General features: G+C 35.2%; 22 protein-coding genes, 2 long non-coding RNA genes and 1 other non-coding gene across 54 annotated transcripts; 12 read left to right on the forward strand and 13 right to left on the reverse strand.

Annotated features, from left to right (window-relative positions):
• The first annotated feature begins 2,592 nt into the window (after positions 1-2,592).
• On the forward strand, positions 2,593-3,061 carry LOC105232738 (larval cuticle protein 65Ab1-like). The gene has a single exon (XM_011214553.4). The coding sequence runs from the start codon at positions 2,599-2,601 to the stop codon at positions 2,974-2,976; it is 378 nt and encodes a 125-aa protein (XP_011212855.2). The 5' UTR covers positions 2,593-2,598; the 3' UTR covers positions 2,977-3,061.
• A 1,220-nt stretch (positions 3,062-4,281) lies between these two features.
• LOC105232737 (larval cuticle protein 65Ag1) lies at positions 4,282-4,899 on the forward strand. The gene is made up of 2 exons (XM_011214552.4): positions 4,282-4,481; positions 4,607-4,899. Exons 1-2 carry the CDS (start codon positions 4,363-4,365, stop codon positions 4,803-4,805), a joined length of 318 nt encoding a protein of 105 aa, XP_011212854.1. The 5' UTR covers positions 4,282-4,362; the 3' UTR covers positions 4,806-4,899.
• Positions 4,900-7,672: 2,773 nt separating this feature from the next.
• Positions 7,673-8,193, forward strand: LOC105232736 (larval cuticle protein 65Ag1-like). The gene has a single exon (XM_011214551.2). It carries the CDS (start codon positions 7,762-7,764, stop codon positions 8,068-8,070), a length of 309 nt encoding a protein of 102 aa, XP_011212853.1. The 5' UTR covers positions 7,673-7,761; the 3' UTR covers positions 8,071-8,193.
• Positions 8,194-9,689: 1,496 nt separating this feature from the next.
• LOC125779020 (larval cuticle protein 65Ag1-like) lies at positions 9,690-10,270 on the reverse strand. Its single transcript, XM_049459345.1, has 2 exons — positions 10,078-10,270; positions 9,690-9,967 (listed from the first exon to the last, which is right to left on the reverse strand). The coding sequence occupies exons 1-2, from the start codon at positions 10,194-10,196 to the stop codon at positions 9,769-9,771; spliced, it is 318 nt and encodes a 105-aa protein (XP_049315302.1). The 5' UTR covers positions 10,197-10,270; the 3' UTR covers positions 9,690-9,768.
• Positions 9,699-16,716, forward strand: LOC125779021 (uncharacterized). Its single transcript, XR_007423080.1, has 3 exons — positions 9,699-9,806; positions 13,382-13,565; positions 16,702-16,716. It is a non-coding gene; the product is annotated as an uncharacterized LOC125779021 (long non-coding RNA).
• Positions 13,247-13,852, reverse strand: LOC125779019 (larval cuticle protein 65Ag1-like). Its single transcript, XM_049459343.1, has 2 exons — positions 13,669-13,852; positions 13,247-13,542 (listed from the first exon to the last, which is right to left on the reverse strand). The coding sequence occupies exons 1-2, from the start codon at positions 13,785-13,787 to the stop codon at positions 13,344-13,346; spliced, it is 318 nt and encodes a 105-aa protein (XP_049315300.1). The 5' UTR covers positions 13,788-13,852; the 3' UTR covers positions 13,247-13,343.
• LOC105232735 (larval cuticle protein 65Ag1) lies at positions 16,389-16,992 on the reverse strand. The gene is made up of 2 exons (XM_011214550.3): positions 16,810-16,992; positions 16,389-16,678 (listed from the first exon to the last, which is right to left on the reverse strand). The coding sequence occupies exons 1-2, from the start codon at positions 16,926-16,928 to the stop codon at positions 16,480-16,482; spliced, it is 318 nt and encodes a 105-aa protein (XP_011212852.1). The 5' UTR covers positions 16,929-16,992; the 3' UTR covers positions 16,389-16,479.
• Positions 16,993-19,003: 2,011 nt separating this feature from the next.
• Positions 19,004-19,555, forward strand: LOC105232733 (larval cuticle protein 65Ag1). The gene has a single exon (XM_011214548.4). It carries the CDS (start codon positions 19,120-19,122, stop codon positions 19,438-19,440), a length of 321 nt encoding a protein of 106 aa, XP_011212850.2. The 5' UTR covers positions 19,004-19,119; the 3' UTR covers positions 19,441-19,555.
• A 68-nt stretch (positions 19,556-19,623) lies between these two features.
• On the reverse strand, positions 19,624-21,517 carry LOC105232734 (endocuticle structural protein SgAbd-6). The gene is made up of 3 exons (XM_011214549.3): positions 21,343-21,517; positions 21,115-21,230; positions 19,624-20,045 (listed from the first exon to the last, which is right to left on the reverse strand). Exons 1-3 carry the CDS (start codon positions 21,349-21,351, stop codon positions 19,859-19,861), a joined length of 312 nt encoding a protein of 103 aa, XP_011212851.1. The 5' UTR covers positions 21,352-21,517; the 3' UTR covers positions 19,624-19,858.
• An 18,845-nt stretch (positions 21,518-40,362) lies between these two features.
• LOC105232732 (GATA zinc finger domain-containing protein 15) lies at positions 40,363-42,601 on the reverse strand. The gene is made up of 3 exons (XM_011214547.3): positions 42,351-42,601; positions 41,821-42,239; positions 40,363-41,659 (listed from the first exon to the last, which is right to left on the reverse strand). Exons 1-3 carry the CDS (start codon positions 42,366-42,368, stop codon positions 41,473-41,475), a joined length of 624 nt encoding a protein of 207 aa, XP_011212849.2. The 5' UTR covers positions 42,369-42,601; the 3' UTR covers positions 40,363-41,472.
• A 4,148-nt stretch (positions 42,602-46,749) lies between these two features.
• LOC105232731 (endocuticle structural glycoprotein SgAbd-5) lies at positions 46,750-49,884 on the reverse strand. The gene is made up of 3 exons (XM_011214545.4): positions 49,666-49,884; positions 47,639-47,730; positions 46,750-47,286 (listed from the first exon to the last, which is right to left on the reverse strand). Exons 1-3 carry the CDS (start codon positions 49,678-49,680, stop codon positions 47,040-47,042), a joined length of 354 nt encoding a protein of 117 aa, XP_011212847.1. The 5' UTR covers positions 49,681-49,884; the 3' UTR covers positions 46,750-47,039.
• Positions 49,885-52,620: 2,736 nt separating this feature from the next.
• LOC105232819 (endocuticle structural glycoprotein SgAbd-8) lies at positions 52,621-53,631 on the reverse strand. The gene is made up of 3 exons (XM_011214686.3): positions 53,519-53,631; positions 53,199-53,444; positions 52,621-53,136 (listed from the first exon to the last, which is right to left on the reverse strand). Exons 1-3 carry the CDS (start codon positions 53,531-53,533, stop codon positions 52,765-52,767), a joined length of 633 nt encoding a protein of 210 aa, XP_011212988.2. The 5' UTR covers positions 53,534-53,631; the 3' UTR covers positions 52,621-52,764.
• A 9,805-nt stretch (positions 53,632-63,436) lies between these two features.
• LOC105232818 (PR domain zinc finger protein 13) lies at positions 63,437-65,517 on the forward strand. The gene is made up of 3 exons (XM_049457675.1): positions 63,437-64,112; positions 64,204-64,359; positions 64,417-65,517. Exons 1-3 carry the CDS (start codon positions 63,437-63,439, stop codon positions 65,100-65,102), a joined length of 1,518 nt encoding a protein of 505 aa, XP_049313632.1. The 3' UTR covers positions 65,103-65,517.
• Positions 65,518-78,528: 13,011 nt separating this feature from the next.
• On the reverse strand, positions 78,529-89,611 carry LOC105232729 (serine/threonine-protein phosphatase 6 regulatory subunit 3-A). 7 transcript variants are annotated; one of them, XM_019992577.3, is made up of 15 exons: positions 89,446-89,611; positions 88,994-89,079; positions 88,330-88,537; positions 88,025-88,104; positions 87,845-87,964; positions 87,449-87,770; positions 87,069-87,382; positions 86,864-87,002; positions 86,675-86,793; positions 86,041-86,611; positions 85,892-85,956; positions 85,512-85,820; positions 85,408-85,441; positions 83,815-84,713; positions 78,529-82,161 (listed from the first exon to the last, which is right to left on the reverse strand). In XM_019992577.3, exons 3-15 carry the CDS (start codon positions 88,387-88,389, stop codon positions 81,939-81,941), a joined length of 3,255 nt encoding a protein of 1,084 aa, XP_019848136.2. In that variant the 5' UTR covers positions 88,390-88,537; positions 88,994-89,079; positions 89,446-89,611; the 3' UTR covers positions 78,529-81,938. The 7 variants fall into 7 exon arrangements, with proteins under 7 accessions (XP_019848136.2, XP_029408772.2, XP_029408770.2 ...); XM_029552912.2 differs by lacking the exon at positions 88,994-89,079 and having other exon boundaries at positions 83,815-84,623; positions 85,408-85,438; XM_029552910.2 differs by lacking the exon at positions 88,994-89,079 and having other exon boundaries at positions 85,408-85,438.
• Positions 89,612-89,908: 297 nt separating this feature from the next.
• Positions 89,909-90,972, forward strand: LOC105232727 (methyltransferase-like protein 22). The gene has a single exon (XM_011214536.4). The coding sequence runs from the start codon at positions 90,093-90,095 to the stop codon at positions 90,951-90,953; it is 861 nt and encodes a 286-aa protein (XP_011212838.1). The 5' UTR covers positions 89,909-90,092; the 3' UTR covers positions 90,954-90,972.
• Positions 90,956-92,874, reverse strand: LOC105232728 (all trans-polyprenyl-diphosphate synthase PDSS2). Of its 2 annotated transcripts, none has more exons than XM_011214538.4 (5): positions 92,856-92,874; positions 92,305-92,633; positions 92,054-92,243; positions 91,448-91,994; positions 90,956-91,386 (listed from the first exon to the last, which is right to left on the reverse strand). In XM_011214538.4, exons 2-5 carry the CDS (start codon positions 92,625-92,627, stop codon positions 91,115-91,117), a joined length of 1,332 nt encoding a protein of 443 aa, XP_011212840.1. In that variant the 5' UTR covers positions 92,628-92,633; positions 92,856-92,874; the 3' UTR covers positions 90,956-91,114. The 2 variants fall into 2 exon arrangements, with proteins under 2 accessions (XP_011212840.1, XP_011212839.1); XM_011214537.4 differs by lacking the exon at positions 92,856-92,874 and adding an exon at positions 92,716-92,855.
• A 2,516-nt stretch (positions 92,875-95,390) lies between these two features.
• LOC105232726 (uncharacterized) lies at positions 95,391-97,432 on the forward strand. Its single transcript, XM_011214535.4, has one exon. It carries the CDS (start codon positions 95,502-95,504, stop codon positions 97,173-97,175), a length of 1,674 nt encoding a protein of 557 aa, XP_011212837.1. The 5' UTR covers positions 95,391-95,501; the 3' UTR covers positions 97,176-97,432.
• A 2,883-nt stretch (positions 97,433-100,315) lies between these two features.
• On the forward strand, positions 100,316-109,834 carry LOC105232723 (CLIP-associating protein). Of its 5 annotated transcripts, XM_011214528.3 has the most exons (3): positions 100,316-100,646; positions 100,748-100,867; positions 103,139-109,834. In XM_011214528.3, the coding sequence occupies exon 3, from the start codon at positions 103,228-103,230 to the stop codon at positions 107,707-107,709; it is 4,482 nt and encodes a 1,493-aa protein (XP_011212830.1). In that variant the 5' UTR covers positions 100,316-100,646; positions 100,748-100,867; positions 103,139-103,227; the 3' UTR covers positions 107,710-109,834. The 5 variants fall into 5 exon arrangements, with proteins under 5 accessions (XP_011212830.1, XP_011212831.1, XP_011212832.1 ...); XM_011214529.3 differs by lacking the exon at positions 100,748-100,867; XM_011214530.4 differs by lacking the exons at positions 100,316-100,646; positions 100,748-100,867 and adding an exon at positions 100,881-101,333.
• Positions 109,835-110,289: 455 nt separating this feature from the next.
• LOC105232724 (hsp90 co-chaperone Cdc37) lies at positions 110,290-112,391 on the reverse strand. The gene is made up of 4 exons (XM_011214533.4): positions 112,226-112,391; positions 111,945-112,148; positions 111,220-111,879; positions 110,290-111,160 (listed from the first exon to the last, which is right to left on the reverse strand). Exons 1-4 carry the CDS (start codon positions 112,256-112,258, stop codon positions 110,873-110,875), a joined length of 1,185 nt encoding a protein of 394 aa, XP_011212835.1. The 5' UTR covers positions 112,259-112,391; the 3' UTR covers positions 110,290-110,872.
• A 1,366-nt stretch (positions 112,392-113,757) lies between these two features.
• Positions 113,758-116,442, forward strand: LOC105232725 (gustatory and odorant receptor 63a). The gene is made up of 7 exons (XM_011214534.4): positions 113,758-114,076; positions 114,231-114,380; positions 114,444-114,626; positions 114,703-114,846; positions 115,378-115,491; positions 115,586-116,026; positions 116,086-116,442. The coding sequence occupies exons 1-7, from the start codon at positions 113,870-113,872 to the stop codon at positions 116,302-116,304; spliced, it is 1,458 nt and encodes a 485-aa protein (XP_011212836.2). The 5' UTR covers positions 113,758-113,869; the 3' UTR covers positions 116,305-116,442.
• A 69-nt stretch (positions 116,443-116,511) lies between these two features.
• Positions 116,512-116,583, reverse strand: Trnaq-cug (transfer RNA glutamine (anticodon CUG)). The gene has a single exon. It is a non-coding gene; the product is annotated as a tRNA-Gln (tRNA).
• A 1,057-nt stretch (positions 116,584-117,640) lies between these two features.
• LOC125778624 (tigger transposable element-derived protein 4-like) lies at positions 117,641-119,812 on the forward strand. Its single transcript, XM_049457220.1, has 2 exons — positions 117,641-119,349; positions 119,413-119,812. The coding sequence occupies exons 1-2, from the start codon at positions 118,578-118,580 to the stop codon at positions 119,415-119,417; spliced, it is 777 nt and encodes a 258-aa protein (XP_049313177.1). The 5' UTR covers positions 117,641-118,577; the 3' UTR covers positions 119,418-119,812.
• Positions 119,813-120,220: 408 nt separating this feature from the next.
• LOC105232722 (uncharacterized) lies at positions 120,221-125,020 on the reverse strand. The gene is made up of 4 exons (XM_011214526.4): positions 124,152-125,020; positions 122,337-122,718; positions 122,132-122,268; positions 120,221-121,291 (listed from the first exon to the last, which is right to left on the reverse strand). Exons 1-4 carry the CDS (start codon positions 124,269-124,271, stop codon positions 121,202-121,204), a joined length of 729 nt encoding a protein of 242 aa, XP_011212828.2. The 5' UTR covers positions 124,272-125,020; the 3' UTR covers positions 120,221-121,201.
• A 27,206-nt stretch (positions 125,021-152,226) lies between these two features.
• LOC125778780 (uncharacterized) lies at positions 152,227-155,935 on the forward strand. Of its 18 annotated transcripts, none has more exons than XR_007422919.1 (6): positions 152,227-152,449; positions 152,651-153,118; positions 153,254-153,321; positions 153,995-154,127; positions 154,396-154,797; positions 154,933-155,935. It is a non-coding gene; the product is annotated as an uncharacterized LOC125778780 (long non-coding RNA). The 18 variants fall into 18 exon arrangements; XR_007422921.1 differs by having other exon boundaries at positions 152,651-153,050; XR_007422929.1 differs by lacking the exon at positions 153,995-154,127 and having other exon boundaries at positions 152,651-152,917; positions 152,986-153,118; positions 154,129-154,797.
• A 58,851-nt stretch (positions 155,936-214,786) lies between these two features.
• LOC105232721 (LIM/homeobox protein Awh) lies at positions 214,787-260,902 on the reverse strand. Of its 2 annotated transcripts, none has more exons than XM_029553028.2 (6): positions 259,874-260,902; positions 226,885-227,066; positions 223,034-223,251; positions 218,303-218,524; positions 216,666-216,791; positions 214,787-215,982 (listed from the first exon to the last, which is right to left on the reverse strand). In XM_029553028.2, exons 1-6 carry the CDS (start codon positions 259,877-259,879, stop codon positions 215,921-215,923), a joined length of 816 nt encoding a protein of 271 aa, XP_029408888.1. In that variant the 5' UTR covers positions 259,880-260,902; the 3' UTR covers positions 214,787-215,920. The 2 variants fall into 2 exon arrangements, with proteins under 2 accessions (XP_029408888.1, XP_011212827.1); XM_011214525.4 differs by having other exon boundaries at positions 218,291-218,524.
• Between the last annotated feature and the right edge of the window lie 8,931 nt (positions 260,903-269,833).

The raw sequence follows: 269,833 nt of genomic DNA on the forward strand, positions 1-269,833 counted from the left end.
TGCACCTGGCAACACTTAGTGTTGCCTAGTCCAGAAATATATATAGCAACCTACGTAACTGCGATTGCTTGAGTGCACGGATTGCGATTTTAGCTGCTAAAAATACCGATGTTAATGACTTAAACTGGAAGATTCAAAGTCAAATTCCGGGAGGTTTGCGCTCATATAATTGATCGATAGTCTAGACAATGAAAACGAAGCCGTGAATTATCCAGTGGAATTTCTAAATTCTTTGGAGATTCTTATGCCGCAGCGTCATTTGCGTCTCAAACTACAAGGGGACAGCCATTACAGTTCAAATCTATTCAGTTTCTATTGAAAATTGCTTTTGAAATGACAATCTACAGGACACTAGGGTAGTCGCTAGAAGTGTGTGGCATAAATCTGGAAATGCTATGTTTTTCGCACTGCCTGCTATAAGTGGCGTGTTCATAAGTTCGTAACCCATCTTCTATTTACATTTATGCACCGGAACAGAATCCAAAAAATGTTGTTTATCAAGCTGGGCTACATTGAAAAAAATCTAAAAAAAAAAACATATAATTTCACGCAAGACAACGCCTGCGGGATAAGCTAGTTTTTAATAAAACATAAACGTAATTTGGCTCTTTTTAGTTCTATTTATATTTATGAAGTTGCTGATAATTATAGTGTTTCAGTTAGTAATATGTAATTCTTTCATTTTTTATGCAATACTGTTCCAGCTTTTAATTTCAAAATATTTTTTTTTTATTTGTTTGTTTAATCCATAGTGATTGGAATTAATTATTAAGATTCTATTTTTAATCCCAAAATAGGAACTAAAAATTGGAATCGTATATGGAATCCAAATATTTTTAATAAGAAAATTTCCAACTCCGAGCAACCTATGTACATGCATACATATATTCACCCAACAAAAAAAAAAATATAATTTCAGTCTATACGAAACCGTTGATTTTCGGTTTATTCCAGTTCTTATTGCACAATATTGAAGTATATTTCATCATTCAAGACTTTTGTTACTAAAGGACATAAGCAGAACCTGGGCCTAAGGCTGTCAACGTATAACGGTGACATTTTTATAACTGTTTCTACACCTTTAAAATTTACATAACATACCTATTAGACAGTTTAATTAATTAACACAGATTTTAATGACGTAAAGAAGAAATTATAAATGCAAAGTAAATTTCAGTTAAAACACAATTTGATATTTGCATGTGCATACATGAATATACATACATACATATGTGCATATGTATGTGAAATGTATAAGCATGCATAAAGCTTAACATATTGAGCAGCTATTAAGCCAGAAAAGGTGACAGTACTTTTTTGACAAAATTTTTTCTCAAGAAAGCCATGAGTTTGTAGTTTTCGGACCGCGAATTAGCAGTTAACCTTTCTGAATGTTATATATAATTTTGGTAAATATGAATATGTATATAGGCACTGCAGTATATAGGTAAGACTCGTTTATCACTTTGCCATCTTAGCAACTAAAGTTTGCAAAATATTACGAAAGTGAATTTGCTGAGCCATTGTTTCGGATTTGCTTGTTTAGCCGGCTAAAAAATAATGTCATGGAGGAATATTTCTAGCTAATATAAGTTTATAGTATATGTTTGCATGCACAAAAGAATCAAACCGGTCATTATAAAATAAGGCTTGAGAATTTTAAACTGAATCGAGAGATGTATATCTATGTATAAATATATAATATACATAGTACATAGTATATTTCAAAAATAAATTAAAATAGCAGCAACCGAAGAGCTCTGTACACATACACATGTAGATACATACAACACATATGTGCGAGTGTGTGCCTTCTGCATTGCTGTCAAACAGGTCAATGAAAGTGTTTCTATTTCTATAACTCATGAATTATGCAAAAGAACCGGCGAAAATTATTATAGAAGAATTCGTATATTAGCTAATCCAATGTCAAAAACTTGATAGCAATTAAGTTTGTAAAAAAAAATTTGAAATATACACATCTACGAAACACACTTAACAATATACATATGGGCGTTTATTTGATGAGCCAAAGTGGCTGTCTGGAACTTGTCTTCTAATTAGCAACATGCTCGCACAACTTTGAACAAGAAGCAGCCACCAAAAATAAAAATATTAAAAATTTACTGGATTTTTGTCAGATCTGTATGTCTGTTGCAATGCGTAGAGTTAAGCAAAATTTAATTACCTAACATAAATATGCATTAGCAAAACACTCCAGCAGGTTTGAAACTAGCTGCTAGAGTACATTAAAGAAATTAAATTCTAGCGCTAGAGCGAAATATTATCTAACACCAACCAGAATTGTTATAGCACTGTATGCATTTAGCTGAAAGTCAGATGCTAAAAACAACAAATTATACTTCAAATGTACTTTGTTTATTTTAATTTTGGCAATAAAATGCATGTATGTATGTATGCATTTCAATTTTTGTCAATTCCGTTTTATTAAACTTAGAATATTCACAAATTTTAGTTAAACAGGAAACTAATCACCCATACAAGTGCTTACTTCCACAAATATGGAGTGAAAATAGTACACCACATTGCTGAAAATTGCTCGCGGGCGTGCATATAAAATGGCATGGAAGACTTGCAATGACATCCACTAAGTTTTCTAACCACAACGGAAGAACAACTCACAAAATCAAAACAAACATGAAAGCCGTATTCATCTTCGCCTGTCTGTTGGCTGTTGCCTTCGCTCGCCCCAACCCTGAAGCCGAGATTGTGCGTCTAGACTCCGACGTTGGTCCTGAGTCCTACAAATTCAACCTTGAGACCAGCGATGGTACAAAGAAGGAAGAATCTGGAGTAGTGAAGAACGTTGGCAGTGAAAACGAGGCTATCGCCGTTAGCGGCAGCTTCTCGTGGGTGGATGAGAAGACTGGTGAGAAATTCACCGTCACCTATGTTGCTGATGAGAACGGTTTCCAACCACAAGGTGCTCATTTGCCAGTTGCCCCAGAAGCTTAAGTTAATCGATTTACTTAAATTCAATATCGAATTGTGTAATGAATAAATAAATGGTTGGCTACCGTTAACAAAAAGCTAAAAGAAAGTGTTGTTTGAATTATTATTAGGTTATGTTAGGAAAGTTTTTCCAGTATCAGTACAATTGTAAAAAGCAAATCCCAAGAAAAGTTTAAGAAGCTCATCTTATTCGGCACGTAAAAATTAATGTCAACTATAGCAATAAATAATAATAATAAATAGTTTAAATATTATTGTGAAGATTGAACTAGTATCATATATTAATGAATTAAACCAAGAAAATATGAAACAATGTTATAAGGAAAATTCCACAGAAGATGGCAGCAGACTCATCTGAGTAAATTGTATAATTAACTCTTTTCGAGGATGTAGAGGAAGGTGGATGTCTGACGACGTGCATAAGCCTTCAGTGGATATAGAGATAAATGTGAATAATATAGCATACTTTAGGTTATAAAAAGCATTAAATTTAAGAGATTTAAGCACAAAAATATAAGGTTAATGATAAAAGAAATGCTATTATAATGAACATATTATTTTTAACTACTTCGTCGTAAAAATATTAGTTTAGAATTTTTGTAATAAATTATAGAGAAGTAGTCGAATTTTATTTTCAACAAATTTAACTTTCATAAAAAAAGAATAAGAGAAATGTTAACTTGCAACCACCATATAACGATATCGAAAAATGTACTTTTTCTTGTTATTTTTATATTGAAGTACTGAAAACTAAAGTCAATGACAGTAAAACAAGCAAATATTAAACTGATACACATATACATACCTATACAATTAATGGCGCATTCGCATATGGTATTTGTAGCAAACATACAACATACACAATAGAACGAGTTGAAAATAATATGATTTTTAAGCAAAATTTTTACTAAATATGTATGTACTCATGTATATTTTAGCAGATGTACTACATTCCTTTGGTTTATGGCGCATGATCATAAGCAAATATAGCCGACTGAAAAGAGCATCACCAAAATTTATATCGTATTAAAGTATCAATGATCCCTACGCACTATATAGTATACCATAAACATGTATCTACTCATATGTTTAAGCCTATGCTACTAGCACATGCATACACACGTACAAGTATATACACATAATGATACACAATTTAGTTACGCCGGTTCGTCTAGTTAATTAGCATATAAACAACAAAAATATATAGCGACCAATCAAGTTTAAGAATTAATAAAATTCATTTCATAGTTATATTTTATGAATTCGGCAAACATAATATGTCGCCGCAATGCGTATAAAAGCAAAGAATCAGCCTACAGATTACAACACTCAGTAGTCTGATTCCGGCATTTGCACAACCAGCAATACCCAAAACAAACAAATATCAACATGAAATTCGTTATTGTTTTCGTCGCCCTCTTCGCTTTGGCTTACGCTGCCCCAGCTGCTCCTGAAGCCGAAATCGTTGAATTGAGATCCGATGTTGAGCCTGAGAAATACAGCTACGCGTAAGTTAATAATTAATACTGCGACAAAGTCCTTATCTGCGAGGCATCGCATAGAGAATCAAATGAATTGAACTAGTTCCTTGGAAGGATTAAGAAAATAACCTATTTTCGTTTGTGTTTTATAGCTTGAAGACCAGCGATGGTACATCAAAGGACGAAGAAGGTCACTTGGTCAATGTTGGTGCTGAAGATGAACACATTGTTGCCCGTGGCTCATACTCCTTCGTCGCTGATGATGGTCAAACCTACACCGTCACCTATGTTGCTGATGAGAACGGTTTCCAACCTTCAGGTGCTCATTTGCCCGTTGCCCCTGAGGCTTAAGTTTCATTCTCATTAGTTGAGTTTGATTGGTGAAAGTGTTATTAGATTATAAGTAAAATGATGTTGAATAAATGATTAACGAAAAAAAAAAATATTTTTTTTATTAGTGATTAGAAGGTCACTATATTTAATACCTTGGATAACTACTTGTATTTTTCCCAATACCACTTACTATTAAATTACCACATACTAAAAAATCCAATTATATAAATTGTCAATTGGTTGTACGAAAATCTTGATATTGGTTATATGGGGGTTAGGTCAAATTTTTGTTCAAATTTCTCTATTTTGGGTAGGAATGTAGACTGTTATGAAAAAACTTTTGCCTAATTCACACATTGCCCTTAAACTATAAAGTGCTAGAAAAATTGAATTCGAGGCAGAATCTGTCCGTTGTTCGAAGATTTGTGAAAAAATGGAGTGGTCACGAAATTCCGATAGATTTAATACCTTCCAAAGTACGACATTTCTATGTACGAACTTTTTTCTTGTTGTTTCTTGGTGTGACCAAGAATTTAGCTTCATTGTAGAAATAAGTTTTAAAACTGACTTCGAGCAAGTAACCGCTGCGGCACGTCGTAATCAATTCTATCCAAGAAGCCCAATTTTGGACCACTTTTTGCAGCAATTCGGCCGTATATCAGTAATAACGCGCCGGATATTCTCGTCCAAGGCACACAAAATAGTTCAGGGTTGTTTAATCCTACGATCTTGGCGGCCACGCCAATGGCCTACGACGTGAAATAATGTGCTCACAAAACTTGTCTTCAATAAACTGACCTTTTGGCTGGATCTGTGGCATGTAGCGCCGTCTTGTTGGATTCAAATGTCGTTCACATCAAGATCCTACAATTATGGCACGAAGAAGTCCCATAGAGCACAGCAAACTGTGACTTTCTATTAACGAACCAAATTCTCTTGTGTAAATTGAAATGGTCGCCGATCTCGGTTTGGTCCGATTCATCGACGTGCGACGCTCTCAATGATCGTTCGGCTTCAATTCTTTTATTACTTAGATTTTGTGAGCCCACAAACTACGTTTCCTCCGCAAAATCTTCCATAAAGTGCATGACAACAGCTCCAATTATTGGGCGCGATTGTGAACGGACTTATTACAGTCTCTTCGATACTCTGCTCCAGAGCAGCAATAGTGTCTTCGGTGCGCATTCTATGAGGTCTCTGAAAATACGCATTATCACAGGAGTAAATCGATCCGTAGCTACTCGAATAACCGACTCTGCTGGGTGTTTATGTCATCCGGATATTTGAAGCATTGCGCAATGCGTTGCGCGAATCGAACTATTACTTTTGTAATAACTTTTTATGTTTTAGTCCGAAGTAAGTCTGTTCAAATGACGACCAAAGTGAGTATAAATCAAATAACAGTAATCAAAAGGACAGCGTTTTTGTTCAAAACTATTAAAAGTGTGAAAGGTCTTAAACGAAAAACACAGAAGGAGTAAATCAAAATTCCTACCGATTCTTTTCCTACACTCTCTCCAAAAGTCTTCTAAATCATTTCAAAGTCCCCATTTATCGCATATGAATGATTTATTACCTATGGTTTATTTAAAATAATTAATATCTGTCAATTTACGAGATATTTTAATGAATTGAAAACAAACCCGATTCGGTACTTCCCATAGCCTAATAAAACATACACGTAACGGAACGGAACGGAACTTGAATCATCTTTACTTGTTTATTACTGATTAAAATGTGAAATTATCTTACCCAAAGCTGATCGGTGTTACTACCGTGCTTAAAGTAGATTAGACTTAGAAACAATATTATTTCTGTGAAACTTCTTCTAATATCTTAGAAATATAAAACATGAATAATGGTCATAATATGAAACCAGAAATTTTTAGGTATTTTTTGACAAAAATAATAAAATGCTTTAGCATTCTCACATGTTAAAAAAAATTATCTCCAACGATATAATTAATTATATTCATATTCAGAACTTCAGTTAAACCAAAATCAACGTCGGAGACCCTTCAGTGCATATACAAAGTACAGTCGCAAATATTTTGGGATATCGACTTTAAAGTTTGCACACATCCTGCTCATACAAACTTACAGTTCGAACCCCAGTTCTTATGTATGTGGAAAACTATTTTATATGAAAAGGTAATTTATCAAAGATTATGATTCAAGCCATAACTCTAATCTCCCAGAAAACTATGCAGATCAAAAGCTATAACGTTGTAAATACAAATCTTTTTATACTCTTTTATACTATATAAATTGCCCTTGTAAAGGGTATTATAGCTGTACAATGTTAAACTATGAACATGTTTCTTAACAAACCATTACCGGCATACGCCTCGTCGTTCAACGCCTTCAAAACACTACAAATTGCATAGCCTTGCAGAGCCATGAAGGCGTGAATTAAGATTTCGTAAAGTAAATAGTATTTAGCACTGCAACCTGCACATAGTAACACGAATTCCGATTTGGAAGAGTTTTTAATTATTACTATTTTTTTTCGTTATTGGATATTGTTATAAAAGAAAAGATGAAAAATAGACTTCGTTCAAAACTCAAATCAAAAAGAACAACAAATAAAGCGTTATCTGTAAAGAGTAAAAACTGCGCGCACTGAAGAAGATCTAACTAACTTAAACTTGTTTACAATACAAAAGCTGCAACGCTGGGGCAACCAATCCAACAGACCATAAAGCGTCAATAGTAAACATGCCAAGAGTCAATGAAAACCTGCGTAAGCATAGAAGAGATATGGTAAGAAAAAAATTAAATACGCTATTAATTTAAACTCAACAAAACCTAGGAAATAGATGCGTTAAAGCCGATTGAGAAGATAAACTTCAAATTATTATTTAGTAATTGTATAAATAGCATGCCAGCGAAAATGAATATGTCATTCAATCATCATCAGTTGATAAAGCACAGCATAGCTGCCAAAAAACCGCACCATACAACATAAATCAAAATGAAATTCGTCATTGTGTTCGTTGCCCTCTTCGCCGTGGCTTTGGCTGCTCCTCCCGCACAGCAAGTTGAGATTGTGCGTCAGGACTCCGATGTCCAACCTGACGGTTACCGCTTCGGTTACGAGACCAGTGATGGTTCCAAGCACGAAGAACAAGGACAGCTGAACAACATCGGCACAGAGCAGGAATCGATTTCCGTACGCGGTTCATACAGTTTTGTTGCCGACGATGGCCAAGTCTACACTGTCAACTACATTGCCGATGAAAATGGTTTCCAACCACAAGGAGCTCATTTGCCTGTTGCTTAAATAGTCAACTAGGAGTCAACGCGTCGAAAGAGTTTTCGTTTTTATATTATTTGTGAGAGTATTATTGAAAGATAAAATTAAATAAAATACGCTTTATTATATTTTTTATACAAGAAACAAAAATGTATTTTAAATATTCTGGAGATAATTTTTTAACATATCTAAGATTCGAAAACATTTGAAACAGAACTATTGGAATACTGAGTTATCTCATGGTATAGAGATTAGTATCTGTATTAACGCGCTGTCTTCATTATATAAGGTATCAGGTGGTAAACGATGGCATGATTAAATATCAATTTAAAATCAGTATATTTATTGCAGCTTCCACGCCACCAATAATACTTATTCTTCTCCTTCTTTACTGGCGCAGAAACCGTTTACGCGGTTATAGCCGATTTAACAACAGCGCGTCAGTCGATTCTTCTTTTCGCAACCAATTGGAAATTCCAAGCGAAGCCAGGTCTTTCTCCACCTTGTCCTTCCAACGGAGTACAGGTCATCCTCTTCCTCTGTTTTTCCCGGCGGGTACTGCGTCGAATACTTTCAGAGCTGGAGTGTTTTCGCCAATTCGGACGACATGACCTAGCCAGCGCAGCCGCTATCTTTTAATTCGCTGAACTATGTCAATGACGTCGTATATCTCATTCAGCTCATCGGTCCATTGAGAGCGATATTCGCCCAACGTGCAAAGGACCATAAATCTTTCGCAGAACTTTTCACCCGAAAACTCGTAACGTCGACACATTAAATGTTGTCATTGGCCATGCACCATGTAGCAGGAGGGAAATAATGAGTGACATAGAGTTTTGTTTTTGTTGGAAAAGAGAGAGGACTTTACTTTTCAATTTCCGTATGTAGTCCGAAGTATAATAGCACCTCTTGGCAAGAGATATCCTTTGTTGGATTTCTAGGCTGACGTTGTTGTTGGTGTTGATGCTGTATCCAAGATAGACTAAATTGTCTACAGCTTCGAAGTTATGACTGTCAACAGTGACGTACGTGCCTAGTCGCTAGTGCAACGACTGTTTATTTGATGACAGGAGATATTTCGTCTTGCCCTCTTTTACCACCACACTTCATAAATGTTTCAATCATCATATTATAAAATAAAAAAAGACACTAGCCAAAACAGTACCTGATCAGAAGCTGGTACACACTTGCCGCAAATGTTAACAAGCTATAACTTTGCACCAACGTCGACTTTTCCTATCAGGAACTAATGACAAACCAAAATGCGATGAGTTCTACCTGTGAATATGTGTCTAATAAATTCACCCCCACTGCTTATTGTTTGTTGTTAGTAGTAAATGAAAGTCACAGTAAGTGACTATATTTAATGTCAGCCCCTATAATATTTTTAAACAACTTTTCTCCAGTTTTTGACATTTTTCCGCTAATATTACCTTGATCATTCATCAAGCCTTTTCATCACAGTCATACACTAACATCGCAAAATGTTGCAAAAACAATTCTGCTATGAAATTCGCATGTTTAAAATTCACAAGTATAGAATTAAAAATATTTCGGGTTTTTCTGACCTTTGGCTACATCAAGCTATTATTAAATAATGTTTGTATCAAGTTAGTTAAAAATAAAAACAGAAAAAGACAAATATGTTCAATTGTTCAACAATCAAAACGTTTTTTATTTATATCAAAACAAACAACAGATCACATCCAATTAAGATGTAATAGTTTATGCCTCAGGGGCAACGGGCAAATGAGCACCTTGTGGTTGGAAACCGTTTTCATCAGCAACGTAGGTGACGGTGTAGGTTTGACCATCATCAGCGACGAAAGAGTAAGAACCACGGGCAACAATGTGTTCATCTTCAGCACCAACATTGACCAAGTGACCTTCTTCGTCCTTTGATGTACCATCGCTGGTCTTCAAGCTATAAAACACAAACGAAAATAGGTTATTTTCTTAATCCTTCCAAGTAACTAGTTCAGTTCATTTTATTCTCTATGCGATATTTTGCTGATGAGGACTTTTGCCACTTACGCGAAACTGTATTTCTCGGGCTCAACATCGGATCTCAATTCAACGATTTCGGCTTCAGGCGCAGCTGGGGCAGCATAGGCGAGAGCGAAGAGGGCAACGAAAACAATAACGAATTTCATGGTGATTTTGTATTTTTGAATTTTGTGCTGGTTGTGCAGATTGCGAGATCAGACGACTAACTGTTGATCTTCAAAATGTCCAAGATGTTTTTATACAAAAGTTTTATCAAAGCAAATTAATAACCACAAAGGGCATACGCGCATATATTTATTTAGTAATTCTTTAACACGCGTGTAATCACTTTGATGGTCTGGTGGGACACAAAAAAATAGTGTGAAACAAGTTTAGCTGGAATTAAAGAAAAATTTGCATCAGCAACTTTATGCAAATATGTTTTGTCTAAAATTAGCAAAAGCCTACCAACGTTAATGAATGACGTTTAGTATGCAAATGGGAAGGTAAAAGGTGAAAAAGCAATATGAAACGAAGAGTAAGAGAATCTAATAGTAGAATGAAATATCGCCAATAAATTATAAATTTGAAAAATGACATAAAATTGAAAATGATTTGACGTCATTTTTGGTGCGTGTGTTTGGCAAACCCACGAATGGATACAGCTGATAGCTCGGGCGCCCCTGACTAAATTTACCAGCATTTCAAGAGAATATTAAGCCACTTGAGAAAAATATTAGGTTAAAGGATTGAAGTTATATAAAAATAATCAGGATGACGAGATGAGTGGTAGTCTTGGTGACAGTCTGTCTGTCCGTACGTCCGCCCATGCAAACAGGAGCTTGAGTATAAGTTGAGATATCTTGATGAAAGTTGGTATGCGGGTTTCTTGGAGCAAAAAATTACGTTTAGAGGGGCGTAATCGGACCACTGCCACGCCCACAAATCGCCGTAAACCAAAAACATATAAAGTGTCAAAACTAAGCACTAAATTAAGATATAAAACTGTAATTTGGCATAGGGGACTGCAGCAGCAAGGGTCACCTGTGAGCAAAAAATTTTGAAAAAGTGGAGGTGGCCCCGCCCTCTAATAAGCCCAATGCCAATATCTCCTAAACTACTTAATCTACAACAACCAAATTTGCTGAGTGCAAACATTATAAGCAATCTTACCCAGTGTGAAAAAGAATGAAATCGGATGGTAATCCCGCTTAATGTCTATATAGCGGTACTGTTAAAATCTGCTAAAATCGCAATAAATTACTAACTAATTCGCCAGAGATATTAAATTTTACCTTTACGAGATAGTTTTAGACGATAAGCGTGACACCGCCCACTTTTTGATGAAATCACATATCTCGGGTCCCGACTGAACCGATTTCGACTAAATTCAGCACATAGCATTCTTCTCATATTCCTATGTCACAGTGTGAAAATGGGAGAAATCGGACTACAACCACGCATACTTCCCATATAACAAAATTTTAAATACCACTTGATTCGTTCACTTTCCAGTGCATAAATCGAAAAGTAATAATGTAACGAGATAAAATTTTACACTAATAATTCCTTTAAGATGTGCCACGTTATGAATAAAAATTGTTAAAATCCAACAAAAACTGATCATGTCCCTAGGTATCGAATATGTTTACCCTAGAATCTATAGTTGACTGCTGACAGAAAATGTCATTCAATGTGTGAGATATACAATTGAAATTCAAACAGAAGCCTTTCCTGACAATAGCAATTCTGTGTATCAAAATCGGGTCAATAATTCCCCTACCCCATATAAAGATTTTTGAACTTGAAGGTGTAATGGAAATTATGTTTTAATCATAACAGTGTATCTTTGTGTTTAAAATTAATAAAATCTGGCTATAACTTGACCTAGCCAACATTTAACTTACATGAGGATTTTTGAATAAGCGACTGAAAATTCTTTCACATTTCTAACAAATCTAAGGTCGAATTTGTTGGTTAATTTATGAGTTATATATATGTAGTATATGTATTAGGGTGATTCAAAAATAAATTTTTTTTTTTTCGTTTGGTACTCGGAGAAAGCCTCTCCAAGCATGAGTTCTTAATTGTAACGGGAAGGTCCTCCTACATACATTTTTCTATTTTTTCTTATTATCAGATGGAAAAATTTAAAATTCCAACTACTTGAAAAAATATCTTGTTCCTTAGATTTTGTAGGAAATTGAATGCTCTATAAAAAAAGGTCTCCACGATTTTTTCGTAAACCCAACCGTTTAAAAGATATTAACGGTTGAAGTTTGATTATTTTTGGGAACATTTTTTATTTCTTATGAATTTTATAACTCAATGAAAAAAATCATTGTTCATCATCATCGTTTTACATCTTAAGTTATTTCTGTGGCTTCGATTTTTTCTTGCAATTTCCAAGAATATAAAATTTTCTGTTGCACTCGAACTTAGCTCTACCCCTCTCACCTTCGGAACATGGCCTGAGGATTATGTGACGCTGATACCCAATATTCAATCCTCAGCCGAAGAATTCGGAATAGAGTCCAAGGCCCTCAATATTCGAGTTCAATAGAAATTGGCAGCTTTGGTTGAAAGAGACTTAGACAATTTATTGGGTCTCATAGCACGTTGGATGCTATTTTATGTATACCAGTATTATTTATACTATATTCTCTGTATATGGCATCGCGATGAGTTTGCATTTCATCGGCATTAAAAATGGTCTATACACGCGATCATTGATTTCGAAAGTGAAAAAGAAAATTAGAAGCCAAATATTAGCATTTTTTAAAGCCGATCATTAAATTACAATCGATTAGGTGTTTACTAAGAGTACACTATACTTTTCAATGGAATCTAAATCAAACTAACCGCTATGAAACTAAAATGGCGTTCGATTGGTAAAACAGATCTTACGACAGCGTTTTTAAAAGGACCAGTTTTGAATATTAAATTTAAAATGATGTTATTCATAAATCGAGCATCCCTTTAGACAAGTATAATCTACTTCGATAACATAACTTAATTGTCATATACAGACAATTCTTAAAATTCTACTCAATATTTGTTACTCTATGGCTATGTTTATCTGACAATAATGAAAACGAAACCATTTTTAAAACAATAGTAATGTGTAACAGGTTGGTTCCAAAAAAACTCTTTAAAAGTTAAGTTTAATCAGAATGATACATAGCAACTGCATTCCAAGAATAACATCTAAGAAAAATTTTAGATTTTTAAGTAATATCTTTTTTTTATTTCAACATCACACTTAAACGCTAACAACAGTCCCACGGAAATACACTCCGCTAAAAGAAGTTGACTTATGCCTCAGGGGCAACGGGCAAATGAGCACCTGAAGGTTGGAAACCGTTCTCATCAGCAACATAGGTGACGGTGTAGGTTTGACCATCATCAGCGACGAAAGAGTAAGAACCACGGGCAACAATGTGTTCATCTTCAGCACCAACATTGACCAAGTGACCTTCTTCGTCCTTTGATGTACCATCGCTGGTCTTCAAGCTATAAAACACAAACGAAAATAGGTTATTTTCTTAATCCTTCCAAGGAACTAGTTCAATCCATTTTATTCTCCATGCAATGTCTCGCAGATAAGGATTTTTGTCACAGTATTAATTAATAACTTACGCGAAGCTGTATTTCTCGGGGTCGACATCGGATCTCAATTCGACGATTTCGGCTTCAGGCGCAGCTGGGGCAGCATAGGCGAGAGCGAAGAGGGCGACGAAAACAATGACGAATTTCATGTTGGTAATTGTTTGTTTGCTGGTTGTGCAGACTACGGAATCAGACTACTAACTGTGTTAGTTGACAAAATCACTGCGTGCTTTTATGCAAAAATTCGGCGATTAGCGGTGTGTATCTGCAATGCCAAAAGAGTATGTAGAGACAAAAAGAAAACAAATATTGATTCTTAAATTTGATTAAGCATTTGTTGAAAGCCGGTAAATGAAGAAAAAACTACTAAAAGAGAATTGTTAAAGACTTTTTATGAATAGATTTTTGCTTAATTTCTTCAGAATGTGTGGTATTTAAATGCATTATAAATGCAAAATAAATGCAATGACGTCTGTGGAGAACTTACAGGTAGTATTCGAAAAAGACGTTTTACTAACGCTATTGACTTGTTTGATTTACTCAAAATTATTGCTATATCTTTTTGTGCCCTGAACAGGGAGATATATTTTTGGGGATTTTTAACACACAGGAGGAAACGTTTGAGACCGTATGAAATGTACATATATAAAAATTCACAGCGTGAAGAGTTGAGTAGACTTAGACATGTCCGTCCATCCGTCTGACTGTCTGTAGTTTACGTATATACTACTCCCTTAGTTTTTCAAATAACGATCTTCAATTTTATAGGTCCTCTTCTCGACACGAAGCTGCTGAACTGTTGGAATCGAAATCGGGCGACTCTAACATATACATAGCTGCGTAAAAACTAAATCAAATCCTCGTACAATTCAATCAAAATCAAGATACAAATATTTGAGCTTAAGAAACCTACATGTAAAGGTATTATAGCTTCGGTGCAACCGATAAAAAATACTTCGGCTCGATACCATATTTCTTCTAAACTAACAGCAATGCAATATTTTCTATCACAAAATGAATGCGAGCCAATTTTCGCCAGCAATAAATGAATGACGACTACTCCGTTAGTTTCGATTGAGCCATCGGGAAGCAGACGGCATCAGCGCAATTAATCTTGCTAGGTGTGTGGTTTTCGATTTCTTCTTATACAGATAATGTAGTTGTAATATATGCATGTCATTGCCTATATCGCGTATTATTCCTTTCCTTTTATGACTATTAAGTATATTTCTACTTTAATAGATTTACGGTGTAAACGCCTATACGGCGAATGTCGAGACGTAACTACAACCAATTGACATTACATTGAACGCTTTAGGAACTTGATGTGAAAACATTCTGATGCAGTCGAATAAAATAGAATAAAAAGGATTTCATCGTGTTTTAAAAAATCCACTTTTTGATTGTCATAAGAAAATTAGGGATCATGCAAGCTCTCATAACACCAAAACCAACAAACAGCAACAAGTTCAATTGAATAATATTTAGAACCATTCAATCGTAGCAAACACGAATGCTTGAGTCAGACTGCGATAACTGATGAGACAAATCTTCGCTCTTACACTCCAATGTTTAAACGACAGCCATTCGGGTAAATCGCAGGCTATGAAAGAAATCTAAAACTAATTTTGAAAAAAAAAAACCTATCAGCAATTACTATATAACCTTATTGATATGCTCGATGAAAAATATCCGTTTCCTCCGTTTTCGCACCTGATCCAATCGCCGTTTTTAATCCTTAGAGAATGTTCGCTGATAAGAAATACTCGAGAGTGAGGCCATTTTGGATCAAAAGACTACAGAAATGGTATAGAAAATTTGAATTATCACTATTAACGGAGTACCCTCCTCGATTGCAACTATGCCAACAAAAATGTATTTCTTCTTAAAGCAGCACCTGGTATTTGGTCCCATGCTTGAATTATTTGCACCAACATTAAACTTAAAAAAACTGAAATCGCGTCGAGAATAGATCTCGTGAAATAAATATGAAACGGTAGACCAAGAACCCCTTGATAATGTTGAAGAGATAACGCATATTTCTTGCTGTCAAACAGGTTTGCTTAACTGCAACTTGCTATCGATTAATCCGATCTGGAAACAATACTTAAAGAACTACTCATCTCTGTATTTAAAACATCGTATAGCTGGTAATAACGTCAAGAGATCCATAAAGCACTACCTGAAGGTTAGCCGAGACATTACTACTACTGTAAAGCTGAAAATACGCTTCAATTTTAATTAATTCCAACTAACGCATAACAAAACTTGTAAACCTAAAATAACAACAAACCCAGTCCATGACTGATCAGAATATTGTCATTATAAACCCTAAAATTAAGAAAGTAAATAAGTGTGTGTGGAATTCTACTTCATAGCCTATATTACTTTTTAAAAAATGTCAAATCGCAAAGCTCTCAGAACTGAATTTAGAATTGCGATCAAAAATATATGGGGATACCAATATTTGAAGCTGAACATCTTTACAGGATAATTATGATATGCTAAATAATTGTATGGTTGGAGTATTTCTGTTGGCCATAAAGAGAGCTTGAAAGATTATTCACGCACCAACTTCCCTTTCCGTTTTCATATAAAAATTATTCTTTCATATGGACAGAAATAGAATAAGTTAATATTCTTAATATATATATTATATAAAATCATTTTTATAAATCTGTTCCTCAAGAGATATGTATGTGTTAAACCCTCTTTGGTACCGGAAAAGTACACAAAATTAATTAAAACAATTATTTTCGACTTATTCACTTTTTTAATTTTATTTAACATTCATTCCTAAAATCTAATAACAGTTCCACACTCAGTTCACGATTATCGCACTTAAGCTTCAGGGGCAACGGGCAAATGAGCACCTTGTGGTTGGAAACCGTTCTCATCAGCAACATAAGTGACGGTGTAGGTTTGACCATCATCAGCGACGAAAGAGTAAGAACCACGGGCAACAATGTGTTCATCTTCAGCACCAACATTGACCAACTGACCTTCTTCGGACTTTGATGTACCATCGCTGGTCTTCAAGCTATAAAACACAAACGAAAATAGGTTATTTTCTTTATTTTCTTAATCCTTCCAAGGAACTAGTACAATTCATTTGATTCTCTATGCGATGTCTCGCAGATAAGGACTTTTGTCACAGTATTAATAACTTACGCGAAGCTGTATTTCTCGGGGTCGACATCGGATCTCAATTCGACGATTTCGGCTTCAGGCGCAGCTGGGGCAGCATAGGCGAGAGCGAAGAGGGCGACGAATACAATAACGAATTTCATGTTGGTAATTGTTTGTTTGCTGGTTGTGCAGACTACTGAATCAGATGACTGTGTGATGATCGTTTTAGATCAGACTGTCGCTTTTATACACGATTCTGCAAATCATTTCACTTTGCCAAGATACAATATAAAAGTTAATATAATTTTAATTTATTCTAAACTAGATTTTGCACTTTTGGGCTAAATATGTTCTGCTCAATCATTGCATAAGCTGTGTATAAATGTATGTGTGTCTTCTTAACTAAAATTAACATAAAATATGCTAGCGTTATTTTTTGCTTATAAAGGCGTTTTGGAACCTGTTTATTTTAATTTACATAAAAAAAGACTTCGTTTCGTGTGACAAAATTATGCACATACACGTGCGCTTTAAAGTTAGCATCTGTAAATTTATTTTATTATGTTTTGCCATCTTAGTCGCTGGTCATCGAACTGTAAAAATTATGCAATTATTGACGTCAGAGCATTTGAAGCAAATTGTAATTAAAAGTTAGAAAAACTAAACTGCTTTTTTGTACGTGTGGAGCTCTCGCTAATATCTTCGTCTCTTCTCACGGCACTACAACTGAAGAAAGTAAAGTTTTCTGAGTATTTTTCTATTAACGGGGAAGTTTAAAGCTCTTGAAAAGCATAAAAAGCTCGATAGAAAGTAAACAACTTAAAAAGCTCTCAGAGATGTTTTGTTTCACTTTTTAGGTGTCATTAACTTTTACTAGCCACTTAGCTTAGCTAAGAAAAACGAAGGTTTTCGTCTACCTTTAAGACCTCGTAAGACCTTTTAATTTAAATTTCGCACAACAACCCATTCATCGAAATATTTTTTTCTAGGTTGGTAGGACTGTCAGTGATATCTGTGACAAATGTCACATCAAAATAATCATTAGTGTTTAGTATAAGCTTGTCTTTCTGAAGTTCATAAAGTGCATTCGACGATGCTTACGGTAAGTGAAATTAGTCAACAAATAAATTTCATAAAACTTTATGTGCTGAATCAAATAACTGGTACCGAAACGTTCGGAATGTTCACCGAAAAGCTGATAATTGTTTGTCGCGAGCAAGTGTTTTTGATTGGTATAAATTTCAAAGAGAGTTAAGAACGCATTGACGACCACGTCCAGGACGTCCAACAACATCTACTGATGATCAACTCGTCAATAAAGTAAAGGAATTGGTGCTTGAGAATAGAATCGACAGCACGATTGGTTCCAAGATAAAACATCTGCGAAACAATGTTTTACAACTATCGGGATGTCAGAAAACGTATAATTACTGGCGAAGAGTTTTCAATCTAATGCTTACGACCTGGAAACAGACGTTCAATCAATGTTTTGTGGAAAGTTTTCATCAATTATCTCCGAATTTCTTCCGACCGACCGACCTGTTAACAAGGAATACTTTTTGAGTGTTATGTGTCGTTTGCGTGAAGCAATTCGTAAAAAGAGGCTAGTGCTTCTGGCCATTCAGAAAACTCAAACGGCCACTACGGACGGGAAAACCCTTTTGAGTCATTTGAAATCATTAAACGTTAATCGCATCACGCATTAACACAACTGTTTCAAGGGTTGGAAAGAATGTTGGCACAAGTGTATTGGGGCTGACTTCGAGAGAGACGACATAGATTTTGAAAAATAAGTTAATAATTTTAACTTTATACAAAGTTTCATGGTTTTTTTTTCACAGCAATACTACAAAAACTGTACTAAAAAGTTAGATAATCACTAAAAATTGGAAGATTGGTATTGATGTCTAGTAATTTTGTAGTGTTCCCAATTTGTTTTCATAGCGGGAGAATTCTTACATTACACCACTTTATGATTACTCCAGAAAACAAAACTTATAAGTATTCCTCTCTCTCCTATTTCTCTTACTCTAAAGTTTTTCACTAGCACTATGAGTCGCACTTTCGTTTTCGCATTAAACCCTCATTAGCTGGTTCAGTTTATTTACGTTGTAATTAGTAAAATTATTTTTTAGAGTTAACATCTCGTATATTTATTTCGTTTATTTATTTTGCTAGTTTTTCAGAAATTAACACCTTTGCCAACATTTTACCGCTTTTTCATATAAAAAGCTGGACTTGGCTTTATTTTAACAGTCACGAAATATCTCAACATTTGACAGTTGGAATTTATTAAAACAACTGCGTTAGAAATATACAATAACAACTTAAATAAAAGAAAAAATCAGAAAGATGAAATTCAGTATCCTTTGCGCGTTCGTTGTACTTTTGGTTGCACTTGCCGCGACAGCCGCTCCAGTCGAGAAACAGGTGGAAATTGTACGCCAGGAGGCCGATGTGGCCCCAGAAAGCTACAAATTCGGCTTCGAGACAAGCGATGGCACACAACACGACGAGGAAGGTCAGCTGAAAAATGTTGGAACCGACGATGAGGCAATCGCCGTGAAGGGTTCCTACAAATATGTGGGCGATGACGGCGTCACCTATCACGTGAGCTACACAGCCGATGAGAATGGCTTCCAGCCGGTGGGCGATCATTTGCCGAAAGCATAAGTGCAAAATATCGATTGAGTGTGCATTTATTCGTATTTAAATGAGCAACATTGCAGAAGCACCGTTGTTAGAATGCAAAATTTATTTGTTTTAAGGATAATAATAATTTGTTACTATTGTTGGCTGAGCATGCAAAAAAATTCAAAAAAAATATTAAATATAAAATGTTTTGAAAGAAAAGTCTTGTTTTTGACACTGACTGAGACCGTTACAATTTTTGTATTTATTTATTTAATAAGATTTTCACACACACATAACATCTTCTACATCTTGTACGTATTTACAACCTCTCCAACCAGCAAGTGTTTCATTCATAAATCACATATGAATGCACAACTTTACCGTATTATTTATTAATGAGTTTTACAATGATTTCGTTCCATGCCGTATACCTTAATGTGGATGCTATGACGTCAGCTTACTTCGGTATGTGTGCACCTTCGGGTTGGAAGCCGTTTTCATCGGCCACAAAGTTAATAGTATAAGTTATTCCATCGGGCGCCACCCAGGAAACGCTGCCGCGCACAGAAAGTGATTCGTTGTCAGTGCCGGCATTGTTGAGAACAGCCTCTTCGGTGCGAGTCGTGCCATCACTCAGTTTGTAGCTAAATTTCAATTTGAGTAAAATAAACATATTTTATATATCCTGGTTATATATATATATATATATATATAGCACTTAGAGTTTTCAATAATAGTGGAGTCAATAAATGAGCAAAATAGTGAATTCATTAGACGGAGTCTCAGATTCAATTAAGCATTTCTTTTCGCAAATGAAGAGTTAAAGCTGTTGGATTACATTGTCGAAATTCCACGAACAACTAAAGAATAGAATGTTTAGTGGGTGGTTTTTGAACCGAAACTAGAGATTTTTCAATATTTTATTAAAAACTCATAAGCAAGAAAATCCGTTAATTTCGCTACATAATATAGTAATTCGATCTGAAGAATTTGTTTGAAGATTGTAACGTTGCCTTGGACAATAATCTGCCGCAAATTTTATGAAAGTGCTGTATTGAGTTAAAGATATCCTGTCAAATAAAACAGTTTTTTATACAAGAACTTAATTTTACTCGATCAGATTGTATGGCAGCTATATCCCGTAGTGGTACGAGATCGGTGGTTTTGACAATTAAGCAAATATGTGCACAAGGGTTTTTGACGGTTCTCGATGGTGTATGTTCCTAAAATGCGAACTTATTTTATTGCTTGGAGTCTTCATAGTTTAACCTTAATCGTTTTCATGAGTGACTTGCAACAAATTTCCCCCAAAATTGCATGGATATTGACGACCACGATTCTAGGACTATTTTTCATTGCTATTGTACTCAATTTTATGTTATATGCTTTTCAAAATTTCAGTGAAAGGAAACGAAAGCGCCAATAGTTCTAGAGCTTATACAAAGTCCTACCTCTTTCCCGATACTTCCGTAAGTACCTAAATTTAATGCTGCTGATTCCCTGTGCTTATGGTATTATGAAACTAGGGTTATGCTAAACTTAGTGAACGATATGGTTATCCTGGCAATTTACAAACCGGTCGTCGTAGAAGAATGAAATATTTTCCTTCCAAAGGATTAAAGCACCTACTCCATTTCTTTTTAAGAACGTTGCAAGGATTCGAATACACCAAACTTGGCCGCAGTTAGAACTCGCAAATCGGATTTTACTCACCTGAACTTATAGCCATTAATGCCGATATTATCCACTTCCTGTTCTAAGATCTCGACAGGAGCTTGTGGGGCAGCCAAACTGCAACCGAGCAGGCACAAAACACTCAAGACTAGCATCTATTTGAAGAGAAGAAAAAAGGCGCACGTTAACAACAACTGTAACCAGTTGCTCAAAGCAACTATTGTCCTTGCAATTGCATTTATGTCCTTCACAAACACTTTCACTTACCAATTTCATATTGGCAAAGAATAAGTTAAACTTATAACACGAAACAAAAATGTCACGGATAATGTTAAGCGATTGCGTGCGAATTTTTATATTCGAAACTTTTTAGCGCTACCGATTGAATGCGGTAATTGCACGTCTTGCTCGCTCGAAGGTAGACAAGAATAATTTTTGCAGTGCACTGCAAATGCATTTTATAGTCTTGACTGATCAATGCACGCCATGGCACGCGTCAACGCATCCGCCACAGCCACCATTTAGAATCAGCAAATATCATATGAGCTTGCCAATAAGGCAGTGCCAGAGAGAAGAAGCGCCAACATTTTCATTTACATTTACATTAGCTAGCTTGGCAACAACAAATGCAGAAGGCGCTAAATGCATAAAAAATGCAACGACCAAAACTGACTTGACGTACCATTGCAAATTGGCAATCGCAAATAGTGTAGCCAGCATGCTCATTGTGGTCCATAGCGGCGTCATGCCTTAATGCTGAATGCACACGCGCACACTCATACGCCGTGGTGTCCACTTTGCGCACGTAGCAACTGCTGCAACGTCTAATTTGCAAAACAGCAGCAGCAGCCGCAGCAACTGCCGCAGCGACGGTGACTGTGGCAGTCTAACTTGTTTGCACGCTTTATTTTATTTATTGCCAATCCAAGCAGGCTCGCGGGTGGGGCGCTCTTGCACAAGAACACTCATACCTCCAGCTCATATGTAAATGCCTGTACTTAGTTCGTTATTAATAACTAATCGTTGGCTTGCGCTGATTTACGCAAATAATGTAGAAATTTTTACTATCGCCGCATTGTCATAATTTTGCGGACTGACCGGCGATGCCAAACATGTGGCAGCGTGAAGACATGCGCCTGCGCAATACTAGTCACACTACAGTTTTCTGCAATTCTAATATATCTTAGTAGCAACAACAAGTAGCTAGCAAAGCTGCATTGGTAATCGCTTACGATAAAACTTATTTTATTTGTATGGCAAAAGACGCACTAACGCAATGTTGAACGCTCGCCAGTGGCCTTCGCCAATTTATTATTGAATTGGTTTTCATTTAAAGAAGTTTGCAGTTTAAATAAATGAATCATTTGAAAAAAAAATAAGCAAAATGATGTGCATGTGTGAACTGAATTCTTTATTTTATATTTATACCCCGGTTGATGGTTAGCAATGTAAAAAATGCGAAAAAAATTCAAGTGAGGTAGAAAAGGTTAAGTTCAGGTTCAACCGAGTATTAGGTATTCTTACAAATACTTACCGTATCAAGGTACTGAACGCCGACAATGTACAAGTACGAGTATATGTATTTAATTTCTTTATGAAGAGAGAAGGTTATAAAATTTCCTGTATTTGAATTCAGACCGGGTTCTCGAGATAAATTGTTTTAACCAATGTGTTCGGATATTGTGGCATTATCTTCAAAAGTGTCCCAAACCAAATCTTGTCATATTAAAAGGTTTCTGAACAAGGACATGCTCAATGAGTTTTTGCGAAAGCTATATGTAGTAATGCTCCGTTCTGAATACTTTTTTGGGAGATTGTGGCGTTGTTTTAGAAAATAATTATTGCCGTATTGAAGACATCTAGTCAAATGAAAAAATTTTCCATGCAAAGACTTGAGCTATATCTTTAGGGATCCGATATCGGTGGTTCTAACAAATAAGCAGCTTCTTGGGGAGAAATGCACGTTTTCAAAAATTCAGACCGATATCTTGAGAACAAAGACCGACAGATCGACTCAGTTGGCCACGAAAAAATTTTGCCTAATTTGGTTAAAATCAAGTGTTTGTATGGAAATTGTTCTTTTGTGTACATACATATATACATAAATTCTAGGAACTACATAGATTTCTGTCTCTAATTTCGGTTTGGTTTTCTACTTTTAGCTAAAAAAATTTCGCTAAAAGTTGGCTGTGTACGCCCGTACTTCGATTTTGAACTGAGGTAGGTTTCATTACCATAATTGGAATTAAGTTTTTAAAAAATGTTTAACAAAATTTCTATAAAACAAAAAAAACTATGTAGTAAATAGAAATAATAGTAAGAATAATTTTATGGATAAACGAAAGAAAATCAGGGTCTGAACCTAAATTCAAAAAGTGAATTTTCCTTGAAAAAATGTGAGAGTATGCGGAATACGAAAGTTGTACAGATAAAAGATTTTGATATTATCCTGGACGTTTCTTTTACTAACACAATGTAATGAAATATCCATGAAGGATATACAGAAAACACCAAAATTACCTCACAACTCATCGAGTACAAAATTTAACAAATTTTAATTTCAGTTTTAAATATCAAACACACCTTTTTAGCCTGCGTTCGACTAGCAGTGCGGACTCGACTAAACTGCCAGCATAATTGCCAAAGGTAAAGTTATTAAATATTTACAATACGCACTCATTGTCTTAGAGCCGTGTGGGCAATTACAAATAGCTGCTGCGAGGCACTTATGTTTGGGGTATAAAAGTCCAAAAATTCTCATAAAATTTGCATTCTTCACCAAATTAAATTTAAGCATCTGCAATTGATTTTTGCGCAGTTTTCGCTATGCGAGTTAACGACCGGCTCTCGGCAAGCGAATGCGAAGAATGCAAAAATCGTTATTGCCGAAATTAAAATAATGCAATTTAAGTATCGGTAATTATTAGTTAGCGCTATTCGGGTGAGTTTTTAACTACAATGTTGAACTTCAGTTAAAGTTGTTTACTTTGTATTTGTTGTTCTAAATGGTTGTATGTTATAGGAATATGAAAACGGCTCACAAATTATTCGAAAATAAAAGTTTCTGTTTCAGAAATCCATTAAAAATATGATAATTTTCGAAAACATGATTTCCGCAGGTTAACTTGAAGTGGTTTTCGTATTTATGATTGAAATTATGACCTTCGAAATCCTTATAAGACTCTTTTTTTAATATATACTTTCATTTTCTTTACTTTAATTCAGGATAGTATCCTTTCAGCTTCAGTTATGCCCTGGATTAATACTATCATTTTTATTATTATTTTTTTTTTTTGCTTTGAGGTTTTCCCATGTTTCTTGCGTTCCTACCATACGCATTCGACCTTTTGTAATGAAATCTTAAATTTATATTTTTATTATTACAGAAGTACAGGTGAAGAGGAGATCCTTGTAATACCTAGAGGAGAGAAATTAGTCTCATCTTATTCTTAGTTCGAGCCAAATTGAGACGTCAATGTTATTTTATGTTTTCCCATATCTCAATGTTAACTGCATTTTCTGCTGACAGTGGCCAGCAAAACTTATATTTGAAGGATGCAAACTTCATAAAGCTTCCGCTAAGAGTTTTCCGAGCTGCTTAAGTGGCGTTCAAGCTTATATCCCACACCTGCAGACAAGTGGCAGTATTCGAGCCGACTTATTGATATAAGTAGGTCCGAGATCCTGCATTAACTGCTCGTCTTCATCAATAAAAGCTATTAAAAATCTTCAAGTGAAAATACTTAAGAAAAGCTCCAAGAGAATTGCTGTTTTAAGAACATATGTATAGTAACTAAAAAGGATAATATTTATAGTTAGATGAAGACAACACCGGCGGTTAACAATATTTTATGTAAATAACTCGTTATACCATAAATGCAACTGTGAAACAAAAACTGGTTAATTTATGCACTTACCTTAAGACCCAAAGTTAATCCAACTTAACCGGAATCACAGATTGATGTACGTTGATTTCTCCGATACCAGCAAGTACCAACTAATAATGAGATGCAAAGAATTTTCGATGGCACTTAAGAAGTTTCATGCTGGAAAAGCGTGTATATGCATTTATTTTAAAGCAAAGCTATATTTAACTTTTAACGATGAGAAGACTGCTGATGTATGCTCAAATCTTAAATTTGCTTGCACTTCATGACATTACATTTTCTAACGGTTAATAAACATATGTACATCGTTTTGTGGTATCGGAATCATGAATCGTATCGTAAGGGTCAGTTGGCGCTCGTTAAAGGTGATGTGCCGAACCTCACATTAAATAATGATTTTTCGAAAATTTAATGTGCCATGAAATAAACATTTAGCTAATTCTTCTTCTTGCCACAGCTAGCACGCAGTCACCGAGTGACGCCGAAGCCACTGTTGCAAGCAACCACGGCACCCGCAACCAACATAGCGGTAACAAAATTTAACGGTCGTACGTTTTTTCTCACCAGCAAGTATGTACAACTAGAATCTCATCACCGACTAGACTTTGGCACACTTACACACACATATACATACGCATATTTTTAGCCGCTCATCAAGTCAATGACCATTTGCGTAATTAGCACAAAAGTAGGAGTCAATCGTCGAGCGGTGATTTTACGATCAAAAAACTGCAAGCTGCATGAATGCCACTCTGAGTGATGGTATCCGCGGCCATGTAGCAAATTTATGCAGAAACATTAAAAAATTGTCAATAAAAAATCGGAGATTTATTAGAGTTGTTGAGAATGTGTTTACAAATGTTTTGTAATGACTTTTATTGTTGTTTCTCGTATTGTTTGATTTTTTTTGTTTTTTGTGGGCTACTGTGCACTTGTGAATACCCCCTTTAAATAACAGCATTCCATGACCAAAATAATAAGTACTTCTGTATTGCAGATATGTTATTAGTTAACGGTTACTTATTCGGCCTTGACGCTTTGCGGCCTTGTATGGCAAAGCGCGGATTCCTCAAATTGTCAGTAATCAAGAGGAACTCATGAACTTTACAAAAAGTTTATGCAAATAGTAAATTTCGCATAAAATTAAAGTTAATAGCATATTTTTGTAAATCATATGTATGCAAAAAATTTAATTTAATTTATTTAAGACACTATAGCGAAGCTGCAAATATAACTGAATAAGTGGTTCTATTTGGTTCGAAGATAACATCGACTTTTATTTATTTTATAACATTTCTTGAAAGAGCTAAAACACTAAAATTAATAAAAATATGGAGATGAAAATTATTTTTTTGACGAAATTCGATTTTATTACTTCGTCCTCAAGGGAGATTCACAATCGATCCTTCAACCTTTCTATACAGTTTTTGTAGTACCATTACTCCTTGGCCTTGGTTTTGATGATTTCTTTTCTTGGAGCATTCCTTTGAGTCCCGAAGAGAAAAAAATTAAATTAAAATCAAGGCTTATACGTTACAGATTCTTCGCATACTAAAATGTGTGTGAATATTTAGTTTGCTACTTTTTTTGTAAGTTATCACATTGAACAATCTCTATTTCTAAGAAAGTCTTCTCCACGATAGGTACTAAACCGGCTTGTAGGAAATCCATGCAACCACTTACGAATGGCTACTTCACCGAGTTAATTGTTTCACAAATGTATTTTGATTTAAACACAAACTATATTGATTCAATTCCCAACGAATTAGAAAAGTTTGTCCAGGAAATGTATGATTTAACAATTTCGTTGTCGTAAGTCTAGCGTCGAAGTCGCATCACTCTTTTTGAAAAAAAAAATCAGCTTTATCTTCATTAAAAAAGAAGACTTTGGACGAGTACCACTCGTACGCTTGTGTTTTTGAACCACCGTAAGACTTTTTCAACATTCGAAACGATACGTATATCTCAATCGAAATTTGGTTAGAAATACAAAATTAAAAACAAATTCTTTGTTCGATATTTTTATACATTGTAATAATCACAACGCACTACTGAGTTGTACCGACTTAAGCAGGTGCTGTAAACAAACTGATTGACATATCGCACTTATATTTGGCATAATACATTTTCTTGAAATATCTTTCACCCGGGAATAATTACAATTTCCGGGTGCTATTGTGTCCCAGTGTATTTACATAAGCATGCCGGGTTGTGTCGATTTAGCCATCCGTTTCGCCGTCCGTCTGTATATACTCGAAAAATTTCTTCTGTTTATAAGATATCGATCTGAAATTTTGTAGATGTTCTTTTCTATCCAAGAAGTTGCTTTCTCGAAACCGCCCATATCGAACCACTATATCTCAACTATTTGATGAAATATCATCACGAAATTTGGCATGAGCAATGTGCGAAAAAACTGTTCAGATCGTATCACTTATTCTTCTTCTTCTTTACTGATCTTCACTACAAGACCCATTTGCTTCCCTTCTTGAGTGTCCATTGATCCATTGTCACATCACTACTTTTCAGCAAGCTGGACAAATTTTCCCTGCATAATTTTAATATCCCCTGGGCATCAGTCACTAGATCACTTGCACCTCTACGTAAGGAGCTTTGAAATGCCGTCCCACGTTTTCCGTATATCGAGTTGTTGATGATCAGATCGGTTCACTATAGCATACAAGCTGACCGATCAAAATCAGGTTCATGTATTTTGTATTATAGCGTCGTTGTAATCGAAGTTAACGTTTTTTCTATTTCTTGTTTCGTTTTGTACCAATATGATGATTTTGGGACATAATCATGACTAGTTTTGTTGTTACATACTTTGAGCTGAGACTGGTATAGTTTTGACTCAAATTTGATAATTTACACTATATGGAAACCCGCATTATTATCTAACAATCCTTATTGTGGATAATCCGAGTTTTAGCCCGACATCTTCCTATTAAAAATAACTAAATAAACAAAACGACTTTAAAAATTATGTGGTCAACTTTATGTAACATGTTCGTTAGAAAGATGCAGAAAAATTAAAGAGAAAAAGTAATACTAAGTCTTAAAACACCCTGACTCGGAATAATAATTCAAATTAAAATATTTAAGAGATATATTTTATCTACTAATTCGCATGATCATTGCAATTTGTATTTATTTTTAATCCAACACAAAAGTAGTTTGTGTTGGCACAGTTTGGCATGGCAGGGAGTACCGAATGACCAGCAAATGTGAATGACGCACGAAAAAGTGCAAAACAGAGGCAAACAAAGTTGAAGATGAAAACGCAGAAATATTTCATATAAAATACTAATTTATGTGTGCAAAGCGCTGCACTGAGCGCGTGCAACGGTCGCAGAAGATTACCATTTTAATATTTCTGTTTTCAGTCTTTTTTCAGATTGACAAGCTTCACTCATGACCAACGCGCGCTAACCAGTCGTTGGCTAAAGCCACGTACCGGCCAATACACCCAACGATTGGTTGGTGCTCGAGAGCAAATGTTGCCGTGTGACATAGAATTGACGAAAGGTCAACTACAATTCATGACGTGTAGTTTTTGTTGTTATTCTGCGGAGTTATGGAAAATTAACATGGTTATGACAAAGTTGCTTACAAGCAAGTGGTTGCTAACTTTGAATGGTAACTTTAAATTTAATATTAGTATTAACTTTATGGCTATTTTAATGATGCTGCTGGCTTCTTTAGCTTAGCAACAAATTGCTTGAAGACACAGCACACAGCGCACAGCAATGTGTTTGTGTGTGGTAAAATATTAAATTAATATTATGTAAAATAGTAATAGTGATCTACGGAATGTTGTAGCGCCTCTTTTGGCTACAAATGGTGCCGACTTGTTGAAATATTAGTTAATGAGAGGGACTAATGGAGGTTCTTAAGGCTATGTAAAGTAAATATGTGAATTATTTTATTACTAACGTTAGTTCCCATATATATCTTCGAGGACGTTTTCACACATAAAATTTAATGCCTTTATATGCATACTATTGTACTCGTAGCAGCGTCGGTAGTCAATGCTCTTCCCAATATTTCGTTTTAAATAAGAATTTAAATTAGGAAAATATTTCAGCATAATAACTTTAATGTATATTTATAATAAAGTTACTTCAATCGTTGTATAAATGGAGTAAGAGAATTTTTGGTTTTCCATTTGACATAAACATGTGTTTTTTTTGTGTAATTAGCTCACAATATTTAAACATAATGTTGGACGGGTCGACTTGAATTTTTTTGCGATCTTCTTTGATATAATTGTTAGTTAATGCTCGAAGAAAAAAATTTAGACCATATTTTAGATTTTAATCCGATTTAATATTTAAGTTATTCTCAGGCTTAACTTTTTCACAAAACCCTCCTTTTTTTGGCAGCCGTCATTTTGTCATAAATAATAGCTGTGATAAGTCCAAGATCATTACCTATGTATATTCAACTAATAATATTGTTTTTCCTTTTCAAATTTGGATAATTTTAAGCAGAAAACTCTTACTCACAGACAGCCAGTATTTTTCAGAGGTCGTTGTTGTTATTGTTGTAGCGGCAAAATTCTGCGGAGTTGACAGTACCTGATAAGATAAAATAATACGGGTCCACTCTGGTTTCGTAAACTCGACTGTTGTGGGAACGACTTGAAACGGTTTCGGAAGTCGTCCTCAAGGTCGGTAACGAAACCAACAAAAACCAAAATTTTCCGAAATGTTGTTAAAAAACTTTAAATTGTATAAATGTACATTTCTTTTATTTATTTATTAAATAAAATGGCTCTTCAAAACTATGTACCAAAATGTTTTTTGACTTGCAAGTGACTTAAAATACATTTGATGATATTCTGTTCATGAGTTCTTATGAAATATTTGCTGTCATCAAACAAACTGTCGTCGCTCCTGCTCTCCGTGGTACCAGAATTAAGTCTCCGGTCAGACCTCATATCCGAACCTACTACCACTTGAGCTTCCATACAGCCCTGGACTGGTGGCTAGAGGTTGGACCCATCACATACACACACCACTCATACAAAATGTAACGCTAATTCCCAGCTAAACGCTTTCGCCGCTTAAACAACTCACCCGCACACCATCCTAACTTTTCGGTATTCCAACTAGTGGTGATCACACCAGTAACACCCAATCGTCTATCAGTCCAGCTAATTCCCATACCACTCAGTTCCCCAATGTCCGAGTACATCAGGCATTCTGCCAATATATGCACCCAATCCTCTGCCCCTGCCCGTCACTGTTGACAGTTATAATTTCGAAGTCGTAGATTATTTCGTTTATCTTGGAGCCGGCTTAGACCACGCAGAATAACCCTTGCCAACTGGTGCCACGGACTGAGTAGACAACTGAGAAGTAAAGTTCTCTCAAGATCAAGAGAGTATTCGACGCAGTACCCGCCGGAACAAGCAGAGGAAAAGGGGCACATCCATTCCGTTGGAGAGCTCAGGTTGAGAAGGATTAAGGATCGACAAACAGTGAAAAGTTAGAACGACTGGCGCACTGTTGTGAACTCGGCTATAACCGCGCAAGCGGGGTCTGCGCTAATAAAGGAGGATATGTGAAGCACTACTCAGCTCATTCAGTTGACACTTTCATGCATTTATGGTGTTTGCTTTTCTCCCTGATGGGCTCCTATAGTGCAGCTTTCTTGCTTTAGTTTTACAGTTTTCCCGTTACTCAAAGTCAAAGCAAATGATTGCAAAAAAATTGCAAGCTTTACACCAAAACCGTTACATTTAATTGGCGCAGTTAGCGTGCAGTCAAGCCAAGTAAATATAAAAAATAAATAAATTGCATAATAAAACCAAACCAACAACAAGGACACTTAGAAAAATCAAATTTCACAAAGTTTTTGTCAGCTATCTAAACAAACGCATTGGCAATTACTCATTCGCGCCACTGAAATAATATCAACCGCCACTCATCAATTCAACTGCTCACTCCACCTTTGGTGCTTCATGCAACCACGCGCTTGCTGAATGCTGCCATTGTGGATGCGCTGCTGCCGCTGGCGCGTCCATAGTCGCTTTTCCAATGCAGTTGTGTGTTGGTACGTGTGAGTGTGTGTTGGCCTTGACATTCACAGTAACACCACGATTTATTGTTTCAGTTTTGATGTCTGTGGCACTTTTTGTGCACCAAAAGCACTTGTAGTTGTTGCTAATTTATATGTATCCAATTTTTTTCTGTGGTTTTCTGCCTCATCATCTAACAAGTTTTTGGATTATCGGCTTTGCATCTAGCATTATCAGCTCTGTGCATCGTTTTTCATCGTTTCGCTGTATGAACTCATCTTCTCACCTGCTAACTCACCAACTCGCTCAAAACACCAATTTGCTGGCACATTGGTGTGCGTAGCCCTTGACTTTTTGCTTTGGTTTTTCTATGGAATTTTGCTTTTGGTTTTGATTTTACTTTTTTCTTAATGCGATTCATTTTTTTCGATGAGCATCTTTATGATGAGATTTGCATTGGCTCGGCTTGCCTAGTTTTGGCTTGACGCGTATTGGCTTGAGTTGACTTGAATTGATCTTGTTTCTTTTTTTGGCTTTGTCTCGTTTGCTGTTGGCTTAGTAATATGTTTCATTGTTTGTCTTGTTATTAGCTTGATTTGTTGTTTTAATTAAATTACCTCGAATACCTTAGCTATAATTAGCTCTTTTCGAGGGCGTCGGCATCAGGTTGCATTCGAAATGGCAGGCAATACAACAACTAGTCCGCCTGAAAATCAAATAAGTGTGCAATGAAATTTTTTAAAATTCATAAATAAAATATTTTACAGATGCGCATATATGTATATAGATGTAGTATAATCACTGAATTTTACTTACTTATACATATGTATAAGTATGAGGTATTTCCGCTGAGCACTGAGTGTTCTTATAGGTTTGGCAACTATATCTTCAGCACAAATAGTGACATAAGCATAAACAGCTTTATAATTCAGTGGCAGGTATGCTGCTTAAGTCTTTTGTTCTAACATAAACACATAAAACACTTTGTATGTACATATGTACATTTGAATATTTGGCGATTGATTTATGAGACAGGCTAGGAAGCTATAAAACTCGTTTAATAAAACCAACACTTATTTTTACCCTATTAAGCAATTTTTATTGACAAATTTGGCAATGATAAATTATTGCTGTTAGTTATGCCAGTGGCTTGCAAAAGAGAATCAAAAATCAAGTTTTTTCTACATTGTTTCATGTTTTATGTTTTATTTGAAATAAAGAATCTCTCAAATTCAGATAAATAACTAAAAAATGGTTGTTGCTAATATGGACATTACTTGAAGCACCGCTAATCAAATGTACCGTAGAACTAAACGAGGTCGTGCAGTAATAAGCATAGGCAAAACGATGAGCACTATAGCACAATGTAGGAGTATGCAAAATATGATGAATATGCTTTGAAGATGAATTTTATTGAATAATCATTAATTGATATTTAAAGTGTATAAGAACGTCTTGTGAAAATTTCAAGTCAATTGATTTAGAAGTTTCGGTGAAACTTTTCTTTTGGTAGCCTCTCACAGCAATTCTTAGAAACCCCAATTTTCTGAGAATATTCTGAAATATGTATATGTACATTATGTCACCCAGCAGCAAGAAAAAATCATTACTATTGAAATTCTTATCTAACCCCTTTTGTTTTTGGACTGGCATTTTATTTCCAAAGTCAGTTATATGTTGGGTACCTTATATTCAAACTGCATATGAATGTCATGACAATAATAATGTAAAAAATTTCGCACAAATTGGTCGCGTAGCGTTTAATGTATAAACTTTTACTTCACATTTAGTCTTCATGGGGAATTCAATAAATATTCGCTTAGGCTATAAATGTTGTTTAGTAGCGTGTAAGTAATATAAAGTAGAATTAGTTCGTAATGATCATCTAGCAACAAGGCAACAAGTATCCATTGATTTCTGATAAATTCGTTAATGTAACAAAGGGCGGCAATGGCTATCCAATTCATCCCGAACAATTTTGTGTTTTGGTTCTTTTTCTGATAATTTACTGTACCCCCTATATACATATAAAATACGTACATACATACTTTTTTATGTATAAATAAAATTTTGAAGTTTTTGGTTTGAAGCAATATAAGCGAAATGCGATAAGACCCGTACAATTAAGAATCTTCTCTAACTTTAATGATTATTTGCCATTTTTTGTGTTTTATCTAAATTTTCATCTGTTTCTTATGGTAGATTGCTATAAAACATTATAAAAACTTCTGCTATAAAAACAAAAAAATTCTGTTGTTGTGCTACTCAACTTGAAGCACGTGTTTATTACCGTGGTTTGGCCCGAGGTGGTTTCAATGATAAATCACCTAAGTTCAGCATCAATATATACTACGATTTGTTTCATATGTTTAGCACTTGGTGTTGTTGCTGTTTGGTACCTAATACTAGCATATGTCGGTTGTTGATAACTATTACTGGTTGGTTGTTGGTCATCACAACAAGTTGCTCACATTTATTGCAGAAAAATAAATTACTTTTTGTCTTGCTAAAAAAGTGGTTAAGTGGCAATTTGAAAATTTAAAAAAATTTTATAACAGTGTCAAACAAATGTGTGAGTAAACTTGAAATTGCAAACACCGCAAAAGCGGTACTAGTAGTGCTTTAGCCAAATATGTAGTTAATCACATATTACAACATGCTCAAATGTGCTATAAAGAAACTAAAAGGAATGAGGCAAACGTGAAGAAGATGCTCAAAATTGAGAAAAAAATCTATATTTAAACAAAAACTTCAGCAACAAAGAAAATATTCATATCGTCAAGCAATTTATGTATAAATGTATATTTGGAGAATCATAAAAAGTTTTGTTCAGCTACCTCTTGGACAATCAACACGTTCGACTGGTTTTACTAGTGTTCTCTTAACACAAAACACTAATCGCTCGCGGCTCTATGCATATGTACACATGTATGTGTGTGTGCTTGTGTCTAATCGCACATATTCTATTAGCAAAGGCAAACATCTTCTTTGTTAGCACCTCGCAAGAATGACATGCAAATAGCCTTTATTTAAGCGCCTTTATGCTAATGCTGCGACAGGCTAATAAAAGAAGTTGTCTGGTATGACGTCCAATTCACTTTCTACACTTCGACACACATAATATATGTGACAGTGCCTTATCTGATTGCCAAGAAATTTTATTACTCTAGATACAAAGGATCCGTACAAAAGACTTAAGCAAAGAACTCGGTGTGGTATAACCATAACTTAATAAAATATTAGATTTACTTTGCAGTCTAGTAATATAAAGTTTTCTGAAATGTTTTTAGTAGTTGTTTATTATTGCTCTGAAATGAGGTAATGAAAATAAAAATTGAGCTTGATGATATAATTCAAATTTTATGAATTTTTAGATATGAACAACAAATACTCGTTCATAAGTATACTGACAAAGTATTTTATTTAAGCTTCAATATTGTTAAAATAAGCTTGACTCTTGCGCATCTAATTTTTGAAGCTGTTAAACTTTATTTAATTCACGCAACAACTTTTTTTAAGGAACACCAAGTGGGAAGTTTAGAAAAACGTTTTTTCTTAATTTCAATAGGTTATACTTTTAAAAGGACAGATTATAATTTTACAATAATATCTCCAATATCAATCCGCTCAGTCCAATCAGTCCAATCAGTCCATTCAGCACCATTAATTTATATTTAGGCGCTTTGCTCACTTGTCTACATTTTCTACATTTGCTTGAGGGCTACTTGGAGGCAAAAGTTCCGATAAACCTCAAACTTTTTCAAACTAAGGAAATTTTGTATTTTTTTTATGTCTCTTATATGGCTGATTCTTAATTTTTTATTCACTGTATGGGCAATATACTATAGTATTCTATGTGTATACATAAATATTACTTTTACAACAATTCATTCAGTACAATCATGTTCCTCAGTTTTAGCCTCGGCTTGTTACTAGGTATGGCGATAAAAAACTAAAGGTATTAATTGTGTCTGCTGGAAAAAAAATTTCATTATTTTTATGCAGAATCTACGTTGAGAAATAGAGTTACAGAGTTTCTAAATTTAATTGCGTATTTTTCTTTAAGATTGTGTCCCTCTTGAAAATAGTCCTAAAAGGAGACCAACGATTTCGATTATTAATTTTACTATATTGTTTAGATAAAAGACCCTTCTATAATAAAAACTGACGGCATATAAAATATTTTGGAAACAAAACCTTAAAATATTATAAAGTAAACACACAATTCCGACAGATATAATTAGCGATTTTGCACAGACAACACTTTCGATTTTGTTCATTAAAATAAATTTCGCAATGTACGTGTGTGTGTGTGAATTTTATTCACATTTCCATCACTCATCTTCAGTTTCGCTCATATTTGTTAATACTTTTATGGCGTTTATTTTAATTTGGTAGAACCAGCTTCGGCTGATGGCATTCAACCAAAAACTTCCTCACTGTAATGACGTAACTATAGACGTACTTGATGCTGCGCACAAACAAAGGCGTAGCCAAATATATATATATGTATATAATAAATTAAAGTATGCAAAGCCGCTACTAATCCGCAGCAGCCATCGATAAAAGCAAGAAAACTATCAATACCAACATCATTGTCTGGCGCGCCAACATTCCCCACAAGATTCGGCCGCCATTGCCGCAACCACTTGTGCTGTAGAGGTTCTTGGCGAATGGAGGACGCTTAAAGGCTGGCATATTTTTTCAGCTTCTGTCATAAATTCGATACTTTACGCCAACTTGCCGACATTTTTATTTTCAGCTCAAAACAACAACAATAAAATGAAACAAAACAAGTAAGGAAGGGCTAAGTTCGGTTACAACCGAACATTTAATACTCTTGAAACTTGCTGGAATCAATCCCAGGAAAATACCTTCACGTGTAAACAGTCAAACAGAGAGTCGGAATCCAAGCCGACAAATTCGGCATAAGATTTGTTAGAAAAATGAAAATCATTATATGTATGTAGTTAATGGAAGTTGGGGTAGTACCCACCCTATTTTATCTACTAACTGTTATCATTCCACATACTAACAAAATGTTCCCAGGGTTTCATTAAGGTACATATATACAACTACCAATCATTTGGAATAAAATCAGCTGGATGTTCGTAAATCCTGATATAAGATAAATGGGGTCTAGATCAAGTTTCCGCCCAATTTGATCCATTTTAGACAACAAGATACAATGTTATAAGTAAAACACACTCTCTAATTTTACGATATATGCAGTATAAAGTCATCTGGAGTTTGAAAAACAAAAGTTTTAGATTCAACCCACTTTTGATACACAGAGTTACTATTGTCAAGAAAAGATTCTCTCTGAATTTCAACTATACGCTCCATACATTGCCTAATATTTTCGGTCAAAAGTTAACTATAGACACTGGGGTCCACATATTCGGTACCTGGGGTCTTGAACAGTTTTGGTTGGATTTGGCAATTTCTGGTCATAAGGTAACATTATTTGTTCTAAGTTTTACTGCTCTTATACCATTTAAAATTTAATGTCTCTGGCGTATTTAGTGATTGATTTATTACGCCCCCGTTACATGAGCAGTGGGCAGGGTTATCTTCTGATTTCGTTCATTTTTACATTGTCGATAGGAGTTCTTATTATATTTGCGCTGGAGAAATTTGGTTATTGTAGCTTAAGTGGCATAGGATATATGTATGTACATTAAACTTATTAAAGGGCGGGGTCATGCCCACTTTTTTGACCACGGATGCCACATGCTTCGGCGATGCCTTGTGCCAAATTAAAGTTTTATATCTTAAATTACTGCTTAGTTATGGCTCTTTATAAATTTTTGATTAATGGCGTTTTGTGGGTACGGCTTTTTTACTAAGGAACTCGCATTTCAAATATCATCGAGATATCTCAATTTTTATTCAAGTTACAGCTTGCACGGACGGACGGTCGGACAGACATACAGTCAACCGGATTTCAACTTTTTTCGTCATCCTGATCATTTATATATACATACATAACCCTATATCTCTCTAGATTATTTTTAGGTGATACAACCGTTGGGTGAACAAAGCTATTATACTCTGTAGCTCCAGGTTGCAAGAGCATAAAAGCCAAAAATCTTGTATGTCATTTTTGTTGTTGTTTGTCGGCCTGTTGCTTTTGTCTGCCTGATCACTTCTGGTTACAGCGATGGGCAATTAATTTTTGGTGTCAACTTCTGGCTGTTTCTCCACCTCCCGCCGCTGCAGTGCGATGGCATTTTCCTCTTCACATACCACAAAATCCAGTTTGCGTTGGCATTGTATTTATTCGCTCTTGCTGAGGCAACTTTTTTAATATGCATAATGTGTTGTTGTTGTTTTTTTCTTGTCTTCCTTTTTTTTTGCTTTAATGTTGCTGTAACATTTACGATTTCAAGGTCGTCAGACTACCATCGCACGTTGGCTATCAAACATTCATCTTCCCCACTGCTGCAACAGCAGTTTCATTCTTCGATTTTTTCCACAAAGCAAATTCACTTTTATCTCTTGCTTTCGCTTTCATCGGCTTCATCTATCGCCAACATCACAACAACCGTGCTGCTGACCGTTTTTCGCATTGTTTGTCGTGCTAGTAATGTTTGCTTTTAATTGTTGTTGCTGTTTTTTGTTTGGTTTTTCTCTTCACAAGTATTGGGGTTTCATGTTCCATGCTGTGTGTTGTTCACATCGGTCTCGCCTTTACAAAATTAACACCCAAATACTAATTGGTGGTTTCATATTTTTTACTGTTATCTTCACACTACCCATAGCGAGTGTTTTATGATTTATGAACATCTACTTACAAACATGTATTAGTTTTCCAATCAATATGGGGAGTGTTGGTGTGCTGAAATTTCGATGATTTTTTCGTCAATTCATTAGGCTATTTACGAATTGTTTGTCCCAGATATTGAAATTTACAGAATATTTCTCAATGTTCACATTTGGGGTTTCAAGTTAAAAGAAGATCAGGGATATGGCTTTGAAAGAAATTTGACTTGGTTTGGTACGGAATGAAATTAATCCTTAAAATCTATAATTTTAACATTTATTTTTCTTCGAAGAGCAGTAAATTTTTTTTTTAATATTCTTTTTTTACAATTTTTGATATAATTTTCAAACTTTGTGCAATTAGGCAAAAATTATTAAAAATTGTGAGAAATGCAATACGAACTAGTTATATTCGAATTTTCTGTCAATAGCTAAAATAAATCACTAGTTTATGCATATTCATAACCATTAATTCCCTCTAATCAAATTTGATCCAGACTGACAAAGAAAATCGCCTTCAAAATAGAAGCCTGCTCGTATTGACTGCCAAAAATTAGTCAAATTTACTATACACTTGGGATGCTCCTTAGTGTCTTCATCGAATGACTTTTAATTACTTTAATAAACTTTCGTTTGAAAATGAAAAGACAAAGGGAACCAAATCTCGTTTGGTCAAAAAGTCAAGAATTGTTTCACATCTGGCACGCTTCATACCTGAAATATTAACCGAAATGATTGAGTCGATCCATCCACATAAGAGATGTTAAGATCCCCATATCTATCTGATACCAACATGACAATTTTCAAGCTCAATTTCTTTAACTTTTTCAATGTTGCCATCATACATTGGATGGACCAGCCACATGAGCTAAGCTTTCGATGAGTTCACGACCTTCACTGAATGCTTTGCGCACTCAAATACGTATGTTCATGATCATCTGGACTAACCAAATCACTTCTGTAACATTTTCAACGATTTCGCAGTTGTGCTTCTATAGGGAACACAAAATTTCAAGCATTGTTAAATTTTTTCCTCCACCGTACCCACCGGAAAAACCTTGGGCTCAAAAATTCGGCATATCAGTAATCATTTCGATCTTCTCCATATGGTCGATATCGATCACATCTTGTGAATCCTAGAACATCATCACTACGGTTCGACTCTCTCTTCGGCTCAGCTGTATACCAATTAATCGAAATTTTGTTGATGGTCCCGAAGCGGCGCAGAAACTGCTTCGATTTGCACTTGAACAGCATCGGACATTGCCGCTACGTTACTCACAGTTTTATTTGAATGTACGTCTACTGTATCGGCGCACAAGCTGAAACTCATTAAAAAGTAATGTATATGCTGTCGAAGCGCTCTACCATATACATAATTTAACTGTACAATTTCTGTTCCAAAATCAAACACATTTCTAGGCGGAAAAAGTTATAAAGCTCAAATTTATAAAACGTACTAAGTTTAATTTCCACATCCGATTACCAATAATTTTAGCTTAAAAGCTCCCAAAGCTCTTTTCTATTTAATGTTAACATTGGTCTCCTTTACTATTTTTTTAGCCCGTTGGCATTAGCTTACTGTTAGAAACACGATTGAAGCTTAAAAGCTTAACCCAAATCGTTTTGCGATAAAATGTATGCTAATCTATGCAAATAATATGCGCCCAGACGACATTAATCAGTGGCAGGTGATTTTGAATTATAAAAATATTCAAATGGATCTACGGTATTTTTATGGAAGCAAAACATAGCAAACAGTTATTTTTGTTTTCTCAGATGTGTCTACACTATTCTACGCCAAATAATTTCGTATATTTGACAAATACTGGTAATCTCAATATTTTTGCTTGAAAAGACTACGAATATTGTATTAAATTTTCAATTTATTATGAGAGCATGTGACTAAAAATCTACATTTTATAAAAATATAAAGTAATTGTATATACATATATATACCTAAAAATATCCTTGGCTATTTTTATTTTTCTACATCTGATTATTCTCTCTGATCTCTACGTAAATACAGATTACGATCCCATCTGAAAGAGCTTGAACTCCTGCATTCCTATTAGAAATTCAAAATTCTATATGTTCCGTTCCTTCTTGCGGCAAACCTGGAAATATCTATTTAACTATAAACCGACTTTAGGCCCATTGGTTAATTGGTTGAGGGTTACATCAAAACGATTTTTGAAATAATAAAGGTAGATTTAAATATTTTCGGAGTTGCACGACCACGTTAAAAATCACTCCTGAAGTAATCTCGACTTTCCCCGTGCATGAAACCCAAAATAAAGTCTACTAGAAGATATTCTCCGATCTCCTGTCGAAAAATAACCAAAAATTAAAAAGCTGGCGACGTTTTTAAAAAACGATGAATTTTGCTAAAAATTTTTACGTTGTGTCAAAGTTCGATTTCTGATTTGATAAAAAAAACTGGTAGGTTATTATACATACAACCAATGTGAAATGAACTTTCTTCATAATTTTCACCCCATGTGCCTCTTATTTGATTCCCTCTCCCTGCAACTAAAGGTCAAAGGTATAAAACGTTTAGAATTCTTATATAAAAATCATCGAATAATATTGAGTGATTGTATTGTAGTAAAATACTTAAATATTACAAAAAGTTAATCAATCGCCAATAATGATTACATTTTGCTAAAAGCCTAATTTTAAAATTTTTAATTACATAAATTTCGAAATATATTACCAATTCATGTCATTAATAACACCAAATTCAAAGCTTATTTATCCGCAGAATTATTAATGATTTTTTAATTAAGTCTAAAACCACATGCATTTTTGCATTATACGATTCCCCTGCATGCAAAGTTAGAGGTCTTTCAAATATTTGACATCACAAGGTTCCAAAATATTGATTTGATTTATCTAACCAAAGTTATGCACAGGTGTTTATTCAAATGTATTTGACTCTAGCTTTTCTTGCTTAAGGCTTTTGGTCTCTTATATTGCTAGAGTAAGTTCCAAATTTTAAATGATTTTTTGCTTGTGTTATTCATTCGAGTTTCTAAACGAAACCAGTATTTGAACAGTCAGTAGAGTATTAGTCGCTCTTTCCACAGAATTGCGGCTTAGAAGAATTTCAAATTATTTAAAAGAGATTGTAGGAAGTAAGCGCTAAATTTAATGAAATTCCAGAAAACAAAAGCACATGCAAAAGTTCCCCGCGGAGTGCAAAGAAATAGAAGCGATATTATGTAAGCATTTCGGTTTTATTGTTTAAATACTTTGAGGAAATAGTGGATTTCCCCCAGGCTTTCTAATCATACCTAATTATAGCACTAAAAATTTAGCAACAACAAAAGCAACAATAATGATTATGGTACTAAAATATCCAAAATACAAACACACACAACAACAAAAATTCTCATACACAAAAAATACTTTCAGGTTCACATGCCAAAGTTAAATGAATATACTTAAATACACTTATTCCAAAAAGTGGATAAAAAAATACTTTAGCATTGTTTTAACACAAATCGCACGAAAGAATGTCAAGAGGTCAACATAACTGACGTGCTGACCATTACTACTGCCAGCAGCAACGCGCTGTCTCGACCGCCTGACATGGTTTGTACGCGCATGCGCACACGCTACATACTACACTTCTGTGAGTGAACGATTCACGCTGGTAAATGTAATAGCTGCCTCTACACTGTACCCCCTGCCCCTGCACCCATGCAGCTCGAGCAATCAGCCCGCCAGCGATTGCAGTGATTTCGGTGATAATTTACGATTCTTCGAATTGGCTCTGGCACGCATGCGTAGGGCAGTACGTTCAGCTGTGGCACGCTCGTCGGTCATGTAGATACCAGAATTGGCGGGGATGTTGGGTATTTGGCCGACCTCAGTGCGGCGTGTACCATCGGCCAGTTGGTAACTGTAAAAGCGCAAATGTGAGTATATTTCACAATATGTGGACATGTAAATGATTGTATGTAAGGGTGTACGTGTATGTGCTTTTTGCGAAAATCCTTTCATTCGCAGAATTTACAGTGCTGATTATGTAATGGAATATCTGCAATGGCAACGATTACTTACGAATAGCGATAACCGTCGGGCGTAGGCATGTACTCGAAATCGCCCAAGTAGATTTTTGGCAAATTTATTGCCAACAACGGATTGTTGTTGTGTGCATTGCGTCTGTTGTTGTTATTGTTCTGATTATTATTGTTGTTGTTTTGAAGGTTATTGGGATTGTAATTGCTGTTTATATTGTTGTTGTTGTTGTTGATGTTGTTATAATTGCTGTTCACGTTGTTATTGTTGTTGATGTTATTGTAATTGCTGTTCACATTGTTATTGTTGTTGTACCCATTATTATTATTGTTGTTGTAATTGTTGAAATTGCCATTTTGATTGTTGTAACCGCCAAGGTGGTTGTTGTAGTATTGGCGACCATAAGGATAATGCGCCTCACTGCCCACCACTATGAATGCGATCAACGCCAAGAACTGCAACTGTAAAAAAATCAGTTAATAACTCATTTCCAATGCGTTATTTAGCGAAACTGTAAAATCAATCGTTTCCATCATGCTCTTTCTTGACTTCACTTCCCTATTGCTACTTACAATTTTTGTATCAATCATATTGCCAACAATTGCAACTGTTCCTCTGCGCTGCCACAAACAAAATGATTACAATTTGCCGCACAAATTTTTATTGTAGCCAAATCGCACAGCCAAATGGCCGAACAATCGTCCGCCTAATACATGTATGAGTAGTCACATTTGTTTGCTTGTCAGCACAAAAGGCAATCAAGCAAAAACAAAAACGACATAACCGAAAAACTATAGATAACAACTCAGCAAATTGGCAGCAGTAGACAACCAAAACAATAACAGCTGCTGCCTGTGCGCTCCTGCATTGCCCTGAGAGGCACTCAACACAGCGTCGAGAAAAACAGAAGTGCTTTTTGGCTTTTTTGTGAATGTTGTCAGTAATTTACCACCAATAACTGGCTATACATTTGATTATGGCTCGCAACTGTTGATTGAGTTGCTGCAAAGTTTTCTTATTACATTTGCTTATTTGCCGTTTAATTGTGCATGCAAGTTCGTTGCTTAAGTCTTTGGTTTTGGCTCAACGCCATTGGTTTGATTTCGTCTCGAATGCCAATCAATCAGAGAGGGCGCGAAATTTGTGCGTGAAACGTGTAAACTAGCAGCACAGCAATTGACTGACGCCACTTGAGCTTATTTTCTGGTCGAAGTGTTTGTTTTTACTGCATATTATATTAAAAGTGTACACATGCTGCATGCAAGGATGTAAATATGTATGTTGCTACTTCATTGCTCGTGTTTGTGGTTAATTTGTAGATATACATATATGTGTATGCATATGCAGACATGTCGTAACTGTACATTTTGTCAAGTAGTTTGTTCCGTGCTCTTGTCGTTGACCATCGCCACAGCTGATCGTCGGTACTTGTAGCGATTTAATTTGAAACCCGCCGAAAATCCATCACATACGCAGACATTTTTAATATGCCGTGCATAAGTCAATGCCGTTCAAGAAAGTTCATCGCGTTCGAGGGAATTTCTTTTTTGCTTTATGCGTAGTACAACCGTTACATACATACAGTACGTGCTTTGAGCGTATTTCAATGTATAATTACAAGACATTTTAATGAAGCTCTTCCTCTTTGCATTATTGGTATTTACTATTGACAACTCAATGTCAAATATTCAGCTTATTGAGATACAAGTTTGACATATTTCATTGTAGCAATTATAAAAATATGCATTAATCTGTTTGACACTGACCAAATTATCTATGTATGCTTGTGGCATCGATTTTTAAATAATTGAAAAATTACTATTTTGCCAATAAAAATATTGATTTCAGAAAATTTATTTCATTAAACATTTGGAACATACCATAACAAATATATATTTTCTTTTCACAAAACAACTGTATGAATATTTTTTCTCGAAAGTTATATTTTTTAGTATAATAATAAACGCAAAACTTCAAAGAAAAGATTTTAATTTTAATATCACTTTTCCATTCTACGGAGTACTAACTGCAATAACATTAAACACTAAACTTTCAACATATTACTGTAATATTCCTTTGAGATGTAAACCTTCTCTCGAAATATATATTCCTCATGCAATTCTATAGTTTATTTATTGTTTTTAATTTATTCTGAAGTGAACATAAATTTAAATAAATTTTAATTAAAATGTTTTATAGTACTAGATGAGCATAATATGATACCGGGACATCAATTTGGATTTTCCGATATCACAGTACGTCTAAACAACGCCACCGTGTGGTTATCAATTTCCTGCTTTTAAAAGACAAATATCGCACAATGAAGAGCAAGTAAATTGCGCCTTCCTTAAGACAGTGATATTCTCCGAAACATTTGTCTATTCACAATCACATACGTTCAAATGTATAAGCAAAAGCACGAACCGCAATTACTGAGCTTATTTAAGCTTTGATCAGTTTCATTCAGCTGGTTCCGGAACCTATTTTAAGCTTTTAGTCACTCTTCAGCAAACTTTGCTAAATCACTTGTTTTAAATACAAAGATAAAAATCACACATTTACTTACTTACATACTACTACATTTATCGTTGGATGCATATGAAAAACGCCGATGTTACCTTTTCTTCTTCAAATTGTTATATTATATTATCCAATACTTTTTTTTAAGACAAGAGCAAGAAAGGCACTCATATTCAAAAAATAGCGAGAAAAATTATCCTAAAATTGCTACTTCTGTATATATAAAAAAAGCATTGGAAACTGTGATAGATAATTTCAGAATATTTCGATCGTTCGTAGCTGCTTGACAGCTAGTGTTTCTGCCTTTGCTGTTAGGAACCAATTGACGGCTTAAACCTGGTGGTTTTGGTTGACTTTCAGTAAATACTATTAATTAACTGTGTGACATGACACGAAGTATCTAGTGAGTCAAAACATTTGGAAGATTTTCGGTCATGAACTTTTCCATTGGGACCATAGCTAATATTCATAATACAAAAGCATTATAAAGTAAGCAACTTCGGACTCGTTTTAGATAGGGAGCTTCCATGGAAACCAATCTTAGACATAAAGAGTAAAGAAAACAGTTTCAGCAATTATCACCTGTAGAAAGATGGTGTGGTCCAAATAGAAACTAACGCTCTACAAAGCAGTTGTAAGTCCTATTTTGTCATACGATATCTTAGATGGTAGCCAATAATGGAAAGGAGATTCGTGATAAGGCATATAAAGTGCTCTTAGAACTCTCAGAAGAACGCCAACGACACTGCCTTTACTGCCCACAGAGTGTTCTGTAAAAGACTAAACGAATATTGCCTATAATAAAGTGGATTCTAAGATCCTTAGTAAGTTTCCGTTTCTACACAATACCACGAATTTTCGAAAACTTATACAATTAAACTTAAATTCGGTCCGCAATATTGTCTTTCCTTCCAGAGCAGAATGGGACGTGAAGTGGACAGAGACACAGGGATCAGATTATATACGGATGGGTCCAAACTAGATAATCGATTGGAAGGTGGTATCTTTTCAGCTAAATTATATTCCACAATCGCGTATCAAACTACTACAGAGGCTTCCAAGCGGAGCTCACAACAATTAAAGAAAGCCTCAGGAAATCTTTGTATATAAAAAAGTACAGACATCTCCATTAATCATGCACATTGTTGTTGTTTATTAATAACAATGTTTATTCAGCGGACAACTCTATTAACTGGACAGAAAGGCTGGTAGCCAGACATTGAGAAAGCAGCCTTAAATTAGTTATTTTTGTCCAATCAAGTTTATTTGTATGAACACATTAAAAATTAAACTTCAAGTACAATCCCTTGGATTCGTATACCGACAAAAACTTTTTCGTCTTTATTCGTAAATAAAATTTTCACAGTATTGAATAGTTTATTATATGAATATTAGTATAAAATATATACCACAGCAACGCGTGGCCGTATTCATTGGCATATTATATATACAGATAGCCAAGCGGGTTCGAAATTACAAAAGTCTCTTTCATCAAAGATAGTGAAATAATACCTTGAACATTCTCTTGTACTATAAACCTGAAATGGGTTCCAGTATATAGTGATACTCCAGGTAATTGTGAAGCAGATGAACTAACTAGAACAGGAACCAGACAACAATTAGACTCCAAAAAATGGGGAATTCATCAGTTATGTTGAGACTATCCCTTACTTGCTGAACAAGCAAACGTGTCATGAATAGAATATGGGCCGCACATTCCGTTGATTAAAATTCAAAAGGAATGACATAAGAGCTTTAGTAGGAGCAGTATCAGGTTACTGCGTAATTGCAGACATACTGACGGCATTGTAGCGTAGCAGCTATCAAGACGTAGAAGAGAAGATACTATGGAGCATTCTCTATTCGAATTCAAAGCAACTATCACCCGTTGCCTCGAAACTGTATGGATAAAACTTTTGTATTGATGAACAGGGAGGTGATAAGAAGTAAGGGGATATCAGTTCCAGTGGCCAGCCCAAAGTCCTGATCTCAATCTGATTGAGAATTTGTGGTCAATCGTCAAATGAAGGTTAGGACAAAACCGATCGACCCCAAAGAATCTGGATAAGTTTTAGCAAGGGGTACAGAGATAATGACATAGCATTCCAAGAATTTCTACTGAATTTGGTCGAAAGAAATGTCAAAAATTTCTGTGATACTTTTATAATTATGCAGATATAAAGACATGAAGCACAAACTTATACTTGTACCCACTGCACATACATCGCAAAAACGTTTGTTAGCACTCATGATAATGAGAACGATACCCCAACATTTTTAACACTAACCGCGATATAGCCGTTATATAGTTTTCTATCTAGATTTTCAATCAACAATACGGGTAGTGGTTTCATTTAGTACTAATTTCACACAAAATTTGAAACACTTTACTTAATCCTTTTCCTTCAGCAGCAAGAAAAATTTAAAAGTAAGCACAAAAAAACATATTAGAAACTTGTTAAAATTTTAATACCAAAATTATTTGAAGAAGAATTAAAGTTAATGGAATATATTTTATCATAAAACATAAATTTATAACTGTAATCTACATACAAGTATTTACATGCGCCATAATTCCGCAAGATTTAATACAACAACCTAAATTTATTTCGTTATCACAACTTAAAATACGGATACATAAGTAATCATTACAATAACACTAAAAAAGAATACGAATACTCGCAAAAGATTTAAATTATATTCATATAGCTTCTTTTATAATATAAGATTTCTTTTTCTGCTCAAACTTTATCATTATGTATCTTACGAGCAGTTACGTAGGGTTGGAAACCGTTCTTGTTCGCTTTGTAGAGCACGGTGTACTCGTAGCCATCGGCAGAGATAAAACTGTAACCACCACGATATTCCACCGGTTTCACGGTCACAACAGCTTTATCGCTCGCCTCCTCACGAGTGTCACTTATCACATTTTGGGTGTTGTTGTATTTAATGTCTTCGGTGCGCGATTGACCATTCTCTGTTTGGAAGCTGTAAAGCAAATTTAAGAGAAAGAGAGAGAGAGGAGATGAAAGTTTCAACCCGTTAGTTTTCTCTATATAAATCATAATTCTACATAATTCTACAAGCGAATTATTTCTAGTGAATTTCCGAAATTAAATTAAGAAATATGTTAATTTGTTGTTGTCGCTATCCAGCGAAATGATATCATAATCCGAATATAAACAAACATTTCATATAGATCGAAAATAATTTGCATAAAAAGAAAGCAAGGCGCACAGCCAATGCTTGATAAGAAAGAAAGCAAGAACTCTTAATGAACTGATTTATTTGCTTTAACAAGTTGTTGTTTTTGCTTGCCTGATTTTTTATGTACACTCACCCGAAATGCAGTAACTGTTCGCCATTTTCTCGACTTTCGATAACCATCGCATGCAGGGTTTGCGCGATCAAAATCAAGGCAATGCTGTAAATCTGCGATAAAAGAAAAAATCTCATTGTCAGTACTGTTTATTCTCATCTAAAATTCGAGTGAGTCATTTAAGCTTTGCTTGTTGTTTAGTTGCGCAACAAAAACTGGGATTGCTAATTTGTTTAGTTTCCTGTGACATCTTAATTACGTTTTATTAATCCGTTTTTAATCTTTAATTAGAATATGCTTTTAAGAACTTGATTACTGGTTATAACACTAATTTTTGAAGATATATTTCGTATGAAAGTTTATTATATAACGGCAATCCTATTGCCCAAATGAACGGGTTATGCAGAAAGTAAAGTGCGTAGTTTTTAACTTAACTAATTATAAACGTCATTATTAAGAAATATTAATTCTTACACACTAAAATGAATCTAGTAAGAAAAAAATATTTTCGCATTAAATTGAAGGCTTCATTTGACAGTCATGAGTTATGCACCGCTTTGTTCAATAGATAGGTAAAGTAGCTGTCTGATGGCACACCTAGGCTCATTCTGAAACCACCGGGACTAAAATATCCTCACTCATGCAATTTTCGATATGTCGTCTAGGAACCCTCGGCCGATATTGGCGATTCTTTCCCTATAGAAAAAACTGAGCATACGCACAGAAAGTGTCTTCTGCTTCTACCTCATAACAGCTTCTATAATATCGCCTTAAATGGTGCTCCTAGCCTACTGGCGTATCTGCCAATAAGACAGTGATCTGTTCGCATTCCTACTAGAATTCTTACATATGTCATTCCTTTTGAACTTTACAAGTCGGCCTATATTCAATTCATGCAACGTTTGCTCCCAATTCAGGAAGATGTCAATCCCTATCCACCGAGGCTCAGCCTTATGTACGAGTATAACATGTTTGCCGATTAAACACATACAAGTAGCTAGAAGCATATACGATCTTCCTTTTCGAAAGTCTAATTGAAGAATGATGCCTGCTTTGGCTAATTCATCTGCTTGACAGTTAACAGGTTTATCATTAAAAAAGATATTAGATTCACTTAGAGCTCAAGGCATTCTTCGATGAAACTCTAAGATAGATTTTCCATACGCCTGGCTATCTTTGTTTATAAATATATCCCTTGTTGTGAGCAAACTCCTTGTCAAGACAAGAAGCCTTTTTTAATTGCTGTAATCTCCGCTTGACAGACACTGTAGTTGTCTGACAGACGAAAAGCGATTTCAGTATATAATTGTACTCAAAAGACACCACCTCACATTTAATCATCTAGTTTGGACCCATTAGTGTATATGCCTATCCCTGCGTCCCTGTCCACGTCATCCCTTTCACACTCTTTTCTGGAAGAGAACGCAATGTTCAGGACCGCATTTATGTTCAATTAGTTTAGTGCCTGACTTGCCGTTATTCTAAGATTGATGCAATTACAGCTATTTGTATGCTTTCCGTACGCCATTTTCGTTTTTCGTTTCGTTAGTAACCCTCTTTAATACCAGTAAACATCTGTTTTAGAAGTGAATCCGTTCCGGTTCAGTACCGATCCGCAAATTCACGGTCCATAATGTTTCTTCGTAAACAGCGTGGTACCCATAATAAGAGATCCTTTAACTTCAAAACTACCGAAATGGAATCCAAACCGTGGTTTGTGGGAGTTCATCTTTGATACGTGCTCAGAGAATACCGATTCAAGAAAACAGGAAACTTTCTGAAAATTTTTTTGGTCTCATACTCCACAACAGATTATTAAAGACGTGTATTGGAAAAATATTAGATTTCTTTTTACAAGACCGACTTAATATTGCCTTTAAAAATTATATCCCAAAAATTTGGCACGGAACTAAGCCCATAAATCTAGTTGTTTACTTAGTTTACCAAATCTTTTATTGATGCCTAAACGGTTGATATACAAATATGTCTTCACTAATTCTCATTGTTAAATTGTACTATTATAAAAAAATTGTGTTTCTTTTACTTACCATTTGGACTTTCATTTTTACGTAAAATTTAATTAAAATTCAAGTTCCTTTTCTTAAAATATTATTAAAGTAAATCACTGAGAACTTCTGATCAATATTCCTTGTTTTTTTCTTTTAGCACTTTTAAGCACTTCACTCTGAAACAATGCGCTTGAATGTTGTGTTCTCCTTAAGTTTTGCAATCAAACTAAACTAGTTCGTTTCATTAAGCGACTCTAAAAAGCATTAGACAGGTAAACTTGCGTTCTCAACTTTTTTATACGCACACACACATAATCATAGAAAATGCCGCTTAAATATTTGCCTTTTCTTAAGAAATGTGTTCATATGATGGTGTTGTGTATGTGTTTCTTTCCTTTTGTTTTGACTTCACTTAGAGCTTATGCTAATGAGCAAGAGCATAAGCCACCAATGGATGGATCATTTAAACCGGCGAAATACAATAATAATAGATTACGTCATTATTTATTGGACAAGTTTCTCCAGACTGGCCACAATACATCTAGAGGTGGAGAGATTCGCAAACAGAGAAAAAGATAATACAAGAAACAACAAATTCAAATGATCATCCACACATTTTTCAAGAGCATAGAAAGAAAACAAAAGATTTGCGAAATGCCAATTGTATTTGAAGTTTCCCGTTTGTAAATACTATTGCTTACAAACAACATAACTACATATGGCCGTTATGTGCTTGAGAACAGAAAACAATACATTTATTGGCCCAAGCATTAGGGTGACGAAATTTCATCCCAAAACAATAAAATGAAATAATATCAAAATGTAATTGAAAATCTGTAGTGTATTTCAAGAGGGTTTAGCGATTGTTATTATTATTTTCCATTAAGTTCTTATGTGTTATATTTATCTTAAGAAAGGTAAGTACGTACACTTTCATTAAAAGGACTTCACTTGTAGAATTTATTGACAAATTATGGCAATTGGATCTTTTATAAATAACTACATAAAACTTATCTCAAATAAGTTATTATTCTAAAATAATCTATAATATAAATTACATGGTTATTTAATATTTTACAAGGTCAATGAACAAAATCTCATCAAACAAAGTCAAAACGGATGTTTCAGATTTGAAAATCTTTTATTAAATACATACGTTTATTGATGCGACTAAATAATTGCCCATTAATTTACGATCTCATCATACTTCCACATCGTAAACTCTTGAAATTGTTGCATTTTTTCAACAGTAAAAAGAACCACCCTGATGTGTTCGCTTATTGATAGACATTTTTTTTACTATTTATTTATATTTGTAAAAGTAAATGTTGGTATTTACTTAAGTTAAAATTTATTGTTTTTATTTGTTTGTTTTCATTACATTTGCTAAGTTATGGCCAAATCGAATATTGAACAAATTTGTACAGAAATTCATTTATCAACGACTGACTTATGGCGTAGTTATTGCGTAAATTGATTGTTGAAACGCAACTACTCTTATTGTGGCAATGTTAGAAAATCAATTAATTATTTTACTTGACCGAGAGTCTATTCACAAACAAATCTATTAACCTTTTGGCGTTGAAAGCGTGTGAAAAGCAAGTGAGAGAGTCTACATATATTGGCTTATGAAAAAAGCCAGTTAACGTTTTTATACCCCGAAGCGATATTTACAATACCAAAAAGAAAACGTCAGAATATATACATATATAAATGTTCAAAGTGAGGTCCTGAGTCGATTTAGCCATGTCCTCCTGACCGCCCGTCTGTGCCATAATACCAACTAGTCCCTCAGTTTTTAAAATATCGTTTTGAAATTTTGCATTCCTCCGTTTCTAACCAAGTTGCTCATTTGTCAGAATGGCTGAACTGCCCAAAAAAGTGAAAGATCGAAATCGAGTGATTGTATGGAAAACTTATTCGTTTGATGAGATATCTTCGAGAAATTTTACATGGGCTATTGCCAACGGTGCAATCTTCAAAAAAATTGATCGAGTCACTATAGCTACCTTACAAACTGTCCGATGAAAGTTCTTGTAAGGAAGAAAGGTATTATAGCTCAATACAACCGAAGTTGTATATCCTGCAAAATATAATCAAATATCTTCAAAATGACAATAGGTCCAAAAATTTCGGAAGCAGAAATTTATGAAATCCTGTTGTGGTGTTGAGTTGATCGTCGTTGGTCGGATAAAAAAAACTAGTCATTTCTGCATACTTAAATCTAAATATCGTTGGAAAACACGAATATACATAATTGCAAGCAGCCTACGTACATACGAGAATGTTGTCTTTTATATTTCGGAATTTGCGACCATAGTGTTACAATCTGGACATTCACAACCGTATCGTAAAGTTCGACATTTTTTATTTTATATGTTTCGATGTTTTGACATACATACGTTCGCTATTTGTGTATTTATAGAAACTTCAAATATTCATTTCGACCAAAAAATGGAAATTAATCCCTAACATTTTCGAACAATTAAAATTTTTGAAGGTTAATCAAAATCTGCTGTTGTTCCAGAAACTATTGATGCAAAGATTGCACGATCTTCGTTTGACCTATCGTGAGATTAAACAGCTACACACATTAATGGCACACAAAAAACAAAAGCTCGTGTCGATTGTTCGGAGATATGTTAAAAGAGTACGGTAACGGTGCTTCGAAACGCTTCTATGACAAGATAACAGGTGATGAATCGTGACTTTATACGTATGAGCCCGAAAGTAAACATTACTGGACTATGTGGATGTTTCATAATGAGCCTAATCCAAAACAAGGTGTTCGCACACGAAGCATTTACAAGCAAACCGTTGCCTGTTTTTTCAGAAAAACTGAATATATCTGAACAATATTAATAATAATAATAACTGAATACATAGCAGTAAACCGAAGACGGATTTCTCTTCTTCGGATCTCCATGAAAACTACGTCTTATAAAGAAAAACTTGTTTTTTTTTAACTCAACATTTAATTTAAAGTTTTTTACTTTTAATTTACATCATTATGTTTTTATTATCGTTACTAAAAAAATTAATCAAACGAAGGAATACTAAAATTTCATGTAATCATCACCTTATGGACGTATAATAACTGTTAACTACTTATTTATTTATATGAATAAAATTGAAATCCTAATAAAGATATCCAGGATTTGGAGCAGGTGGGGCACCACCTCCATTGCAGCTAGAAGGACAGCCACCGCCACCACCGTTAGGACAACCGCTACCGCCATCGCCACCATCACCAGGATGTCCGCCACCAGCAGCAATCTTATCCAATGCATCTTGTATCTCTGGCGGTATCGGTGGTGGTGTGGGCAAATGATCGCCTTGCGGCTGAAACCCATTCTCATCGGCTGTATATGTGACAAGGAATGATTGGCCCTCTGGGCTCGTGTAGGAGAAGGAGCCCTCCGCAGTTAAAACTGCATTACAAGGATCATCGGCGTTTTTCACATAACCGGACTCCTGTGCATTAATGCCGTTACCCGTTTCATATTCGTACTACAATTATAATTTGAAAATGAATTCACAATTCTTTTTGGCTTTCAATTAGCTGCGTTTACTTGATATGAACCATCGATGTTAACTTTGGACTCCAATTTGATGATTGGTATTTCAGAACCTGCACCGGGTGCACCACCACCGCCGCCGCCACCAAAAGAACCACCACCACCGCTCGGCGGCGGATACGAATAGCCTCCACTAGGTGGTGCTGGTGGTCTTGGTGGCGGTGCCGGTGGTCCACCTTTTGGATAACCGCGTGGTACCGCCAAAGCGCTCCCGAAAAAGCAACAAATCACAAGTGTCAACTATAACGCAGATTTAAGAAAATATACTATTACTATAACACCAAAAGTATCACTATTTTTTACAACAAACACACCTGCACGCTTGGCATACTTATTGAAGAGCTCCTCGCTCTGTTTATCTATTTTGCTGAAAAAAGAATTTGAAAAGTCGCACCGCTGCCAACTACCGAAATTGCACTGACTTGAGCAACTACTGAGGATTTGATTTTATAAACTAAGACATCCCAGCCACACTTTTATGCTTTAGATGAATTACACCGATTGATTGATCCTCACGCACCAAAGGTCAGCTGGAGGCTAGTAAAGCAGACGAAGAAGTTCGGAAACTGATAAAGACATTAACACTGAAAAAATTGTGCTTTGATCAAGATTGTCAAAAGACTTCTAAACGGTTCGAAATCAGTGATGTTTTAGCTTTTGGTGGCAAAGCTGCTTTATTGGTCATCTCATGAAGTTAGTTATATTTTGCATAGTCTTCTTTGATGAGTTTGCATAAAGTTAAGTATCCTAAGTCTTTCGGTTATGATTAGGAGCTTGTTCATAGCTTGAAACCCCTCTCAAAGCGCATAACATAAAAAATGAAAGAAATTGACCTCCACAATTCGTCATTATAAGTATAGCCGAGTCTCTAAACATCTTTTATGCTTCAGTTTAGAACGTTATAGTTGATGAAAGCAGGAGCTTTTGTTAGGATATGACAAAACGTCCTTATAAAAACGGATCCATTTGGACAGTTGAGAACACCGTTCCATTGTGAGATCTTTTGGTAACATCCTTTCTCCTCCTTTTTAGTCACTTCGAAATTTTTCTATTTCGGCAAGAAATCGGTGCTCCGATTAATGGTTCGCGAAAAATCTTAATTCTATTTAAAACTTTATGTGAAAACCGAGCAAGCATATTAAATAAATATTTCTCTCAGTGTATTATGGTTGTTTAACAGATTATGATGAAATATATGTATATATAAATGAATCAGAATACAAATACAAGCATACAGATGAAGTAATATAATGATTATCAAAGCATACTCTTCGACACTCTTCTAGCACGCCGCATTTACGATCATCAAAGTGAGCATGCGTGAACGATATGAAACCGACCGATATTACGATGCGCTTCAAATGCATTAAGTGATTACATTAATTTGTCTGCCTTGAAAATAGAGCTTCAAATTCGCACAAAAAATAGATGCACGCGCTTGTGTCTTTGATTGCTGTTTGACTGCGCGTCTACCTTCACTGTGGAAATCTGGAAAATTCATCAAGGATGTCTCTTAAGGTAAAATAAAAACCAAAATCAATTGCTACATTTCTATTTATTTCGATTAAGGTAAAATATAATTATTTAAAATTATTTATTTGAAAGAGATTGAGAGTAAGCCTCAGAAATACTCTTTAACCTTTATAGCACATACCACGTGACAACAAATTGCGCGAATTATGTATTCATTACGATTAAAAATCGACAGTCACTAATTCTAACAAATGATAAAATGCTGATAAATAGCTAGCCATGCAAATGATCCTACCCTTTCAACGGTACATCAACTCACCCCATTTTTTCTAATACTCGTCTCAGTTAATCGCTTAAAGCAACAATACCCACTGCGGCACTAGCAACTCTCAAATTTAATTAAAACCATTTAAAGTAGCGCATTTAGTTGGCTAATTTTTAGTGTTGCCAGATAAAAAAAGTGAACAAACACTGGCTATTGCAAAAATATTTTAAAAATTTATTTCCAAAAATTCATTTAGTTCCGAAATTGAAAATTAAATTATAAAATTAATATTTTTAGCATCTTGTTTTTTTGTTTAAAAATTGGCATTTGAAAGGATGAAATTTTATACTGCAATATTATTTTTCTTTCGCTTATTGAACTAGTCACGAATTTTCTTCAGGTTTGTGAATTGTTGTTTGTATATAACGTAACCTAACAACCTAATTACATATTGAGCCATATATATTAAGTTCAGAAGGAAATTTCGGAGACTCTGGAATGTATAAGTATTCTAAAACTAAATTGAAAGTAAATTTCGAAACTAAAGTCTAAGGTATTTGAATTCGTCTCTAATAACATTTACTTTAATAGACGGATCAAACCAAATTTCCACTTTTTTTTTAAATCTAGAAACTTTAAAAATGATCTCCTTTAGGAAAAAAATCGCTTTTTTCTGTTAGTTAAATACAAATAAAAAGCTGGCAAGTCTTCACTGCACACATGTAGAAGGCAATCAGTCTACATCAGCAGCACCTGCAACCCAGCATGATATACCTTTCTACTGTCAGCAAGCTCAACATAGCACGTACGTGCCCCTCTGGATATGGCGTATTACCGAATAACCACCATACGACCAACAAAACAACAACTCGCTCCCTTCTGCAGCCTACGGTATGCAATGAGTATCGCTAATGCACAATGAGTGTAATTTCTACGCCTGTTCGCCGTCCTGTAGCTTAGACTTGCAAGTCCTTACATGCACGTTTTAAGCCAATGAACATCTATTAACTTTCTGCCAGCATGTCAATGTGTGGCGCCAAGTCCTTTCCCAACTCCATGCTGCGAGTTTTCTTCATGCGTTCCAAAGCGGCAAGTACATATCCAACATTTAGATGGGCAATTTGAAATCGCATTTGTTGGTGTGTTTGCGTAAGTGCGTAGTGCGTAAAACGGCAAAGAAGCTCAGTGAGTCGAAATAATGATGACATGACGAACTTGTCCTACTTACTTGTATCACAAGGAAACAGTTGGCGTTTTCCCAGCTTACCGCAGGGCAGATATTAAGATTAGCTAGTCGATGATGGTGGTAGTTACAAAAAATGTTGATAGCTTAAATGTTTTTTTATTTATTTTTATATACGTAAAATGTAGACTTACCTCTGAAGGTGTGGGTTTATTAAATAGTTATTAAATATTTTCAAACCAAATACAATATTATATTTTTTAAAGACATTGAGAAATACTTATATTTTCATTAGATGTGTATAGTGAATTAAAGAATTGGATTAATATTTAACATAATACAGAATATAAAATGTAAATAATTAGTTCCAGTAGTTTTTTATGAAAATATGTAATTTAAGTTCAATTGTGAACCGTCGTTATTTTGTGATATCTCGAAATTCACAAAAAGATATAATAGCGGTAAGTTTTAGAAGAACAATTTTGTACGAAAAGAATTATCAGTAGTATGATACCGATAAAAAATTAGTTTTGGTGAAGGAAATTTGTATTCATAAATTCATATACCGAATTATTGTCATATCGGCGATAAGTTCACTTTGGCTGTGAACGGACTTAATATTGAACGAATTTTTCACATAACACCTCTCTAGCATCTAGTGATCCAAATTGCTGATCCAACCTGGTCGCTATTGTTCGAAGATGAGGGTAATATTCAGTGAAAACGTTTTGCTATTTTAGATAACTCACATATTAGTCAATATATGCGATATAAAGACACCCGGAAGTTCAAAAACCTTTCTATTCGGTATATGAAGGCTAAAAGAAGAAGTATTGATGCAATATCATCGTGCTGTGACGTACCAAGATGAGGAAATAAGCACGTACGAAATTTAGTCAAAATCGGTCAGTCGAATCCCGAGATATTTGTTTGCATTAATAAGCCACGCAGATCGTTCAATTTTTACTCCGGCTCCCATCTCTGGTGTATTTAGTTACTGATTTATTGCCCCTCTTGTAATTTTTAACAGTACCGTTACAGGTGTCGCTTACTACTGGCATTTCCTATGCCAAATTAGAGTTTCATGTCTTTATTTAGTGCTTAGTTATGTCACTTTATAAGTTTTCGGTTAATGGCGTTTTGCGGACGTGACAGTGATCCAATCCCATACGAACTGGTAATTTTTTTGTATACTAAGAAACCCACATACCAAGTTTTATCAAGATATCTCAATTTTTACTCAAATTACAGCTTGCTGGATGGACGTACGGACAGACAGACAAACAATCACCCGGATTTCAACTCGTCTCGTCATCCTGATCATTTATATATACTACTGTGATTAAAATGAAAGGTGATTTTTTAATTAAATTTTTCATTTATACTTCGCGTGTTTTTTCGGTAAATTTTTAAAGTTTGTAGTGTTAGTGACATTTATGCTAAACTTCACGTCTAAATATTGATTAGTAATTGAGATATGCGTTGTTTTGTGAGGCTCTGTCTGAATTTATTTAACAAAGCAGTGCGAAAATGCACCATCTCATACTGCATTGATTATTCGAGATCATTTCGCCACAACTAATATTGTGCCGCAACCACCGCATTCGCCTGACTTACCTCCGTGTAACTTCTGGCTATTCAGCAAATTCACATGACTACTCCGATGACACCGTTTTGACTCAATTGAGGATATAATAGCTGAATCGAAAAAGGCGCTGATCTGATCACGACGGAGGATTTTTTCAAGTTCTATGATGACTGGACAATTTGTTGGCATAAGTGTATTGCAGGCGAGCAATACATAGCTTAGGTTTAGGTGATACAAACAACCGTTATGTGAACAAAATTATTATACTCTGTAGCAACATGTTGCAAGAGTATAAACATATTTTCCCAGATTTTTTCTTTTGTTTGTTTACGGCGCGTAATGTTAGTCAGGGAATTTTCACCATGGAAAATAGATAGAACCAGCTTAAAATTATGTGTTTCCATTAAAATCACGACTACGGAATTGTTGAAAATGTTACCGAAGGGTTTTGTGAAGTATACTTTATCACGAACACAAGTTAATGGGTAACTTGAATCATTCAGTGAAGGTCATGAAGTCATCGAAAATGTCACCTCTGTTATTTACGATAACATCAAAAGAGTTGAAACAAGCATGCTTGACGTGTATTCAACTTCAATTTTTATTCTTCCCGATTCTTATCTACCTTATACGGCATAAAATAGTTTGCATTCTTTTTACAACAATGAATAACCAATATGGCTGAAGCAAATTATAACTTTTAATACAGCCAAACATTTCTAAGTCAGCACTTTCAAAAAATTACAATTTTTACAAGTTTTTGATTCATCATCAACTTGACTATTTTTTTCTACACCGCTTGAAACAGTGCTAAACGATGTCAACGCTATCTTAAACTGCTAATCGTCACGGGAATTCGTCCAACTGGCGTCCTGCTGCCCTGACATTGCAAAACTTTGTTACGCACTTTACGTGGACGTACATCCAACCCCTTAACTTACCACACTAAGCATCTGACGCACCACCCAGCAAGTACCTTGCAACACCAACACCAACAGCACCATCCGAACAACAACATCAACAGTGTACAAGTCATCCCAAACGAAAGGCAAAAACTAGTAAACACCCTCAACAGGATGATGTAGTCGGTGTTTGTACACTTGCCACGCACCAACATCACCGGCCGAGAAACCAACAATTGTTGGTCCTGAAAATTCATTTCGAAAATTTTGCACGCACTCGTTGCGCCGCCGCACAAGCTGTCATATTTCGCTTGCCACAGCAGAGTTACGCTATAAAGACGAATTGTTTTTGTTGTTCTACATTCGTATAGTTTTTGAATTTTGCTGAAATTTTATGAAAAGGCCATTATGAAGTGTATTTGCACGCATTAAATATGAAAGCAAATTCGATACGTATTAGCTTCGCCGCCCAAAAGCAGCGCTGAGTGGGCTAATGCTCGTTGGCTATAGCGAAGGGTGCATTCTGATGCTTGTCGAGGGTGAACGGCGCACGGGTGTACATTTATGGTTATGATTGTGGTTGCGAATAGATTAAGTTGTCGCTAAATAAACAAAGGCCAGCAAATGCACTTGGCGCGCTCATATCCACACACATATATGCATAAGAACGACCTGTGCATATGTGTTTGTGTGTGTCCGTTTACTAAACTATTAGATGCGAAAAATGATAAATTAGCCCGGTGACACCCTCAAAGCAACCGCTGACAAACACAATATGCGTTAAGCGCAAATGCAGAGGGTTTAGCATGGAGTAGGTGTAGTCCATCCCGCAGCGCCTGCAACAGCTTGTGAAAAGCAACAACTGTGCTGGCCAACATGTTTGTCAAGCAGCAGCTTCTTGATAGCGATCAATTCTACAACGCAACCAAATGCTTTGGATTCGGCAACGAAAAGTGATTAGCATACGAAGTGGATTTTTCGACTTTATTCTGCTGATATCGTTTGCTGATAAATTAATTTAATTATTTTTTGCTCATGTGGCACTTAGTTTCATCAGTTCGCCTGCTTGTTACTGTAGTTTAATAAATGCACATATGTTTATATATTTGAACATTCATCTCATTAGTGTTCAATCAGATAGAGAGTCGTCGAACCAACTAGCTGAATGAACTGATGAGGGCCTCCCATTACGCGTTAATATTTTTATAACTTGCATTACGTATTGATTAATTTCCAACATGTTTTTCCATTCCTCGATTTTTCGCACCCGGTACTCTGAAGGCTGGTGCGTTTGGTTTCACTGATCCAAAAAACTGGAGCCGTTGATTTACATACGATTCTCTTGAGGCAATTTTTTTACCAATAAAATCATGCGCTACGAGTATATACAGGAACAGGTAGTAACTATATGAATCCATGTTCGAACTATAAGACGGATGCATAAGAACCTTCCAATCAATCGCTATCAATGTGTGTTGCCTGGCGTTGTCCTATTAGAACAGACTTCCTTCCCTATTGGCCGAGTCTATGTTATTGCTTCCTTCAGTCGGTCCAATTGTTGACAATACAGGCCCGTAGAAAGAACGAGATGACTTCCAGCTAATCCTACCCAAAATACATCGCAAAACCTTCCCAACCATTTGCGCTGGCTCACTGCGATTCGACAATAACAACGACCATCCACTTCAGAAACGAATCGATTTCTTTCCTGTTGTGCAACGATTCTCAGATGGAAGTTTCTTTGCGTTTACGAGTCCACGACATCAGTAAATACCCGATTTTAAACCTTCTGCGAGTCGCTGTGTTTTCGAAGTCATTCTTGTCAGGAAGCTTCTCAAAATTTTCGCACTCTTCTTTTCATTTTCCGTTAAGTATAGCAAGTGCATTCTTACATAAACAGGTTATAAATTTTAATCGGCAATCTCGACAATTTTTATTGAACACTCGTAGCAGCATCCATATAAAAAGTATTTTTTAAATTATTGTTGTAGTCATTTTAGTAAGTTTTATGTAAAGATGCTATTTTTATGTCTAAAACACCTAAAACCCTGAACTTGAAGATACTCGACTTTATTTTTTGATGGAGTCTCCCAAACCAAGACTTTAACGCTGGTAACGCTGCCGACTTTTCCCTGTAAAACTATGATATCCTCCATAAATATAATAAAAATCATTAGTTTGAATAACTGAGATGAGAAAAAGTAAAACCAGGATTTTGCCAAATAAATATAGATTTTGTCAAATCAAATATCATAGGTTTTTAATGGCTTTCCATGGTACTAAATTGGAAATTAGCACCCTTTCTACTGACCACTTTCTGGTTACCTCAAAACATGCAGCTGCATCATCAGTATTAAGTTTTTCATTGAAAATAGATAAACTGAGTTTAAATGCGTTCACCAGCGCCACCAATGGTGCGCACCACACAATCTTCCACCTGCAAACCATCAAAACCCCTTAAGTACTTAATTAAAAACCTAAATAAACCCAACCAGATGCACTCGTAATGCTAAAACAATTTTTAACCCAACAAAAATATTATAAAACAAGCAAACACCAAAACAATCACAACCAACCCAATCTACAACATACCAACCCTACAAGCATGATTACGAGTACTATATCAGAGCGCGGGCCACACACAGAAGTGATAGGCATTTGTGGAAAGCTAGTGGCGCGTGCGGTGTGACCTGAAACACATGTTTTTCGAGATTTGCAGATTTACGCACAGCAACAACACAACTTGAATGACAACGAAAAGGGCACGAGCCATCGGTGATACAGTGATTTGAATGATTATGATTCTAATGCTTTTGTTGCTGTCTCCCTGCTTGGTTGATGGTCGTTGCGCGGCCTTCAAAACGGTACTGGCAATTATGACTATTGCGGTCGCAGTGGTTGCAAGAGCGCCTGCACGATTGACTTCGGCTGCATGAAAAGTTTTGCGAGACTAGTAGATAGTTCGTGCGTGCAACAACACAATGATAGAGGAGGCGGTGCATTATTAGATGTGTTACGAAAACGTGCTTGCAATAAAGTGAAGTCAAGGCTTGTTTACACTACAGGGGCGGTCGATATCACTGACGGGCATAGGCAGTAGAATATTGCGCCTTACACAACATATCGAACTTTTTTTACATATATATTCCTTCAATCATAATATCCTTCCATCATAATAACTTAATTTTTTTTTAGTACATCACATCCTCTCAAGAAAAGCTAAATTAATACAAAGTCACATAATCAATTTCGATTGGAAGAAATCATCTATTTTAAGACTTCTATTTATCGAAATGTATTTGGTTGTTTTGCGATTTGGGTATTATTCAGACATTTATTTATCGATGTATAATTGTTTCGGTACATAGGCTTTCGGCTATCGTAAAGTGACTGTCGAGTTTTAAAGTAAATCCACAGTTCGGGCATTCTAAGATATTAAGAATTTAGTTTTTACAAAAATCTACGAAATATGAATTTGATCTCAGTTTCTAGTCAAAGTCTCTTGCTCAAAATTCTTCTCCTTGTAAGATATAAGGAAAGTAAAAGGGAACCGAATATAAAATCGAAAATTCTCGTGAACAATTTGAGAGCCAGAGGAATTCTCTTCTATCTAAAAATATGAAACTTTTCAATAGATGCATGTGAAGTGACTTACTCCCGGTACAGGTTATCTTAGCTCCGCTCCTGGAAATCACGACCAACCCTAAACTCAACCGCAAACAAATGCGAAAATTAAGGCATTAGCTCGACTGTGTATGCGGGGAGGGGTTGTATTATAGACTCATGTTTGAAAGTATGTGCAGCGGATGCGATTTGTACAGCATAACTAAACATATTATGAAAACAACAAAACCCATGCATACAAACACACACACACACGTTGAAATGAAAGCAAAACATTGCAATAACATTGACACTCGATCGTTTAATTTCAATTAAAAACCTTTTTACGCTCGAAACAAAGCGCTTCGCAGAGTGATAAGCAGGGGAGGAGCAGGCGGGATAACGCCAATTGCGAAAAGCCAAAAAGGCTCAACCTTCCAAGTATGTGGCGCAAGAACAACAAGAGTGGCAAGCAACAACAACAACAAAGGTACATGCATACATAAGTAGCGACAAATGATTGTGTGTTGCAGATAGTGAACGCGTGAGTAGAGGCGTGCAACACTTGCTCTATGGCTTAGCGCGTGGCACGACATGATGTTGCACTTGCTGCTTGCTGCCAAACAACCACCGCCGGACCGTGTTTCGGTGCGGATGAAACCGTTTGACTGACTGTTGGCAGTCAGTGTTTGGTGTTGTTTGGTTGTGCGAATTTTGTTGTTGTTGTGGGACTTGAATTCGGATGTTGGCTGTTAGGGCATGCCGTAGCAAGCAATCTAATGTTGGGAATTCTTGCACTTGTCACCAACTGCGGAACTAAAGTGATGCGCGCAGAGCGCTAGCCGCGGCAGAACGGAGCGCCGCAGAGCGGACACGAAACATCCTAATACCGTAATTCTAAGCAGAAAACTATGATAGCTATGGCGCATAGGAAAATGGCAATTGCCGAGCATTTAGTGATTCTGCAAGCTGCCAAGGGTCGCGCAAATGTGTTGTCGAACACGTGGTCGGCAGGCGAAATGAACAGCTAGCAGCGCGACGGCAACGCATTGATATAAAAGCCAAGGACATTCCCAATTGGAACGCAGAATCAAATCAGAACGCAAACAGGATGCACGATAGTGCAACTGGGATTTCTTATAAAGTTTAGAAGTTTTTGATTTCATTTATTTTCGCGTTTCGGAAAACATATTCTTAACTAAAATATTCGTGAGAAAAATGTTGCCAGCGTTATCGAGCAATAGTGCACATCAACTACATTTGGATAACAACAACAGCGCAGCACATCAACAGCATCAACAACAAGCATTGGAGCACTCTCAACAGCAGCAGCAACAACAACGCTCCAACAAACGCAGTGCCAGTATGATATTTCGCATCGAACACCTGCTGCCAAGCACCAGCCGCGGACTACCTCCCATTGTACCTATTTCAAGCGAACATCTAATGAATGATCGACAGTCACCGACATACACAATATCCACTGGCGCCACCAGCAGCACCTCCACCACAACTACCGCCAAGCGTACCAAGCAACGCGCCACTTGTAACGGTGTGCTCTTGTCGCAATTCACGCCGAAGGATACTTTATCCGAAACCATACCAACATATGCGCTGATGAGCGCTAGTAGCATGGCGAGCAGTGAACAGCCCGTTACGGCATATTGCACGCTCTCTGAAGGTGTGTTGCGCATGAGTCCGGAACTCTTGCGACGCATAAAACTCTCGGAAGACATCCATAGTTATAATGCGCTCTTCGAATTGCAACCAGGTGGTGCGGTGCATGTGCGTACGGTGCGCGATGTAGCGCGTGATGAGGAACTCGTGGCGTGGTTTGGCGAAGAGATTGCTCTGCTGATGTCCATACCATTTCTGACGCCGCTAAATATTCAAGGTTAGTGTTGCTGCAATATATTCTCTTTAGAAAAACAAAATTTAAAAAATATCAAAAAGACTAACATAAACTTGTTCTTTACCTCTTTAAGGCAATAAACGCTACACTTGTCACCTCTGTCAACTAACTTTCGAAACACCCAATCCGCTGAAGATTCATTTGGCTCTCGGCTGCGGTCGCCACTCCATGGACATACTCTGGATTCGCTTACACTATGCGCTGAAAGCAACTAGCTATACACAACATCATCGGCAGTTATTCGCAACCACGACGACACTAAGTGCAACCCAAAGACCGCTCTTACAGCACTCGCCAAATGCCGCTCTTTCGAGCACTTCGTCCATTTCACCGGCGTCATCGCCACAGCCCGCATCGCTGGCACAGCCAACCACAGCGCAACCCCAGCCACAACATCGACCACAAGTACAACGTTTGTCTGCCTTTAAACCCGTCTCTCCATCCATTGCATTCACCGCCGCCGTATCGACGAGCTCCTTTAGCAACCCACACGCACACACCAGCACTGCTGTGAGCCCCAGCTCAGCACTGTCGTACCTGCCACCGATCGCCTCTGTTGGTGGTACTTTGTCCCATATGCACCTACTACAGCCGAGTAGCAGTGTAAGCATGGGTCCCACAAATTCTCTAAATGCTGCTGCACAAATCGAAGCGATCGTTAGCAATATGGGCGCCTCGAAACAGGGTCATCTCTGCATCTACTGCGGCAAAGTATATTCTCGGAAGTATGGTCTAAAAATTCATATTCGCACACATACGGGCTTCAAGCCACTCAAGTGTAAATTCTGTCTGCGTCCCTTCGGTGATCCAAGTAACTTGAATAAACACGTTCGCTTACATCTGCAATCCAACGTAAGCAATGCGCCAGTTGAGGGGTACAAATGCACGTTGTGCAACAAAACATTGGCAAGAAGACGCGATCTCCAGCGTCATATTGAATCGCGGCACTCCGGCGATGGGGGCAGCTCCTGATATAGCAATTCAATGCACTGCCCTTGGGGTTGGCTTAGAAAGCTTAAAAAATATGTGATAATAGTAATATGTTGTTTAAGAAATATTAAAATACTATACTCTTATAAAGATAAATTATTTCCAAATTTTCACTTATATGTTGTAATGTTTTCTGTTTTGGTAATGGTGTCCCTTGGAATAAGAGCCAGTTTCATTTCTTTCTTCTTCATACCTTCTCTCTGCCAAACCATTCTTCTGTCATTTGAAGCATTGTATTTAGCTGCTTGATTGACTACTACGTATGACGGTGTGAGATCCAGCACCTTCCAGTACTGCTGTCGGGCACGTACGCATTGCATCTGATGCGCAGATGCAGGCAAACCGTTGAAGCTTCGAGTTTAAGTGCTATCAAAGTTTGCAAAGCTTTTGAGGACCAGGCTACTGAATCGTAAGTAATAATGAGGTTGCAGCACTAGGATTTCCCTTCAAGTCGATTGGCTTTGATCAAGTCCACATGCAGCTCCTGCCGGGGAGTTGAATCCAGCGTGAAGTCCAGGTATTTGATCATATTATTCATATCTAACTCTCAGCCTCCAAGGATGATATTTCGGAGGCCTGGCAGAGACCTTCGTCTCGTGAAGGGACGACGGTGGCTTTTGAGGGGTTGATAATCAATTCAACCCCCTTGCACCATCACTTTGCTAGGTCAACCCCCTTTGTACAATGCCACTGAGAGTGTCTACGAATTACGACACAACGAGGCTCTATAGTAGGGGGCTAACACTCTACTCTACTGGCAGCCTCTTTTTATGCCGAGACGTATCCTATTATCTGCTAGTGAGCGTGGGTAGTATTTCCTTCTTCAAGCACTAGGTTATATCTCATCAGCCGAACAAGGAGGGGCTGTGTTGTAAAAGTGCTGGAAAGATGCCATCCCCGCTATGAGATTTAAATTTCGCTAACGAGGCCACAACCGACCTAATCGAGTCCACATTAAAAGTTCTATCGCGGCTCTCCAATCTAAGCGAGATGGCTTACGTTCAATAACCGACTGATTTTTTCCGGGAAATACGTAAGCAGAAGTGTCATAGTTCTTTCTTCTGCACTGGTCGTATATGTCACGTCACATCTTTTAATTGCTAATACTGTGTTAGTCTTGCCTCTGGCCAGGGCCTTGTGCAGCTAAGCTGTTTCCGTATAGAGGTGACGTTTTCACAGCACTTTCTAAAGCTTTTCTGTTTTGCAGACCTAATCTCCTTGTTATGGGAGGTTCGGTTGTATTTGTATTCCTCCCAGTTCCCTTTACGTTTGGTCTTGTTGAAAAACTTTCGTACCTTTTTCCTGAAATCTGAGAGTTTGCTTGACCACTAAAGATAGTTGCACCTGATGGTGATTGAGGGGGCAGCTGTAGTGATACGCCTCTACAATAGACTGGTTCTACGCATAATCTGCTTTCCAGCCCTGAAGATGTAACATTTCTATCTGGCTGATCATTCCATTCATTGGCTCGTTACTCAACTTAATATCCAGCACCTCCTTCTTAATTATTGTATAGAAAGTGAGCTAACTGTGCGCTCAATGTAAGTCAAGTAGTGTCTGTCCTCACTATAAATAGCATCAAGTTAATTCATTATCAAACTTCTTTGCATGACTGATCAAAGCGAAATCACTGGAATCTTAAAAGCCGATGAGCTATCAGCCCGTTCAACGAGTAGGATCTTCGTTGTCATCTTGCGTTCTAACACTGATCCTTAAGATCAGCAGGAGTTGGTCCACGACCAAGTTCTTTGAGACTGTGAGATGTACTTGCATTAGCATAATTCAACTGATCGCAATCAAATCAGTTATTACTGGAGATTGCCGCATTAATACGGTAAGGCTGAAGATCTTGTTGAACACAAATTGTATAGAAGATGATCAAATGGAAAGAGAAAATTTGTATGGGTAAAGAACAAAAACATGATTCACATAATTTGGTGCAATGAAGCTATACTCTTTTGACTTCATTACAATTTTGGTAAGAAATATGTTTGACAACGTACTGCAATGCCAAAAATCCTTCAACAATTAATAAGCGCTCTAAAAGAACTTCAAGTGATTTTTATTAATTGAATTCATTTTTATTAATAGTAATATGTATGAAGGTATGTAATTTACATTAGATAATAATAATTTCTAATACAAATTCCACATTCATTTTATAAGTAATAATATCTCATTGTATATTGTTTTTCCGTTTTTATTTTTTTTGTTTCTTGAACATATGTATCTAAGTAATTACGGGTGTATAATTTTTTTTTTAGTTTAAACCACCATTCGTTTCGAGCATCGCCGCCTTTTCTTGTAACAATGATTTCATGAAAATTAAACACAGACAATAAATTTGTTGAAGAAGAACACTGTAAATAATCACATTTATTATTTTTAATTTTAATTTTTAATATTTATTAGCTTTATGGAATCATGTGTAGGTGTGTCTTTCACTTTTATTACTAGTAGCCACTGCCCGCTACAGAAAAATGGACAACTTGTCTATTTCGTTTTCAATTGCTACAAGTATATATGTACATATATGTATATTATGAATATTATGTGAGTATGTTTGTGTGTATTTAAGACCGTCTTGGCATGTTCATCTGCATATGTCTGGCATTTAGTCATCATTATATAATTATAGTACGTACTCATACCTATCTATTTTGCTGGCTGCAGAATGTGTAATGTCTCAGCAATATATGGCATAACTACATATGTGTAGATGTATAATTATACTTTCATTGATAATTTATTTTGCGTTGTACGGTTTTAACTACTTAGTCAAGTAAGTTTTAGGTAGTTAAGGTGTTCTTTTCACTTATTACTTGCTTATCTAGTTAGTTTGATATATCTTTATGTTTGTATACTATTCTGTTTTTATTAAATAGTAGGAGAGTTTCAATAGAGATTGAGCAAAAATATTTGAAACACTGACATTTAGAAGTAAGTTAAGTATGTACAAATAGTATATGTTGCTTGTAATTGTATTCGCTTGCTGGCTTTAAGTTGTGCCCACAAGCTATTAAAAAGGAAACGTTTCTTAAAATATTAAACTCAATGTAGTCTGTGTATGTATGTAAAATAATCTAGATTGTAAAATTATACATCAGATCAAATTTGACTCGGACTGTCATAAAAACATTTTCATATATTTTATTAAAAATGCCTAAAGTATGACTAGGATTAATCAATTTTTCTATGCACTTGCTATTAGCTTCGGCAGAAATGACCTTGAGTGTTTTCAGGGTTTTTTTGTTTTTTTCCGTTTCGTTTAATTTTTGGAGCGCCACTCGCTAAATTGTTGAACAGTTTCGATGTCATATTCAGATATCTAAGTCTCATCACCTGATTTCTTAAGCATCTGTTTTGCGACCTCTACTCGATGTCGCTTTTTTGCAAAAGTTTCATATCTTCTGGAACAAGTCCAGTTTCACCTCACTTTTACCCCATTAACCAGAATGTGTAAAACAAAAGTTGTAACAATTTGGGAAAAAATGTGTCAGTTTCCGGAGGAAGTTTAGTTGGACCAATCCGGTTCAGATTTGATCAAATGATATAACAAAAACCTCTTGAAAAAACACTCAATAAAATAGTTAATTTTCCTGATTAAATATTATTACTATATAAATACTTTTAAAAATATTCTCAGTACAAAATTCGAAATTTGAGCAGATTAAAACATATTTTAAGCAATGTATATCGGTATGTATGTATTATTATTATATTTATAAAATTGTTAATAAGTGTTTGCAAAATTAATAATAAAATATTTTTGTATTATATTAAATATTATTTTATCTTTTTTAGATATTATAACGCTGTTTTATCATAATTTTATTTTATATTCTTTGTATCTTTGCTCTCATTGTTTTATAAAAATGTACTTCATGTAATTTAATATGTTTTTCATTAAAATGAATTCATCATTTACTTGTGACTTATTCTGAATTTCTGTCCGCTTCACAAAAATGTATATATATGTATGTATGTATGTATATTTAAGCATATAAGACTTTTTTCGATATTACTTCAATTCTTTTGTTGAATTTATTTTTTAACAAAGAACTTTAGTAGACGGTAGTTTAGTTTGTTTCAGCTGCAAGGCTGAGTAACTGTTGTATCAAGTAGCTATGTGTTTGATTTTTTTGAATGAGCATATTGTTTGTGTGTATTTGCATATTTACACATACATGAACATGTGCATGTAGATGTGTCTGTATGTGTAGTAGTATGTATTATTTATAGGAAATTGAAATTTAGATTGCGGTTTTTTGTATTGCAGAATAAGGCACTTCATCCAGAAAATTTGTTTCACATACATCTTAATATGAATTTTATGACTATGCTTATAATTATGTACTTAAATATGTGTGCTTGTACCAAAATAAATATGTAACTGCAGAAAACCAGGTTGCTCAAGTACCAATATGACTTCACCGTGATATCAGGCATTATTTCAATAAGAGATGAAGATTTCATGATAATTTTCAAGACTACCGGAATAAAGTAGTGACAATGAGATATCAACCACAATCAAAGAACTAATATAGAAATCAATTTGTAGTGCCCTCAAGTTCGCCCACAAGCTCGAGTTTTATATTAATTACTACTTAATCACAATCAAACACTGAGTTCGCCATATCAACACAACTTTATAGAGGTATGAAGAAGTAATAATAGTCGATCATAGACTTGAGTTTATTCTTCATTGTCGATCGGATACAAACGAAAAAATTTGAATGATGCAGAAGTTTTTTGGACTACAATACTGTTATAACTTCCAAACATAGAAAAAATATTATTTCAAGGACTTCATTTATATAACGGGTCTAATAAAAATTAAGAATAATTATCTTCACTCGCACACATACATTAGCACATAATTATTTGCAAATTTGCAGAACTCATAGTTATATATTTTACGAAAATATTCCCTAAAAGCTTAACACACACAGTTCTTAATCTTAGTGCTACAGTACGTATATATGTTTGTGTATGAATATGTATGTATGTAGGTAATTGATTTATGCGACTGCGTATGATGATGGTGATGCTCAATATTCTATTTAAAAAAAGGCGGCTAAATATGCATTCGTTTAAAGCTAATTCTCACTTGACACTCCCGATAATGCTAAACAACTTTTATATTCCCATTAAATACTTGTATTAATTGCAGGTAATATTTAGACTTAAGTATATGCTTACACATTTTCAGATCTGTCTATAGTTGCTTGAATTAAAATAATTTTTACAGTTTTATGTTTAACATTACTTATTTTTTTGTTTTATTCGAAGAAAATATGTACTCGTGGATATTAGTGTTTTCTTTGCGAAAGTCTTTCAAATTTGTTACCAAGTTGTCTGCATGTATGTAAGTATTTACTACATTTAGGCGTTTAATCAAGTATACATTTGAGCTGCAACTATGTATGTATGTGTGACCTCTATTACATTTGATCGGGTCTTCAAGTAACACATTGGTTATACATATGTATGAATATGTATGTATGTTTGTACGCAATTATGCTTATATATGTATATTCTGTATGTATGTATATTATCTAAAAATTGGTACACATATAAATTTTTTAAAGGTAGTTATTAGAGAAAAATTTTAGATTTTTTTGTTTCATTCACTTAGATGTTTAAATAGACACCAATAATAAAGTTAACATTGTTGATTGTTGTTCAAATTTTCATTTTAACATTTATACTCATATGTTGATCTATGAAAAGCTTAAATCTAGTTTAGTTCATTTCATAACTTCTGTGACTGCTTAATATTTTCATTTCGATTTTCTTATGTAATATGCACGCACATACGTATCTTATTTTATATTTTATATAACATAAATTCCACTTGAAGCACACTTGGGTTGATTTACTACTACATTTATTTAATAGTTTTCAGGATTTATTAACTTGAATTTTTATGTTTTTCATTTTCGTCTTATATCCTTTGCTTAGAACAAAATATGTATGTATGTTTCTTTTTTTTTTGTTAGCAATGGTTTTTAATTAGGATTTTAAAGTTTTATACTATTTTACGTTTTTACTTTTCAAAAAGTGTACATCTCATATTACAGTTTTAATTATTACAATCGTTGTTTCTCCCAATAAGGTAGTTTTCAGTTTCTTTTCAATGGTTTTTGAAGTACTTTTTTACATTTTAGCACATTGCACAGATATGCGCGGTTTTGAAAAAATAATTTAAAAAAAACACCACTAAGCCATGTTTGAGTTGATTTTTATGAGTAAAGTAAAAGCAATTAACCTTTTATAGACAGTAATAAATGCTTGAAATAATATATTTAACTCACAAAACTCTTGCGATACTTCTCAGGGTATCGAGCTACTGAAATATCTATCAAATATGATTATTTTGGTGGCTAAATTATATAAGTATGACATTGCCTCTGATTATTTGAATTCAGCACTGCCCCGAATAGCAGAATAACTATTAAACTATCGAATCCAAGTGAATAACGTCGCTGTAGTGTAATTGTTCTCCTTAGAATTTTGCCAATGTCAAAATCAATCAATCAAGCAATATTCTAAATTTTCCCTCGAATGAGCCCATGATTGCACATACGAAAAAATTATACTTAAAGCCTAGAAAGCTTGGTGCCACCTAGAGACTAATGGAAAAATTTAAGATTTATGTATATGACTGGAAAAAATGGCGTGGAAGAATTTATAAGCGAAAAATTAGAGATTTGATTTTTGATTAAATTTATAATCATTATTTCTGAAATTAAATAACTTAAGCACAGAAATACCCAAAAAAGAAATTAAATCGTTTTTTTTTTATTTTCCTGATCGATTGGTATGTAAATGCTCTAGGAAAGTCATTGCAAACTCCGATCTTAAAAATTGTGAAAGATATAACACTTGAAAGTTATTGGCGCCAAGTCGGCCGACTTTTAAAATCAATCGAAATTTTGTAAAATGCCAAATTATTTTTGAAAGATCAATTACAATGAAAATGTTTGATTAACCCTGTTAATAATATCTTTAACCACTGGGCTCTTTTTGCCGGACCAACCAGTTTTCGTATGCGAGGGAACGACGAGGAAAGTCGAAGAGACCGTGCCGCTGGTGCTCGGTTGTATTCTTTTCCATAACAACTCACTGCTGCGTGACGCGGCATTCCTTTCTATTTTGAAATTATTTCGTGGTTGCATAGGTAGAATTTAGAAATTGGTCCTTAAGGTCAAAATAAATTATTTGCTTATTTTCCACAATGTGATTTTTTTTATTATTTAACCATTGCCCTAAATATTTGATATTAATCACAATTGTTTACACCTTTTTAATTTTCCCAAAAATAAATCTCAGAAAATATATTAGAAGTTTTCTATTTCTTTACCACGTCGAAGAAAAACGAAATATAGCCAACAACGAACTTTAAATAGAGAATACAACGTCTAGTCCTTATAAGAATAAAAAATTATTGAATAATTGTAGACCCTTGATATTAAAAATATATGTTGAGCAGAGCTTATACTTCATTGGACTTTAACACATCTCTGTTGACATTTGCTACTGTTGTGGCTGCAAGCGCACTAAAGATTTTATTAAATTTTGAAGCGCCTCTACTTGTTGCAATTAAGTATTTTTGACAATTTGAATATTTCCACTTCATTTTAGCGTTTAATATATGTATATATATTTTAAATTTTTGGCTTCATTGGAATACTGTAATTGAACACTGTCTGTTTTGAACTCATGTATAATAATTGTACATACATTGACAAACATTCTAACAAATTGTTTCTAGATGTGTTTGTGTTTATTATTTTTATTGAACTTAATTTATAATTTAAGACTTTTTGTATTTTTCTTTTTTATTTTTGAGAAATTAAACGCGCTTTGAATCTTTTCTGCTCTACATAAGTATTTATGTATACAACCTCCAAGAAAAATTTATTCTTTATTAGCTTACTACATACATAAAGCACTTATGCTAAAATCATTGTTCTTAAAGTTTAATTCAATTTGTACAGCGCGCTTTAAAGCAGAATTTTCTCTCAAATTTTATTATCAGCTCCGAAACAAAGTAAAACAATAACAACAAATACAATATACATTTATATTTGCTCATTTTTATTTTTATTTATATTTTATTTAATTTTTGTAATTACATACAGACGTTCTACTGCTTTAAATTACGATGTAAAAAATATCTTGAATTTATTATACTAAATCTCACTTATGATTTTCAATGTCATGCAAACAAATTGGACGTTTCAGGTTTTACATTATTTCATGCTTATTATAAGTATTATTAATGGTTTTTGTTCTCTTTTTTTCATGGTAGTATTACACTTGTCAATTGAACAATAATTCAATTCAGCTAAACTGTGTTTTACTTTCGCTTAGAAATAAAGTTTAAAGCTTAAGCAATGCTAGTAAACTACGAACAAGGTATTATGCCGAACGTGTTTTCACTGTTTTTGATTAACACATACATACGTTTTTAGTTACACTTTAATACATCCTTTCGTTCAACGTGGCGAAACAGTTCGCCAAACAATATTGCGGCGAATGAATTTTCATTAATGCAAATTTGATTTTAGCTATTCTTTTTCAATTTTTCATTATCAGTTATTTGTTTTTTTATGGAATATGTTTAATTACTCTTATGATTACTACAGCCGAATATACAGGAGCACACATGTGCATTGACTGTGCCAAGGAAGGTTATGTTGTAGGGAGGGAGCACTGTATTCGTGTACTTAGGAGCTTATTAATTACAAGACACACGTGTAATCATACTTATTTAATTACCACTATAATAGTAAGACTCAGATTGTTTATTAATGGGCGCTTAAATTAAAGCTGTATCTTTTCTTAACCTTACATGAGGTTTTTTCTTTTTTCTGATTTTTTTTTCTTAACTTATATAACGTTTTATACTGTAATTATAACTACTTTTCACATATTTTCAATTACTATTCTATATATAATATGTTTGTGTTAAGTGTAGGGTTTCCGCATAATAGTAACTTGGCTAGGAGTTGATGAGCATTATAATTGGAAATCCGCTAAACCGAAACTCAGTAGGGAAGACTTTTTTGGGGGGGTTGGTGTTTGAGGCTTTCATAAGACGCCTATAAATGTGTCCCTATGTAAATTGTGATATGGTGAGCTACTTACATAGTGCGGTGTGTGATTATTGTAAGAAAAAAATTTTTATATGTAAATTGATACAAATTTATATGTAAGAAGCGGAACGGATATATTGTGCGCTTTGATGCCATGTGAATTGCCAATGGTTTTGAAAGCGGATCTGTCTTTCGCTTGTTATGCAGAAACTCAGTTCGAAACATTGCGCATTAAGTTGGTTAAATGCAAGGTTACGAAGTTATTAATTAAACATTCTTTGATTAAAAGGTAATTTTTAATTTTTTAACGCAATTGAGAATTTAATTAAAATTTTTCGGATATAAAATACGAAATACGGAATTGCAAAAATGTAAATTCTAAAACATTATTTTTTTAATTTTTAATTAGAAACAGAAGTAATATCTTTTTAAAATTTGAATACTGCATTTCATGCATGGAATTAAAAATTAATTAATTAATATTTAAATTTTAGATAATTTTTTAAGTTGGTATTCTAGTCCATAAACATATTTTTGCTACCAATTTTATTATTAATTATTTATTAATATTGCAGAAATACGGTAAAAAAATTAAAAAATGTTAAAAATTTCAAAAATTAGCAGCAGATGAAGCATGAAATCCCAAAAAAATTGGCACGTGTCCATATCCACGATTTCGGCCCTTCTTGTAGTCTGAATCCCCAAAACAAAAAAATATTCATCTAGAATAATATCGAAATGTCTGGAACAATTGTAAAATTGAAAAAAATTGTCATGAAATGGCGGCAAGTCTATAAAGAAGACTCACTTAAAATTTCGGCTAAGTCAGTTTAGTTGAATCAGAGAAATCGTAGGTATCATTTTGAAAGAACAGTTTGGAAAAAATCGAAAGAAAAAATTTTAGATTTTTTAAAATTTTCCCACGTGATAGCCTCAAAAAATGTATTTCTTATTTTCATAAATTCCTTTCTTAAGGGGCTTTACCAGTGTGACACTTTCAAAAAAAAAAATTCTAATATATAAGTGAAACTTTAAACGCGTTTTTCTCGAAACGACATTTTTCAAAATTGCTGACATCATAACTCTAAAACTGAGTATTATTAAATACATTTACTATACAATGACCTACGATCTTTTTGATTGGTTGAAAATTGTCAATTTGGCATCAAAAAACTACCATTTTTTACCTAAAAAAAACATTTTTTTTTTTCAAAGTTACGCCATTTTGTTAATTTTTGATATTTTTCAAAGATCGTAGATCATTGTATAGGAAATATCTTTAAGTATAATAAGCTTTTAAAATTTTTTTTATTTCAGCTACTCATTCGGCCGGAATAACGCCAGCAGTTGGGGCACTTTGTTTTTGGCACCTCCGAAAACAGCCCATAACTCCGTTATTTTTCAACATTTTTGTAAAAACAAAACTTGGGTACACTCAGCACATTAAATTTCGATTTTTTATCGCGAAAAAACGCGTAAAACCGCGCTTCTTTTTTTTGGTTTCAGATAACAGCCGGAATCGTGGAGGAAGTGCGTGACCTTTTTTTTAAGTTGTAAAACGTTACAATACAGTAATTACAAAGCATTTCAAAGCTAGGCAAATAAATATTTGAAGGATTCAGAAATTAATTAAATTCTATATTTGAGACCGAAATCATTTGGCTTGAATGTGTGTGATTTGAAGTCTGCTAAAAGTACGCAGGCCATAATTTAGGGAAACCTTTGTTAGAGAACTGTTTGATTTGAAACTGGAGACTTGCTTACATTGTGTTTAATTGAGTTTCGAACTACAAGCTAATTACATACTATTCTTAAATGTGTGGGTACATAATTATTTTGGTTTTTGCGTTGTGAGCGTTTATTTATATTATTTTGATTTTTTTATGAGAAACTTGTGCATGTTTTCCTATTTAGAGCTTATAAGTTGCATATTGTAAAGTTTTAAGACAATTATGTAAGTATGTAAGTGCTTTTTTCGAAAAATCGTGCGGTTTTCAGCTTTCGTTAGTTTCTTCATTGCATTCTTCATTATATTGCTTCCGATTATTATTCATATTACTAATTGCACATATGTATGATCGCTTGGTAAACATATCTACATACATATATGCTCATATACATATGTACGTATGTATGTGTGTGTGAATATTTACAAATGTACTTTGTATGCATAACTGTATTTTAAAATTGTAACCTGTTTTCTATGCGATGTTTGCGTTTATGCGCCATATACATATGTATATACAAATGTACGTAGGTATACTAATTATTTTTAAAATTTTTCTGTTTTTGTTGTATTTAGTTGTCACGTTAGTAACTCGGCGTTGTTTCCCCATTGGAAGTGGCCTCTGCAGTGGTTGCTCGGGTACGTGTCGGTAGATATTTCAAATGCACTTCTGTGCAAATCGGTTTTGCCCATTCTTGTATGTAAGACTGTAGTTTATGCGCTTCATTACAAGCTTCAATTGAAGGCAAAAAGGTAGAATAGCGTGTGACATATACTATACATATGTGTATATGTATGTCTTGCCGCGTAGTTCTTTTTGCTGTTTTGGGTGGGTATCCAGTGAGCTCATGTTTTTCATGGCAAAATTACTTCCCAGTTCAATGCATATAACGGTATGTGTGTTTCATACTTATACAAGTATCTATATGAGATGTAATGTAATTCAAACTTTTGTGTTTTTTGTTGTTGTAATGCACTTGTTTATATTGAAAAAATATTTATCTCGCAATTTCATTAATTTTTTGTTTTTGTTTTCATCACCATATTTTGGTTTATTTTAATTTATTTATGAAATACCCTGCAACTTCAGTTAATATCACAGATTTAATAGATAATTTTTTTTTAATTTAAATGAAGAAAAAATAGAAAATTATTATATTTTTCATATGTACATACATACACACATAGTGAACTAAAATGTTATTGCTAACGTATACTTAGTTGTAAGTAATTGCGTCAGCGTTTTGTTTAATATATATTTAGAAAAAACTTTCTTTTTGTATTTTTAATTAATTTATTTTTAATAAAAAATGCAACTTTGTAATAGCATTTCCATCAGTAGTAAAATGAAATTAAAAAAAGTTTAAATATTAACACAAAATAAAAACAAAAAAATAAGAAAATTAAGCAAAAAATAAAAGATTAAAACAAAAACAAAAAATTAAAAATAAAATAATAAGAAACTTTAAAATCATAAATAAAAAATTCTGGAAACGAAATAAAAGAGATAGAAATAGGCATATAAAACTAAATAAAAATATTTATTGTCGAAAGTATTTATAAAGGAAAGTGCAAATTATTATTATTTTTGTTTTTTTGTTTATTAATTAACTTTAATTTTGATTATTTAAAGTTTTAGTATTTTTGTGCTTAGTAAATATTTAAAAACAAAATATTTGGAATTAAAAGTCAGACTTACATATTTAATTAATTTTTTAAGGAAGAATTTTCAATCGATTTAATTTAATTTAATTTAATTTACAAAAATAATAATTAATAAAAATTTGCAAGACAAAGTTTTGAAACTTCAAGTATAAAATTTAACACCGCTTGTTCTTAAAAAAATCTCCAAGTATTTATAAGAAACCTTTATTTGAGACATTTCGCCATTCATTTAAATTTTGTTCATAAAACTAAATTCATATTCTAGCGTTAATAATACCGGAATACAACAGCAAAATCCTCATTGATCAAAATGTTATTTCAAGAAAATTTGCACATAAAAACTCAGAATAAAGAATTTAATTAATAATCATAACTTCTGCACCTGTAAAGTAAGAGTGGAATGAAAATAAAACAATTTTTTTTATATTTTTTTTTGTTTATGTTTTAAAATTTTTTGATTGAACATCTTTACAAACTCATTAAATTGTGTTTCACAAGTTCATACAATTCTTTCGAGTTGATTTGGAGGCTAAAATTTACAGTTAATTATTTTTTTGCTTTTTTCTTTGTCGCTAATATTAAAGCTAACAATTGAATGAAATTATCGTCATTTAACACGCTTATAAGTAGAAACTATTGCCAAAAACCATTTTTGAGAATCGAAAAACATGTATTCACAAACCATTGAAATTATAATATGACTGTGTTTATAAAGTTTTAGCATTTTTTCATATTATTTATTTATTTATATTTATATTTTCATTTTCTTTTTTTTCTTTTTCTTTTTATATTTACTTGTTATGTGATGTTCTATGCTTCAGTATTACTTGAGGGGAAGAAATTTTCAAACAGTTATACCGTTTTACATTTATTTCAATGCGTACAAGCAATTCTTGAATATTCAACGCATAAATACAATATAAACATAGTTTAATTTATTTTTATTTCTTTTTTTTGTCTAGAGTACAAACAAATAATACATAGTTATATAATGAGTATAAGAGTATAACACATTGCATATAGGGCATCATGGCATTTCATGCATGTATGTATGTATGTATATACATATGTATGTATCTATTTATAATTACGAAAAATACATATGTATTTATTTGGAACACTTTGCGTTTACAGCAGGAATTAGCGAAGAGAATGATGAGTAAGAAGGAAAAAACTACACATATTTTACACGCACCTTCATGAAACACAATTATAAATATATGTATGTATATAAATTTAAATTAAAAAAAGTTAGTTGCCAGTGAAAAATATACGCTAGCGTTAGCACTTAAGGGCAAGTAAATAACGAAAGAAAATGTCTTCTGCGGAAGGTCTTTCAGTGAGCCTTTATGATTATTTTAAATTTAATATTATTAATTTTTGTATTTAATATTACTTTAATCTTTTGTGTTAAATAAATTCTAAAATAGTATTAACTGATTTGTATTATTACTTAAATTGCATTTGAATGTGGTGATTTTGTACTTTTTGACAAACTTTATTACATTTCGTTTCATATAAACATTCTCGTAATTCATAAGCATATACCTAAATGATTACAAATTCGTTTAGAAAAGTCAATGCTTCCATTTGGCGATAGGGAAAATGCACGAAGATTTGGTTTGGCTATCATTAAGGGTAAATATTAAGTAAATATAAAAAAAAAAATTGTGCAAAGAATGCAAGCCATGAAATAAAATTATTTAGACTCGCTTGCAAGCGGTAGCGGCTGTTGGAAACAAAAATCACCGATTAAAAATTTCACATATGTACATATACCATATGTGCACTTGTATGTGCTTGAATATGTTTGGTAAAATATTGTTTTGATAAACTATAAATAATTTTTTAAAGTTATAAATTTTTGATTCACAAAGTTGATATGAAGGCTTACAAATCGACGTATCGCACTTTTTTGTAGTCAGTGTGCGATATGTAAGGTTGCTTTTCTGTCACAGACAGTTGACATTCCCTACACAACACTTAATATATGTATAAATGAATCAGACAATATTAAGTGAATTGCCAAATAAGTTATATGCACACTTTATAGCTGGCTGCTTAGAAGAATTGCGTGAACTCGCCAATTTTAATCTCAATCTGAATTTTACTTTGCGATTTGAGGCAAAAACAGCTTACCGCAAAGACATATGTATGTCATAGTTTTCAAGCAAATTAGAATACATTATTTGGCATTTAAGTATTTTCGTGACGCTTATACTTGTTTTAATGTCTTACTTTCGTTTTCGATTTTTTAAGTTTAGTTTTTATATATGTATGTATATAATTGTTTTTTTTTTTTGTTTTTTTGTTTTTTTTTTTATATTTCAAAATCTAATTTAACATTGTTTTTTGTTCTATAAAATAGTTTTTGTTTTTCTTTACTTAATTTTTGCACTTGGTTCATTTGCTTTAAAGTATAGAAATAGTGAATAGCATGTATGCATGTACTATGATAAAAGCATAAGATATATAAGATTTAGTAAAATAGCACATTTGAAAGAATACAATTCTTGTTAAAATAGTGGTAGTGTAGATAATAAAATGTAAGAAGAACATAACTATATAATTGGCATAACGAGCGAGGGTGTTTGGTCTCAGCATGTGTGTGTGTATGTATGTTTTGTATAAGTGTACTAAGCGTGAGTGGCTCAGCTAATTTTTTTTAATATTTTCTTATATTCAGAGGCTTTTTTAAGCACTTTTCATATGTGTTTCTTTGAAGTTTATTTCATAAATTGTATTATAAATACATATGCATGCATTTATCGTATGGTAGTCTGTACGTTTTGAGCAGTCCGTTCGTTGTTTGTCCTTTATTGTTTTATATTTCTTAAGTAACTAGATTTTGCTGCAGTAATAGTACATACATTGATTTATTTGGGCGGGTAAGTTTTTTTTTTTTTTTCTTTTAATTTGGTGTTAATTCTACTATACTAATAATAGTAACGACACAACAACATTATTCAAGTGCACTGAAGGTGTATGCAGTAGTTATAAAGCGCAATCATACTAAATTCTCTTCTCTTCTAATATATGCGCTAGCTATTAGCTGTGAAGAAAAATTAAAATCAAAATATAAAAAAAAAAAAAATTTGGTGCAATTTTACTCAAGTCAGTTTCCCATTACAATTTGGCTTAAAGCTCTTTGTTTTTTGTTTTTTAAGAAAATACATACCAGTCTATATATTTTTATGGCCAATTTTTTATCATTGTTACTTTTTAATGCTTTTACTATACTTAATTTTGTACGCCTAATCATTATTTATTGCATCATGCAACCAATATTATTTGCACACATAACTGTTAGTGAACATTGTTTGTGTCATTTACCGTATGTGCATTACTAACGTAGCTCGTTTTTTTAGCAACTAGTTTTTAGATTATGTTTTGTGCTATTTTACCAGCACAATGTTTAGACCAATTATTATTGTTTTACAATGCTTATTAATATTTATTACTACTGCACACACAACCTCAACTTTTACTTGAATGTGCATACATACATACTATTGTTAGTCTGATCTTATGCAGAAAAAAATTAAGTAATATTTAGGTAAACAATACCATTACTAACCATAATTGCACTAATGTACATATAATCGTTTATGTTTAGGTAAAAGTTTGTAAGTTCGTTATGATTTTTCGTTTTCATTACTGCTCTTTTTCATAATTCCATTACAATATCTTTTTTTTGTTTTTGTAAATATTATAAAATTTTTAGATCACCACAGTGGATAGTTTCAAACGAACTCGATGCGAAATGTACTGTGTTCCAATTATTTTCTTAGTGAAACTTGCTTCATTTCCGCATAGTCGTTGCACAAGCGCTCTACCATGGACTTTGACAGTGTTGCTGTTTTTCTTCGATTTTACTTTCACTACTACATATTTCAGTTTACAGGTGTTTGGGTTTGTGTTTGTTTTATATTTTTCTTATATGACTATTTGTTTTTATTATTTTAAGAATACCTTTGTGCAGCGTCAATGTAGATATATGCACATTTGGGTGCATGGTTTTTGAGTATGTTTATATGTATGTATGTATGTACGTTGATATAATTAGTTTTAGAAGTTTTAAGTTTATACATGGGCGGTACCTCAACCTTTGGCGTGAAGCGTCATTGGACGCATCAAAAGTTTATCAATTTGCTGCAGTGTATTTGCATGTCTTTGAGCGATTTTTATTATTTTTTATAATATATATAGTATATCTGCATATGTATAAGTTCATATATGTAAGTGGCTGCTTATGCCACACACACATATATACGCATGTACATTTTTCTCTTTATATGTGTTTGTGTGCCAGCACAATTTCATTTATGTTGTTGTTGGCGCAATTTCAACAGCATTACTAGTCGATGATGTCTTAGCCACGGCAGTGGCATTGCAACCCACATCAGCGATGGTGTCTAGAGATATGGAACTGCTTGTGCGTTTCGCATCGCTAATTGTAGCGGCAACTTGAACGTTTTCACTGCCTGCATTCTCATTGATGTGCGCCGCTGCAATTGTGCTGGAGTCATCATCATCAGTTTTGTTTCTGAAAACAGCGAATGCAAATAGTTTATGTTAGACACCTTTGAAAACCAGCCGAGGACAAAGCAGTAGTTCCAATTATCTTTCTCAAATTAATTTTAGTTCTAGCGACAGACAAAAAATACATAGTAAAGTACTAATTATAACCATAGCAATTTTTAAATGCAGCGGTAGGCCACATTTTTTCTTTAGCTTTTTTTGGAATTTCTTCATTTTATATTCAATGGCTGCACGATATCCCTGAGCTCCTAAAGCTTAATTTATGAAGTAATTAAGAGCTTAATATTTGCATTTATGTACATACATACATATGTATGTTATTAAAATCTTAAAATATATAAAACACAATTAGAAACCAAAAATAAAACATAAAAAGAAATTTAAAAAATTAAAGTAAATAATAAAATTTAACAGAAATAGTTATATATAAAAGAAACAATAATAAACAAGAAATAAAAAAAATAAAAAAAAGTTGATATAAAATAATTAAAAAGTTAAAAACAAAAACTGAAAAGTATTAATTTAAATTGAAAGCAAAAAAAATTAATTAAAAAGATATAAAAAAAAATGTTTTAACTAATACTAAACTATAAAAAGAAAAAATCAATAAATAGAATATAAATACATACATATGTATATTAAAAAATTAATTAATGAAAAAAAGTATTAAATATATATAAAAATTAAAAAAAAAATTAAAAAGGAAGACTAAAAAAATCAAAAATTAAATTAAATATAAAAATAATTTCAAAAGTAATAATACTAAAAAAATTACATTAAAAACAAATTTAATAAAAAATTAAAAAAGAAATTAAAAAATTTTGAAAAAACATTAAATATTAATATCCCTAAAATATATTTATACAAAAGCAATTATAACAGAGTAAAAAATAATATAAAAAATGTAAATAAAGTAATAAAAAATTAAGTATGTATGCCACAAATTAAAAAAAAAATTAAAGCAAAAACAAATATTAAACAAAAATAAAATTTAGAGAGAAAACCAAATATTAGCTATTATAAAAAATATTTTTTCAAAGAAAAATAAATATAATAAACTCAAAGTAAAACCACGTAAATGAAATTAAACAAAGAAAAATAATAGAGAATAGCTAGCTTTAACTTTCCAACATATAATCCTAAAAACCAAATGGCATCACTATATATACAACAGCCCAAATTATTAACACAAAAAAAGAAGAATAAAAATTTAAGAAAAAGTTCTTATCTAGCGTTAATTATTTATAATTAAAATTTAATATGAACTTTAGCTTTAAATATTAGAATATACAATTATTTCTTTTTCAGTAACGAGGATTTCCCTTTCCCTCTATGTTGATGTTATTTAAAATTTCAAAAATTGCCGCCAAACAGATTTCTAAAGCGTTTTAAACATAAAAATACACACTTAAAACTTTTTTGAATTCCCATAGCATACAATTTTTGCCATATAGTTAAACTAAAATAGTTATTTGGAACTACGCTTTACCTCTGCGATAGATAAGCGCCTAAATACACTCAATGATCTAATCTTGTAAGGCAACGAGTGCATGTGTTATTGAATATACTTGTATAGTTGGAGTTGGCACAGGCATTGTTGCGTTCAATGATAGAGCATTCGAAGAAAGTGAAATAAGGAGACGAAAGAAGCGCTTACAATTTATGTGTGTTATCATTTGCGTGAACTTCTTGGCTGCTCGGGCCGTTGGTGAAACGGAGCTCATTGGACTTCTGATCGCTGTCATCACTTTCATCATCGTGCGCATCCACTGCACTGCCGCCCAGCGGTTTTGTCCACATACCCTCATCATCCTCATAGTCATCCTCAGAATCCTGCATCACCGACTGTAGTGTACGCACCAACGAAGTGGCCAAAGCCTTCTCATTCGACACATCCAAATCATCTGCGACGTCGGTGCCATCCGCAAATTCACCAATCTCTTGCGTTACCAGCGTTATACTCTTCTCAACATTTGCATTATTATCATAACCAGTTTCGGCCTTGCTACTGGTGACAACTGGCGCGATGGTACGGCTGATGTCACTCAAAATTGCACCGTTATCGGTGGTGTTTCGTTGCGCTTGGTTGCCAACAGTAGCAGCGCTACTGCCATCACCGTTATTGCTGTTCTCTTTACCCGCAGTAGTTTCAGGCGTTGTAGATGCCGCACTCACTAAACTCTCGCCCAAATCGTTGGCGAACGAACTGAAATGCGAATCGAAATCAGCAAAATTATCCGAATTGAAATCAGCTGTCCACGGTGTTGCATTGCTATTCGCAGTTAGATCGCTGAACGGATCCATATCATCCCATGGATTGTTGGTTACGCCGAACGCTTGTAGAGCTGATGTGGAAACAGCATTTTTGCCGAAGAGAGAGGAGCCGGTTCCGCCACCGCCACTGCCAGCACCGCCAGCGTTGTTTTCATCGTCCTCGTCATCGTCGTCGTCAATATTGCGACCGAACTGAAACAAATTAAGGTCGTTTTCGGCGTTATCATCGTTTTCGAGCAGATTATTGCGATAGATGTCATGTTCAAGCGCAAAAACTATGTCCTGTCGATTTGGTGATGGTGGTTGGCATACATTTTCGCATTGCGTTCAGGACACAACAAATAGACAAAGATAGCAGATAGTGAAATGATAGTGAGATGTATACAAAGGACTACATACATACATAAATAGAACTACAGTGATTGCGAATGGTATGAAATACTTTTTCTCCTACTCGTCACCCTTGCGTGCGAGTTTTGAGAATAAGTAGCTTTTTAAATGGTAACAAGCAGACTTTTTCGTAAGTATTTAAATGTGTTTATTATCTATTTGCAAAGCGTGTGGTAAAAAGTGTTTAGGGTGATATTACAAAATGAAATGAAAATGAAACGAAATGTTAATAAGTGTTATCTGTGCCTGTGCATAATTACAAAACTAAATTCATTAAAAATATTACAAATTTACAAAAATTGAATGCATTGCATACATGGCATGTGGCAAATAGTAATACCCACACATGTGATTTGTGTTACGTTACTCTCCAAGATAATTTAAATTTATTTGTGAATTAGGCAGCACTGTTCAGAAATGCATATAAAGCACTAGTTTGCGACATACATAACTATGCAATGCAGTTACAAAATTATTTTTATACAAGTTTAATTACTTATTTTGTTTTTTTTTTTCAGTTACATTAAAAAATTATCTTTTGTGGTGTTTGTCTACATGACATTTGCATCAATTAGATAAAACTTACGTTTGAACCGGAATCATTGAAGCCAAGATTGCTGCTAAAAATTGAATTTTACAAATTATTAAATTGGTAGTGATAATATAGGATATTATTCGCAGCTAACTTACATCATATTCGATGACATAATGTAATCCCAAGTGCTGTTATCAAAATCTTTTGATAAATGTGGACTGTAGTCGCCCGCCTCATGGGCATTACAATTCGCTAACATTTTATTTTGTGTGGCTAAGGCCTTTGTTAGATCACCATCGGTTGGATTTATTATTGATTGCCACAATTTTAACTCAAACTCATCACTTAAATTACTCTCAATTAAGGCACCGATATGTTCAGATTCTGATATACTATTCGTAATATGTTTGAATATTTTTATTAAATGTCCCATATAACCGAGACGACGACCTTTTTCGGCTGACCTATTTAGTAAATAAAGCAAAATTAATACCAACTAGAAGTTTTGCGAAACAAAAGCAAGAAATTTACTTACTCCATCTCTGTGTTGTATTTCCAACAGTCAATTAATTTAGAAATCAGCTTACACTTTTCAATTACCTAAAATGCAAACATATTTTTCATTTAATACTTTTTCCGAAACTTCTTCAAAATGAATCAAAATTAATGAAAATTAATACGTACGTGTATTTGCAATGCGGACGGAACACTGTCGGTTTGCGCTTTGGTTTTGTTCTGCTCGTTAATCTCATCTTCCTTACGTTTCTCATCAACATCTGAAGTAGTTGGCGCTTCTGCGTTTTCTGTCACCTTTTCTACAGTACCTTCATCTGTTTCCATGGCGTTAGCATTTGTAGCGGTTTCATTACTTTCGGATTTTTCTTCCGTTGCTATTTCGCCTTTGCCTTCGCCAATTTGTTCATCCGTTTTCATTTCGACGTCTTCCTTTTCGACGGATGATTTTTCTTCTTTTTCAACATTTTTGTTTGCCTCATTAACTTCGAAATTTTCATCTTTGCTATTATCAGACTTGAAAATGAAATCGAAAAACGATGTATTTTCCACATTGTTTCCCGTTTTATTGAAAGAGCCATCATTCACAATTGTACTGCCTTGCATTGAATTATTGTTATTTGATAGTTTTGTATAAAATACTAATTGAAGACACTTTTCAACTTCGCTATGCAAAAAATTATTCCAACAATATTGCTTGAAGAGGATTAATAAGGTTTCAAAGAAATCCGTTTCACAGACACTATGACAAACAAAATGTGAGTAGTATAAGTATGTCTTTAGTATAATAAGTTATTATGCTTACGCTTTTGAAATTGTTTCGTTTTTAGTCTGCAATAATACTGTAAAAATACGGCAGATTTGCAAACGAGTCATGCCAAACGGCTGTGATAACTTGGCTGCTGTAGTCACTAATTCTGGTTTCTAAAAGAAAAAAATAATAAATAAATTTAATGATATTTATATGTACGTATGTATATATTTATGTACTTACATTAGGCGGGTTTCTAAGTAACTCATTGAAATCTTTAAGACGCGGTGCAATGACACTAATCACAGTAAAGAGTATTTGTTCACGAATCTCTTTTTCACGATTTTGTATAAATTTCATACGATCGGAATTAGGTTCATCACTGTAAAGGCAAAACATCAATAAGAATTCGTTTTTTTATGTTACTTCTACTACTATTAGAACTTACGTAAAAACAACTGGTTTTAAAAGCATAAGTACAACCGATATTCCTGATACGACTGCGCTTTCTTGCGCGTTTGGTTCTAAAATCACATTCAACAAGGCTTCAACATTGCGCTCACTTTCGATACATTTCAAGATTGGATTTGAACCGTCGAATGTGGGCTCAAACGTGTCATTCTCCTGCTCCGTATAACGCATAGAACGACCTTGTTGTATTAAATCACAGAGGAATTCCGCCACATTTGCATGCTTGTCGGTTTCTTGAGGATTGCCAATTAATTCAATCAGTCTCTCTACGAGTTTATCTTCAGTGAGCCACTAAAATATAAATTGTTAGTAAAATTATGTATGTATACAGTTATTACAACTGATTCTACAACTTACTTCATATAAATTCCGTTTCATTTGTCCTTCTACCTCTCGCATCATTTGCATTATCAAATCGGGTATAACAGGTGTGGAAAAATGCTTACAAATTAAATCCAAAAAATTATTTTGCGACTTAATGTATTCCAAGAGTTTTAGGCACATTTGTTGATTCAAAAACCAATCTTGTTCAGCCTTTTTTGTGAAGAGCATACTAAACGTTTTGCTAAAAAATGACGATAGCAAAGGATTTAACGGTGGTTCATTTTCCAGATATGAATATAGGGTTTCTAATATATGTTCATCAGACAAAAGCTTTTCATCTAAGGACGGCAAACCGCTAGAATTTAAAAAATAAACAAAACTCAATATAAGTATAAAAAAAAATTGGCAAAGTTATTTTTTGATACTTACAGTGTTAAAATCTCACAAGCCATATGCGCATGGCGATATCTTTGGGCCAAGGGTAGATCCTCAGAAGGTTCTGTCGTAATGAGTTCAACAAGGCGTCTGATTACATCAGTGCGAGTGAAACTATAATCAATTTATTTGGCTTAATTATAAATGTCCACACAAGAATTAAAATTAACTTACTAAATAACAATAGACTTTTTTTGTGATCGACACTCCAGTAGGATATCATCATCGTCCAGAAATTCCTCAACAGTAGCATTCTGCAAAAGTTATATACGAAAGGTATACAGAATTACATATTTATATTTAAGTAGTTGATGTCGCGAAACTGAAGCATGATTTTAGTACAGGTAATGAAGTTATATTTGTTGCAATGATTATACACTCTTCAGTATGCAACAGCACGGAAACATAATATCTTTAACTCTCTTCTAAGTCCATAAAACCACACATTATACATAGCATATATACGTATATACACTTACCTCTTTCTCCAATAGCGCCTCTATATTCTGTGACGGTGTGTAGCTTTTGTCCCAAAACATTTTTATTCACCTTTATGCACGTACTTTAAATTTTCTACGTCGTTTGTTAAATTGTTGATACTCCAACTCTATTTTTTTGTTTCTTACAAAATGATTCTGTTCTATTCTGTTTTAGTAATTCTTATTGTTTCACACGTCTGGCACAATTCTAAAAGATATTTATACTTCAATTATAAAATATATGTATATAAATATAATAACATATTAAAGGCGTTTTATTTCTAAAATTTGTGCTTCGACTTTTCACCTGCCCTGATCTTCGGTATTTCTTTTACATATGTACATATGATGCATCATCACTCGCGTATTTATTTAAGTTCCCATTATTTTGAAATTCACTCTGCTTAAATTTTTTATCAGTTTCCTAGTAGGTTGTTAAATAAAAATAGAAGTTTTCAATGATTTATATTGCGATTTATTTGTCCGTTCAACCGATGAAAATTTTTCCACTTTTCATTTGACAGCTCAGGTTAAAAGCAAAAAAAAAAAGAAGGAATGACAACAGCGCTATAAATCCCGTTCTCCTTCATACACATTAAAACGCTTTTCTCTATTAGTTCAGCTATAAAATAAGCGAAATTTAGTGACGTATAAATAGGCTTACTTGTTGCTTATATTTATATTGTATGTCAGCCACCGGGTTTCATATTTTCCGCGTTTATTTACTAAATTATACAAAACTGCAAATACCTATGAAAAAAAAAAACACAATATAATAACACAGCTAACCGCACATAACACATTAAATTGATAAACTTGAATTTTTAACCCAAAGTACCAGCAACCACGTATTTATCACTGGCCAAATACACATCTCTAGTTGATTCCATTATGCCAACACAATGTTCGAATATTTTAACTTCAACAAAAATGTCTGCTCTTTTAACTAAACAATTAACAAATATGCATTATTCTTATCCCTGATGATAAGTAATTAATCCAGGTTTTAATTAAGAGCGAAAAACTGCTACACATTTATTTCTGTAAGGTCATGTCCACGCGACATACTATGGAAGTATCCTCACAGATTCGACGATCATTAACTCAGTAACTCACCCAACAGTTTGGTCAACGATGTTAATTATGACTTTCGAGTGTTTGCCTAATGTTCTTTTTAGAGTTTTTAACTATTTTATTTCGGCTTCATTAGGAAATTTGCAACTAAATGTCGCCACGGCGAATATTTCGTTTCTCTGCAAAGTTTTCACGTTTGACAGTTCTCTATTTCATCTCTTCCTACATTCCCATTCGCTATGGCATTTTTGTGTCCTTTCCACACACTTTGAAAAGAACTGTCAATTTCCTATAAAATTGCGATTGCAGTGATTCGATTTTATCTTTTTAATGGTATACAAATTTTACAAATGAATACAACTTAGCTTATTATCATTTATATTATTTTGACAATTTGTGTATATTTTAAAATTTTTTAGTTAATTATACTTTGAGTTTATTCAAAGAGAAATATATAGAAAATATTGAAATTGTGTATCTCGATTATTATCGATATATTTTGAACTTAGCTAATAAACTAGTAGGGTTGTTTGATGGTCAAGTTCAGAGTTTTTCTATTTTTAACGATATCATAATAAATCACTGGGCACTTAAAACTATGTGCATAAACGATGTGCAAAATATAGATGTTGGCTATTTAATAAGGGTTTGCCGTGGGTGAAACAGATTATTATATAAGCAAAGAAAATATGTATAAAGTGACCAGTGAAATCTATGGTGAAACTAACTATAACTCAATCAAAGGTGATAATGGAAGGGTACTGTCCAAGTTCAAATTCAAATATCCACAAGATGAGAATATAGTAGCCCAAAACGGTATGATTGTTGATAAAGACGGTGACCTAATAGTGCAAAGAAAAAGAGGATCGACACTAGATGGTGTGATTGCCATTGAACACTCCGAAGCCACAGAATTACGATTGGTAGGGCTGCAAGTCTGGAGAGGTGCGCTGCTATTAGCTGACTATATCTTTCACAAACGTACCGAATTTTGTGATAAATTTATTTTGGAATTGGGTGCAGGCGTTGGGTTGACAAGTATTGCTGCAGCTCTCTATACGCAACAGGTCGTATGTACGGACGTAAATGTCGGTGGGATATTAGACTTAATACGTGAAAATGTAAAACATAACTCCAAATTGCTTCAAAATCGTAATAAAATTGATGTATTGGAGCTAGATTTTCTAAAGCCTGTTGAAGAGTATGCTCCTGATCTCTTAAAAGCTATTGATAATTGTGATATTGTAGTGGCAGCTGATGTGATCTATGATGATGACTTAACTAATGCATTTATACGTGTTATAGATGTGCTTTTTGAACGTGGAAGATTATCTGGTAAAAATAAAACGGTTTTAATAGCATTAGAGAAACGTTACGTTTTCACACTTTCGGATTTGGATACAACAGCACCAATGTTTGAATATTTTTTAAAACAAACTGTCCATAAACCATGGCTATTTGAGTATATCGACACAAACAGCTTTCCACAATATTTTGAATATGATCGCTCCAGACATTTAGTTTTGTTAAAAGTAACTTATGACAAATAAAGTTTATTTATAAAATTAAGTATTTATTAGATTTACTTAATATAAAAAGTCATTGTGAAACAGCAAACCAGACAATTATAAATATTTATAAAACTGTGCACAAAAGTACTAAAAGAAAATCCTTAATAATTTGATTGTAATTAAAGAAGTATAACCCTTAATTACAAATCCTGCATTGCGAGAATAATATTCTCAAGAGCTGTACGGGCATCAGTAGCAGGAAACTTTTCAAGCACTCCTATTGCTGCGGTAGTATGTTTACGTTGCAATTCTTTGGTCTTTTCCAAGCCGGGTCCACCGAGAATTGCTTTGTGAATTTTCACGTAGTCAATTTTTTCTACAGAGACTTTACCCTTTTCAATTTCATCGTATAATGAAGGATCGTATTCTAGATGATAGAGAACCGGCGCACTTACCAAACTAAACGTGGTATCTGTAAATCAAATGTGTATGTAACATGAAGTGAGCAATATATTGTGAAAATACTTATTTACCTAAAGGGAGTGTAGTGATTTGAAATGGCTCGGCATCCAAGCAAGCTTGCCATGCCAATGACAAATGTTTACCAAAAAGATATGCTTGCCGTTGCATATCCTCATCTTGCCCTGCTAATTTTAACGCGCCTTGACACGCTTTCCCTAGCAGAGATCCTGCATTTAAAATATTGCGACATTCCCATTCCTTTTCAGGATTACCCATGGCTTTCAAAACATTCATAGGTATCATCACGTCGTTGACATCAAAATCGATGCTTTCTGTTGTTGCTGTACCGTTCGTTTCAGGAGGTTCAGATCCAGGTTTTGTAGGTAGTGGATTATTTTGTTCATCACGGTCGCCAATAAATTGCGATTCAGAAAAATCGCGAACAGCTGATGAAATTAATTCGACGACTTCTTGATTACGTAGATTAGCTAATTCAGCGCTGGAGTGACCAAGTAGGTAATCACCAGTTAATAATCCAATTTTGTTTCCAAAAGCCATATCCTCATAAGAAGCTGTATCCTTTCCAGCCTCGGATGTTGGTTGTAGATTCACTATACTCTGCAATTTTAAGGATTCTAGAAGCACAAATTATAACATTACAAAATAAACATACATACATTGTGTACCAAATGAGATATTCTAATCATTTCGGTAACTTCTGCCAATGCACGTTGAGAGTGCAATACACCGGCGCTTTTATCTTGTTCCATATCCGGCACTGAGGATGCATGTCCAGCGGCTTTTGAAATCAGCAATACAATTAGACCCCAGGCTTGCATTGTATTTTTGCCATTATAAAGCAAATGTCTACAAATTAACAGATTAATATTATTTTTTTTAAATCTAGCAATATAAATTATCTTATTACTTTGCCGTTTTGAGTAAAGGATGATTGCTTCCGACTAATTTTCGTAGATGCAAAGCGACATTAGCAATCTCATCACTAAGTAGCCACCGTAGACTGAGGAATGAAGTGGGATAGCCAACAATCCGTTCTGCCTCACTGACAGCGCGATTCCAGTCGTGCTTCGGAGGTGTTGGCTTTGCTGCTGACGTTGACGTCAGCTTGCGAGCAGTTGGTTGTTGTGCAAAAGTGAAAGTTGCTGCAGGTGCAAAAGGCCATAAGCGCGTATGATATTTACCTAATGTAGCCCATTGCCTATTAGTTTCTGTTACTATTTGCTTCCACATTGCGTACTGTATTTATAATTTATGTTATGTTTTCCAAAAAAACGTATTAGATTATAGTAGAATATTGCACTACAAAATACAACACCACCTGTACTGAATGGATCAACGTCTGATCATAAGCTTTACTCGTTGAGAAATGAAACTCAAGTCGTCGTTGTATTTAATTTAGTGGAAAGCTCACGCGCAGGTAAGCTGTAGTATGTTTCTGTTTGTTTACTATTTACTTGCTTCTCTCTTCTCCACTTATTCTCTCTCTAAATGATTACACAAATTCGAGTTACATAGCTTTTGCACATTCTTCAACAGCAAAACCGGTTTGGTGGAATTTATAATACATATATAAAAAAAAACATAACAAACAGATATCAGCTGATCGATGGATTGCCATTAGTCTAAAATTTATTTCAAAGTTTTTGAGGGCTATAATTTTTAAAAATATGTGTAAGTATATGTCACACACAACATTGTTAGATTTGCGTGACAGTTCGCACTGAAACAATAAAGCACAGAAAACAAAGGTGTGGCGGTGTGCCACAATGAACGCTTGACTTGTGTTTCTCTCTAATTAAAGTGGAGAAGTGGGGTTGCTTGGCAAATCGTAAAAAGTTGAGAGTTGCTCAGTTCTGTGAAATTAGTTTTCCAAAAATAAATAAAGCGGGAAAAATGCATATAATTCTTGTTATAAAGAAGCGGCGTTGTATGGGTTAAAAGAGTACAAACTACAAAAGAGACTGAAACCTTGTTCTTAACATTGTCCAATAAGCATTCTGCCAACTGTTAACTGTGTACTGTTATCGAACTTTGCCGTCAAAACAAATGTCTGAGGCAAAGCGAAGCGAAAGTTCTATGTGAATTGGCCATTTTTGCGACATTACATTCATATGTACATACATACATATGTATGTCGTAAAGGAATAATTTATGTTATAGGTATAACCAAGTTTTGTGATGAGAATATAATGTTATGTTAGAGCTCCGTGTGTTTTTATTGAAAATTCAACTTGATATTGACACTACGAAGGACTACATTACAAAATAAATATGTAAAATTTTTACGTTATAATGCATTTGTAAAATTTGAGATAAAAAAAATGTATGTAAATTCATTTCTGACAAATTAATGACGCAATTAGAATTATTGAGTTCTATCCCCATCAAAAAACATACATTTGTACATATTTGAATATATTTTACTGTTATACTAAATATCATACAAAAGTGGTTCTCAGCCAAATTGGGAAAGCATTATGTCATTCCCATCAATTTTAACAATAAATAATTGATAATTATTTAATAAATATCGGGTTTTATATCAGTAAGGTTCTTAAGTTTAGTAAGATTACTTTGGAGAGAGTTCACCGAACTTAATACTGGCATAATATGTACATATGTATGTATGTATGTTCTAGCAAGCAGAAATGCGCCAGACATTTAACCATTTACCTGCAAAATCTGATATTAATGTCTGTAATGTTGTTCGCGTGTAGACTATAATTAAAAACTATAGATTGCAGACGAATTTTAATCACATGTACCTGGTTAATAGCTCCTTATAAATTATTGATGGTCACATTTTGCCTACGGCTAAATTATGATAACAGTTCTTGAAATAACGTAACCTTCAACTCAAATTTTCATCATAAATATAGCAATAGAAATCATATAATCATATAAAAGATTATGTCCTATTAACTACTATCTTAAATAGATAGCTTATTTATAATATGCATTAAAAAGAATAATTTCTGGAATTTTTTTATATTTACTATAGAAATAATACATATGTAGATATGACTGATTTAAGAAAATAATGAGGTATTTTTCAAAGCTATTTTTGAACTTTTTTTAATTTACTAAATAATGTAGCTAGGCCATTACCAATTTTATGTGTTTAAAAGTTCTTAACACGATAATACACACACATGTACATATGTAATTATAACCGTGACCAATAAGTTTTATCTTAACAGAATTCGAATCGCATTGTATGTCAATATATTAAAGTCAAACCACTGCTTTTTTAATGAATATATGTATAACTTACAATAGGTAAAAGAGATCAAAAATTCAGTTCTTTATAGTTATATGTATATACATACATACATACATATGTTCAAAGTATTAGGATTTCACTCTATCAATATACATTCTGCTCAGCAGGCCCTCTTGAAGAGACAGAAACTTGTTACTCGTGAGTACCTGTAGTGATAGCGTTGCCGCCACAACACAATTTTTCCTACCAAATCGATATGTAAATACCTTATCAAACTCCTTTAATTACTACATCAGAACAACTTACTTTAAATTAGTTTTACCTGACCTTAAATTGGTATGAAGAAGCTGTTCCGATCTATTTTTCAGGTACATTTGTGCAAAATAAAATAAGAATATTATAACGTTTTCGAACACAGACACCTATTCCAATTAATGGAAAAAAAATGAACCGAGCTTGTTTCAATAGAATTAAAGTGGCATTACCACTTACTACATGAATGTGCTATTATCACAAATAAATTGTTTGCTCGTAATAAGACGGCGATAATGACGAAAAATCTAAAATCTACCTGATTTCTCTCAGCTTTCAAATGTGCGATTTTGCGAGCTCCCATACAAAAGCGAAATAGCGCTCGATGGTAAAGTGTTAGCAATGTATGATGCAATATGTGAGAATTATCAATCACTAAAGCGTTCACAACCCTCGTATGTGCAATGAAGAGCACTGCGGACATAAGAGCGTCTTTATAAACATTATATAAGGGGCATACAAACATCCAATGTATTTCATTCGTATTTAAAGCTTCGCGCGGCAGACATATGTGGGCATTCAGCAATTTTATATTGAAGAAACCATAACGAAATTAAATTTCTTTGAAAATGTGTGGCATATTTGCAATATTTTCAAAAAATGGCGAGCCCATAGCACCAAGAGTCTTCCATGGTAGTATGCATACTCTGCGGGAAATTGGTTATCGTCAAAGTGGTAAACAACGGCATCGAGGTCCAGATGACACGGGCGTAAAGGTGCTGCCGGATCATGGTGTAGTATTGATACATGAGCGTCTATCGGTTATTTGCGTAAAATCAGGGCATCAGCCTTTGGTTTCGGAAAACGGTGATGTGTTGTTAGTGGCAAACGGTGAAATTTACAACTACCTTGAACAGTCGGCGGAAATCGCAAAGAAGCGTGGACATTACAAACCCAAAAGTGATTGCAATGTCATTGTTGAGCTTTACGAAGAGTATGGCGAGCAACTGTTTGATTATATCACTGGTATGTTTGCCTTTGTGCTCTATGATAAACGCACGAAGAATATTTTGATTGCTCGTGATCCTTTTGGGATAATACCGTTATATATTGGTGAAGATTCAGATGGCAATGTATGGGTTTCTTCAGAAATGAAGTGCCTCGTTGAATTTTGTCCCAATTTGGAGCTTTTTAAGCCCGGCGAGCTACGAGTAGGACCGGCTAATAATTTACAGCGTAAGAAATATTTCAAAGAGGAGTGGATTGAACATATACCCACCCAACAGGTGGATTTGACAATTTTGCGCTCCAAATTAGAAACAGCTGTACGTTCCCATCTGCAGTGTGATGTTCCCTTTGGTGCGCTGCTCTCAGGCGGTGTCGATTCTAGTCTAATAGCTTCAATTGCGACAAAATTGCGCCGTGAAAGTGTTCCTACATTCCGATTAAAAACGTTTTCAGTGGGCCTGCGGAATGCACCTGATTTCAAAGCGGCGAAACTAGTTTCTGACTATATAAACAGTGATCACACCGAAATAGTTTTTGAAATAGACGATGCTTTGGATGGCATACGTGATATTATCTACCACTTGGAAACATACGATGTAACAACGGTACGTTGTAGTCTGCCAATGTTGTTATTGGCTCGTTATATTAAAAGCACTGGTATTAAGATGATTTTGTCTGGCGAAGGTGCAGATGAAATATTTGGTGGTTACTTATACTTTTTCAAAGCGCCAAGTCCAGTAGAGTTTCACAAAGAATTAGTAAAGCGAGTCGAATTAATTAATGTATCAGATTGCCTGCGAGCCAATAAAGTCACAATGGCCAAAGGTCTGGAGTTGCGGGTGCCTTTCCTGGACACAGCCTTTGTTAATTATGTGATGTCAGTCAGACCGGAAGATAAGATACCTGGTAATCTTAACTGCTTAGATAATATGCAAAAATATCGTATTGAAAAGCACATCCTACGCGCTGCATTTGCCAATAATTACCTACCTGACGAAGTACTGTGGCGGCAAAAAGAACAATTTTCTGATGGTGTCGGCTACGACTGGATTGATAGCATACGTCGCGTGGCGACCTCACATATAAGTGATGAACAGTTTGCTACAGCTGCCCTACGTTTCCCTATTAACACACCAACTACTAAGGAAGCCTATTATTATCGCACAATTTTCGAAGAGCTGTTCCCTGGTACAGCAGCAGCACAAACTGTGACACGTTGGGTGCCACGTTTGGATTGGGGATGTCCCGAAGACCCATCTGGCCGTGCTCAAGCTGTTCATCAAGTGCATCAGTGAGTGTGAGTGAAGAGGCTTGAAGACTGATTGTTATCTGTAGTCGTCTCGACGACTGCAAAACTTTTTAGTTGTTTTGAATAATATTCATTCTTTATTATGTATATTTACAACAAAAAAATACATAAATATATACATCCAGATGTATGTATATAAGGTTTATTTGAACTTATGCTTAAGTACCCACTAAGTAATTTTTGACTATATATAAAAAGTAATACCACTTAATAACAGGCAAATAAAATAGAAATTTAAAATGATTAAGCGTTTAAGTATAGGTCTTAAAAAATAAGAAGATAAGGAATATTTTCTGGCTTATTAAGTGGAAATATGTTCATATACACAGAACGTTCGAGTTTAATGACTCTTGCTAAAAGTAAAAGTAGGAAAAAACAAAACGATTCGTGAAGCATGTTTTGGAATTTTGCCTAATGTCCAGTTTTCCGTGTGCAGTGCTGCATTATTATCGGGGATTCACGCCTATGCATATATTAAGGTAAGATAAAAAACAATTTTATAAAGAGCGGTATATTCTTCCAGAAATTAGAAAAGAAAAGAAAGTTCCTGTGTTCTTGCTATATTCAAGATTCGCTCTTTCTAAAGATTTGAATACACATAAATACATACATATGTATGTGTATACACATATATATGTATGTATGTATATTACTTGCCTTTCTATAGAATAATATTTCAATTTAATTCAATTTAATCTTTTATGATTGCACATTGAGTGTTCATATTATATTATCTTCCTCATGACATTTTTTTCACTTCTTTTTTTTTAATTACTTAAAAATTAATTTAACTATAACTATTACTATTTAACTGAATGTCGTACTTATTTCTGATGATTAGGCTGTGCATGGTTATGTTATTGTTGCGACATAAAGCATGTCCCAAACGTTTTAAATAATGCTGCAGTTGTTGGCATTCAGCGGAGCAGGTTCGTCGGTTACAAGAATAGTTATCAATATTAAATTTTAGAATAGCATCTCCGGATTTCGGGGTTAAAATGGGTATGTAAGGATAGAGGAGGTCCTCCAGATCAAGAATATATTTACATATAGTTGCCGCTGACTTATGGTTTTTGAGATATTTGCATTTAAAGTTGAAAAATTCAACTATTTAAAATGCGTGTTTTTCCCACTTATAATGAATTTTATGGTTATATTTTTAACTTTTATATCCACTAACACTACACTAATTCGTTTCTAATCATTTATTTTATATTAAATAGTGCAAAAATAACTTTTATTCAACATTTAACTTTTGTTCATGTATTTTTGTTCGAACAATAACAAAAGAGTTCTGTTCTAATAATACCATGTTCAGAACGTCACTTAATCACACGATTTCGGCTGTTGAGTGGTTTATCCCACTAATCTTATAAATTTTTCAAGATTTCGCCATACAAAAATGACAGTTCCAAATCACTTCATTGAAATGATTTGAAACTGATCCACGCAAAATCTTTCTGTGCGACTCTAATTTTGCGCCATCTACTTGTCAGGATTGGAAATCTGTTATATTATCACAGCTGATTTAGACACTAAAAAGGGAAAAAATTTAAACAAACACATTTTTTTTAAAGCAATGAACCTAATTTCACCTAAAAATCGCCGTAACAAATAAAAAAATGTATCCACTGTTTCTATTATATGGAAAATATTAAAAAAAAAGACGGCTTTTATTTCAAAATACTATATGACAATCTTTTTATTTGATAAATATCAAGCGATGTGAATTCTTGCATGACAATAACAGCTGTTTTTTAATCTTTCTAACGGCAGTGAGAACACTGTTGGGTTATGAAATTTTTAAATGTAATCTAATCTTTTAAATTTTCGGTCTGAACATGGTATAACTAATAATCAGTGCTACTTTACGTTCATATTTTACAGAAGAACCAAAAGAAATAAAGAAAACAAATAATACCCCAATGACAGGAAATATATAACACATTAGTTTTCCGTATAGAATTCTTTTCGGCATTGACGGCCTTCGGCCGCGCTTCAAAAAAATAACCCTCGGTCGGACCCACACCTAGGCGTGCTCAGTTTTTTTACGTTGAACTCTTTTTTGCCCGATCCAACACCGGGATTTATCAAGATAATGAGAATTCTGAAAGATTTTACATTACTCATCACACGATAATGAATTTAGTTATGACGTCATAATCTTTGTTTCTTCTTATTTTTATTCCATTACAAAATATGGTAACACTAATTTTCTGCTTGTTTACAACCACTTTCTTATTTTATGAATAAATGAATTTTAACTAAAGGTTGATATGGAATTAAAGTTATTTTTGCACGATTTAATATAAAATAAATTAATAGAAACGAATTAGTGTAGTGTTAGTGGATATAAAAGTATAAAATATAAGTGTAAAATTCATTATAAATCGGAGAAACACGCATTTTAAATAGTTGATTTTTTGAACTTTAAATGTAAATATCTCAAAAACCACAAGCCAGTGACAACTATATGTGTATATATTCTTGATCTGGAGGACCTCCTCTATCCGTACATACTAGTACATACCCACTCCGAAATCTGGGGATGCTATTCTAGATAGCAGCCTTAAAACTTAAGTTTAAGTTGATGTAGTAATAGGAAACAAGCTGACTGTCCTTGGCCGGATATAATTTTTGTTTAGTTTTTAACAGTTTCTACGCTCCGTAGGCTAGACTATATTTGGAATGGATGTAAATATATACACATAAATATAAAGTTAAGACATAAAATTGGAGAGTCAATGCATTTTTCATCTTATTATCAATGGATATTAGTAAAAATGGAAGAATTACTTAATTTTTTTATTGCTGCTAGCTCTAATTTGTTTTTAAATACATGCCGTGCTCACAAACACAGAGTGACCTCTATATCCTTAACTGACGTAAAGCAGTTAATTTGTAAAACCTTTACCTTAAATTTATCAAAGATTAAGGTCGTACCAGATATGAATATAAGTCCATGCTTGAAATAATATTATTTCTTTTGAATTTTTCAGTTATCAAATAAATTATTGAAGTTAATATATTTTCACCCTTTAAAAACAGCCAAAAAAGAAATTTTACTTATCTTACTCATGACATTTATCAAAGCTATGGCTCGTCCGTTTTGACGGACGAAACTGAAAATGACATAATTTTACGAAAAGCTAGCAAATATCCAACAATTATATGTGTGGCTGCGAAAACTGCGATTTTAAAATAAAAAATAAAACATAAACGAATCGAAAATATGTGAAAAAGTTATGGCAAGTTGTGAGGAATTAGATAAAAATTATTTATTCCCAATTGTAATGTGAAAAAATATTAATTGTAACAAAAGAGTGTATCGTTGAAGATAAAGATAGAAATTTGGAAAAGGTGAAGCCGCCGCAACTGCGTCACTTATTGGAAAACGGGAGTGAAGCAGAAACGAAAAACGCGAATAGAGTAATAGAATAAAGCGAAAAGTGTAAATGTAAGTGCGTGTTTTTTTGTTTAGTGAGCATTTTAAAGTTAGCGGAAAAAACTCAAGAGAATTATTGAAAAGGCTATAAACTGACTTTTTATTAAATATAGTAAAAAAAACGGGAAGCAGCAGAATTAACAACGCATATCAGAAGTTTAGAAGAGTAGAAGGCGAAGAAAAGAAACGTAGCGCTTAAAAAAGAGAAGAAGAGACATTGGAATTTGTTAAATGTGAGTACATACTGTAAAAGCAACAGCGGACGTCTTGGACATAGGGCACGTCAAATAATGATACATAAAATCATAAAATTAATAGAGAAATTTTTCTATCTAATTAAACAATATGATTGAAATCGTCCTTTATTTGTCGGCTACATTTCTATCTATTTAGAAGTGAAAATGTAGAGAGTAAACAAAAATAAATGTTAGGCATTCCTTTCCGAAACTAAAAAGGCGACGAATTGGCAAAGTATCAATCAAGGAGAGAGCAAACGCCCTGCAAGTTCCTGATTGCGCGAAAGTCACAAGCAGAGGCCCTGCTGGAAAATCAATTTCACCTACTTCTTGTTTGAGATAAAGGATCAAAAAGTATTATTGAATTGTTGCAAAAACAGTGGTGACAACGACACAAATCAACTAAAGTGGCACATATGTTATTTCGTTATCATTAATAATACAAGATATTTTTTCTTGTTCGGTGAGTTTTATTTTTATTAGAATGTTAATAAGCTCTGTACACTTGTGATATGAGATCATATGTATAGAAAGTGACGCAAATTGTCAGCTTCCATATAATTTAATAATATGGAAAATGTACAAGTAGAAACCGAAAAAACATGTGGTGAGACTCCGATACCTCGTAGCAATGATGGGACTTGGCATAAATAAAGGAGTGAATATGAACGATACAATACTCTCTTTAGGCGCTAAACAGCGTACAATTGCTTTTCTCAGTGGCGGCTACAGCACTTTTCGCTATTCATTGCTAGTTCAATTGAAGCCAATTTACAATTACTTTGACATTTCTTTGGCCAATTGTCAATACAGCGCGTGCGGTGTCAACACTACCGTTGGTTGAATACATTACCGGCAACGATTGCCTTTTTTCAATTAAAGTACACAACATTCAAAAAAATTGGATTATAAATAGAAAATTGCGTATGCAATAAATTCGACGTTGCGGTGTTGATCGCAGTCAACGTCGATGACGGCGGCAAATGTTTCTTGAGGCTTTGCTTCATTTATTTTTCTTATACTCTCACAAGGACTTTAGAAACTACGTTCCATTAAATATGACATCAAATAAATTTATATACAATTTTCCATTAAACCAGCATTTTATAAAATTATGGGATCAAAAAACCAAAGATCTAAAAATGTGTAATATAATTAGTTTTTGTAGGTAGAAAACCATAAAATATTGTATTTTCTTTATAAAAAGTTTGCATAATATATGTATATGCAAATATGTACATTTGTATACGTATATACATATATATGCAATAATTCGTTGCTTGGTAATGTAAGGATTTGTTGATTAGAAAGAAAAAATATAGAATGTATATAATGCCGATATGATTCTCAGACTTTTGATTTTCAATAAAGAAGCTCACATAATTTTCCATAAAATCAAATGAAGAACAAATACTGAAACACACGAAAGTACATGTCTTGTCAAAGTTGTTGGAAAGTAACGCCATACCCACATTTTTTAAATAATTATATACTGACCAAATATGGGATTTAATAAACAACAAAGAATAGTAAAGAGCGTGAACAGCAGAAGATGTAGAAAAAAACTTTTAATTTTCATATATCTAATTAATGGAAATAATCAAAGCTGGTTAGACCGTACACACCTTGTAACTATTTCTATAATAGTGACGTACATATATTACTGACAAGAAACAACCGGTGCTCACAGCCGGTGGTTCTCTTTTTATTCTGTTTTCTTTACTTTTCGCTATAAGGCAATGAAAGATGATTCACTCGGCGAAATCATCCGCTCCCACACTCTCCTATCATAAGGTGCACAATTTGGTGGGTCGATGTCAGCTACGGTAATTATTATCTGTGCTGTGAAAAATAAAATAAAAATGTATAACAATTTATTTGGCACCAAGTGCTTCAGGTTGTACATAGCGCATAATCAGTGATTACCAACATCTTTAGGCTACAGAATTCATTTGATAATTGTAGTGATGGTTTTCTTTTTGACATAAAATAAAAAATATTGGCGCACGGTCAGTGGTTTGAATACTCTTTGAGTACATATTTAAAACAAAGTTTTTAAAAATTTCGAGTGTAAAAATGTTGACATAATAAAGAAAACTTTGCTGGTTCAACTAAAATTACAAGTTAACAGAATTAAAAAAATTACGGCATCGAAAAAAAGTTTTGTTTCTATTGGTTAAATCAGAGAATACATTGATATAGTTTTATTATTTGTTACATATTTGATCGCGTCACGCTAAAATGAATTTTCATCTATATTATTTTCAGCACCGATACAGATTGAACAACGCGGCGATTTGCCGTGGCCCGCACTACTGATTAGTCTTTAGAAATTCAACACTCCAAAAATCGGCATTATGGCGTATCGCAAACCAAACGATTTGGATGGCTTCATTCAAATGATGCCCAAGGCGGATATGAGAGTTAAAGCTCTGCTGGCCGAAGACTTGGTCACATTCCTAAGTGATGAGACGAATTCAATTGTTTGCATGGACATGGGAATGCTTGTCGATGGCCTTATGCCTTGGCTCACCGGTAGTCATTTCAAAATTGCACAAAAATCGTTGGAAGCATTTTCCGAACTGATAAAAAGGCTTGGACCTGATTTTAATGCTTACAGTGCAACTGTGCTGCCACATGTTATAGACCGTCTTGGCGACAGCAAGGATACTGTGCGTGAGAAAGCACAATTGCTATTACAAGTTGTTATGGAGTACAAAGTGTTAACCCCACAAGCGACAATCGACAAATTGGCGGCATCTTGCTTTAAACATAAGAATTCTAAAGTTCGTGAGGAGTTTTTGCAAACTATTGTAAATACATTGAACGAATATGGCACCTCACAGTTGAGTGTTCGCACTTACATACAACCTATTAGTGCACTGCTTGGTGATCCTACAGCAACCGTACGCGATGCAGCTATACAAACACTAGTAGAAATATACAAGCATGTAGGTGACCGCTTGCGGGCAGATCTACGAAAGATGGATGATGTTCCTGCATCAAAGTTAGCTTCGCTGGAGCAGAAATTCGATCAAATTAAAGCGGAAGGGCTCTTACTGAAGTCGGCATTGCAAACCACAGCATCTGCGAACAATGGCCATGATGAGTCGGATAACGTCAGTGTGCGAGACCGGCCAACAAAAATTGTTAAACGTACTGTATCTGCGTCGATGCGAGCAAAACCAAATTCCTCAGATTCTAGTGCTGGAGGGGATGCTGGCGCCGTAACTATGGATATCTTTGAGTCTACATTCGAAGTTGTGCCACAATTAACAATTTTTCACCCAAAAGACATGGATGATATTTATCGAAATATTATTGTTGTGATTAGCGATAAAAATGCTGACTGGGAGAAACGCATAGATTCGTTAAAAAAAGTTCGTTCATTACTAATGCTGAATATACAATCACAACCACAGTTTGTTGCGCAGCTGAAAGATCTTTCAATACCATTCCTTGACATACTCAAGGAGGAGCTCCGCTCCCAAGTCATACGTGAGGCATGTATTACAATAGCCTACATGTCGAAAACACTACGTAACAAACTCGAACCATTCTGCTTGGCTATCCTAGAGGCCCTTATTAATTTGATTCAGAATTCGGCTAAGGTTATTGCGTCTTCATCGATTATTGCACTCAAATATATTATAAAGTATTCCCATTCGCCGAAAATGATTAAACTCATTACTGAAACATTGCAACAATCCAAATCCAAGGACATTCGTGCCACTTTGTGCGAAATGCTTTGTCTGATGTTCGATGAGTGGCAAACAAAAACGATGGAGCGCTGTTCACAACAACTACGTGATGTGCTCAAACGCTCAATAAGTGACGCTGATAATGAAGCACGACGTCATTCTCGTCGGGCTTATTGGAAATTTCGACGACACTTTCCTGATCTTGCTGACCAAATCTACACCACACTAGATATTGCAGCGCAACGTGCACTAGAAAGGGAGCGTGATGGTGGCAATGGTACTATGGAAGTGGAACGTCGTTCTGCAGCTGCAACCACTCGATTTCAACGTTCGCCAGGTTCACTACAAAAGCCTGCGGCAGGAATGCGTAGCGTGTCGGCTGTGGATACTGCAGCTGCTCAACGTGCCAAAGCTCGCGCCCAATACTCGTTCTATCCTCGAAAAAAGTTAAGTACTGTTAACACTGCTGCTGCGTCAGCCAATTCTGGAACAACAACTTCAGCTGCCACTGGTTCTTTACCGCGTCCACGGTATATGGGAGGTGGAGCAACGTCAACGTCGAACACTGGAGGACAGCTAGCTGCCGGCGTTTCTCCACGAACACGAGGTCGAGCTGGAGTTTCACAGTCACAACCTGGTTCTCGTTCCACTTCACCAAGTTCCAAGCTGCGAGAACAATACGGCTATAGGCCAATAACTGGAACCATACCGAAGAAAGCTTCGGGCATACCTCGTTCATTGACCAGTTCACGTGAAACGAGTCCCACCCGTGTCGCCATGAAAAGGAGTATTTATGCCACAAATAGTTCGGCCAGCTCCGCAAGAAGAACACCTGATCGTAGCAATTCGCGTTCCCTAGCGGCAGCACGTATTTTACAACAAAGCCGTGAGGCTGAGACGGCTTTAGCCGATGCTCTTTCTCCAGAAACAGAGAGAGTTATTGATTATGGCGAGTATTCGCGCGGATATACAGCTGGCTTACGAATGGGTCGTAAATTGTTGTCGCGCGACGAGTCCGACGACTCCGAGGCATCGTCGGTGTGTTCGGAGCGGTCGTTTGATTCGTCAATGACCCGAGGCAACAATTCGAATTATTCGTTGTCAGGCTCACGAAATAGATTAGATTGGAGTTGCACGCGTGCACCGTTCGATGACATCGACACTATCATACAGTACTGCGCCTCGACGCATTGGTCGGATCGCAAGGATGGAGTTATCAGCTTAACTCAATACCTTGCCGATGGTAATCAGCTAACATCACAACAACTACAGGCTGTCTTGGACATGTTCCGTAAATTATTTATGGATCCACACACAAAGGTGTATTCTCTATTTCTTGATGCAGTTACCGAATTGATTCTTGCGCATGCCAACGATTTGCAGGATTGGCTTTTCGTATTGCTGACGCGACTATTTAATAAACTTGGTACAGAACTGCTCAACTCAATGCACATCAAAATCGGCAAGACATTACAAGTTGTACACGAATATTTTCCAACCGACCAACAGCTTAAGGATGTCTTCCGTATACTCGCCGACACGGCACAAACACCCTGCACCAAAACAAAGATAGCCATATTGAAATTCCTCACAGACTTGGCAACCAGTTATTGCAAGTCCACCGACTTTCCTTCCGACGATGGACCATTAGCAGTTGATAAGGCTGTGCTGAAAATTGTTCAACAAGCTGGTGATCCCAAAAGCAAAGATCTACGTGATCAAGCGCGTAAGTGTCTGATTGCACTCTACAATCGCAACACACCACAGATGACTAAGTTGCTGTCTAGCCTTCCAAAGGGCTATCAAGACACCGCCAAAGCCATTATACAGTCGCATTTGCGACGCAACAGCACTTCTGGCACAAATTCGCCATCTTCACCTCATTCAAGTGCCAGTCCCAAACCATTGCAAAGTCCATCGCTTGGACCCTTCTCTTCGCTACAGCCACAATACAATACAACCAGTCCACGCTCACGACAGTCCTCCGTGGATCATGAACTCTATTCGGAGGCAGATGTACAGCATAATATACACAAAACATCTGAAGAAATCCGAAATTGCTTTGGTGTTGGTGTCGGCATGGAGGCAACATCCAACAATACCCGGCAATACCATTCGCTCTCCAATGCCAATGGCTACAATGGCTATCTGCATGATCAGCAAGATTCGTGCGCTTCTTCCAATTCAAAGACACAGTCCGCCACCACAACCGAATCGAACACACCTGAAAGCACCACAATGCGATTAGATGCCAACTTGTTGGAGCAACATCAACGCATGACCACTAATATTGTGTTAACAACAGCAACGCCCAATGCCAACACAGCAGTCGTAGGTGGCACAGCAAACCACGCTTCACGTTGTAATTATACCGTCGCATCGAACGGTGAGCTCTTGCTCGAAAACGGCTTAACTGAAAGCGAAATTATAAGGGTGGCATGTGCATTAAAAGCCGATATGCCGGTGGAGCAGGTTCAACAGGCTCTCGCTAATTTGGAAATTTGCATCAAAGGAGGAAATTGCGAACTCCCCAACAAACATTTTCGTGCTATAATGAAAATGCTGCTGGGGCTGCTGGACTCGCAAACCGCCGATGTAATGATCGCCGTTATAAGCGTGCTCGGCAAGATTGTGCGTAGCACCAAAATGAAGGAAACCTGGATCAATTTCCTCGAACTGATATTGCTGCGAATAATAAACTGTTATCAGCACAGTAAGGAAACGGCTCGCGAAATTGATTTGATTATACCACGCATCGTATCATCATTGCCGCTGAACGCCACCATCAATATTGTAAATCCTGTTATTGCGACTAGTTGTTATCCTTTGAACTTGTGCGCTGTGAAATTACTCACTGAGTTGGCAGATCGTCACGGCAGCGAATTGACCGAATTACACTTGGACAGTATATTCCCTAATTTGGCACGTCTCACCGATGATAGCGAATCCATGGTGCGAAAGGCCGCCGTTTTTTGTATCGTAAAACTTTATATAGTGATGGGCGAAGAAAGGGTGAAGCCGAAATTGTCGGTGTTGAATCCAAGCAAAGTGCGTTTGCTAAACGTTTACATTGATAAACAGCGCAGCAACAGCGGGGGTGGCAGTTCAACGAAAAACTCATCAGCGTCATCGTCATGATTGCGTCGCACGTAGATGGCTACGCATGAAGTTGTGGTTGAAGATCGACGGCAATTGCAGCAACAGCGATACCAGCACCAATAAAAGGCAATAGATAAGACGCTACGCCATTGGGGCCGTTTGTTAAAGATTAGCCGTTGAGTGTGGACGGTGTGTATGTATGTGCGTGCGTACGTGTTGTATGTGTATTTGATAAAAAAAATATGTAGGTAAAAGCATTAAATGCAGTAGTATAACACAGAAGCAGCTTACAGCGTTACCAAAGTGGAGCTCCAGGAATGTATATCAAAAATCTTTTGAAGATTTCCTTACATATATTATACAAGATTCGAATTATTACAAATATTTAGGCAAATAGTAAATTAGCATAATCGCGGTAACAAAAGCAAACAATCAGAGCAAACTTAGCTTCCCAACAAAATGGCAGACACAAATTTTTGATGGATATTGGCTAAAAAACAATAAATATGTACCACGCTTTGCATTTATTCTAAACTTAGTTCGACTCCACTTTGGTGTAAGCGTGACAGCTTATGATAGAACCAACTGCTTGGTGAGTTTGCATTATAAATCTAAACATGCATTTGCATTCTTTTGCTTCTAAAAAAATTAAAACAAAAAATGACATGTAAATTGGTAAAGAAAACACATTAATTACTAGAGAGCTGCATAATTGTAATTTGTTAGTTATAACCAATAATTAATACGAATGAAAAAAGGAGCTCATACTCATTTCCTGCACATTCTTTTCTTAACTATAATTTTTGTAAACATTGCCACACTTTCCAGTACATGAGATATTGTCTAGCTCCCTTTGTTGCATTTAAATTTGAACGCATAAAACAAATATATTTTAATTTTGTATTGTTCCCCTTAAATATTATCTGTTTATCTATATAATTTTCTCACCTACTTACCCAGCCGTGTAACTATGTTTTTTAATGTGTATTCTAAAGGTTTTAATTTAATGTATTTACGTTCTCAGTATAACTCTTTTGTATATTTTGCGTGTATTTTTTTTTTTGTTAAGACTTTTTAATTACTTGTCTTTCATGTAATTATAAGCCTAATGATTTTCTCACAAACGATATTTCGAAATTTTACACAAACGAAAATATTGATGTTAAATACATAAAATATATAAAAAAGAACGATAAAAATACTTTTAATTTTTAATTCGATAATCCTACAGCTAAGTTATGCATACATAATATGTTTTCCCAAAGTTCATGGGTGGAACACGGGGCCTCAGAATATACTATGATAAAATAAGCAGTAATTCATTAAAACTGGAAATTTCTCAATAGATGTACATATATATATGTTTTTTTTTTACTTGACGTTTTCTCGGCAGTAATACTTGTGTTTTAGATTTCTATAGCTGCAGTTGGCAATGTAGACAGGCATGAAGTGGATTGCTATGTGGATTTGCATACAAATCATTTACTTCAGTCTGTTTCTCCTTTGCTGTATTCGATATAATTTTTTTTTGTAACTATTTAAATATAAAAGTACATTTTTTAAAACCAATGAGAGAGGTGTTTAAAATCACATTATTTCGGTACAAATATAATAATACCGTGTAATAAAAATGTAACCAAAAAAAAACTTTATGAAAAATAGCAGAAAATTAAGCAGTAATAGATAATACAAGTTATTATTAATATACTTATAAAATTATAAATACAAAAAAACTACATATACACATACATATTTAAATTTCGTTACACACTTTATATTGATATTTGTGAAATTTAATCGAAAGATGAAAGAATTAAAGCTAAATAGTATGCAATACGTTAATACATTTAATAAATAATAACAAAATATACATATATGTGCATATGTATGTATGTATGAAAAATACAAAGCTGTAGTAGAAGTGGCAGAACCTATAACCAAATTAACTATACGCCAACGCTCCATGCGTTGAAGGAGGAAAGCGCGCATTTTAATGTAATTCAAAAATATTTATAACAATCTAATAGAGTTGCAGATGTATAAGAATGGAACGAAATTTAATAAATCACTATTAACATGCGTAATAAAGAAATATCTAGACTAGCTTAGTTTTTCAAAATAATTGAAATTTGAATAAACAAATAAACAAAAATATTTAAACACAGTTTTGTCAACTGTTTTTTTTTTTGTTTTCACATTATTGTCGCCATAGTCTATAACACAATTCGAAGATGTTGATTGATTAATCGTCGCTGTGACCAAACCCTTTTTTGGCAAATGAAATTATACTTTAGCAAAGTAATCAAGACCTAGAAGCATTAGAGGTTACGTATCCAACCGGTTGTCGTGATTGATGTGAAGAAATAAGCCGCGATAGATTTTTATTGAAACGGCAGAAATTATTCTCTAACTAATTTCGTGAAGTGGTGCCGAGTTGACGGTCCTTGGCGGAAAAAAATCTGGGTTCGTTCCGTCTAAGTACACCCGACTGCTGTGGGAACGGATAGCTGGTAACACAACTGACTATAACTTTTAAAACCCAATGACAGACATCCTTCTGACACACTTCATAATGTTTGAACCCCACTTTTTGCTTTGGTAGTATAAATATCTCGCTAGTTAAGGTCAACTTTAATTTATTGAGAGCATTTTCAAAAGGAACTTAAATCTATGTACGTACAAAGATGAAGAAATGAATTGTATTTAATGTTTTTTTACATATAAAATAATAAAAACAAATAATGTAAGTCTACTCACATTCTGAACATTTTATATGAATTTTTACAAATAATAACTAAATGTTATCTATTGTGTATCAATACTAAAACTGAAACAATGTCTTGATTGGAGAACAAAAATTCCATCATTCGTGCTCCTATATAGCTAAACGTTTCTGTAATGAGCTCAATGTAGCAGCATCATTGTGGTTAAGTTGATAACACACACCTATATTTGCCTTTAATATTTTGATTTTTCGAATTTTTTTAAGTTTGTTTGAACAGCACAAGACATTTAGGAAAACCGCTTTAAATGTAATAATGTGTGTGTTTGCATATATTTGACATGACCAACATTTTCTCTAACATCTGCTGTTTGTTTATTTATCTTGTACATTTTTGTATTATCTAACTCTCATCTACTTCCAATCAAAAGTGCTTCAATTTATTCAAGAAAATTGTTAGTTTACGGCTTCAACGAACAATCAATCCAAATCATTGGTACTGACGCCCGTATAGATAGGCTCATCTACCGTTTTATCGAGCTTATCATCGCCGGATTCACTTTTACTTTTAACATCCCCTGCTTCTTTGTTTCCTGAATCGGAATCCTTCTCCTCAGATTCGCCAATTTCAGCATCTCCCGCATTTGGCACCCAGAGGCCAGAATCCACGCAACGTTTCATATGGTATTTGGCTTCCTCAACAGGCATTTCGGTTATGGTTTTTTGAAGCAGTTCGATATCACGCGATTCAAAACATTTTTGAAGGCTCTAAACAAAAATTGACTTTAATACAATTCTGCATTTTTTAAATTTGATCATTTACATACTTCTGGTAGTGTTTCAAAGACTTCTGCAGGATCCAATCCACCAGGTCCAAGTCGCGCTGCCTTCTCCTCCTCCTCTGCTTCGGCTAAAGCTTCCTTGATTTTTTCTTGCGCTCGTTTTGTTATGCGATCTTTGAAACCTTTAATTTCACTTTCGAACTGTTCCTTGTACTCTGGCACACAATTTTGAATTTTGGAGAAGAATGAACTAACACAGGCACGTGGATCAACATCTAATTGCTTCGCAAGCTCTAATATGTATTGCATACAAATGCACTGATGCGCCACATGCGCCATAAGCTCGTGCTTTTCTTCCATTTCTAAATTTATGGACCAAATGACTAGGTAATTTGCAGTCTCCTCACAAACAAGATCGAGATGTTGCTGCAGGAAACGTTTGGAATCATCGTACTTCCGTAGCATACCATATTGCTTGCATAATTTTTCGTTTTCCTTTACAAATTTCTTCATTCTTGCCTCTTTCTCTTCTTCCGAGAGATTCTCATCAGGTTTCCTTACAGCCTGTTTATTCAAAACAGTTTTTTCGAACCCAGGTTTGCTGATTGTATCCACATTCCAAGGCGCCTTCTTCTCTTTATTGATCAGTTCATCCTCCTGCCGATCGATATCTTTGCCCTCCTTTTCAATTTTTTCCAACTCTTTCTAAAAGGTGCCAGACATGATCAGTGACATGCTTTTGGCAAAAATTAAAACAATAAATGTTTTACCTTAAGTTCCGCTTCGTCGCCTTCCTTCTTTTGTATGCGTTCTTTGACATCCATCAAACGAGCCTGATATGATTGCTTCTTCTTTTTGAACTCTTCCTTTTCGCGTTCCATTTCAGCCATGCGTTCGACACGGGCCTGATGACGCCAACGGAACAATGAAGGAGTGTCGATGTTGGGATGTGTGTCATCCTCATCATCGGAGATCTGTTCGAAATATTTGACAAATTCATACGAAATAATAGTAACCAGTTTTGCAATGATTTTTTGTGCTCTCTACTCACTTCAATATTCTTCCATTTACTGTAGTCTACCATAGTTGAATTTGAGTGATTTTTTTATCTTCTATAACTAAATTTTTCACAAACAAATACTTTATACGAAATTCTCAACTTTTCCTCTACCGCTGAATTTACTAGAATTTTCTTTTGACATTTATGCTAAAATTTTGAATGTAAGTCAAAAGAAAATAACGAATGACAGATAGTAATTTGGGTATTTTGAAAAGGGACCAGAGGAATTTTTGATGGAACATCCCAACACAGGGTGGGGCTTTAAACATAATTGAGATAAAAGTATGTATAAGCTAAAAATATCACTCGATTATAAATTATTAATGATTTTTTTTTTTTAATAAACAGTTATAATCTGCGTTAAGTCAATATGGTATTTTGAAAGGACGGCTGCGATTTAGAATAGCATCCCCAGATTTCGGAGTTAAAATGTATGTAAGGATAGAGGAGGTCCTCCAGATCAAGAATTTATATATGTACATATAGTTACCGCTGATTTATGGTTTTTGAGATATTAGCATTTAAAGTTCAAAAAATCAACTATTTAAAATGCGTGTTTCTCCGATTTATAATAAATTTTACACTTATATTTTATACTTTTATATCCACTAACACTACACTAATTCGTTTCTATTAATTTATTTTATATTAAATCGTGCAAAAATAACTTTAATTCCATATCAAACTTTAGTTAAAATTCATAAAATAAGAAAGTGGTTGTAAACAAGCAAAAAAATAGTGTTACCATATTTTGTAATGGAATAAAAATAAGAAAAAAGAAAGATTATGACGTCATAACTAAATTCATAAAGGACAAATAACACATTTAAGAAAGATCTTTATTATTTACCAAATAATTGAAGTAAAATGTAGATCATTGTTGTTATTTTGCAAATTAGGTAGAACGTCCTACAAACTTAAAGATGCTTAAGCAAGCGGATAGATTTTATGAAAAACGTTTATTTTCCTGAGGAGTCCCGCTGAAAGCTTTGGTCTATCGATGTAGCTTCTACAACTTCGGATTTGACTCCAGTCGGTATATGAACTGACACGAATGGTTTAAGTTGCCTTTAACAATGAGTTTTGATTCTACGTGAAATAAATAAATAACACGGGCTAGTTTCAATTGTTTATCTATTTTAAACTATTTAGGAAAGCTAGTAGGTACTTACATACATATGTAAGTATGTATGTATGTATGTGTCTACATTCAGATGCACCAACTTTGATACACATACATACATATATATTTCTATTCAACGTTAGGATATGCGTTTGTATGTAATTCTGGGTTAAGGTCAAGTTGCTGCACGCCAAGAAATTTTCAATGTCCCTTCTGCAACGTCTTCGCGTCACCGCTCGTGTCTGGCTATGAAATTTATACTGTGTTGACGTTTAACGAGCCAAATGTAAATAAAAGTATAAAATACAAATACCAACACTAATAAAAGTAATACATTTTTAATGTCCACACTTGACCGCCTCTTTCAGGGAACAAGCTTTCTTAATGTCAGACAACAATGAACAAGGACATAGTACGATTTTGGTGATTAATCGGAAAGGTTTACGTTACGGTTACGGTTTTAGTACTACTGTCGAACTTAAGTTAAGAACTAGGAATTATTTTTCAAAATAATGTTTAACAGTTATAATCGTCGGAAAAAGCATGATACCGTCTTCTTAAATGTCAAGCCCACTTTTAACGGTCAGGGTAACGGTCTACGGAAGTATTCAACTGGTTTGCTGGATAAGGAGGACAATCCGTTTTACGATGTGAATAGTAGCAGTGGTAGTCGAGCATCGGTCGGAACTATAACCACATTGAATGAAAATTTCCGGGCCGTAAGTGGAACTAAATTATTTGAAGAATAGGAAATAAAAATAAAAATTTTTCCTGAGATACTTGAGATATCTTATCTATATTTTTCAAGCAGTGGTATAACCTATCACCCAACCCAACATAACCTAACTTAACTTTCAAATTTATTTTACCTAGAATATTTTTTACAATAATATTGCGCCAATACAATGGTTTTTGCATATGCTCGGAGTTTTACCCATAACACGCCGGGAGCCTGGCAAGGCCAAATTTCGCATAAATTCCATTGCTTTCGGCTATTCGTTTGCCTTCTTTATACTTCTATCGGTAAAATTTATTCATAAAACTCTAGAAAAAATTGGATTTCCATTGTTTTTTTTAATTGCTTAGGTTTTTGTTACTTATGTTGCTAAAAATCGTATAAGTATTGTGACGTCACTGAGTGGACCTTTTGAGGAAGCCGTAATTGCATATTTATTTCTCGTAAATATTTTACCGCTAATATTGATTCCAATATTATGGTGGGAGGCGCGTAAAATCGCTAAATTGTGGAATGATTGGGATGACTTTGAGGTAAATTTGATTGAACTATATATTTCGGCTCAAGGAAACCCCAAAAAACTCTTTTGCTTCTTGTTTGAATTTTTAGATTTTGTATTACCAAATATCAGGTCACAGCATGCCCTTGAATTTGCGTCGTAAAACAACTATGATTGCGGTGGTTTTGCCGATTTTATCCATTTTATCGGTCGTCATAACGCATATAACGATGGCGGATTTTCAAATAATTCAAGTAAGTTTCATTCATTCACATTTCCAAGGAGTGTAAAAACGTATCCTAATTAAATGTGTTTCCTCGAAAATATATTTTCCTATGAAGTCCTTCATATACTCCGAAGAATCTAAAACTGAATAATATTTCCTAGTTTAGCATCAGATACTTTTCAAGGGAGTGGAAATCGCATTATTATTATTATTTTTTGAAGAATTTCTATGTCAGAAACCATCGAATGAGTCTTAGAAGACAGTACTGGAACATACGGGAGAGAAGAAATAATACTGATATAGCTTGAACGTTTCATTCGTCGTTGTAATCGCTTTCATTTTCTCTGACCTCAGGGACTGTTTATTTTTTCACATTACCTGAATCTTTGCTGAATTTCGATAAATTTATGCTTGTTCTAGGAATATACATATAAGTAATTAAATTCTTTTCTTTCTTTCTGATTATTAGTCTCATCCACCTTTTAAGGGTATCCCTAATAACTACAGAATTTTAGTAGTTAAATGAAAATAAAATGTTTTGTTTCATAAATAATTATAGGTAATTCCATACTGCATCTTAGATAACTTGTCTGCCATGCTAGGAGCTTGGTGGTTCATAATATGCGAAAGTCTCAGCATGACGGCCAATATACTGGGCGAACGCTTTCAAAGGGTAAGTCAGAAAAAAGAGGTTTTGCAAAAAACGTCTTTTATCAATTAAGTTTCCGAAAATCTACACACAAACCCGCCTCTCTTTTATGATATAGGCACTCCGTCACATAGGTCCCGCCGCCATGGTCGCCGATTATCGCGCCTTGTGGTTACGTTTGAGCAAATTGACACGCGATACCGGCAATGCGACCTGCTATACTTTCACTTTTATCAATTTGTATCTGTTTTTCATCATCACACTCTCCGTTTACGGACTCATGTCACAGCTCTCCGAAGGCTTTGGCATTAAGGATATCGGTTTGGCTATAACGGCTATTTGGAATGTTTTTTTGCTTTTCTACATTTGCGATAAAGCTCATTACGCCTCCTTCAATGTGCGCACGAATTTCCAGAAAAAGCTGTTGATGGTCGAACTGAATTGGATGAACTCGGACGCGCAGACGGAGATAAATATGTTCATACGCGCTACGGAAATGAATCCGTCGAATATCAATTGTGGTGGATTCTTCGATGTGAACAGAAATCTTTTCAAAGGCGTGAGTGGAAACGTTTCTTTAGAATGGCATAATATGAACTAATTGAATTTATCCTGCAGCTGCTCACCACCATGGTCACTTATCTAGTTGTCTTGCTGCAGTTCCAAATTAGCATACCCACCGACACCGGTCGGCACATGAACGTTTCGGTGGCCGAGTTAGCCACCGACATGATGCTGGAAAGTGCTGAGGACGAACTAACCACCACCAGTACAACATCGACAACAACAACCACAACGACTAAGATGCCACCGCCGGCACGTGGCAGGAAGGGATAAAGAATTTGAAACCATATTTTTGATATTCTAACAATATTATTAAGGGATTTTGATATAAGGAACACATTTTTTGGGAAATATTGAATAAAGTAGGATTTGGCAAATAAAGTAACGACATATTTAGTGCTCAATGAATAATTTAATTTTGGACAAAATGGTAATATAGAAGAAGGGTAAAAAATAAAATAAATGTAAAAATAGAATCTTAGGTTCCACCGAGATTTGAACTCGGATCGCTGGATTCAGAGTCCAGAGTGCTAACCATTACACCATGGAACCGCTTATCACAACACGTACACTGTACGTATATGAGCTCAGTAATTGAGCTATGCGCATGCTAGAGAGCACACGAAGCAGAGTTTGTTTCATATTCTCTGATGTGAGTACTTTGCAATTGCAGCGAGAACGCTCTCCTAAAAGTAGACTATAACTTATGCCATCACACTGCAATTGAGGCAGAGAACGTAGAATATATGTCTTTACGTTCTCTGATTGAGGTGCTTCCACTGAAAAGGGTGGTTCTAATACGATTTCTATTTGTTGTTTCATTACCAAGTAAATAATTATTAAAAACAAAATTATTACGGGCCTGAACAATTGAAACGCTTCCAACCTCGGCTTGAATTTCTCCAATTATAGCTCGTCAGATAATACTTATATGCTTGTGTTGCAGAATAAATTGTTACCGAAAGCTTCATTTGAGGATTTATCATTCATTAGCACATGAAGAGGCAATATAAGAATATGGGTTTAATCCAATTTACTTCGAATTGGATTTTGTAATATGATTTTTGTTATTTTGCAAAATACTGCACAGAGTGCTAGTGCTTGAATACATTGTTTTCTTCTTTTTACACAATTTTGGAAGAGAAGCCATTATTTAAAAAAAAAAAAATATTATTTGTTGGAAAATTTTATTAAAAAATATTTCTAGTTCTTTACTCTACGTTCTCACCACTATATGTCCAGCCTATACTTTGGTTAGTTTTGACAAAGGTGCTCTTTGTGATTCATTTTAGAAAGATATTTTAAGCGGGAGAACGCCTTGACAACATGGAGAGGAATATGTTTCATTTAAATTTTCTTAAAATAATACGACATGAATTTAGTAGGGATGATGATGTAGAATATCCCAGGCTGATTTCAAAAGCAAACCGCTTTGCTACAACGGCACTTAGAGCCTTATGAGCCTGGCTGAAACTCAAATAGGCTAACGAATTAACACATACCCTTTAAAAGGCAGTAGTTATGTCCAAAAATCAAGCCTTAAATAATTCATATCGAAACCTCTACTACTTATGTGATTTCTCAGACCTTAGGTTCTACTTATATATACAGTGAAACTTCTCTAACTCGAACTTCCGTAGCTCGAAATATTCTCTATATCGAATTTTCTTAAGAACAAAATACGTTTTTATAACATCACTATGTAATTTTTTCCCTATAAGTCGAATTTCTGTTACCCGAATATTTCTAAAACACGAACTAAAATGTCACAGAAACTGCAGCGGTAACCAAGCGTAACTCGAATTTTTCGGGGAAACACCTACCGCAATTTCGGGGAATTACCGAGCTGCGAGTCGGCGACAGATAACGACTTGTATTTTAAATTTCTTAGCACTTACATAAGATTGTATCAGTTGTTGTTAGAACGGTGGTGAAAATTGTCAATTTTTGTAGTGATATTGGACTAAAATGACATCAAAACGAAGTGTAAAGTGTTTAACGCTTAAGGAAAAGTTAAAGCTAATTGCCGAGGTAGAAAAGGGCGAAAACAAAAAGAAAACATTGCACAAATATTTGGGATTCCTCCTAATACGTTATCAACCATTTTGAAAAACAAAGACAAACTCTTAGAACAAAAAGGTGACTATAATTTTAACTCCAAACGAAAAAGGATTACAACTTGCGTCAATAATGATGTTGATCAAGCTATGCTTAAGTGGGTTACTACCGCACGTGAGAAAAATCTTCCTCTCTCGGGAACCTTAATCAGAGGAAAAGCTAAAGAATTTGCGATTGCTTTGGGTTGCGAAAATTTTTCTGCTAGTGTAGGGTAGTTAGATAAATTTAAAAAAAGGCATAATATCGCACAAATGTCGATTTGTGGAGAAAGTGCTTCAGCCGATTTACAGTCTAGTGAAGATTGGAAAAAAAAACGTTTATCCAGATTTAATCACACAATGCCACGAAAACGATATTTTTAATGCAGATGAAACGGGCATTTTTTTTAAATGTTTACCCAATAAAACATTAGCCTTTAAAGGTCAAAAATGCTTTGGTGGCAAAAACAGCAAGGAGAGAATTACCGTTATGGTTGCAAGCAATATGAGTGGTTCAGAAAAGTTGAAATTGCTAGTTATCGGAAGTCAAAAAACCCAGGTTGTTTTAAGGGTATAAAATCACTTGATGTGGACTATGAGTACAACAAAAAAGCGTGGATGACAAGTGAAATTTATGATAAGTGGCTCAAAAGTCTAGATAAAGTCTTTGTTGCCCAAAATAGGAAAATACTACTGTTCGTTGACAATTGTCCGGCACATCCTAAAAATGTACAAGCAAACTTAAAAAACATTAAACTGCAATATTTTCCTCCTAATTTGACGTCTGTTCTACAACCAATGGACCAAGGGATTATTCAAAATCTCAAGCAACATTATAGAAAACGAATTGTGATGAAAGTTTTGGCCCATATGGAAGAACCAACTCCTACGACTGTGTCCTTACTTGATGCAATCAGGGATCTAAACAAAACCTGGAATTTGGGTGTAAAACCACAAACAATCAGCAATTGTTTTAGAAAGGCTGGTTTTGCTAAAGGTGAGTTAATGCAGAATGCTACTACGGATGACTGGGATGAAGAAGACAATCTTCCATTGTCTGAATTGAAACAAATTTGGACCACATATCGAACGGCAATGGGAACCGATAATGTGTCTTTTGATGATTACGTCGATACTGACCATGGTGTGCAAACAATGGGATTCCCAACAGATGAAGACATTTTAGATAGCGTCATGGAAAATCTAGTTCCTTCTGGAAAAGGTAAGTCTAAAGTAAAATTTGTAAATTGTAGCATTGTTCAACACAAATAATCTATTGTTTCAGACTAAGAGGAGGAAGTCTCTAGTGAAAGCGAGGTTGTAACAACAACTGAAACTATACCCACATTTAATCAATCGTATTCTGCTATCCAGACCCTAAGAAATTTTACTTCGTCAAAAGAAAATGTTCCCATGCGTCAATAAATGTAGTGGAACATTTTATAGAGAAAGAGAAATGGTCCGTATTTAAACAAAAAAAAAATTACCAATTTTTTCCAATAAGAATTTATATACATTTATATATATACTACATATGTATTACAAACTGTCTTTTTAAATAAACATGTACATACATACATATGTAAATAAATTTGAACTCAACTTAGTGTATTTTCCTTAATTCGAATTTTCCGTAACTCGAACTCTACTTTCTGTCCCTTGGACATTCGAGTTAGGGAAGTTCCACTGTATGTACATATATGTATATCTGAACAGGGAATATTAAGTCCTTCAGTTTTCCAGATATCAATCTGAAACTTTGCGTATTTTTCTCTCTAAGAAGTTTAGCTTTTGTCGGAATCACCGATACAGGACCATTATGGGATATGGCTGCCATACAAAATGATCGATAAAAATCGAGTCCTTGTATGAAAACTGTTTTATTTGACAAGGTATCTTCATGAAATTTGTCACGGATTATTGTCCGAAGCAACGACAAAATCCGTGAAGAAATTTTTCAGATCAGACCATTATAGCCTAAAGCTGCCATACAAACTCACCGATTAAAATTAAGTTTGTTCTAAAATTTGTTGAAATTTGCTGTATTTCCACACTTTCTTCCGCTCCTTCATAATTCAAATAAAACATATAAATTGATATAATTTCGTCTCCATAACTTTATTGGGTTTAATTGAATAAAATAGCGTTAACCAAGCATTTACATGCGTTTGACTTAATAACATTATTATTACTATTATTATGTGTACATATGTTTGCTGCTCCTTTATTTTAGCATCATTTTTCACTCCCCAAATGAATACAAATGACACAATACGAGTACATATCACTCCTCTTACCACATGTACATATGTATTTGCAAAAACATTCGTATTTAATCGTATTTAATTACAGTTACGTGTATCATTCCGTACAAATTTTGCACTGAGATTAAAAATATTGGTTTCATATACTTTTGTATGTATTTATGCATGTAATAGCATTTACCACTCACTCCATGCACATATAAGAATATATATGTATGTGTGTACATAGCTTGTGGTTGTTTATAAAATAGCTTATCTAACATGATTACTAGGTGAGAGATTTTAAAATACAAATGGAAGTTGAAAAAGCCTTATTAAACCAAGCATTTGAAGAAAAAATCTGAAGATACTATTTTTATACTATATACTTCTTTAAGAAATTTCTTAAAAAATTAAAAAAAAAAAAAACAGAAAGACAAAAAATAAAATATACAATAATACAATATAATAATATAATAATTTATATAAGTAATTGTACATATGGTATGTATGTATATTAAAGCTTTCGCCCAGCTCCCAGCAAAATATCACAATAACAGCAACAACAATAATGATAGTAATACATAATAAGGCCGAGTATATTGCATGCAGTTTTTGTTTTCTTATTTATTATTTTTTACTTTCTACTTTTTATTAAAATTTCTCTTTTTCCACTGAGTTGCTGGTACAAATAAGCTGTGAAGCGTGTCGTAAAGAAATCGCGCATGCCGAAGGAATCACGGGATTTTATAGAGTGTCAGGTGCTGTAGATTTCGTGTTTACTTTCTTAAACCTTTTTGAGTTGCAATTGCTTTTTATTCAACATTTATTTTAATAGTTTCCATCGGGTGATTCAGAGAGTATATGCTTGTAGCCGTTGCTGCCAAGATACATGTTCTCCCGCCGGAAATGGAAGGGTATCTGAAAGACGGGGAATATTTCAAATTATAAATACTTTTTGTTATAATATTTAAATATAAAAGCAAATTGTTTGGAATCTTTAGTAATTTTTAAGGTAGTTTCCTTAAGAATTTTTCGGCTTTCCGCATATGATAGATCGAATATTCAGGATATATAAAAGTGATTTTATTGGAAAAATACTATCTGATCAAATCGGACCCGGACCGGTCGATCATCGATAATTTTTTTTTCTAAGTCTATATGCCAATTAGTGTATGTTTTCGACGTAAAAAGATTGTTCGCAATTTTGACCATGAAAATAAACAATTGAACCAGGTGTTTGCTAGAAATTTTGTGTTTTCAATGGAATCAAGGCTACGGAATAGTTGGAAATGTTGTAGAAGTGTTTCGGGGAGTTTGCTTAATTATTAGCGAAGGTCGGGAAGTCCTTGTAAACTTGCCTCATGCGAGTCGTCCATCCGATTCTCTTAATGCTGATAACATCGAAAATGTTAAAGAAACAGTGCTTGAAAATCGTCGTGTAAGCAACAAAAAGATAGCATGGGGTCTCAACATCTCTTATGGATCGACTCACAATGTTTTGGGTACAAAGGGTATTGGTCGAAACTGTCACTTAATCTAGCGAATGCGCTCTAAATGAGTCGAAACCGAAGAAACCGAATTTTACCATCTCTTACGAGTCATATAACAAGCCTACGCAATCGGAACGGACTGCATTGGCCATTGATAGATTTAATAGTAACGAGATCAGCAGTGGAAAACAAATTGTGTTCCAATTTTACCATTGTCATATTGATTGCGGATCCAATAATTATGGTAACACGGGTTTTATGTACTCACCGATCCAGGTGGCGGGCAGGGTATTGCGACAGTAGCAATCTCCCGCAACTTGTTCATGGTCCGTAGCCTTTGATAAAAAGAATGTATGATGTACCACATCAAGCAATCGAAAGACAGCACCGTGAAGCATATCATAACTGTAAAGCATTAGTGATTAAAAAATAAATCTTATTTAATGGTTATGAAAATTCAATTTCAAACTCACAGTAATATATTTTGCCTCCAATGATGTCGACAAACTTCTCATTCTGTAACCAAAATACCAACACCGCAGCCGATACAATGAATATAAACTCAACCACCAACCACGGAAGTACGAATTCCGAGCGATTCTTAAATATGCCTGCAAAAAGAGCGATCGTGCTGAGCAAATAAACCGAAGCCACTGCAGTCAGTATGTAGAGCAACATTTCGGTAACGGAAACGAGCTGGGAGGCGGTGCGCAGACGCAATTGATTGCGAAACGGTGACATGTCATAAAAGCCATTATCCTTTTGATCCTCAATATCCATTGCGAGCATAGTTTTCATTTGTTCCGCATGGGCCAGACCCAAAAGCACCAGGAAGAGTAACAAATGGGCGACAAGCTGGAAAATTTATGAAAGAACATTTTTTATAAATTACAACACAACTAACTCATATAAGTATTTTGTATTTGTTAATAATGAAATAAGTATTGTAGCCAGATGTATTTCGGTGACTCAGAAGCTTGAAACATTAGTTTACAATGCCTTTACTCTTAGCTAAAGTACCTTGAGTTGTTGAAAATAATTCAACGTCGAAACAATGTGATTCTTCACTCTTTCTTCTGTCCACATATCCTTTGCTTTGTCAAATGGATGAAAAATAACAACAGAATCATGTCCCGGTCCCTGTCAGTTTGAAAAGATGGATGCTTTCTGCCACAAAGTATCTAATTATTGCATTGATCGAAGTTATCAAGACTGTAACAAAAAGTACTATCTAGAAATTTAGGGCTGGAGGAGTACACTGCCATCGCCTTCAGAGTGAGGCCTATCCACTTCGATAGCAGGGAAGTCATACTAGCTTTGAGTTCGCTGACTTTAAGATTAGTGAAGGAACGTTTAGACCCCTTATCTCTGGCATCGACTTATTTTATGATTAGACTGGTAAGTGTGTTTGGTCACAGTTTCTGGCAAACTGTAAGTCTGATGAGCTTGCTGGGAAAGGTACTTCAGTCTCAATAACTGTAGAATGGGAACGGGTAGGTGGACAACTGGACACTGTCTGATCGGTATTCACGCGGGAAGATGAACATCTTACCGGATGCCAGTTGCATAAGGTGTCTAGAAGAAGATGAGATAGAATCATGGCTTTGCCAGATAAAGGCAAAAACACCTCGCATCACATATTTTTAGACTTTCAGGAGAATTAGAGAATAAAAAAAAACCATAAGTAAATTTATTGAAGATTACCTCGAAGAGAGCGTCATTAATATCAACAACTTTTTGAAAACTTTTTGAAAACTATTTGTATGTTCTTTGCTCAAGTGCGATTGGAAAGGAGATACCGTTTTAGTGATGACAGTTCTAGTTTTGGCTATTTATGACATTATTTATATCATGAACGAAGGAAACGTCGAAACGAATAATGGTTACATTTCATTCTCATTAATATAATAATCGATTTTCAAGCTAAACAGTTAGGAGCATACTATCTTACACAAAAGCCTAGAACTAAATTAGAATATTTGTTTGTAGTGCTTGTGAGCAACTTATTTGCCCATTCATTTCACCTGCAATTAGTCCCATTTGACTGAGTCAACTTGAGTCAAAGTTTCTTGGTGGCAATTGCAGTGACAAACTCGCTATCAAATTACATGGGAGTGCCACTGTGTTGCACCGCACATACACATACACACTCATAACTACTAACTAGCTTTGGTACATATATGCAAGTCTGCATATTTTTAGAACTTTAACAACTACTAAATATTTTATCTAAAGGATCATATTTCCATGTACCTTTCATTGAGTTTGTTTTTGTAAGGAACACTCACCAGTTGGTAAATGCCAATCAGTATGGCCGACAGACGAAGATTTTTCGGCGACACTGGTGCCATCATTAGGTCCACAAAGGAGCGCCAATGGGCAGCGGGCGACTTCTCGGGCAGCAACATTTTAATTGCTTCTGCGAGAATTCTTTAAAGTGCACACCAAGCGAATAACACTAGATGAATATAATTACTTTCCGGCGTATTTTTGCAAAACCTCCAAATTGGATTACTCAATTATAATTGATTTTTGCACGATTGCTAGTGGTCGCTGCTGTATTGTTGTCGACTACCGTAGTCGCGGCGTACATTGCAGTCTTGTGTGATGTTGCGCTGCCTTAATTATGCCCCGCACAACTTCCGCTACGCTGCACAGCTCGTATTAAATCGATATAACGGCTCTATGTGGTAGAGTGACTGTTGACCATTCAGCCCGCCCCTGGCAGGTTGCTACCAGCCGCTTTGACCGATGACCGAAGACGGCCTGCCTTTGTGGCGGTGATGCACTTAATTAATCGCTGTCGCTGCAAGGCTGCGACGACGAGGTGACACTTACTCTTTAAGTTGGTTTCTTTTGTTCAACGTCTTAAGGCTCAATGTGTGCGTTCATTTAAGGCCGCCCACGTTCAGAAACCGTTAATGCGTCGTGCTCTTGTTTCACTGGTGTTTGCTTCAGCGTGAATGTTTGTCGGATACTAACGATGAGTGTACGAGCACTTTACAGTTACAACATATTCACTGCCATTAGAATTTTCAGTGTTATAAAAAACTTTTGCTTTCATTGCACGACTGTAGCTTTTCTGAATGAATCCACTGTGGCCGTCTAACCCCGCGCTGCCGTCGTGTACGTGGCACGACGTCTGAATCAACGTGTCGTATGCGTAATATTATTTTGCTAAATTCCGCCACTTGACAGTTTTTGTATTTTCTGACGTTCGTTACGGTGGTTTGTTGTTGTGTTCTTTCATTGTGGTCGAGGACATGCGCGTTACACTTTTTGGTCATCTCAGTAAAGCTTTCTCTGTGCTTTCACGTATGTTTGTACTCTGTCGCGTGTTTGTTTATGTTTGTTTTCGTTGTTGCGATTTCTATCTTTGTTTATCGCATTCTTCATCGGTTATATTTCGTGTAAATATTCGCTTTGAAGCTTTCCTTTGAGAATGTCACGAAGGGCTGCTCGAGAATTGGAAAGCTCTTACGAATATTACGTCATGCGACGACTTAATAATAAAAATTAGACGAAATATAGAGAAGTTTAGTACAGGTAGCTCTTTGTAAAATTACCCTTAACATTAGGGGTATATTATATTAGAAGATTTCAATAAATGGAAACTAAAAGTATTGTATTGGATGTGGGAGAGCCGAGGCCTTGTAACATATTGACTAATAGGTACAAAAAATCATGATTTTCAAATAACGTTTGCAAGCATAGGGTGACCCATAAGTCGATTTTTCTTTGAAATGGAAGCTATTCCTATCGGACGGTGTAGCCCAAAGCTGAAGAAGTTCTAAGAAAGAATCATAACAAGTGTCAATCACGACTCCGCTGTCCCGAAATTAAAAATATAGTGTGCTCTCTGTTCAAAAACAGTTCATTGGCCTTGTAACGAAATGTTTTGTTATTTCTAGCCTGATTGATTGACATGATGAACTCAAGAATTAAGATTACTCAATAAGAAAACATATTTTATGAAGATCTTTTATTTTTTCATTTTGATCAGTAAATTTAAGTACCAGCTTATACTATAGTGGTCCGATGTCGGCGAAACCTAAAAAACTGAGAGACTAGTTCGCGTATATTCAGACATATATAGCTTCACGTTGATCATTTATATATACCTTATAGGAACTCCGACTTATTCTTTACTTGTCATATATTTCGAATAATTCTTCTTCTTTTTGGTGTCATAGCTCTTGTCAAGTCCAACTTCGTTTCTGTAGAGGTCTTAAGATTAGCACTCAAATGCAAAGCTGTTCTATATGAGACACCATTATCGAAACGCTCTACTATATACCAAACAACTTCACAATCGCATTCCAATTTAGTCTCAGCCTTGCGGTTACTTCCAGTTTTTAACGTGTAAATTAAAGCCTTGATTGAGTAATCCAATAAATTCGCAGTAACAAGATGATTTCAAGCATTAAGTAATTAAAAAGGAATGTATGAAGAATAACAACAGCAAAACCAAATGGAATCGATTGACATACGTAGATAATTCCTTTTAAATTAAAAAGGAAACCAAACAAATTGAGCAAACATCGCCAAGGTAAAAACAAATCGTTTACTTGCGGCACCGATTATCGCGAGCAACATGGAAATCGGGTTACACAGCCAGAGGACTTTTAGTCCTCTCTTTAAGCAATTTGTTGCATCTTCTTGTTATCCGCAAGTGCAACAATTTTGTAATAACTTGTAAAATACGAAATGGAAAATTTGTATACGCAACGTTGCACGCTACAAAAGTAAAAGCAGAGGCCCGAGTTGCGACCGCATTCCGGTTGAATAATGTCAGCGTGTATTGATGCCTCGGAGGTGTGCATTGATATGTCATTTTGGTAAAACGATGCTTGCTTGCCCGTATTACATGTGTGCTTGTGTGGAAATATACTTATGCAATAATGCTTTCAGTGAGCTTATGAAGTAATCGGTGCAGCGTTTGTATTCGGTATGGTAATGAAGGTAAGTCGGAGCTGGTAGACTTTAGTTTAAGGGACTATGCTTGATGGAGTCCTACCATTTTATGGACACTTGTGCAACATCTTTAGCCAAGGAACTATATAGACCTCCGATTACTTTTCGGTCTCGTACATAGCGACTGGGGTTCGTGTGAGCTTGTTGAGCACTGGGCAACAACAATCACTGGCTTGGTTCGAAATCATCCAGAATAGAACGACTGAGGTCCATTAAACTATGTGCTTGCTCATAGGAGGGCTTATCTTCCAGCACTTGTAGGGGTTCTAACCAGATGCTGTTCAAGAGGCATAGACAAGTGACAAAAATGTCTGAAAGAAAGAGTTCACATTTCGATACTTTCTCTTCCATTATCCAGCTTTCGTCAGGCTAAGAAAATTTTGTATTAATACCAAGAAGGATATCACAGAATATTGGCGTTTTAACACGTTTTTGAACGTTTATGATGTGGGTCTCAATTATATCAATTATGCTAGCTCTTTTTTGCCATTTACGATCATTTAAATGGTAAAAGCTGCAGCGGACGATATATAATTTCAACCATTATACTATTTCGATTACATAAAACTAAGTATTCCATTTTCTATAACAGACAAAATTGGTTCAATTTCAAACCGATTACTCTACGTTTGGGATTATTATAAGATCACTAGCGTATTTTAATCAAAAGGAAGCAACACCTACAGCAATAACGTCATATATTTATAGCATTGCTTCTGTTTCAGCGGTTCATATTGCAATTGTTACAAATGTACGTTGTGAAGGAAAAGGAGAAGAGTGGAGTGCTTGAGCGCAAATATACCTCTCCCAACTGCCTCGCCTTTCTACAAACTACTTAAAGGCAATCAATTTGTAAACGTTTAATACCCTCAAAGCCATGCGGCTGCAATCTAACAACTCTCTCCCCCAACCGCCACAGCAGAGTTCTTTCGGCAATACTATTCAATAAAAATTGATCCAATGTTGCATGTTGCATGAAGCAAGCGATGAAATGAAGTTGCTTTGTGGCAGATTGTGTGGAGGAAAAAATAATCAAAAAACTTTTTCCATTAAATTCCAATTGGAGGTGGAGGCCAAGAAGCCAAGTGATACTACTTACGGGCACAAACTAACAAACACTTCGATATGTGCTTGCAACATGAGTGCTTTCGCATGAAGACATTTCGTTTGAGCGAGTATTTTATGTGTTGCAAAAAACCGCAACATTGATCGGCAATAAATTATCGCAAAGCAAGTGCAGTTTATGTTGTTGTAATTGCAGTTGAATTTTTTTGTTGCAACATGTGCAGTGCGAAGAAACGCCCTCAAACGGCAGCAAATGTAGTGGCAACTGCGGCAGCTGTAATATCGTTCTAGTTATGGGTGCAAATCAATTGGTTGGAAGCAAATGGCACACAGTGGGTGTTTTAGCGAAGGACTTGTAGTATTTTGAGGGATATACTGAACATGCTGGGTTAAAAGCGGAAAAGAGTGCGTTTATAAAGGGTGATTTTTTAAGAGCTTGATAACTTTTTTTTAAAAAAAAACGCATAAAATTTGCAAAATCTCATCGGTTCTTTATTTGAAACGTTAGATTGGTTCATGACATTTACTTTTTGAAGATAATTTCATTTAAATGTTGACCGCGGCTGCGTCTTAGGTGGTCCATTCGGAAAGTCCAATTTTGGGCAACTTTTTCGAGCATTTCGGCCGGAATATCCCGAATTTCTTCGGAAATGTTGTCTTCCAAAGCTGGAATAGTTGCTGGCTTATTTCTGTAGACTTTAGACTTGACGTAGCCCCACAAAAAATAGTCTAAAGGCGTTAAATCGCATGATCTTGGTGGCCAACTTACGGGTCCATTTCTTGAGATGAATTGTTGTCCGAAGTTTTCCCTCAAAATGGCCATAGAATCGCGAGCTGTGTGGCATGTAGCGCCATCTTGTTGAAACCACATGTCAACCAAGTTCAGTTCTTCCATTTTTGGCAACAAAAAGTTTGTTAGCATCGAACGATAGCGATCGCCATTCACCGTAACGTTGCGTCCAACAGCATCTTTGAAAAAATACGGTCCAATGATTCCACCAGCGTACAAACCACACCAAACAGTGCATTTTTCGGGATGCATGGGCAGTTCTTGAACGGCTTCTGGTTGCTCTTCACCCCAAATGCGGCAATTTTGCTTATTTACGTAGCCATTCAACCAGAAATGAGCCTCATCGCTGAACAAAATTAAAGCGCGAAACACATTTCGAACCGAACACTGATTTTGGTAATAAAATTCAATGATTTGCAAGCGTTGCTCGTTAGTAAGTCTATTCATGATGAAATGTCAAAGCATACTGAGCATCTTTCTCTTTGACACCATGTCTGAAATCCCACGTGATCTGTCAAATACTAATGCATGAAAATCCTAACCTCAAAAAAATCACCCGTTATATGCGAACTAAGGGATCAAGTAGATTTAAAAAAGTGGGGATAAACGTGGATCGGTCTGGGTCGAGAACACGAAACTTCGCCAGTTGCCTCTATCCTTTCAAGGTCACGCCCAAGTGCAGACAAGTAACTATGCACTTGGTTTTTCCATTGTATGCGTGGGCGCCTTTGCTTCCGGCGTCTATCCATGAGTCTTGCGGCGTTGGAGCTTTTCGCTGGAGCATCATCTTTCATGCTAACGACATGGCCTAACCGCGTAGCTCTTACAGTTCGTGGTTGCTGCTTCTTGCCCACGTGTACGGTACCAAAGATCTTGCGAAAAACATTTCTCTTCAATTCTTCAAAATAATACCTGTTGGCAAGAGTTATTCTGCGCTTGATCTTCAGGCCAACAGTGATGTAGTTCCCAAGATGCAAAGGATCTTTGTATGTGGCATTTTCAGCTTCTCGCCACCGACTTTAGCTCTGGCGGTAATCCATCGGTCCCTGGGGCTCTCGTGTTCTTAAGCCGCCTTAGAGCAGTTGTCACCTCGCTTTGGTCGAGTGTTTTAGAAAATAATTCAACTTTTAGTCAGAAAATATGTCTTCCATATTTTTTGGGGTTCATAGCATGCCCGTTCTGACTATGCTTTTTTAGGGCGTTTGAGGTGTAAATCATTCGATTGCTTTAATCTATAATGTACGCTTGAGGGTTTTAGCAAGATTATTTCGTTGGTAGATTAAAGGAAAATAAAAAGCAATCCGCTGTAGTGTCGTACGTGAATTAGTCGCCACATAAACCAAAAGACAATAATAATTAATTCGTTTTTTTTTTGCTCAATTATAATTTCGGATAAATTATCTTCACCGAATTGGAAAACAGAGTTTTGATATAACCTTATAAATATATAAAAATAAATAATTTAAAAATCCAAACTCAGACCAACGGTCAATTATTTCTCAGTCCACAGAAAATCAGATCTAAAAATTTTGTTCCATAAAATTTTGATTTTTCACATTATCCCGTTTTGTCGACATGTCAGTTGTGACAAGCTTGTTTTAATTTCAATACGTTGTATTTACGTACACAATCGTAAATTCAATTCCATTACAATCTGCTTACAAAGCTGTCAACTTGCCACTATTGAAAGTTGGCAAAATAATAATGCAACCACACCAACATTCATACTCAAAAGCATACCTGTATATTCCCGATAATAAAGATAATAAAGCAGCAAACATTGCATACTTTCTCGATGAAGCGATTGCAGAACGCAGAGCCACAATGAAGAAGCATTTTTAATTGACTTCTGACTTGACTTTTTGCGCTTGCGGCCATAACAAATTGTACGGATCGGCCTATGGTGGTGGCAATGGGTTGATCGGCATGTTGCCACAATGGTCGGCAACAGCTGCTGGCGCAACGCTGTGGTGTTGGTGGCAACACACAGTAGGCTTCGCCACTTTTATTGCTACTCAAATAGCGCGTCAGTGGTTGTCGTGCGGCGCAACTTCTGTTGCAACGCACGCGGTTGCATTATTACACGTTGCTGTGGTAAACGGTAATAAATGCATTTGAATGAGCGTGTTGTGTTGTTGCGTCTGGATGTTGCAATTCTTAAAAGTTAATAAAATACGCCCAATGATAACAAGAAGTCAATCGAACGCATAACTCGGCCCTGAGGTCTTCATCTTCAACTTTAGCTTTGCTTTGTGCAATAAAAACAACAATATATTGTTTTCATTTTTTTAATCTTTTTTATAAATATTCAATATTGTTAATCCGCCAACAACTTTGTTTGCGCCCAAAGCTGCATGCTGTCGTGCCACTGGACGCAGTCGCATAGCGTGGCAGCGTTCGGACAGAAAAACAATCAATTAGGTGCCACGAATGTTGCTGCCACAACTCAAGCTATTTCAGCCTTTGTCTTTATCATGGTTGTTTTATTTTGGCGCTTGAGAAATTGTGATGCCACTGCTGCTACTCGCTGCTACCCATTTCGGCTGCGTGTTGCTTTATTGTTGCTATTGTTGTCAGTTATATTGGCATTTTACGATCGCGATTTGGCTTTTTACCTGTGCTTTTGTTGTTTTTTGATCGCAACAGCTTCTTCTGCGCGACGACTTGCATATCTCCTGCAACTGCAGCGTTTTATGGTGGCTTTCAGCGGCCGCGGCAGGATTTATTGCACATTTTTATAGTTACGTGTAAATTGGTTTTTAAAATGTAAATTTATCATAACACAAAAACAAGCCGTTTCCATTTACTACACTTGCAACTTTTCACCAAGTTTGCATTGTGCCGAGCTTCTTATATCGAATTTTATTGCTGTTCGGTTCTTTATGTGATCCGTGCTTTGTATACAGCAACGTCCATATAAATATGCTTCATCGAACTTTACACGCACTGATAGAACAAAAATGTATTTTCGCGTGAATTAAAGCAAATCTTTATTATCGTATTTAAAATTCTGAGCCAATGCAAGCATTCCATAACTTAATTCAAATTTCTATACACTTGTTATAATCTTCAGTGCCTTCAGCTAATTTTAAGTTTTTCGGTTCCGGTTCATTTTTGGAGCGCCATTCTCTAGATTTTTGGATGGCTACATCGCCTTTCTCATAAATCCACGTCTCGTCACCGGTAATGATGAGTTAGATGAATGTAGAGATAAAGTATACTCCTGAAAACATTTCGGCTACATTTGGAATGATTCCGTAGCCCGTGATTCCATTAAAAACCCAATTTTATTTTATTTTATGGTCGTAACAATGGTCCATCTGTGCTCCTTATTCCTCGAATTGCTAAAAATTTCGAGCGTACATTTCCTTTAGATAATATGAAAGTGCTAATAAGACAAAAAATAACCACTCGAAATAATGAAAATAATGCCTTTCAGGCAAGGATTGCTGAAGACCGCAATTTTTCGATTCCAAGATGTTCTCAAGAATTGAGACTGTCTCAAATCAAAATCTGGCTGATTTTGAGAAAGGATTTGGGCTTGCATCCGTATAAAATTATTCTCACTCATGAACTGAAGCCATTGAACTACCGTAATTGAGGTGAATTTACTAATTTAGTTTTCTCCGAACTTGCTCTTCATGACATATGACTTCATTTAGTCGAAAAAGTACTCGAAAATCGGGGTTCGTTGAATTCGTTCCTGTAAAAGAAGTCGTGGAGGTCATTTGAATTATGTTACTTTCTCATTGTCTCTGATAATGGTGTAAGTAGAATTCAAATACCATTGACTATCAGATAACTTCAATTAGTTATATCTCTACCAACATAACGCAGAATCAGTTATTACTTCATTGTCAAGAAGGGAAGACCTGTCCATATTTTATCATCCGCCACTGTACGCTTTTGCTTCTTTATCGGTAACTTCAAAAACATTTACAGTTGGCAACTTACATAAATACAGATATCTGCTCGTCCAGTTGATTGTGGCGACAAATTGAGTAGCTGTCAGTTCTGGACCGGAGTTTTTGATTAAATTGTTAATGGCTTATAATTTACGCTTTTAGTAGCTTTTATGAGAAAGTTAAGAGGTTTTAAAGCGAACTCGTGTGAAGAATTCGTGCAAGAAGCAACATTTAAGTGTTCTTCATTCGTACATGAGAGTGGGTTATATAATTTGACACATTTTTAGAGATCCGAGAGCCTCTTTGAATATTTAATAGTTTCATATTTAAGAAAGCGTATCTTTCTGATATTTTGAAGCTATATTCTGTAAAGGTCCGCTCTGAATAATGTATGTGGATATTGTAGCCTTGGACAATAATTTATGCGAAATTTCGTGAAGTTAATTTACCAAATAAAAAGGGTTTTCCTACAAGAACCTGAGTTCTATAGTGATCCGATGTAGATGGTTCCAAAAAATTAGTAGCTTGAGAGAAAAGAATTTGTGTAAAAGTACAGATATTGATATGTCAAAATCGGAGGAACTAGACGAACAGATCGACACAGCTCGTCGCGCTGATCATTTAAATATAGGCTTTATAGGATCTCCGACGTTTCCTTTTAGGCTTTACAAATTTCGTGGCAAACTGTTCAGGGTATAAAAATAGCTGTTAGAGGTTTTTAACCACTCGGTGTCTTTGCAGAACTTATGGTATATATCGCCAACTACATCCGAACCGGTATGAACTCTCCTATCCTCTCCTTTCATGCCACGATATTCGATAATCCTGATTCGAAAGATGAGCTATATGAACTTTATGAAGGTACGAGTATAGACATAGTACAGAATATATTGCATTGACTCCTCTGTCTCAAAGAGTTCATACTCAATAAAGTCTTAAAAGAGTTGGTTGTAGCAAAAGAAGAGGCTTCCACTGCATTATACGAGTAGAACAAGGATTTGACCAAACACACGAGATGTGACTTTCTTTATATTTTGTCAATTGAAAGTCTTATGGATAAAGTTTGCGGCTAAAGCCTGCCAGAACAAAAACAGTAGCTCGAAGTTCGTATGAAAATTTTTGCAGCCAAATGAAATGCGAAGCAATTCTTTGCATTGGCGCTTTGAAATATGAAACTGTCTTAATTTGACGGCGCATTTCACCAATAAAATGCAAATAGCGCAGCGGCCAATAGTCAGCGATGTTGTATTGTAATTAACCCCTTTTAAGCCGACTTAAATCAAGAAAATTAAACACTTTCCGAATGTTGCACGCATGTTGCAATTAATATTCCCGGCTTGCCAAAAGGCAAAGAGTGTCATGAGCAAATATGTAAATATGCTGTATACATACAAACGAACATACACACATCTGCTATATGTATGCCTGTCGTACACCTTGGTGTGTAGGCTGATCCCATTGCATTGCTGCGGGTGCAATGTGAATTAAAGGATGGCAGGAAGTGGGTGGATTGAGGGGTGCTGTGATGGCAATATACATATATATGCGCAAATATGTGTGAGGTTGTATTTATATATCCGAGCTGTGAACAATAGCTCAGCCCTCGTAATTGTTGCTGTTGAATTTATTGCTGTAGTTGATGTTGTGACAGACTGCCGACGGCTGTGGCAAACGCTGCCAGTTGCGCTCATCATAAGCCTCTGTAGTGACAGGGTATGAATTATATATTTGAATGTGTGTGTATGAGTATTTTCAGGCCGTGTGCGGCAGGCGTTAAATTGACACAATTGAACACACCCTCGAGGATTTTGCGGCTCAGTGAGCGCTGAAGCTTGATATCAACAACTGCTAGTGGGTGAATTCATAAACCAATATAGACGCACACACACACTCGCACACACTCATTTGTATTTGAGTGTGTAAGCTTGTACTTAGATGCCAATATTTGTGTGTGCACATTGTACCTTTGCTTTTCAAGTTCCGTTTGTGATGCTCAACGTGTGAATTGCACGCTCGAGGGTGCATTTAATCGGAAATGTTAACATCTTCATCAAGTGGTAATGCGGCGATTGCTGCGCTATGCCCCTGAACTGCTTCTTGTGTACTTTTGCGAACCAGCCGGGAGAGCGGTGGGGGAGTGTCGGCACAGGGGCTGCTAAAGATGCCTTCAGCAACCTTAAATGTTGGTTTTAAGCTGTAGTGCTTATTTATTGCTTTGCAATTCGCTTCAATGAACGAGTGTGGATCCACATAGGTCCTAAATATGACTACGTGGCAGTATGTAAACACACTTAATCCCGACTTCAATGTGCCAAATAGCTTTTGCATGTTGCACGTATTGTTGTGGGTAAGATTGTTGTTTAGCTATACAAGTTATTGTTTACAAATAAATGCCATATTGATATGATATAATATGACAATTGATTTCATTTAAGGCATGTACGGGTATACTTATCTTCAGGTATTTAAATATTTGTAGATCATTCAAATATATTTCATTAGATATTATAAGCTATTTGTGTTGTTGTATTGAATACCACAACTTGAGTGTGGAGAAATGTAAGACTCACTTCTTCATAGAATAATCGTCTCCATTTTCTAGCAGCCTCTTCGTTTTCTCAACTGCAAAATTTTTGAGTAGTAGATATTCTCACAGATGCATTAAGAAATTCCTTGTATCCATAACCTCAAATGAAGCTGAGCAATTGGGGTGCTAATCAAATTAAAGACTATAATGACCAGTTAACTATTCTTTAAGCTTCTAGATCAGTGGCAAGTGGTCATTTATTTTTGGCATCGTCTTTGATGTCTCCGAAAGATGACTTCTGGAATATAAGGGAATCTTTTTTCATATGAACAATACTTCTAATATGGTCCAACATCCAGATGAAAGTGTTTGCGAAATATGATCAAAAATGTGCCAAATAAAGAACAAAAGATCGTTTATAAAATTGTTTCCTAAATTGGTACAACCTTATTTTATGTTCACGTAAAGTTTAATTTCCATATGTCAATTATCGTCATTCACCCTATTAATGACGATGGCATCGGAAAAGTTAAAAAATAGTGCTTGAAAATCATTGTGTTGGCATCAGATAGATAAATACTTGAAAATGTTGCTTTTTTGACGGGTCAAACTTGATTAGTATAAGTAATATTTATATGTTGAGGTTAGAGAAACTCGGCATTTGCTTCAGTTAAAATTTTGGCAAGTATAAATTTATAAGTTCCATGTAATGCTGGAATTACAATCACTGGATCATCTACTGAGACGAACGTCAATGAAAAGGTAAATCAATCTGAAGTTGAATCAAATCTTTAGATCTTTTGTAATAAAGTGCATTTCCGTCTACCAATGCAAATAAGCCCGATGAGACTTTCCACGCATCCTTACATCTCAGATGTGGATATCATGTCTAAAACGTTGGTGGTCCACATTTTTTCAACTGAATTAAAGTTATTCTTTTATCAACGTTTTACTGTGTTTTATGGACGTACTTAAAAAAATGCCAACTTATTTAATATTTCTACCGTAGAGGCAGTACTTAATAAAATTCCCATCGGCATTTTGATCTCATTTTTTCATGGAGAAAATAAAGCTGCAAAAAATGGATTTCCATTGCAAATATACTTGATACCATTTAGTCAAGTGTAAAAAATTCAATCAGCATACTCGGCAAATATACGACGCTGAGACGGACGCATTGCAATGACGGCCAGGAAATGGAAAGTACAAGTATAAAGGTAGTCATTGAAAGAGAAGGCGCACAGTGTTTCTGCATGCACTTTTATAAAGAAAAATTATTTCACAAAAAGTTAATATGACACTAAGTTCATGAAAAAGTAAAAAGTTAACTATTGTTGGAGTATATATTGAAAATCATGACTGACAGGACTGAAGATAGAACTTTTTTTTTCATCATCAAATTCATAGCTGAATAATGGTAGGGAGATTTGATTCAATTTACAATTTAATTTGAGCGAGAGACCTTCTAAGATAACAACATATTTCGCTCAATTGCTCTGAAATTACCGCTAAAGGAAGGAATTTATCGAAAATTTTAAATCGATGTTTTAGAATCATGGTTAAATTTTGGTTGCACCATATGCATAATTATAGAAAATCAGATATAAGTAATTTTTTGTCGATTATATAGCTTCTTGCTTACTATCCATGAGCGCTGGTCTTTTAAAGCCAGTTAAAACCTATGTGGAGAAATGTTTGAAGACTCAAAAAATTATGTAAAATCGCTTGTTCTTTTATGTCCACTTCATAATGCCATGGTCTTTTATTTATACAACTTACTGTTCGATTCGCTAACTTTGTGCAAGCCATTTTGTGCTCGCTGCAGACTTCCTCTCCTATTGAGTTGCCATTTTGCGCCGTTGTACTTCATCTATATTGAACGTTGGCTCTTCGAATTGCTTCATATTCATTGTCAGCAAATAAATGCTGATCCGCAAAAGTTTTTGCTGCGACGCTGAAACAAAACATTCAAGCGGAATCGAATTGTACTCTTGATAATTTAATTTGTCACAGAGAAAAATAGCAGCATACACGAAATACACGAAACGATAAGTTTGGCGCAAGTGAGCTGCTGGCAGAGAATTGTAAGTAGCATTTCGGAAAAACTTCCGTTGATTTTAACAAGAGAAATAAAATCTCTTTTTGCCTCAGTAAATGACTTCATATGTACGAACATACGTATGTATGTGCGTATGCATGAGAAATTTCTTTGTTTTGTGCATTCCTCTACTCTTTGTTAGCAATTCCTTCTAACTGCTCTATGTAGTTTGTTTTTTTGATATTCTCATGCGCAAATACTTTTATATATTCCATCCAGCTCGTCTTTGAGTTTTCACAATTTTTTCTTCTTCAGTTTTCTAACGCTTAAAATTCATTGGCGCATGAGAACACGTTCTTACTTTTTCCTTCCGTGGGCTCACTGCTTCAAACGCTCTACCATAGTCGTCGCCCGCTCGCCCACTCACCCCTCGCTCGTGCATAGAAATAGCCAACAAAAGCATAAAAGTTGTGAAAAGTTATGTCGGAAGGAGACTTGCAAAAAATACACTCGTATTCTGGTACACTTGTACAATTGTTTGAAGTACTTGCGCATACTTGTCGACTTGTCACAGTGCGACTGCCGCCCAGCTGGCATTTATCCAGCGCCAGAACGCTGTGGCAACGGTTGGCTCTTGGCTGATGGCTGTTGGCTGCTCGCTGTCGTCGTGCCCGTTCTTTCAGGCGCACATTCGTGCATGAGTTTGAGTATTATAAGTTCGCCCATATTATGGGAACAATAAATATACGTGATCAGCATATTGGGGCGACGTCACGCTGTGCTCATCATGTCCTTGCGCATCCTGTGCGACGTCCAACCACCAGCACAGCCGGCACAAATACTCCCACAGATACTCGCCTGCCATTCAAACTTCACACAGATTTTCAGCTTTATTTGCTATAACATTTTTCGTTACAGTTACCGTTATAAAGCAAATGTAAGCACACATGCACACACATACATGCATATACATATATATATATACACGAGTATATATGTATATATACATATGTATTCTCAATTGTGCATTTGACATTAAAGTATAGCAAGCGCCATTTATATCTGCTGTAGTGCTGGAATTATAGGATTTATGCATGACGCAGCTACCAGATTTTAAGCAGGAAACACTTGAAGAGTTTTGTGTGGCACGGAAGAACTCTTTGACGCATTGTTGTAGGGGTATTTCTCCTTTTTTCAATTGAATATGCAAGCTAAGGAATGATAAGAATGGGACTTATGTTCGGGAGTCGCGAATTTGGTATTTTGCAGGTACTCGGATATGCTGAGAGTTGCTTAAGAATGTTGCATCGAGTCCAGTGACTTTGAATTGTTATCCTTTGGTATTCAAGAAGTTAATAACTCTTTGAATGGTGCAGGCACTCAAGTTCCTAAAGCGACTAAATTTACTAAATTTGTTTTTCGCAAAAGCGCTAGTCCCCCAAGCGGCAATAATTAGGCTTTGAGATTATTTCTGAAAAGAATATAAATAATAGAAGTCATTGTGGAGTGTTTTCAGATCTTCCTACATATTGGCTCTATAACCATATTAAAAAAATGTTTTTGCGGGTAGTTCTTCTTCATTGCTTTAGTATCAGGAGAACCTCAAAATGGTTTGTACGATTTAAAAGTCTTGAGTTTGGCTTGGAAGACGTAGAACGTACTGGCAATCAGAAAAGTTAGAAGATGAGGAACTTGAACCATTACTCGATGAAGATTGTTACCAAACACTAAAAGAGATCGCAAAAAATTTGGCAATCACTCAATCAGCTGTTTCAAAATGTCAGATACATTTAAAAGGAAGGAAGTTACGTGCCATATGAATTAAAGCCAAGAGAAGTTGGAAGAGGAGTTTCTATCGCTACAAAACTAACTATTTTTTACAGCGGATTGTAACCGGTGATGAGAAGGATGCATTACCACAATCCTGAAAGCAAAAAATCATATGTGAAACCTGTTGGACCAGCCCAATAAATGGCAAAGCCGAATATCCCTGATGTCAGTGTCTTGCTTTGTGTTTTCTGGGATCGAAACACATTGGGTTTTATTAGCTTCTAAACCCCGGTTCTCGCGCCAATAATTTTCCATCTGCGAAGCAATAATTTTCCATCACGACATGTTACAAGACCGGGTACATACTATCAAGAAAACAGCCTCAGGGATGTTTTTCCTCAACCCTGGTTAATTTTTCAGCAAATATGTTCGTAAACAGTAGATATGTTGCACGTCTTGTATTTATACTTACTAATTTGTACTTATATAAGCTAATTTTGAAAACATTTTTTTTTGAAGTTTATTATTTATAAACTCTGATTTCTATTATTAGTGAAAACATTTCCGATGGATGTTCGGTCGAACATTGGCCATTTACGTTTGTAATATAAGAACGACTAGTAATTTCATAAGAACTGAGACACAAGTACTTAAACAATAAGCCTTCACATATGTATATTTATGTCCTTAACTCCCCTATTTTGTGGACCCCAGCACGCCGGCAAGTATGCTGTATTCCGCCCCCACTGTGTATTAATTCCAACACAAGGGGGTGTTAGCTTAAATGACGCCATTTTTAGCCCCAAAGCGTTGTACAAAAAGACTTGCGCGTCTTATAGTTGTTTGCTTTTAATTTGTTGTGGTACGCATATTTCTCGCTCGATATTATTTTTTAGTCTTTACTTGTTTTTCAACATCCTTTTAAGTAGCTTTTCTAAGAGACTGCGTTGGCAGCGTGTCTCCTAAGCTAAAGTGAGATAAAACAAGCCAAGGTTTAGCACTTTCTTCAACATCCTTTCGCTTGCCTCAAATGCACGTATATGCCTTGAAATACGCCATTTTTTGCGGGGCGCCAAAGAAAGGATGCTTTGCGAATCTGCACGTGGCCTGTGCCACGACACTCTCTGCCTGTGCATAAGATGGTGCCTGAAAAAGATGATGAAAAAAGTTGAAAAAGTTTAACTGGCAGAAAGTTGAAAGGACGTCAAGTGAAAAGTTTTATGAATTTTCTACTTTTTCACAAAGTGTACTGAAGTTTACTTGCTGCTTGCTGTATATTTTTATGGCTGCTGTGTGTGCACATTTTCAGTATTTTTTTTTGTTTTTTCTTTGAAAAGTATCTTTTTAGAAATCACTGCAGTGTAAAATGGGTGGAGCACAGGAAATATGCATAATCATCTTTGTGCTGATTTCAAATCGCATTGAGTGGGAAAGCAGTGCGAGCTCGAAGGAAATGTTGTCGGTATACGCCGCCATAGTACCTACTGAATAGGCGCAAAACGGAGACTGCGGGGTGTGGGCTGAGTTACAAAAAATGGCTACCACTGTGACCGGATAGCTGTTTGAATTTTATGCAGTTTCCTTTTTTCGTTGTATTTCTCCTTGTGGAATATTGAAAAGTTGAAAAGTTTGTCGTTTTCTGCTCTGCTTTACTTTGCTTTGAGGCTGTCAAGAAATTTTCAACGAAATTTGCTTGTAATGAAATTAGAGTAGAAGTGGTAGGAAACAAGTTTTTATTGCTGCGCACATAATTTATAGTTTGTAAACGTTATAAGATTTAAAAAGGAATGATTCATGGAAATCTGTAAAGCTTCTTAAAGCCTACCATTTCTAGTATAAATTGGTTTTGAGTGCTTTTAAATTTTTGCTTTAATAGAAAAACAAGACTTACACGTCGTTTTAAGTTTAAATATTTTTGAATATAGATATGCTATAAACGAAAGGGACCAGGATGTCCAAGACCATGTGCCAGGGCTTCGAAGAAAAACACTTAAGTGTTTTGCTCACGCGGTCTCGAAATTACTAAAGGACGGTTATTGACCTAATGACAGATCACAATCACCTTGGTACTACGTGAAGGCTGAGTGGTTATTAGTAACGATGTCTTATGTAGGAAGCGCATGGAAGAAGGTATGGGGTGGCCATGTTTATTATCTGTTCCGTGGCGTGATGTAATTTTTACTGAGACGTCTTGCGTTGTTTTTAACATATAAGGTGGGTGGATGGGAACACTTTCCCAATAGATGTATTTTACAACTACCTTAAATTGTAACTGAATTTTATTTTGTCTGTCTTAATGACCGCCAGATTTTATTTGTTATATAGAAATGCCATGGTATTAACCAATTTTTTATTAAGCGACCACCAAATTAATTCTCTTACACAATTATCGTTTGCGAGTACAACAGATGTACGCTCACATGTTCACCTCAAATAAGTCATTAACAATTGGGCGACTTTACTGACCGAGTGAGGTTCTTTAATTGTACCTTTCTTTGCAATTGCATGTGTACATATATACATATGTATATGCGTATGTACTTGAGTTTCACGTGTACTTTTAGTTAATTTCATTTATATGTTGCTTTGGTAATTACTGCGTTGCGCGGAAAGTGTGAAGTGTAGCGCGAGTGTCACTCCTTAAAGGGGTTAATTAGATGGAGTACGTGAAGTACTGGTCGCACATCTGAGTAATTATACTCTCCGGTGTGTGTGTGTGTGTTTGGTGGTAAATAACCGTTGTCCGTTAATATGTTTGATCATTTTATTACCGTAATCTTCATTAAATTTCAATTTGTCAACGATCATTGCCTGCAATAATGACTTTATTAATTAGAACAGAGCGAACTGGGTAAAGAAATTTTCAAAAAATTTATTAAAGAATCGACGAGACTTGCTAATTTAGGAAAATTTTCAAATTTGTCGTTACAATTTCATCTTTAACATGTAAAAACACATATTTCCAATTTTCAAAACTTTTAGATAAAAGATTTCCTGCATACTCCTAGGGTTAGGTTATGTTTTGATATCTTATAAACTGGTCAATGCAAAAGTCTCCGGCAAGATGGTGCTACTAGATTATATCCATATGGTTTTTAATTAGCCCCAAACCTTTATAATACAGACAGCTGTCGGACTATTAGTTTGTAAATTATACCATTTTGAGTGAATGAACTTTTGTTATAGTTAAAAAATGGATGAGAAGGAAAGACGAGTTTCCGGACATTGTACCAGGAATATCAACCATCAAGGATTGGTATGCTAAGTTTGGATGTGCTGAAATCAGGAATGAAGACGGTGAATGCAGTGAACGTCAATGATGTTGTTCGAGATCATTTTACTCCGAAGCCTAATCGCAGTCATCCGAGTGGACTGCATACGATGAACCAGCCCCAAAGCGCGGTAAAATGCAACAGCTGGGCAGGTTATGGCGTCTGTATTTTGAGAAGCAGATGGAATAATTACCTTGTAAAAGGAAGAACCATTAATAGCGACTATTGAACGCGTTATTTTATCGTTTGAACGACGAAAATAACGAAAAAACTGCCGCATTTGAAGAAAATGAAAGTGACCGTATTACAAGTCAATAAAAATGATTGCCAAAATCCATTTATTGCGTTTCGAATTGCTTCCGCACCGAACGTGTTCTTCAGATCTGGCCCTCAGCGATTATTTCATAGCATCAGATCTCAAAAGAATGCTCGCTGGGAAGAAATTTTCGTCGAATGAAGAGGTGATCGGCGAAACAATCGCTAGCAATGAGAAGCTGGTTTATGAATATGACATCTAAACTGGGAATGCAAAAATGAGCTGAAATACAAAAAGTCAATGAAACTGAGGTTGATAACAAGTGGATAGAAACTTGGATTAAGCATTAACATGTTTGTATTGGTTCAAAAGGAGCCTATTTTCAAGACGATAATAAAGATTTATATTCAAAATATGGTACATAATTTTTTCGTTTTTGACGTCGTTGCTCGAAGATAAGATATGTACTTATTTGTGGTAATCAATTGAATACACAAATCCTTACATTCATCTCGATTAGTTCTAGGTGATAAAATAATCATAATGCATAGCAATGTGCAAGATAATTAGGAAGACCGTAGAATATGTTAAGTTGTTGGTGGAGGACATATCCGAAGAGCACCACTGTTGGTGGGAAGTCAAAATTATTTTCATTGTTTTCTTCCGCAGAATTTTTAATTATATTATATAAATTAATTATTACTTCCCTCAATAGGTAACTAAGAACTATTGAAGTGATCCGTTTGTTGATGCACCTGCATGGTAACAAGAAAAATGCGAAAGATGTTATCATTCAATAAAATTGTTGATAATGTAAACGGATAGCTTCAAGCCAAGCAAAGAGAGAAATGATTATTATTTTGCAAAGGTTAAAAAATTCAGCGAACTGCGAAGAAACCGGGACACTATCATTAGACCTAAACTAGGCGGTGCGCCGCGACCTCATTGAGCAGAACTGAGTTGACGAATTGTTGATGCTTATTTATAATGAGATGCCACATTACACCCCTTTTGTGGCAAATCGGTAACAATCGTAATGTTGCATTGCTTAGCAAGCGTTGCCATCTTCGCCCGCCATAAATTTATGACTTTGATTACAAGTTGTTATTAGTTTTGATTGCATTAAGTGAGTGCGCTCGAATTTCAACAAAAACAACAATAATAGCAAAGCCACCACAAACAGAAAAAGAGCGAACACACATTCATGCGAGCATCACACACACATACATACACACTTGCATATACATATATGTATGTATGCGATACAGATGCATGTGTGCGTATGGCAACCAGCAGTAAAGTGCACAAAGGCAAGGGAAAAAGTGTAGTTGATTTTTATTTTTCGTTTTTGTTGTTGCGTGGAAAATAACAAAGCAATCAATTGAAATGTTGGCAAACATGTCAAACTAAATTACCAAGTGTGCGATGTGCGTCAAAGGCCGCGCAAGTGCAGGCATACATACATACATACATACAAATCTACATTTGAATGCCTGAATATGTGGCCATGTAGCTTTATGTGCAGGTTGCACGAACAGATGTTGCAACAAAAACTGGCATTTTTATTTCCGCAGCTTTTATAAAAGTGCATGTATTTGTGTGAGTGCCTGTGTGTGTGTGTTGTGTCGCGACCGCAAAAACCGAATTTTAATTTGTATGCTTGCATTTGCGGTGTGGCATGCCACTATTTTATTTATCTTATTTTATTTTATTTCCATACACTTTACAGTTACGCAATAGAAAAGTCACAACAACAATACAATTTTATACACACACATACAAAAGTATGAACATATACATATGTATATTCCTTTCACCCCACCAAATTGCAGCAGATTTCCGGTGCGGATGCTGGTGAGGGTGCCACCATTTCACCGATACCAGCCCAGCGATGTAACCGCAACTTCAACTATTACCAGCAACGCCCGTCTGGTTAGCAACATTTGCGCTAGCAACACTATACATATGTACATTTGTATGTACGTGCAGACATTCATATTTTTAATCTCATTATTATTATATGAAGGTATTGTGTTGCATATTGCTTTGTGACTGTCCGCGCCGCTTTCTGCAAAGCAACGCCGAGACGCAAGCAGAGAATAATAGAACAAAAACCAGAAGGAAATAATAGAAAAATCAAATATCGACAGAGAAAATCGCAAAGCAGTGTCGAAAAGGGTGTTCCATGTTGTTACTATAATTTGCGCTGCTGCCACTCCGCCGCCGCCCGCTAAAAGTCAGACTTTTTGCCCGCCACACAAATTGGTAGTAAGAAGAACAACAAAAACTACCACCCTAACCAGCAGCTTCCAGCATACCAACTCATCTCTTACCTCCGCCCGCCGCCGCCGTGGCCCTCCCACGGCTCATGAAGGTTACACGGAAGGGGTGGTCTCTCTGTGTGGGCAAGAGTGAATTTTTAACGCTTGTTTGATTGTGTAATTAAATTATACGCCCTTTATATGCGGTCCTTGGGGAGGGCAATCAAATGCGCGGGAATGCCTGCCCTCGTCTCGCCGGCAAATGCGAGCAATAAAACGCTTACAATAGTGAGCTGGCTAGCAAGCAGGTCCATTGAAACGCTTACATTTACATTTTTCCATATTTGAGAAAAGAGCAAAGCAGCAAAAGAGGGGAGAATTTAACTCGTTACAAGACGAGTAAATAAAGCCAAATTCTTTGGGTAAAAAATGTAAAAATTTATGAAAAATTGAATATAATATCCGGAGATGCAACAAAAAGTTAAGAAATTTTCCCAGGCTTTGGCGCGAGTTGTACTTGTTTCACAAGCAATTCGAATGCGTTATTATAGTTTGAGGGAGTCGACGCCCTTTCACCTTTCTTGACACTTTATAGAGGAAAAGCTGCTGTGTCTGGCGGTTATTTATACTCTCTTAACATATGGGTGGAATACACTGCAAGGAAATTTGTATTTTTGTATAAATCAGTATTACGTAGATTAGTTCTTAAACGAGTTTGGTCCATTCCATAACTCTAAAGCTCTTGCTAAGTACTTTTACGGCAATATCGGAAATATCTCAATATTTCCTCTTGACTGATCCATTTTCCCAAAACTTAAGTTGGATAAGGGGTTGTATCTACTTGAAACTCAGAAATAATTCATTTTTGTGTACGTTTTTTGAAAAATACTTTCTTTATTAAATTAACACAAATTATGTGCATTTACAGAATTTAATGCATTTTTTATATCGATGATTCATTTGAGCTTAATATAGGTAATGACCGAAGGATTAGCCAAAATTTTAAAGTTATGAAAGCCGATTACACTAAGTTAAAAGAGCTTTCAAATTCGCTCAAAACTATTAGTCGCCCGAAACTGCTTTGGTGAATAAACTTCAAATTTTATTTTCAAATATTGGTACATTCTATAAAAAGTATTTAATTTTTTTGAACTTCCCAAGTGGACATAACCCCTTGATCGTGAGTCATATGAAGCACCAAAATTCAACGATCTCAACCAACACGATCACTTCGCTCAGTGTCTATTGTCATAATATTAACGGCAGGCAACATAGAGGTCATCATAAATCAACACAAAAATCAACTGAATCGAAGCAATAATATTTTAAATAGCCAAAAGGCCAAAACACAATAATTTCTAAAGCGAACACGGGACATCAAAGCGACTCACGTTGCTGGCAGCTATTTAATGGGCAACGAATAAAGTGGAAAAACACACACAAAACATATTTATTCCAAACACACGTTTTCAATTGAGTTGAGTGAATGTTGCGTATAGCGTCTGAAGACCAGCCTCATTTATTTGATCGCTCAATCAAAATGATAAATGAAAATTAATATTTCTTAATAATGTTTACAAAGTGAGAATTACAAGAAGCAATCAAAGCGAGCAAATGGCGAATGGCCAACAAATGTGGTAAGACATGTGTATATGTTACGATCATATACCTTTATATTGTATGTTGTATGTATGTAAGTTTCGTATACGTGCTAGTGCTTAAGATGGAATAGTGGTGTAGTGCTTTCCAACGTCTTAAGGTTAGATACTAGTTACATTATGGGCCAATTAAGATGAAGTGGTTGAAATAACCCCAAAATTACTATGCGGTGTTAAGTCGAAGACTTTTTACCTCTCATGAAATAAGGCTAAATGCAAGGTGGTTTTACAAAAGAAAAAAACGAACAGTTTGAAGAAATTGCGATTTATTTCTCAAGATAGTTTACTTTAACTTAGCAATTTCCCAACTTATATTATATTATACTGAACATCGGTTAAACCGAAGCTATAATATCATTCACAAATACAATAACTTTGATCGGTCAGTTTGTATGGCAGCTAAGTATATGCTATAGTAATTTGATATGAACAATTTTTTCGGAGATTGCACGGTTGTCTTGAGAGAAAACGACGGGTGCAAATTTTACGATGTTTCAAAAACTGAGAGAGTTCTTACTAAATCATTACTTTATAGGGTCCATTTTGGGTGCTGCAAATTTAATATACCCTGTTCAGTCTATATAAATACGTATTCTGGGTTTTCACAGTAAGTGATTGTGATTGAAATCCCAAGTTAACGAAATCGCTGTATACGCACTGAAGACTATATAGCTTGTATGATTACTTACTCACAGACACCCATTACCATAATGAGAAATGTGTTTTTGCGCTTTTGAGATCTCAATGTGGTGTTTGCTCATTTCCCTTTCCTATTTTGCCGGGTTATTTATTTGCTTTTTTGCTTTGTGGCGCAACATCGCGTCCAACGGTTTGCCAATTGACCACATGCTGCACATAAAGCGTCAGCTCGTACACACCTTTTCCACTCGTTATTCCATCATTTAACTTATTCAAATATACATTTTTATATTGCGGTGCTCCTCCTTCTCCTGCAACACCTTTACTTTGTGCACCTTCGCATAATGGTTAACCACATTACACAAACAATATTCGATTTGCTTTGGACACTTCGTACACATTTAGAATTTCATCTCTTTTCATATTTTCTCAGCACCACGAAAACCTACATATACATATGTATATGCATACGTGTGTTTTGATAAGAAAAATTGCAGCCTATCAATCACTTGTTTAAGTGGAAACCACCGCGCTCACGCCGAAACCGCATAAAAAATCATCAAAACAAAAGGCAAGTGGTGAAGCAACAACAATAGTGGCAAACGCAATAAAGTGGAATAAATGCGTAAGCGAATGATGTTTGCTTGAATAATGTATTTATTTCTTTGCCCAGCCGCACGAAGGCATTCGTCAAAATTTAACAAACTTCACAGACGCAGAACGTCCGCCAAGTAAATGTATTTACGATATACATACATATATACATGCGTAGGTTAATATATCAACACTGTGCACAGTGGAATTGAAATTAAAGAGCTGTTTTCAAAATTTATACTTTACAAATGGTAGCCTATTTTGGTTTGCTAATCGTGGAAAAGAAGCAAATCGAACAAATTGTAGTAGTTGTTCAAAGCAAAGAAATGGGGAATCTAATAACAACGAACCCTTCAACGTATTCTTTAATCATGATTTTAGGCATAATTTTTGACCGAAATCATCTGCGTATCTAAATCATTTGGAAAATATATACTACCATATATACGAGTAAAATTGGGTACTACACCCCAACACCAACCCGGCATTTTATCTGCGCAACAAGCTTTACTCAGAATGCAAACAGTATTTTTTTAATTTTCATAGTTTTTTAGAAATAATTATTTCGAAAATTTAAAAAAAAGTAGTTTCTTCATTTGAACGTTTACTTTCAAAAAATATGCTTATGTGAGTTTGTATTGCTATGATTGATCTGAATCATATGTTCGGAAATGCAAAGTATTCAATGCCAAATTTCGCGAAAATACATTGTCAATTAAAAAAGCTTTCCATACAAAAACTGGGTGTCCACAGAAAAACTTGATTTTTATCGGTCAGTTTGTGTAACAGCTATAGCTTCTGCGTTTCCTACTAAGTATTGCAAAGCGTCGCGGCAAACTTTAATACAATGATCAGGATATAAAAAATCAAAGATATTCACTCCAAGGGGCATTAATATAATCGAGTTCCTTAGGAGGCTGTCGATACAAACGCTTGGGGCTAGAAGACAAAGAATGAATGCCTTCTAATATTTTTGGGGGAGTAAAGCTTACGTGACCCATGTAAAGTTGACGGAATAATGTGAACTAGTCTATCTGTTATCTTACCATGGAGAACGATGCTGCCGGTTTGCATTCACAAACCACAAGCAGCTATTTGCTCCATATTTGAATTTAGTCAACCAACACGAAAACCTAAAGGGCACAATCAAATATACCTATACATACAGAAATATGCACATACATACACCCACAAGTGAAAACACACAGACCAACTGCCGCTAAAGTTAAGTCCTCACCGCATTTGGCATTTCGATATTTGGAGCCGACCACAGGCACCTCTGAGCTTTCGGCAGTGTGTTTAGACTGGTGAATATTTCGGCGCCGCGGCCACTTTTGTCGTGTGGCGTGCACAAACATCTGCCATTTGTATCCACAGCTGCCTCTATATGTACTTATGTATGTGGTATGTAGGATGTTAGCGTTTGCACAGCGCCACCGCTGCCTAGCACCGGCCATGCGACTGCGGTTCTAGTGCGCCACTTCGGTTTTGGTCGCATTGGCTTTGACTTTGGCTATGGCGTCGGTTGCGGTGGTTTTGTGGCTTTCACGTCGCTCTATAGGGACAGTCGAACGACTTGTTTGGCAGAGCTTATGCAAGCGTTTCGCTATAGCCTTCACTTTGACTGAGATTGTTTCGAAAGATTAATTGACTTGCGGCCACACGCACCCGACCAAAAGTCAAAATTTGCAGCGCTAACCCACCGCACGCTCATAAGTCCACATACTGACACACATACATGAGCTAACATATCAGAGGTATGACTGACTGCCGTTGCCACGCTCACAGTTTAAACGCGTTACTTGAGCGTATTCGGCTGGGTAGGCGTTAAGTTATTTGAAAGCTTCGTGCCTCCTTCAATTCAGGTGTAGTAAATTTTTCCTTACCACATAATGGTGTTTGGTGTTTTGAAATATGCGTAAGTAGCGTGTTTCCGCGCTTAAATGTTGTGGTTTTGTGGCATGAGTGTAACTAAGTTGGATATTAATCTAAGTTATAAAGTGAATGTAGTGAAACACGACAAATTAATATTTGTGAAGCTTTAGAAAGATGAGATTTTGTACAAGAAAAGCTCTTCAGGCAATTTTGTCATTCCTTGACTTAATATTGTTTACCACGCTTCAAATCGTTACCAGTGAACGCGTCAGGATTGGAACGAAATGCTTCGGAAAAGCTTCCTATAACCTAAGTGATAATCATTTTATGGATATTATTACACCAGAACAATGTATAATTATAATTTCTCTGAACCACTAGGATTCCTTTCATATTTCAGGATTTGGCAACTCTAGTGTTGCAATCTGGCAACTGTCAAATTGGTCGTTCATTTTGACATTTTTGATGTCATACACACTCACAAAATTTGACATACAGCCACTACTTGGATTGTTTACAGTGACTTGGTATATTCATCTCAGCCAAAGAAAGGAATCAAATGGCGACCAATTTGCGCGATTATTTTTTACAACGTTCGACGTGGATTATCTTAGTAACAGTGCATCAAGGAACTAAATTAAATTTTCGTTGAGGAAACTTCATCACAGGCTAGTATTTATCGATGGTATGGTGAATTCAATCGAGGTCATAGATCACTCCAAGAGGGTTGTCGTGAAGGTCGTTCAAAATCAGTTGTTGTTCCGGAAACTACTGATGCTGTGAGCAAACCATGTGACCTATAGTGGGATAGAGGCAATTATAGGACTTACCAGAACTAGCATACATTCAATATTGTATTCATCTGTTTCACGTTTGATGCCATACAGTTTATTGATCACTCAAAAAACAAGACTTGTGTCGATTGGTAGGGAGAAGTGTTAAAATATACGATGACGGTACTTCGAAACTCGTCAATGAAATCGTGACAGATGATGAAACGTGGATTTACGCGTCTGCGTCCGGAAGTAAAGAGTAGGCGACTGGGTGTTTCAAGATGAACCGAATCCAACAAAAGTTGTCCGAGCACGAAGCACTTCCATGCAAACGGTTGCCAAGGTTTTTTTGAAACAACTGAACATATCTCAACAATACCATTAGAACAACGCAGAATAGTAAATTCTGAGTGTTATACAACCACTTTTTTCCAGTTGTTTTGCAAAAAATTAGGAAAACCAACCTCCGAAGACGGATCACTCTTCACCATGATAATACGAGCTCTCAAACATCAACTAAAACATTTGCATTTTTGAGCACTCCTACCTTCAATTTGCTGAGTCATCCACCGTATAGACCTGACTTGGCTTCGAATCACTTCGTTCGTAAAAAAATAAACTAAGAGGTCAACGTTTTTCGACATCTCAAGATATGGTTGATGGGTTCAGAACGCATGTTTTGGATATAAGTTAACAAAATAAATATTTTGTAATATAGTGTACTGTACCATGCAAGCCTAAGAATGCTCAGGAATGCAGGTACACAATTTGGCAAACGCATCACGCCACTTTACCGCTACTCACTAAAAGAGCGCCAAATAATATTACGGATATTAATGACGCTACTAGCACGCCACTAACAATATGCGTCGCTGCCGACGTCTCGCTCTGCCGGCGCTTAGAATGTTAAGTTGGTGATAGCATAAGCTTAGATTTAAGCTTTACTTTTAATTCGGCTGTCCTTTAAGTTGGTTGGACATCGCTCCAGCAACTTAGAAATTAAAGTTTAAACAAGTATTTTTGTACGATTGTAACAAAATGTTTAAATAAAAAAATAAAATAAAACTTAAAAGTTTTTAACTGGCGCCCAACGTGGGGCCCCTAAAAGGGGCAATAACTGGCCCCTAAGAGGGGTATTTAAAAGTTAACTGGCTCCTAGAGGTGTACTTAAAAGTATTTAACTGGAGGCCTTTCACCAGGAGCCCAGCACCAGGAGCCCCCACATCAGGGGAAATAATTCCTTTAACCAGCAGCCCCCACCATAAGGGGAAATAACTGGCCCCACCATCAGGGATATGGCCCTTAAGAGGTGTACGTAAAAGTATTTAACTGGAGGCCTTTCACCAGGAGCCCAGCACCAGGAGCCCCTTTCACCAGGAATCCCTGATAAAAGAAGTCTGCAGCGGAATTTTTTTTCAATCAACTTAGCCGAATTAATCGTCCATCTGATCTCTTACCCACTCATAAGGAAGAGAAGCGTGCGAGAAAGTGGCCATCGGGGGAACCTTAGTAATGACGAAAAGGATTAAACGGGATACTTCTTCCAGTCATGCACGTTTGTAAGATGTTAGTTTTAAGAATTATAATTATGATTTCTAATTATTTATATCAATTAACTAAATAAGTGAAAAGTGTAAAAAAGAATATTATATTTTATCAATAACGAAAAATTTAAAAAAAAGGTGTTCATTTCACAAAAAGTGTATTTAAAGGTGTAGTCAAACACAAAAAATTAATATTATAAAAATAAAAAATGAGTAAAACTCAGTTATCACTAAAAATTCAAAAAATAAAAAGGAGGAAAAAGTTCCTATTCCTATATACGGTTTTCTAAATAAAAAAGAATATTATATATTATCAATAACAAAAAATTTTAAAAAGTTGTTCATATCACAAAAAGTGTATTTAAAGGTGTATCCCTAGTCGAACACAAAAAAAATTAATAAAAATTAAAAATGAGGAAAAATTCAATTATCGCTAAAAAAAGTCGAACACAAAAAATTAATAAAACAAAAATTAAAGATGAGGAAAAACTCAATTATCGCTAAAAAAAGTCGAACACAAAAAATTAATAAAATAAAAATTAAAAATGAGGAAAAACTCAATTATCGCTAAAAAAAAGTCGAACACAAAAAATTAATAAAATAAAAATTAAAAATGAGGAAAAACTCAATTATCACTAAAAAAAAGTCGAACACAAAAAATTAATAAAATAAAAATTAAAATGAGGAAAAACTTAATTATGACTTAAAATAGTCGAACACAAAAAATTAATAAAATAAAAATTAAAAATGAGGAAAAACTCAATTATCGCTAAAAATAGTCAAACACAAAAAATTAATAAAATAAAAATTAAAAATGAGGAAAAACTCAATTATCGCTAAAAAAAGTCGAACACAAAAAATTAATATAATGAAAATTAAAAATGAGATAAAACTCGAATATCGCTAAAAATAGTCGAACACAAAAAATTAATAAAATAAAAATTAAAAATGAGGAAAAACTCAATTATCGCTAAAAAAAGTCGAACACAAAAAATTAATAAAATAAAAATTAAAATGAGGAAAAACTTAATTATGACTTAAAATAGTCGAACACAAAAAATTAATAAAATAAAAATTAAAAATGAGGAAAAACTCAATTATCGCTAAAAAAAAGTCGAACACAAAAAATTAATAAAATAAAAATTAAAAATGAGGAAAAACTCAATTATCGCTAAAAAAAGTCGAACACAAAAAATTAATAAAATAAAAATTAAAATGAGGAAAAACTTAATTATGACTTAAAATAGTCGAACACAAAAAATTAATAAAATAAAAATTAAAAATGAGGAAAAACTCAATTATCGCTAAAAAAAAGTCGAACACAAAAAATTAATAAAATAAAAATTAAAATGAAGAAAAACTTAAGTATGACTTAAAATAGTCGAACACAAAAAATTAATAAAATAAAAATTAAAAATGAGGAAAAACTCAATTATCGCTAAAATAAAGGTTGAACACAAAAAATTAATAAAATAAAAATTAAAAATGAGGAAAAACTCAATTATCGCTAAAAAAAGGTTGAACACAAAAAATTAATAAAATAAAAATTAAAAATGAGGAAAAACTCAATTATGACTTAAAATAGTCGAACACAAAAAATTAATAAAATAAAAATTAAAAATGAGGAAAAACTTAATTATGACTTAAAATAGTCGAACACAAAAAATTAATAAAATAAAAATTAAAAATGAGGAAAAACTCAATTATCGCTAAAAAAAAGTCGAACACAAAAAATTAATAAAATAAAAATTAAAATGAGGAAAAACTTAATTATGACTTAAAATAGTCGAACACAAAAAATTAATAAAATAAAAATTAAAAATGAGGAAAAACTTAATTATGACTTAAAATAGTCGAACACAAAAAATTAATAAAATAAAAATTAAAAATGAGGAAAAACTTAATTATGACTTAAAATAGTCGAACACAAAAAATTAATAAAATAAAAATTAAAAATGAGGAAAAACTCAATTATCGCTAAAAAAAAGTCGAACACAAAAAATTAATAAAATAAAAATTAAAAATGAGGAAAAACTCAATTATGACTTAAAATAGTCGAACACAAAAAATTAATAAAATAAAAATTAAAAATGAGGAAAAACTTAATTATGACTTAAAATAGTCGAACACAAAAAATTAATAAAATAAAAATTAAAAATGAGGAAAAACTCAATTATCGCTAAAAAAAAGTCGAACACAAAAAATTAATAAAATAAAAATTAAAATGAGGAAAAACTTAATTATGACTTAAAATAGTCGAACACAAAAAATTAATAAAATAAAAATTAAAAATGAGGAAAAACTCAATTATCGCTAAAAAAAAGTCGAACACAAAAAATTAATAAAATAAAAATTAAAATGAAGAAAAACTTAAGTATGACTTAAAATAGTCGAACACAAAAAATTAATAAAATAAAAATTAAAAATGAGGAAAAACTCAATTATGACTTAAAATAGTCGAACACAAAAAATTAATAAAATAAAAATTAAAAATGAGGAAAAACTCAATTATGACTTAAAATAGTCGAACACAAAAAATTAATAAAATAAAAATTAAAAATGAGGAAAAACTCAATTATCGATAAAAATAGTCAAACACAAAAAATTAATAAAATAAAAATTAAAAATGAGGAAAAACTCAATTATGACTAAAAATAGTCAAACACAAAAAATTAATAAAATAAAAATTAAAAATGAGGAAAAACTCAATTATGACTAAAAATAGTCGAACACAAAAATTAATATAATAAAAATTAAAAATGAGGAAAAACTCAATTATCGCTAAAAAAAAGTCGAACACAAAAAATTAATAAAATAAAAATTAAAATGAAGAAAAACTTAAGTATGACTTAAAATAGTCGAACACAAAAAATTAATAAAATAAAAATTAAAAATGAGGAAAAACTCAATTATCGCTAAAAAAAAGTCGAACACAAAAAATTAATAAAATAAAAATTAAAAATGAGGAAAAACTCAATTATCGCTAAAAAAAAGTCGAACACAAAAAATTAATAAAATAAAAATTAAAATGAGGAAAAACTCAATTATGACTTAAAATAGTCGAACACAAAAAATTAATAAAATAAAAATTAAAAATGAGGAAAAACTCAATTATCGCTAAAAAAAAGTCGAACACAAAAAATTAATAAAATAAAAATTAAAAATGAGGAAAAACTCAATTATCGCTAAAAAAAGTCGAACACAAAAAATTAATAAAATAAAAATTAAAATGAGGAAAAACTTAATTATGACTTAAAATAGTCGAACACAAAAAATTAATAAAATAAAAATTAAAAATGAGGAAAAACTCAATTATCGCTAAAAATAGTCGAACACAAAAAATTAATATAATGATCACTACACTATTCAAAAAAACAAAAAAAAAAGAGGAAAAAAGATCCTATTCCTATATACCGTTTCCCAAACAAAAAATGAAGGTAAATAAATAATAACGTAAAAAATTTAAAATTTATAAATTAAAAAATTTTAAATTTTCGTACATTAGAAATAAAATGTTTATCAAAAAGAAAATAATGTGTTCGAAATTAAAATATGTAATATATTGAAAATTAAAATAAAAATTTAAAACATTGTAAAAAATTTAAAATTTAAAAAATATTGAAAATTTAAATACAAAATTTAAAAAATTAAAAGATAAAAATCAAACAGAAAACGAAGGTAAATAAATAATATTGTAAAAAATTTAAAATTTATAAATTAAAAAAAAATTTAAATTTTCGTACATTAGAAATAAAATGTTTATCAAAAAAAATAATGTATTCGAAATTAAAATATGTAATATATTGAAAATTAAAATAAAAATTTAAAACATTGTAAAAAATTTAAAATTTAAAAAATATTGAAAATTTAAATACAAAATTTAAAAAATTAAAAGATAAAAATCAAACAGAAAATGAAGGTAAATAAATAATAATGTAAAAAATTTAAAATTTATAAATTAAAAAATTTTAAATTTTCGTACATTAGAAATAAAATGTTTATCAAAAAGTAAAAATTAAAATATTTAAAAATGAGATTGTAAAAAGAAAAAATTACTGCAAACACTTATGTTATTAGCTGAGCCAAGGCCAATATTATAATTTAAGAATCACTTGTAAGAACGAAAGTAAATTGTAGAGTTTTTTTTCCAATATTTAAATATGAATGTGAAATTGTAAAAATTAAAAGGAATTGTAAACCTTTTTTCTAACATTTAAAGCAACAAATCATGTAAAATATGTACATAGTTAAGAAATACATCACTTAGTTGCGCAAAGGCGAATAATCATCATCAGTCTAAGGAATCAAGCCAATCGTTAATGAATATGATACCAGCGCCAAAGATGCCACTACGTATGTCGCTCAATGAAACATTTTAATAAATAAATGATTACGGTACGAAAGAGGACCCCAGAGCTCAGCCATAATACTCATTACATTGAAGTCTCCCAGTTCTCCAAATAAGAATTTACAATAACTTGGCTGTCGAACGCGGACGTTCGAAATTAAGAAGGGAGGAGTTAACAAAATAAATATTTTGTAATATAGTGTACTGTACCATGCAAGCCTAAGAATGCTCAGGAATGCAGGTACACAATTTGGCAAACGCATCACGCCACTTTACCGCTACTCACTAAAAGAGCGCCAAACTAATATTACGGATATTAATGACGCTACTAGCACGCCACTAACAATATGCGTCGCTGCCGACGTTTCGCTCTGCCGGCGCTTAGAATGTTAAGTTGGTGATAGCATAAGCTTAGATTTAAGCTTTACTTTTAATTCGGCTGTCCTTTAAGTTGGTTGGACATCGCTCCAGCAACTTAGAAATTAAAGTTTAAACAAGTATTTTTGTACGATTGTAACAAAATGTTTAAATAAAAAAATAAAATAAAACTTAAAAGTTTTTAACTTATATGTACCTCCATCGGAGTGGCAAAAATGATTCGAGAATTGGTTCAAACACATGCAAAAGTATACAGATCGTAATGGAGAATATTTTGAAAAATCTTTAATAAAGCGATTTTCGATTATACAAATTTATTTTTGTTCTCTGTGTAAGAACTTCATTTTGATCGATCAGCAGCTATATGCTCTAGTGGTCCGATATCGGCGGTTCCGAGTTTCAGATCTATATCTGAAAAAGCGTATATATCTGTTCGCGTTTATACGTACAGACAGATGGATAGTTGGAATTTACTCATATTCACAACGCTGATCGTATATATGTATATTATGGTTCCTTGGCGTTTCTTTACGCCTGCTGCGAACTTCCTGACTACTTTATTATACCCTGTTCAGGGAATAATGACATTGTGTTCTTCTGATATATTTGAAGTTCGCACAGTTTGTCAATTGCGGTATATATCTTTTAAGTTTAGGCAGAACCTTTTTCACGAACTCGTAATGTCTTCATACTTGCATATACATATGTATATTAATAAGGCAAAAAGTTACAAGGTACGTGACTGCTTCCTAATGTGGAGTGAAATGTAAAATGAAAACAAGTTCTTGGTTGTTTTGGTGTTTCGTTTGAAATACCTTTTCTCCCACCGTTGCACCCACCGTTTCGTATTTCACGTGTAATTTCAGGTGTAAATAGTTGTGTAAACCCAGCTTACCTTTTTGCTAGCGTTAGCTAAGTGGAATTAACATAAATTATGAAAGCATATTTTCACTTGCTCTTCGTGCGAAAAAATAGTGGCACATGCTGTGCAGAGATGTAGAGAGAGGATTTGTGGCAAGCACAAGTTAGCCAATCGCTCGTGGTCATATTTAGTCAAAGATTCATTTTGATCATTTTCCGTTTTCTTAACTAAGTTATATTATTATACTTTACTATCTTCATAGTAATTTCAGAGAAATATCAAATATAAGTATTTTATATTAAACTTCGGGCTTAGGACTTTTGGTGATAAATATGCCTTGAACATCTCTGCCCTAACTTAGTAATGACAAATATCTCAGGTCCCACACCGTTATTTAATATGATTTCAAAAATATCTTCAACTTTAAATCGTATTTATGTGCGTATGTGCATTCAAATCCAATTATGGAACTGCTTTGTCGTATAAAAACTGTACAATACTTAAACAAAGCAAATTTTTTTCACAAAGCAGATCTTTCGACTTAAAGCTCCTCATCTCAAAAAGGCCAAACGCAAAAAGGCTAGAGAAAATTAGATTAGGTCCTTCAAAGAGTATGAGCACATTGCATCGCAGCCTTTGTGAGCCTCTGGCATACTCTGGTACGCTCTCGTTGCCTTTCGACGCGCACAACCACATCGGCACACGCTCGCCTGCACAGCTCAGCACAATGAGCACGCGTACGCTCTCCGGGCGTTATTCCATTACCTCATAGCAACGGTTTCTTTGAGTATTTTGCGAATTTTCGGGGAATTAGGCAACGAAGCCACCATCTTCACTTCAACTTACAACTTACTGATGCAAAGCTTGTAAAACATTCGGTTGATGCGGTGGTTTCAGTTGTTTTGTAAGCCAACACGCTCGCATTGTTGACTTCCAGCATATGGTTGTGCGCTTAAGTGTGTGTGACTGTGTGTGCTTGTGCACTTTCCTTTGTACTTTGGACTGATTGTAGGCACACTTCCTTGTTCTCTGTAGGCGTGTGAGTGTATGTATGTTTGCTTTCCAAGCCCTATAATTATGAATTTGCAGCACGTGCCGCGATTAGGCGGCGGATGCTCGCATGAATGTCCGTTGAAGCGTAAACAAAACAACACTTTCATAGAATTGCTAATTTACTTACTGGCTTTAAGTCATTGTTGTGTGGCGAAATCCAAATAAATGCTATTTACGCAATTTTTTGTTTGTTGTTTGCTAACCTCAGCTTATTGATATACGCGTGTTTGGTAGTTTGTTTCGAAAATATTATAACTTTTGGAACTCAAGCAACATGCAAAAGAATTGCGTTTTTTCTTGGCGGACTGCCGCATGTGCTTTTAGAAAAGTTAAAAGCGAATTTGATAAGCATATTTCAAGAAACTTGGATTGTGATTTGCCATATTCGCATATGTGTGATGGTTTCAAACATGTCCTTTTCCCAAAGTGAGGGAATTGTAAAAAACTTAAAAAACTTTGAAACCTGTGCTGATAAGCTGAGGTGATAGAGTAAGCGCTCTAAGTCTAATACCTTTTAGGTATGTATATACCTACAATATTACAGCAACTATAAAGAAGTTCAGGAGGCCAAATGAACAAAATGTAGATAATAAAATTTTGCATTCACTTAAACCCTGATTTTCGACTCAGATTCAGTAAATGTAAGCCTAATTTACTTCTCTGACTGAAATAATCAGTAACTTTTTAGTAGAGTCATAATGTCAAGGCTTAATCCAATCTTTTCTATACATATTTGTTATAAACCTCGGCTGGGCAACCCAGTGCCGTGAGACAATTTTAAAATTTGACGATATATTATCTTAGTCCACACCTGACTTTCAGTTCCATGAAAGAATTCTTAATTTATGAGTTTTATAAAAAAAATTACAAGAGGGTTATAATGGCTTATTCGGTATAAATAAGGATATTCTAATGGAAGTCTACCGATGCTAAAAATTCGATATGAACCAGTAGCGGTGACGAAATGCTTATCAAAAAACATAATTTTGTTTAAATGTGAAATTTCAAAATATTACCTGATCGAATATGAGATCGACAATGTGTATTTTTGAGCGATGTTAGACTAAAAATTAAAATATATTTATTTGAAAATACCAAAACAAAATTTTTTTCTACATATGTTAATATATTGTTTTTTTTTTGCATTTATGGTATACTATATATGTAGTTGTTGGTATACCATATAGTTGTTGGTAACATTTCGAAATAAGCTAACTAGACATATATACTTCAATATCTACTATAAGGGAGGTTCAAAAAAGAATGACAGCATATAGTCAATATATTTTTATTGAACTCAATTTACCACAATTTTTACTAAAAAACATTTAAAGCTAAAAGTATTTCAATAGCTATAAATATGTAATTTACACACACAGTCGTTTTGAAAAAAGAGATTGTTAATGTAAATGTTATGTAAACAATATTTCAGCAAACAACGCAAATATACTAGAGCCAAAATGAAAGTTTCGCAAGCCAAAACTGCCCACTCAAGCGCATATAAACCCCTATATATCCACATCCTTAAATGTACATACAGTATATGTATACATACTAACACATATGTCTGTATGTTCAATTGCGCATGAATTATAATTGCATATGTGAATTTCATATTTTCCCATGATAATATCGTAAACAGAAGTTTTTTTAGTTTTCATAATGGCTACCACAAAAATATGGAGTAAAATATTTAAATAATTATGACACATGAAGTGCGCAGGAAAGTTAAGAGCTTAGATAAGTAACTCATTTATTTCTATTTCGGAAATCAAAACTATCGATGAAAAACTAAGATGTAGCATATATATGTATTTATCTATGGTAGTTCTAGATGTATCCACTTTAAACAAATATTTATTTGACATATGCAACAATTTAATCAAAATTTGGAAAGTGCTTCGGTCATTATTTGTATATATTCGGTCAATTGTAATAAACATATTTTGGAGTTTTGGATTTGGGATAATTTTAAGCGAAAAATCTTTCTCGCCGCCACTCACCTTTTTGGGAGATCCTCACTTAAATAGTTTTCAAAATGAAAGATTGATGATCGAAGTAGCTAGCTAGGTAAGTAAGAGTTCTGCCACTTCGCACTCAATTAGCGCTGGAAGCACCATTTTACTACACTATTGTAAGACATTATACCTATATTGAAATCACATTCCATTGTTGTGTTCCCTACTTATCTCCATTATGTTTATTGTAGATAGACATTCAAGGCTTGCTAGATAATGGTTTCAAAACGTTCGATATTTGAGTTGTGATAGAGGTGAGCACTCGCAGAAGAAATGTAGAATCGTTTCCTTGCTCCCATCGAGCTTGCCGCATAGCCATTTTTAACGTATGCTCTTCAAATATCCAATGCCCCTTTATGGTGACTGGTAGTCCTTAGATTTTGTATTGTCATTATTTGGGCTATCTGTGTAAATAACCGCTTTCCGAATCCTCCCGTTGTTGTTAAGTAGCGCTCCGCAGACCTTCTTTATACAAGGTAGCACAAAAATAACCGATGTTTTTCGGTTATAATTTAAGTAATTTTTTAAAAAATGAAAAACTTTGATTCTGCTTGTGGATCATTTTTATTTGGTCTTTTAAATTTTTTTACATCAAGTCGGGAATATGATATCATGTAAATGACGGCCGCCACAGCTGATTGTCATTTGAGCCCTTTTTATGGCATTTTCTATCACTTTGGCTCCAAGAGTCTGAGGCTTGTTAACAAGACTCGACTTCAAAAGGCCACACAAAAAGAAGTCTGGAGCGGTCAAATCAGGCATTCTTGCTGGCCAGTGCAAATCGCCAAAACGGGAGATTAGACGCCCAGGAAATGCATCCTTCAGCATATCGGTTGTGCCACGTGCAGTGTGTGCTGTTGCACAGTCCTGTTGGAGCCACATGTTTTCCAACCGCAATTCATTTAGTTGCGGCAAAAAGAACTCGTTGATCATTGCTCTGTTGCGCTCACCACCCACAGTAACCGTTTGGCCCGCGACGTCTTCGAAGAAAAAAGGTCCGATGACTCATCCAGCAAAAACAGCACACATGTAATGGCTATTCATGGGTTACAGGCGGAGTGCCCAGAAGTGTAAATTTTGCTTATTTACCTACTCGCCAATTCACTTTGTAAATAGTCACCAATAACCCGCGTTTTGGAGCAGTGTAGCGTACCATTGTTTATTTACGTGTATTTCACATTTGTTTACTAGACAAATGTCAAAACAGAACTGACATTAGAGGTCAATTGTAAAATTTATAACATCTTCTGATAGGAGGATTACTTTTGTGCCACCCTGTATCTATTACTTACGCTTGGAAGATGCTGGCTGAATTTGGTAGACGGAAAGATAGAGAGAACTGTGAGAGAATAGCCTTACAGTATACTCCCATCCCAACACCCCAGTTCATTTTGGACTCGTGGTATAGATTGAAGTAGTATTCTCTTTCCCTACTAAGCCTCTTCTCCATTCACGACGTATGTATTCTCATCTGAATAGTTTGATTTTTTTAGTTTAATATCGTTCTGGTTCAGAATTTCGTTATATCCATAATTCTTCTTGTTCCAACTTGATTATCTTCTTCTTCTTTACTGGCGTAGACACTGCTTACGCTGTTATAGCCGAAATAACAACAGCGCGCCAATCATTTCTTCTTTTCGCACGGTGGCGCCAATTGGAGATTCCAAGTGAAGCCAGGTCTTCCTCTGCTTCCCCCGACGGGTATTGCGTCGAATATTTTTAAAGCTGGAGTGCTTTCGTCAATACCGGCACGATATGACCTAGCCACCGTAGCCGCTGTCTTTTAATTCGCTGAACTATGTCAATGACGTCGTAAATCTCATACAGCTCATCATTCCATCGAATGAAAAAATCTTTCGCAGAACTTTTCCCTTGAAAACTCGTAAAAACTTAATTATCTCAGTACCTTAAATTCTGTAAATTTACATTATCTTTTAAAATAAAAAAAAAGGAAGTATAAACTAAAATAGCCTAAGCTATCTAAAATCTAAAGCGGTTAAATACTTACCTATAGTTTAAACTTTTTCTTTCTCTTCCCATAAATCCAAAGTAAAAATGTACTGTTCACCATTTTCTCCCAGCAGGGTAGGAAAATTCTTCTTTGCATATGTGTATGTATGTGTGCTTGGTATATTGGCATATTTTGCATGCCAGTGAATAAATAAAACTCACGCGTGCATAAATTCATTTTTAAACAAATTCAATTGCATTTCCACATTTTCATATGGAAATATGCCACACAAACACATATGCATGTATAATATGCCAATGAAACAAAAAGATATATGCAAGTGTATGTGTGTGTGCGTGGCGTTGAAACGAGCGGTTTTGCAGCCAGCATTTAATTTAGTTTACGCAATTCCGCACTGACTCGATGGTAACTTGCAAAGTTTTTAGCATAAAATTGTATGCATACTTTTTTCGTGTAAACAATTTAAAATTTACTCTTACATATGCAAATACGAATGTGAATATGTTTTCGCACAGATGTGAAAATGTGTGGGTGTGCTGGTGTGTTCATAAATAAATACAAATACAATATTTCAACAGCCAGTGTTGCCACAGTGCAAACACAGTCGCAAATAGTCGAGTGCGAAGAGGGGAAACGGAAACAAAGCAAGTGTGACTCGACAAGTGGTGACAGTAAAACATTTACAAATACAAAAGGAAGCACAACAACATATTAATACACTTTTTACATAAACACATACATACATATATGGCACATACATATGTATATTTTGTTATGCAAAAGTTATGTTGCCAGCAACAATGTTAAAGTATTGTTTTGTTGAAGAAAAAAGTTATGGAATTTTGAATTTGAATTTACAGTTGCTGAACACAAGCATATTTTTTTATTATCGTGTGCTCTTTGAATTAAATTTGCATAAAATTCGAATCTCTGTGAGCTGTGTAGAGCGTGTGGGAGGATATCTGAAGACTAGCAGTTGTAGTCGCCACCAACTACACACATACACACTATTTTGTTTGCTTAGCAGACCCAACCTAGAATATGTTGCGCTGACACAAGCAACCAACTTCTAGCATCTGGCAGTATTCGGCACTTTTGAGGCTGCTTTGCTACCTCCCTTCCTGTCTTTCATATTCATTCACTCACTTTTATTTTATATACATAGAGTTAAAATTCTATTTGCTTCCTCCTTTTTCACACCTCCATCCAGCATTTGCCCCATCCTTTGACGCTTATCTCTTCTGTGGTATCATATTTATTAAAAGGATTATTGCTGCTTCACAGCTATATCCTGTTAGCTGCTTTCATGTATTCAAATGAATTTGTCTGCTGCTCGTTCGCCCTGTTCCGTTTGGTATTCACTTTGGAATTTTATTTTTACGTGCATTGCTCGTGCCCCACCAACTTATGCCACCAAATACATATACACATGCACATTCTATATGCGGCTTATGTTTTTGTACACGATTCAGAATTTTTTGTTTCAAATTCGAATTGCATTAAAAATTTAATAGCATGAAAAAGAAAGTGAATTAAATATGCTTTGTGCAATAAAATGTAATGTGAGAGAAATTTTATTGAGTTAATTGCCAAGTGACTAACTGTACGTAGATGACTTATAACGGCGCGTTTGGCAATCTAAGAAGGTATTTCGTAATAACAACTGTTCTCGGAAGGCAATCGTAAAATGCCAGATTTCTTCTCGCCATGAAAGAGTTATCCTTGACTTTGTTAGTCTTTTGGCGTTAAAATATCCATCACATGTTTGAAGGAGGAGAAACTCTTATAGAAAGAGGGTCGTTCACTAAGTAAATTCGTTTGATGACCACATTTGGTCTTATTCCATTTTTTTTTTCAGGCAGCTTCTCATTTAATCGCTTTATTTTTTGACAGCTGTGTAGTAAGATTTTGTTGTAAAAAATTCTTAAATTTTTTGCAACAGTTTCTATTTGGTGCCTTATCGGAGTTGGAAAGTTGAATACAGTATTTCCGACTTATTTCTAATATAATAACTTTACTCTTGATTTCAGAAATAGATTTCTTGATTAATCTCTTATTATCGGATATAATATAGTTAATAATTATCTATATCTAATATTTTACTTATATTTTTTTGACCGTAGTTATTCCAATGTACTGTTTTAAATAGTCTCTCTACCATGCATTCATTCCCCTGACACTAACTAAGTGGCCTCAGAATTGTTACTGTTGACCAATATAGGTAATGATAATTACGGGGTCTTAAAAAATTGAAATTATTTACAAAAATCGGATTCTTTTGATTATTAGTTCAAAAATATGTCAAAGAATTTAGTGTGAAAATTCAAATCGATCGTTCTAGCGTTTCGAAGAAGTTTCCTTACCGATTTTGAAAGCAGAGTTACGAGAAAAATGTGCTAAAAGTTTTGGGAGCCGATAACATTAAATTAAAGCATTCTTACAAATACGCTTGGATTTCCGAAACTATATCCAGAATCAGACCATATTTTTGGGAAATCGATTTTTCGAAATTCACAAGTGGGTATAGTCCCTTAAATAAGTAAACTTAATAAACAACATATTACAATATTATTTCTGGATATTTTGCTAATGTGGAAATTAAAATATGTAAGACGCGTAATTATTTCAACCATATTTAATGCCTTATAACACTACATATGCATTTATTTACGACTTAAGCAACTTAAATGCTTTCCTCAATAATGCTAATTTTCATTGAGCTACTTAAAGTCATGAAAACCTTACAAGTGACGTATCGATGAGATATTGTGTGATAGATATGTACTTATGTAGGTATGTATCCTTTTCTGTCCTTGCGGTGCAAAGTAATATCAAATGCTTATCTGCAGAGAGAATTTCGTATGCAAACCACATAGCCCACACATACATATACCTTGCCACACTTGTCTGCCTGTGTGGTTGCAAATACACTTGCTTCTGCAGAGCAATCGAACGCCAGCGAGTAGCAAGTGCGGCTTGCGGCATTTGATGTTTGTGGCATGTTCACTACAATTTTGGAAATGTTAAAGTATCAAAATCATTGCAATTGCGATGAGACTGTTTGACTGTTCATAACGCTCGCCGCTTGACTTGCATAAATATTTGACAAACGGAATGCAGTCACCGGAATGCCGAACCACATCAACTGCACACACACAAAAATATACTTATGTATGTAAAGACCTTATCCAAGTGAGGCCATATGCAAAAGTATTACTAAGAAGATAAATAGGAAGGTTTTTTTGGAGGTGATGCGTAAGAAATTTTGGGTTGGGGGTGATTTTAAGAAAAAAGTTCTAAACTATATTTTGTGAAGATTATATAACGGGAAACTAGACAATACATATATTTACCGTTATTTAATGGTATACACATATATGAATATTCCATCTCACTTTTATTAGCATAATAAGATTTACTTTCAGATTTTTAGTTCTAATTTCCGATAGAGTCCTTAGGCCAGAAAGTCAAGGGTCAGTTCAAATAGTTTTGAGAGTTTATGAATGTTCTTCAAAAAGCGACTTTTCAAAACATCTTAACATTTTTACTTTACTTTTAGAGCGCCATTGGCCATTTTCCAATTCTCGCAAATTCCACTCTCTAGCTCTGTGCTTCCTTTTTTCGTCACCCAATTCCACTCCATTTGCGCCTTGCATGCGCATGCGCATGTGGTGTTGCTCCAAAAAGCCACTCAAGTTACGTTTCACACACTATTGCACCGTTAAAGCCATACATGAGTGCGAGACGCATGCTTGTGTTAGTGCGACATGCGCTGCCGTTTTCGCTCAAATAAAGGGGCGGAGCATTCACATTGTATTTGCATGAGTACGCCATTTCTGCACTCACACATTCATACAACTAGTTGTTGGTGTATAAAAACCAGTTTTGAGTTTTTATTTTGTTGTATTTTACTCTTTTTGTTGCCCACAGCTGTGTGTGGTTTTCTTTTTTATTCCGTTACTCTGCTTCGAACAGCTGTTGGCTGTTGCTCTTGTCAGCGTTGTTGCTCGTTGCTTGCATCGCGTTCGGAGGCATTGCGTTGCGTAGCACGAGTATCACTATCTGCAATAATTTCCTCTCGAATTATTTGTAGACACCTGGAATGCAGAACGTGATAAGAGTGCCCTATTGATTTGTGGGAAAGCGTGATTTATTGTGTGAAATATTAATCCGACTATCGAATCGTCGATGAATATTTTGCTTGGGCTTGTGTGCGGCAGCAGCAAAGTAGGCGACGGCAATTATTGGGTTATTTAGCGTATAAACTTTAAACATTAGTATATATTTATTAGCAATTATAAGCGTAGTTAATTATTACGCAATTATTATTATTGCTAAACTATAGGTTTAATAATTAATTTTTTTCTTTATTTAAGATATATTTTTTTGTTATTGAAGAATCATTTAGATAATATTATATAATTAAAATAAACAAGTAAGGAAGAGTCAAGTTAGAGTATAACCGAACTTTTCTTACTCTTGCAATTTGCAAGGTGCAAACCTCATACACTGGCCGACATACTCGACACAACATTTATTACAAGAACGAAAATCAGTATATACATATGTACATATGTATAGTATATAGTATATGGAAGTTGAGGATAGTATCGACTCGATTTTATCTATACCAATACTACGTCCCATTGTCACATACTAATCTTGAAAATCGTTGTGTTAGGTACATATGTACATAAATGGGAGCTAAGGGAAGTATTGTCAAGATTCAACCCATTTGTGACACGCAGACATATTATTATCAGGAAAAGATTATCCTTGATTTTCAATTGTATGTATATCCCCCATATTGACCTATTTTTGTGGTAAAAAGTCAACTTCAAGTACTGCGGTCCATATATTTGGAACGGTCCTGAGGTTTGTAATTTTACCTAAAACCAACCACCGTCCAATTTTTACACCAGCTCATATGAAGCCTCTATCGGTTGTAAAATTTAATGTCTCTAGCGTATTGAATTATAGATTTATCGCCCTGTTGGTAGTTTTTAATAGTACCGTTATATGGAGAGTGAATGCGGTTTCCTTAAGCTATGTAAGTGTCCATGTGGAGTTTATTAACACAAAATATTACTTTAGAAGCCTAAAAATTCCAAGTAAAAATTCCCGACGGATGGTTTTGAAATCCCCCGGAACCACAGGGGGAAACTGCGGGAGAGTTTTATTATTAGGTAATTTTTTATATAGACCAGGGTCGTTCATTTTTGAAACCAAAAAGTGATAGTGGTATGAAACTCACTAGGAAAAGAGGGAATTTAACAAAAATGAAAGAAAAAATAGTTTGTCGGACGGTCTGAGGTCGGCAAGTGAAGGATAGTAGTATTTTTGAAAGAATTTTGTTCCCATTTTTTTTACAAAAAATGTTTTCCTTCACGAAATTTGATCCAAATACACTGTATTTTTTCAATTTTAAATATCTCTTTTTTCACCCTATTTTAACTTAATATATAATGTGTATAATACTGATTTTTAATCGCAAATTTTCTCGCTAAACTATTTGTTTTTATTTTAAGGGTTTTTTCGTTGAAATCAGAAAATACAAAAAATAACTCGTTGAACGATTAAAAGATGCTTTTATTAAAGCTGCTACTACATATAAAATAACAGGCAGATGAAATAACAGCTTTGAATTAAATATTTTGAGAGAATTTAAATATATTGGTTCGTTTATAAACATAAAAATTTTAGAATTTTTTATCATAAAATATTATTTTTAAATGTATACATACTACGTATTTTGTGTGTAACAAGGCGGTAAAGGTACATCACACATACATATATGTATATGAATTTGTATACAAATGTGTGCACATCGCACCGCATCACCTTCACAAAATCCTTAATAAATATTCAAATTACTGCATAATTTATGGCAATTTTGAATGCTTACGAAAATGCTAAATTTGGCAAAAGAAATTAGTTTTCAAAACAGCTAATACATTCTGATATTTGAAAACATAAAGAGTCTTACCAGATGAGATATGAATAAATATGTTTCCATTGAACTACTAAAACTGTCAGAAGGCACTAACAACAAGATAAACTCAACAAGTTTATTACCGAAACTTATGTTTTAAACGAGAAACGCGAGAAACGCGAAAAACGAGAAATACAAAAATACAACAACAATTTGAATCAATGACGATGGCGATGACCAATCAGAAAACGAAATAAAAATGAAAATTATTAAATAAATAACAGGATTTGTTGTAGTGTGTATGCAAATACAAGCTTTTAATAAACATGAAGCGATAAAGAAAACAACAACAAGAAATGCTCGGTTTAATGGCAGTTTAAAGTAGCCACAACAAACGAAAAATGCACGCAATAAAATTTAAAGTGTCAATAGTTTAAATGCCAATGACAAGCCAAGCGGTCAGCGTGTGCGCATGTGTGTGTACGTCGTCGTGTGCGTTGGTATGCGTGGCATTTGCATAGCTTGATATGAAGGCTGAGTGGACCGAGGCGACCGCAGGGAGAGAGAAGGCAGCAGCAACAATGGATTTACGATATTTTCACGCCCATTCACAATACATTATCCGGCTATAACGCGCTAGCAAATGGAGCAGCGCCAACAACCACAACAGCAACATTGATAATCCATTGCAACAACAATAGTTTGCCTAAATGCACACATACACACTTACACATGCATTCAAGTGGTGACGTCCAAATGTGCGACAATTTCGGTTTGTCGGTTTGTTGTCACGTGTTGTTGTTGTATTCAATGTTATTGTGGAGTATCGTTTGAATTAATGAGTTTGTTGGCGCTCTCATACGCCCACGTAATTCCGAAAATGTCTGAAACGCTCCAAACACAACAACATAAATGAGGTGGTGTAAAGCAAGGTGGCAGAAGCAAAGTGAAGCGGTCGAGTTGTCAGTAAGCGTATGGCCAAAAGCCAACCAGTCGGGCAGTTAGTGCGCCCTGTCGGTTGCAAGTTGGCTAACAATCCGATTTGGCTGGTTCGCGTTTGACTTGTGCATGTGTTTAAGTGCATATTGTATATACTATAAATATCCATATATGTATGTATGTGTTGCGTTGTCTGTTCGAACTTAAATTAAAGTTGTCTTCATGCTTTCAATTTCGTATTTAAATTCCATTCCATTCCATGCTAATATGGGTAACAGTTGTTTTTAATTCGAAATTAAAATTTTTTAAGTAACTGATTTAGTTTTATTTTTATAATAAAAACGTTCGTCAACCTGAAAAACTATTTCCTTTTGCCTATCTGTTTGTGTATACGCGAATTTGTTCCTCAGTTTTTGAGATAACGTTCGTACACACATCGGACCACTATAGGATATATATAAATGTCATGCAAACTCATCCAGGAAAATCAAGTTATTGTAAGGCAAACTTTTTTATTGAACAAGAAATCTTAACAAAATCTGGCATCTACAAGGCTACAAACTCCGAACATATTAACGAGATTGGACTGCTATAGTATGTACTTGCCATATAAACCTTTTACGTTATAAGAAATACGCTTGTGTAGGATATTATAGCTTCGGCAGTCGAAATTACAGTTTATTTTGTAGTTTATTCTGTAACCTGAGTAATATTTGAGATATCTTGATGAAACTTGGTATACATGTTCCTTGACAAAAAATTAAGGAGTTCGTAGATGGATGAAATTGGAGCACTGCCACACAATAATTAAGCATAAAATTAAAATAATGATCTATAGTTACAGCTTTCACGGACGGACGAACGGACAGACAGACTGTTGCCCGGACTTCAACTCGTCTCGTCATTCTGATCACTACTTATATACATACTAGCTGACCCGGCGAACTTCGCCCCGCCCAATTTTTATTTTTTTTTGAAGTCATAGACTCGTATAACTTTACCACAAATAATATAAACTTCAAACAACGCATTTTCATTTAATGTTTTTAATGTTTGTAGCGCCATCTACTGTAACATACCGCACTCAATACCGCTGTTAGCGCCACCAACTGGTGGATAGCTCTTTGCTAATAATAAACAAATAATTTGCAATAAATAAATAATGCGACTATAAGGAGAGTTATAAACTATCCTATCTTTCAAGTTGGACCAAACTGCACACAGTGTTTAAAAATTTCTTTAAAATCGGTTCAGTAGTTTAGGAGTCCATCGCAAACAAACAACGTGACATGTGATTTTTATATATTAAGATGTATTAAATTGAAATTTTAGTAAATCATTTTTTTTGTAAAATTTTAAATTTTAGGAATACATATGTATATAAGATAAGAAAATATTTTCTACACTATTGATGCTATGGAATATCCCAGCATTATTTGGGCGTACTGTATGTATTGGGTATAATGCAAATGATTGCAGTGTGATTTGCATTTGTCGCTGCCGCCGATGCTTCTGCTGTCGCTTATATTCTATTTATGTTTGTATATCATTATCGGATACTTATTTGGCTTCAATAGCTGCCGAGCGGATATTATCAACGACAAGCAATACGCTAAATGGGTAAATATATATATATATGTGTATGCATATATAAGTATATGTAAATGAGATCCGTCAGCAATGCAATTGCTGGCAAATGCTGCATAAGCTACATAAATATGTATATGTGTATATGCACATGTAGTTTTTACATAAATATGTGAGTGTGTATGTGCTATGAGATGAGACGGTTTGTCGTTTCCAGTCTGTTGGTCATATTATTATTGTCACCCATACAAGTATTATTGCTGTAATTTAACGTTGTTGTTTTTGGGTATTGTGTTTATGAAACGATCGTGCGACAAATGACCAAATATATGCAGTCGGTTGCAAACATATTTGATTACGTCGCACACACCCACAAACAAACTGGCTTAGCCATGCAATCTCATTAATTTCACATGCGACTCGACTGCAGGCCTATTTGTCTGAGTGTGTGTTTGTCTGCATGTATTTATGCATGTTTGCAGTTTGCTCGCTCGTATATTCGGACAAAATAGCGATATAAATTTAAAACGGCAATATTCGTACGGATGCAACTGCAAATGTGTTCACAACAAAAGCAAATATGCTACAAATATGGAGCTTTGTTGTTGTTACTTTTCTTTTAAGATATGTGGTTGCTTTTGTTGTGTTTAATTTAAGGCGTTGCTATGAAAATAATTGCAGGCATTTAGCCAATATGCAACAATTGAATTTGAGGTCAAAGATGAGTTTAAATTTATTCGATTAAATTTGCCAACACATTTAAGGGATTACATACATACACATGTGATTTAAACAAAACAAAATTGGATTTAAGAACATATTATTTTTAGGCTTTAATGTATAACACTACGCTCTGTTAAGTGGATTTAGTTTAATTATTTTAACGTTATCTTAAGAAAATAAAAAATATAAAGCAAAACTTGCATTTTATTCAGTTTATATACATACCTACAGCTGCATATTGCCTACAACCTACATATTAAAATTTTCTCTTATTCCCACTTTATACCGGGAAGTTAATTTGAAAACAAAAACATCTTAGTGGGGCAAATATTAATGGAAATAAAAGATAAATATTAAAGTGGAAATATTTTACGGACGATCTGAGACCGAGAAGAAGAAGAGGAGGGTGTTTTTAAATTTTAAAACGTTTTATAAGACCGAATTTTATGTGAAAAATTCAAATATCCAAGATTTTTGGTTTTTTATTTTTATCTTGCAGTTACAAAAACAATTTTCTTTCACGAAATATGGTGTAAACTTTCCTTCTTACTGCTATGAGCAAAAAATAGTAAGACTTTGTTCATAATTTTAAAATTCTTAATTTATTCTCTAAAATCTATCCCTCTCCCTTGGTCCCAATACACTTGTACCAACGTTTTTTCCAATCTTCGAAGGATTAGGAATGGTTTAACTGATCTTTTCGATATTCGTCGATTCCAAACCAATCCCTTGATGCTGATGGCCGTCCGTGACGTGGTTTATCGTCAAGGCGTCCTCGGCCTTATTTAAATAAGTAATTTGTACCAATCGCTCGTGGTAAAGAACTATCACCAAAGGTCTTTTCCAACATTCTGAACGTTTTGGCACTAGAAATTTGATTCTGCATACAAAATTTAAGGCACTTCTTTGTTGAATAATTTCAGTCATCGTAAAAATCGCGGAATGCAATTTATGTACCTCAGAAAACTTCAGAAAGACAATTTGATTATTTTTATGTGTCATTTGGCATACATATGTATATGCCATTGAACAACAAACACAAAAAATATATAGCGAAGAATGTGTTTTCGCGCGAAACTTAAATTAAAAAGTATTACTATCTTTTGCGCGCAGTTGCTGCCAATAAAGTAGTAATTTATTTACTGCTTCGGAGTGCAGCCTCCTTTATAGAAGTGAATATCAACTCTGATAACGGGGCGGCGATTCAAGTCTTGAGAACAATACTGTTTAAGCAACCTCGTTATCAATATTATCGAGCAATTTTTTGATAAGACATGTATGGTTTCGAGGCCATAGCGCTCGCAACTAAAAAGCTGATGATTTGACAAGGAATGGTACTCTAGCCGAGCTATTAATAGAATGGAAACGGGTCGGTTCTCTTCTAGTGTGTTTTCTTACTGTAAAACTGGGCTTCGAGGGAGTTTGGCCTGCGCTGGGCCATCGCTGTCGCGAGAAACTTTTTACCATATCGGAGTCCATGCTGTAAGGCTTAGAATCGTATTCGCTTGAACGCTCTTTTTCTTATGACTTCATAAAGGATGGGGTATAGTAGGCTAAGTGCGATCTCTGGACCAGCAGCTAATTCTAACCTAATATACCAAATACACTGTATTTTTTATTTAAAGTATTAAGTAGGCAACCTAATTTCGACTTATATCGAAAAATACCTTAATTTTCAATCAAAAACTCTGTCCACATAACATCAGATAACTGTAAAAGTCAATTTTCTATATTATGATATAAAATATATGTACATTATAATAGTAAGTTTTCTCACAAAATGCAAAAGAAGACCCCACTCCCCGTTAGATCTAAATGTGAGTCACATATCCACAATATGGTACATTTTTGAAATTAATTGTTTCCGCCATTCTCGATATCCGAACGGGTTAAGATGCTGAGATATTCGCATGGGGGCAATGAAGTATACATTAATTCAATATCATCGAAAAAACCTGACTAAAGTAGCTTCTGAATTGACCAAGAACATCAACTATTGTTTTTCCTTAGTTTGACAGTATCTCAAGTTTCGCAAATTTGTATCCAATAGCAAACCTGCGGTCTTAATTAAGTCCGGCTTAAGACTGGCTTAAGGCTGTCTGTAATATATTTACAAAGGAAAACATACAAGTAAAGAAGCACAAAAGTAACGAATGTGCATGTTAATGTACAATATATTTCCATTGTCGGTCTAATGAGGTAGCTAAGCATGTACTTCTATGCATTTGTTGCACGTCTGGAAGTCCACAAAGGAATGCACACCTCTTACATAAACTTTTGACCCGTGGAATTATGCACATGTTTGGCTGTTATTTGTATTTATGTCTGCTTAAATATTTATTTAGTCACATGTCATTTTATTGCTTTTGTATAACTAATTCAACATGTTGCATGAATCAACATTGCGAGACGTTTCCTGGAATAAATTAGACCGTTAACGGTGATATGATGCAAAAAAGAGCACAGCTTCCGGTAAATGTTTCGTTACAAAGCACAAAGCTCCAGCCAAGAAACAAAGCGAAGGCGAGAGACAGTAAAAAAATGTAAGAAGAATGGGAGGAATGACAGGTGTCGATGTAGACAAATATTCTTATGCATAAAAAACTATTGAATGTCTGCAGAGAATGCAGTTAATGTTCCATGTGCATTAACAGTTGCCTATGTATGCATCTGAGTTCACATAAATATTTTCTTATATACCCTAAAGACACTTAATGCTTTTATGCTCTTACAAACAAGGAGTCAATATAAAATATTTCAGAGCTTTTTAGTGCGTTCAATAGAGTTATTTATTATTTTCGAAATATTATGTTCGAAATGAAACACAGGCTTCAGAAAAAGCTCATTTTAGTTAAAGCTTTCCTACTGGGACTTAACATAACAATAACATCACTCATATGTTTATTTGCCTCAAGATGGCTAAATACGAACGTAATTGCAGGTGCCGTTTCGTGTTGTTGTTGGTGTCAAAATGCCGCATCGCGCCGTCTACGTGAATGGTGTGACCCATTATTGATGGCCAACTCGCACGAAAAGTGTTAAATAAAAAAATTACGTGATTAGAATCTTCAATTATTGTACAACTTTACTTGAGTCACACAACCGCATAGCACGAGATCACACAAGTACATACATACACCACTACATACAGATGCGCAAAACGCCAATTAGGTATGCTTTATTTGTTGCTGATCATATCTGTACTTTGTGCTGTTATTACCTGTATTGAGTTATTGTGACAAACAGTAGCGCGAGCGTACGGAAACAAAGGCCTGAAGAGGAAGCTTTGAGAATTCCTTTGAGTAAGCCGCTGGTGTACGTAACAAGTTGTTTGCGAAAGAAATATTTCACAAACAAAAAAGCAAATGGAAAATTTTATACTAAAGAGTTAATAGTAACAACAATGCGACAATGAAGCCTTAGCAGATGTTTGAACAAGCTTCACTTCCTATTTGTCTTCGGCACTTTGATGTTATCCGATCGACGAAGTGTTATGAAAGTCATAAACCGCCTACGAATAGCTGCTGGAATTTTTAAGAGAGTTTTTCAACAAACTTTTAATTTGCCTGATGGCTTTCTAACAGAATCGTCTGAGTGGCGAATAAGCTTGTCTTCGGCAAGTACTTGATTTCCACAACTGATTTTAAAGGAATCTTAAGCGTTGGTATAAGTCGATGGATTCGAAACAAATGGACAAACTGGGTATACAGGTATACCGGGATACGCTATTAGACTTCAGTATTGATAATGATGGTAGGGCAATGACAGAAGAAAAAGACACTTCGATAGAGATGGCGATGGTCGCATTACGATCACAAATCCCTATTATAATGAATTTTCGGGGTAATTATATTAATTGTAGAAAGAGAGACTTCATTTTTGTGCTCTTCTACCACACAGAACATCGGATCACAGCTCTGCCGTTGCTATTCAAAATTGGCCGAATTAAGCTATGAACTTCGGCCTATCCACTGTATCTCCAGATTTAGCCCGTGTGACTTTTTTTGTTAAGGTTAAGGTTGCCTACTTTATAGACTTCAGGAAAACATTTTTTTTGATGGATTAAATAATACACTTTTCCTTGATTCCAATGTATTTACCTATAAGAATGACCATAAAGAGGAAAAATAATACTTTTTTTAAAGTCGCCAAGACTTAAGTTTGTAGAGCAGCTAAATGCTAAATTGGTCCGATCTGAACTACATGTTGGGAAATTATAGCGTGGCCTAGTTCCTTATTCCGTATTCCGTGAAATTATCTTGTCAAATAAGAACGTTTTCCATGAATGGATTTGATTTTGATCGACAATTTGTATGGTAGCTTTGCTTACTACATATATGGTGGCGGCAAATGAGCAGCTTTGGGAACAATGGACATGTACAACGTTTCAGATCGATATCTACAAATCTCAGGGACTAGTTCTCGTTTAGGCAAACGAACAGACATGGGCATGGCAAAATCGACCCAGTTCGTCACCTTATAGGGTCGCTGAGGTTTCCTTCTGGGTGTTACAAACAACGTGGCAAACTTAGTTTACCCTGTTCAGTGTAAAAACATAGGTATAGTAATCATTTCGTGATTTTTTATTGAGTTTCATTTTTCTGTCCCCTCTTTTAGTGTTAATTAAAAAGTATTATAAGCAGAGTTATGCTCTAACACACACACATGTGTATGACGACATATTATTGAGTGTGTCCAGTGATTGTTGGGCTTGTTGTAACGTTACGCCCCACTGGTCATGCCCATTTGGTAGTCAAGTGTGGCCATTTGTGGCGTCAACGGGCGCCAGTCTTTAAAACTGATACAAAGTAAGGCTTGAGCTTTGCAGTTGAATGCCACAACAACAAATGAGTGTAAATAAAGAAATATAAAGTAAAATACAATTAAAAAACAACAGCAACATAAAAGATGCTAACCGGGGCTAAAAACGAACTGCCAAAGAAAGCTGCTGAAGGTGAATAAGCAATTTAGGTGCTTTGGCGATAAGACGCGCGCTTTGCCGTTGCAAGAACAAAAAATACAATTGTTATGTGCATGTATGTATGTTTGTATGTGTTAGCAACATGCTTACCGCGATCACAATGTGGCACGCACTACAAATTTCGCTTAACAACCGCAACAAAACGACATCCGCTATACGTAGCAAGCACACACACACATATATATACATAAGTACAAGCATCGCAAAAAAACCACAGAAAATAAAATAAAATTAAACACAAAAATTATATAAAAATAAAAAACAGTTAGTTGCAAGCGCATTGCATTTGCCTCTGAATGTTGCAGTGGCGTGCATTGTTTTTGCGCTAGACTTATTTCCAGCACCATGCCGCCAAAAACAATCAAAGGAAACATCAGTTACAAAGCGCACGCATTTCGGCAATAAATTAGAGGGTAGAGGCAAAGCTCGAAAAATGAAGTAGCAACAAATGCAACTGAAGTGGGTGTTGCTGGCGTTTCAGCTGCTGCCGTCGCTTGTGTGCAATTCTCTTTTGCCACATAGTGTTTCTGTTGTTGTGGCTGCTGTGTTGGTAGAAAGTGTGCCGGTGATTGGGGGTGTTGCCGGCAGTGGCGGTTGCACATTTATCATTTAGCTCATCACTTTGCCACAGCAAGTCTTAAACTGTAAATGCTCTCATAATTTTACAGCAGTCACAACAGCTACATATGTGAGGCATAGGAATGCATTGTGGAGCTTCAAAAATGAAGCCTCTTTGCTACCTTTCACAGTGATACATAGCTTATTGTAGTCGCGTTTAACGGCACTAGCGAATATATTTGTGCACATTAGCATTTACTTCCTTTATGTGTGTAAATATATGTGTAGATACATGAAGAAATTCTGACATCCATGAGATGAAAGTAAGAAAAAGTTTTGACCGAAGTCATTTCATGCCGAGTCACATTTTGTCGATTTAATAAAAATATACCGATCAATATGTACGATATAGGTTGGCAAAATCTGGTATAAGATGTCACAGTATTTCGATGATGGCAGGGACGAGTACTTTCTCCTACATTCGTAGCTTTAGAATATAAACCAAAACAACAAAAATAACATTACTCTGGCACTAACTCTGTAGTTGAAGCTAAGCCTAGGTAACAACACCAATGGAACCCAGAACCAAACTCTCCAGCGAAAGTATGGCCACAAAGAAAGTAGGAAAGGGAGATGTTAGAAGGGTTGCTGTTAGTAGTGCGTCTGCCAAGGACTGACATATTTTTAAGGGTCGATGACCCTGCGAAACCAATGAGGAGCTAACAAAGGAATTCCAGGAGCCCATTGATTGCGGAAATACAGTTCTACTCAATTTTAAGCTTCAAACGCCAGCAGCGGCAGCTTAGAGACAGTGGTCAGCAGAAGAGGTTAAGTTGTCAACGAAAAGGGCGAAGACAAAGGGTATGAAGGCAGCTAAATCGTTTGGCGATGTGATCCGGAACCTCATTATTAGTGGTGTGTCATATGAGGGAGATCCCCACGGAAAAATTCCCAAAGATCAATAGAAGTTCTGCATTGACAAGTGTGGCGCTTAAATCGGAAATGCTTTTAAGCAATCCGGGTCCGCCACCATCATGCACCGCAGCCAGATCAGATAACACAGATCATGAGAGCCTGCAACCCTAATCTGTCAACAGAGGCATGGAGGTTCGTTAAGACATTCGAGAACCTTGCAGCAGAATCTAGCATAAAGACTTAGAAGAGTAAGATAGTTGCAGATCCAGGAATCCATCGAACCGCTGGCGACAAGTCAGATGCCGACGCTGCCACTTAACCACCCACCACTTAAAATCGAAAAACGAGATGGGTGAAGTCAAAGAAGATTTCATGGAGTCCTCGAGTAACGTAAAAAGTATTCGGTAAAGTTAGTGTTCTTCGGGGTCTGAGCTTGTAGACAGACGCGCTAAATTATATTTGTATACTGAGAGAGAGCTTTTAACCGACTCCCAAGAAGATGCAGATTAAACAATAATTAATGCATCTTCTTTAATATCCAGCAAATTAGCTTTCTTAACCCTAATTATCCTGCGCTAAGTAAATAATACCTATTTAGAAGTTCATGTCTGCTCCAGTTTTTTGGACAAGGATTTTTGTGAAAGTGGCATTATGAAATTGTCTTCAAGGTGTCAGCCAAGCAAGAGGGCCTTTACTGTTAATAATATAGCGTTCATTTTTCCAGGAGCTTAATCTTAAGCTTGCAGAATCTAGAAACTCAACAATATAACTTGTTCACCTGCAGAAGTGGCAAAAGCCTTAAGTTGGCATCAACGAAGATTAAAGTAAAATTTCGATCTAAATGCAGAACTGATATAGTAAATCAGAGAACTTCTTCAGTCATGCCTACGATCATAAACAGCTATTTATATTCGACTATTAATGTGAACCCTCCTGTGCTCCAGAGGTAAGTTATGGTTTTTCTTACCACTTGGCACCTGAAGCTGACGATGCTGAGACCCAGCGTGTTATCATAGCTTTGGCATCACTTATATGCATACACATACACACACTCACACTCACATGCGTATAATAGACTCTTCAAGCATAGACACTATGATTTTACGAGCATTTCAACAAGTTTTACAGCTTTTACCACTAAACATGTGAAAGAGAAGAATCACCAGAAGACTTAATGTAGCAACAATGAAATAACAAAAGCAACGATATGCTAATAAAAACTTTGGCACCAATTTTAACTATTGACCGAACGCATAACGCTGATGCAGTGGCAGCTAGCAGCCAGCAGCTTCCAGCGATAAGCAAGTGTGTAAATGCACGCACAAATATACCCACATATATATATATTTACATGAACTTTGGTGCATTTGGTTGTTGGTGCATCGATTTGATATGCACTCGAGTCGAGTAGGCTGGCTGTGTTGCCGCCGCAGACCTTTTGTTGCCCAGCGGTAGAAATCATTTCAAATGGCCATTAAACGTCGCTTAAACATACACGCATTTTCCACTGTATTTTTGAGCCGTTTTTTTCGAAGACTGTTCTTTCTCAGTTGGTCGGATTCAATGTGCGGCCATAAATTTCCAGCCTCGAGGAATATCAAGCAATAAAGAAAATAGCAGCAGTCGAGGAAGAATGTAACTTTAGTAACATATGTAGATTTGATATGCTTTGTTGTTGCTTTTTATTTTTATTTATCTATTTGTTTTTGTTTTTGTTATTGCTTTTTTGATTACAATATGGCACAAAAGCTGATGAACGCGATCGACGATTCGATGGGATTCTCGGTGTTTGTATCTGCTGGCTTAAGTTCTCGAATTTCATTTATCCATTTCTTACAACTATTTACACATACACACACACACACGCACACCTGCTCTTACTTCTTTGAATAAATTAAGGCGTTCTGAGTTTTGGTGCAAGGCAACGTGGGAATTTATAGGCGCACCGGTGCTGCCCGGCGTTCTGGAATACCGTTTTAAGTTGCTCGCGCCAGCTCAATATCTCAGCATCGCAGCATCTTGCGCTTGGCGTTGTTGCTTCTTCATGCTTTCTCTGATATGTTTATATTTTATTTCTTTTGCCATACTTTGTTGCCCTTTCGTGTTTGGGCGCTTTAATGTATTTAAAGAAATTTAAAAGCGCCCATTTTCTACTGAAATGTGGACAAAACAGTTGACATTATGGTTTTGTGATTAAAATTTTTATGAGCATTTATTTACAACGAAAAGGTTGCGGCGCTGCGAAAGGCTTTTGGGTATGTTTGGTTGAATGTTTGGTGTGGATGTATGTAGATTTGACATTCGATTGATGTGTCATCGATGGAGACATTTTTACAATGCTGTGTGTGCAACACAGCACAGTTTTATTATGTCATTAAAATATTTATATTTCATTTATTTTATTGTATTTTTCTTTTGTTTTTATTACTATTGGTTTCTATGCGTGTGCTTATAATGTGCATGTCACTTGTCATTTGAGCCAAATAAATTGTTTTGGACCCACGTAGGAATTAAAGTGGTGAATTAGAGAGCTTTTTTACTCTTGCAACATGTTGCTACAGAATATAACAGTTTTGTTCACCTAACGATTGTAAGTATGTATCACTTAAAACTAATATATATAGGGTTATATCCGTCCATCCGTATGTGCAAGTAGTATATTTAGATTTAGAAATTATGATGAAACTTGGTATGCGCGTTTCTTAGTAAAAAAAATACGAGTTCTTAGATGGGTGTAATTGGACAACTGCCGGACCCACCAAATGCCATTAACCCAAAACGTATTTTGCACAGGGGATCGCAGTAGCAAGGGGTACTTGAGGGCAAAATCTTTTGAAAAGTTGGACGTATCCCCGCCCTCTAATAAGTTTAATGCACATATCTCCTAAACCATAAAGCTATAACAACCAAACTTGCTTAGCGCAAAATATAATAAGGTCTTTGTATGTGTTATATTAGTTAGTATATGTACATATAAAATTGCTTGGATTCTGATCCTCTGGTTGACATTTTACATCTTAAGTTATTTCCCTGGCTTTCTTACTTGTTTTGATTATTTGAAAAGGTGCTTGTTCGTAGAAATCGCTTACAAATCATCGCTTTCCTGATTACCATGGTGTATCACCGTGATGAACCATAAACTCGTCCCACAAGGTCAAACGGCCAATGAGTAATACTAAATACTACAGAATATTGTGCTTACTCCAGGAATGTTTTTTTAGCGATATAACAACAACAAAAATACCCCATGTTTCAATGAATTACTTTCAGTTGATCATAAATCTGTTGAAGGGGTTATATGTATACATATAATTCGATACGAATCAAAAAAGTTTCAATTAAGCCTAGATCTCTCGTCTGAAAACTTATCATATGATATATATAAAGTTTTGCTGTCTAAAAACATGAGTATTGCTGCATTGCAAAAAAAAACTCATCACATATTTAATGTTATTAAACATCAATTAATTACATATATACCAAAATCAATTTGCGACTCCCCAATTATATATTTGCATTTTAGACGTAGATCTTGAGTATAGATCAGCCAACAACCCAAAAGAACACACTGTTTGTAGTTCAATCGATATACACTGCATAACTTCGAAAGAGTTGTGATCTGTAAACCAACTGTGCTGCGTAAGTTGTAAAGTCACAAAAATTCTTTAATGAAATAAAATCATGCCAATGTCATTTTCGTAGCTAACTGTCAGCTCAGGACGATTTTACTTTTCCACTCCGAAGCGCACAACACAAACATGTCAAGCCTGTGCTATCACAATTCAGCGCCTGCAACAATCTGTTGTAATTCACGCTAAATACCACACAGATAAGATGAAAATACCTATTTCACTGGAAGTGTCTGTCATATGCCAATGCTTGAGTACGATCCGTCGTCTTGCATTCGTATGATTTCACTGGCAGTGGCATTAAATTACTCACATCATCGATAATCGAAATGGACGCAACGATTACCGTTTACGATTTATAAGTAAATCCCAAGCGAGCACGCATTCATCCTGCGACAACAACAATGACACACGTACCAATAGCGACAACACGCCAACTGTGACTGGAGCAGAGGCCCTCAATTAGGCGAACCTGCTCGCCATGTTCGTGTGTTTGTGTGTTGTGAGGCGCTTAGTTGCAGTGGCATCAACGACCTTTTGTGTAGATAAAAGTAGGATAAAGAACAAAAGGAGAATACTAGAGTTGGTAAATTATGAAGTTGCGGACAAGTTGAAAATGCCACCACATCATTTCGTTTCGAAAATGATCAATTTTCAAGATAAGTAATCTTATCGCAGCGGGTGCACGAGAACTTGTCACTGGCTGACCGCTTGCGCTAGTTACTTACGAGCGCATCAGCGTTCATAGCCGCATGCCAAAGGCAAGAATAACAGCTTGTGCACTGGCAGGGCTCATTTCACTGTAAAGGGATATGTTTACAGTGCATGCACAACTCCTAGGCTTCTACTGCGCGCTTGTGTTGTGTTGTGTTGCATGTTGCCTATTTGTGAGCTGAGTGACTTTTAACATCTGTATTAGAGGTGTGGATCACATAAAGATGTCAAGCCATGCGCTGGGACAAGATCACTAGAAATATAGTAGTGAAAAAACACAGAAACACAGAAGAATAATCTCAATTGCGTTGAAACAGAGAACAAAGGCGCAAAACAACCAAAATGTTTATCAAGTAGACATGCTTCTGACCGCAATTTTTCAGGCTGGCCAAGTGCGCAGTGTAGTTTTGTTTTTGTGCTCAAAACGCCAGGCTAATTTATAGCATCACAGCGGAGTTATTTACATACCTTTGAGTTGCTATCTTATTAAGATAGCATATGGAAGAAAACAGCCAGTTTTGTAGTAAATTTTCATTTCAATGTCTCGTATATTAAATGAACCCCTATTTCTTAACAATTAAAATCGAATTTTTAGTTGGTAGGTTGTTTACTGCAAGCGGCTATGCATATGGTAAACCAAAAGTAATTTCCTATAACTTAGTTAAACTAATTTCGTAATTTTCATTTCAAAACATGAAGCTTTTTTATGGTTCGTTACAGCAAATGCTCCAACTTTTGTTTCAAACCAGGCCTTGGTCTTTTCGATTTTCTTCCACCTATCATTCTCAACTTTTATATTCCCGGGATGACTCCTGTTTTCATTGAAGATCTAGCGACCGAGCATTCAGCGGTATAACCGATCAATATCTCTCTGCTAATGGAACCTAGGGAGATTTCGCGGCCATGAAGAAAGTATAAGGCTTTAGAATTTTTAAAACGCAGATGTGACATCGATATATGTATATATGTTGAAACCAAAAACACGTAAAAATGAAATTAAGAAACTGTGTTGGTTATTTGGCGCTAAGTTTAAACTTAGTCTGAAAAACAAAACTCCTCACTAAAAAGCTATGTTGAGATCCGTATGGAGTTATGGTCGGGTAAAAACACTTATACTGGAAAATTATAAATCCCTCAGAGATCATAGAACATCCATGTTGATTTCAAATCCTAGAGAGAACGGCCATGACACAAAACGACTGAAAATACTGTTTGCTCTAAATCTACCATTTAGTTTATAACAACTAACTTTCAATTTGTTTAATTCTACAAGTATTGCTTAGAAAAGCTGTAGCTAATGAAGCATCAATAACTTCACATTTGATGGATATTGATGATGATGAAAAAACAAGAAAGCTTGTCTCTGAAGCTTTTTTCATAAAATGACTTGATCCGGGCAGTCCGATCTAGCTTAGTTCGAATATATGTACATATATACATATATGCATAGACGGGTTTGTAGGGTCTCTGCCTTTTCTTTTTGGGTGTTACAAACTTTTTAGGAAACTTAAATAATAATAATTATAAGGTTAGTGTTAACTTATTTCAAACGAAAATGCATTTTACTTTACCGTTATCCAGGCTAATACATATGCCTATAATTACTGACACATCAGTTAGTTCACACAAAGAACAAGGTTATTTCAGCATTAAAGTGGGACACAAAGCAAATCAAAAGCGAGACAGTGTTTTCCCACAGAATTAGAACTGAGTAATATTGCAATATTTACTAAAAAGCCTTCAGGCCGTGGCACGGCGCTGCAACTGTGTCTATGTTTTCATCTATTGTCGGCAAATTAATAACATTTGATTGAATTTGGATGACTGCGATACAATTGCGGATCAACTACTTTTCGAGTGCACTATGCGGCGCTACGCCACGTCAACGAGGTTGATGAAAGCGTGCAACTACCGAGATAACGGCACAAAGGATATGTGGGCTATTAAATCAATCGTATTGCACCACCACAATGGAGGCAGTCAACAAGACGCGTCGTAGTTGTTGTGCTACAGTTGCAGAGCGCCGCAATTTAACGTCCATCACACGGACATTATTAACATCTCAGCGGCTTCGCACAATGGACGCAGTGACACGTCGCTTCCTTCCTGACAGCCGAAGCGGACGACGATGACGTCGGTGGCGGCGTGATGTCAAGAGGCCGCAGGCCACAAAAGTCGTTGATTCTTCCAGCGTGTAATGCTGGCGCGTGTTGTTATTATTGCAGTTGATATCTGCGCTGATAGCTGAGGCGTTGGTGACACAAAAAGACACGTGTCTTTAATCCGGTAATTATTTTGTCATCATTTGCAATCGTCAAAGGCATCATGCGAGTGTGTGAGTAACGTTGACGTGTCCTGTGGTTGTGGCAAGGTGTTTCCCGAATGCCTGCCTGTGTGTGTCTGTTCACGTTTCCGTTTTTATTTGCTTAGAATAAAGGAAGCAGCGGGCGACAGCGAATTAATGCGATTTGTTAAAGGTTTTCGCAAGATTTGCAAGAATCTAATGTAATTATATTATATTTTCAGGCCTGCGAGGCGGCCTTATTGATTCAATTCACCAATACAAACAAAGGAATGGACAAAAAACTAAAATACTACAAAATATAGCCTATCTCCAATCGCTTGTTGACTGCTACTAATTCACTACTTACATACATGCACACATATACATATAACCAGAAATATACACACATCAATATATCGTACATACATATATAGTGTCATGGCTTGAGCACTTCACTTTCCCAGGCTATTGCGCCATTACAAGTTAATTTATGCTCAGCAACCGATATCGATGCCGATTCAGTGATAACGCCTTTCTAACCTCATTTCACCTGAAACCGGGTGTGAGTCAGTGTGAGCGCCCTGGAGCTGTTGACAGTTTTGCCTTTTCTTTTACCTTTAGCGTTTTGGTCTTGCGGCATCAACCTTTTTATGTTTTTAATCTTGTGGTGACTATAACAAGTGTGTTGTGTCTGCCGGTCTTTTTGCGGCCACTATTTCACTTCGAAAGCAAAAAAATGTAAGAAAAATGAGTGACCGCATGATCTTTGTGTGAATCTTTCGTTTGGTACGCAACGCACAGGTAGCCACCATCACCCTAGGTAATCTGTTGTAATCTAAACGACTTTTGTTTTTTAGTCACCTTTAACTCCACACTCCAAAATTTCTTCTACCCTTTGCACACCGAAAAATGTTATACCCTTTACGGTTAATCGGGTTTCTCTAAGTATCTTTTGTTGCTAGAGAAGCAATCAATATTTAAGATGGAAGCCTACAATGTTTTCGTAATTTCTTATTGAAGGTTTGGATAAGGATTGATCCCAGAATGGTACTTTCTGGGTATTGCTATTTACTGGATCAAAAACTTGGTTATATGCTTTTGTTGGAGCTCTTTCTTTGGAGTAATTACGAAAAGTCACTAGATTTTAACCTCTGTATGAATTTGTTGGTTATAATTTCAGTAAAATATCTGGTCCTTTGGTTATAGTTACTTGATATTAGGTTGTGTAAGTTCTGGAAGTGCATGAAAAATATTTCCATTAATAAATATTAATTTTATAAGTAATAGTAATTTGATAATCTAAAATATCGCAAAGTTTGGGGTCCATAGCGAGGGGTAATCATAAATTTATGGTAAGAAGATCTAATTTTATTTTTTTAAGTAAGGTTACTGATAGGATATGCTGACAGATTCGTCTTGGCGGAACTTTCTGATAAACGATCCGTAGACAACAGGTTAGCTACATAGATATAAAGTTATTATTTTTTATTTTTAAAATATTACTCAGGTGTAAAGGGTATTTGGAAACCAAGTTATGATCAAACACCATTTTTTTTATTTCTCTATAAATATTTTTTTCTCCTTCACTTTAAAGAATTATGTGCATTTATTGTAAATTATTAGACATTTCTAAATTGCCAACCATATTTCTGTATCACCAACTAGTGCCTTTATGGGTACACCTTGTGCACCTACTAATCGCAGACATACATATGTATGAATGTGCAGCTCCTTTGCGAAGGCTGGAGGCTGTGTTCCGATTGCTGCTGCTGTGGCGGTGGCGGCGGCGTCTATCGTCTGCCTGCGCACGCATAATAGAGACATCAAAAATCTTGATTAATTGTCACCGCAAAGGCAACCTCACTCGCATGCTGCCTAGTATTCACTAAGCTGCGGTTGCTTGACCGCGTTTACCCCGCGCATCTGGTTACATTCGATTCATGGTGGACGCAGGCGCGTTAGATCTCTCACAGCTCGGTCTCTGTTCATTGCTGTGCAGACAAAAGAAGCGATGAAATATTAATTTGTTTGTTGGTCATTGTTTAAAAATATTTAAAATTAATTTCTCCTCATTTTTGTCGTGGCTTTTCTAAATGGGTTTTTTATGAAAATCAGTGCTTGTTTGAATTTTTAAATACCACTACTTATATATTCAATTGGCTTCTGATGATGGCGTTGGAGCCGCTTATCGTGGCTTATCGCTGCTTCGCGGTGCTGCCGTACAGCTGTTGACAATAATTCATTTTAATTTGTGCTGACATTACTTAAACAGTTTTAGTTTGGGCTTGTTTTTGCTTTAATTTGGCTATTTCCAGCACGAATTTTGCGTAACAAATTTGTTGAACTTAAAAAGTTAAAATGTCATAAGTTTGTTAGTGTGTGCATGTCTTTGTATGTATATTAATATAAAAAGGAAGTCAAATCGGTATCATATTACCATTATTATTCACATTTTTGGTAAATTTCGCTTCTAATTCGGCTAAATGAGAAATCGCTGGAGTTAGTTGATGAATGGACTTCGTTCAGTTGATAAATGTCGGATCAGTGGGCACACTAAGTCGCCGTAAAACCAGTATTAGACATAAAAAGGTATATGAAGAAATAAAATTACATTAATTTCTTTAATATTTTTAGCTAATAATTTTCACGGCTGTTTTTGCTAAGACAAAGACTAATACTGACGATTCATAAACAATTCAAAGAATTGCGTTCCAAATGATTTAAGATATATCTTTTGATTTCTTGTTATATTTATGAGTAAAAATTTTTAAGTTAATCAACAAAATTATGAATATATGTATGTTCAAAAAAGCTATGAAATGCTTAAAGAATATTTATTTTTTGTTTTTACTCTCTTAAAGTTGAATATAAACCTTTATTTAAGTATTCGTATTTAATACATTTGGTACAGAAATAATGGCGAATTATATTATTATTCATTCAATATCCTGTAATCTCATCTAGTGTGAAATTAAAAAAAATCGCTTGTTTTGGTTCGTTTGGGTACAGCTTAAAAAATAGCACACTAAAATGTATAATCGATATCTTGAGAAGTTTTTGAGTTACAGTCTTCTATAGAGTGGCCTCTCAGTTCAATCACCTTCATTAGTCAAAATGCTATTAATTTTAATTATAAGTTTGTGAGGAAAGTAGTCGAGATCGGTCCATATTGCTCCGAAGAGCACTCTATTTCAGTGTAGTGAGTTTTCACGATACAAGCTTTCAGCTTGCTTATTGTGCGCTTAAAGTAAGACACGGATAGCATCAAGCTACATCATTATTCTACTCCTTTTGTTGCCTGATAACAGTGGAATCGAAACAGCAAAGCCAATAAATCTCAAGAGAGGTCAACCTTGTCCCGACTATCACGGGTCGGGAACCAGAAGAGTCTCTGTTGGCCAATAGGCGTGCGTGCGGTAAGGCAAAATATCTTCTCAGACGCAAACTGTCAATGTTGTATGGATGAAGGTGACCCAACAATTTTTTCCACCATTGTTTAACTTTTGCAAGGGCGAGGTTGAAACATCTCGATAGTCTTATCTTTGGCGAACTTGATCAAAGACTCCAAAACCCGGAATCAATATTAGCCATCTGACAAAGATCAATGAAGTGATTTTCGCTCTTGAGCTTTACTTATACATACATAACATATCGTTAATGAGGGAAAATAGTTCAATAAAATGTGACAAGAATCTTCCTTTCCTATGCAAACAATGCCATACCTCTCGGCACAGTTGCACAATGAGAAATCTAATAGAAGTTAGGAAGTGATTTAAATTTTGTCGGCAATTTGACGAAATCTTAAAAGCAGGAGAAATTAGCTCGGAAATAGAGCAAATACTAATTAGAAAATTGCCCGTTTTGAAAAAAAATTGTTCATTTATTCAATAACGTAACTTTAACAACATATGTTCAAGAAGAAAACAATATAAAACCATGCAAATCGCTCTTTGTCCATATGCTCATATCAAAATATTGATTTTTCCGAAAATGTACAAACATATGAACACACACATGCATGAATCATATATAAAATAAATTAAATCTGAGCTAAATGCTAATATTCCAAGCGCTTGAGTCAAATCGCTGCTAAATACTTTAATAGCTTTATTAAAAAACAACAAGTGCCACCTTTTTCACGCGCCTCACCCCTCGCGCCTGGTTGCAGCAAGGGCTGCCCACGACCGATGTTGACACATAAAAGTGACAAAACACAAAGGGAATAAAAAAGCAATGAGCAAATAAAGTTGGCAAAGGGTGCGAAAAAGCAGGGCGACACAAAGAGGGAGGACAAACAATTCCGCACTCACATTTGACGGAAATCCTATTTACATTTCAAAAGTAGCGCAAATGAAAAAATCAAACAAAACTATTAAAGACAAATATTTGTAAGACCAACAAAATACGCCTGACTGGTTCGAAGCGCCAATGGCGAGCGTTGGCTTACACAATAACGCAGCAACAAAAAAGTTCGCCGGAGCATTAAAGATAAAGCGAACATATGCACGGACAGCTCACAACTACACACACACACGCTCTTGCATGTGTTCGACTTGCATTGCTACAGTTGTTGTAGTTGTTTTTGGCGATTCTACAATAATTCTTTTTTCGAGCAGCCATAGCACTGCCAACGATAGCTCAAACCCGACAATATAACATCCGTTTTAACAATTTGTACAATTGTCAGGCTGAATGCTCAGAGCGAAAACGGCAAGTGAAACCGGTCGCGAGCTGGGAATCCTGCAAACGAACAACTTCCGATTACAACTTCATTTGTAAATGTTTCCGATTTTCACTCTTTTGACACAAGCACGAAGCCACACGCACACACCTACATATATGTATATTGATTTATGTGTATGAAAGTATGTAGGAATGGTGTGGATAGTTAAAGGGGTGCTGCATGAAGCGCGTAACTACTTTTCTGATACGAGGGTAACTGTTTTGTTTGAAGTTTATAGCTTACAAATTAATTTTCTTTAAGAGTACTGAAGATACCAAAAAATTATGTATCAGATCTGCTCTTTCAACAATATCGTAGACACTTCAAAATAAAATAAAGATTGTTGTCGTCTTCACCTTGATGGTTGAATGTGTTTTTTTTTTCAGTGTATCACTTGTATTGTGTTAAATCTTTAGCGAGATTACATGTGTATTCTTAAGGGAATAAATAGGACTTTCTTTGACCCAAAGTACACCTCAGGGTCCTAAAAACATTATTTAGTCGGTAGAAGAGTAAATAAATTATTTCCCTATCAAATTCACTGCAAATTCACCCAAATCTAAGTATAACAAAGCCTGAAAGAGCGAAATTCTATTTATTTTGCTTAACAGCCTCTGTAATGTTCTTTTAAGTCAGACTAATTCTTCATGTGTTAAGTCAATCCAAGCCGTCTGTACATCTTGACAATACTTTTCTTACAAATATATACCCACCCTAGTATTTCACGAAACTGTTCCTAATGATTGCTAGAGTCGGTAAAACATTCTTGGGTGTCCACCACCCACACCAAAACCACCAGCAGACTAACCGACACCGTTGACTGCTCTCCACACATCTGTCAACTTCAATAAGCAACTTTGTCCGCCTGCCAAAGCGACAAGTGAGTTCATCATTTCCACATAAACGCGCCAAAACCTTGTACGCGCTCCGCACCTCTGCGCTCTGCGTATTAAATACTATTACAATGCTCTGTTGCAAATTAAGCCCAATGGATTTATGCCCTTTAGTGTTTGCTATTATTATTGTAATTGTTGCTGTTGCCCGAAACTTCTTTTCATCTATTGGTGTTTATTGTTTTATTGCCCTTTTACAGATTTATTCGGTTTTGCTTCTGCCACTGCCACTTCTTAGCGCGCCATTTGCTTTGGGTACATTGTTGTGGTTGTTGTTGCGAGGCTATACGGATTCGCTAATCTCTTTAGCATATATTTGCATCACTTATTGTTGGTGGTTGAAGGGGGGTTATGCTCGCTTTTGACCCTCATTACAAGTTGTAAGTCGGCAGGAGTTGGCACTCGTGCGCATAATGCAAGTTTATATGTATGTGTGTGTTCGTTGAGATTCACAAACATAAACTCTCATACACTTACAAATATATTTATGTATGTGTGATTCATGCATTTTCTTAGTCATTGGACAATATTTTCTTCCCGAAATTTTAGTTTTCTTTGCACTTAATGTTTTATTCAGTACATAACTGGTATTTATTTGAATATTTTACACTGAGAGAAAATTGTTCGATAATATTTCCGAAGTACTAATCGTTGTGGCAACCGAAATATCTTTAATTTTCCGTTTATTTTAATATTGAGAGCATTAAAAAAAATTTTGGAAGCAATCTTTTTATCTTTCTTTCTAAATAAATATATATGTTATTAATATTGTACTATAAAAACACTATAACTTGTTTCCTTTTTAACCCTTCCAGTGCTTCGATTTGATGAAAAATCGAATTCTGCCAGAACAAAAACGCCCGAAAACAAATTCTTTTTTATTTATATTGCACAATATATACATATGTACATAAGAGAACGCTTGATGTTAAACAGAAACCTAATGGCTAAGTTTTGGCGAAAAATACAAGGGAGTACAACTTTTGAACAGGACATATTGTGTAAATAGAAGTAAATGGTAAGTGTAACGGTTTGTCCTTGTAATAAATGTACACAGCTAGATATAACCCAACTTGTCTATTTTTTGTATTTTTTATATTTTTGTATTTTTAATTTCTTTAATATTACATTTTATCAAAACTCTTAAATTTTGTGCAGTGAATTTATTTTTCTTCCAGCTCGTGTTGACTTTCGTATACTACATAAACTCTATGTTGCTTCTGTGAATAAATTTCATAAAAAATTAAATAGACTCACAACTTTTACCGCATAGAAATGCTAAAAAAGCTGCATCTTGATGAGTTGTGTAATAAACTTGTGAATTTATTCTACTGACGGCGAGCAACTAAAGGAAATTTCATTAGCATGATTTTTAGATGCTGTCCTGTCTAAGAAATGCTTTAGCAAGTCCTAAGGACAATAACGGGGCCGAGTTTTAGGTGCGCTTGTCAGTGTCTGCTTAAGAGTAAAACGTGTTTTGGTTGTTTTAGTCCGACAGCAAATACAAATATATGTTTTTACATATATCTATGTATATTTCGTTGAACATTTTCAACCATTTGCCTAAGTTAAATTGTAAATGTCTTTTGAGTCCTGCAATATTGTGCTGAGCCGAGTTACTCATTGCTACGAATACATATGTATTATGTGCATGTAAGTATGTATGAATAGAAAGCAGTGTCGGTCTGTGGGTGGTAGTGGCACAATGCCGAAACAATCATTTGAATACATTCATATAAATCTCTTCTTTCGCTAACCTTATAAGTATTATATCCTTGGTATCTCCTTATAGGCGAATACCTAAGATACTTTTGTATTTCACGAGCGCTAAACAAATACGGGCACGAGCGACGTGGCAAAGTTTGGCACAGTGTTCACTGAAAGGCGAATTTTGAATAATATTGTTCACTAATTAGAAGATGGGTAATAAATGAGTAATAATATCTCCAAAGAGAGTGTCAGTAGTAAAATGTTGTCGTTGAAAGTTCTTGAATTCTTAATGTTTTAATAATAATCTCTACACCTTTTGTTGAGGCTCGGTTGAAAATGTAAATAACTCATAAAAATATCGCTAACTACTAACTAACTAAGTAATAAAATCGTGGTATGTTTTCTAATTCCAGAACTTAAATAATCGCTTCGAAAACTACGACGGAGTTTTTAAATAGACCCCTCAAAGATTCGAACAATTCTTCGTCTGTCTTTTTTCGATGAAGCGAAACAGAAGCAAATGATATTTTAAAATACAAATAACTTATTCAAATATTTTTACACAAATTGGCATCATACAGTGATAAAATACCATCGGAAGTCGTAGCTTCCATACACTTGTTTTAAGCCTCGGTTGGAATGGCTCAATGAATGTTGTTTAATGTCAGCAATAGACTCGAGCGCAATATTCATTAATCAAAGCGGATTATTCAGTTTTAAGAACATAAAAAGTTATAGGGAGCCAAGCTGTCGATTAATCGTTGACTTTCGTTTCGTGGTCCAAACGTCAGTCTAAATCATGCAAAAATGTGACGTATTATCTTGGAGAAAAATCCAGGAATTGTCCGCCCATAAGTCCGGTATGACAAATTTCTTAAGGTAATCGCCTCAGAAAGGGCAAGTATTATTACTCATCTACTGTTAGACCCTGTGGAACGAATATCTCACCTCATGATGCTCGCCTTGATTAGAAACTGACTTTAACGTATTTTTTTCGGTTTCGGTGCATTTTTTGGAGGGCTATTCGCTATATTGTTGGACATTTGCGACATCGTATGCGTTCCCATCTACGATGCTAAGCTTCTCTTTGGTGACGTCGCTTTGGTAAAATAACCACATTTTTTAGTACTCTAGTACATTTTAAGAAAATAACATGAACCTAACTTAAGCTAACCCTATACAACTGTTTATAAAGCTTTGTAGTGCTTCGTATGATCGGACCAATAGTTTACGAATATATTTAAAATTCTAAAATCCTTGCAATAAAGCTACCAAGACGGCCTTCAAAAAAAAATGAAAATATGAGTGTCTAAGGAAAGACGAGTCACGTTATGTGGTAAGACCGAAGAAAATCAAAAACCATGTGTATTTAGACTGTATTATCTAAATTTTAGGCTGCTCATAAGTAAATGGAAAAATGATCAATTTAATTGTGAAGTTAGCAATGAATATAAAAATAATCTAAACTTTTTACACATAAAGAAGAGTATCTCTATAAAATATGCTTTTGATAAAAAAAACAAGCACACTGTTCAATGCAAGAGCGAGGAACTGAACTGTTAAATCTATTTGTGTGCATAGGATTTTGGAAGAATTTTCCCGTTGAATTGGTTTTTGCGCAACTTTTGTTGTTTACCCAAAAAGTTTGGAATAGAAACTACTACGCGCGAGTGCCGCTGCTGCTGCTGCAGACAAACCTTAGTAGACACACGCACACACACACACACACACATTTACAGCAGAACAAATACAGAAAAAGTTGCAGCGAAAGTGCACCTTTCCCCGCTGGCTATTAGCAAAAGAGTGCTTGTCGCTTCCCCCCGCCGGCTTGCCATTCTAATCCGTGCTGGCAAATAGTCGCAGTCAGGTTGTGTATGTATAAGTACCTTATACCTATACACTCAGAGGTACGTGCAACTGAGTAAGTATTGCACTAGTTTCTGACCCCGCCAACCCCTCCCCAATACAAGCACAGTTGCAAAGTAAGCGCAGAGTAGTTTGTGTAACAAAACAACGCTGCAGGATTCGGCAGATAGGAGGCGAGTGTATGTGTGGATTGCAGCGCGGCGCAGCGAGGTTTTTCACAGTTGAATTCACAAAATTGTCACGTCTGTTATTTTTCGTTGTCGAATTTATTTACTCAACTGATTTTGATAACATTCGTGTACATGCAAAGATTTCGCAATTAATTGCTAGCAACTAGCAACTACACGAATAAACAGTTTTTCTACGCAAACACACACACACACGCACTTGAACTCTTATGAACACACGGTTGAATAAGCATTGAATTGGTATTTTAGTTTAGTGTTTTTTTTTGTTTTATAGTTTTTTATCTCTGCACTTCCCAACTGCTATTGACACGACGGGTGGCTTTCGAAAAGGTACAAGTATGTGGTATGATAATAACAACAACAAAAATCGCTCTAATGCCATCTAAATGCGGCTCAGGTTACGCGCTCTCCGATTTATCTGCTCACATTTAGACATAAAAAATGTTGCTCAAATGGAAGCAGATTTTCGGCTTGGAATGCGCTGTGCTTTCTTTCAAGGAGCCGGCGCATATGTCACCTACTTCCATGTGATTAACAAGCCACACTTTTTATGGTCACTGCATTTTTATTGCCATAGCAGCGTACACCTTGATGGGTGTGTATGTGTATAGTTTTCTCGATTGCTTATAGCTAATGCTTGCTGAAGAACTGCCTCGCATTGTGGCAGCCTCCCGCGGGTATGTCGCCGGCGGCGTGTGGCACATAAGCCTGGTCTCCGTGTAAATTTGAGAATACTGACGACGTTGGACATTTTCATATTTATTTGTAATAATTGCTTTTGCTTACGGTTGCCGCTAAGCTTGCCACTTGCCTGTTTCACGCTGTTTCATGCGGCCACTTAACCTGTCCAACTTGCAAACAAATTGAAGCTATACTGTGTTACAAAAGCTCATCGAAATACTCTTTTTAATCTAATGGGGACAAGCGACGTAGTTCAAAACACTATTTTGGTTACTTTGATGTACACTAAAAATAGTTTTAAGAGTAGATTTACCTTGAAATTGCCACCTCCCATCCTGCTGCTTCTTTCTTATGCTTGTATGCTTATTAAAATGAGTTTTATGACTCTTCATGAATTTGTGAATTGATTTATGGCACAAAAGCCGTAAAAAACTGACGTGCAAGTGCATTATGTCTCAATTATTAGTCTTATAAGCTGTAAAATCCCAAATATGCGTGCCAGTAGTTGGTGGTTAAGACTTTACGAGTACTGTTTTATATTGTCAAGATACTCAAATTTACACATAGTAAAAAAAATAATATTGATTCCTACATCAGTGCAGAATATCTTCGTTCGATGATAATGCAGGAATTGCCATAAGTTGATAGAAATTAATTACGCTAGTCTACACACTTTGACTTTGGTAGTCACAAAATAATATATAAGGTGTAAACAAAAAACAAATCTATTATTTTTGCCATAAATTGAAGTTTTTTTTTAGAGATTATTGAATGATTTTCATAGGAGCCTTCGTCCCTATTGAATCGATTTTCACACGTTTCTCTTGAGGCGAATTTTTCACTATAAAATCATTAGACTTAGACAAAAATTGGTAGTAATCACTTGGTGTTTGGTCTTGAGTATAGGGTGAATTCATATGAGCCTTCTCTCCAAGTTGCCGAAGCTTCAGGCGGTGGATTTCCTGATAGAATCCCATTTCTCTCCAGCCACTGAATGATTACTTCTGTCAGGCGTCGGTTCAATAGTTGACAGTACAGATTCAAAGTGGCAATTCCCACAAACGCTTATCAAAACCTTTTTGAACTTTTTGAACCTTAATATGCTTCGGCTCAACGCAATTCGACCACGACCGTTTTCGCTCGACGTTGACGTAAGTGTCCCACTTTTCATCACCAGTAACTATTGCTTTAAAAATTGATCGATTTTCTTGCGATTTTAAAATGGAAATTCGGTCCATGAGAACATTTTTCTGTTCAGCCTTCTTTAAATAGTTCTAAACGGCTCTTTGGACAATCGACAAAGTGCTTACAAGACGGTCGGATTCGATGATGCCCATTATTTTTTATATTTTCCTTGGGTGAGAACTTGGTGTTTGTTTGCGGCACTGAAACATTTTGGAGCATTACCATGAACTTTGTTCGTAAAAAAAACAAAAAATCCTGGTAATATCACTCGAGTGATCGTGTACACATTTTTAAGGATTTTGCCAAATATCTGATACAAAACGATACAAAACTTCAATTTGATATAAGTAGTTTGTGCGAATGATCTCAAACGCATATATTTTCATCAGTTCATTCTGAAGTATTTTCTACATCGTAAGTAAAAATATGGCGAAGATTCTTTAATCCAAAAATTATGAGCTCACAAATATATATTTTAAAAGAGATTGCAATGAAAACATTTTTACGCCATGAAAGCTGAACTACAACAACATTAGCAGCACTCTGCATACATGTTTACTATAATATATTTAAAACCTCATTCGTACATTTCTGTTGCGTTTTATGAAAACCGTTTTTGCAAGACCAGCTTGCTATAAATTTGCTTTGAGCATTTGTCCTTTATGGAGTCTAATCCGCATTTATTTTATTCGCGGCTACAAATCGTCGCTTTAGTATAGACTATATGAGTTATTTGGAGCGGCGGAAATGATGAAACTTTGTCTGAAATGGAAGTGAAGAAGTATCTTGATGATCACCCAGCATACAGTTGCAAGCAGTAGGTACGAGTTCATGTGGTCATGAAAAGACATGTGACAGCAGAAATCTCCAAAAGATGCATGAAAGCTGGATAAGTTCAGGATAGCTTTCACATGCGGAATTCGAAAGGGTTTAACATTCGTTTTAAAAATCATCAGAACTAGCATGAACGCTTAAGAAAGTTTAAAAACTATCACACGCAAGCCTGGAGAGGTTTAACACCTGTCTTTGTTTCAGCATATGAGTTCCATTATGGCTTGAAGTAAAAATCATCGAAAGCGGCATGAAAGCTTGGAAAAGCTCACAAAAGATTAACATTTTTATTTCAGCACATGAACTACATTATGGATAACAGTAAAAATCATTCAAATTAACATTTCAAAAAGCTTTCAAATACGACTTTCAAAGGGATTTAAAGTGTGTTTCTGTTTCAACATATGAGTGCAATTATTAAACAAATATTTGTAAAAACCATCGAAACCAGAATGAAAGCTTGGAAAAGTTCAAAAAAGCTTTCACTCACTAGTATGTAAGGGGTTCAATAATTATATACAAATGCGGATTTTTCGTAATAATATCAGTAAAATACGAAGACTATAAACTATGGCTGGGTTACTCCGCAGTTAGCGGCACTTTTTGATATATTTAAAAAAAATTGTGCGATGAATGGTAGCACTTTCAATACTTCAAATACTTCACTTAATCGCCTCACAGCGGGATGCAACACTTTAAGTAAATCGAATTTACGTCAACGATATCGCTGTGGCTTCTACCCCAAGGCCTTCTTCCTTGAGAAACAAACTCAGTGAATTCAGGTGCTCTGGTTTTCGGTGGAAGAAAATGTTTCAAAAGATCGAAAAAAATATCGGTGCATATAAATCCAATTCGAAAATGTTTTAGAACTTGGCAGCGTGTTGTATTACACGCTCAATAAATCAAAAAAGTACGGCGGCTGCCAGTTTTGTTGCCACACACACACACGAACACTGCGGCCAGCGATAACAGCTGGCGGCGAACGGATTTAAAAGTTGCCGACACTTGGCGTTTTGCACATATATCAACTCCACTAGGGTACATATACATATCTACATACAAGTAGATAAGTATGGAGGTAGTGTCTATCTAGGTATAGGGAGTGCTGCGTTGCCGCAACATACCACCATAAATGTCGCGCACGCGCCTACGGCTCCTGCACGCCAGCTCTGTGGCTTGCTTTGGGCACCGCCGCCGGCAGCAACAGGAGCTCTTCGGTACCGCCAGCAGCAATATATTCTGTTGCGGTTCATAAAACAAATTTTCGTTATGAATTATTGTTACAACAACAATTATTGCTGGCGGTGTGAACATTCATCGGCGCGGGTGTTCGTCGGACGCCCTGTCAGATGTTGCCTGCTGATCTCCGAGGTGTGTGAATGGTTATTGCTTGGCTGTGCACGCTAAGACGTGCTAAAAGCTATAGATTCTCTGTGCTGCTGGTGATTTTATTTCATCGCATTTTTTTAGTTTTTGAGTTTTTCGTTCTGCTATTGTCATTGCTTCTGTTGCTGCCACATTGAAAGCGGCAACAATGCTTATGGCATTTGCTGTTAAGTAAAATTTAAGACATTTTTCACTGCAGGAAAGTTTCGTCTCCTGAGCCGGGCGTTGCACATTGCGCGCTTTGCTCTTAACTCTCGTCTTTTCCGTGGTGTTTGGTTGCACTTTAAGTTGATTCGCCACGCTGCATAATTCATTTATTTGGAGTAACCGTAGCGCATATGAGTGAGTGTGAACTTGGTGCATATGTATTTCTGCTATCGCTGAAGCGCTACAAAGGCATGTTGCAAGTTGCTCTACATTGCTATCATCTGCTGCTGCAGTGGTGTTCTGCCATGTTTTGTTATTGCTGACGGTTATAAATGGCGATTGCAATAATTTAGGGATTTCAATGATAAACGTCATTTTCGTTGAGTGTCAACTCACGCCAAAGTGCAAAGCGACAATGCATGCTGTGCCCGACAGATACTTTTAAGCGTGGCAAGATAAGCGACAAGTTATAGCTTGAGGGGAGCTTGTGCTCATATTTGTTGGCAGGAGGTGAAAAGGGTCATTGCATATGCAATGAAGGAAGGAAGCAAAAATGTAACAAGTTTACAAGGAAATATTCTTAATAAACATTTGCTTTTTCATGCAGTGGTACAGTGATATCCAAGGGATTTAAGGATTGTTTTGAATATTTCTTACGAAACTATTTCAAATTTGTACATGTTGCTCCACTTTAGTTTTCAGAAATGTCTACGAAAAATTATATCTAAAGGTTAGTCCTTTTCAACCGGTATAAAAAATACCAAAAAATATTGTCTCAGATCAGTGTACAAAAGATCGAGAAACATTCCACAATAGGTTAGTTTGAAACAATGGTCATGGCGACGATCCTATTATGATACAAAAAAACGGAAATAATACTTCAGGTACTACGAGATAGAGTGCGAAGGCGAGTCATTTATTACCAATTTATATATTTGGAAAGCAAGCAAGCAAGCCGCTAATATCTAAATATTTTTACCAAAGCTAGTTTGAATGTAATACAGTGAAGTACAGTCTTGTACTATGTGTTTTTGTCTTGATCCATTCCGTATGACTTTCGAGGTTAGAGGATAGTTTTAGCTACGATTTCGTCAACTTCAGTATATTAGTTTCGAATCGTATGTGGAGTAATTCAATGATCTCTGTTTCTAAAGCTTCATATCTTTCTCATTTGTCGTTTGAATCCCTTAATGTCAAAAATTGTTTCGAAATATATTTACTCTTTAGGTTGAAAGCGGATGGTTCACCGAAGCTACCGCTTATTGGCACTTTTAACGACTATCTAATAATGTGTAGAACATTTATGTCCAGGAAACTCTTTGGGAATCTTCCCGGATTTCAACTCCACAAGCTGCTTGGAAGAATATGAGATTTTTCAGATTTTTCGTCATCCAGGTGAAATAGCGGATCTAAGTACTTTTCCGACTACAGTAGTTTTAATATGGCTTCACAAAAGGCTGCATGTAGCAGTGTTAGTATGATCTTGGGAGATCAGCCATCTAATTTCCTTTACTCTAACCCATATAACTATTTAATGTTCTCTTTGCAAAATCGGGATCTAGTACTATTCTTCTAGAATAAGCAAATACAATTTCAAATATATATAAAAGTGGATATATGGTCATCGCAATCTTTGAAAATGGAGAAATTTTGGTCATGTAGAGCTTTATAATAATACATTAAACCATTATTTAATTATGTCGCTTATCGAATCATTTAAATTACTTAAATATCGAATACTGGCTTTCTTCATCTTAACAACGAAATGAGAAACTTGATTCACTTCAACTCACTTAATGAAATGTGGAATAACATTAAGTATGAACAATTGTTTTTGTAGTTATGGGAAAGTTGTATTTGGCGTACTTACAAATCGTTCTGACATTCCTCCTTAAAGCGCGCCTGAGATATTTATGACTTGAGGCCCAGCAGTTTATCAAGTCTACAAATTAATTCTGACAAACTAAGAATGGCGCGGTGCTTCCACGTGCAACATTTGTGAAAACATGCAGCAGTCCGGTAATAAATACGCACAAGTAGCATTTATCTTGTTGCAACAACAACTGAATTATAGGCTTTTTGCATTTGGCAAGTGTCGAATTTACAACGACTCTTGCATACCGAATGAGTGGGCGCACCACAGCACCACAAGCAACACGAACAGACAAATAACTAGCAACAGCATGACCACCGCCGAGCAGACAGAAATCGTCGGCAAGAGGGAGACAAAGTTGGCTGAGGGGTCAGCTGAGCGGTTGGGTAGCTGCATCGTGTCAAAAAGGTGTAACACTGGCAGAAATCGAATTGTAATGTCTGCAGCCGTTTGTTTAACTGTTTAACTGGATGAGCAGCTCCGCAACTGACATGTTGCAATCTCCAGCAGCAACAGCTACGACAGGTTCAGCTTCCTTGGGCTGGTGGGGCACGCATACTCGCATGAGTGCGTCTTTGGTGTTGATGTTGCCTGCTGTGCTGCTTCAGCTGTCGATTGCACCGGGTCATGGTAATCGAAGTGGTTGCAGACACACACACACACGAGCAGGCCTTGCTGCTTTATTGCAAGCAATGATTCTTTTTGGACACCTCTTGTTATTGTTTTTGTGAGTATGTGTTTGGATGAGTGATATTTGCGCATCATTCGCATGCATGTCGTTCGCACTTGGTGCGCGCGATGACACGCACGCTGTGGCAGCCACACCATAAAACAACGGCAACAACACAAACAGAAACAGCAACACTTTAGTCAACAGCTTTCCAGCTTTTGATTTCTGTTCGCCAACTTTTGGTCATCACTGTGCCTGCCTGGCAGACGCCACTGCGTTCACACCTATGCCCCGACCAGCAGCGACTCCACAGCCTCAACACCGGCAGCAGCATAAACAGCAGCAGCAACACCAACATTTGCATAATGCTCACATGTTGCTGGTGGCTGTGGTGGAGGGGCGAGCGCAGCGCGTTGGTAAACACGGCAGAAAACAACGTGCAAATAAAGCAACACTTTTCATAAACTACTTTGTACACAAAGCAACAACAGCAGCAACAATCAGCAACTGCTTGTACGGAAATAGCAACAACTCATACGCATGTTCGAGTGAATGTACGACAGCAACAGTAGCTGTGATCACTGGAAGTACAAAACATAAACAGCGACGCTTTTAAAGTACATCGTGAGCAATTGCTGGAACAGCGGGACTGCCGAAGACACTCAAAAAGTGTGGTAGTCCTCGCAACACGTTACCGTAGTACTCAATGATGAGAGCCCAGCTTTATTGGCATCATGGATATTTAGAGTTACCATCCTATGTAAAAATATTCGCCTCTACCTCAGACATCACCGATCGGTGGACCTGGCAAATTCTTTGGTATAATGTGTGGGATGTTGGTAGGTTCTTTCTAAAGCAGGATATTCTTTTTAAAAGCAATTCCGTTAGTAAGACTATATATTATTGAACATTTAAAGAGTTGTCAAACCCAACCCATAAATACCATATAGGACTCTAAATTTATGCAAAAGCAATAAGTAAAACATTTTATGTCATATTTAGGAGGTTACAGGGACCGATGTCGGAAGGGAAAGATGTGTGTTAAATTTCAAATCGATATCTTAAAAAACGACGGACACGTTCCTGTATAGCATTTACGAATATCGATGCCACGGTTTGCAATAAGGTAGGAAATAGCGAGCGTTATAATACGGTTTTGACCGTCACGACGAGACACGTTGCTGTTGTTGCAACCTCTGGTTGGGGAAAGTAACATGCTAGCTGTTATCGAGGTCTCTTAACTGGACGGTTTCGGACCAAAGGGAGAGGGGGGTTAAGTGTGTTAGTTGCATGAGACTTACAAATAGGTGATTAGTATCGTGTTATTCTTCATAAGCCTGCATCTAGGTGACCATATAGGGGCGTAATTTATAACCGGCCGGCCGATTTCCTTCTATGTTGACAGCGCCGTCTCTTTGTTTTTGCCCCAAGTGCTACCAGCTAGAGACTTGGGGATCTTGTTGCGGCTCAGTACTTTTGTGATATTCGCGGTCGTCTACGGGGTGAAAGAGTGCAGACTGTCGAATGTTACTCCCAAAATTGCGGGATAGTTGACCGTTGAAATCGACGGCAAGATCCACTTTATACTCTTTCGTCCAAATTGTGAAAGGGTGGCCGTCACGACATGCCGTTCTTGTTGGTACACCCTTATATACAGTAGGATAGCTTGGCAGGCGGACAAAGCTAATAATTTATCTATTATGTATTATGTTATATTGCATCCGTTAGGAACTAAGCCTACGACCAATGCATGAATAAATAAAACAAGAGCAACCAATGAATTAATTTTTCAAATTGTTCTCACGACAGTTGCGAAATCTTAAAGTGAAAATGTTAAAAAGTCATTTACATTTTGTAAGTACAAGATGAGACCTTTAGGGCCAGTTGAGTATAAAATAGACCAGTTATTAATAAGTGTTCACCTTGGAACAAGCTTAGTATCTAAACTAACTAATAGACAATTTTCATTAATTTACTTTATGTTATTTTAACTTATTGCAATTGGCAATGCAACAATTGCTGCAAGCTGCAATATGCTGCTGTCCTCCGCAGCCACACGAGTATTGCTGACGTTTGCCACATTTTTACCTAAACTTCCGACAGCAAATTTTCTTCCTGCCACTGCTTGTCTGTTGCCGTATTGACGCCCCGCAAGCATTTGTTTCAACACGAGCTCGCAAATGAGACGACATGTGGCGAAGAATTAACAACGTGTTGTTGTAATGCAACTGCAATGCCAACAGCAACAAATCGTCAGTTGCTATATTGCAGCCCATTTTGCTTAACATTTTGTAATATTTTTCGCAGATAGTGGCCCTCTACGAAATCACGTCCAATTGCAGAATCTCGAAAATATATTATGCGGCTTTTGTACCCTGAATGGTGCAACACGAAGTTTATAATACCCAGAATGAAACGTTGGAGTCCCGAAATGATTAGCATAGTGAGCTCAGCCGATTTCCGTTGTCCATCTGTATGTATGCTAACTTAAATTTTGTAAATGTCATTTTCCCACGCTGCTCTCTGCTCATTTGTTAAAGCCATCGATTTCGGACCAATACAGCAATAGTTGTCATACAACCTGATCAATCGAATTAAAGTCTTTGTATGAAAAACTTTCTTATTTGACAAGCTAACCTTACGAATTTCTTTCATCGGCCTACTATAGCATATAGCTGTCATACAAACCGACCGATGAAAGTCGAGACAATAAGAAATGCACCTGCGCAGGATATTATAGCTTTGGGGTAACCGAATGATCTTGTTTGTCTGATAACTTGTGTAAACATTTAGATAAAGACACGAATAAAGACACTTTTCCGCCTTAAGAGGTTAGTTGATCAACCTCAAAGTCGCATCATCGTATTTCCTATTGGGCTACACTGTGTAACTGGGTGTTTAAGTTTTGAGTTAGTGTCTGCAGCAAAACTCCTTGACATCGCAACAACAACAACAAAGAAGGACAGAATGTTTGGCTATAAAGTTAATCTTGTCGTGGCAAGTACTTACTGTATGCGCATCTCATCTGTATACATATGTGTGAGTGTATTTGTTGCATGAGGCACAACCGAAAATTTGTTAGCTTGTAAGATATTACAGCGGCCAACAATATCGCTACCAACAGCAGCAGCAACAGCAACAACAAAATTGCCAAAACACTTTCTAGATTACATTTATCGCATTTTTATGGGCAATATTATTACAGTTTATTTTTAGTTTTTATTTATATTATTTACAGTTTTTTCCCAGTTTGTGGCTAATAAAGCACGTCGCGCCTGGCGACTGAACGCCACCGTCTGCTGCAACACGTATGCATGCGGCAATTTAATTTTAATTAACGCGTCCAATAACACTCTACGCTAAGCGCACATGCACACAAAAACACACACACACGCACACGTGCATACGGGCATGCAAATTGAAAGTATTTGGGAGGCGCAGGAAAAATGCGCGAAACATGTTGCAAGGTGTTAATTGGCGAAATTTCCATGTTGCAAACCGCAGTGAGCAGTCAGCAGCCGGTGGTAGCCAGCAGTCAGTGGTCAATAAAGTATCGGTGGAGAGAAATAAAAATAAAATTGTAACAACAACATTAGGATATGCCGATGCAATAACCAAAAGCTTACTGGAGTATTGCTGCTATGTTTGTTGTTGTTACGTTTTACACTTCCTTTTAATGCTACTTTTTTATTATTGTTGTTACTTTTTATTGACTTCACTGCATGTCTGCTGCCGCCGCTGTTTGTCGCCTTGAAGGTTGTCAACAAGATTTGCTTTATTAGCCTCTTTCGGGTGGCTCCACATGTTTCATATGCAGATGCGTCTCCCACAAATACAAGGCAAAAACGAATATATTCCGGCTACACCTTCAAAACATTAAAGTTGTTGTGTTGTTTTTGCCTTTAATGCCACCTCTGCTGTTGTTTGGCATCTTGACACTTTGGTTCGCCCTTGTTTCTCTTTAGTTGGTGTTGTTGTTGTTTATCACTGGTATTTTGTAAACACTGCCAGTTCGATTGGTGTTTTAGTTGCGGACACTTTTAATGAGTGCCAAAGTTAAACTCCGTTTTGGCAGTTGCAACATGCTGCCACACATCGCCACACAGCGTCCATTAATTGGGTAATTAAGCATTCAAGCAATTGGTTTGAGCTTGTAGCGTTTCGTTGTTGCTGCTGGTGGCTAAATCGAAGCATAAGCCTACACATAGGTATAAAATTCATTTTGGCGGTTGATGTGGTTGCAGATGGATTTAAGATTTAATATCGCATATTGGCAAATTGCTAAGCTTTCTCTGTATTTTGACCATTTATGATTTATTGTTTATGGTTTGGTGCTATAGGTTCTCACCTTAATTTTACTGTGAACTTAACATTTTCAGTTTGTCACAAAACTTGTAACACCCAGAAGGAAACATTGGGGACCCTATGAAAAATATATCTCAAAATCACAAGCTGAGTCGATTTGCCCATGTGCTGTTCGTAGTCCCTTACGTATATCCTTGCTCTAAATTATTAATCTATTGAGATATGGATCAGATATCGGCCTACTATTGACTATAACTGCCATACGAACTGATCGATCAAAATTAAGTCCTTGCACCGTACACTCGAGATTCTTTTGAGCAATTTCTTGTATCTTATGTTGGATCCAATTGTTCGAGTATCAAATATTAAGTCTTTAGGAATAAGCTCTTATCAGAATGCAAAATTTTTGTCTTTACCTAATATCTTCGTGATTTTGGATAAAACTGAGTAGGGCGTAACGATTTCTGTACATTGTCTGAAAAAGCGAGTCGAGTAGTTCTAAGTGTGTTCCAAGATATAGTGGACAAACCCAGGACTACGCTTTCATATATTATTGTTAAATGTTACATCTTTTGGATATTTTTTTTTATCTTCAAACCTCAATATACACAGAAATAAATTCAGAAGGATTCACTTTATCAACAATGAAACTAACACTCTTCCAATCTCTAACTACATATGTTCAGAGTCAATGACTAAATTTGGCCAGTTAGCTTTTCTTTGAGGTATTCTAAGAAACATTTCGAAATTGGGAATATTATACCTGATAAAGCAAACAAAGGTCTGCCTGGGTTTGTGTGCGTCCTCATCAAATCGAAGAAGCGACAATTATATGAAAATATTCTCAGATCGCCCAGACAAAGCTAAAGCAGTGAGTCATTTACGGCTTTTAGAAAAAAAGCTCATCAAATAGTCTTAGATATCTTTGTGGTCTAAAAACATATTTGATCCACTTGACCCATATAAATTAATAAAAAATTATCCCAGTCAAATTGAAATCACCTATTCAGCTCGACGACAGCAATAAATAGCAAAAGTATAAATTAAATTGATTCATTTTGTAAAAGGTTTTGTAATAAGAAGCTAACATGGGATCTTTTTCAAAAGCTGCGATAAAAATTAATCCAAAAGACACGCGTGCAATATGTAACTCCACGTTTTGCGTTCATTACTCATGTCCATATTAATGTCTAAAAAATCTTTACAAATTCATACAAATGTACATGCATATGTATATCAACCTAAGCGCATGCGCGAACGTTTCTCCCTTTTTAAGTGGTACATAATCATTAAAGTATTAAAAGTAGGTTCGATTAATTTGACATAAATCACTTCTGACAAAGGACTGACCACACCGTAATGCAAGCCAGCCAGCAGAGTATATATTTGTACATATGTATGTATAGCAATGAACGAAGCGTGCGCGGCAAAGACAACAAATGATTCAAAGAGCCAAGGCAACAACCCACACACACCTGAGATTCAATAACGTTTTTCTGACTTTTTTGTATTTGCTGCGCACTCTCGCCTCACTACGGCGAGTATTGTTCATGCGCATGCGCTTCAGCCTTACCTTAAACGCTTTGATCGATTCTTATGTTTTAGTTAGCTGATTAAGATTCCATACAAATGGAATGCGTTAAAATGGCGCGTGCGATCCGTGTGCCGTCATCCTCAAATCCCTTAAAATTGTGCGAATATTGCTGCGCATGCGTGTGTGTTGTTGGGGGTGTTTGCATGCCAACACTCAGCGCAAGCCTGTCTAAAATTCAATAAATTTTCTTTCAACAAATTTTGCATGCCACACATGCGCATTGATGGTTGTATGGACGTCTGTGCATATCTGCAAATGAGTGAATTCCTGCAAAGTGCAAAGGTAAAATCTGCGGGCTCCGCTTTGTCTTCTGCACTTCGGCTCTTCTGCTCTGGTGTGTGCGCGCCTTATGTGTTGAAAGCATCTTTTCACACCGTTGACCTTATTTCTGAAGCTTTTGTTGGTAATAGTGCTTTGCATTGGTTTTTGTTGCTATTTTTGTTGCATTTTTGCCTTTCAGTTTTACTGTAATCGATCATTCTCCACACAAAAGCATTCAATAAATTTTTCAGTTTCGTTTTCGGTGTTTGTGGGTAGGGTGTTGAAATGCATACATACGAGTACTATATACGCACATATGTGAATATTTGATTGAATTCCGCAGTGAACCGTTGCATGTCAAAGCAGGCGCGGTGGTTTATGATGAATTTATGAAGTCACTTTAAAAATTCAAAAATAGATTGCATGAAAAGTTTTGAGTTAAAAAAGATGTTTGGCGGATTAAACTTCTTGCCTGTCGGGTCTCAATTTAATTTATTATATCATCGCTAGTTGGCGAATGAATTGAGAATACTGTAAAAAGTTGTACTACAAAATTTTGTGATACTGCTATGAGATAAAAATGCGAATTATTTAAGATTTTATTTAAATTATGAAGAGTTGTTCGTTGGCTTAAAAAAATAAGTAGTTGTTTGAAAATTCCTTAAATAAAATTCAATATACTATCTGATCAAATTTGACCCGGACTGTTACGTATTGAAACAATGTTTTCCTAGATTGGTACCCCCATTGGAGATTTAATCTTCATATCTCATTTACTATATGTTTGGCTACAGTTTGCTTATAATGCGAATGGTCGGCAACACTAATATAGCAGAGAATATCAGAATCTATTATGGATCGAATTAACACATTTTGGTGATTGGTTCTCTCGAAGATATGCTGGATAAAGTAGTTGAGGATCCTATAATCATTAAATGCAACAGTACTGGTGACGAGACGTCTAGCAAATTGTGACTGACTTTTTGATCAAACACGCACCGATAGTCATCTCTTAACCACCGTATTTGCTAGATTTTGGGGAATGCACCATGAGTTCTATGAGGCCTTTAAAATCATTTGATAAAGGCACTGCCATTCCATGCTAGATGTATATTGGCTAAGCTCTTTAAGTCTAATGGCGAAAACAAAGATACGTGAAAATATTGTTGATTTTGGTCAGTTCCGGTGCATTTTAAACACCCGTTAGGCTTAATATTTTTTTTTTCGAAAATATTGTATAAATATTCTTCAATTACAACTCTTTTAAGATTTAAATAGTTTAAGAAGATATGAAAGAATAACGGAACAAATTAAAAATGGCATCCTTCATAAGCTCAGGAATAATAACTGTGTATATTCTAAGTGCTATCAGTTACGAAGACACGTCTTTCGACACTCATTATTGAGCTCATCACTCACACCACGAGGCAAGTACATACACACAAATTTGCTGGCTCGTAGCGGCGGCGGTCACACTGTTCGTCAGTTGGTCAGTTAAGTATGCGGACGGCCACTCACTTGTCCAGCCAGCCAGTCAGCCCGTCAGCCCGTCAATGAGCGATGAATTGAACACAAATCATGAATCATTGCGTTGATGCAAAGTGTCGATGATTAAACATACAAATAAGCATTCGGACACAGTTGTATGTATGTATGTACGTGTGTATAGCTGCTGCCGTTGTGAGCAGCATATACACATACGCACAGTAATAATAATCAACAACTTCATCTGCAACTTCAACTTCAACAACAGCTTTGTGCATCTGCATATCCATTTCCATCTTCATATCGTCATATCTTCATTCTCAGTCCGCAATCGCAGCATTTTGATATTGATCGTTTGTAGCGTGCTCAGCGGGGCCAACAAAAACACCAATGCTACATACATATGTACCAAGATGTATGTATGTACATCGGTATGTCGTAACATCAATAACACATACAATTGAGGCAACAACAATAACAACACTGTCAGCGACAGTTGCAGCGCTGGTAGCAGCAGTTTGTCTATGTGCAACACGCTTAAAAACTGGCAAGTACAGCGATATTTTACTTGTTTTTGTTGTTGCTGTTGCTGTTATGGACGGCATATAAATATTTTCGCTGTATTGTGAATACAACTCAATCGGTTAAGAAAATATTTAACAAGTGTTTGAATGATTTTGAAAAATGATGCACTTCGCGCGTTCACTCTTATTCACGCTTTATTGAGTTTCGACGCACGGTGGACCAAAGATGACCAAAAGTAAGTTCTCGAAATTAAAAAGGTTATTTATTTGATTTGCTTCTGAGTTCCTAATTTTAAGAAATGTTTAGGAACCGATCCTGATAAAGGTTCTTAAAAACTCGCTAGGTGGTGCTATAGTCGATGGTATTCGAAATGTGTAGAATAACTGATATGTTTTTGCCTAGTCGCGGGGCAAGAGTTCACATTTTGTAAGGATCTCGAGAAATTTTTATATTTTCTTCCAAAGAGAAGGCATAAAAATATGAGTTATTGGTTAGTGCTGACCACAAAAAGGGGTCCAGAGAATTAGCCTTTGTTTTTATTGTTTAGCGGAAAAAATTAAATTATACAATATCACAGGAATGATAAGTACTGACTTTATACCAGATTTTTGGGATCGTGGAATCACCAAACAAACTACGAGAGAGACATGCGCGACCAAAGGCCGCGGCAGGAGAGTGGCAGTGATCATCTTAACGGGTGGGTTTGAGTTTACAGGGAAGGTTACTGGAGAGATAATTGTCAGAAACCGTCTATTAACTCTAGCGCACTAAACGTGCTTTAAATACTAACTAGTTAAGGAATGCCTAACCTCACATCATCGTATAACTTTGTGATAAGTGGGGTTCAAAACTCCAAGGGAATCACAGATGATCGTAAAGTTGCCGAAATAGCAAGAAAAGGCACCCTAGCTCGTAAACTATTGGACAAATGGGCTTCGAGAGAGCTTGGCCAGTGCTATCATTAGTTTAGGAAGGCTAATCTTTTGTTTCCACGCGGTTAGGACTTATAAGATCTGATTACATTAGTTATAATATTTTATTGCTTCATAAATGACTGCGTATAGCCCAATAGCCCAAGTCCTCAAAGTGAGGATCAGCCATCGAACCTAACCTAGTTAAAATTCAAACAAGTTTGTTTTCCTTAAGATTATAAGTCTATTATTAGTATTTTGAAAGAACGAGCTCATCCCATTGTCCCACCGATGTGCGTGATCACTCATTTTTGAAAACGAAAACAAAAAAATAACAATCAAAAAAGGCGGACAGGTCTTCTCGCCAAGAAGTGAAGAAAATGTGTATATGTATCTGGGTGTACAAAGAAGTAGTAGAAGAGCAAGCAGTTGATATGTAGCGCTTTGACATGTAAATAAAAGTGCAGATGCAGATGTTGATAGGAAGATGTGGACAATGTCGCATTACCGTGACCGTAAACACATATCCGATTGGCAAATATAACACATCATTCATAATTCTCCAACACAACAGCAGGGACCATATGCAAGGATTTTATAAATTGACGTATACTGCCAATGCAACAACAAAGTGATCAGTGCAAACATCGCGCGATCGGTAAACGCAATAATTTTTAACTAAGTGGAAGCCGCGAACTAACAACACAAGACACTTTTCTAAGCAAGTCATTTCCAATGAAATATTGCAAATATCTGTGGCGAGTGCTTACCTTGACATACACACATACCCACACACTGAAATAAGACGAATGATCGTGTCTGTGGCTGCTAGTGAGAAGATCGTCATATCTTGCTGGAGATTATTATTAATGACAGCGATTTGTTTGGTGTGCTTATGAGTTTTGGAAGCGATTGCCAAGCACGGAGATAGTTCACTTTTATAAAATATCTTGCTTTGCTTGTAATTTTTTTGTTTATAAAATAACAGACATTCGAGGCATATTTCTCGAGAAAGGAAAACCCAAAAAATCGATGATATTATATTGGGTAGTCGAGCAAGTCTTTTCGTATTTCTAATCAAACTTCAACTTATTTTTTTTTTATTTATAATGATCCAAATATGTACCATTTCATCAAAGATGTGTGTAGTCTAGCGTTGTCCTGATGGAAGACGAAACCCTTTCAACTGATCAGTTCTGGCCGTTTATTTTCGATCAGTTGAATCAGTACGATCAGTAAAATGTAGGATCAATCGTTGGACCTGGCTGGAGCAGCTCATAGTGAAGGATTTCTTTCCAATCCCATCAAACACTGAGCATAACCTTTCTAGGCGTTAATCCTGGCTTTGCGACAATTTGTTGAGCTTCATCACGCTTGGGCCATGATTTTTTTCGCACATTATTGTCGTATTTGATCCACTTTTCGTCCCTTATTACGATTCGCTTCAGAAATGATTCGATTTCATTGTTCATTTCATTGCAGATGATAATACGGTTCAATAAATTTTTTAAATTCAACTTTCCCGAATTTAATTTTTGGTTAAATGAAGTCTAAAATCTCACCTTTCCAAGACTTTATGGTGTGACATTATGTGATTGGAGCACTGGAGATATACGACGTCTATTGACAAAACACGAAAAGCCTTTTTCGACTACCCAATATGAATAGAACGTCATGTCGGCTTGAAGTCGGTTTGATGGAAAGAGGCAATTGAGTCGACGAAGCTACAAAAAGTTACAATTTCACTTCCATTTGTTGATATTCACAGCTATGTAGGGTTGTCGGGGCGGTCAGTCAGGCGGACACTTCGCCTAGTTAGCTGCTCGCTTGGTTAAGCATCAGATTATATCAAGCGCATGTCCTGTCCGACACGGTTGCAATGCATGTACTGAGTCACGCGATGTGAGCACGAGGTAGCATAGCAAACATGGATATTGCTACTTAACGCTGGCACAGTGCCGGCACTTTATACCCTTTAAAACATTTTTACTTGCGGAGATATCAGGAAAGATATCATTAAAAGATTCCTACCACAAATTTGTTGAGATGGCTAATGTTACTTTCGGCTAAATATTCTGGTTCACCGCAGGTAAGACTACCGAGTTGTTTCAGCAACAGTCTTGCTAAGGCTGAACAATGTCAAGTAAGAGCTCCGACAATTGCGTGTGGTATTAAGTGTTGTTGTTGGTGTAGTCCGTAGTGCAAATTTAGTGAGAATCTCCTGCTTTTCCGTATAAGTTCTCTACTACGAAATAAAGCAACATATGATTTCTTTAGCTTTCTATCAAGGATAAGCCCTTTTCTATACTGACTCTGAAAACAGCCCTTCGAGACAAACACGTTTGAAGTTTTGGGTTATGATATATGATGTCATCTGGTTTTGTAAAACACCAGATTAACTCGTTTTGAAAATATGTTCAATATACACATATATGGCTCGATGGGGCATCCTGCTCGGGTAGTTGTTGGAGATAATACCTAAGACCGCTTTGTACAATCACAACACAACTACAAATGTATAAGACCATATTAAGGATATTAAAGGCATGATATTCATATTGGCCATACGCTCAGCGATCATTTGTGCTGTTTACACAACTCGAATAATCATTGGATCATTGATGTGGCAAACAATTGACGGTCGTAGCAGTTGAGCTCATCGTCGTTATTGGACGCAATGATCATTGATCAATAATATTGAAGTTTATGATTGTGCTTTTCACAAATTGATTCACAAATATCCAGCATGCCTGTCCGGCTATATCCAAAAACAGAAAACAAGACTAAACACATACACCTCTTCTTCATCTGCTTACTCACGACCAGAGGTACGCAGCGCTTTGCCGCAATTGCCAGCTCCATAAAGTTGCTGTTATTGAAAATCACTTGGCGCAGCGGATGCAATCGCGCAGCGTTTGAGGTTACCGTGTAACACTCTTCTGACTGCCTCTACATCTTCTTCTCGATCTACTCATTCGTGAGTAAGTGTGTATGTATGTAAGCGTGCAGTTTGCCGGTGATCGCACAACCAGTTGGACAGACAGCAGGAAATCTTCGCATAATCTAGGCTTATAATTCAATTAAAATAAAATAAATACCGACCGCCGTTGTTGCTTTAACGCGCCGCATCGATTGCGGGCAGATCGTTGTTGATCGTGCTGCTGAAAACTTCAGTTTGTTGTTGAGTACATTAGAATTCATCCGCATGACTTGCAACCTAAGAGATACTTTTATTTAATATTACCACTTTTATAAGCTGAGAATGAAGACACCAAGTCTACGTTGTTTAAAGGCTACAATGAGTGCAGCGGTTATTACATTTGTTGTTGTTTGTTGCAACCGATACAAAGTAATGATGACTCAATAAAAAATAAATGCTATAAGAAATGAAGTTGTACACAAGCAATCTTACCAATATTCGTGCGCACCTTCGACCGGAAATGAACCGAATTTTATTCGAAATGTCAGCTCGGCAAACAAAAGTTGTCTATTTAGGCCAATTCGTTTACAAATGTCACAGGCAATCGATCAATGAGGTCGGTAAAAAAAATTAATATATTTCTTTCTGTGGGAAAAAACGAGTTTCAGATATAAATAAATGCTGAAACGAAATTAATTATGTTAAATTGAAAGTTTATAAAAATAAACTTTATATATAGTTAAGTTCATCTTTCCCATCTTACATAGTGAATATTTCAGGAATTGCCAGTATCAAAGCCGGGCAAATACTTTTAAGTGCATATGGTGTGCTAGTTATTTGGATGGGGTCGAAGGCTAGTCTTCACACGATTTTATTCATTTTAGGTACAGAGATATACTGTTATTTTATCTTTATATTAAGTATGTGGGTGCTAATGGAAGTATTGACCCGTTTATCCATATGCACAGGGGTACACATATTAGAAATGTGGGGGCTTGAACAGTTATGGTCCGATTTTGGCAATGTTTAGACTCGTGCTGGCTTAGCTCAAAGGCGCCATTTGTGTCGCTTGATTTCGTGAATATTCATTTGAATGTACTGGAAAGTGAAAACAATAAACAGATGGAATTTAATGTCATGTTATATGGGGAGTAGGCGTGGTTGTGTTCAGGATAACATTATTCAATATTTGAATTTGGTTTATATTGGTTGAGTAGGTCCGGAGGTATGCTAATTCACCTAAATGTCGGCAGTTGCATAAATTATGAAGCAAACGGTAGCTGCAACACCAACACCTAGATTCTATCTCTCACATTTGACAGTTTGAGGTTATTCCGGATTTGAGATTAATACCATCAACAACACCAAGAATAATCCACGAAAAAACATTTCCTTATAAAATAATAAAAACAAATTTGTTAAATTTTTCTTTTAAAAATTCTTTTAATATTTTTTCTGTATTTAATTTCATATTTTATAATTTGTGTTAACTAGCTGTTAGATTCTTTATAATTTGTTTAGTATTTTGTTTAATTTTAATATTGGCAAGTATACTCAATTTACAATTTATGCTTCTTTTTTACATTTCTGTAATTTAGTTCAACTGAAATATAAGTTAGAGTATATATTTATTTGTTTACAAATTTAAAAAACAAGAAATAAACAATAACAATTCCTAATAATACAATATAAGTAATTAACATACACGTCTAAGTAAGTAAGTATGTATGTATGTACATTAAATATTTTACAATAGCTTAAGTTATATTTCAGAAAGGCGATACGAAGCTTCAATACATACAAAATGTATGACAGTAGGATGTGTGAGTCAAAGTGATTATGCATAAGGTACATACACAGATTTAATACATACACATACATAAATAAATGTAAAATATTTTATTGAGGAAAAATATTGATTTCGTTTTATTAACTAATATTAGGCGTAGACACTAGCTCAAATTTATATACAAACCTAAATGTACGCGGATCATAATTGTGTTTGTGTGTGTGAATATTTTTTTTAATTTTTATGATTTTTTTTCAGGTGCAAACGAGGTCTTATATACAGGGTTCTAGTTATTTATACATATGCACATATGCATTTCTATGTACTTGTATGTGCTTACTCTTTGTTGGCTTGTTTGTTTTGCTAAACTTAACAGTTATAATTGATTTAAAGTAAATGCTAATGGAATCTTAAATTACAATTAAGGAATGTTAGAGTTAATGCAAATTAACTTTTTTACATGGAAATGATGCCACTGCGCCGGCGCAAGTGTTTCGGTACCGCATACATACATATTTATATATGTGTGTGTGTATGCGAGTATACACTGGCACGCTTTGAGCATGCACACACCGCTGACCGGAGTGGCCTTCAATTGAACTTGTTGCGTCACAATGATTACTAGTTTTATCCTTTTGATTTATAAATATTTTGTGTTTTTGCTAAGCCTAAAGTTAGAATTGATTTGTGTTGCTCTTCAAGGTTGACCTTCATGTTTTCTGAATTTTCGAAAGCTAATGGAATTAAAGTGACATCTTATTTAAATATTTCTTTTGTCCAAAGTGTTGACTATTTTAAATACTTTTTTGTACCAAATTTTAATTTTAATAAATGTGAATTTTGTATAGTGAAAAAGTCTAAATTTAAATTAAAATTTTACTTTACTGCTAGTTTCGAAAAAATAATGAAATATATTCACGATTAATACTGGCCGCTGGACAGAAGAATTGCCTGGAGTCGCTGTTTTTTGCCCTTTGCTTTTAGCCATTCTTTTGGACGTTTTTCGATTTCCGCATTTAATTTTTTTGCAATAACATTTTGTTTTCGTAATTTTGACTAGGTTAGGACGTTTTTTGATTTTTATATGTATAACTGGGTTTAAGTTTTCGAGTTTTTTTGCTTTGATACACAAAACTCCGTTGAAATGTGATTTCCTAGTTTCGCACTTAAGTGTATGTTTGAGCGCATGTGTAGGTGTGTAGCTTTATCTCCGATGCCACCAATAGTTTAGAACATATGTATGGTACATGTTTCCTTTAATGGTGGTTCAAATGCTCCAGTCACACTTCACTTTGCATGCAATGCACACTCGAGTCCTGCGAAAGTTCATCCATGGATGATTCTAAAATGACAAATGAAAAGCAAAGAAGTGGGAATAAGTTAATATCAAATGTAAAGGAAAAATTATTAGTTGATTTTTTTGAAAAAAAAGTATGGTTTCAATGATTTTCTAGTTCAATGTCAATGCCAGAAATGACACAGATTGGAAAAATGATATTTTGAGTATGAATGATATATCAATGAATGATATAAATCAAAACTATAGAAAGCCTTAAATACTTCAAAAGTATTAATTTTACACAGACATGGCAAGATTTAGTTTTGAGTTATGACTTTATTGAAATAAACAAGCGTTACAATTATCTTCGGTATAAGAAATAAGGAAATTAATACTAATTTATATTTTCATAAGCTAGACTAGTGCCTTTGAAAATAATAAAAATGTAAGAAATCATTGATTGAAATATAGTATGTTTGGGACATAAGAAGGTAAGTTTCCATCAAATTTCGCGAAAGAATTATTAACCATTAAAATTTCAACCACGCCCCTCCCGTTCCTTTTCCCTACCAATGTTCCCTAATGTTCGATATTTTATCTTTCGTTTCCGTCCGGTTGCTTCTTACTATGAAAATTTTTATTTCCAAAAACTGTCTACACTCGCCTATTCCACTGATAAAATTTTTTGCAACAAATATATTTATATTTTAGAAATTATATTCAAATTATGTTTTTTTTTGACTCACCGTGCGTTGGATATAAGCCCTTTGAGTTGCCGTTCAGGTGCATAGCATTCTGGGCGTTATTCTGAAATGAATACGTTAACTGCAGGTTAATATGGCGGGCAAATGAGCTTCCTTCGGGTTCACGCACTGCAAATAGAAATGAAGATAACATATAAGAAACGGAGATTTTGAGTTTTTATTTAAAGTATATTAGAAAATGCTAAATATTTTGAAAGCAAATAGATTGAAACAACATTTTATGCAGATGTAAGTATGTAAGTATTTAAACTATGACGCTATTAAAATGTATGCTTAATAATATAAAACTTGTTGTTATGAAAATAGGAATGGTTATTGTATTCAAGCGGCTAGTTTGTTTGAGATTTATTTATGAATTGAATTATTTCGTTTCCATGATTGCATTACTTTCTAAAATCTTAAATATAAAGTTCTTTATAATATAAGCTTAGCCTTCTGCGAGCTTAAGAATTCTACTTATAAGATTATCCTGACAGCTTACTCTATGCGCTCCCTGCTCTTTGCAGGCACCCAGTGAGAATGGAAATAAAATTCACCGCGGCTACCGCTACCAAGTGTCATAAGTTCCCGTGGCGCCCTAACAAGATTGCATCATTGCTCGTTCAGCCGCACCGACATCTCCGTCAACACATGATTACACTTTATGTTTATATTATATTAATTAATATTTTAAAATCGCCAAAAGACTCTGACGGTTTTGCCTATTTTCCAATTTAAACGATAACCAAAATTACTGGCGCCATACTTCCAGTAACAGTTTGCCAATATTCTCGTCAAGAGTCAAGTAAAAGAAGATAGTCGTAACAGTTCAAACATGCTGTAGGAGAAATTTTATCTGTGAGTATTCTTCTTCTGTGTGTATTAGTGTTTTAATAAAAACTAGTTACATTTCGAACAGATTGCAATTCAGTCAAATTGGATGGTTTTTCATTTAGCTTAGCTTTTTAGATTTTGGAAGTTCCAGCTGAAATATTAACTTTTTGGATTTTAATTCAAATTTGCCTAAAATTCCAGATGTAATATTTTCTTTTGGAACTTGCTGTGCTGTAAAGTGATTTTCGAAAAACTTATGTCAGAAATGTTGCAAAAATAAGCTGCAATAATGATTCTAAAATTTTGTATTTAACAAATGATTCATATTCTTCTGCTATTGTGGAAATTTTAAGGTGCTAAGGCTGATACTAAACTTCTTTTTCCTAGGATTGTACATGATTCCCTATTCTAAATAGATAAGGATAGTTCCATATAACATATATCCTTATATATGCACTATATCTTTCACATTTGCATGTGCAATAAGACATTTCTGCTTTAAAACTTATAAAAATAGCAATTAACAACCAAACTTTCGGACTCGAAATTAACTAGTCTAAAAAAGATCAAAATAGTACCAGTAATACAACTATCTACTCTTGGAATTCTTGAACTAAGTCATTTCTACTGCTGGGTCCACTTCACTTATGTGAATTCAACGCTTAAGTCGCCTATTAGCCATTCTATGCTAAGTGCTAACCACAGCCAAATGAACAAGCATACATGCGAATGCACACCTTTAGGATTACTTTTACTAAACAACGACTACGACTACAACTACAACAACTACTTACTTTTATTCTTACCAGCATGAATGTGTTTTTTCTGTCGCGCTCGGGAATTCTGAAACCAAACTTGCGTCACACGCTTACTGAGACCGGTTACCGAGGCGATGCGCTCCAAATCCTGTCCATCCGGATTACTGTCGATCTGAAAGTTGGCCTGCAGCACCTGCAGTTGCTCCTCGGTGAAGGTGGTGCGTACGCGTTTCGTTTTACTTTTATGATAGCCATCACCATCACAGCCGTCTAATGCGTTGAATGCGTGATGTAACAAAAATTGTGTTGTTATTGTTGTTGTTGTTGATGTGCGTGTATGTGTGTGTGCGGATTGAAGCGCCAGCGCCAATATAATCAAGTTAATCGATAGAGTTATCAGCGAAAGCAGCAGCGGCAGCATCGGCAGCATCGTTATTAGAATTGTAGAATGCCCGAAAATGCAGTGACCGAGTGCGGATTAACGGTAAAAGAAATAAACGGTAAAGAGGAATTGTTATTAGTGCGATTAGATGATTGCAAATATTCGAGGAATTAATAAAAAAGTATTTCTTGTGTTCTTTGTTATTACATACTAGGTTTTTGTTGAAATTTTACCAGCCTAGGAATTCTATGAAAATTGTATCTACAGAAGTGTATATCTATAAATAGTATTGGTGGCGCCATGTTAACATGTTGATGGAAAATTTAGCTAAATTATGAAGAAATACATAAATGAGCATAAATATACAAAAATGAGTGCGAAATATTTCAGAATTTTCTTTTTTGATACAAATGCATGCATGCCTGTATTATACAGGAAATATAGTTTCAGTTTGGTGCCTTCCACCTTTAATTAAACCTTTGGATGCAAATCTAACAGTACAGCCAAGCATTTAACATTCTTATGAAGATCTCTTTTAGCAATAAGCTTGACTAGATTACAGTCTGAAACATAAAGAAAAATTATGACTCCTCCATTCAAAGTAAGCGAGCAAACCTAATCGATACACCTTTTTTCATAGATTCGAACAACTTTTTTATGTTCTCGTGAAGTTTGATCTCCTCATATCCATTAGTTAGTGTTTGGCTGCAAAAGTTTGTCTGGTGATTTTTACCATGAACACAAAAATTGAGAACAAGGCTGCTTGAAATTTTCAGTTTGCAATGGAACGTAGCCGTACGGAAGCATTGAAAATGTGTTTGGGGGTCTATTTTATCAAAAACAAAAGTATTTGAATGGCAGAAAGCATTCATCAACGCTTTCTGCATACGAGGCGTCGAGACACGGTTGACGCTATAGCTGAGAATCAATCCTATATTCATCAAACTAAACATTCCTGATGACGAAGTGTGCTTTGATGAATCTGGGTTGAAAACTGTCTAACGGTCTAGCGAATGACGTTCCAATAATGAGCCAAAAACGAAAAAAACAAAAATTCGCTGAAGGCACTAAAGGCCATCCCAGTCGAGACTTATTAAAATTAAGTATATGGAAAATGGGATTAATTGTTGGTATGGTTTTATTCGGCATAGGAAGCTATTAATAAATAAAGTTTTGTGATTTTAAAAATAGCCGGGTAAATAATCCTAGTTAAGTAATATCTTATATCCCTCTAGGAGATATCATTCCAATTATATACCAATATCAGCTTAGACTAAAAATAGAGTTTAGGAAGTAATCATTTGATTGGCAATTGGCAATCTGAATTGGTAATACGCAAGAAAACATTTTTTGTTTTTGTAATTTTAACTTAAAGTGCAAAGCTTTATAGTATTGTAGCACTTTAGCTCCTACTCTTCAAAGTAACTAAAGCCTTAAAGTCTCTACAGAGAACCACTTAAAAATGTATTTAAGCACTCCCGTTGCCTTGGGGCATTTAAGCACACCATGCGTTGCACGTTGCAGCGTTTAAACCCAAAATGATTGCACACAACCAGCAAAGTGGCAAAGTGGCATAGAAGCAAATGCCATAAAACTGGCACTTTTAAGCTTTTGTAGGCCTCTCCGTTGGCCCGCATTGCAAACAAATATGATAATACGAGTGCCTAAGTATATGGCACAGGATACTAAGCTGGTGCGCTATTAAGTAATGTGTGTATTAGAAGACCTCAACATATGCATACATACATACATGCACACAAATGCTTGAGTTTGAGCAAACTGTAGACAAAGTTGACACAAACTGTTGTGGCCCTCAAAACAGACACATACAGACATCTTTTTATGTACATATACATATATTCTCGGTATGTATGTATATTTGTGACAATATTGTGTTTTCGAGTGCTTCGGCTGTTTTTGTTTTTGCCTGACTGAAAGCCATGCAATCGCATGCGATTTAGGGCTTAAAAGTGAGCGGCACACAAACGCAAAAGTCCAACGGGCGAAGCGCAAAAGTTGCTGTGCAATGCTGCCAGCCTGTGGAAGTTGCATAAACACCGAGAGTGTTGCGCTGCCCCTCTGTGGACCACAGCAACAACCACGGCTACCGGCGCATGCATATTCCATGGCAGACATGTCAATGCTGGAGCTCATAAAACAAATGAATACGTGGGTGTGAACACGTGTGTGTGTATGTGTAGGCATGTGCTTGGATGTCAACGTTTCCAACCGTTAGCTTGTTTGTGACGTCACATTTGACATACGTTGTTTTGACATGGTTCTTATTAGTCAAACGTGGCAGCGAGACGAGTGCAGAAGCCAGCAAATATACAAACACACTGACACATCGCACATGCACGCACGCACACATACATACATACTTTGGCCATATTTTGCTTTCAAGCCGCATGGATGTGCGTATAAAAGTGTGCGGTGCGCAGTCAGCGAGTCAATTCTTCTTGTCAGGGATGCCAGCAGCCGATGTTGCCATCCTAAATATGTGTACGTGTCTGAAATGTGCGAGTGTTTTGCCACAGCCGACGCCACCCACCCAGGCAGCCTAAATACTCAACTGCAGTTCAGTCCACTTTTTTTGTGATGGAGTCTGCTGTCACAGACTCTACACATCCGTAGGTAGTGGCTTTTCAAGGCATTCACACCGAATTCGTCACGGCTAGATTTGGAGCTTTACGAATTGTTTCGTTGGTGTTTCATATTTTGTTTTTTTCGCATGTGTCTGGGTTTGTGTGCGTTAAAGGGTGTCTGCACTTTTGTCATTGCCGCAATAAGTCGGCCTCAATAATCGTTGCATGAATTACTGTCTACTTTGGCAATTGGTGCAAGTGCCCCGCTTTCTAAGCTTTTAAGTGAGCGCGCTCTTGTGTGACTATAATGCCGATTATGGCGCGCTACTGTTCTTAGCTGGACATTTACTGGTTTAAAACTCATATTAAAGATTCTATAAATACTTTAATCTAGCATATTAAGTGTATTTCAAAGGACGATATTAACAACACTTTTTCGCTCAAAATCAGAACCCAAGGTATTTCTTCATGAAGAACCTCCATAATCTTGACCATGTTTTAAGCATCTAATTGGTTATTACTATACTTCAAATTGTATTTCAAAGTTTATAAGATTCAAAAGAGTTTGTGATGTATATTCAGTCCTTGAGTTACTAGCCAAAGTCATGCGATAGACTGAGATGTTGACAAAGGTCTTTCTTAAACTCAATTTCACCTCAACATGAACTATTTTGGAACGTTGAAATATAAAAGGCTGAAGCTTTACTTAAGAACTTTTGTCCAATAGTGAATTACACAAATAAATATTTTTTTTATATATATATTGAATGTATGTTTGAGAATATTCTCCGAAAATTTGAAATTGATCGGTCAAGTAGTTTCGGAGATATGCAAGCATTTTTTCATTTAGTGCCATCGGTGCCAAGACTTGGACTGCGTTTTTCTCGAAAAGCTCAAACGACAACTTTTTGTTGTTAAAAGTCAAAAATATGGTTAGTCTTTCCATCATTACTAGCAAACATAATAATAATTTTATTTGTTTTTGGATTTGAGATAATTTTAAGCAGAAAATATGCCTGAGAGTTGTTTCGGATGTCCCCCAGAAGATCGCCAATGGGATCAAGGGAATCAAAATTTTTTCAAAATGAATAGTTTTAGTGACTAGCACATGTATTTGCCTCTTAAAACGGCATTGAGCTGTAAATTTATAACACAATAATGCCAGCGTTTTAAAAAAAGAATAGAAGCCGGGCATTAAGATGAGAGCTCTATGCAAGATTAGCATAGCAATACTTTTAAAGATGACTTGATCAGCTTGGGTCAAATGTGTGGCGAGTTTATTCAACATTTAAGCCGTTATTGCTTCTAGAAAAAAATTAATAATAGCCTGAAAAAAGTGTAGTGAACAAGAACAAATCCATTGGAATGGACGAGAGATTTGTTTTCAAAGTATTTTAAGTATTACACACGGATAACCTAAAAAAATATTCTGCATTTTAATGAAAAGAAACACTTATATATAAACAGGAAAACCCTTATTGGTGGGATATTTTTCGCTAAAGCAGTATTTCAGAATCAAGCCAAATTACTTAGTTAAAAAATATTGGAAGGCATTAAAACTCCAATCAAGGGTAAAAATCAGGTATACTTTTGGCCTTAAGAATTAATTTTCATTATTGCCTATTTTGCACAGCACTTACGTTTATCCATTTTACATTCAAAATCAAAATATAGGTAGATTTTTGATTACAATAATAAAAGTTTTCCGAGTATTCGAATACCAAATTAAACCAATTTGTAGAATTCCTTAGACTAACTTAAAGTAACATCAAAATTAGCTCTTCCACAAATCCTGCACGTGATCGTACTTACCGTCACTTGATGTGGTGCCACCTTCAACCGTTTCCAGGTAATGCGCCTTACACAGCACCCGATCGTCTATCAGAGCAAATTGTTCGCCGGTGGAGAGTTGTCGTCCGCACTGATCGCACGCGAAACACGCCAAGTGGAAGACGAGGTCACGTGCGCGACGCACCCAATCCGTCGCCGAGATGCCACGACAGCACTTTGAGCATTTTGCGCCGAAGCGTCTGAAAAATAAATGACATCCGAGCAAAAATAAATATAGGTATGTAGGAGTACAAATCAAATGCCAGTGACACAGTGAAAATATTTTAAGTGGAGCCTACTTTAAGGCGTTAAGACGCGGATTAAATTCAATGCACGCCATTAAGTGCGTTTGGTGAAAAAGATAAAGTGTTTAACTTAAGCTTTAAGCAACAACGCAAAGCGCAAGTGGCTGTGCATTTGTATAACGGCAGTTACGTGTGTAGCTGTGTGGAGTTTGAGATTCAGCAAATCATGTCGCAGCATTCAAATCAGGCTGACTGATGCGCAAAGTGCGCGCACTTGTCACCGGAAGTGGCATGAGTGAGTGCGCTGGATTGCGCCTTTGTGTGTGTGTGTGTGCATATGCCTGTGTCTGTATTGACATTTTGGCTTACAATCGCACACACACACATGCTGTAATATTTTCATCGCTGTTCGCCTCGTCACACTTCTTCACTTGACACTTTTCGAAATGAGTCTGCAGTTTGCAACGCGCCGATCCGGATTCGGCAGCGCACACCTCGGCTGCCAGATACACGCGAAGGTGCGTGTGTGTGCGCTCAATCGCTTTGGCGACATCTGCATCAATGACTCGATTGTGTATCTTATAGATAAAAGTTGAGCAAAAAAATTAAAATTAAAGCAACAATATTTATGCTGTGTTATTCTTAGTTGGTCGCTTGTTTGGTGCGACTGGCACGTTTGTGGAACAACAACAACCAAAGCAACACCATTGATATGAGCAACGCAAATGACAACAACAATCAACTTAAAATTCTTAGCTTGGAAAATAAATATTTTTACAACCGCATCAGTCATTTTCGTTTCATCTCTTTCAGAACAACAACAACAACAAGCGTGCACTGCTTTGAGCCTTGCCTTACTGCCTTGGCCCAGCAGTCAACTCTGCGATGTATTTATCTTTACACGTACACAAACAAATGTGTGTGTGCGTCTGCTCGGTCGTAGCTAACTGGTCCGTGGGGACATCGCTGCTGTAAAGGCCGCAGCCGCCGTCTTTGGGGACACCTTCCGCGACGGAGCGCAATTGTACCGACTCATGCCACTCAATGGAATTGAAAACTCAAAGTGACAGTAGATAGATAGTGTGTGAAAAAACACGAAAATAAAGTTAAATAAACACGCTTAAATAATACAAAAACAAAAATAAACAAGCACACGTAGTAGTTGAAGCGAGTGGAGGGCAAATCGAAGCGAAAATCTACTTTATGAACATTACTAGCTTTGCATTTAATGTTATTTTGTTTTTGTTGTCTTTACGCTTACTTACGCTGCTTACGCACACAAACGCATGCGTATATCTACATATGTACATATGTATGTAGTTTTCTCTGTTTATTTTATTTCTTTGCGTTTTTATGTATTTTTGAACTTTTTTATTTATTTTTGAGCTTAAAGTGTTGAATCAAATGCTCTTAGCTGCGTTACATTTAAAAGTTTAGAAAATATTTTCATATCATACTGTTGACTTCGTTTATATTTTAGGGAGTGTGGGAAAATATTTATTCGACACCTGAGTATATGGTTTCCATTTATGGTGACATAAATACAAATGCATACAAATATTACAAACAATGACAATTATTGAATGTTTTCTTTTTGTAGTTGTTGTTTCTTATAAATTTGTCCAGTCAGTTATGAAAACAGATACCAATTGAAGCATAAATATGGCGAGCTGAGAGCTGTTTGCTGAAGTGAAATTTTACCGAGAGCTTAACAACAACAACAAAAAAAATCACAAAACAGAAATTTAATTTTCGAAATCTTGATATCACGAAAATTGTATAATTAAAATATTTTAGGAAATAGTTGTAGAATTATATAAACTTAAAAAAAAATCACACAAAGGCTTTCTAAAAATTGCTTAATGGAGACAAGGAAATTTTTTACTAATCTCTTGAAAGATCTAGTAAAAATAATCTCTTGTTTTTTCATTAAATTGACGGTTTTATAGAGTACAAATATAATGATCCGGCTTAAGTCAAATATTCTCCAGTTTGTTCAAATATAAAGGTGGATGTTGACAGTAAAGTTTTACCAAACATATAACCAAATCCTCTCAACTGTGAATTCTGGCTCGTCACGATTCAACCCCATTCATTATCGTCTGACGTTGACATACATAAGTGCTCCACTTTTTATTACTGCTAACCATCCATTTCATAAATGGATCTATCTTATTGCGATTCACATATAAATATTTCGATTCACATATATCCATATTTCCGACAATTGGCCTTCCGTAGCGTGGTGCATCTTTAAAATAAAAATTACAAGAACGAAATCGATAACACCGTAATAAACTACATTTTAAGCCACCTGGTTTAGGGTTTCGCAATAACTGAAGAAAAATACTGGCACAAGCAAACAAAAATTTCTGTGAAATTTTTTGGTACGATATCTTATTTTTATAACGCAAAAAATCGTAACTCGATCGCTCTATTATAATGCAAGATAGAGATTACTAAAGCCATTTGGAAAATAAACATAACCATTGATTTTTATTGACAAAATTGTACAGGGTTTTCCAATAAGAGTGATATGATTTCTTTTTCTACTAGGTGTTAGGGAAATTCAAATGTTTTGTATTGAATATCATTCAAATTGAGTACAGGACTTCTTTTGCTGGAACGAATTCGATGAATACTTTCTCAAGTACTTTTTCGACATGGCACGTTCGATCGTGACTTCTTAAGTTTGAAGAGGATTGAGTTTATTGATAAAAACCAATGAAATGAAATGAAGTAACCTAATGATTTTAAATCACAACTTCTTGGAGGCCATTCAATGTCATAATTGATTGAAATAATCGAATCTTCACACTTTTCTCGCAATATTTGTTGCGCGTGCTATGTCCCTCCCGTCTTGTTAAAGCCGCCAAGGTCAACTTTTTCCAATTGCGGCCATAAAAAGTTGGACCGATGATTCCACCAGATTAAAAACCACATCAAACTGTCAATTTATGTGAATGAAATGATTGTTCATGAGTAATTTGTGGATTTTCTTCGCTCCAGAATCGACAGTTTTGTTTGATTTCCGCACTACTCAGATAAAAGTGAGCCTCATCAGGAAAAATAATTTTCTAAAAAAATCATATTTTTCTCAAGTTATTCCAAGGATCATTCATTTTCAAAATCCACCAGGTTGTGGTTTGAGACAGTCACAAATTTGGGAACGTCTTGAAATCGACAAATTGCGGCCTTCAGCAACACTTGCCTGAACGGTGGGAATATTTTCATTACTTTGAGTTTGTTTTTCTTGTAACGGTGCATATTCGCTCCATATAATTAACTAGCCTTATGTAGTTGAAGTTACTCCCTGGCTTAGATCTTCTTTGCTTGTTTTGATAATAAAATTGATTAATTTGTGAACTTTGTTCTAGTTACAGATCCCCGCATATTAATGTTGTAGAAATCAAATTTAGAAATCATATCATCTCTGTAAACTAAGAAAAGAGTCAAAACAGTCACACACAGTTACATATTATTTAGCACACTGATGCTAATTCATTACATTTACATGCATATTCACTGATATCCCTACATGATTTTAAGTATGTGATATGCTCTCTCGCCTTTCCGGTTAATACTTACTTGCCATAGTCTGCTTTACAATAGACTTGCCGTTCGCGGATGAAACACGATTGCTGTCGGTCGAGCGGGCATTGACAGATGCAGCAGCGCAAACAGGTGGCATGCCACGAACAACCGCCAACCTCGAGAAAAAACCGATCCGAGATTGGCTCCCCACATGCCGCGCATGAACGCAGCTCAGTCTGTAAGGAGAAAATTAAAAAATATATGTTTTATTCTAATAAATTATTTAGTAATGTAAAGAGAGTCTAAATCTATTTGTAAATGAAGGAGCTTTGGGGAATGGGGAAGTGAGTGAAAATGGCCTTAATCTATAATGAAGTAATTGGTTCAAATTTATAATAGTTATTCGGTGAAGAGTCACCTGGATTCAACAATAACTTATTAATAAGAGATGTAGGTCCGCCTAACTATGTAGAAAAGGAGGAAAAAAATATGTTTTTACAAAAAATGATGGAAATACATACTCGTATGTAGTTAGATCTCACTGTTCCTAAGAATATTCAATTATTTTACCAATATCATTCACCTTTAGACCAAAGAATGTCTTCAAAATATAAATTTTATTTTCGCTATTTAGAATAGAATTAACAGTTTTACACAAAAAATGTTGACAAATCCAAGATAAAGTAATTCCCGACTTACTAGACGATTTTTTATCATTAATTAACCAAATTCAATTTCGCTAGGTCCTCTAAGTTAAGAAATACGCGAATTTTATGTTAAACATTGGTGTAACAACTGACATAAATTAGAGGTTTCAGCAAAGAGAAAGAGAAAGAGAAAGAGAAAGAGAGAGAGCAAAGACATAAATTTATGGTATTATTGTGGAATCACTGCATATTCATTAGAACGTTGGCATTTAGCCGTCGGCAGCGTTCGTGATTTTTATATGGCATGTGAAGTCGGCGAAGTCGTTGGTTCCTCATTTAGTTGTTGTTTATGGTTAACTCTACTCGTATGGAAGAGTTTCTTTATTAGCTTCATAAAGCGTTACGAATATTTATGAAGCGGCTAAATGTTGCACAAACTTGGCTAAACAAACGAAAATGTTCATTTAGGCTTAAATGCGGAGCAGAGGTCTAGAGAAATGTAGATTTGTGCATGTAAAATCGTAATATGTCAAATGTAAGTAACGCGGTTATGCGTATAATCCGAAGGTGGTAAAACGAAGAACATTAAACAATTTGCACAAAGTAACGGTAGTTATTCGGAAAATTAAAGCATAACTCCAGCGTGCTCAATGCCTCTGTTATGCAATTATGATCGGTTGATGAGTATTATGTGTATGTATGTATGCATATATTAACAGTTACTCTGGAAATTCCTATAAGAAAACACATACACAAACCTTCTCCCGTCTTTCCCATAAATTAGGACAACAATAAGCTTTTGGCTTTAAACATTTCATTAAATTCAAATTAAAACATAAATTCGAGACTTTTTATGTTAATTACATTTGGAAATGTTGTTGACTTTTGCATCGGCGGATTTTAAAGTTCAAAATATAATATTTTATACTTAAAAGCTTAAAACGAATTTTGTGTTATCGACACAAATTTCAAGTAGCAAATTCAGTCGTAAATATTCAAATTTCTCGTTGGCTATAATTTGTTTATATTTTTGTGTGTTGTTTTTGAAATTTTCATTTAGTTTTTTTTGTTTTTCTTTACTTATATTTTTTCGTTTTTATTATGGGCGCCCAAGGTTATTTACGATGTCTCGGCCATTAGCCAAATGGGGTTGTAAATACTTCAAAGTGTTTTTTATGTATGTGTAGTATTTTACGAATATTTTAATGTAATTTAAATTTGATTAAAAAATATGTATATGATATTTAGGGGAACATGTTACATATGATTCTCAAGAATATTCAGAAATGAATAAGCTTGATATTAGAATCTCGAAAGAACGTTCTCATTCCTATAAAAAGTGAAGAATACACTATCACCATCACCATCTTTTATCATTTCGAAGTTTTTAGAATGCTTGCGGAAGATTTATTAGATCAAATTAACAAATTTAAGTCTCAAAGTATTTGATATTAGCAGTTTAATTCCATGAGATAAAAAAAAAATATTATTACTTTTTTGATTATGTATTATATTATAGAAAAACTTTTTAAAACTCAAGCCGAAAAATTATCTTAACTGAAAGCTCTCAAACATGTAAACCTTTAGGACATAGGCATATAATATCATAAGAAAAAGTAGGCACACAAACTTCAAGTTGGTTCTATTTTATGATATCTACAACGGACACCTATTAAATGACTGAGGCCATTGTGCTGAACCCCACAACATTTGACAATATTGAAATGAGCAGAGTGTCGAGGATATAGCGTAGCTAAGTGTGAACACGATTGTAAGTATGTACATATGTATGTATGTATGTGCATAGGTATGCGTATTGAGGACTCTGAATTAGTTGACGTCCACCATGTTCTCGGGTGACACTTAATATTTTCATGTATTTTTATTTTTTATTGCTATTACTTTATGTATGATCGCTTGTTTTTGATAAAGCACACACTGGTTTTTGAGTTAACAGACCCTCTGGTATCTAAAAGTATTCGCCGCCATACAAAAGCAGAAAACAAATAGGCTATACAGTGACTCAAAATATTAATCATACAAAGTACAACTTTTAGGTTGTGGATTTTGAAAACAAAATTTAACAGAAAATTTAAAATTAAAATTTAACGTTTTATATGAGCGAATACTTTTCTACTGACTAAAAAATATGTTATAGAACAATACAAAATACTAAAATATTTTTTGGCGTTTATATTTTAAGAAAAAAACTCGCGACAGACTATATGTCATTTTTGTATGTTTTCATTCAAAACCGAGAATCTTTGTATTTAAAATATTTGAATTGGGCGAAAACTTGATCTAGCCCTTATACATATAACTAATAGCACGATGTTTGACGTTTTACATATTAAGGTATTTCCTTGGCTCACTGTAAGCAATAGAAATACCTTCCCATAAATTCCTATGTACATATATCTTTTCATGTATATACATTGCTGTTTCTATGGCCACTACTGTGTTCATTGGTTTGCCGCCATCCGCCATCCTGCCTACTTCCCTTTTATTATCCTGTGTGACATTAAAGCGCCAGCAATGCTGTGAGTTGGAATTTTATTATCTTTATATTGCTTTTTTTATGTTTGCTTGTTGGTTTTGTTTCTGGTGTCTACATTTAGTTGTTGCTTTCGCCAAGGGGTCGCCTAAAACGGTTTGGGTTTGTGATGTAATAAATAATTTTGACATGTTTGGTGGGCATAGAAGCATGACTTTTGCATTGCTAACGGCATTGTCTCTATCGCCATTTGTTAGTTGGTCTCGCCTGTGCGTGCGTTTGTGTGTGCGTTTATGGCTGCCAGGCGCATGCGCACTCATGGCGCCGTGCTATGTTAGTAATACTAATTGAAAAACCATTTTGTATATGACAATTCGTAAATTGTTGCTGTTGTTTTTACTGCTGTGAATACATATGTTTTTCGGTTTTTTGCTGGTGCTGTGTTGTCCTGCGTGTAAACAGGAGCGATTTGCTGTGGTTGCTGGCTGCGGTGAGTTTGAACCCTCCGCACTTAAGCGCGTACCACAAAATACACACACACATACATTCACATGTGTATTTATGTATGGCATGTGTCTGTGCGTGTATGCCGTTACGTGTCAAAATTATTCATATGCTCGTACCCTGGCATTGTGATGCTAAACAGCACTTGTGCGAGTGGTGACTTCACCATATTGCCGCTGTCAAAAATGATTTGTGCAAAAAAGAAAAACGAGAAAAATGAAATGATATGAAATTGTCTGCCTCCCCTCTCCGTGTGCGCTGCTGACTCGTTTGCGTCGGGTAAAATCGGAAAAGACGTTTCGTCACAGATATTTTAACAGTTGTTTTCACATCAGTGCAAACGCCCAACAATTCAGCTGCAACCTCAAAAGTCATCTCGTGCTTTGCTTCACAATCACACACACACATACACATACAAACAAGCGCATATTCATGTAAACTTCTAATTCTAGAATCTATAGCCACTTCTAGCCAGTCTACTCGCCTTAAATTCGTTGCGCTACGTTGCCGTTTCATACATATTTAACATTTTGTGTGTTTGTTATTCTCTTATTGTTGTTGTTATGTTATATCTCTATTTATCATTATTGTTTAGCTTTTCTCGAGCCACAAAGTAGCATCGATTAAGTGAGGCGTCGCTGTAGTTATCGCTGCTTAATCCAACACCGCTGTTCTCCGCGTCATCGTTGCGGCTTTTTCTTCGCTTTTTTCGTTTTTTGTCGATTCGAAATTGTTTTTTGATCTTTACCGCTCGCCATTGTTTACCTTAGCAGTTATTCACGTTCGACGGTAAACAGTAAAAATTTGTCAGTTTAACAACAAATACGTGTACTAAGTAACCGACTTAGCTGCTGACGCACACACACACTTACATAAATATGTATATTGACGTGCATTTCGCTGTAGCTCAACATCAAAGCTTCGCTCTCGTTCAAGTAGACTTTTTGAACAGGTTCTACTCGCTTGACGTTGCTGCGCGTCACTTTGAAGTGTCACTGTGCTTCGCTGGAGCGGGCGAGTGGGGTAATGCCCAACACACTTTTATTATAAGGTTGAGTAAAATTGAAGATGTCGTTGGGGTCTAACGGAATCATAAATTTTCAATACCTTTTTCTTAGTCTAAGAATCAAACAACGTACTGATAAAGAATTCGGAAAAAAAAGAACCAGAAAGCTGAATAGCATTTACAAGAATTTTGAAAAAATTGGAAAATGGTCGCGGCTGTTAAAAATTTTCCGGAAATTGAAAAAATCTACCGATGCTTGTTGGGTGTTGACAAATTAAGTGTTTAAATAAATTTGCGCGTTTAAGCACGTGTTCTCTTTAATATATGTTAATATCGACCAAGTAAGCTTTTTTGTTTATAAAGTGCTCGCTTTAAATTAACGCCAATTTACTGTTTATGTGCATACTCATAAATTTCTATATACTAACTTACTTAGATATACATATGTAGATATGGATACAGATACACATATTTCCAACATTTGTTCGGAAGTGCTTCATGCGCTTTTGTTGGATTCGGTTCATCTGAAAACATTCATACTGTCCACCACTGTTTACTTTCATACACGTAAATCGACGATTCATCACCTATCCTAATGATTTAGACGCGTTACGACCAATCAACACCACCATTTTTTTGAGCGATTGACAAACAGATGACTATCTTACAATATCAATAGTTTCTGGAACAGCAACTGACACTGGAATTTGAATTAACCATACCATCGATAAACATGGGTTATTGATGGACTTCATTGCCAAACATTGAGCGATTGACTGTATTGTTTCCATTAGACCCTCAAAACTCTAAAGACCTAATGGTAATATACTAATAGAAGCAAAAAAGCTTACTTTGCACAAAGAAAAAGAAAGTTTCCAATAAAATTTATTGGTTCAAGATTCCGTTTACATATTTTCAGAATTCACATTATTTAAGGATTCAAGATAAAATGAATTTTTTCTGAAGAAAAAAGTGAGCGTAATTTTATCTTCCACAACGCATCTCACATGATATTGCATTCCCACGCTATGCTAGATGGCAGAAAATAAATCATATACACTGCATGGCCTTGACCTTTGTAACCGAAAATGTGTGTATGCGTGTAAACATAAATATTGTTAATAAAAATTATAAAAAATGAAGTGTAAACATACAAATTGTACCTTGTAGCTAATAAAATGTATAAATATCTGTGAAAAAAAAGATCTTGCATCAAGAACCTTCGTTGAATTTGCAGTCAAGGTATTGCAGCAACTATGCACAGCAGTGCCTGCGTGTATGTGTGTGTGTGTCTGCTTTCTCGCACTTCAATAAAACTGACTTTGCTAAGGTACAACTAATGAAATATAAACTTATCGAAGGTGTAATAAAATTGACAAGTCACACACACACCTGTACATATGTGTATATGAATATATGCATGTACATATATATATATGTATGTACCTATGTAACTATTTATATGATCTTCATCGTACATGGAAAGCTATAAAAAGCAACTTCAGTGCAAGTGTAATAAAATGAAATTTTATAAATGTTATAAAAACAGCAAGCGCAAAAGTAATGAATAAATTAGAGAATACAATGAAGGAAAAGATGTTCTGGGAAGGCCATAAAGACACGAGCAACTGAATCGAATATGGAAATACTAGCATTACATAAATCCACACTTTTATTATCTAATAAAAGTTTAAACAATACAATAAAAAGTGTGAATACACATACATACCTATATTTATTTGTTTATGAATACTTGTAGGAATTTGTTTTTGTTAAAAAAGGCTATCAATACATTATGCAATATTTAATTTTCTAAATAACATTAATTTATTGACGTAAGAGATGTTGATTACACCATGTTCTGCAAATTCGAGGGTTTCGGTTTTGAGAAATATTTCTTTCTTGATTTATTACCCCGTTATTTTTTTTTTTTGAGAGCCATAAAAAACTCGTTGGAATACCAAACTACATAAATCTTAAGAAACAAAACAGACTCGGGACTTTTGCTTAGGCCTTAGGGCTGGTATTTTGTGATTCCCAAGATTTCTGGTTATGAACCACTAGACCCTCATAAATCGACTTAGCGCTTTGAGTTTACCAACAATTTGTTAAGGCTGCTCAATTCCAGTATTTTTCTCAGGTTCCCCGAAAATGTGTCTCTTGAGACCACAGGTTGACAAAATAAATTTGTCAAGAAAGTGCATAGATGATTCCACAAAGCAGCTGCATATAGTTTTTACAATTTGCGTCCGACAAGATACGTGTCATTATATATACGAGTACATACATTATATTGGACATTGTCTTGTCTAAGACAAAATAGTTCAGAGGATCCCTTAGGTACTACTCTGAGCCAGAATGATTGATCTTTGATTGTTGACCAGTACTTGCCAAGCTCACGGAAGGTATAGCTGTCGACTTTGCGATTTCCAGCGATTTCGCAGAGTCTCGAAACCTTCCACAGTTATTCTTGCTTCCGTTGCCCAACTCAATTACGTTTTCCAAATCCTAATTTGATTATAAGCACAAGCTAATCCATATATTTATAAATACACTTCAACTTAATACCAAATAGTTCCGCAAGTCAATATTATCTGCAATAAATGCTTCTAGTAGCGAACTTCGAGTTGTAGAGATTAGGCGAGCGTCCTGACACCTAACACACAGTTTTATTCTACAGAAATTGGGCCAGCTTCTAATTAAACGCTATTTGATAGATCCATACACTAGTAGCGTCGGTGCCGGATTAGCCACGTCGCACGTAGCAAATGCTACGGGCCCCGCGCTCCAACTGACCGTAATTAAAAAAATATCAATTTACATGGAGCGTAAAATATCCTTGCATGCTTTAAACACGAAGAGCTTAGGCTATGTTTCATTTCCACCTTCCACCTGAAAATCTGTTATGTGTTTTAATCACTATTAAGCAAGTATTGGAAGATATTTTCAATAACGTGGATCAAAAAGCGATGTGCCGTAATAAAGCTTTCGGGCTACTTTCAATGATGAATAAGTTAGAAACGGGAATAATGACAATTACGTGGAACGAAATCCACTTGCAAGCGGCTAGTGCTTCGCTGCAGTCGTCTGATCAAGACCTTAATAAAGGGATTCGAAAGAAATGGGATATGAAAGAATGTCATAAAATTACTAGTGTTTTTGAAGTATTTCGACAGCTAAAATCTCTTACAACAGAAGAGATCTTGGAAAAATCCTCTAATATGGTCAGTGCTTACGAAGATGATTTGGAGAACAGCCTAGGCAGCAAATTAGTGCAGTTCGTACAGCTGCTGAAAACAAATGTGGCTACTGTTACTGACACCAAGAAACAGCAGCCTCTGGAACAGCAATATTATAAACTTTTATTAAATAATTCTTTAGAATCGTGTTTCCCAAACTTAGAAATTTGTTTGCGAATTTACTTAAATATCTCTCATGATCACTAACTGCAGTGGCGAACGTTCTTTTTCAACATTAAAACGCATTAAAAATGAATTAAGGAACACGATCGGCAAAGAACGTCTTAATCATCTCACTTTGTTGAATATAGAGCATCACTTGCTAAAAGAAGTCGATTTTGAAAGTATTATCTCTAAATTTGCCCCTAATAAATCCAGAAAACTTTATTTGTAACAATTTTGTTTCATTTAGTACCCTAAACTTGAGAACCTATACCAAAACAAGGGCCCCTAGACAGAGTTTGCTACCGCCCCGCGCTAGTTTAATCCGGCACTGAGTACCGTCGAACTTCATACAACTGAAAGTTCTCTTATGAGTCTTAATTTTTTTACTTTGATTTCTTCTCCTTGACACGTTGAGCTAGTTTAGTATCAATCGTGTCTTTTTGAATGACCAACTGTCATTCTGTTCCTATCATTTTATTACCTTATTACCTTGTAAGCCCTTTTCCTAATGCTGTGGGAATTGAAAGCTAAATGCTACCGTTTTGAAACTTTTCTTCATTCAATGGTCGACAGAAGAATGCTTCACGGCATAAAAAGCGCCCATGATCAGTAGAAATTTCCACTGTGAAATACATAAATACGAATTAGTGTCGCTGCTTTGTTACGCACTCTCGAGCCTACCGGCTTTGTTGAGTGTTCAGATTTTGTACGCCTATTTTCCACAGTCGCACCAGCTAGTTGCTCCGATTTCAAAGCAAAGCAAAATGTCAAGAAAGTGAAATATACATATATACTACAAATGAATATTCAACAATATGTGTGTGTGTGTGAACTACATTTTAAACGAAAGATTGATTATTAAACACACAATGTACATATGTATGTAGTTGTGGAAAAGTGCAGCTCAATGGTCTGCTTACGGCTTTGAATTGATGACATCCCCCCGGCATATGACATATCATTGCGCAAATTGAGTGATCATCAATAATGACAAAGCGATTCGTCATCAATATTGAACACTGTCACACAGTGAAAATATCCGCCCGAGGCAGTAGCATCAAATTGCTTGAGGTTGTACGCGTATTGTGCTCGTAGAGATAAAAAAATCATTTTACCAAAACTTCACGCGTCATGCAATGCCCATCCGAGGCGATCACTTCATTTTCAGTGGTCCGCTTGTCAAGTTCGCCAAGTTGTTGTTGGGTGTCGTCGTTACATTTTGTGTTCATATATAAGTTGGTTTGCTTGTAGGTAAATGTATATGTGTGTTGCAGCAAAATAATTCCAGATTTTCATGTGCCAAGCGCTGAATATGATCGCGGCGACGAGCCTTAATCGCATTTTAGATTTCTATTTCTATTTTTATTTACGATTATTAATTGGAGTGCCATAAGTACTAGCTCTCAAAAGAGCGTGAGAATATGATTTGTCTGGTAATATCTACTTGTTCTCAAAAGTAAAGTGGATATTTTTAGCGGGTATCAAAGTTTTCAAGATTTAGAGAAATGTTAAAAGCGAATTGCAAAGGGTGTGTATTTCAGACATGGAAAAGTTAATTTCTATTCACCTATATTGACATTTCAGATATACATACATATGTATATAGTATATAGTATTATTAAGACATTATTTTTATTTTCTGCCTCACTTCATGACTTATATGTATTTTACCGTTTTTAGTATTTTTTTGTATTCTGAACAGGTTACATGTACATATTAAGTTAGCCACGAAGTTTATGAAACCCAGAAGGAAACGTCGGACAATCTATAAAATTTGTTTATAAATGATTAACATGATGAGTTGAGTCGATTTAGGATATCCATCTGTCTGAGATATCGACCTAAAGTTTTTAACACCTCCCTTTCTCTCCTCCACGTCTCTTCCTGACATTGGTTATTATCGAAGTCAGTCCGACCATCTTCGTAGAAATTGTTCAGATCAAACTAATATAGCACATAGCTACCATGCAAACTGAACAATCAAAATCAAGATGTAGATTTTTTTTATAACCTTTTAAGCTATAAGAAATGTATCTGTGGAAGATATCATGACTTCTGGGCATTTAAAATTTAGATTTTTCGTATTTATTTCCACTTTCGTCTTCAAAATTTAAATGACCTTTACGCCCTCATATGGTATATGTATGTACATACATACATAGGTAGACAAGTTGATTTCGACTCACTAAATATTTCTTATTTTATAGTATTTGTGTTGCCACAATTTTATAGCAAGTTTTTTTTTATTTTGTGTGCTAAATAAAAATTTTAACAGCATAAATAAAAATGCGCTAAAAAAGCAAAGTCAATAACAAAGCCTGCCTTTTTGTAATAAAAATAATAAAGCGTAAAATCGCAAACAATAGTTAAGCATAGCGCCAATGTCGCTTTCACGGGCGAATTTTAATTCAATTTATCTTCCTCCATTTTTGTGACAAGCGATGGAGGACATTTTTTATTGATGCGATTTTACATTTCACACTTTTTATTAAACTTTATTAAAGCGTTGGCTTTTTAGCAGCTAGAGTTACTTATGTATGTATATGTATATAGTATTCTTTTTTTAAATTTGTGTACATAAGTTTGCTTAATTCGAATTTATTTTTCTTTGTTTATTTCTCACCATTAAGTTTTGCAATAAATATACATAATTCATTTATATATATTTTTTGCAATTGAATTTTGTGTAAATACGCAAAATCATTCAATTAATTTTAATTACTCCCTCCGAGCAATGTGAAATTAAGGCTCTGCGTTCGCCTTTACAAACATGCCTTCCCCATGCTCCGTTTAGTTTTTTTGTTACATCCAAATACATAAAGTCCCCCAAACTCCAACAAAATATCTCCTCTCCGTTAATGCAAATGGTCAATATAATTTTCTCTCCTTTATTTTGTGATTTTTATGCTCAGTTGTTTACTTTTTGTTTTAGTTTTTCTCTTAATTTGTATCGCTACATCGACAATGAACGCATTAATTATGTTTTGTAGAATAAGCAAAAATGTTTAGATAATTTATTTTGGCAAATTATTTACGCGACACTTTGGGGCGCCATTAACGCATAGCGACCCAACAACGCAGCAGCGCAACAACCAATAGCCAAACAGACAACGCACTGCTGCTTTCGGCCAATCGCAAGCCAGCTGAGCATTGTAGGCAGTTATTTTTACGAGTGTGTGCACACTCACATAGCTATGTAATAACACAATTGTTGCTGTGCACTGACTGGGGAAAAAATCGTGCGTTCAAGTACACACTACTTAAACACAATTAAAAACATGTTTTTAGTTTGTAAAATTTATGTTTTTATAGAAATAATTTTCCTATTTGCTTTTAATATGTGAAGTTGGGAAACATTTATTCAAGTTTTGCATGGAAAATGTCTACTAATTAAAAATATTATAAATAATGCTCATATTGGCTTCAGCAATGATATTGACTACGCCGTCACTAGTTCTAGACTTATTTTATAATGAACCATATTATTATTAATTTTTAATACAGATCGCTGAATCAATAAGCCGTATTCACTTTTCAAACATTTTTCGAGAATTCCCGACGTTTGAGAACTATATACTTTGGATACGTACTGAGGAGATACATTAATGGGGAATAAAGACGATTTTGGGTGGAAATATTATAATCCAGTTTTGCAACCAGTCAGAAATATATACATATATACAGACTTAAGTACCCTTCTTTAGAGAACTCAATATTGAGACCTACGTACATAAGTCGCTTTTAAGTGAACACTCAAACATTCGAAAGTTTCCATCAATCAAAACACTAATGAATGGTACCTGACTCTGAATGGCCAGCAAACCAGAAAAGTTCCGACGCCCTTATTTAGTTCAATAACCGTAGTAATGTCTACATCGAAATAAAAACATATGTACGTATATGTAAATAAAAGTGAAGCAGAAAAAAATAATAATAATAAAACTGAATGAATGGCAGCAGAGCGCAGAAAACGCTTGGAGCGATAAAGAAGTTTTGTCGTTGACATAAAATGATAAAAACAAAGTTTTTTCGCCAGCTTCTGCTGCCACGAACATTGTAGAGCCCATGGCGTTGCCGTAAAGAAAACTGGAAAGGGCATAGCTACAAAGCAGCGTAGAGGAACTGCTTAATTACCGATTAATGTCAAAGTGTGCAGCATGTTTTCGCAAAATTTATCTGCAATATTAATTTTTATCGCTAAAAATGCAACAACAACAACAACAATGCGTGTGTTTTGATGTTACGAATGCTAAGGGATACCAGCAACTGCAAGGTTGCGTAGCGCTACAACAACTGTGGCTGAGAATGTGGCAGGATCGGGCGAGCGTAGATACATATAGGATTACAACTACTACTATTTACATAATTTTACGGCGCTGCCGTGGCATAGTTGACAGTTTTAGGGAAATTAATATTCGCAAATGCCAAGGCGCAAGCAGACGAACACATTCGCTACGGTCCGCTGGGCAAATATTATGATGGCAGTCTGTCGCACGAAATGGGCGATCTTTGATAGCAACAAAAAAAAAATTACAAAAAATTTGCAAGAAAACCGCTTGCAAAAAGTAAGTGGCAGCGCGTCTGCGTTGCCAACTGTCTATGAGTGGCCCATAAAAATATTTTACAGTTTTGCGCGTCGCGACAGGCGGCACACACTTCTGCATTTGGTGCAATGTCCATGGAGTCGGTGGACACGATTTTTTTTGGTTTTGTTTTTTTGTTGCCTCCTCACTCATTGACGCTTTCAACAAGTGATTCCAGAAATCATTTTGTGGATAATTTATGTTATGCACAACAATGCCGAAATGCGCAAAAGTCATACACCAATAAACGATTGCTTGGTAAGTTGAAGATTTTGTGGCGCTCGGTACATTCTCAAGCCAAGTAACACTGTGTTTGTCGCACTCGGTTTTATAAAAAAAAATTTAAAAAATTAAAAAAAAAAAATAATTATAAAATAAGGGATAAAAAAAATTATAAATTTAAATTGAAATGTTAATTTGTTATGTACACAAACATACATATATAGATTTCTTGCACCAGTTTTATAAAACCATTGCACTCATAACTTAGTACGCCAGTTCACAGCGGCTAAAACGTGCGAACCTAAGCGGTAAGCAAAAAATAATTATTGAAAAACGAGTTAAGATCGCTTTCAGTTTTTTGACGCTTTCGCCTGCGCTCTCCGCTTGTACCAGCAGCCTACAGCGCTGACCGTTTGGCGCTGGCCCCGCACCCCCACAAATCGGCATTAAATTAAAATGTAAATTATTTTTGTTTTAGCAACGCGCGTTAAGATAAATTTTACGACTATAGCACTCGCTCCCGGTCACCTCTCGAAAAGTCGCATAAAACGCGCAGACGCAGTCGCAGTCGCAGCCGTGGTATCTCACGACGATTGCGCGCTCGTATATTTCGTAATTTATAACAGTGTCAGCAAGTAGATGCTGAAAGTGTCAAAAGCAGCGGCACAAATAAAACAACAACTGCAACAAAAACAACAAAAGAAAAGCACAAAAGCTTAATATTATCGCAGCCGCATCGGCGATTGAGTCTAGGATCAGCGCACGCATACGCACACACGCACGCCACCATTAAAGCCACAAAGCTGAAACAGTAGGTAGGTGCTTGGACATTTTAATGGACACATTTGGTCGACTGTGTTGACATGTTATGGCCTCCACAAAGAATACTGATCCCCGAGCGCTGACGATGCTGTCGATCGCCATGCATAAACACGTATATACACATGCATATACAGCTGCCTCTACACAACGCGCTAGGAGTATGGTACTTAAAAAATATTACACCAGTATTTATGTCTCCTCGCGCATGCAAACGCGTTGCATTATTGCTCACTTTAGTGATACAGTGTAACTGCCGACCGTTGCGCACAATTCATGCACATTCATACCATTGAAAAAATCACAGCACACACACATACACATAGTTACCGCTATTCAATTGATTTTCGGTCAGTTGCACGGTGGCTTGGCCACTCAAACAAGCGCCTGCGTCGCTCGCTCATTCACAGCAGCCCAGAATTTATGTACCGCGTCATCTTTTCACCGAATACCCGACTGTAACTTATCCGATTTTTATTGCCGCAGACTTTTTTGTGGTATTGTATCTTTCTTTCATGATATTTATACAACAAGCGCTACTTTCCAGCCATTCTTTACTTTCGAAATTAACATATTTTTTCCTGCTGTTGTTCTCGTGAGATTTTTTCCCACCAAACTTGCCGTTTACGTCAACTGTTCGTGCATCTAAGCACCGTATCGCAATTGGTGCGATTTTTTCTGTTTCTGTTGTTGTGGTTGCTGTTGCTTTTATTGTGCTTGATCGATTTAGTAGCCATGTTTGAGATGATTGCAATCACTTTTCATTGTGGCGGCTAGAAGAAATGAGTGCCGCAGAGAGGCTTTAAGGAAGGCATCAGTGTTTGGAAGTGGAGTTTCGGGATTTCGGGATTTCGGGAATTTAATATATCAGGTGTATTTGTATTTATACTTACCATATATTGTTACTTGCAACTGAGTCAATGGGTAAAGCATTATTTTATAATTTCGGTATCCCGAGTTTGTCTACACAATCATTTTTTGATCCCCATAACACAACTAATTTTTAGCTGCATTATGTCAGTTTCATGATATTAGGCCATTTTCTGAACTAACGCTTAATAGCATTACATAAAGGTAGCAGTCGGTTTATTCATACTGAAACTACACTACACTAGACTATGATGGAATCCCGAAATCCGAAACCAACACTAGTTTTTAGCTGCGTTATATAAATACCACCTCATGTTCGGCCACTTTCTGAACTATCACTGTGCACGCACTCCGTCGCACAAACAGGTGGCAACACTCATTTGCATAAACAACTTTTCGATATTAAATTTCAAATGGATATACATTATGTATTTTCTCTCACTTATTTATGCATCTGTCGACCAATGTTTCTAATCTTTCACCAACGTCTTTCCAGCCTTCTCACAGATTTTTTAGTGGTTGCCTTGACTTATAGCGGCAGCGGCAGCGCCTCCGTCATTCAAGCCGATAAGCCACAAAAATCAAAACAGAAACGCGTATTTGTATTTGTTGTAAACACGGTGAATGCATACATTAAAAGCGAGCATCACGGCAGAAATTTGTACATTTTCGAACTACTGTTAAACTACCATTTTTTGTTTTAACACATGCGATTATACTAGTGTGTATGTATGCATGAGTGTGCCTTTATTTTATGTAAATGCTTTACATTTCAGCGTTGTCTATTTGATCTGGCGCTTTTCGGCCGCCGTTTTCATTCCACCTCCTCGCTGCTGTATTTGTGTATGTGTGTGAGTGTTTTGTTGGTCACTGCTCTGTTAAATATGCGTGAATAAGCATAGATTAAAAGATACTTGACAATAATTTACAAGCAACTTCCATGAGCGAGTGTGTGCGGCTATTTTGAATAATGTAATAAATAAAATATTGTGTTTGTTTTTGGTATACGTATGTATGGTTTTTGTCATTTGTCACTTGCGTTGGCTACTTGGTGGCTACCAGTGGGAAACGAGGTCTTCCAGTTGTGAAAATAACAGCAAAAATAATCTGTGTGACTCTGTTTGTGTTCAAATAAATAACGGTTAACGGCAACTAGTTTTCGCAAGATTTTAAATCAGAATTTGAAAACAAGATTTTAGGTAACTATGCATGGAAATCATGTTACGGTATTCATATTAGAATGTTTGTTTTGGTACATTTTCGAACCTTCTGATTTTGTTACAAATTCTCGGCTAAAAATTTTAATAAGAAGAGCTTTTATGGTATATACTGGAAGATAATTCTCTTGGAATTCTGCGTAGTTGGATAATACAGAGCAAGGCTGTCAACATACAAGAATTTTAAATCTTCATCTGAAGTAGTTTTTTTAGTTACAACATTCAAAGTTCAATCAGCTTTAACAATTTGCCTTTGCAAGTGTTTTTTTTTTTTGAAAACTAAATTTTTCAAAGTTGCTTCAATGAATACGGGGGTACCAACTGATGACAGCCTTATCCCAGGGCGATCAAAAGCACAGAGGTTCAACGCCTTGATCAACGGCTGAAAAGACCACGCATTTTTCAGTACCAATTGGCAGTGTGGAATGGACACATCTTGGTAGAGTTCAAGGTCTATGTAAAACCTCTACCGTACTTTGGGTTCGAAACCCGGTTGTAATGCAACTTCACATTCTACTGACAAAGTGTCAGTTCTTCCCGCATTCCGATATAAACCACAACAAACATTCCTCGCAGTACCAGATTTAATCGCCACTCAGTAGAGAACCTTTTGTTTTCGCGCCATCGGAGAGCGCTCATCACTCGATAAATATTCAATCTGTATTTTAAAAATATGTAAAATGCTGTTTTCTCTGCAAAAGTTTAACAGTTGTTCAGTAAAAGTCGAAAAAAAAAACAATAAATAACATTGAATAACTTAAAAAGCCACCAGCAAATCAATTGATAAAAACTATTAAGCGAAAATACCGCATTCAAATTTGTTTATATATGGATAAAACAATGGGCTTTATAGCTCAATACAATATATTTTATAGCAAATAAAAAGGCTTACAGCTACTCAATGGCATTAACTCAAACAAAAACAATTTTTGATATAATTCACATAAAACTTCGCGTGTACTTCAAAGATGCCATTCAACATGAGCCAATCACCTTGGTGTATTGAATTTAAATGCCAAAATCAGTTTTATAGTTCAATATTTATCGACTCGGACTTGTTGTAGAATTTATTTATGCGCATTTCGGTGAAATTTATGTGAAATGTTTTGCCTTTGAAAATCTTGGCATTTCGCTAGTATATATATTTTATCGTACATATGGATAGGTATGTTTGTGTGTAGTATATACTTGTGTACAAATTATAGGTAAAATTTTATTATGCGTTGTTTTTTGTGATTTTATGTTTATATCCATTGTATTTGCAATTTAAATTTATGCGCATAGAAATTGCCGCTTCAGTGGATTAAATCTGATGTGGCTGATGGGAAATAAATTTTACTCAACCAAATGACAAATATACATACATATGTATATGTATATCGACATTGGCGTAACTCAAAGCGAGCGACCAAACAATAGGAAGAACATGCATATGCATGGGGAGTAGCAATACGGCAGCCCAAAGCGAGAGGTGATAGTGAGATTTCTAGAATGTCGAAAAATTTCGTAATAAAAATTATAAATTCATAACGCCAGATGTTTTTTTTTTTTAATCATTATATTATTTTTATTCGTTGGTGTAAGAGAATAAACCAACGAGAATCAAGCTAATATCTTTAAAACTTTTTTCTCAACAGAATATTTCATTTTATTTTATTAGCAAGAAAAATTGTCAACTACGATTGCACTGAAGCTAGAATACCCTTCATACAAGAACCAGAAAGCTCAATTTGTATTGCAGCTATACTATGCACCAGCGGTGCGCCCTGAAAAATTTATTCGCAGCTTTTAGCGCTACCTAAGAAAATTATTTTTTCTAAACTTCGCAAAGATATCTCGTCAAATAAAAAATTTTCTATACAAGAGCTTTCTATCAGTTTGATATCAGCTAAAAAAGTCCGATATTGGTGATTTCGACATATGGGTAGTTCCTTGAACAGAAAAGGATATGTGTGAAATTTCAGATCGATCTTTCAAAAACTCCTTTTACGTTTGTAATACCCCAACCTCGAGACAAATTTATTACATTCCGTTCAGGATATAAAAATAGTTTTTTTTTGTTATAATTTCTTAAGTGTCATTAATATCTTATAAAATATTACTAAACAGCATTTCTTATACAACAACTAATAGACAATAATACGAAGAAATATCATTCAAAGCAAATATGATTTGAAAAATTATCACTTTTAAATTCTCAAAATTTATTTCCTTTTTACTCTTCCGCCATCGAAAATAGCAGCTGTTCAATTGCTTTTGTTAATATGAGTCAATAAATCAGCATTAATAATTTTTCAATAGTCTATCGGTATGTCGTGGCGTCACCTTTCGTCGCCGGTGTGCCTAAGACGCTAGTCTCCTTAAGAAGCTGGTGTTAAAAGCCGCCGCCGCACATATTTGATTTAATATAAATTGTTGATTTCGGTTTTTTTTTATTTTCAGATGCAAAACACCTTCAATACATACACACACACACTTGCACGTAAAGGGGATTTTGTCTTGTGCGTTTGCGGCGGCATATTTCGTTGACTTCAATAAAGATTACATGGCATTATAACTAGTTAATCTGATTGAATTGTAAATGTCTAAAGCTCGTTTGCACATTTTAAGCAAATCAAAGGTGAGCGACACATCAGCGCTCGCATGAAAAACTCTGACACATCTCCGAACAAACACATATGTAAATGCAGAAAACTATTATACTGTAGTAACGTAAACATTTTGGATGGAATCTCTGAATTTATAAACTTATTTTCGGTAATATTTGTAGCCATGAAATTTTTTGATATTCTTAAGCATTTTTATGTAAAAATCAAAATCAAGTTTGGTGCTTTAGTCTTTAGTTTTTGAGCTTAAATCCTTAAAAATTTATATATTTACCGAATATATTGAAAAATTTGTCTGCAAATAATTTTGTCTGTTTTACAAAGTTTTAAAAGCTCTTTAAAATTTCTTCTTATTTACAGCTGAAACGTATTTGAGAAACCAAATTAAATGTTAACCGAGATGTCACAGCTTTTACTCTAAATATTGTATTTGGCTTGAAAAAATTTCGGTCGCAACATATCCACATTTAAACTCACATAAATTTGTAAGCCTCATTAAATGAATTTTTTAAATTTTTTAATCAATGTTAATAAAGTTTTATATGTAAGTTAATTTTTGGGGCATGTTGCGTAATTCTCTCTCCTACAATTGTTCAAAATCACCAATGCAATGGTTATCCATAATGCAACATGTTGTAAGCAAACTCACACATGCATATATATGTAGGCACTTAAGAGCTACCCCCTTCTCATTTGCTAATTGACACATAAATAAATGAATTTACGATGACGAAATTAAATAAATTGTTAATGACAGTTATAACGCACATTTTCATTATGTTAATACGTTTTTATTATAATAGCGTTTTAACACTTTTTCTAATGAACAAATAAAGAATATTGTTAAAGAAAAAATATTTATAATACAAAGGTTTGCCATGCATCACACAATAACCCAGTACATATCTAAAAATATTAGATTTTCCTCTATAATGCAATGTAACGGTTTTAAAAGTTAAATTATGTTATAACTACTCTTCTTTATAGAATTTGAGAGGCATACCTAGTGTGACAGTTGCTGTCCGTATAGTCTTCTACACCGATGTAAAAAAGTGCTCGAAAAATATTTTAAATATTAGTTTACAATTTTAAAATGCAATTTTCGAAGGCTACCGATAAGTCTCGTATATGCAAGAATAAAAAACAAATATTTTTCCAAATTTCTCGTTTGGTTTGCGTATTGTTCCTTTTCCGTACAAATCTTTTTGAAATCTGAGCGAATATAAACGTGAAACTAGAAAAGAATCAATGTAAATCCAAATAAAGTCGAAGCAGTGGAATCTTACATTGTAAATTATATTTCTTAGCATATCACGTGGGAATAATACCGAATAATTTGGTGTCACATCACGTCGCATGATCAGAACATCACATCACACCTCAAACTATATCCCATTACAAAACATCATAACAGACCTAATAAAAAAGCATTAAATACATTTTTAATCCTTCCAGTAAACAGAATTCCATAATATATGCATAACATCTCATTATAGTGATCACAAGATCACAGTCTTATAAAATGGCATATATAGAAAAAAAAATGTATATATGGCAACTATGGTTGAAATGTCCTTAAAACGGAATTTATCAAAATTTTTAAAATATACTTTTTACACTCTTGCAACATTTCACTACCGATTATAATAATTTTCATCACCTAACGGTTGTATGTATCACCTAAAAGTAAACGAGATAAATATAGGATTATATTTACATATAATAAAGGGTCAAGATGACGAGACGAGTTGAAATTCGGGTAACTATCTGTCTGTCAATCCGTGCAACCTGTGGCTTGAGTACAAATTGATATACTTTGATATATTTAATTGGAATCGGGTAAATTTTTCCCTTAGCCCCCTATACCTAATATAAAGATTTTTGAATTTCTGGGTAACTTTATACTGCAGAGAGCGCGTTTTTCTTATAAAGATACATATTTGAGCTTAGAATGAATAAAATCGGGTGAAAACTCGCATTGTTATTAATTAAATTAATAAGCAATTTTAAGTAGCCTTGAACCATACAACCCTCTATTAATAATGACATCGATTAAGTAAAAAAAATTGAATATAAGTGTCTCCCAAAAATATGCGAATTGAACATAGTTATTCAGGATGGGTTTTTGTTCAACATAATTTAAAATAACGCAAAATAACGGGTGATTTTTTGAGGTTAGGATTTTCATGCATTAGTATTTGACAGATCACGTGGGATTTCAGACATGGTGTCAAAGAGAAAGATGCTCAGTATGCTTTGACATTTCATCATGAATAGACTTACTAACGAGCAACGCTTGCAAATCATTGAATTTTATTACCAAAATCAGTGTTCGGTTCGAAATGTGTTTCGCGCGCGTGTTTTGTTCAGCGATGAGGCTCATTTCTGGTTGAATGGCTACGTAAATAAGCAAAATTGCCGCATTTGGGGTGAAGAGCAACCAGAAGCCGTTCAAGAACTGCCCATGCATCCCGAAAAATGCACTGTTTGGTGTGGTTTGTACGCTGGTGGAATCATTGGACCGTATTTTTTCAAAGATGCTGTTGGACGCAACGTTACGGTGAATGGCGATCGCTATCGTTCGATGCTAACAAACTTTTTGTTGCCAAAAATGGAAGAACTGAACTTGGTTGACATGTGGTTTCAACAAGATGGCGCTACATGCCACACAGCTCGCGATTCTATGGCCATTTTGAGGGAAAACTTCGGACAACAATTCATCTCAAGAAATGGACCCGTAAGTTGGCCACCAAGATCATGCGATTTAACGCCTTTAGACTATTTTTTGTGGGGCTACGTCAAGTCTAAAGTCTACAGAAATAAGCCAGCAACTATTCCAGCTTTGGAAGACAACATTTCCGAAGAAATTCGGGCTATTCCGGCCGAAATGCTCGAAAAAGTTGCCCAAAATTGGACTTTCCGAATGGACCACCTAAGACGCAGCCGCGGTCAACATTTAAATGAAATTATCTTCAAAAAGTAAATGTCATGAACCAATCTAACGTTTCAAATAAAGAACCGATGAGATTTTGCAAATTTTATGCGTTTTTTTTTTAAAAAAAGTTATCAAGCTCTTAAAAAATCACCCTTTATGAACCAGATTTTGATGAAAAAACAAATTTCTCTCAATCAAAACGTATTCGTCTGATATACACGTATCAGCAACTGACATTTTTCTCTTTCCTAAATTAAAATCCTGCATGAAAGAAACATTTTATGATGAGATCTTTTTTCTAAGCCCTTTTATTGAGTTTTATGAAACCTATTTTTATGAATAATAATAATTTTCGAAGATAATGTAATAACCATTTTCTTCTACATTAAATTTTTTATTTTTAGGACACACATTATATATAAACAAAGTGAAATATTGTAAAAGAAATTAAATGTTTTCTTTCGTCAAAATTAAGATTTTAAGTTTTTTCGAACAAGAAAATATATAAAGGTTAGACCTTATTGGCATTTTTTTCCTAATAAAAATCATATATTCAATAACTAAAAAAAAAATAAAAAAATAGAATTATTACTTATTATTATATAGCTTAATCATGATATTTTGCTTAATAATATTCTAAAAATACATGTATACATAGACATTCTTTTTTTCTAATAAAAACTATAAATTTAACTGCAATTCTCAAAAATCGACCGTTTTGTGAGCGATTGTTTAATGTGAAAATATCTGCACTCACTTATGTAAGGTATATTATAGGGCAAAGGCACATGAAGGGTCCTAACTAACCCCCTCCTTATTTAAATGTGTTGGGACTCACTGGCGCCATCGCAACTGCCAATTACCGCTGCGCTCAAGCCTCCTCTCGAAAGAGCCTTAACTCACAATCGCCATTCATACTCACCCCTAATTTTGCCATAAATATGACGTATCAACTTTTGTGTTATCAGCCAATGCAACAATTGATGGCAATGATATTTTAGAGTCAAATAAAACTAACGGAAATTTCAGAAATCTTTTTGCACATACTCACACATAGACCTCTTTAATGGTAGGTCTGCATGTAAAGGTGTGAGTTGGTTTTTGGAGCTAAAGCGCGTAGCCGATTTGTTTGTGTTGCCACTAAAAATTGTGTATGTGTGTTTACGTGTGCTGAATGGTCAGCCTTGTTTTGGTCAGGGCATGCCAATTGTTGAATTGTAACTTAAAATAATGCGCACAATCAATTGTTTAGATACATACATATATATGTATGTGAATTCATATTAAGGGATTTGTGTAAAACCTTCCCTCCCGGAAAAGTTTAAAGTATATTTTTCAAAAATAACGCAAAATAATACTTTTTTGAACTTAATATATTTTTTAAATTTTGTGTAAAAAGCTTTTTTTTATATAATGACAAAAAATATTCTCAAGCTTCTTATAATATTCTTTTCTTAATTTATAGTTATTTTCATTTTTTAAACATTATCGTTGTTTTTTTTATTGAAAGCTCAAGCTTCTAATATTAGTCTTAATTAATAGCTAAGATACTTTTGAAAATTTCAAATATTATCTATTTTTTTGTAAGTTATTTCAGAATATCAGTTTTACGACTCATAATACGAGTATGCAATGCATTTGAGTTTCCAACTACTCAACTGTCAAAGTCAGCTATCCTGGTGCTTGCGTATGTATGTATTTATGTGAGTATACAAACACATTTGCAGTCATCTAATGATTTGTAGGCCTCGTTGACACATACAGATTTGCACGCACTCGACTCATTCGATTTGTAGGACAAGGGAGACAGCAAAGCAGATTTGGGTTGTTTGTTTGTATGCTGCAAATTATATTTTAGATCTACAAATGTATGTAGCTATGTGTGTGAGAGTATTTTTTGTCATGTCGATGACTTTCTCGCAGCGCATGCATCATTTGTATCCCATCTAAGTATCCTTAAAGGCTATTTTGCGGATTTTCATGCTTCAATACGCACCACACACACAAATGCCAGTATTTGTAGCATGAATTTGTTGCACATACAAAAGGCCACTTCAAAAGTCCTTTGTTGGTTATCACAAACACACAGGCACGCACTCGGGTCTCACTGGGTGAGAGTGTGAATTATTGTCATGCCACATGTATGTATGTATGTGTTTGTGTCGCTTGTGTGCCTCTATATTTACAAGGCTTTGCGGTGGGTTTGATTTTGGTTAACATTGCTATTGTATTTTATTGTTGTTGTCACCATTGTTCCCTGACGTGTTTTGCAGTTTCACAACTTACTACTCTTCACCCTCCCTGCTCGACACTGCAACGCGCATTTTTTCTGGGTTTCATTAGATTTTTGTGGAAATTTCACAATTACCTGCTAAAAATCATGCTGACTTTGAAGATGCGCCCTGGTGCGCCGGCGGCAAACCATGCATACAGCCAGCCAGCCGTTCACTGCTCACGCCATCCATCTGTGCGCACGGATTTTTTGTTAAATTTTTTCTTATATGACTTTTATTGTTGCTGTTGCATATATGCTACGCACAAATATTTATTTATTGTACGTACATATTTATTTTAGCTGCCGCATAGCGCACGAATTGAAGGCGCATGCGCAACCAACCAACCAAGCGTCCTCGCTGACCGATCACACGCTGCAATCATATTGACAGCCACCGTAAGAAAGGTGTGATTTTTCTTGCCGCTTATCGATACTGCCAATTGACTCGAGTCAAGATGTTTGTTTTTCCTTCCATTCTTTGCTGATGTGCTTTGCAGGATAACACAAACATAACTACAAGTCCATCTTTATCTTTTCGAGTGCTCCTTTATGCCATTGTCACATTGGTTTTTTGTGCGTGCGTGTCAAATACTACATGTGCAACAACAAGAGTAAAACAAAGGAAGTATTCAAAAATCTGTTGAAAATTAGAAAATCAGTATTGAGTATCCGTGCGGCGTAAAGCCGATTGTTGCTTGACGGCTGCTCTTTACCGCATTGCTTGACCATTTGCCATGACTTATTGTGCGTGACTGCGTGTGTGTGTGTTCTGTTTGCCGCATTTCGAGTGCAGTTGCCTTTGCCTCAATTACGAAATAAGTTTGTTGTCCTTTGTTTGAAAATCGGTTTATTAACCGTATATATGCGTTGCGGTCTCCTAACCATGCGGAAGAGGAAAGGACAGCTGGACAAGCTGTTATGCGTACTTGATGTGCATATGTGTGAGTGTGAAAATGTGTAACTGTCATTGGATTCGTATGACCGTCGGTGGCACGCGCAGCATATTTGCAATTGTCTCCACCAAGGAGGCGTTTGGTTTGTGCCCAACGGTGTGCAGATTTAAAGATGTTTTGTAGAAAGAAAGGTGATTATTATTTTTTTAACAAAGAATGACAAGGCGATAAGCAGCATGTTTGCCATCTGTTGATGGTTTTCTAATGGAAATTTCGTGATAATTAGCGCCAGCGCCTTCAAAAGTCAAATATAGAAATTTCTATTAGAACAAAACTTTGCTGATATGATTTGATTTTTGATTTGTATTCTTCATGTCCTTTAACATTTCAAAATCGATAATATTTATTTTCTCCTCTAAGTTTTCGTATTTCGATACAAATTTTTTTATATACATACATATATATTTAAAAGTATTTTTCAGTATTTTTAATGATCTATTAGGTTTTCATTACTTTGATTATTTATAAGGTTTACTGTTCATTTACATCTCATAGCAACAGAAGCTGAAATAGCCGGCGTAAATGTCCTGTTCCGGAGGTTATTTTGAGACTTGAGAAAACCTATTAAAGACATATCGAAATTTCTGCAGAATCAGTTAATATTCTTACTTTGACCGCTTGAGGAAGCGATCGTGTCGCCGGATTTCAGAAAAATTAGGAACACAATATCGGTCGGTGATTTTTTCTTGGAAGCGAGAAGTTCTCCCCGACAGTAACATTGATATGTTCGTAAAGCAATATTTTTAAGTTTGGTCTGTAAAGAGAGGAGCTCATAAACTTCTGCAAAAGTAATTGCATAGAGTCAGTACTCCTTAGAATATCAAACATTAATTGACAACTCAAACCCAAACTCTTGGGTACGTGTGATCGTTCATTCCTCTCTTAAAAAAGACTTTCCATTTATTGAAAGCACATCGTTAAAAGCTTTATATTTGACTAATATCTAACTCTAAAATACAAAAAAAAAATCAGAAAAAATACAGTTTTGTGAGTTTAAAGAAAATTTTTCCAAATTTTTAGTATGGCCGACATGTCGCCATATTTCCATTAATATTAAAGAAACATTAAATGCATAATTTATTTATAAACCAAACAACGTCAGCCACTTGGAAAGCAGATCAAAAGCTGTTACGCCCGCTCACAAAGATTTCTCTCCGTAAATGGGCATGTCAACGCCTCCGAAAATGTGCTCGCCACAACCCCTTGCCTTCGCCTACCATATCAAATCGATGAAATGTTAGCACGACGCCACACATGTGCACATTTACATTGGTATGTACGTAGGAGCAGCATTAAATTTGTTAATTTCAAAACACCAATTCGAGTTGGATATTTAGTGTGCGTTACAAATTTGAGATCAACATTTCTTCCTAAATAACAACATGTCAAATAAATTTCGCCTTTCGGTAAGCAGTTAGCAGCCCACTACTGAGAGCTCTGGTGGCGCAGGCGACAAATGGATGAGGAGCATGCGGCGCACACACATCATAACCTGGCTATGCATGAGCGCATGTGGGTCTGCTGTTAAATTTGCATATGTCACAAGCGCACTGATAATTGTATGCGTCAGTTAAGCGCTCAGTATGTAGATACATACATACATATAAATGCATGTGCGTATGCGACTATGGTTGTATGCAGTTTGGTTCCAAGCTGGGTGCTCTTGTGAGCAACAGTTGCTTTAGCTCATGTGGCTTGGCCATAATAATACTAACTATGGATACCGATATACTTTTTGATTTTGGTTCAGTTCTTATTTTTGGTTTAGTTGTTGTTTTTGGTTCAGTTCTTATTTTTGATTTAGTTGTTTTTTTTGTTTTTGGTTTAGTTTTATTAGGGTTGTGGCGCTACTTTCATTCAGCTAAACGGCATAATTTAAAAGAAACAACACAAAAGCCAAAAGTATGTATAAAAATATGCCAGCAAAAAAGCAAGCTGTGAACGGCTAGAAAATTTGAATGCCATAAATTCGATCGAATGCTCTAATATAAATATTCATGGCAATATACAGGCTACTTATACAGTTGCAGCCGCCATATATGGCATAAGACGCCACGATTAATAAAATATTTATGAATTTAATAATGAATATTCAAACGCTAACTCCACCAGCTGGGCACCAGCAGTAGGAGAGCCGGTAACTGTATATTATAGTGACAGCAAAGGCTAAGTTACCTTTGAACGTCACCAAAATGCGATGAAGTAATAAAATTTTGGATTTTGTGTTCTCTCTGGGAGCTAATGTCGATGCATGCGACCACATATGTCTAAGTGCATTTCTAGCTCTAGCACATCCCTGAATATTCATTTCGATTAAAAAGTACTAATATATATATGTGTATCTACGCGTTTATGATCCACACCAAGGAAATCAACCTGTGGCTACACTATTCTGCCCAAAGATTCCGACTTCGTTTATTGATCGGTTAATACAAGTTTGCTATAATCTTGAGCACGATAATGCTGATGGCTGCAGACAAAGTAAACGGTTGGCTTCCAGCTGGTTTATAGCTGTCTTCAAGGTTGGCGCATGCAATGAATTTGGAAATATATAGTTTCCGCACGATTGCGCATTTGTAGGCACCGCTTAAGAGATGTGTAGACGTTTTGGTGAATATTTTTGGACTAATTTATCTCTAATTTTTTTATTATTTTATAGACAGAATATAGAAATACATATTTTTTAATATTTTGTTATTAAATTTAAAGAGATGAATCAATACTACTAATCCGACTAATGGTAGATATTCCAACCATACTAATTTATGAGATTGATGCATATGTTTTCCAGCCCACATTTATTTAGTATAATGATTTCTTTCGAATATATTAAGTTTTTACCATAATATCACACATTTAATTAGAGTGATATCTTAAGAAGTTATATTCACTTGTAGGTCTAAAAAACACAATATTTTGTTTGTAAGAAGAACGTTATGAACATTTACGGAATGTGTCAAATAATCGGCGAGTATTTAAACAAAATGGATTCCTACAGGATAAAGTACCCGATGTGCTAGAGGACATCTAAAAATGTGCCCAAAAACTTGAAAAAATATTACTACTAAACTACTACTAAATAAATACAGGTAATGATCAAAGGACAGGACTTACTCAATTTAAACATAAATTTGTAAAAATCGTATTTTGTGAAAAAATTTATCCTTCAGAGTGGCTTAAAAAATCAAACTAAAAATCAAGTATCTATATATCTCAAAAGCCATGGGAAAATTTCATTCGGTTTCTATCGGTTAAGCCATTTCGGAGAAATTTTTCTTTCCGCCTTAAAAAACGGCGTCTAGAGATAAACGTGTTAAAAGTTTTGAGAACCGGTTACACTAAGTTAAAAAATTCTTAAATATACGCCCATATCTTTAAAACTATTTGCCGAATAAACTTATAATTTTCTAAGAATATGGTATTATCGAATATGTATACGCAGATATGATATATGCAAACATGTTTTTGAAATTCATTAGTGGATATAACTCTTTAAATAACCAACAAGGACCAACGAAAAGGTTTGATAATTAAATTGGGATCTATGCGCTGACAATTTCATGGATTAGGAAGTGCATTTCTGTAGTTAGAACAGACTTAGTTGTTCATAACATCTATGAGTTTTTGTATGGCATTCAGGCAATATATAGATTCATAAGTGTGGCACTGAGATTTTACCTGGATATAATAATTCCAAAAAATGTTTGTACAATGAGTGGCGTGTTTGCTCCCAATCGTTAAAAGACACAGTCGTAATAAAAATTCACAATTTCGCGAAAGAACAGAGCTGGGTTGATTTATCACGATATTGCACCATGTCATATCACATTAGTTGCGACTGTTTTGCTAAAAACTCGACTCATGTTGTTGCGCAATCTCCATATTCGACTGATTTGGCTCCGTGTGACTTCTGGCTATTTAAAAAGCTAAAGTCAATAACGCTCTGCAGTTTTTTAAATGTCCTCAGTGCATTGACATAAATATTTCACATAGATTTCAAGTAATGTCAATATAAATTATTTTTATGATGAATCATATCATCATTCACTACTTCATCTAAATCTAGAAACCCCTTCAACTAAATACTAATAATTACTTAATTAATTGGTCGATAGTTATGAATAATATTTAGGTTACATAAAATATTGTAAAAAATTAATAGGGAATATAAAAATTGTGAAAATACTTGAATGAAATGGTCCAGTATTTCAAAAAGTCAAGCCGCGCGAATCGACTAAAAACCAGAAATTGCGCGAGTAAGATTAATTGAAAATCGCATTAGCTGTTGATATGAATTGATACAAATGACTTGCGCGCCCTCACACCGAGCTAATAAAATAAAAACTCTAAAAGATTACAATATTACAACAAAGGCATCTTAGCACAATATAAACATAAAACTGCAACATGAAAGCGATATTGGAAATTTGTTTATGAAAATTGTCTACCCGCTGAGCAGACATACTACAAAGTGAACAGTGTGCGTCCAAACGCGACGGGATGTGCAATACGCGCTTCAGCGCAGGCGCTTGTACCTCAAGCATATCGATATGTAAATTAACCCAGCAGAGAAAGACGGGGCTGGTGCTTCAAAATTATGGTAGTAATATTTTTTTTATAATTTTTGAAGTTTTGTTTACATATTTTTTTCGACAGACAATTCTTTATTTCAGATTAATTTTCTGTAAAGTTTTTATTATTATTTATTATTAGATGTCTTTTTCAACACAAATAGGGGGAGCTAGGAAAAATCGACTAATAAAATTTTAGAGTCCTTTAAATATTATTGAAAAATTAGGAGCGGGGGTCTTCTATCTTAGATTCTAAAATCGAAACATTTAACTGCACACCTGTTCATTATGATTTCAAAAACTTTTTTAACTGGGTTACTACTGGGTTTAATCGATGGGTGAATTCTGTTGCATTATCGCATATGTATGTAAATATGAACACATGCAGCTTCATATTTTTGAGAACAAGGGCAAGGTGATGAAAACATGAAATATTTATTAGGCAGATAAGTATAAGAAAAAGAAAAAAAACTAACAACTCGCAGACAATGAGGATGACGCTGCAGCTTCAATTGATAGTTGAAGGCGAGTGAAACGCAGTGTTGCTGAGATCCGTTGTTGACGCTCGTCCAATTTGACTGTACAGTTGGTAACTTTGAAGACTTTTATTCGCACTCTTAAAGTCAGTGAACAGAAGATGCCGCCAAAAGCCTAACAGCGAAGGTGACGACAAGCGGTTGACGGATTGAAAGCCAAAAGAAATAAAATTATAAAATAAAACCAATGCCATGACGTGCCAAAGAGTACTCTAGGCATGAAAAAATTTAATTATGTGCGAAAAATACATATTTATGTAGCAATTATAAAATGTATGGAGATGCATATTTCCTTAAAAAACTTTCGTCTGAGATTCTTCATTAAATTGTCTGTCCTTTTTTGTTTGATTATAACATATGCACATATAATATAAACATACATTTACCGACCCAAATCAGCGGTATCAACTTTACCAAGCTCTATCACTATCCATTCATGCAAATGTAAATTACAGATTACGGCGCTGGGCAGCCATTCATTGAAAAAATCTTGCAAATCCATTCGTATGCCACACTTCAAAGCCCTCTAACCACCAAATGACCCCCTCAAGCCAATTTAACTCTAAACTTTGCTGCAATTAAAAAGCGTGAAATATTCAATCGATATAATATCTAACAAATGATTGAATGAGTATTAATATTAAAAAGAGGAATGAATCCAAAAAAAGTGTTATGAAAAATTTTGTATGGATTTCGTGCGTTTAATCGATTTTCTTGTTCGATGATATTTTCGCTTAAATACATCGATATCCCGCTGCGCCATTTCTGTTGTTTTCGGTTTTCGGGTTTTTTGTGTTTCGACGATTCTTTACGCTCGGCTTTGGGCGTATTGGTGGTTTTGCTTTTTTTACAACAACCATCTTTTTGTGACTCGGCTGCTTTTTTACACATCGCGGTCCGTTAGTATATATGTACATGTGATTGTTGTTGTTGTCTGCCACCCACAACAAAGCATCGCCTTCATTTGTTTTGCTTAAATGCTCGGCATTACTTTGTATAGTTAACGCCAAGATAAAACGCTCAACAAAGCGGGTATTTATGAGATTTACGAGTACGCCAGAGAGTTGCGGCTGGAGTTTAGTCGTGGCTGCGGCTTACCATTTCGGCGTTGGAGCATGAGGCGCGCGTTGTGCATTGAAAGACTTGGCTGTCCGCTCGGTTGGCGTCTATTGTTGAGACACCTTTTCTAATATTTCATTACCATAGCAAATTAGGCGAGGTGCTGACGGCTATTTGTAGCCTATAAATGGGTTGCCCAAAATGTAAATTAAGATTTATTTAGGAATTTATGTGGGGGAATTGTGCATGAAGTTTACACTTTTCGGTTTTTATCAGAATATTTAGTACTGGTTCTAAGCTCATTGATTATTGGCTTTTGGTGCGCATAACAATTGAAGTCACATCTAATATGGAGCTTCATCTTGCAAGCTCTTTTGTGTTTAAGTCGTATACTTTAGTATTAACATTCATTCCGTAAACTTTTGAGAAAAACGATTAAACACATTATTTAGCTTTAGTGACTATAAAGAACTCTTACGATGTATGGTTAATCGCGGTTTGAAAAAATGTGAAACTGTTTCAATACAAAATTTTTTGTTTAATTTTCTTTAACCTTAAAAAATTTGCGGACTGCAATTGATAGCCGATATAATTTTATATACGTAGTCTTGAATTTATATTTTTAATATCAAATATGTTTTTTATGCTGAAGAAGCTATTCAGTACAATATATTTTTAAAATTATATAACAAGCTTAAGCAAAACATTTTTTTTTATAATTGTAAAATACAAGTACTACAATGTACAAATATTTAAAATTTCAGATTAGTTTGGTGTTGTACATATATCCACATCTACAATCGAAAAGTAGTGTTTTTGAGTTCAAGATGAGAAAATTAAATGTTTATGGAACTTAAATCTGTTGGAAAAGACATAAGATATTCGAAAATCAAGTTATTTCTTAATTTATTCAAGTTCATGCTTATTAGAAAATAAAGATTGTGGATTGAGACGAGCTTAGCTTTAAAAATAAAAAAGGGTGCGTGTCAAAGTATGTAAGATAATGCAGGTGTAAACAGAAGCTTAAAAATTGAACTTGTGGATGTCAGATATGGATCGATGTTCTGGATGAATACTCATCCAAGAGAACTGTGAGAAATCATAGATAAAATGAGCATTGTTCCCATATAAATCTCTTTGCGAAATAATCATGCGGCGGTACTATTTATGCCAAGAAATTTGAAGGATAAAACCTTAAGGTTCAGTTATGAAAAATTTCTGTTATCTCCATTGAAAAAGCCTTTAATTTTACATTTTGGAGAGAAAAATTATATATTTGGAAGAATCTTGTAATTATAAGGAACAGCAAAACGCTAATTTTATTAAAGATTCGTTTTATAATAAAATACCCCTCAATTAGTACTTAGTTGTTGTCAAAATAATAAGTTGAAGATTGTAACGAGTTGAGTTGAGGCGGTTCAGCCATGTCCGTCTTCCTTCAGTGGGTATATATGCATTTACAGTGGGTTTATATAGTCCCACAGTTTTTTAGATATCGATCATTAATTTTGCACACCTTATTTTCTTTTTAAAATGCTGATCAGTTGTCAAAACTACCGATATTGGACCACTGTAGGATATATGTATGTATGTATCTTCCTTACAAAGTGATCGATCAAACTCAAGTTCTTTTCTAGGAAAACTTTTTTATTAGACACGATATCTTCGTGATTTTTGACTGGCACTATAGTCCAAACAAGGTTTTAATCTCCTAAGAAATTGGTTGGATTACCATAGTATGTATAAAGCTGCCATATAAACTGTTCGATCAAAATCAAGCAAAAGGACTTTCATTACGATTTTATGATATAAAAGCTGTATGTATAAAGGGTACTATAGTTTCGGTAAAGCCGAAGAGTTAACACATTTTTTGTTTTATTTAAATACTAGAGTTCAAACGAGAAGCAACACTGCCATTTTTGATCAAGTACCAGAAACAGAATCTTAAGCTATTCAAAATACAAAAAGTACTTTTTTATTGAAGGTTTTTAAGAGACATTAAATGCCGACGGAATATAAATATTTTTTAGATTTGCCGTGTATGCATTAAACCGACGGTTTTATTAGAAGTTGGTTATGTTTCTTCAACTTTCATTTTGTTTTGCAACAGTTCGAGATTCCAACGGCTTTTGCTTTCGTATAATGTACAGCTAGAGATTTTTTAATACCTAGTAAGCTATAAATGGACAATCTAACTTTCGCCAAGTTTTAGTGCGAACTTGTTTCAGGACCTTTACAAATCTAACTAGATTTCTGTTAAGAAGTAGAAAACTTTAAAAGTTTGTATGTACCTACTCTTCAAGGTATTATAACTATTTTCTTTATTTTGAAAGTTCATTTACCTTCATTTTAAGTGCCTCCACAATTTTGGCGGTTTGTAATCCCAGCTTGAGAAAGAAGTGTAAATTTTGGGCCCACAACTCCGCGGAGCGCCTAACTGCGAAACTGTGCGAGTTGTGGGTTGAGCAGGAATAAGTGCGGAATGGTTTGTATTAACAAAACGCACATAAACATTTATTGTATTTCTTTGTAATATTCTTGTCAATTAACTAAAAGCACTTTGGACTATCTTTAAGCAAGAGCAGATAGTTGTATAATTCCTCTATTGTATTATTATTACTTTTGCTTTTGTTTTTGTTTTTTATCTTCGAGATCGAATTTTAGTGTTTGTAAATATTCAACACAGTGCAGACTTGTTATTATTACTTTTTGATAATTTTTAGCACACTATTCAAGCAACTATTGTGTATTTTTCTTTATTACCAAAAATCGAATTCACGCTAATTCTTTTTTCGGCACCATTTTTTGCTATCTTAAATCGTATTTTTGAAATTTTCGATTGTCAATTGTTTGAAGCACACACTTGCACATATTTACAATGCTTAAAAGTGAAAATAAAATTTTGCCGACGTGTAAGTACTCCCGTTAAATTGCACCCGCTGTCTGCATTTATGTGTGTTTGTGATTCTGACAGACTCGAGCTTGCAGCTTTCCGTCACAATTGGTTATCAACACAACAGCCATAGCTGATAAGCGACCACCTCACGAGCCGTCGGCAGGTGAATTACTTGTGTGCATACATCCGTTTAGTGGAAATTAAGCACGGCATTTTAATACAATAACAAAAACACAACTATCAATACGTAATCGAGCGCAAATTGATCAAGCAAGCAAACGACGGAAGCGTCAATATCAACGGCGAAACGGCACAGCACGTCGTCACACCGCAAGACCGCACGATAAACTGATGTGATGCCGTCGCAATAGCCCGTATTGAGTGACGACGCAAAGCGGAGCTGCGCTTAGCTCTGACGCCGGCATAGCAGATCGAGTTTCAGAGTTTCAAGACAAGTTCTTGAGTGAACATCGTGGTAGCACTCTGTCAAAGTAACGGAGCAGAGCAATTTTGACTGTGAAGCAGGCAGTAAAGTACATATGCGTGCTGCTAGTAGCCGGCCAGTCAATCCCGCAGCACAACTACACACACGGGCCATTGCACATACATAGATAAAATAAGCACAGACACACATACGAGGGATATCGAGGGCGCGAGCGCATTTTACTATAGTTGAATGTGAAGCCAATTCAGCCAACACAACACTACGAACAAGGGAGCAAGCAAAAGGTATAAAAACAAAACCAAAAAAACGCGAACAGCAAACTGGCTGCAAGGCATACTCACACAGCTTCCACCATTGCAGGCACCACCACTACAGCGATCGCTGTTACAGTCAGCCTTTATCAGCATAAATGTGAGTCAGTATGTGAGTGAAACCTTTATTTTTAATTTCCACTCATTCTTCTTATTAGCAGTGGGGCAGTTGGTCCAACTGGTTTGCAACGCGCAGCCTTAGGCACCCTGTATGTATTTGAAGTTTAGCGCTGGGGTATGGTGATTGGTTGCCATGGCGGCCAACGTTGGTAACGCCCCTTTGAACCCGAGAGTGCGAACGCGAGAGTTGAGCAATTCCATTCTGGTTTTACTGGCTTTGAGCGTTTGGTTTTTGCTACATGGATGGGTGCATGAGTGTGTGTGTTTATTTCTTATACATTTCGCCCATTTTGAGTGCGAGCTGCGTTGGTAGCAACTCAATGTGTGGCTGTGTGTTTTTATGTGCGCCGTGCTGGGTGCAGTCTATGCGTCGGCGCGTGCCAAATATCACTCCATGGTATACCAACAACACCAGAAATCATTCAACAGCTGCAGCAGGTGGCGCTCAGCTACTCAGCTGCCGTGTACAGGCGTGTGGGTTGTGTGGTGTCGCAAACGCCCTCTTCTTTCTCATATTGCAGGCTGCGTGAAGAAGAACACGCACTGGCTCCCATATGCTGAGACGCAATTATTTTGGCGAGTGTTGGAGTGAGTTAGCAACAGTTGCAATTGATAAGAGTGTAAATTTCTTAAAAGCAAGAGTTAAGTGAGGCGGAAAAAATCGTCAGAGCAATGGAGTCCGAACGGCGCAGATACATCGCGGTAGCCCAGCGGCAACAATGGCGCGCTTCTTCGCTTACTCAAATAAGCTTGTAAGTGCTTAGCTCGCAGATAGCTGTTTACAAGTTGGTTGCAACATTTTAAGCGTTTAAACTTCTATAGTTTTCTTATTTTCTGTGTTTGCTTTATTACCTAATTTTTTCCTTCTCAGTAATATTTTTAGTGTTGCTTTATTGTTTGTAATCACTTGCCTGAATGTGTGTGGAGTTTAGCGCCGCCCAGCCAACTCAGTGCCGACTAACTAAGTGCAGTTTGTACTACGAACACATACATATGTATATATGTAGTAGAAACAATGTTCTCTAGTTGTAAAAGTGAACTTTTATATTTTTATTTATTTTTGCAAATATTTTTTGACATTCATTTTATTTTGTTTCTTCGTTAAAGTCATTCCATATTCCCTGCGTTGCTAAAGAGAGAGAAAGAGAGAGTGATGTTCTTGTCTTGTTTGCTGCTCACAATTGGTGTGAATGGGTTAAAAAGTGGGACTTTGGAGTGTCTGCTGTCAATTCAGCAATGCCTTCACACAAACATAACGCACATTCATATGTATGTGAATATGTATGCATGACATATAGTCTGCATGGCTTAAAGGCATAATGAGACCTCCTTCGCACCTTTTCCTTGAGTCGAATACCATTTTTGTTGTACTTAGCCAATACATTGCGCGACTTTAAGTGGTGTTTTACTATTTCAACAATTATTGTTGTTGTATCTTATATTGTTGATGCCGTATATGTTCGCGTGACGCTTGTTGCTTTCTCTTTAAAGGGTTGCATAGCCAACAATTGAATTTTATTTAGTGAATGGTTATTTCGAGAATGGGTAAGGACATGCAGATATATGTACATATGTAAATATCTAAATATATGAGCATACATATTTACATATGTAATCATAAATATGAAGACTTAAGTGAATTAACTGTAAGTATGCATGGCATGGATTTTTTAAATAAATAAATAAAAATAATTAATTTTTACAGAATTTTATGTACTTTGATCATCTTCATTGATTTTGAAAAAAATTGGGATTTACTTGACTATAGCCGATCTGGAGTAGCATAATAATTCTAAGAAGTTTCTTAAGCTTTATATAATCTAGACTCACATTATCGGTAAGACTAAGCCCAAAATATGTCATTGCAGGCATTTTAAACTTAAATGAGTGAGAAAAATTAAAAATATCGTTGCTGTCTAACCCAAGAAACCATATCCTTATATGTACTGTGAAGGAGAAAGGGGGAGATGTGAGACAATTCCTCCTATACTCGGACGGTCCCGTACTTAACAACAATTTTTTGCCATTCTTTTCCTCCTCCTCCCCTGAACCACACCTTCTCAATTTTTGGGTTGTGTTACTATTTTTAAAATTCAATTATTTTGTTTGGTCTTATTTATTTCTTTATTTATCAATTCTATAATAATCAAAATTAATTTCGTTATTCAAAATACAGTATTTAAGAGTTGGTAGGGAATTTTTTACATCTCTTCATATTTAATAAATAACGCAATTTTTTATCTCTTTGACAATCTTTTTAAAAATTAATAAAAAAAATAAAATATAAAAGCTTGGTAATAGTCTAACCTTTTTGTCATATACCCAAAATGAACTTATCACACCCACTAAAACACAAACTGGAAAAAAAATATTTCCTTCAAAATCAACATAAACAAGTCGATTCGTGTAACCGGAAATCGAAATTTATTACGCTAAAACGAAGAACTACCGTCGAACAGCAGCCAAACCAATTAACTATTGATTTCTTTTAATCCGAGCAAATGTAAATGTCCATTAAAATGAATAATGTTCGACATGTTTGGTGACATTTTAAATTTATGCGGGAACATTTTATTTAAAGCTCATTTGCATTTACAACAATTTTAAGCGCGGGTCGGCAAACAAGAAAGAAGAAGAACACACACAGAAGCCTTTGTGGATATACACACACGTACATACATACATACACACGAAGTGATTTCACTCAAAGGAGGAATAAAGTTGGAGCAGAAGAGACAAGAAAATATAAAGAAAAGACAGTGTCAACGCCAAAGCACAAGCAGACCTCCAGCGTAGATCTTTAACTGTACATGCATATGCATGTATGTACCTTTCTGAGTGAAAATATTATGTATTTGATCATTTAAGCAATTTTTATTGGAAACAAATGAAAATTGAATAACATCTTTAAATGTTCTTTCAAACTATTTTTTTTATTGATTTAATGCCTATATAAAAGTGAATTAAGAGTGGCATGTCAGTACGGGTCAAATTTGAACAGATGGTATATAAAATTTGATTTAGCGTTAGCATACGCATACGTTGATTCAAAAGTCTATTTTAAAGGTGATAATAAACATTTGTATAAAAATTTTCAATTTTGTCAATCCGGGTCAATTTTGATCAGATTGTTTATAAAACGGGACTAAACGTTAGCATACATACATTGCTTAAAATACGTGAACATGTAGTTTTTTTTTGGCAGTCCGGATCAATTTTGAACATTCCTAGAACATTACTTCGTTAAAAGCCTGTAATTGTGAATTCTTTACTTCCGAAATAATTTTATATCCAATAAAACTCCGAATTTAAAGCATCTTTTCTAACAACGATAAGTTTAAACATAAACAAAATCTAAAAGTGCTCCAAAATCCGTATGAAGGTGCTTGTAGGGGACGAACCACTTTTCGAATATTTTTTGCATTTACAAACCATTTTAAGCAATTGTAAGGTAAAAAGTGCAATTTCCAATAAATTTCAATGCATCCCATTGATGAGGGACTTGAAAGCCGAATTTAACCTTATACTTTAAGCAATAAATATTTATGACAAACAAGAAATTTAATAAAATTTCGAAAACATTTGAAAATTTTGTAAACCAAATACACATACATGTACATATGTACATATAAAGAAAAAACATCGAAATAAAGTAATATAAATGAAAAGGCAGCTAAAGGTGTATAAGGACGACCGAATAACATTTAAATGCTATAATTTAGGGAAAAGTGTCACTATGTCAGAATTTAGGAGTTTCGATGGTGGCTCGTTACAGCGGCGTAGCCACACAAGCGCATACCAAGTGCCACACATGAGAATAGGAAGGTGCACATAAAGTAGGCGTAAACCCGCATTGTCTGCGCTTGTTTTCCACCCGATAAGCAGACGGACAGTTTAACTAACTAGTTGACGGCTTGTACCGAACACTTGTTGCTGCCACCGACTGCTGGCTACCGACCGAATAGGCCGGCGCACCTGATCCTTTTTTCTACAACTACATCTACCTTTCAAATGCTACCACAAACGAATAGGAAGGGGCAAATGCTCGGTTGACCCAAAGCAGCAACAGCAGAGCCACTTGTCAGACTCACTGTGGATGCGCTTGCCTTTTTGTGTATTTGGAGGTGATGAAGGCATTTTTGTTTAACTTGCGCCCTGTATCTCTTTTTACATCTTGTTAGTTGTTGTTATTGCTGCAGCGGCTTTCTATCTCTGTGTCAGCAAGGCATGTTGGTTGAAAGGTCGGCAGGTTCCATTACAAACACACATATTTCCTTTTTACTCTTGAACATATACCATGTGTATGTGTGCACCAGCATCGCAGCATGTGCAACAATTTTTCCTTTATGCCACATGAGTACGTGTGGCTTATGTGGCACATTTTATCTGTTGTACTTTAGTGTTTCGTAGATATATTTTATTGATATGTTTTTTTTCTATTGCTGGCTTACTTACAAGCAATCAGCGAATAAATTAAGCCATCGTTTTCTAGCTAACGGCGTTTCCTTGAGCACTTGCGGTGGCATTTATTGATGAATTTTTGCTTTCAATTATTATTTATGTACATACATATGCGTATATATTTATGCATATGTATATTATATTGTTGTGTTTTGTATATTTTTTCTTAAGATTTATGTGTTTAGCGCTGGGGGCTATGATCAGTTATGTACATATGTATACGAGTACATCTACGTATAGTATGAGCATATATACAGTTGAATTTCCCTAACTCGAATGACCAAAATCCACAAGAAAAGGTCGAGTTAGAGAGACTTCGTGTTATGAAAGGAAATTAGTCTGAAATTTTACTTCTGTTGCCATCATTCAAGAGTTTGAGTTATGGAGAATCGAGTTATAGAAGTTCGAGTTACGGAAGTTTAACTGTATTTATTAAATATATTGCCTTGAGAGTTGATTTAAAGACGAATTTTTGTGGCCATGACCATTAATTTAAATTTATAAATGCTACTTTACTCATTAACTAAGTGTAGAAAACATGAATATTATCTTAATTATAACGTGTGAACTGCGGAAGTTCGAATCATTAAATACATGGATTTTTTAAATTTTTTTCCCTTTATTTTAAAATAAAAACTTTAAATATCTTATTTATGTAAATTATTTACATATTTCAGCTATTTTTGGTAAAACTTAGAGATATCAAATTGTAAAAAAATCGATTTTTTGCTTATGTATCGATTGTACATTAGTATATTTAAAAATATTCTGCGAAAATTTGAAGTATACATATTTTAATTTAGTGTATTCGGCTTCCAAAAAATTTTACCCGTTTTTCGAAAATGTGATTACTCGTGCAAAAGTCAGATTTTCATATAAAACTCACTTTTAAACTCCTATAGAGTAAATGAGGTTTGCAACGCGATCTTGTTGAACATGTTATAATATGAACTTGTGTTTAGGTGTGGAATTTTGATTTTATTGCAAAAAAAGTTTATAAATAAAAAAGGAGAACTGTGTAAAAAAGTCCGTGCAAAAAAAGGGGTCCAAGATGGAGATTAAGTATAATTTTATTGACATATCAAACTCACAAAGTCATATTTACATCATTTAATGCCGGCCCTTATTACGTATAAGGAAAACAATTTCACCTAAATTTCATTAAAATATCTTATATATTGACCGATATGTTCGGAATAAAGTCAATCAGAGTGTTAGAAAGAAAACCAAGTACGAGAAAAACCTTTAACTACGGTTGCACCGAAGCCATAATACCTTTCACAAATGCAAAAGATCTCTTACAACAACTTTAACCGGTCAGTTTGTTCGACAGTTTTATAATATAGTAACTCAATCTGAACAATTTCCACAGAGATTGCACTTCTGCTTTAAGCATTAAGCTAAATTGACTCAGCTCGTCATGCTGATCACTTACATATACACTTTAAACGACCTCTGACATTGCCTTTTGGGTGCTACACACGTAGTCGCAAACTTAATAGTTTACACTGTTCAAGGTATAAAAAGTTCATACCAATTTCCACAATTTCATATTAACAAAATTAAAAGTAATTCACGGATCGATTCCACTCGGCTTCGACGAGAATCAAGATCATAGACTTGGGGCTAAGAGAATGTTTCAATCATTTTAATTTAATTTTAGCAATAGACCAGTCTGAAGTGAGGGAACGATAGCCAGATAATTATTTCGCAATGAATAATAAAATTCTTCACATAAATAATTTTTTATTTAACATATTTAGGAATATAATAGTGGGTTTTAAAAATATAAATTAATATTATTATCATGTCAGACTTTGGTACTTACAAACATAAGAAAAATTGCAAGTACCGATTGTATTTCGTCACAGGATATTTCTCTGCCAAGAACAAAATAAATACGTGACACACTGTGTTCGAAATCAATAAAACAGACTCACCAAATTTTTGTTGCCAATTCGACATGTTATTGGGTTCGAAATGAGCGCTACAAATTCCACGTTATTAGAAATTAAACACAAAATTTTTTATTACCACAAATGTTTTCTAGGCTTTGGCTAGTGTGTTAAATTGGTTTCTGTGTAGTAACCGAAAAGAACACATATCCCTGCAACATGTTTTTATAGCCATAAAATATGAGCAATAATTTTTCATTGTTCCACTGATGAGACACAACGATATATGCATATACAGGCAATATCTATATTAGTAGGCGAGCACATGCCCAAAGCATCACTTACTGTTCGCGGTAGTTCATTTTGCCAGTGCCGCTCATCTCATTTTTGACTTATAACATCGACTAATTGCCCGACAGCTAGCCGAGCAGCCAGCCAGTCTAACTCTTATGCGTCTAACTGCCAGCGCCACAAAAAACAAGCGAAATAAAATACATACAAGGAAAAATTACCTGCTGCACAGCCATTCCTTCCTCTGCTGTTGCTTATGTGTGTGTACGAGTGTGTGCGTCTTCCACCTTCCTGAACACTCGAGCATGTTACCGCAATAAAGATGTTTAGCCAAGTGACGTTTTGATGGCTCAATTCCCATAAATAATCTGCACTCGAACATTTGTTTTATTTTCATTATTACCGTATTTGCTTTTGTTGTTGGCTACAGGTTTTGTTGCTCTGCTGTTCTCCTCATGGCACACTGCATAATAATTCAATTTTTCAGCTTAGCGCCCCATGAATTCTTTTTTTTTTTGTTTTATTGTGGTAGTTTTTGTTTTTGCTTTCAATATTTTTTGTTTTATTTTCCTAGCAATGGCTCATTTGCGTGCTCTTTTGGGGGCAAGTTATGTTTGTATTTCCCAGCATAAGCTCCACATATCACGCTAAAGCAGGCATTAAGCATATTTTTCTTCAATATTGACTTGGCGTACTTCTTTTATGGCCACTTCAGCCTTCAAGGCAACACGCACACTCATCACACATACACATATGTACATACGTATGTATGTATGTACATAAGTGTATAAATATGGGATGGGACGGGCGTTTAGTGGGCTTTAGGCTATCATGCTGCTCATTGGTTTGACAGCAATATTTATTATTGTTGTTGGAGTTAATAAAAACGCCTTAAATGAAAACTTCTCTATGCTTATGTACAAGTATATTGCCTAAAAAAGAAAATTGAAATGAAAAGCAAATTTAAAACAAAATTTCAAAAAAGGAGCACATGTTGCATTTCGAAAATAAATTAAAAATAAATTGCCAATGTGACGGCACCAGCCACTAAGCCATTAATACAGTCCCTCACACACACACACATATGTGTGTACATACTCACAAACCACATTTACATTGTTGCCTAATGCGATTTCATTGGCTCGTAAATCATTCGCTCGCATATAACCTCAATTCGTCGTGTTTACGTGCGTTTTTATTGTTATTGGTAGTGTTGTAGCACTTTTTTTTATATTTGCTTAATGATTTTGGCTCACACACACACATACATATTAAAATATGTGTTTTTGTTAAATTTTTTATTTAGTCGCTCAGCTCTGCTCGTGTTTTACCAGCTTGTTTATTTGTTGGTTTGTTTTCGCTGCTCGATCGACCGTCTCTGTTGGCTCATTATGTACAAAATTAATATGTGTACTTATTTACTCGCGCCACAATATCATGTGTCTATGTATCTGTGTATGTATGCACATTTATTTGCATACATTTGGCCGGTAGCTATTTGTCCGATGTTATCTTTTATTTTATATGCCTAATTGGACGTCATAATTTGTCAGTCAACCGTCTCAATTACTGTTATGCGGTTGTTTATTGAATAGGAGCAAAACATACTGTATTCGAGTCACTTGAGTGGCTAAATATAGATGGATTTATAGGTATATTCTCCAGTACTTGGCTAGAAAGATAGAGAGACATGCATGGAGTTATGAAAAGCTTTTAAGGATAGGTATACATGTACATAGGTACATACATACATACATGTGGACGGGAAAACAATTTGTCTTTTTTTCTTAAATACTGCGAAAATAAGAACAACATGGAAATAATGTTAACTTCGGTAGCACGAAAGCTATAATCCCCATTACCAGTATAAAATAGTCGCTACA

Source organism: Bactrocera dorsalis, chromosome 5 (assembly GCF_023373825.1).
Source record: "Bactrocera dorsalis isolate Fly_Bdor chromosome 5, ASM2337382v1, whole genome shotgun sequence".
Lineage (NCBI taxonomy): Eukaryota > Metazoa > Arthropoda > Insecta > Diptera > Tephritidae > Bactrocera > Bactrocera dorsalis.

Coding starts and splice junctions, on each gene's coding strand:
- LOC105232734 (XM_011214549.3), bottom strand. Junction 20,046..21,114: donor ATTAATGGCTATAAGTTCAG/GTGAGTAAAATC, acceptor ATTGAAATTTAG/CTACAAACTGAGTGATGGCA.
- LOC105232738 (XM_011214553.4), top strand. CDS start 2,599: ATGACATCCACTAAGTTTTCTAACCACAACGGAAGAACAACTCACAAA.
- LOC105232732 (XM_011214547.3), bottom strand. Junction 41,660..41,820: donor CCCGACGGTTATCGCTATTC/GTAAGTAATCGT, acceptor GCGCTTTTACAG/TTACCAACTGGCCGATGGTA.
- LOC105232818 (XM_049457675.1), top strand. CDS start 63,437: ATGTTGCCAGCGTTATCGAGCAATAGTGCACATCAACTACATTTGGAT. Junction 64,113..64,203: donor GACGCCGCTAAATATTCAAG/GTTAGTGTTGCT, acceptor TACCTCTTTAAG/GCAATAAACGCTACACTTGT. Junction 64,360..64,416: donor AACTAGCTATACACAACATC/ATCGGCAGTTAT, acceptor GACCGCTCTTAC/AGCACTCGCCAAATGCCGCT.
- LOC105232733 (XM_011214548.4), top strand. CDS start 19,120: ATGAAATTCAGTATCCTTTGCGCGTTCGTTGTACTTTTGGTTGCACTT.
- LOC105232735 (XM_011214550.3), bottom strand. CDS start 16,928: ATGAAATTCGTTATTGTATTCGTCGCCCTCTTCGCTCTCGCCTATGCT. Junction 16,679..16,809: donor CCCGAGAAATACAGCTTCGC/GTAAGTTATTAA, acceptor TGTGTTTTATAG/CTTGAAGACCAGCGATGGTA.
- LOC105232731 (XM_011214545.4), bottom strand. Junction 47,287..47,638: donor GAACAGTTACTGCATTTCGG/GTGAGTGTACAT, acceptor TTTGCTTTACAG/CTTCCAAACAGAGAATGGTC.
- LOC105232819 (XM_011214686.3), bottom strand. Junction 53,137..53,198: donor ACATCGATGGTTCATATCAA/GTAAACGCAGCT, acceptor TTATAATTGTAG/TACGAATATGAAACGGGTAA.
- LOC105232729 (XM_011214539.4), bottom strand. CDS start 88,389: ATGTTTTGGGACAAAAGCTACACACCGTCACAGAATATAGAGGCGCTA. Junction 85,821..85,891: donor AAATACAACACAGAGATGGA/GTAAGTAAATTT, acceptor TTTACTAAATAG/GTCAGCCGAAAAAGGTCGTC. Junction 82,162..83,814: donor AATGATAACACACATAAATT/GTAAGCGCTTCT, acceptor CGCTGTTTTCAG/AAACAAAACTGATGATGATG.
- LOC125779020 (XM_049459345.1), bottom strand. CDS start 10,196: ATGAAATTCGTTATTGTTTTCGTTGCCCTCTTCGCTCTCGCCTATGCT. Junction 9,968..10,077: donor CCCGAGAAATACAGTTTCGC/GTAAGTGGCAAA, acceptor TGTGTTTTATAG/CTTGAAGACCAGCGATGGTA.
- LOC125778624 (XM_049457220.1), top strand. CDS start 118,578: ATGCTTTGGTGGCAAAAACAGCAAGGAGAGAATTACCGTTATGGTTGC.
- LOC105232722 (XM_011214526.4), bottom strand. CDS start 124,271: ATGTTGCTGCCCGAGAAGTCGCCCGCTGCCCATTGGCGCTCCTTTGTG. Junction 122,719..124,151: donor TGATTGGCATTTACCAACTG/GTGAGTGTTCCT, acceptor TAAATTTTCCAG/CTTGTCGCCCATTTGTTACT. Junction 122,269..122,336: donor TGGAGGCAAAATATATTACT/GTGAGTTTGAAA, acceptor AATGCTTTACAG/TTATGATATGCTTCACGGTG.
- LOC105232725 (XM_011214534.4), top strand. CDS start 113,870: ATGTTTAACAGTTATAATCGTCGGAAAAAGCATGATACCGTCTTCTTA. Junction 114,381..114,443: donor CCTTCTTTATACTTCTATCG/GTAAAATTTATT, acceptor TTAATTGCTTAG/GTTTTTGTTACTTATGTTGC. Junction 114,627..114,702: donor ATGATTGGGATGACTTTGAG/GTAAATTTGATT, acceptor TTGAATTTTTAG/ATTTTGTATTACCAAATATC.
- LOC105232736 (XM_011214551.2), top strand. CDS start 7,762: ATGAAATTCGTCATTGTGTTCGTTGCCCTCTTCGCCGTGGCTTTGGCT.
- LOC105232726 (XM_011214535.4), top strand. CDS start 95,502: ATGTGTGGCATATTTGCAATATTTTCAAAAAATGGCGAGCCCATAGCA.
- LOC105232727 (XM_011214536.4), top strand. CDS start 90,093: ATGTATAAAGTGACCAGTGAAATCTATGGTGAAACTAACTATAACTCA.
- LOC105232721 (XM_011214525.4), bottom strand. Junction 216,792..218,290: donor TCATGCTGGTAAGAATAAAA/GTAAGTAGTTGT, acceptor TTCTATTTGCAG/TGCGTGAACCCGAAGGAAGC. Junction 215,983..216,665: donor GGGCTTATATCCAACGCACG/GTGAGTCAAAAA, acceptor TTGTCATTTTAG/AATCATCCATGGATGAACTT.
- LOC105232723 (XM_011214528.3), top strand. CDS start 103,228: ATGGCGTATCGCAAACCAAACGATTTGGATGGCTTCATTCAAATGATG.
- LOC125779019 (XM_049459343.1), bottom strand. CDS start 13,787: ATGAAATTCGTCATTGTTTTCGTCGCCCTCTTCGCTCTCGCCTATGCT. Junction 13,543..13,668: donor CCCGAGAAATACAGCTTCGC/GTAAGTTATTAA, acceptor TGTGTTTTATAG/CTTGAAGACCAGCGATGGTA.
- LOC105232724 (XM_011214533.4), bottom strand. CDS start 112,258: ATGGTAGACTACAGTAAATGGAAGAATATTGAA. Junction 112,149..112,225: donor GTAAATGGAAGAATATTGAA/GTGAGTAGAGAG, acceptor TATTTCGAACAG/ATCTCCGATGATGAGGATGA. Junction 111,161..111,219: donor TCTTTGAAACACTACCAGAA/GTATGTAAATGA, acceptor ATTTTTGTTTAG/AGCCTTCAAAAATGTTTTGA.
- LOC105232728 (XM_011214538.4), bottom strand. CDS start 92,627: ATGTGGAAGCAAATAGTAACAGAAACTAATAGGCAATGGGCTACATTA. Junction 91,995..92,053: donor TATCTCATTTGGTACACAAT/GTATGTATGTTT, acceptor TTAAAATTGCAG/AGTATAGTGAATCTACAACC. Junction 91,387..91,447: donor AATCACTACACTCCCTTTAG/GTAAATAAGTAT, acceptor TTTGATTTACAG/ATACCACGTTTAGTTTGGTA.
- LOC105232737 (XM_011214552.4), top strand. CDS start 4,363: ATGAAATTCGTTATTGTTTTCGTCGCCCTCTTCGCTTTGGCTTACGCT. Junction 4,482..4,606: donor CCTGAGAAATACAGCTACGC/GTAAGTTAATAA, acceptor TGTGTTTTATAG/CTTGAAGACCAGCGATGGTA.